This window comes from Netta rufina (genome assembly GCF_964035555.1).
Source record: "Netta rufina genome assembly, chromosome: 1".
NCBI lineage: Eukaryota > Metazoa > Chordata > Aves > Anseriformes > Anatidae > Netta > Netta rufina.
Genome location: NC_140123.1, coordinates 132,271,194 through 132,518,057, shown reverse-complemented (window position 1 = coordinate 132,518,057; position 246,864 = coordinate 132,271,194). Strand labels below are relative to the sequence as shown.

Sequence of the window (246,864 nt, the reverse complement as noted above, 5' to 3'; positions counted from 1 at the left end):
GAGCAGCTGGAGCATTTGGGGGTGAGGAGCACGTATCCACCCAATGGTCCTACCTTCCCACACTCCCCCACTTGGCAGACCCGTCATGCAAGATCTGCTCACTGCTGCAGAGGACAGGTCTCAGAAAGGAAAAGTGCAAATCAGAAATGGCTGCTTCTCCTTCATCCCTGGATTCATTTCACCAGGCAGATTTCAATATTAGAAATCTCTGCTCTTGATCCGGTAGTTAAATCCTCAATGAGAAAGCATTTCTGAAGACCGGTCTTGACCATAACTCTCCACAGCACATTGTAACAGTTCACAACATATCACTTCCTATGTAATGGGCTTGGTAAATGTGCTAAACTTGAAAGAGTAAAGGGATCAAAACTGAGGGGACGGAGCAGTGTTGTATATAGTCTTTACAAGGTGTGGCACACTTTGCTTTGACAACGTGTGTAGTCTGTAGGTCTGTTTTTTTTTTTCCCAACTTGTTTCTGATAAAAGCTTTGCTAGCTTTGATTTTCTATTGTGCTTGAAAGGAAGGAAATGCATTTCCCTAGCTGGTCTGAAATGCAGCAACTGAAAGCTGATTTGTGTAAACTTTCAGCAGGTGCTTTTGGTTATACTTACCAAATGCCTTACCACCAAATGCATTTGATGCTGATTCTAAATTCTCATAACTCTAATTTCAAGATTAATATACTTAATTTTGGTGTTCCAAAAGTTGCTTAAGAGTTTACCTTGATGGCTTTCCTCTGATTGAGGTTTTGAGGTTTTATGCATTTTCTTGTGACATGTTTCCAGTGTCTTTTAGAGGAAAAGATACAAGTGCAGCCCCCGAAAAACTTGTCATGGCTTTCTGAGGAAGACTCTATAAGCAGAGAGGAATTAATTTTGGATAAGATATCCTCCATTAAGCAGCAGCAAAAAGATCCTACATCTCTTGTAACATTCATCTGGGAAAATATCCTGTACTCAGTATTAGAATCACAGAATCGTCTAGGTTGGAAGAGACCTTCAAGATCACCTAGTCCAACCTCAATACGCTTAGGCAGCATATCAAAACATTTTAAAGCAGCACTTTGTGCTGCTAGAGAAATGCTCTATACTTCTCTTGTACCACCCTCAGGTAAGTGCAGCCCTGTCTGCCTCATGGCTGGGTGGCATTCTCTTGTGCCTTGTTCAGCAAACAACATGCTGCTTCAGCTGTGCTTAGCTAGCCATCAGGTCTGAAGCACAAGCAGGTATCCCATAGCACAGGAAGGCTACTTTGTAGGATGGGTGCTGTGATCGACACCAGGCTGCAGCACACTGTCCTGCACGGAAAGTCTGATACTGAAAGTGTTTCACAATAATCAATGAGTTTATTCCTTGGCATGTGCAGTGCAGTAAATGAACTCAACAGCTCTGTCCCCAGCCCCATGGGAAAGTGCAGCGTGGTTTCTGTGAAGGAGGACCTGGCTCTTGATTCAGGCTGCTGTGGGAATTGCTTGCTGGAAAGCCATCTGTGCACTGTCACAGCAAAGCCTTAAAGCTTCTCTTTCTGACAAATCAGGAAACTCCCTTGCTCAGAGTTTATCAATGTTCTCTTTGCTTTTTGTTATAAAGCGCCTCTAAAGTCAAAGCTTGAGTGTATTCTAAGCAAACACAGCTGCATGTTTGCATTGGTGTGGCAGTCACTTCTGTGCTTGTGGTCACTTGCTTTGTTCCATCAGTCAAAATTAATTACTTGATGGAACTTGAGTGTTGTTTCACCATCAACCACCTCATAGGTTCAGATGTGCCAGACTTCAGCAGACATGATAGGAAGAAACGGAGCTTTTGCTCTAGCCCTGGAGGTGTTTGCACTGCCCTGGAGGAGGAACCCAAGGTTTCTGTGGTGTTTCACTGTTGTTGCTGGAACAGCTGTTGTCATCTGCTGCTACTATTTACTGCCTGAGATTTACTGCCTTCTCTCCTCTTCAGCTGCTGAGTGTCTTTCAAAGAAGACAAACTGGGACAGTGCTATTTCACCAACGCTCCCTGGGGAGAGACGCTGGGGGAGCAATAACGTGCTTTTTACCCTCCCACACTTTTTCCAAGATCTATGCTTCAACTCTCTGGAAGCTAAACCATCAGAAAAGCTTCATTTGGTAAGCTGATTTTTCTGCCCTAGATACCTGAACAAATACACTCCTTTGGTAGAAATTTGTCCTTAGATCCGTGTAGCTGGCAAGTCCTTTGTGTTGAAAGTAGATAAGAGACAATGTGTCACTTATGGCCTCTCACTTTCTTTGTTTAAAGGATTTCCATTGTAGAGGAAACATTTGCGCAGAATTGCTCAGCAGTTCGTAATCCAAAATGCAAATTTTTACTCTTGTAGGGAAAAAAGAAAATAAAATGCTAGGAACTTCTCTTTATTTAATTGTTACAAGGAACACTGTATTGGGCATAAGTGTCAGGGTTTGGGGCACTGGGACTGTAGGTGTGGTCTGTGTAGGAGAAGAAAGCCATGAGCATGAAAACAGCTTATTGCACACCGAAACTGCAACCTGTCAGATCAGCTAATGGCACCTCTGCTCAAATGCCTTTAAGAAAGGGTTGTAGCCTCTCTAGGGAGAGGAGACATGGAGAGGAGACACGGAGAGGAGACACGACAGGAGTCACAAAAGAGCACCGTAGGAGGACAAACATGGGAAGACATGTGAGGAGTCACAAAACAGGAGCTGACATGGGGCAGGAGGCCCAAAAAGGCCTGCACAAGGACAAGCGAAAGGACACAGGAGCAAAGGTGTGAGGAGGTGGAGGGGATGGGAGAGGAAACACAAGGCGGTGAAGAGCTGTCTCTAGAGCGAAGGGAGGATGTGGAGGAGGCTGTGGAAGAGGATGCTGTTGGATACATGGCTTGAGATGCTGTCTTGGAAGGACGTGTTCAGTGCTGGAGCAGGTACCCTCGAGGGACTGTGGCCTGTGGGCAGTCCATGCCAGCATAGGGACATTCCTGAGGAACTGTGACTCGTGGGTAAGCCATAGCAGGACGGGGACATCCTTGAGGGACTGTGGCCCAATGAGAGCCAGTGCCAGGACAGGTACACCCCAAGAGACTAGGCTGTGGAAGATCCATGGTACAGCAGAGGAGCAGTAAGAAGCAAGGAATAGTGAAGCAAAAGAGTAAGATGTAGGGAGCAGAGGAAGGAAACTGCTATGTATTGCCTGAAGGAACTGGGACAGATTGGGTGTAACATGCAGGGAAAAGAGGGAAGTTGATACTGGAAGAGGAGTGTGGAAGAGGTGCTGGACTGAAGAGAAGCCTGGGGAAAGGGGAGGAAAGGTGTTTTCCTGAAGTGTTTGTTTAATTGCTTGGCTTTTTTTTTTTTTTTTTTTTTTAATTGATAACTGAATCAGTAATTAGAAGTTTCTGTTAATGGGTAATAAATGAAATTCCCCAAGTCAAGACTGTTTTGTCTGTGACAGTATATTTATTATGTTGGGATGCAAATTGGTTTAGCAATGACACGGTCTAACAGCGCAAACCTCAGGTGGATGTAACCTGGGAGGCATTTCCCCTCTCTGTACATGAAACTGATATATCCTCACAGTGCTGGGTTGGCACGTTGGCATTTTCCCAATTACAGCTTTTTAGAGAAGGACCAGCCCCAGCTAGTTGCAGGTGTTCACGAGTGGTGAAGGTATAAGCCACAGAACAAATAAATCTCCCATGCTGACAATGCTCTTCTTCCTTCCAAACCAGACTGGAGCTGCAAAGAGAAATGGGAAAGAACAGGGTGGGGGCAGATGGCAGGGTTGTGCCATTTCTTGTAACTATGTGGAAAGAAAATGTGTGTTGTCCTCTTGAAATCTTAAGGAAAGTCAAGGGCATGGAGAAGAAAGGCAGCACACTGTGACGTGGCTGGTCCCAAGCCTGCTAGGGCCTGGTGCTGCCAGCACTGAGTGACTTGGTACGTGTTGAAAAATTGCTAGATTTTTTTTGTTGTTGTTCAATTAGACAAAAAAATGAGAGATGAACCTCAGTGGAGATTTTTTTTTTTTTAAGTATGATTAATTTAAAATGGCAAATCCTGTACTGTTATTAAGCTGACCTGTAGCTGTCTGCAGCAGGCATAATGGAGTTCTCTATTACATTCTGCACTTTTTCAGTTTGTGTCATAAAACTTCTGCTTTTACTGATGGATTGTATTGATTGTATTTCTTTTAAGTCATGCAAAATCTTACCACAAAGGAAGAAACGGGTTAAAACAGAGAAGACGCAAAAATGTTTTGCATCTTGCAGACAACTTCACTTTTTTCTTCTTCTTTTAAAGAGAATATTCTTTGTGAAACCTTACTGGTTTTTTATACTAAAAGCATAGCACTGCTTGGAGTATGGAGGCTTTGAGGAAAGCATTGGTACATTGTTCACAGTTCTCTTTAACTAGACTGTGCATTGCAGGAGTCCAATGCACCTTATTTCAGGCTGTTAAAAACTGTTGGACTTTCTGGGAGATAAATTCAGCTCTGCTCTTGCATCTGCTGCAGCGTATCTCTTTACAGTTAAATCCGTGCTTTGGACTTCAGAGAACTAAACTTGGTGTCTGGCCAGGACAGTAAATGAGCCTTGTAAAAGGCACAGGTTGCCCAGAGAGGTTGTGGAGTCCTCTCCTTGGAGATCTTCAACATCCAACCAGACGCAGCCATGGGCAACTTGCTCTAAGTGGCCATGCTTAAGCTGGGGTTTAGACCAGACGACCTCAAGAGGTCGCTTCCAGCCCCAGACATTCTGTGGTTCTGTGCTCCTGCACTCCTCAGAGCTTATGTAGATGGGCCACTGATGGCCCCCATGGAGGGCCTGGGAGTGGTGGGCCCAGCATGATATTACTTGGGCTCCCCCTCCTGCCATCATCCCTCTGAGCTCCTTTGTGGGTGTGCAGGTGAGTTTTATTCACCCTCTAACAACCTGAAAAAGGGCTATGGTTTCTGATGGGGGCCTATGGGCATTGCTATGGTATGGAGAAGCCAGGACACTTTTTAAGAAATGTTCCAAAGGTATAATTTAAGCATGCTGGCATGCTTAAATTCAACATGTAATTTAAATTCAGTGTTCAGTGTGTAGTTCTGCCATAGTACTGTACTATGTCTTGTGGTCTGCTGACCTGCCTGTTAATGTATTTTCTGTTTTCCTCACCATCAGATCACGATGTGTCTTGTGGTAGAACAAGCTCTGATGGGAACAAGAATGCTCAGGATGCCCAACTGCCTGCTAAAACTGACCCGGTTGGTGTTGAGCCACAAGCTGAGGGCCCTCTTCATCCTCACCTTTAAGTTCATGTCCTTTGTCTCCATCCTGTTGTACTGGAGAATCACGGAGGACGCTAAGGTCAGGGACCAAGTCTACAGCTTGCCTACTGAAATCCGCTGTGCTCACTCTGTGCCGTCTCCTGCCCATCCCATTGCTGATGGGCCTCCTCCTCCACCTGGGGATGTGTTTTTTGTGGAAACCTCTGAGCGAATCAACCCAAATGACCTGTTCACATGCTCTGTGGAGTCCGCTGCACGGACACACCCTGGGACAAGGGTTGTGGTGCTCATGAAAGGCTTGGCCAAAAGAAATGCCTCGTTACCCAACCACTGGGGCTTCTCATTGCTGAGCTGCTTCCCCAATGTGGAAATCCGGCCCTTGGATTTGCCAGAGCTTTTCTCTGGGACACCTCTCGCAAAGTGGTACTCACAGGCTCAGCAGCGCTGGGAGCCTTATTTCTTCCCCATCCTGTCTGATGCCTGCAGAATTGCCATCATGTGGAAATTTGGTGGCATCTACCTGGACACAGACTTCATTGTGCTTAAGAACTTAAAGAACCTCACCAATGTGCTTGGTACCCAGTCCAAGTATGTATTGAATGGGGCCTTTCTGTCCTTTAAACCCAGACACAAGTTCATAGAGCTTTGCATGCAGGACTTTGTGGAGAACTACAACAGCTGGATCTGGGGGCATCAAGGCCCACAGCTCCTAACGCGTGTCTTCAAGAAGTGGTGCTCCATTAGGAGTCTTCGGAGCAGTAAGAGCTGCAAAGGGGTAAGTGCTCTTCCCCGGGAGGCTTTTTATCCCATTCGGTGGCAGGACTGGAAGAAATACTTTGAAGTGGTGAGCTCCTCAGAGCTTCAGGAACTCCTAAAGAACACCTATGCAGTGCATGTATGGAACAAGAAGAGCCAAGGGACAAGGCTAAAGATCACATCACAGGCGTTGCTGGCTCAACTGCATTCTCACTTCTGCCCTGCCACGTATGATATCTTGAAGATGGATTCTGAACGGCAGTGACTCCAAGGGTCAACTAAGAGAAGTTGCCTGGGAGCCCCTATCCCTTGAGCTGTTCTATCACAGATGAACCCTCTTTTGAAACGAGGTGGTGGGAGTTCAGGAGAAAAGATATTTGTGGGGTGTAGGTGGAGCTCATGGTTTCAGACCATCTGTGCAGCCTTTTGCCTTGGCTTTAACAACATTTTGGTCCTCTGCAGGACCCTTCTTCTGCTCTGCTTGGTCTGGTGGAGAAATGTCAGAAGGGAAGTGAGTATTGGTCCACTTGTGGCAGCCCCTTCCTTACTCGGAAGACTAAGATCCCTTGCTATGACTTTAAATTTGGAAGGGGCCTTTGTAGAAATGTGTATCTCATCTTCTGACACTGACTCTCAAAGCACCAAAAGGATGGGAAAACAAAGAACAAGAACTGAAGGAGTTAAGGGTGTGCTACAGGAAGTGTCCTGAAAAAAATGTAGAAGAAAACAAAGGAAACAAAGAAAGGGGAAATGGCTAAAGCAATGCCTCGCCTCGCCTCGCCTCGCCTCGCCTCGCCTCGCCTCGCCTCGCCTCGCCTCGCCTCGCCTCGCCTCGCCCTCGCCTCGCCTCCCCTTCCTTCCCTTCCCGTCCCCTCCCCAGACTTTGGTGGAAGGGACTTTTTCATCTGTGGTTTGAGCACGGAGCAGAACAGTGGAGCCTCTGTTCAGTGTCAGATCCCAGGACTTGCTTGAAACTTTGGTGTGAATCAGAACAAGAGGATTTGAGGCCAGTTAATCATTTATAAAGAGCTCTTGCACAGCAATGTTTTATTTTATATTAATGGCAAATTAACACCCTGTGATGAGTAGGAGAGCTCTTCCAAACACACCTTAAATTTCATGTGACACAGGAAGAACTGAACTATCTTATCCACTGGTTTTGTAAGTGTGAGCAAACATCAATAACTGCATCTAGTATCTTTCAGCACTTGGACTGATCCTACTGGAAAGAGGTGATGTTTCTAAATATTCCCAAGACTAAAGAGAGTTTGATAGGAAACCTATACTGTCTAAATGCAAGTCAAGGAACCGAGCCATTTATGGTGGACCTCTTCAAGTAGTTTGGAGCACTCCTGTAATTCACTGTGCAGGAACAGAAGTCTCTCCTGGGAGGTCTTGAGAAGTACAGTCAAAAGATTTGATCTTTTCCTGTGAGTGTTTCACTTAACTGCAATGGAAAAAGTTAATGTATTTCTTTTAAGGTGCTGTTGTGCCTTTGAGGGTTCCCAACGTAGAGGATTTTTTTTTTTTTTCACAAATGGTGGCAGAAAACCCAAAAGGATATATTGATTCTCTTACAGCTCTTCATTTTCTTACAGTTCTTTGTCTGAAAATATTAGAGAAAGAGCTGCAAGAAGCAAGAGTAAGGTAGAGTCTACCAGTCTCATTACATCTGTTCACCACCACAATCTCAGTAGGTTTGCCAAGGCACATGAGCGTAACACTAGAATGGGGTTGACAGAGGTGAACAGAGTATTGGCCACCCTGTCTCCTACACTATTAAGAAGGTGTTCCAATTATCTTCTGATGATCACAAGTCAGTCAGATCTCCCATGTCACCTAGCCTCCTAGCAAGAGCTTTTTCAAGTGGTGCTAGCTGCAGGATTGTGACTCAGATGACTGCTAGGTCTGCATTTGTCTGAGGCCTCTTCTGTTTCCCACATCATATATAAGAAAGGTGAGGTTTGCTCAGCTTAGCTCAGGCAATGGACAAAGAAGTAAAAGACTGTGCATGTGAGGACAACATTTCTCTGTTTGTCTTAGGTTTATTTGTCTTTTCTCTGATGATAAAAATGAGAAAGCCAAATTGCCCATCACTTTTTCACAACAGCTCCCTGGGGAACACAGCTGTGGAAGCTTAGGAGGGTGTGCACCTTTTGTTTGTTTGTCTGCTGAGCTATCTGACTGGAAGCTAGTGCTGCTCTGCAATGAAAGCTACCTGCCTTCAAGTTGGGCAGAGTGGCAGCTCCATGCACAAGCAGCTGCTCTGGAGTGAAGAAGGTTCTGGAAACACCCCTCCACTGGCTGGCACCCCATGCGCGTACATATGTAGGTAATGCCATGTGCTGGGGCTGGCTAGGATGGAGTTAACTTCCCCCACAGCATCCCATACAGCAGTGCAGTGCTCTACACATGTAGCTAGAACAGCATTGGTATTACACCAGTGCTTTGCCTATCGCTCAGCTGTGCCCCACAGCACCAAGACTCTCTCCAAACCCCAGAGACAGCAGGCTGTGGGTGGGCAAGGGGTGGGGAGGGGACATCACCAGGACAGCTGACCAAAACTGACCAAAGGGATATCCCATACTGTGTGGTGTCACACTCAGCAATAAAAGGTGGGGAAGAGGGAGGAGACGGGGGGGGGGGGGCTCGTTATGAAGATACCCTGTCCTCCCAACCAATGGCTGCACATATTGAGGCCCTGCTGCCCAAGACGTGGCCAGACATTACTCACTGATGGGATGTAGAGAATAATGGTTTTCTCTATTTGTTTCTGTGTGGCATTTGCTTGTTCTTTTTTTTTTTTTTTTTTTCCTCCCCCTTTCCCTTTAATTAAACTGCCCTTATCTCAACCCGTGAGGTTTTTTTTTTGTTTGTTTGTTTGTTTGTTTTTCACATCCTATTTTTTCACCCTGTGCCTTTGAGGAGGGAGACTGAGAGAGAGTGGTGGAGGGAGAGTGGTTCAGCAAGCCATCAGTGTGAAACCACCATGTACTCTCTTTTGTTCTGCTCAGCTTTATGGTATATCCTGCAGACATTCAGGGTTTTGAATGTCTGCAGCTCTTCTGGCACTGAAGAAATTGGACTCAATGATCCTTATGGGTCCTTTCCAATGCGGGATATTCTGTGATTCTATGAACATTTTTAAGAACTTTTAAGAATGTGTTCTGCTTGTGGGGAGCAGTAGTTTTTCCTGACTGCACTGAGTGGTATAAGTGGATGCTATTTTCACTTCCTACTCTCTCTGTCACTATTTTTTTTTTTTTTATTCTTCCTCCCACTGCCCCACTGTTTTATTTAGATGCAGACAGAGAATTGTCAGCCATGGCCTAGTCTGTGGTCACTGGGGCAAGTTTTGCATAGTTTCTCCTTCTACTGGTTGTTTCTGTTTTGGGCTCTTTGGGCTAAACAATGAAAAACTTAGTGAACTAGAAACCCTTACCAGAGATGGTAAAATGGTGGTTTGTGATCATAAAGGCATAACAGGGTGTCTACTGTGGCAATTCTATGAACAGAATACAGACGTGTTTGGGACCTACTGCAATGGATATCAGGCTTGGTGTACCATTGCTTATTCTAAGAAAGTGCCTTTTTGCATACATGTAGTAGTTTTTTCTTGTTTTTCTTTGTTTTCCCTGCTGAGTCAATGTTCCAAGGTTTGATAATCAGAGAATCAAAGCGAGGTAGACTTTGGCCTCTTTCCCTTTGTCTTGTAAAAGAAAAATAAATAATTTTTTTTACTATTTCTTTTCTTTGTCAAGATGTTCTGTTTTGTTATGAGAGGTGTTGGTGGCAGGTCTGAGCTATCTGTTAGTTATTATGCTGTGAAGTATTTTAAATTTGTGTCCTGAACTGACTCAATAAAAGGAGGAGTGTGAAATGAATATGAGTCAAGATAAGCATGATCACATGTGGAAGGAAGGCTCTGGGAATCATGACTGTGATGCTGTCTATGTGGCTTGAGGGGAGGGTACAGAGGAAAGCACAGGGCATGGTACTGATTCCTACTTGAAACAGGCTGGAATGTCTGGTTAGTTTGAGTAATCTGCTTGTTTTTGTCCCCTTCCAACCCCTTGCACACCCACAGTCCTTTTACTGGACGAGCAGAGTGAGAAATAGAGAACGCCATGGTACTCTGCAAGAGCTGCTCAGCAATAGCTAAAATATCAGTGTGTTATGAGCATTGTTTTGGTCACAAATCTAAAACACAATACCACAGAAGATGTTATTAAGAAAATTAGTTCTATCCCAGCCAGACCCAGTACCGGTAAGTAAGAGACTGACATATGAGGGGAAGCTGGGAGAACTCAGATCATTTTGATGATCCACTGAACATCACCCATGAACATCATCCATTTGATAGGATGAGAGGCAATGGGCATAAACTGAAATATAGGTAGTCCAACCGAAACAAAACAGTGGTGAAACATTGGAACAGGTTGTCCAGGTAGGTTGTGAGGTCTCAGTCTTTGTACATAGTCAAACCTCAAGAGGACGCAGACCCAAGCAACCTGCTGTAGGTGACTCTGCTTTGAGTGGGGTGACTAGGCTAGATGGTCTCCAAAGGTGCCTTCCAACCCCAGCCCTTCTGTGATTCTGTGGCTAGATGGAGCCTGACCTGAGGCTTGAAGAGCTCCAGTGATGGGAATAGCTACAGGTGCTTTCCTAACAGCTTCCCCAGCTTCCCCAGTGTTGGTACCTTATAAGTGGGTCTGTGGTGATGCAGTGCTTGAAAGATTTGGGGAGGGGAGAATGAGTATGGGAAGCTACAGACCTGATATTTGTAGTAGGCAACTGAATAGAAACTGCAATAAATCCTAAACTTAGTGGCTCTATGGGTAAAAGGTGGACATTTTATGAACACATTGATGTGTCTTCTGTAAGGGAAGGTCAGCAGCCAACGAGTACAAGAGACAACGGGGAATTCTGTTAGAAAACGAGGGCTACCTGAGTTGAGAAAAGCTATTCAGTGAAGTGCCTGACATAAGGATGAGGCTTCCCAAATGGATGAGTAGATTAATCGGTGTAAAGTAGTGTGTGTTCAAAGAGCACTCAGGACCTCAGGTGTTTGGGTGAGAGGAGACAGCTCTGTGAAACTCTGCTCAGTTCTTATGGCTGTCACCCAAACAGTGCGAGCACTGGGAATTATTAGCAAAGGAGTAAAAAGCAAAAGGGGGGAAATGGCTAAAGCAACTTTTTTTTTTTTTTTTTTTTTAATTGGAAATTTGGTGTGAATCAGAACAAGAGGATGTGAGGCCAGTAATATCCAGAACAGTATGAGCTGCAAAGGGGTGAGTGCTTTTTCCCCAGAAGCTGTGAATTATATTCCTTGGTGGCAGTGGAATAATTTATTTGCAGCAATCAGCTCCTTGAAGTTTCAAGAACTCCTAAAGAACATCTATGTAGTGCATGTAGGGAACAAGAAGAGACAAGAGACAAGACTAGAGATCACATCACAAGTTTTGTTGTCATATCTGCATTCTCACTTCTATCTTGCCAGATATGAGAACATGAAGAAGGTCTCTGAAGAGTAATGAAATCCTGTAATGGGATCTAATGGCCCTTGGCTTCTGGGACGTTCCCAAACCTGAAAGAAACTGGATGCTTTTAACATCCCACAGAACTGGTTTTCAGCCCATGGAGCAGGTATTCCGGGTGACATCTCCATGATTTTGTACCATTTCTAATATCTGCATTAGAGCCTATGTATTTGAAATATAAACCAGATCTCAGTTCTGACTCTTGTCTTGTCCTTCAGTAGCCCTTGCTGCTGCAGAGAGGGGTAAACATGTTCATTAGGGCCTACCAGTTGCTCCTCTTTTGCTGTTCTAGCAATTGTTCTTCCCATACAAGGTCTGAAAAGCCTCTTATTTAGTTTCAACAGATGTAGGAACCCTTGGCTTGCTCTGTGTAACATTTTAAAGTATGTAAATAACTACCAACCAGTGCTATAGAACTCTCCTTGGCTGTTTTAGAGGAGCTTAAGAACAAATTTCCGGACTGTAAAAATTATTATGACTGATCAAGTTTGGGGATAGACTGGTAGTATATTAAAAATTCCTTAAGAAAATAAGAATATTTTTAATCTCTGCTTGGCTCGATGTTAAATTTTTCTCACTTGCCATAGGCACTTTATTTCAAATGATCTTTTCTATTGTTTTACATTCTACAACGATAGGCTTACTTTTCTGGTCCTATTGAGAAAAATAAGTAGGCAAAAGCAGTTCTTTTACCAGAGCGGAAAAGTGTAAGAGATATTGAGAACAATACTCTCCACCTGAGTCACTGCTTGGAAGTAAATGTGTCCTTATAACGTATTTAACCTTGTAACATATTTAAAATAGCAATGGTGGTATAGTTAGTGATTAGAAAGTATTTTCTTGTGGTCTATTTGCCTCTTATTGTGAGAGAGTAAAGTAAAAGAAATAATTAGCAACCTGTATTAATGCAGCTCATACCTAATTTATACTCACCTTTTCCATTGTGTGTAGAAACATGTATTTTATGACTTAATCTCTTACTCCTGTAGGTACCTGTTCTTGAATTCAGAGAAATTGTCATGTCATAGTGAGTGTACAACTTTCATCAATGCTATGCATTTGTTTGATTTAGAAGAGTTTTTCCATCAAAGTATTTCTATCAATTGTGAGGACTAGTCTGTGAAAAACCAGGCTGAGAAAGATACAGGATGCTCAAAAGTACGGCTTGTCATGCATGTCTTGTAACTCTCATTTTTGGGCTAGATAGTGAAAAATCAATGTCTTTCTACAGTAATTTGCCATGGTTCAGATATGCGAAAATGATTAGTCACTAATAGGACAGTCTCCTTGGCTGTATGTCTGAGTTTCTTTTTCTCTGTCATTACTTTGTACTTGCTGTTTTTTCACTACATAGAAATCCCACTGCACTCACTGACTGCATGTGGGCAACTCTGCTCCCAAAGGGAGCCTCCAGACTGGCAACCCTGTAGGATTAAAATCAGCACATGCAGGTTCCTGTATGGTAAACATAAGCAGAAAGAGCCTGTGGCTTTCTAGACTGAACTATTTATTCTTTTAATAACCACTCTTTCCCCCCCCCCCCCCTACAAAAACGACAACAACAAATTTACAAAAATCTGTTTACACCTAACAGTTTACATAACAGGCAAAGTGCAGTGCTGGACACAGGACTTTTGGGTTAGTTATGGTGTCATTTTGGGGCTGAGGCTGCTGTGACTTCAGTTGGGCCATCAACCAGATGGGGGCTCAGCATGGTTCCAAGATTTTGAAGCCCAGGTGAAAGCTAATGCTCCAAACTAGAGATGAGACTTGAAGTGGACAGCTGTTGCTTTGTTACCTTTCCAGTAACCCTAACCCCAAAGAAGGATAAGAGGATAGCATGGGACAGAAAGCTACAGGGAGGGTCTGAAACTGAGCTCTGATGTGCTTTCCTACATGGAGCTCTGACATGCTTTCATGCGAGACTGCTGCTGGCAGCTGACTGAGAGCAGCTGGTGCCAGAGAAGTCCCTTTGCATCCTGCTGCATGTGTGTGAGCAGAGCTGGTCCCTGCTGCAGGCACTGGTGAGTGTCTTGCTGTGCCTGGCTTGCCCCTTGCTCCCTTCCGGGTGCTCCCTGCCTCAGAGCACATCACTTTCAGTCTTGACCCACCTCATTAAGATAAAGGCACAATCGCTATTAAGTCTACCGTCTTTATAATTAGACCTGGTAGGATGCTAATTTCCTGGGGGAAGGGAGAGGCAATCCCAGTGTGATGTTGTAGTTGAAATAGGATCTTTACAATTACATTTAAAAGAGTACAAAGTTGACGTTTCCTCTGTGACCACTTTTAGTGGGACCATCACTATTTTGTTATCATTTCTGCAACTGATATTGCCTGTACTATATTATTTTGATTCCAAATTCAAGAAAGAGCAGCATAGGTGACAGAAACCAAAGGAACTTAGCTATGCTGTGCTCCTTACATGCTTGTGCTTGGCTGAGATGTTTAAAGGCGGAAGGCAGCAAGGGTCAAATCAAGTTCCAAATAAGACTACATCAGCTGATTTACAGTAATTATATCCTGAGTTTCTCATAGCTTTAAAGAACACAGAGAGCAATCAACAAAAATTCAGTTACAAAGCAGTCACTGGAGACTGACCTCTTACTATGCAAGAAGGAGGGTATTTTAGGAGGTTTTGTTTGTTTGTTTGTTTGTTCCTCCCCACATACCCTGGCCATTCACAGTCCTTTGTAGAGTGGGAAATGATCTGGCTATAGCTTCTGTAGGCAGCCACCTGTTTCTGGCTTAAGGCCTGGCTTAAAAGAGAAGTGGCCTAGATCTTAGGAGGTCCTTGGGCACCCTGCAGAAAAGTTTGAAGCAAACACTACATCACCTTGTCATTTCCTCCTTTATTATTTCATGCTGTTACAAAATGCTCTCAAATATGTTTTGATACTTAGTTCACTTTTTTTTTTTTTCTTTTCCCTTGATTTACAGTAAAGTTGTCCTTTCTAATGACCTTCCTTAGTAAATGAAGGAAACTTGTATCATTTCACAGAGTGTTTAAAATTCACGCTCTTCTTGTACTGCTTTTTAGAACCCCACATACATTGATGAAATGAAAAGAAGGTGCCTATGTATCAAAATATAATGAGATAGCCCATGTTCTCCCTTATTTCTGGAGTTTGCTTGCATTGCTGTTGTTATGCATTATCAGAAACAAGGCAGCAGAACTACAACTGTATCTAAAGGCATATATGCAGACTCTTGCAAGATTTGCTTGAAAGCAATGTTTTTTTTCCTCTGGAGGGCCCACCAGGAAGAAGCACCCACCGCACAGCTGAGGCAGGCATGTGAGAAAAATGCTTTTAAAAGACCTCTGCTTAATGGGGGATTTGAACCTACTCTGTAACTTCAGCAGCTCAATGCAAAATGTGACATAACTCTCCCTTGGTCCTGAAGACTTTGCTGTGGCTGAACATCAGTCATTGCCTTTAGATTTTACCTGCTCCACTCGAGATGGCTGCAGAGCATGGTGATTTCCAGGGAAGAAAAAAAAAACACCTCTCTCCGTGCATTCCCCTTAAGTCAATTCTTCATAACAATGACCTCAGCATTTGTTTAAATATTCAAGAGGCTTAACTGTCTGAGAGTGATTAAACTATGAAAACTTGTAAACTGTCTTGAGCAAACAGCTTTGCAGGCCTGAGAAACCGAAACTGCTTTTAGAGCAGGTCAAGGTGGAGCCTACACACAAAAAGCAAAAGCTCCTCTAGAATTAATTTAGCTCTCTAGTGCTCAGCTCTTTGCTTCCTGAGGCCCTTTTTTTTTTTCTTTTTTTTTTTTTCTTTTTTTTTTTTTTACAGAATAATTCAAGGAACCAGGGTTTGTTTCAAAGGAAATGGCATGTCCTGGGCAGTGCCCTCAGGTGGGTGACAAAAGGCCCTTTGATTTTGCTGCCCTCCTGCTGGAGCACTTGTTGTTTGTGAGGGGCGACTTGGCTCCCACTACACATCTCTGTTGAGGTGCCTTGGCCAGGCTGTGAAATGCGGGGATTTGCCAGGCTTGTAGCAAGGAAGCTTTTGAGGAGATGAAGCCAGGCTCTTCACAATGGTGCATGGTAGGAGGATGAGAAAACAGATATAAGAGGCTCAGACTGGATATAAGGAAAACCTTTTTCACCATGAGGACAGTCAAGCCATACAACAGGACATTTTCGGACTCTGTCACTTGCTTGTTGGCACCCACCACTTGTTAGCTGTTCAGTTCTGGTTTAGGTATTTTTCTAATGCTCTGTTGACTCTGTCACCCAGGTTCAACAATTTCACTTTTGTTTCTACTTTCATTAGCTTGCTGACAGTAGTGTACATATTTGCTCACCAACAATTTTTCTTACTGAAGCCAAGACAAGACTACACATCCATGCATCACAGAACCAAGCTTTGGTCACAGGACTCTGGGTTACAGTCTCATCCCTGGTGGCTGGATATCTTTAATACTGAGCCATTGCTACACTCAGTATCAGTGTCTGGCAGCCATCAGCAGGGTTCAGTGTCTTCTTTGTGGTAATACTTACCTATAAACTTGGTCTTGTCCTGCTGCTACAACTTGCTTATCAGGTGATACTTGTATGGACTGTTCTGGTGCATGATTGTGCTCTTCCTTATCTTATTCAACTCAGCAAGCAATTTGTATTGTGGCTGTAGTTAACAGCACTTGTAACATGAGAAGAACTGCTTCTCTGCTTTAAATTCTTGTGCCACCATTCTTAACCAGTATTGTCACTGGGTGCAATTTAATTCTATCAAAGCATTCGTGTATGAGAAAATAACAGCAGCTGCTAGCATTATTATTATTTAAAAAAAAAAAAAAACACATTTGAAGATGCTATTGCGCAAGCTCACTTAAATGAAGTTGTGCATGCCTGTTTTTCTGGAAGCCAGTACCACTCAATCTTAATTCATTCTACAAATTTCCTACTCTTATCTAAGTGTAATAGCATTACTGAACACTTTCCACAGATCTTAGTCTACTGCATATTTTATTTAGGGAGACTGAAACTGAGAGATGTTGCCATGAGTGGCTAAGCAATTTTCTGTTTGTGATCATTATTCAACTATCTTATTGCTTTCCTTTCTTCCATACAGCAGACAGACTTTGTATTTCATTCTATATAACTTCAGTGAGAGTTCGTCAGATCTATGGCCACATTCTCAGAGCCAACTGCTATAAAACTGTCATATTGTTTCTCCCCACAATCCCCACATGTATTATTATATTATTTTCAGAAACTTGCTAATATTCTCTGACTCTTTACTGTTAATTGGTTTAAAATTCTTCTTACACCATGGAGTGTCTATCCACATATTCTAATGACACTAGTGGGTATTTATATTATTCTTTCTTTTATTCCAGTTTCCAATAGAAAACTTGGTTCAGAAAAAAAAAAAAAAAAAAAAAAAAAAGTGAATTTGGATATTACAGATTAATTCAGGAAATGTAAAGTTGTGATAAAAGGTACAGAAGATTCAGTTAAGATGCCATAAGTGTCCTCTGTATATAGCTGTGATATCTTGTGTCATAGTCAAATATACCCCATTACAATTATAATATTTTCTTATTCTCATCTCACCTCAAATATTCCCACAAGCTTGGACTGTCACACTTCTCTACCATCAGAAGGAGGAACTCTAAAGATGTTGCTCTGACCTGTAATTCCCAGAGGATTTAGCTGAAAGGTTCATCCATGTTTGATACTCTTCCATAGCTAACAGACTGACTAACCACCTGATAGCTTTTGGTATTATCAAACCTTAACTGTTACCTGCGCTGCGCAGGGGGAGGAGGTAGAAGAGGATAGATGGGGGGAAGTGTTTGTAGGATGTAGGCATGTCAAGTCAATGAAGACCCTCCACAGAAAGGCTGGCAACTCTTCCAAATCTGTTTGATGTGGCCTTAACTTAGTATTAGCCAGTTTAGTCTTCTGTCAATTAATTTCCACCTACAAAAGTTCTCTATTTCCACATATAGGATGTCATTGGGATACTACATTCTCCTGATGGATTCACCTGTATGGAAAAATCATCTTTTCTTTCTGTCTGGCAAACTGCCACTTCCATACCTGGGCTACAAAACTCAGTAAAGAGCAAGCCAGCACAGAGTCTCTCAGACTGTAGCCGTTCATACGCATACAGCTACTGGCACTGCCTTAAACCTCTGTAAGCCTCTATTCTCTGCCTAAGTGACTCTGCATCAGGGACACAGAGAGCTGACTGTCACAAACCCGTGCCCCAGGTAACAACGTGATGGCGTTGCTTGCAGGGATACGGTGTAGAAGGCCATTCTTAATGCAGAGAACTGCAGGAATTATAGTTGAATTGGCCAGCAGAGGGCATGGCTCTTGCTTGAAAATGCTGACTATGAAAGGGACCTTCTGAAGCATGTTGCTCAGTTTAAGATGGCAAATCATCTTTAAGTCAGCCTGCTGTGTAAATATGCGTTTGAGCATGTTCTGAGGAGTCTCAAAGAATTACATTCTCTATCCATTTTAGCTAATAATAGAGGTCAGATAGAGGTGATGTTTCTTTTACAAGCTCCCTTCACCAGGGTGGAGCATGAAAGCCACCTTGTGCTGTTGCCACTGCTGGGTGAAGCTGAGCGGGCGTTGGGTGCCAAGAGGCCAACACCACGAACATGCACACGGGAGGATGCTGGCAAGACTTTGAGGACAGAAGCCACTTCATCACCTCTGGACGCAGTGCCCCTGTGTGTGGGCCTTGGTCCCAGCACCCACAGGTTCTCTGGGAAGGATCAGGAAGGATTGCAGGACAGGTGCTGGTTACTTTCCTTTTAGGACTGGTTGGGAGTGCTCACAATATTGGAAGAAGTTGTTACTCCTTCCACCTGGGGGATATGTCAGATGCAGTACTCTTAGTGTCTGTAGTTCCTTTCCTACACAGTGGGAGCAAGCGATCACATTGCCAGTTTTCCCAGGGGTCCTCCTGTTTGGGATTATTGTGAACTGATATAATATTTAAATTCTACACCAGCTCTTTTTCCTGTTTTCTAGAGACGTAGCATCTGCCTGTTCAGCAGTGCAGATTCTCTCCTCCTCACAGCCCTGGGGGCTGGCTTGTCACACCTCTGCCCTCAGGAGTGAGTAGCCTGCTTGTCCAGGCAAAGCGCAGCCAAAGTCCTAGACACTCAGGTGATCAACCTCTTCTGGTCACTGTGGGCAGGTGACCAGTGAGTTCCTGGGTGTTTGGCATTCATCACCGTGTTTCTCTTTTGCAGTTTTCTTTTTTCAATACATTAGACAATACTGAATCCATACTCTGTGCCTCCATTTTTATTGCTCGCTGCTCTTCTTCTTCTTCCCTTGCACTTAGCAGGTGTATTTGCTAATTTTTAGATCATTCACTTCCACCATCTCTCCTACATTTTCTGCTTATTTGCAGATCTAGATAGGTTTATATGTTAAGCCTGCTAATTGCCTAGGCATAGGCTGTATCAACTACTAGGCTGTATTAACTACCTCAGAAGGAAAACTAAAGTTCTTGTTCACATCCTTAGTTTGCATTCTACCTTGCAAACACCAGTTGCAGTTCTGTGGAATACACAGTTACAATTTTCCTGTAAGCATCTGATCCCCTCTGGCTAAGAGAGCTGTCTGTACTAGTTATGTTAAGATTTAGGCCTGGAGGTTTAAGACCTTCCATAGAAGTCATAATTTGAGAATTTTAGAGTTCTAATGTCATTATGCAAAAACAATTCTAAATACTTTCAGCATAAACTGAGAATATAACTTTAATTCTCTGACATCACTAAATGTATACCTTTAGAGAATTTATACAGTTGATTTCTTGCCTTTTATTTCTACTACTTGAACTATCACTGAAATCTGTTGTTCTGCAATAGTATCAGTGTGCAACAGTGTACATTTTTTTCCTATTAGGATGGATTTGCCAAGTTTCAGGGATTTCTGAGTACCTGCAGTTACACTTCAAAACAGAGGATAGAGGATTGCAGAAACTGGTGATGCTTGTTTGGCTTCATATAAGTTGGCTTCGTGTATAATTAGTGTTGTAACATCATCCAATTACATAATCTTTTTTTTTTCTTTCTTTTTTTTTTTTTTTTTTAAAATCTTGTTATGGTTTTACTACCAAATAAAATATCAGTGAAGTACATTTATTGTCACATAGGTCACTTTACTGGTTGCAGGGCACTCCAGTGTCCCTTAGGGGCACCAAGAGCAGAAATAAGCATGTGGTGGTCCTACAGCATCAGGCTGATGGAAGTCCCTGAACAGGGGAGTTCGAAGATATTCCGTGGTAGCAGTCCTATGTCTATTCCCTTTGTGCTGTGTTTAATCCCTTTTGTGCTTGGAACAGTAACTTGCTATCCTTCATATGTCAGCCTCTCTCTACCTTATGTAATGATGTATCTCTGTAGGCTTTTTTTTTTCTTTCTTTTTTTTTTTTTCCCTTTTCTTTTCTTTGCATATTTCCAGCACTGGGTTGGTTAGTTAGCATTTTAACTTTAACACTCAAATTCATGAAAGTTATATGCACTTTCCAAATAATGTGTTGTCAGAAAATACACATCAGGAGTAATTGTAGGATTTGAATATCTAAGCAATCCTTGTCACATTCTCAGAACATCTGCCTGTTTCTGCATTAGCATGAGAAGGAAAAACATCACATTCCTTTCACTGGAGTATTGAATACATTTTGGAAGAAAAATGGCAGATGTTCTCATCAGCAAAAGGAACAGTGACCAGGTCTTGGAAGAGAACCAGTGTCTCCAGTGGCATCTGATTATTGTTACCCAGAATTTATTCAGTGTATTATACAGGGTCATTCATCTAACCCTAACAGAGATTACACAAGCAGAAAAATGACTGCAGACTTCAGTGACTGTAATGGGAACATAGGTGCCTATACCATGGACTTGTAAACTTAGGTCAGATAAAGCCTACTGTGGTATGCAGGCAAAAATCTGGGCAGATCCACAGCAGTGACAGACTTACTGTTGATCTGATTATCATTCTCACAGCTGAACATGCTTCCTGAGCATAGGAAAAATGCATTTGAAATTAACCTCTAATGAAATGAGGAGAAGAGAAAAAAAAAATGTACTGTGGTTCAGCTTGCACCAAATCCAAGTTCCTGTCTGGAAGGAAAAGTATAAAAAACGTATTGCTTTTGTTCTTCCAAATATGCAGCAGGTAACAAATAAGAGAAATGTGTGTATCAATTTTAATATGGCTTTTTTCTAAAATCTGTTATCTGGTGAAAAGTATAGTGTTGTAATGTGTTAAGGAAGGCTAATACAAGTTTAATACAGACTTTAATATGAGGAGAAACGTATTTCAAGGTGGGTCAGACACTCCAGCATGTCACACTATTGATTAAACACTTTATTGCAGACTAAAAGTGAACAACTCAAAAACTTGTACTAGAAATTAATTGTATGAGACAACTCATCAATTTACTCCCTCCCCTCCATCAAATAAACAAAACAAAACAAAGGTAAATGTTGCCTGATCACTGTAACTACTGGTCTTCACTACTGGTGCTGCAGAGCACTGGATATGCTGTTCCAATGTGGTGCCCATGGCGACAAACAACAATCTGTAGCTCATATTCTTCTATCTTCACTGTTTCACGTGTGACTCTTTCTTCAGACAGAAGAAAAATGACGGTGTAAAGGGCAAATTCAAACTCAGGGCTGACACCGATAAAGGTGCTTCCAATTGGCTTTACTGAGCCCTTCCAGCTGAATTGGATGCTCAAAACTTGGTCATCTTTGTCAGGCTGAAAGCATTAAACAAACAAACAAACAAACAACAATGGGATAATCTCCAGCACAGCTATGACCACATACCTACAATTTCAGATTCTGGATTTTTAGGTACAAATTATCCTGTTTATGGTTCTACAGTTTGTGAATTGTGTTTTCTTCTTCATCTAAACTAATCTTGCACCACTGAAGACAATAGATGGACAGCAGTTTAAGCCAGTGAACTTTTTTTTTTTTCTCCAAAAAGAGGCTAGAGCAGACTAGTCAGCAGAAAAGTAGAGCAGACTCAGTTAAATTGATATATCAGTTCAAATAAATTATAATGAGTTTTTTTATAGGAGACCAAGAGTAAAGTGACTCACCCAGTTTACAGTGAAAGTCAGTGGGAAATAGATGTTACAAATTGAATGCCAGCCCTTCTGAGCTCCTTTTGCAGTCCTAATGTGGATCTCAGTAGCTCAGTGCCACAGTGAAGTTGCCTCAACCACAGCTGAGCTACAACTAGGAAGCCCTAAGCAACATGTGATACACCATATCCTTGCCATGCCAGGATCACAGACCTGGAGCGCAGCTTTTTCCCTGTCCTATAGAGCATACATGATCAGTTTTATCAATTAAGCATTGGTAGTGTTGCCATTCCCCAAAAATTAGCATTACTGTTTGAAATAGTTTCAGTACAAAAGGATCTGGGCATGAGGGAGCACTAGGATTTCTTCTGCTTATGTATACCTGGGCAAATTAGGTTCAGAGCAGTTGACCCCCATAGCAGTAGCATCCTCTTCGTAAATTAGTGAAGAAATATGTGTGCATCATTTGGTGCCACACCTACACCCATGCCCCATTTGGCACTGCTCATGTTCCTCACAAGCTGGTCACCATTCACATCAACACATCCAGGAATGGTGTAGGGTCACCAGCACCCACAGTACTCTGCGTCCGTGGATGGCTGGCTCCACAGGCAAGACCCCCCTGGGACTACTGCATCCTGAGCATGCACAGAAGGAGTTTCTAACTAGTAAGAAAACATAACTGAAAAGATTACTGGTCATGCTTTGACAGTCTTTTTCTGGGTATTAGAAAGATCCCTAAGATCCCGGTAAGAGTTTCCTTTAGAAACAGTGAAATAGCACTTTGCTGCCAGGAAAAATAAAATAAACAACCATGCCCGCCTGCTTGTAAAGTCCAAGTTTGTCCAGTGCCCTAGCAGCCAAGCTATGTTCTAGCAGTCACTGAGAAAGCATGGCTAGCAGCTCTGGAGGTATCCCAGCCAACCAATCCATCACCCACCAAACACTGCTGTTAAGGAAACATGGCATTTTGGGCTGATGTTTCAGTCTGTGTTTTCTTTACCTGTCCCAGAGTAGGTATAGGCAAAGCTTTCTATCTTTCACACTAGTTCAAGTGCAACAACCCAAAATGGCTTTTAAGCTTCACTTTTTGGTAATCTGGTTCCAAGTTGCCAATGCTCTTTGGATTATGCCCCATAATTTTCAGCTCTAAGATTTACAGACTTCCAGTTGCAAGAAGAGGACAGCAGCAAGGAATAAATAACCTGATTCAAAAGCCACCAAAGTCAAAGAAGTCTTTCCAATAAATTCAGCTGCCAAGGGGTGAGCTTCCAGATCTGCCAGCAATAAAAACCCAAATCTACAGACTATACAAGCCCAAGAATAACCTTGCCTTTCCAGCAAAACACTTTTTGTAGCCTGGGCTCAGTAATTCCTGTCATGGCACCTTTTGGAATTTACTGCACTGGACCTTAGAAGACATACAGATTAACAGGTTTCTGTCTAGTTTCACTTAAAGTCAGGGGAATTGCCATAGGATTTTGTTTGAATAAAAACATCTGCTCCCAGCCTCTGTCTTAAAGGGGTCTGGAATTACAGACACATGCTGTGTGTGCAATAACCACAAATGATAGTAGGAAGAGGATGAAAGGGAACATGTCAGTGACTATGGATGTGACTCAGTAGATACAGGGAAAAATGCAACCTTGCCTCTGCATCATGGTGTTCTGATTCATTAGCACAGCTTTTCTCTGTGTACCTATTGATCTTATTTGCTAGGCTGCCCTGCTCATTCTTACCCTGGTTTTGTTCTTCCGAGTGATATATCCCTTGTAGTCAATTTGGTTATGCTTCTCCTGAAGGTAAAATTGCACCCAGTTGTGCAAACCTAAAATCTGTTTACCACGCCTTGTTTCTCCAACAAAAACATGTTCAAAAACGCAAGAATCGGGTCTGTAATAAACCGAAGAATAATATATAGGTCTTTTGTTTGAATAGTTCAAATTGGCTGGGACAAAAGGCAAGAAGATGTACAAGCTTGCCTACGCTAATTTGTGAACAGTTTCTTTATTTGTTAGGATAACTTTAGGGTTTGTTGGGTTTTCTTCTTACTTTGCACAAAACTTGCAGTGGAATCTAGCCACAAAGTTTATTTGATGATGAAGTGGTTAGTAAAAGTCACAGATGTATCTCATCTGCTTATTCTGATTTTAGCAAGACTTTTGACATCGTCTCCTGTAACAGCAATGCAGACAAATTGATGAAGTACAGATTACAAAAGTAAATGATGTAATTGGCTGAAAAGTGGATGAACTTCTGCAGTTGAATGCCTGTGACTAGGGACACATGGTCCAGCTGGAGACCAGTGTACCCCAAGGGTCAACGTTGTCTGTATCTGATCAGTCAGCCTTTAACCATGATCTGTGTGGGACCATTGAACACCTGACTTGGGCTGTATCCTGAGGCCATCTTCCAGTTCTGCGTGTAACAGATGGAATTCAGGCTTACCGTTGCATAAATCAAAATAGCGTAAGATGATCAGGGGCCATATTCATCAGACATACCTGTCTCCTTCTTTCCTAGCATAGAGCTGGAACCAGATGTCATAGAGCTGATACTTGAAATCAGCAAGGTTTGGTTTTGCCAGTTTTTTTTTAAGCAGATATTCATGAGCTAGCTGAAAGAAAAAACAAAGATACATATGAAGTTTATAATTTGTAATTCAGTGTTTTCAGTGACTAAAAAACATTTCTGTTACTCACTTTCATTACTCCAGTCATTAAAATAGCATCAAGAAAACAATTGTTTTCAGCTATTTCTTCTAGAGTCACTACTTCTTCTATTCCAGTTGATGTCTCATAGTTGTCCAATAAGGAAATAAAGGCTGCAGAAAAAGAGAAACTTCCAGCATGTTCATTCTGATGAACAGGCCATAATCATACCTGTGATCCAGTCATTAAAACCATCATAAAAAAGTTGCCATATATTATGTGAGTGCCTTGAGAGCATTTAAAAAAAGATGCTCCTTTATGTGTCAGATTTCATTCCTGAGTACAGAGCTGGGTGTAGACTAGAGGTGGCTCAAAGCCAGACCAGTGCTGCACTTCTTTTTAAGATAAACTGCTCACTACTGAGCTCTTTTATGGAACAAAGTGGCTGATGCAATAATGACCTTCTAACAACAACAACAACAAAAAAAAATCTGAGCACCTAAATTACAGACCTATGTTTATGAACTTGAGCTATGCTGGCAGAAGGTTTTGTGGGAATTACTTCAGCAAAGGAATATCACAGCATGAGGTGACCCGCGATTGAGCTCATGGCCTCTGAGTAGATGAGTTCATTTCCTTTGTATCCCCCTTTGCCAGCTGCTGCCTCCTATCACTTCAGCTGCTCCTGCTCTACCCTCAGTAGATTCTGAGGGATGATGAATCATACTAAACTGATAGAAAAATGCCTGAGGTCAAAACTAAGTCATTCCCTGCCAGCTCAAGTGACTCAAGGTTGGATTCAGTGAGTACCAGAGCTGTACCACAGGGTAGGATTGTGTGGCTCAGAGAAGCGTGGGGAAACAGAGAAGAATGGTGCTTCCCATTAGACCAGCAGTTTGATCAGCTTAGCAACATAGTGCAGCTTCACCCAGGGAAAAGAAAAATCAGGGGAGGAAACATCTATTGATAGATAAACCTGAAGTATAACCCCAACAGAAGTGCAAGGCGTAGCTGAGGACCTAGTGCTGTCTGAGAGGGCCAGGAGCTGTGGCCAAAGGAGAAAAGATGACTGGCATTTTTTCAATACATGGGATAATGAAGAGAGTCTCATCCGTTTCACTTTGTAGTTGAAGAACTTCAGAAGAATTCAGATCTTGCTATGACACAAAAGGTGTTCTTCCTGACGCTGAGGATACAGGTAACCTCTGTGTAAACATCAGGTAAACTACTTGCAAATGACATGTAGCCCAATGTACCTCGCTTCCTTCTCATCTGACCATCCAAATTATATACACTGTTGTATTTCTTGTAAACACATAAAAACAACATGGATTATTCCTGTCACTTCCACCATTAACAAAAGAACAGGTCTCACTTGAGAACGTTTTTATGCTCTTCAGGCGATCTTCATTTACATTGTGAAACAGATGTCTGGCTGCACTGTCCTGGACAGCACTGTCTCCTTGCTGTACGGCACCTGCTTTTCCCTAGGAGAAACACCAGAGTAAAATAACAATAGAAGCAATATGTTCTTAGAGGTGACAGTGGCTGCCTTTAAAATAATCAGAACAAAAAGCATAATCCTATCAGGACACTTTGTTAGGAATGGTCATCCTAAAAGCAAGAGAAGATATTATTGAAGAAATATCAGTGTAAAGAGAAAAGACATGACTTCTGACACACTAGAAATCTGAAGTTTTTCTGTTGACACTTGTTCATGGATGATTGTAATGACCCACATGATAGCTCAGTTATGAACAGTAGCCAGCTCTGCTACTGAAATATATACACCACAAATGATAGAGGAGTAATGTAGAGCCAAGGCTGATTCCCAACACAAACAAAGAAAAATGAGATTTGGACACATTCTGTCTCTTCTCAGTACCCACTGCATACAGTTTATGAGTCCATGCAGTGCAGCAGAGATGTAGTTTGTCTCCTAAGTACCAAACCTGCCCCGCAAGCAGTTCAGTGCAGCTCTGGCAGCTTTGGACTGGTGCATGGTTGTGCTCTGGAGTTTTCAAAGACTTCTATCCAGCCATGTTTAAGGGCATTTTAATCAATGTGCCAGTAAGTGCATCCAAAACAGAAAGGTGGCTTTTGTGATGATTTTCAGGTCTCTGATTCACAAAGGGCATTCTCAAGGAAAGAGGAGAAAAGACAGGCAGCTGTTAATTAACATGGGCAAGGGAGACCTAGAGCCTTGTTCTGAGAAATGAGGAAGATATGTGGGAGAAGCTTTCCCCTCACACATTAGGGCTGGAGGTACATTTCTTTCAAGTTTATTATCAATAGAAAACTATATCTGTATCTATATAACATCTGTATCTATATAACATTGAAGATATAGATATATATCTATATAACATTGCAGTAAAGAGTGTAAGCACTTTGAATACAAAATTGGTTACCAAATACTCAGTGACCTGCTGCACTTTGTGGCCAAAACACATGGTCATGCTTGTACCACGCTGAGCTGGCAAAGAATGAAATGGCTGCTCATCAAATATGATACTCACACCTCCCTCACAGTTCTGTAGGAGTGTCAGCAACAACCTTGAAACCCTCCTCACCCACACTGCTCTGCTATTCCATATTCTTCAGGTGAGACTGATTCCTCAGTTTACTCCTTTACTCCAACAGGAATGGCTTTGGACCTGCCTCCACTTCTCCCTTATGGGAAGTCGCCCAGACTGTACATGCAAGCAGTCATACACACACATACATGTATGCACAACTGTACACTCACAGAAACATCCAGACCTCAGAACATCTCTAGTCCTGCTCAATGTATGATCAACACTGAATTCAGACCACGTTGTTCTGGCTGTCATCCTGTTGGGTCTTGAAAACCTGCAGAGATGGAAATTTCACCACTTCTCTGGGCATCCTGTTCCATTTGTATTTTTTCTTGTCAAATTTCATGACGCTCCTTCAGCCTGTTCTTCCAGCCTGCCTAGGCCCAGCTGAAGGGCAGCCCTGACCTTGAGCATACCACCTGTATCACCACTGTTTTCTTTCATCTGAAAAAACAGAAAGGTTGTACTCCATCTCCTCCTCCAGGTCACAGATGAAGATATTAAATGTTACAGGCCCCAGGACAGACACTTGAGATGCCACTTGTAACCATTTTCCAGGTAGCATGGTCCATTAACATGTTCTCTGTATTATTCCCTCTCCTAAGTGCTTCTTCATCAGTCTTGCCTATGCCATTAAAGGAAATGATGAAGCATAGGCAACTCTTTAGCAGAAGGCAGTTTCACAGACACTTTTTCCTACAATACCATCCTGCCTTTAATTCTCATGTTACTTAGCAATTAGTTACCGGCACTTCAATTGTATAGTCTTTCCCAGGCATAAAGCGGTTAACGTCCATATCCCACATCTCATTGAAAAGTTTAGAAAGTTCATGATTTAAGGCCTTCCTGCCAAGAAATCCAGAGAAATGCATGTTAAAAAAGACACATACTATTCTTTTTGAAAGTCACTTTTAGAGTCTTCTGTCACTCTAACCATGTTCTGAACATGGTTAGAGTGTCAGCAGGGAAGTTTTCTCCTCTCCCCACACCTTGTTATCAGTCTGCTATAAAAACCATGGTGCTTATTGTCAATGTTAATATCTAAATGCAGGTAATCTGTAAAAAAAGGCCAGTCTTCTCTGATGTTATTTTAGAATATATTTTAATGAAGTTTTTGTTAACAAACCATTTTTTCCACGCAGTGAAATAAAAATGAAGGTGATGTTGTTTCGTTCAGAAAGATTCCATGTACAAACCAGAGGCAAGCAGGAGACTGTTACCAGCACACAGCAGCACTACTCAACAAAACAGAAGGCAAAACTGTCGCATTAAGAGGTTGTCGTGGTTTAACCCGACCGGCAGCTAAACACCACACAGCCGTTCGCTCACCCTCCCCCCTCCCTCTCTGGGACGGGGGAGAGAAATGGAAAGTGAAGCCCGTGAGTTGAGATAAAGACAGTTTAATAAGACAGGAAAAAAAAAATAACAAAAATAATAATAACAATAATAATAATGATGATACAATGGGGATAATACGAAAGTAATAATAGTATGTACAAACAAGTGATGCACAATGCAATTGCTCACCACCCGCTGACCGATGCCCAGCCTAACCCCGAGCAGTCCGGCCCCCTCCCCCCGGCTAGCCACCCCTATATATTGTTTAGCATGACGTCAGATGGTATGGAATACCCCTTTGGCTAGTTTGGGTCACCTGTCCTGGGTCTGTCCCCTCCCAGCTCTTACTGCACCCCCCAGCCTGCCCGTTGGCAGGACAGAGCAAAGGCTGAGATGTCCTTGGCTTAGTATAAGCACTGCTCTGCAACAATTAAAGCATCGGGGTGTTATCAGCACTCTTCTCATTTTAAGCCAAAACACAGCATTCCACCAGCTACTAGGAAGAAAATTAATTCTGTGCTAACTGAAACCAGGACAGAGGTATAGCCAATCAACCATTATGGGTCAGGTCAGATTCAAGATATGGAGCTATCATGGTCATGGATTCACCAGTAATGTAGCATGCCCTCACTCTAGTCATGTTCAATGAGAACTATCATGGCTAGGAACAATGTAATTAAGTGCAATTTATTACAGCAACTTGTACACAGGTTCTTTGGATTTCTGTCAATAAATTCACTGTCTGCAAAAGCAAGCTAGCATGCATAAAATACACAAGTACACAGTCTGGCTATTAACACATTTAAAAGGTACAAAGACTCTACAGAGATTTCTAAGTTTCCTGGGGAGGCACTTGGTACAATCAAGTGTTCAAATTTTACCTAAAGGCATCCTGGTGGGGGTGGGGTGGGGGGAGAGACTCAACCCATCAGCTGATCCCAGAAGTCCCAATGGTGTCTTCCCTCACATTCCCTCTCTCTTAAGCCAATTTATATTATGTTCTTTTAGGTGGAGCTTGAGTGACTCTAGTCAAGCATATCTTGGTTATGACTGGTAAAAAGTTTTGTCACTTTTGTTTAAAGCCATAGGCTCTGAGAAATTTAGAGCACATGCTCAGTGAGGGGTGGTTGCACCTTGGAGGTGGGTAGCTTTTTGGTATTATAATGACATTATAATGACATTATAATGAGAAAAAGTTCACCAGAATACAGCATTTTGTCAAAAACATGACAAGTCCTTGGCTCAGGGTGGCAAATATGCAGACTCGGTGTGTACAAGATCAAGGTCTCGGTGTGTACAAGATCAAGTCCCCATCTTGCCACAGAGCCTAGCAGTAGCTGTGGGATGGAGCTCATACAGCCTAAGATTAAAATCCTGAAGAGGATAAGTAGTCTGTGCTTAACTCCTTGAGAGCTAGTTGCCCAAAGGAATTCATATCCCAAGGTTAAGAGCCCAAAGCAGTCAGTTCACATTAATGCACCAGAGGATAAGCTGCAGCAGCTGAGGAGCATAAAGTACAGGTGTTATATTCATGTTATATTCAGTATTGTTTAGTGTGGGGAAAACAACCTCCCACAGCAGGGCAGTCAACCACAAATACTGCAGTGGCCACACCTGAGTTTGCCTGCAATCAGGATCTGAGCCACCATGTACCTCCGCTGCACTGGAGGCACTGACCATCTGCTGTCATTTGGGCTCTGCATTGCTTTGAGATCACGGGTGGAAAATGTACAAGATTGCTTTAATTGCTTGAATTGGGGTTGAATAGGTGTCAATAACTGAAAGAAGGAAAAGGATTAAAAATTCTGGTATATGGGAGCCAAAGGATATGTTTGTTGCTAGGACTAAATGTGTTTATGAAGGAGGATTTTTGCGTAGATCTTACAGTGCAGCAGAAGGAGGCTGACACAAAGCAGATAAATTTAGCCCTTGCCCAAGCCTCATGCTCTGCCCTTACAGCAGAAGTGTGTCTTGTGGCGTCACATTATCAATACTGGCTGTGCAGCCTGTACAAGGCAACTGCTCAGCTTCACGGGAAGTCAGCTACACGGCATATCACAGAAGCAACCACCAGCAGCATTTTTATTCAGTTTCAGTAGAATATCCGTCTTCTTTCCAGAGTCATAAGAAGAGCAATCAATTCCTTCTCAAAAGAGCTTACAAACCAACTTTAAGCAGAGTCACCAGCTCAGCTGATATCCCAAGAACAGGATCAACAAGTTCATGGAACAGTACCAGAGATATTTTCCAAACTCCAAACACCATCTGCATTCCCTTGGACTGACCTAATTTTACTGGATCACTATTCTCCTAGGATCTAGACCCTCCTGCTGGCTATTCCTTTCCATCAGCTTATCCAGTTTGCTTGAGTGCTGCTATATCATGTTTGATATTGTTTTTACCTTGGAAGAAACTACCAGTGGTGGATAAGAACCTGCTGCCTGTTGAACTTCCAAGGTATGTGAAATATTGGGGGGGGGAGGGGGGAAGGGGAGTAATGGGGGGATATCAATATTTTTTTGTTTAGAATTTTGTACTATATGTGTAGTATTTTATACACATATATTTTAGTATGTATGCATCTCTTTTCTATACAGGAAATCTGTCATCCCTTCAATACCTTCTGCTTATTCTTAGTCTGTTCTCAGCAGATTTGCACTGTGTTTGTAAAGGACTGTAGGGCTCTGTTCATCTGTCCTCCTCTAGAAAGCTTACAGAATACCACGTTTAATTTAATAAAATAAAATGTCTTTTCTCTTGTGTTTCTCTTCTGGGTGCTACTCCAATATCAGCATGGACTCTTCCTCTCTGTTTTCTTGTCCCTTTAATTTCCAAATAGAGCAGAACACTTTGACACATTGAATAAAGAAAGCAAAGAACTGCCAAAGCAAAGAACTTGTTTAGCAACTTACATAGTCGTCTTGTAAAAGTTCTTTCTGGAGCATATTTCTTTTAAAAAGGTCCAGAAACTTAGCTTATATGTATGAAGTCAGACAACTTCAAAGAGAAGCCCAACACCTTTATGCAAATCCATGACACAAAGCATTTAAGTAAAGCTTTTCTGAAAAAGAATACTGCATATTTGCCCTGTGATTTTCAATATGTTGCATGCATGACTCAAAACCAGATAATTTATTTATTTATTTATGTCGCTAATTCAGTGCCCTCTCTATGGTGAAACCTCTCAGCTGTTGGATTTGTACATTCACATAAAACATATCTATGCAAAATATCTGGCCAATTGGGGTTTGTCCATTTGGGAGTCTAGCCCAGAGGCACCTATGTGTGAAAAACACCATTCTAATAACAAGAACACTTAGCCTGTAGTTGTAAGAGCTGGAAAAGCTCTTGGGGGAGATTTTTCTGCAATAGTAACTCCAATGTAACAGCAGTATAGCTAGCGCAAAAGAAGATGGTATCAACATTTCATTGTAGCTTTCACGTGAAACATTCAGGTGATGTGCCAGTTTTTCCAAGTCATTTTCTTTTATGACACTTTCATTCTGTACAAATCATTTCCCAGGAAGCAATCTTTTATTAGAGGTTTTATTAGAAATGGAGAGAATTAAAGGGTCAGTGGAGAGTCGTGTGAGCAAGTCAACGATGTCAAAGCAAGAAAAGCATGTATTGCAAATGGGTCACATAGAGCCCTGCAGAGGTTTTGTTGATCATCTTCTTTAAAGAAAATTTATCTTCAGAGAACCTTTGAACAGAATCCAATTTTAAAAAATCCTTTAAACTTAGCATAGAGAAATAAAGCATTTGGAAAGCTTGATGAGCAACCATTTACATTTCTCATACCCTCAAAAAAATTGGTTTAAATGTTGTGAAATACATTCATCATCTCATAGGTTTAACTGAAGATGTAAGCAATTCTTTCAATTTTCTTCTTATGCCAGTGTGCATGTCTTTTGCTTAAGCCCAGTGACATTTTTTCTTGTTGAAACTTGACATTTGAAATACAAAAGGATAAATAGACAGGTTTTGTAGTTGGAAAAGAAAATGCCTTGCCAATAGCAGTCAGTGAGCATTTGCTTGGCAGATTTGGAGAACTGATTCTACATTATCCTCTCTATTCAAGCAAAATGTCACTTTACTTTAGCTTAAAGAGTTTATGATTCACTTGTTGTTTTAGTTCTCACCAACTTTTCAGAAAGGTACAGGAACAGAACAGAAATAGGAAGCAGGATTGCTGAGTGTTGCATTTCATGCAGCTTTCTTTTACACATCTCCCAGACATATATGTCCTGTCCCCACAGCCCTTCATATTAGAGAAGATTGGTATGATTTTTTCTTACCTATCAGCCATGCTGGAAAGAAGTTTTTCTCCTAGCAAGTGCACAGAGCAGAGAAAATGCAAACTGAAGCTCTAAAGTCCTTCTAGCAGTCCAGGGAGTGGAGTTGTCTGTCTTACCCTCCAATCACTCAGACTGATGGACAGCTCTGAAAGGCAATAACAAGGCAGGAGTTGCTAAGTCCCGCAATGAAACGTGGAGTGCAGCCACGACACCACATCTCTTGTACCTTTGTTGGCACCGCCACAAACAGACCAAGAAGTTGCAGCAAATTCTGCCAGCCTCGCTCTTTATCTTATCACCAACATCAGGAGGACAAATAAGACCAAAAAGGACAGCAGATATGCTGCTACCCAGGTTTTCAGGTATGAATCTGAAATCCTTGTACAAACTTCAGACATGACTCAAGTTATTACTTCTGGATTGACCCTGGGTTATTTATTAGTAGATTTTAGATGTCCGCAAGGATTTTGGGCCCAGAAACAAGCACCTCCAGTCTGAAAGCCTTGGCCGAGATGGACAGGCCACTCTAGTGCTACTGGTCTATATACACTTATTATAAAACAACAGAGGGGAAGCTGATAATGAATCAGGCATCTAAAAAGTTACAGGTAGGGAAGAAAAATTAAAAAAAGTACACTTTTCTATGTACAGCTGAAATTGCTGTGGTTGCGACCTTGTAAATACTAGGAGGCATTATAACCAGGAAATGTTTTACAAAGGCAGCCCTTCACATGCATCACTGCAAGCAAGTGGGGGCAGGTGCCATAAGCACAGGTACCCTCTCCAGTGCCTTCCCTAAGAAGCATGTATTCATTATGTGGCTAAACTAACGCATTGGATGGTTTAAGGCTTATTTTGGTTTGATTTTTTATTTTTATTTTAATTTTATATTTTTGTCTTCATAGTAATTCATTCCTGAAAACATAGCTTTAGGTTTCAAATGATATATGTTTATACAGAAGCCAAATGAATTTGATCCTAGACTCCCATTTATGCAAGTAGTTCTATACTTGGAGGGGTACTGGTCCATGTACCCCTCCAAATAATAATGTTAAAGATAAACATAGCTGCAGGTAATGAAGATGCCTGCCATGTAGAACAGTATGTGGAAACATACTTGGTCAGCTCACTTAAAATACTTTAAAGTGAAGATTCTTTCTGACACTAGTAGGAGAAATTTATGTATCTCAAAACACACCAACTTGGTGTATTTTAGTGTATTCCTTCTGTAAGAAAGTTGCAACTCCTTTATTCATGTTAGCAGAAAAAGGTCCATTTGTGAGCCCTAGAAATTTCCATTTACAAGCAACACCTTTACTGGAGTCAGTGGATTTAAATTAATTCTTGATATAATTACACATCACGTTAGTAGCATCAGGGTTGATTTCAAAACTAAGCAAACACTTAAATCTCTTGTAAAACTTCTGTCCTATGATTTAGCTGCTGAGTTAAGAGCGTGTTAAGGATTCCAGAGAGGTGTGTTGGACTGAAGAAACAAAGTGCTGATCAACGCCTAGCAAGAGCAGTGCAGAGTTTGTGTCACTCCTGTGTCTAACACTGGCAGGGCATGCCTGTGTGTCCAGATAGTGATCTTGCCAATGCTGTGTGCTGGCTTTCTCTACTGAACAGAGCAGACACTGTTTTGTTAATCTCATTCCACAGGGCAACATACATTTGTTGTGCAGAAACTGATGTCAGGCTCCCCCTGCTCTTTGTTCTTCTCTTCTGGCATATGGGAATGTGGAGAATATCTGCCATCACGTCTCTCACATTAGAATGGCATTTCCAGGGAGTGGGGAATAACACTTGTGGAAGATGCTCTATCTAACAAAATACCCACCTCAAACATCAGATTCTGACTCTCACCAAGGTCAAGGAGGACAGAAATCCTGTGATTAAGGCCTGTTTCTAAAGGACATCAGGACATTGGCAAGCATGTGCTGCTCCAGGAGCGTGTTTCTAGCTGAAGTGCTTTGCTTTTCTTACCAAGGTGGCCAACGGATTGTTTTAGAGAAACTCTTCTCTCCTTGCTGTTTGCTGAACTACCCTGAAGGAAAGTTGAATCTCAGTGGAGCCAACCTGGGCTGGTCAGTGGGAACCTCGCCAGGTCAGAGAGCAGATGGAGCTCATGACCCCGCTGAGAACAGCTCATGTCCCCACTGAGAGCAGGGAGCGGGAACTTTGAGGTCTCCAGCCTTCCCAAAGCATTAATTCTCAAGCTGGAGCCTCACCTGACAGATGGTCTCAACACGATTCATGGTCCCAGGGCCTAGCCTGTCTCTTGGTTTCCTGCCCAGATTTCTAAGCCTTGTGTTTTTAATCCTGAAGCCCTTCTTCTCTCCAGCCAATAGTGTTACAGTCACTTAACTTGCCTTGGGAGTTTCTGGTGCAGTAGCAGTCCTCAAAGGGAAAAGCAAGAGAGAATTACACAGCCAAGCATGCCCTGTCCTGGAAACAACAAAAATCAATAACTCCAACCTTGCAGCTAAACCTCCAACCCTTTCCATTTCCTTGCAATGATATGGCCTGCTTGACTTCAGTTGGGCCTGTTCACCTGCCTTTATTTACCAGTGCTACTTCCCAGGTGTAATAGGAAACTTACAGTTGATTTATGAATATTCTTATGGACAGATTAGGGAGACAGCAAACCTAGAGGTTGGTAGAAAGCAAGTGCTTGGGGGTGCAGGTGACTCAGGACCCCCATGCAAGCTGATATATTTAATCTTAATATTAGGACTGAAGCTTTTGCTTTCCTTAATTTTGTTAGGAGATAATGTATCTAGGAATCATCAAAGCCTGTTTAGAGTAAGTTAGGACATATTAGTTAAAGAGTTTTGGGGTGCTGTGCACAGGCACAAAGATGCATTTGTTTATTAGTCATTAATTTGTACATGTTGATATAAACCAGAATTTTAAGAGGTCTGGCTGAAACATCCACGTTCAACAGCTCCATTTGTGTGCTTTTCAGATGCCTGCCATGTAGATAGATAACAACATTTTCAGATAAATGTTGTTATTGATAATCCAGGCTGTTAGCCATCTAGCCTAGGTAGTATGGACTAGATTCACACAAGGACTTGGAAGTCCCTGGGCTGGGCATCCTGGCACCTGGGCTCACCGGGCTGGGTCCGAGGTTCTCTGTTCACTGCACAAGAGGTTCCTCCAAGCACCATTTACAAAATCAGCCACCAGGGGGCTGCATAAACTTGGAAATAATGAGAAAACAGGGATATTTCCTCATTATAACGAGAAGCAAGTTGAAAAATCCATCCATCTCTACTGGTTTACCTGAGTGAGTTGCTGACTCTGTAGAGGTTGTATTGGGTTTGTGTGGAAAGGTTTTGGTAGCAGGGGGCTACAGTGGTGGCCTCTGGGACCAGAGCCCAGCAGCTGCACTATGGCAGATAAGGGCCAGTTCCATACAGCTTCGAAGGGACCTGTTGCTGCCCAGAGCTGAGCCAATAAGTCATACTGTTTGCACCTCTAGGAGAGCAGATTTAAGAAAGGGAAAAAAATATCTGCTGTGCAACAGCAGCTGGGAGGGTGAGGAATGAGAACCAGCCTTGCAGTCCCCAAGGTTAGTGGAGAAGGAGGTCAGGAGGTGCTCCAGGCACGGAGCATAAGTTTCCCTGCGGCCTGTAGAGAGGCCCCTTGTGGAGCAGGCTGTCCCCCTGCAGCCCATGGGTCCCACATGGAGCAGATCTCCACGCTGCAGCCCATGGAGGACCCCTGGTGGAGCATGTGGATGTGGCCTGGAGGAGGCTGCGGCCCATGGAGAGCCCCCGCAGAGCAGGCCTCAGGCCAGAGCTGCAGCCTGTGGAGAGGAGCCCACACAGGAGCAGGGGATCTGGGGTGTGCTGCCACCTGTGGGGGACCTATGTTGGAGCAGTTGGCTCCAGACAGATGTGCCCCATAGTACAGACCAGTGTAGGAGCAGTTATTGAAGAGCTGTTGCCTTGGGGGCAGCCCATGCAGGACCAGTTTGGGAAGGACAGCATCCCGTGGGAGGGACCCCATGTGGAGCAGGGGCAGAAAGTGACCCTGAAGGAGCAGCAGAGACAAAGCATCAGGGAGTGACTGCAGCCCCCATTCCCCATTCCCCTACACTGCTCGGGGGGAGAAGGTAGAAGAGGGTGGATGGGGGGAAGGTGTTTGTAGCTTGCTTTTAGTTTCTCACTGCTCTAGTCTGCTAATGATAGGCAATAAATTATATTAACCTCCCTATTCTGAGTCTGTTTTGCCTGTGACAGTAATTGCTGTGTGATCTCTGTGTCCTTATCTCAACCCTTGAGCCGTTTTCATTGCATTTTCTCCCCCTTTCCCTTTGAGTGAGAGAGTGGCTTTGGTGGAGCTTGGCTGCCCAGCAAGGTAAAACCACCACAAAGGTATGAGCAGTTGACATTCAGGCTTGGGTGGTTTACTTGATATAGTGGATGGTGATGTTGATATACAGAAGTTATGCTTTCCTTATCTTGAAAAGGTGTTGGGACTTTGGCTACTGCTGAAGAAACAAGAGCACTGGAGGTTTATTCAGTAGACTCCTTGCTCCTTCCCTCCCCACCCGTTGTTACTTCTCTTCCTTCCAGTACCTAAAAGGGGCCTACAGGAGAGCTGGGGAGGGACTTTGTTACAGAGTGTAGTGGTAGGACAAGGGGGAATGACTGTAAACTAGAAGAGGGGAGATTTAGATAAGATATGAGGAAATTCTTCACTGTGTTATAAATGAAGTCTCAACTCAATCTGAATTTAGTAATATTTATAAAAGGTATAAAAGGCAAGTAAACAGCACTGGATTTGTGGGGAGTCTGCTCCACCAACACACACACACGAACATCAATCTTTCTAAATATACAGAACATTGCTTTTACATACTAAACCCAAACTTGTATATATGTACAATCAGAAAAGGTAACAATATGTCTTGCTTTAAGATGTTAAGCAACTCGGCTGTCGGGCCTTATGTATCCCGTTCTTCCCGGATCGAAGAAAAGCATATCCATCTCCTTTTCAAGGCCAATAGGGCCTGGGTCAAAAGGCACTTCCAGGTCACCAGGGGGCGGAACAGCAAAAGCCTTCGATGGCTGTAGCAGCAGAGGGGCTGATGGTGTAGCAGTCGGATCAGTAAGCGAGCCCGAGCCCGCAGCTCCCTCACTATCTGGCAAACCACACGTGTCTGACTGTGGTCCCACATGGCTCTTTAAGGCTCAGAGACTGCTCGCCAGGTGCAGAGCAATCCTGCCACTACCTTGTTTTCAGTTGCACAGTCCCACACCTTGACCTCAATTTGGTCCCATATTTCAGGATCATAAACTGTCTGATTGTTAATAAGGAGAATAAGCTGTAAGGTTACCAGGACAGTCTTTGTTTCTAAGGACGTGTGATTCCCCATAATGCGCAGCTGCTTACCAGTGAGGGGCAGTTGTGTGTGCGGGTCCGCTTCTCTCAGCTTGAGCTTCTTCCCAGCTCTGGTGCGCCTATTTCCAGCGACTATCTCTATGAGCTTCTTTGAGCGGTTTGCTGAGTTTGGCCGAACCTATTTTCATGAGGCAACCAAAGTGCCTGTTCCCGTCCTGGTCTCCGTTCTGCTAGCCTGTACCTTTTCATCCCTTCTTTCTACTTCTTTATTGATGACATAACTTCATTATATCATGTTGCCTTTTTTTATCTTGAGGACAGGCTCCCCTCTTATACCCTTCTCCCCACAGCAGTCCTTTTCAAAACAACTTTTCATTGGTCAAACAACTTTGCCCATTAACAGCAAACACCCAGAAACTTCCATGCCTTAACGGCTGGAGAACAAGCAACCCGAGACTGCATGGAGTCTCCTGATTCACCCTTCTTTGTTCCCTCTAAACTCCTTTACATTCCTGATGGCCTCATCGTTGAGAGTCTGATGTTCTCATCAACCATGGGGCTTGCTGACCCCCACAGCCACACTCCCACATCTCCCCCTTCTTTATTATCAACCATCTTCTCGACGTGAATTACCACTCCATATATAACAACTCAGAGGGTGGTGAGGCACTGGAGCAGGTTGCCCAGAGAAGCTGTGGATGCCGCATCCCAGGAGGTGTTCAAGGCCAGGCTGGATGGGGCTTTGGGTAGCCTGCTCTGGTGGGAGGTGTTCCTGCCCATGGCAGGGGGTTGGAACCAGATGGTCTTTAAGATCCCTTCCAACCCAAACCATTCTGTGGTTCTGCGATTCTGTAATCTTGCTGATAATGTGCAAAAGAGCAGTACATATGCATCATAACGTGATAAAGACAAGCTCACGGAAGGGCGGAACTAACCAAACCAGACTTGCACACATTCTTTGCTGAAGAGAGGCACTGAAAACAACACGGCGTTTACAGCATTTGGTGGCTTTTATTTTACTTATTTTTTTATTATCCCCACCCGCCCCACTGCCCCTGCAGACCCCAGCGGCAGCGCCCCGAGATCCCCAGCCTCCAGCCTGCCCCCCTTCCCCGGTGGCTCTCTCCCCGCCGCCGCGTCCGGCCCCTCCCAGCCTCCGCGGTGCGGTGCGGGCGCCCCCTGGCGGGAGAGGGGCGATGCTCAGCGCTGATTGGCGGGGCGCGGCGCGGCGCTGCGTGGCGGGCGGGGCGGGGCGGCAGGGAGGCGCGGCGCTGATTGGCGAGGCGGCGTGGCTGTCGGCTGGGGTGGAGGGCAGCGATGGGCGCCGGTCTCAGCACGGTGAGCGGGGCGGCTGGATCCGGTGTTTTGGGGCGAGGGGTTTGGGGGCGAGGGAAAGGGCTGCGGCTGCGGCTGCGGCTGCGGCTGCCCCTGCCCGCGGCGCTGGGGATGGGCCGGGTGGCCAGGCGGTGGTGCCCGGCCCTGGCCCCGCCTATGTGGGGCCCGCAGAGCCTCCGGATACTCCCCCAGCCGTTAGTTCCCGTTTCTGCCCATCGGCTCCGTTAGAGCCCGGCTCGCAGCGCACCTGGGCTGTTCCTCCCCGGGCTCCTCCCAGGAGGTTTCTTCAGGACCTGACCGCGAGTCGCGAATTGCCTTCCCCGAGGCTAACGTGGTGCTAAAGCCGTTCCTCAAAATTAAACTTCGTTTTGCTGCAGCAGGCTCTGATCTGGTCAATGGCTTCAGAAGGGGAAGGATTTGCTAGCCCACAGCTGCTGCTTTGCACATTTCAGATAGCCATATATTTAAATCGAATTAGCTTATTCTGACATGTTCGTATTGCATCTGAGACATCATCTCTTGCCGATTCAGCTTGCTGTCTCCGCTAGACTTGGTCACTGGTTGCAGTGCTTATTAGGGATTTATTTGCTACAGCGTCATTGTCCTAAGCAACGTCCCCATCCTTTTTTTCTTTTTTTTTTCTTGGCTCAATAGCAAAAATTCCTAGAGCTGAAGTAATGTGATGGGTCTGCAGAAATTAAAGAGTAAGTTTTTTGTAAACTTCAGCTAATTTAGAAACATCTTCTGTCTGGCTATTTCAGTATTTTCAAATAAAAGTGAAAAATGCAGTGTGTGTGTGGTATGGTGTGCTTTCAGGTCAAACCAGCTGCTGCTGTCTTATACATCTGTACAGCAGCATTTTAAGAAGAGGGATTTTATGCTGTCTTTCCTTTTAATTTTGCACTTGCCGTATTTTCATTAATTACATTGGACATCTTATATCCTCCCAACAGCTGTGTCAGATTCAGAGAGATGTGATTCCAAAATGCTGGCCAGGTCCCTCTAAAACAAAAATTAAAGTAGAAGCTGGTTGTACAGGGCTTCCAGCTCTCCCAAGAATCATCAAGAGCACCTCATGTAGTCAAAGTATTTTGCAAAATTTTTATTTTCAGTTCTGTCTCCATTGCCCTCCTTTTTTTTTTTTTTTTTTTTTTTTAAATGTATATAGGTATCGTGGAAAAATGCAGCTGCAGTCACGCTGTTTCACTGCCCTGAGTTAAAACCTGGAACAGCAAATGAGGGTCAGAGAGGATTTTTACCCTGAGCATTACCTGGATGCGATCACTCCTATACCCATCCAGGAGAGAGGAGGGCTCGTGAAGGCTTATATCTATGTGTGCACTGGCAGGCAGGGAGCCATGATACCCTGGCCTGAGGAAGGAGCTGCTGTCATGGGGGATCCCTCTGCCCCAGGGGCTAGGGATGACCTCCCTTGGCATCACCTTGCAAGCCCGGTGGCATGGGATGCAGCAGAGGAGCATTTGGGGATGTCATGGGCAGAAGCCACCTGTGAGCATGTCTGTGCCTTTGGGAGATGGGCAGCTAGCTGCTGGGTGCTGTTTGTGCATATGCTCATCTGTTGGTCTTGTTAGCGATTGGACTTGGGGACATGGGGACAGGTCTGACAAGCCTCTGCTGGCATGCCCAGTGTCACAGTGTGGGAGCAGCTCTGGCTGCTCACAAGGCAAACTTGTATTACACTGACTTTTTTTTTTTTCTTTTGATACTTCCTCATTCCACTCATGTTAGCACAGAAAAAGAGAGTATTATTTTGGGTGGTTAGATTGTTACATCACACTAATATTTTCCTCCTCACCAAAATAACTTTCTATTGTGCACATGTATCTAAGGATCTCTCTGTTTTGCTGCAGTTGCGTTGGGTTGTGACATACCCTATATGGCTAATCTACAGCACTATCCGGAGGCTTTTTGGGAATCCCTATCCTGCAATCACTCTGAAGGATCCTGAAGTGAAGTATGCATTGAGGCTGATAGATAAAGAGGTAAGTATGTGTACAGTGCTGAGCATCCTCTCCCTGAATTCTGTGAAATGCTTATAGTTTCCTAAATCTTGGGCAATGTTGCAGCAGGGATTGCTTGGGAACAGTAGATGTTTTGAAGGCTGCTGAGCCTTTCTAGTAAAATTGATTAAACATATGTATTTTAAGTAAAGAACTTATTTATACCTGCTCCTTGCGTAATATAAGTGAGTTCTGCAGCATGCATTTCTGCAAGCCAGCTGAGTGGTGAATGCTGCTTTAGAAATGACCATACTCATAGTTTCTGTCATATAAGCCTCATGTCATAGAGTATATCAGCAGGAATTACTAAAATCCCCACTTGTAGATGGGCTGTGAGACAGATGTCATGCAGTCAGGCGGAACAGGCAGTTCTCATTGTCAGTAGCATTTGGTACGGTAGCTATCACAAATATATTGATACTGATTGCTGTTATTGGATTTATGTACACTTAAATGTATGTGTTACAGGAAGAAATATCTTTAAATGGTGTAGTTCTGACAGTAGCTGAGGTCTCTCAGCTTCTCCTTCTCTCTGTTCAAAGTGGAAGGTGTCTTCTACCTCCTGGGGTGCTCAAGTGGGCTTTCAGAGGAAAGTAGTCACCTTTTTAGTGCTGGATCTTGCTACCAGAATTTGGTAACTCTGCTTGGGGAAAGATGAAAAGATGAAAAACCAAAAGATGAAAAGTCCAAATTTCCCTTGGATAAACTGGCCATTAGAAAAAAGTATGAGACAGAAATCTTGCCTTTCAGGTATGCATGAAGTCATACCTGAAGATATTTGTAGTGTTGACTTTTTAAGTCAACGGGTTAGTCAAAATGTTATGAGAAGAGTTCTGTTGGAAGGAGCTTGGGACTGGAACAGAGCTTTCTTCAAGGTATGCAGAGTGTGCTGATAGCTTGGCTTTCATTTGTTCAATCAAAGAAAACAATTACTGTGTTTCTGAGCCTTGGTTTCTTGGGAAGTGAAAGCTTCCCCATGGCTTGGGTTGGGCTGCCGTATTGGATTTGTTTCCCATGCATGCTACAGCAACGCAGTTATTACGTATCCCATTTCCTCATGGGATCTGTAGCATGTGGTGGCAGGTATGGTCTGCTTGACAGATCATAACAGAAAATAATTCACTGTTCACATTACATTTTTTTGCTAAATACTGATTTTTCTCAGTCCATCGTTGTATGTTGTGTAGTCTGTTTTAATCTTGGTATGAAGGAACAGCTCTGCTATAACCTGCTCAAAAGTTGCTGCATGGGGTAGCTTGGGCAGTGAGAATATTTTAGTGATGTACGTATAGAAATTTTTGCCTGAATGGAAAATGTATTCTGGAAACAGAAGTTGGTTTTGAAAAATAATAACCTGGTACTGAAGTAAAGTTTTTTGAGAGCTGTAATTCTGTGTTTTCACTAGCAGTTTCTAATGTCCTGCCAAAAATCAGGTACAAACATTCTGAACATTGTACTGCTAAACTTCTCAACCATACCTGACTAGCTGGGGAGGAGGAAATTAGTCTTTCTGACAAGCTACAGTTTGTATTTTACAAGCTATTAAAATTAAAATAGGTGAGAACTTCAATTGAAACATACCTGTCATTACACAAAAACATTTTAATGTCACTTGAGAAGGTAATTGTGGCTCTCAGCATGGATGTGGAGCAAACTCAAGACATGCATGGTATAAGTCAGTAGGCAGGTTTTTCCTTGGAGTGTTGCATCTTGTTGCTTGTGAAGCACAACCAAAGACCCTCATATTTTAAGAGTTTCCATTATTCCCATTACCAAGTCGATATTCACTATTCGTTCTTTGTAACAATGAAGCTTTTGGTAGCTTCACTATCAAAGCACCAAAATGATTTATTTTTAAAACAAAAATATGAACTCTCTTTTTTGGCGAGTAGTTGGGGATTGTCATTTTTAGCCAGAAGTGTTTTGATGGTACAGTTGAGAATATGGCTGATATTTTGTTGTGCTGTTGCAAGGAGAACTGTTTCATCCTCCACCCTGTCTGCCTTTGGACATGGTGGCGGAGGTGCTATGAGTTTCTTGAGCCTTTTAGTGTTTCTCACAGTTGTCTCTTGTGATGCACAAAAGGCTTATGATCAGATATCTTTGGCTGAGCTATCTTGAATTTAATTGATGAGATGGTTAACTGAGAATTCAGGAGTTCACAACATTTTTGCTTTCTGCATGCTATTAAGGACAGTATCTTAAAATAAAGGATTACTAGCAAAATCCAACTTTGAAGCAGTGAAACTGGTGCTTAAATTTTCATGCAGAAACAGCAGTGGACAATGCCAGAGAAGCACTGTTACAATCTACGTGTCAGTTGTCATTCTAGCGAAGTTCCAAATAGTCACAGGTAGAGAGAAGCACTTTTTAGACTGCTCCTCAATTAAATCACTTTTTTTCTTCAGAATTTATCTTAAAGTGATTAATAAATCACTTTAGAAAAATGTTGTCAGCGTGAGCAGAACTCATAATTGAAGACTAGGTGAACTCTGATGAGATGGAAATCTGTCGTTTCTTAAAAACAAACAAAAAACCACAGTATTTAATAGGATGTTTATGTAAGTTTCTGTAGAGGGGATATAATGACTCGTATGGCTTTAAAAAAGAAAGTCATTAAATGAGCTGTTTGGCAGTATGCTGTTTCTTTTTCACTATTCTAACTCTGTTACTGTGAACTGATTTTTAAGAGGTAAAACTTGTGTACTATGAGAAACACTAATCTTTTTGACATCCACTAGTGACTTCTGAAGTCATCTTCTGCATAGAAAGGGTAAATTTATCAGATTTTGAGATGCTGACTTTTTTTTTTTTTTGCATTGAACTCCTGTGTTTTTAACCTTTAAATGAGAACTGGAATACTGGTTAGTTTTTTTAGCTTGCAACCTCCTCAAAGAAGGCAATGTAAATATTCATACCATTTAAAAAGTTGTTTAGTCTTAATCTACGAGTACCTCACTGTTTTGCAATTAACATATAAATATATATCAAAACAAGATTTGTGTATGTCTCTTTAACTTTTTTTTTTTTAATTATTTTTATGCCGTTTCTAAAACATTTTGAGGAAAAGTTAAATTTTCAGGGAATTTGAGTGAAAAGTTTACCTCTGCAAGATTGCCCTGTTCAGATGAGTTCTTACATTATGCACAATCTTCAGTTAGGGTGCTGCTGTCCCCCAGATACTTAATCCTGAACAGGTCAGACTTGGGTGTTGATTATACAGGTAAAATTACAGTCATAATATCCCAACAACATAGCTGATGATTATTTTTATTTTCCTCTTTCAGGAAGTTAGTCATGACACAAGAAGATTTCGATTTGCTCTTCCTTCAGTAGATCATGTTCTGGGTCTACCTATAGGTACGTTCTGTCTTTCCTTGCTGTGGATCAAATCCTTGTTCATTTAGAGATTTTGTGGGAGGGTTTTTTGTTTGTTTGTTTGTTTGTTTTTTTACTTTTGAACTGTTGAACTTCAAATACTGTCCATGTGGTTTCAGCTGATATTTAGGGCTCTGCAGAACAGTCCTAATGCTGAGTCATCTTCAGCATCTGAATTCTTGTGTTATTACAGAGTGCATACATCCAGCTTGTTTCCAGGATGATAGTTGAAACTAACATCAGCCTTTGCTTGTATTTCTCTAATCTTAACTTTCCAATGTGCAGTATTCCCATGGCTCTTTGTCTCTGTGGTTCCTTTTCACCCCTTGAGGCAATGTCGCCTCTACCTCTCTGCTAAGGCGTGCATTCCCCAGTAGGCTGCTAATCTCTGAGTTTGCAGCCAGTCTCATGGAACTTCTTCATCACCATGAAGCAGATGTTTCCCGAGGCCTTGCCATGTGGCATATTGCTCTCTGTAATAGCTTAGTACTGTTGTTTCTTACTGCTTACGTAAGGAGCATTTGACTGTGATGTGTTTTTGATAGGGACTTTGGCTTTAACCACCTTTTGCAATGGTCTGTGGGTTAGAGGTGCTGGCTGGTGGTCCTTAGACACCTTTTCAGCATTACAATCTGACCTGATTTGTTTCTCTTTGGTTGATATATTATTCTCTTGATCCTAGTTTACCTCACTTTTCCATAATTAACACGCAGGACTGAGCTGTCTCACCTCTGTAATTGTCCTTGTCCTAACAGAAAGGAAGCTGTCTGGGGTGAATTTGGCCTGCTGGATGCCACATCTTCCAGTATTTCATTCAGTAAGATAAGGGCAAATCAGCAGATGGTTTCAGTATAGCCCAAGAAGGGATGTGCCTCACCTTGCATGGTCCCAGCAGTAGCATTGTAGTTGTACTCACAAAGATGCTCTGCTTGGGATATATATATATATATTTTATAACTGGGGAGTGGTTTATTGGGTGAGAGTTGGGGAGCAAAGCAGCTGAAAGTTGGTGAGGGAGGTAAAAGCAGCTGGGAGCAGGAGGCATGGTAGCCGTGGGACAAATACTGGAATGCACTCTGAATGTTCAGTGCAACACCAGCATTTTGCTTTTACCAGCCAACTTGGGTGTTACAGGAAAGAACACAATTCACTCAGAGTTGGATTGTGCAGGGCTTCATACGGAGGCCTCCCAGCAGCTGCTGTCCCATGAGTGAGGAGCTAAAGCTCTAATGGGTACGAGCAGGATTAGTTACAGATCTGCTCCTGTAGACAGGGATGACAAGGCAGTTGCTTGCCTGGAAAGATGAACAGGAAGCTGGTGCTGCTGCCGCCTCAGTAATTCCCCAACAGGAAACACATGTGCTACCAAATGTACATTGACTCACCCTCATATCTACATGCTGCTTCAAGTCAGTTGTGGTTGCTCAATTCCCAAGTTACCAGGTTGCACATCTTTATCCATCTGCTGGTTTGCCTCACTGGCCCTCCAGCTTGACAGACCAGCTTCCAGTATAGTAGCAGCTTTGTGTATCCCATTACAAGCAGAGGAGCCGTACCATCTTTGGAGAGTTATGTTCATCTTAAGAGACAGTGGTGATAAAATAATGGAAAACAAATCTTCACATGTGCCTCTTAAGAGTATTGGAATTTTGTTGGAAAACCTTTTCAAGGAGTTAAATTCTAGTTGGTTGTTGTTGTTGTTGTTGTTTTGTTGTTGTTAATGTTTTTCATTAAAATATAGACATTGAGAAAAGGAATTATTGCAGAGAGTTCAGCTGATGTGTGAGAGATTGAAACATGATTGCTATTTTATTGTTAAACTGGAGGAATAGCGGGGTTAAAAATGTGCTTTACATCTAGGCAGCCTTAGCAATGGCAGCTGGAAGACCTCCTGGTAGACTGGAGTGATCTGTGGTCAAAGAATTTTCTATGTTGTGACTAAACTATAACAGTTTGTAACAAACACTTTAATGAAGTGGTTTGAATAGCACTTGGCAGTTTCCCCCTCCCATGTTCTTTTTACGTGTTTGTAATGGAGAGAGATCACGCTGTTTGCAAGATCTCACATGCAGTTAGGGCTTTGATGAAATATAAATGAGTGAAGATATCAAAACAGACACGATAGACACACAAAGTTAGCAGCAAGGTTAGCTGCCCTTCCAGGTAGAATCTGTGTCTGGTTAAGAATAACTGTGGCAAGATATTACAATGTCAGGAAAATGAGAAAGGAAAGAGTGGTACCTCCAAAACAAGGTAAACTGAGCTTTGAGACTGCTTTCACAATTCATGTCAACCTGATAGATCCACAGAAAGAGAAGTCCTTTGAAAGCAAACTGTTGTTTTTTTCATACCTGCACACAGGACAGCATATCTACCTGTCTGCACGGATCGATGGGGCCCTGGTTGTTAGACCGTACACTCCGGTCTCCAGTGATGATGACAAGGGCTTTGTGGATCTTGTTGTCAAGGTGAGAATGTATTGCTGCTTTTCCAGGCCGGGCAACTGCTAAGCCCATCCGTGCTCTTGCAGTGCTATGTGGAGTCTGATGCACCATGTTCTGTTCAGCTGTGTGCCACTGTGAGCTTTCATTACTCTAACAAGGAATGTGCAATTACTTACAATCCATGCAGCATTCCACAATCCCTTTTTTATTGAGAGTTCTCATGAGATGCTGCATAATTTTCTGTATATGCAGACTGCCATTTTCCAGAATCTGTGTACATTTGCAGATGTTCACATACTTTTTTAATCTTTCTGAAATAAGGAATTAGCCTTGCCTGAACTGTCAGCTTCTTTTATAGCTAATGTCTTTGTGGTCGTTATTAAAAGTGATGATTTTTGTTGTTACAGACATGGTGGACTGATGTCATTGATGAAAATGTGATTTAATCTTGTGATAATGTACTTTTGTTTTCTCTTGGTACTTATACTAAACATATATTTGAAGATGACAGTAATTTAAATGGCGAATGGTTGAATCTTCAGTTAGTTGCTCTCCACTCTTTTTGTTACTCTGGCTTTGAGATGCAAACAGTTGGCATACTGAGAAGTTGTTTTGGGAACATCGCTTTGCAACTGGCCTGTCAGGGAACATTCACAGAAGTTTTTCCATTTTCAGTTGCAGTAGTTACTATATTTTTAACTTGGGTTTAGATCATGTTGTTTATTAGGGATACTTTATGTACAGAACTAAAATGGAGAAATTGCCAGTCTATGTCCAGTCTGATCAAAATCAGGGCAAGAGCATCATTTTAATCTTTATCAAGAAATTTTAATGCTTGTCTTTCATTTTCAGTCAAATCTGTCTTGATGTTATTTCTTTATGTAATAATTGTTTCCTTTGAAAAAGGAGTATGAGTCTATAAATATTGGAATGGCAGAGAGAAGGGCAAATACTCATCTTTGAGCTGTCAGATTAATAGCTTCATTGTTATTTTTTAACAGATTTACTTTAAAGGTGTCCATCCAAAGTTTCCAGATGGAGGGAAGATGTCTCAATACTTAGACAGCCTGCAAATAGGGGATAATATTGACTTCAGAGGACCAAGTGGCCTGCTTGTCTACAAAGGAAAAGGCAAGGCTGACTCATAAATATAATTTGTCCAAAGTAAACAATACAGAAAAAAAAAAAAAAAAAAAAAACACAAAACACATTATAAAATAGCAGTAATCCTGATCACATTTTTTTTTCCAGCTGAGTTCAGGTCTTTCTCTGCACAAAATTAAGTGTTAGTATTATAATAAAGTCAACAGCCATCTTGAGGAGAATTGTTATATGATTGTAGAAGTGCCTGTGTTTTTACTGTTCTTAAAGAAGGGAATTCTCTCACTGCTTGTACAGGCATAGTTGCTACACTGATAAAAACACTTGGTATTTGTGCTGTCCACTGCTAATTTCCCAAGTGAAATTGAACTTTATCAGCAGGAACTACTTTTATGCCAGTATAAAAGATCTTACTTTGGTATAGTGCAGCCACAAATTTGTCATAAAAATCTTCTGGCAATTCTGTGTGCAGAACTTAAATATGTGGTTTTCCTGATTTTTGTGTTCACGTTACCCTATATATAGAGACATATGAATGGAGGAAATACAACATTTGGGGGAATTTCAAGAGCTTTGTCAGATTTGGCTGTCAAATCAGCTCAAAAGAGCAGATAAATATTAAAAAAAAAAAGCCTTGCATATTTCAGGTTTTCCTTTAAAATAATCAGCATGGGGGAAAAAAAGTTCTAAGGAGATAGATTCTGGAAACACTTCTACGTAAAGGAATCAAGGCTTCTGAACATTGTTGGGGCTAAGGGACTCAAGCAAATAGAAATACAACTAGTAATGGCTTGATGCTGTAGTCACAGAATCAGAACTGGTACCCCATGTCAGTGTCTGATCTTATTGCCATGTGCCTTAAAATCTCTAATAATGCTTCAGGATTTGTTTTTCTTTGTGATATCTTTGGTTCACCTTTGTTTTCTGCCGCTATTTTACAAACAGGGAAGGGTGACAGGGCTGAAACAAAGTCAATTAATTAAAAATACTGTGAAGGGACCATAGGCCATTTTTCCTGCTTTCTTCAGTGTTTTCCATCTCTCTCTCTTTCAGGCGTGTTTGCTATTCGGCCTGAAAAGAAAGCTGAACCAGTTACTAAAAAAGTCAAATACGTGGGGATGATTGCTGGTGGGACTGGTACGTGCATATAAAGATTCATCCTTGGTTTCTGACAGCTGCTAGATGTGTTTGTTCATATTTTCTCTCACGCGTTTGCTTGTGCTTCCTCTTGCTTCTTTACTTTCTCACATCATTAACCAGCATTTCTCTTTCAGGGATAACACCTATGCTGCAGATCATTCGAGCAATCATGAAAGACAAAGATGACCACACTGTTTGTCAGCTGCTGTTTGCTAATCAGGTAATTCTGTGCTTATTTCTGCTTATAAAGTTTTACTTAACAAACACAACTCCACTCAGCAAATGAAATTCTAGCTGAGAAAGCATGGTACAAAAATACAAACACCGGAGGGAGAAATGAACAAAAGTGTTGAAAACTTCCGGTATGAAAACACTGTAATGAATTCCTTTGTTAGCATTACTGATGAAGTGATACTGTCTTATCAGCTAACAGTTTCTGTCCTGTCTCACTGCTTTGCTTCTAATCCAGTTTATAAATGTTTTAAAATTCTGGATTCATCTGTGCAAATTGTTAATGTTTTGGGCAGACTTTTAGAGCTGTCTTTCTTAGTGGAAACATAAAAGAGGTGGACATCTGCTTTCTTCAGCAATTGCAGCTCCCCAGTTTCAGAGTAGGGTTTGTATGCTCTTCGAGAATACCTTAGTTAAGAAAAAAATAAAATTGGTCTCCAGCAGCTTCCTTGACTACAAAGCTGTGATTCTTCACAGCTGTCTCATTTCTATTCCCTCCATCAGCTCCTCCATTGGTGTTTCTTTTGCTCTTTGAGGTGTATCATACTGCAGTGCTGGAAAAAGGGAAGATTCTCATCCATAGGGTATTTGTGATACAGAGATATTTCTTGGATGATCAGTGCAAATCAAGTGGCAGTGCACTGCTGAACTAACTATACGCCCCTTTCTTTGACTGATATTTTTCTGGTGTTTATCTTCTTTCTATATTCTATCTCATGATGAATATCCGTTTCTGGATTACAAGACTCCTCTTCATGCCTGTATTTTTTAGCTTCTCTAGGCTCCCCTTCATCACTCCTCTCTACTGTGATATTCAGTATTCCCATTTCCTCTGGACCATGTCTGAATCATAGAAGTTTTTTTGTACCCAGAAACAATGATCCAAGTGCCTACAAACACCTTGTTCTGATGCTTTATTAAAGACCTTCTTAAGAGCATTAGTATTGCCCTCTGGTGCTGGTTGGAGCAGCTGCAGAAGTTGATCTCTGCTGCGTGCTTGGAGTTGGCACAAACTGTAGTAGCTAGCAGGGCAGGAGGGCCAACATTTGCTGAGTAATTCTGAATGACTAATATAGGACTAGAGCTCCTTTAGCAACCTAAAAAAATTAACTGCTACTTCTGAGGAGGATTCAAGGAACACTTGAATCCTCCTCAGAGGATACATAGGACTGATGTTTACATAGGTGTTGCTAATACATAGGAACACCTATGTATTAGCAACAGCCTATGTAAACATCAGTCCTTGCCTTTAAGAAGTCCATATACCCAGTAACTGCACAACTATATAGCAGCTTACTGATGGATGGACAGACAAGAAAGCGTGCAAACTAGAGTTTTTTTGACATTCAATATTGTAAAGTACTTTTTATATGTGTTTTGCTGATGTTTTATTTTGACTCTCCTGAAAGGGCTGTGTTAGATTACAGACCACACAGCTTGTGAGCTCATGTGGTGCTTCAAACCAGCCTTCCTTGAGCTGGTCAGTCCCAGTTATAGCCTTTCTGGAACACAGGCAGCTGCAGGTCCAGAAATAGGCACCTTCTTGGCTATAGTTGCTGGCACATTCCTCATCACCCCCACGGTTACAGACATAGTGGTGTCCTCAGAGCCAAATTATTAGGGCTGTAGAGGATGATGCCAGTTTTATTCTCTACCCTTTCCTTCCTTCCTGAACTGCAACTTCTTTTATGGGAATAAGGCTTTCTTATGGCCTTTAACAGTGTTGCATCAGGGAGGAGCAGAACTTGCCTAACATTTTTTGTTACATTCAGAATGGGATACCTTCTTGGTTATTTGTTCCACATCTGTTTTAAAAACTAAACGATCTCTGTATGGTAATGCCAATGATTTGAAGTGGCAAAGGTGAAAAACTTGCCTTTTTCCTGATGGAATGGCAAAGTGTGGAGGGTAGGGAGATACTTGTGCAGTCATGGTTATTTTTTTGATGAAAATTGCTTATGTAATGGTGGTGCTAAAAGCAGGCTTTACTCTTATGATGTTACCACTAATTCCCTAATGAGTGAAGGTTCTATGTTTTGATACAGGTGTTGCTTTGTTTTGTTGTTTAGAGAGAAGGCATTGTGTGGTAAAGATTTGGGGAAGTTCTGAACTTCTTGTTCATTCTGCTATGGGATAGTCAAGGAAATAATTTGTATTTACAGGCTCTGTTCAGCTCCTAAAACATAATTGAATAATCTGCTCCATTTCACAAAACGGTAGGGGTCATCTGAGGACTGCATTCAAATGCAGAGCATAATCATTGTTTTCCTTGTCCTGCAGACTGAGAAGGATATCCTGCTACGTTCAGAGCTAGAAGAGATCCAAGTTCAGAATCCCAGTCGTTTTAAGTGTTGGTATACACTGGACAGAGCACCTGAAAGTAAGATCTAACATGCTTCCTCCACCAATGCTTAAGTTATGAGAATTAATGCACATTTGACGGGAAAAATGCTGTTGTATGTGTATTTCTGGGCTCCTTTGTTGTTTAACGACTTGCAGGTTTATGCAACTCAGAATGCATTCAGCAGCATCATTCCTCACGTAGTGATGCACACAAGCTTGAGATATTGTCAGTGTTTCCAAAGCTATGAAGTTCACCTCAAGTGAATGGTAGTGTAATGTTCCTCCCATGACTAGACTTGAATATTAGCCATTATTTACTCTGATCCAAGGTGACCTTCCTTTCTCCTTCCCCTTAGCCATAAATATAAGATGGCACCATATTGTCTCACGTTCAGAGCATTCATTAAGGCAGCTGTGAGAGGACTGGTAGAGGCACTGCATCTCACTGAGGTGTGGCTGAATACAGACTCCTACCTAGCTGTCACATGATGATTTGCACTAGCTGCTCTTTCTAGGCAGTGGATTTGCCTTTGTATTAACAGTGATTCTCAAAGACAATGTGGTTTCATCTTGGTGCAGTCCAGTTTTAAAGGTAACGTGGTCTAGTTGGGTGCCGTAGGTGAGAGATGAGCTAGCTAAATGTATCTCCCTCAGCTGTGCAAGTTGAAGGAAGAAAAGCCTGAAAAGGTTTTCTTCTGAAACCTTATTGCCTAAGGTTTTCATGTCACATCAGGGTAGATTCATGCCCCTAGTCAGTGGTAGTTTGGAGCAGAGAGGGAAAAGCCACAGGCTTTCTTACCTTGTGACCAAGAATATACCTCCCATAGAATTGTGGGGAGGGTTTTACTGTCCCCAGAGTCTGTTGCTGTCATGCAATCTTCTTCAATTAGTGTTCTCCCTGAATTTCTAAGGCAACTTAGATTCAGATAAAATTGTTGTTCCTTCTCTTCGGTATTTGTGAATTGTGAACTGATCTTAGCAGTTGTGATGAAAGATCCTTCTTAGACCTCAACACTGTTCTACAGAATTCCACTACCATGCCTGTAAACAGACCTGAACTGGATATTTTCGGATGGGCTGTGGGAGAAAAATGTCTCAATTCTATTGTGCCTAAAGGTTTGGGTCAGCAGCGTTTTGCACCCAGAGCTGGGGATATGATGGGTAAATGTGAATCCTAGTATTAACTGATTAGCACAATGAGTGTTCCTGCTGGGAATAACATCAGCTAGAGTTCTTCTAATGAAGATACAAATTGGTGGCATAAGGAGAATAGATGTTATTTTTTCACAGCTCTGCTTGGTATTTCCTGGGGGCTTTTAGGAAGTTTTACTAAAAGTTAGCCTGTTTTCTCCATGCATCAGTTTTCCATCTTAAAAGCAGGAGTGGCAGATTTTCCATATAGAATAGGTCCAATTAAAAAAAAAAAAAAAAAAGCACACACTTTTATTATAAAGTGATTTGTTCATCCCCCCCCCCTTCATTTTTTTTTTAACAGGTTGGGAATACAGCCAAGGATTTGTGAGCCAAGATATGATCAGAGACCACCTGCCCCCACCTCAAAACGATGTTCTGATCCTCATGTGTGGACCTCCACCAATGATCCAGTATGCCTGCATTCCCAACTTGGACAAACTGGGCTACACCAAGGACATGAGGTTCTCTTTCTAAAGAAGACTGATACCTCAGTGATCTTGTAAGGAAGGGAAGAAAATACATTTTATGTATTTTCTTCCAAGACAAGACAAGAGAGGTGGGTGATGAACAGTGCTGGGAAGCTACATTTACATTAAAAATAATTAACATTTATCTGAATCTCTGGCAAGTTAGACACTTAAGCTTAACTGTATCATAACCATACTGTATGTTCCACAGAAACAAATGTATTGCAGAGACATAGCGATGTATTGTACTTGCCATGTCTGTCCTGTAGAAATATTATACTCCATCTCAACGCAGGAAAGTATAACTTCTTAGGGTGGCAAATACTTGTTTACACTTCTCTTAGCACTGTAATCAAATGCCAGTAATATCCTATTTCCTAACACTGTGCATACCCAGTATTTTATTTGGTATGAAGTATGAAATATAAAGAATGAGCTGGATTATTGACCTTGCTTATGCCAAACTTTAATCCTTACAGAGCTTTTACTATATGAGGGCCAGGAGCATTTGCCTTGTACGTATAATCTTTGCAACACCAGAAGCTTAAAGATTCTTGTTCATTTGAAGGGTGACAGTTAACCATTTATGACAGACTGAAGTTGTTCAAGTTGCCTTGTTAACCAAAACAGGAGTAGACACAAATATGAAATTTGTTCCAGTGTATTTTGGAATAGCCTTTCTTCAATGCAAACACTTTTCCAGCTCGTCACATCCTTGGGCAATGAAGGAAACTATGGAAAGCAGGAGGCTTTACACACAGTTCTACAAGTAGCTGGAAATCTTTGCTTATACGTGTGTTGAATACTGGAAAAAATACTAACTTTTGTATTTACTTTTGAATAGCAGACAGTGGCATAAGAGTAGAAAAACAGTTGTTCTGCAGGTTCTGTGCAGTGAAAAAATGCTGGGTGAAAATTAGATCCAGTTTCAGTTTCTTGTTTCCTGGAGTCTGATTAGGAATGAAGGGAGCTCAGGTTTCACCACTCAGGTGGGTTCTAGCAGGTAGCCCAGCTTCACATGCAGTATGCCTACAGTCAGGAGACTCACCTGCGTATCTTGCTCTGGCAAAACCACAAAGGGTTGCTAAGGATTGCATGGAACAGCCTTAAGTCACCAAACTGACAGCATATAGAAATGTCTCACTGAATCTAAACTGTTCTTGGATGCTACAGTTTATTTTTTTAAATGAAATTTTTTTACAGCAACTTTTTACCTAACCTTTAGTAAACTTGATGCATCTTGAATACCGAACCTTATGCTTCCAAACAGATGCTACTGACATTAGAGATAGAGCAGTCCCTGCAAGGAATCTGTGTAACTAAACATTGATTTCTGGTGATAAAATCAGAGTGATTGAAAAGATGTCTAGGGGTATGTGAAGTAACGTGGACGCTAGTTAGCTACAAGTATCAGTGTATAATAAATATATCTCTTTTTTAAAAGATTTGGCTAGGTAGTTGAAGCTATAACTTGCTGTGCTTTCTTTTGTGCCTGTACAACAGATGTGTACCATGCATTTAAAAGCTTTCTCAGCACGAATTAGAAGGAAAAAAAGATATTGCACAGTTAATTTAAGGAACCTGAGGCAGATAATACTATTATTAAATTTATTTTATTGAATAGACACTTGCCTCTGAAATCTTGAATTTTTGATGTGTGCTTCTAAAACTTATTCTTTAATACTATGCTGTGGAGTTCATATAATGCTCAAGTATGTTTCAGTCCGTTTTATTGTGAGGCAAAAAGCAGATATTTGAGAGAAATTATCTTGGTTGCTGGGTTGTATCACTAGGGGATAAAGAAAGATTTTTTTTTTCATGACTGTATTTAATGAAGTTTTCATATCCAAAATAGTTAGCTGGTAATGCATCAATTTTTTTGTATTACTTTGTTTATCTAAGTACTGGCTTTTTCACATCTATGTATGAAATAATTTTGCAAGTGACTCATGTTACACAGCACATCATCTTCAGCCTCGTAAGAGAAAAACATGTAGAACACTCCAGGGAGTGAATGTTCAAAAAAAAAAAAAGGGAGGGGGGTGAGAGGGGGCCTGTGAAAACTGCTGTATTCAGATGCCGAATCAAGGAGCAAATTATTGCTGTTTTTCACCCCAATCTCTTAGTTCTAGCTTTACTTTATGCATCTATGTGAACATGGGTTTCTTTTAATAGAAAAAATGAGGGATTTTTTATATGATCCGCTGAAACAAAACGGTGTCCCAATCCCTTTTGCTTGATGGTCCTGTACTGTAACATTTAAACAAGTAATAAAAGTTGGGTTTGCATCTTTTTTGATTCTTTGAGCCAATTCATCTGTCTGTCTTACAGAAAATAGTGTGGCGGATGTTATTAGACAGCTTGCTGTGGCCAGGTGTGAGAGCAGGCTGGTCCTGGAGGGTTTCACCCAGTTCCCAAGTGGACCAGGGCAGCTCCGTGCATCTTCCAGGTATGCCCTTGCTGGAGGGGAAAGAGGCAAGAGCTACCAGAACCACATCTTCTTAGGGGAGGCAGAAGCAGCTGAAAAAGGGCTTGGGGTACTGAAACTGAGGGGCAGCTGCAGCCAGGCCCTGTGGAGAGGAGATGCCTCATCTGGCTCCCTGCCTACAGTCTGAGAGGCTCCTGCTGACTGCAGAAACTAGTCCTCACAGCAGCAGAGGCAAAACATCACTACAGCAGGGAGTCAGAGGCTTGTGATGGGAGGTAAAAATAATGTTTTCACATTTCCTGAACAACTGTGTGAAACAGCTGGAAACTTGCAAGTAGGGTCCTGTTCCCTATCCAGCAACTGGCATGCTGGTACATGTACTGCAGTTGTGCACAGTGGCGGTACAGTTACAGACGCCAATGCAATGCTGCTGTGTATGTGTGGGCACACATGATATGGCTTCATAACAAAAGCGGACTATCCCAACACAACAGTGTTAGTAATTGATTCAGCTGGAAAAAGACAAGCATTTCTCTGCATAATTTGATAGAGAAATGCTAGTCAGCTTTCTTAATTTAAAGTTTCTTAAATTAAGAAGGGGTAGGGTAAGGTTTTCTGATGCTTTTTTTCTGAAGAACTACCTGGTGAAACTAACTGGCCAACAGCAGCAGGTGCTGCATGTTTCCTCTCTACGCTTTTGTGAGCTCTTGAGCTCATCCTCATGAGTTTCATGCATTAACCAAGCTATACAATGAAAATGATGGCAAAGTGAAGAACAAACAAACCAACCAACCCCCTAAACTTTGCTTCTACTCACCATTAAAAAACAAACAAACAAACAAAAAAAACACAACACAAATTACCTAATTACCTTTGGATTAGACTGAGGTCAGCAACTTACCCAGTAAAAATGTACACTGTTAGAAAAGCCTGCGGTACTGTACTGGGTCTGGCTGGAATGTTAACTTTCCCGGCAGCAGCCCATACAGTGCCGTACTCTGTACTTGTAGCTGGAACAGCAGTGTTATCACACCAGTGTTGTGTCTACTGCTGAGCAGCAGTGGCACAGCATTGGGCCTTTCTCTAACCCTCCTAGGGGGTGGGCAAAAAGTGAGGAGAGAAACATCACTAGGGCAGCTGACCTAAACCAATCAAAGGGATATTCCATACCATGTGGTGTCACACTCAGCAATAAAAGGTGGAAACAGGAAGAAGAGGGGAGGGGTGGGCTCTCGTTGAGAAGACATGGGTCCTCCTCTCGAACACCGGCTGCGTGCGTTGAGGCCTTGCTTCAAGGACGTGGTCAATCATCGCTCATTTGTGGGAAGTAGAGAGTAATTTCTTTCCTCTGCACTTCCATATAGCTTTCATTTATTTTGTTTGTTTGTTTTCCTCCCTTCTTTTTATTTTTCCCTTTTTCCCCTCCCTTTTTCCCCTTTCCCTTTTATTTCCCCTTAGTTAAATTGTTTAGTTCATGGTAGTCTTTATTTAATTATTATAATTATTTCCCTTTAATTAAATTATCCTTATCTCAACCCGTGAGTTGTTCTTTGCTTTACTTCTCCCCCTCCTCATCTAAAGGAGGGGGAGTGAGAGAGCGGTTGTGGGGTTTAGCTGCTCAGCACGGTAAAACCACCACATATGACTGAGTCACCAATTCAGCCTGGCTAAATAAATGAACAAAGTCAAATTTACATCATTAAATACTCTGTTGTTTGTCCTCACCTTTATTATCCACAGCACAGATTCTTGGCAAATTCCCACCATTGCTGAGGGGCCAGGCTCCTGAGCTGCAACCCATGAGGCAACCAGGTGAAAGCTGTGGCACACCCTGGAAAATGTAATCTGGATCCCAGAATAAGTACCAAGGCAGCTTAAGCAGCTCTGGTACCTCAAGTAAGCAAGACTCAGGTAAGTCTTGCTTACTTGAGGTACCAGAGCACCTCTGGAAGAGTCAAATTAAATGGTCAACTGCCTCAGTGTCTAATTTTCATAGTTCAAAATCTATACATGCAAATCATTTGGATTTATTTTCCTTTTCCAACTCCAAAAAGGTGTGCAAAACATCCAAAGGAAGAAAACACAGTGTTTGCAGAGACAGCATTCCTATGGAACTGATTTTATTACAAGACAATGCCCTAAAAACCACAAGCTGCAAGATAATTTAAAGCAAAAATAAAGCTTTTCTGCTGGCCTTTTATAAAACAATCAATCCAGCTACAGTACTGCTCATGCTGTTAATTTAAACACACAAAAACAAAAACCATCCTGAATGGTCCTAGACCTTGTTCTCACTGCACAGCCCTGTAACTATGCACATTTTCTTAGTAAAAAAATAATAAAATACCAGAATTATCCTCTCTGTCTTATCAAACCCCTGTTATGCACAAAAATTACAATGCAGCCAGCTCTATAAAAAGCAACTGTATTTAAATGAGCTAGTTTAAAAAGCCTCCCTTCCCCGGCCCAGCTACCTTTGTGACACGGCAAAAATTTCACTGATGTCTGTGTGTTTGGTTTTGTTTCCGTTCACTTTTCAGCATCAGTTCAGACTTACCTTGTGGAAAGCTTCTGGCACTATTGCCAAAGCTTCTTTATGCTCTTTTTATATGACTGTGTAAATAAGAGCCTTTATTTCTTAGAGGTCGCAGCTTCCCCATCTTAAAACTCAAACATCAAATAGCAAAAAATAAGATTGTTGAAATTATTTTTATTCTGTTAAATTATAAGGAAAGCCACATGAAGAGGAGGGTGATGCTTACAAAACTACTCCCATATACAAAAGTTGGTCACTACAGTGCCACAGTGGCCTACAAACACAGTGGGTTTGGGAGTTTGAAACTGGATTAATTCTTCCTTTCACTGGTTAACAGTGGCTGAAAGAAAGTAACTACAACTGTGCAACACAAAGTGCTGTCTAGTAAAACCTGAGGAAAATTGAACAAATCAGTACATAAATACTATTAGCTGCTAAGATACTGAAAACAAAGACAAAGCAAAGCACTTCTGCCCCTTCCGGACTGCTGCTCGCTGCCATGAGTGGTCCGGAGCTCACCTCTGCAGTTTTGAAAGACGAAGACTCCCATCAGCATCCCCACTGCTGGATCTTTGTCCCCATTTGTTAATTTTCCCACATTTTCTTTAACAATTGCCACTGCCTTTTGCCACACCTTGACCTGACACAGCTGCTTAGCAAGAACAGGATTTGCAGCTGGGACCAACCCTGCCCATGCATTTCACAGTGGCCCACAGCACTGAGGCTCTCCTGTCCCTGAATCCATAGCAAGGCACTGATTTACTTCCAGCAGGCAGGTGATTAATAGCTTCTTCATATAGCCCGTTTCTATCCCAGGGAAGGGCTTTTCCTCCTCCTTCTAACTGAGAACCAGCTCCACTCCTCCAAAAGAGTGTTTTGAAGTCCTCTTGTTGTCCTCCAAACTCACTGCAACTTTTATGACTAGTAACAACACATTTTCTTTATTACAGACTCATCCTCCTGTTTAAAAAACAAACAGTCTGCCTTTTCTATAGACATAGCGCACAGAGGCTGAGTCAAGTCTAATAAGACCTCCCAAGGCTCCAGGCAATAAAGCTTTCATCAGCCTTAGCCAATACTTGACAGTTGGCGAACAAAATGTTCTGGCAAAATTATGAGCCTTCTATAAACACATTTTCTGGCAGGTACGTCCTGTTGTTTTAAAACCTGGAGAGACTGAATCAGCTTTGGCTACTGCAGGATCTACAGGAATGTGCTGGGCGGAGGGGGAAAGTGGGAAATAAGGGGGTGGAGGAATGGCGTGCAAGATGGGAAATGAGGCAAGCTCAGCCCACACAGCCTTTGCTTCAGGCATTCAGAGCTGCTGCTGCTAACACAAGGTTTACAGAAAGTTCACGTACACATTGCCCACCTCCTTCAGTCCATTTCTTGCGCTGAGGCAGTTTTCCAACATCTCTTTTGTGGACAGGAAGCTCTCAGTACTCATGACAAATTGCCTTAGAGCATTCCTGCCCAAGAGGCAGCATTTTTGCTTCTCCTTGGCAATGCTGTCTAGCATGACTCCGCGGATGTCCTTGGGCTTCCCTGGCACACCAAACACGATGAACAAGCCCAGGCAGTCCTGTCCCACCAGGCGGCAGAACTCTGCCAGCTTCTCGAACCTGCTCCTGTTTTGGAAATGCTTGTCTGCCAGCGTGGCTTCCCAGCAGCAGTCATCCAGTGCCTTGGTGGGGCTGCTTTCACTATGGAAAAGTTCGGCCAGCTGCAGAGCCTGCACAGCAATCTGAAGTTTGATTTGCTTGTCAACTCCCAACAGAGTCCAGATCCAGTCCACACCAAACAACAAGGATTGCTGCTTGGTCGTTTTGCTGGTTGTGATACATTCCTCCACTCCCTTTTCCACACAGAAGCTGATGAAGTTGACCAGAAAGATCTCATTCAGAGTGTCTGTGGCTGTCTGGAATTTGCTCTGAGGATCTATGAACCCAAGGTAGTCCTTCAGTCTTTGCGATGCATAGACCACACCTTGGCTGAAGACTTCACAGATAACAAGAGTTTTGGCCTTGCTCTCCTGGTTGTCTTCATGTGATATTTTCTGGCCCATTTTCTGTGCAGAAGAAGGTCATTTCCACATGCAGACAGCCTCTGGGAAGTCCCTTCCTTCTTCAGCAAAGGCTCTGTAGTCACTGGGCACTGTCAGACCTACTAAGTACACATAATGGGTAGCTGTCGCCTTCTAGATTAAAGTCATGCCTGGCAGGCTGCAGTCCTGGAGGGCATGAAAGGTTTCTTCTGGGCGCGTTCCTCCACAGCTCACTGAGCAGGGACCAGCCCAGCAGGCCCTGTAACTTCCACACCTACTGAATTCACCTGTTTGTTTTCCTTATTGTTCATTCTGACACCATTTCCTTCACCAAACCTATGTCGTTCCAGTCTTATCTTATCTCATTCAATCTCATTTCTAGGACTATTACAAAGAAGCCTCTTTATTGGCACTGGGTGTTTCCTAGAGATGAATCAAGCTGTTTCTTTAATCACCCAGAGAGAAATATGTATCCAAACCTGAAGACTTCTACAGGATGCGTGAGATGATGTCATGGTCTATTTTGATGGAATGTTTGCCTGTATCCCAATATTAACTGCTGTTACTGTCAGTGGCATTAACTGTGCTATGACAATGCACATGGACTCATTTGAACATTTGGCTCAACTAAGAAGCTTGTGCTGTTGCTGCTGGATTATCTTAGGGAGGCTTGGACAGTCAATGCACAGCTACAACTACAAATAAACAAGCTTCCTAACTTTACAAAATCCAGTCTCCCTAATTGTAAAAGCTGGAATGTATGTTACTGCTGCAGCAGGCACCAGCCCTGTTCAGCTCCAGAAGCTACTGCTGCCACCAAATGCACTGTCACAGTCTCCTCATGGGCCCAGAAGCTCACCAACCTTCTCACAAAACATTGTCCTACTGAGTCTTATTCCTCTTCATTCTCAATGAATGAAAAAAGCAACGAGGTTCTCTCTCTGCCTTCTTTTCTCTAATTGCTTAAAACTTCCTTCATTTGATCTCTCCCCTCCTGCCTACAGGTGTTCTTGTGCTCCTGCCACACCCACAAGGGAAACACCATCTCAGGAGCAGGCTGGTCAGTCACACTGCCCTCAGGTCCCTCTTTCCAAGAAACAGATCATGTCCTAGGTATTACCTTTCTTCTCTTACAGGGTCTTCATATTTGTCATGGGCCTGTCTCCACTCCTTCATAACTTACAGCCATCAGTAGGTGTTCACTACTGCTTCTCTTGTTATCTCTGACCCTAAATCTTGAGTTCCCTTCCTTTCTACAGAGGGATTCCCCAGCACCTAACACACTCTCCTTGCTGACCTCTGCTCCAAATCTACTGGCAACTCAGGTTTTGCTTTAATTTTCACAGCTGCCTCACAGAGTGCTATCCTCAGCTGGGAGGAAAAAGATAAAAGGACTCACCAGGTAAAGCTCTTGCTGCAAAGTAAAACATCAGAACGCTCAAGGAAAGCATAAAGCTCTCAAGTAGTATGCATCTTCTATTTTGCACATCATTGTAACAACAAATGCATATTGTGCTCTAGATTTCAAAGTGTTTATCCTCATTGTTAACACAGAAATGTTGATCTGTCATACAAAACCACAGAAATGACAGTCAAAAGACAGGGAGGGGTTCTGCATTTTCTGCTCTGTTATCTGGCCACACCAGGCAAAACATTTATCGACATTTCTACCTGCATCCCAGCAGCACACTGTGGTCTGGGGAAAACAGCTGGAGCTCCTACGCCTGCTGAAGGCTGCAAATACATGTGTAGGGGACAACACCTGGGGCTAGAGAGATGCTTGTTCTCTGCAGTGGGAATGGCAAAAGCTGGTGCTTTTGCACCAGATGACAATCAACAGAGACACTTTCTCATCACACTGTGCCAAATAACCCAAGTGATTCAAATCTGGATCTCAGAAATCAGTATAAAAAGACCTAGGACAGTGCATTTCTTTGCTGTTATCTGACTCTTTCTGCAGGCACTATCAACAGATGAACTAATGAGTCCACAAAGACTCTAATTTTGTTTGCCCCCTCTCCCTCATCTTTTAAATAGAACAAAATAGCTTCCTAGGAAATTAAAAAAAATACAGATACATATTTAAAACAAACACAAACACTTGGCATTTTCCACAGATTTTATTGGATCTTACATGGCAATACACAGCAGTAATGTTGCCCTCTTCAAAAATGCACAAAATACCACAATGTTATCAATTTTGTGCACATGCGCCCATAAACTTCCCGAGGTCATCCCTTGCTTTCATATTAGACCCCCATAAAATAATCACGGTTCAGATGATAGGCTGCTTTGAAGGGACAACCAATTTTCCAACCAGTAGATGCTGAAATGGGTTGTTCGGAGCAGAATTTTACTTACACTGGACTTAAAAACAAGTGATCACCTGCTGCTGCCAATATGTTTGTTAATAGCACTGAACTGAAAAGAAATTTGAGAGTATTTGCTTATACCTGTTTCAGCACATAATATTGTGTCACTAGCCCTTTTTTTTTCCCTGTGAATATCCAGCCATTATGTCCACTAGTCAGAGCCTGCTAAAGGAGTGAAACTAGAGGAATACTGTTGCTCAGAAGCCTGTGCCATGTCCTCCCAGTGCATCTCTACTGGTAAGAGCAGGGTCTTGAGCTCAACTTACATGTAAATAATTACCATATTGCAAATTATTCACAGAAAGCAAGCCCTGAATCCACATCTGAGTATTTGCACCTGAAAGCTGGAAGCAGGCATTACAGAATGTGGTATTTCTGCCTAATTAAAATAGCTCAAACACCCCCAAGACAGCAGAGGAAGAAACAACAGATAGCAAATTATTTGTGGATATTACTTAGTCAGGAATTTTGGATAAAGCACCAGTATTGTAGTCTGTCTGTAGAGAAATGTAAAGTGGCACAAACTGAATATGAACAATTACAGATTGTTTGCCTGGCTCCAGTTACTAAAGAGAGAATGGCAGCACTTGATATCATATACAACACAACTGGTCCACATCAAATTTTTCATTTTCTTTGCACATAAATAGCCTTCACTGCACATCCTTAAAAAAAAAAAAGAAAGAAAAAAGAAAAAAAAAAGACTTGTAATAGATTATAAGCTATAAGCAGGAGCTCTGTGAAGAACCTTCCTTCCCTTCCTAACTTTTGTAATGGTGTTTCAGAAACACCCACAAAATCAGCCAAAATCTAAACTCCATTATACCACACAAGCAGCATGTCAGAAATGGTTTCATTACTACCCTTGCCGGAAGTGACAACTCTTATAAAAGCCAAATACCACTGCAAGGAGCAATTCTAACTGGATTTTTTTCCTTTACAAAGCAAAGAAGTTTCATGCCATTGTGCTAAACACAATGCATGCAACATTCAACACCGTATAAACAACCACTGTAATAAACAGTTACTTTTTTGGCTTTTGGCTAGGACATCTTGCAATACAGAAAAATTCTGACAAGAAAAAATTCTACTGGCTAGTTAGACTTACTAAAATCTGATCATCTTCAAGGCAAGAGAGTTATGTTTTAAGAAGGTAAAATGATATGCAACATGTTTGATATCTATATTTTTGAGGGAAATTCCCACCTTGGCTTTAATATTATGAAATAATATATTTCCTATACATTTCTCTCTATATATATTTTATTTTTGATTTTTTGCAACTCCACCATCTTTATGTTAGTTACAGCACAGAAATATCCCTTCCATATGCAGGGAGTACTCTCAGCTTGAAGGAAAACTCTCCAGAATATTTTTAAGTCACAGAAACATTAATAACTTTCTTGAATGCTATAACTACTGCTGCAAGGAACACGGAAGAAGACGTTTTTAAATTTGCAGTTTCTGTAAGAGTCACTGCCAATAGAAACATGCTTTATAACTGTTTCATCCCAAATGGAAGATCATTATACTGTGCACTTAGTAAAAAGCAAAAAAAGCAAACAGTTCCAAAGGCCAGCCTGCCTTTTCCAGTAACCAGCTGGTATGCAAACTGCGATAATCTTTTACAAACCCCTCCCCTTCCCCCACACCTCAAGCTTTCCATCACTCTATTTCACAAAATTTAAATTTCTGCTTTTACATGTACTTAATATATTCTTTTTTCTTTTTTTTTTTTTTTTATTTTTATAAAACAGTATAAAAATAAAAGCAACAATTAAGAGCTACAGGGGAGGGCATGGATGACTAAATTCGATATCATGGGAAGGGCAGAACTAGTATTTGTGCTGATAGCAATAACATCTTGTTTCAACTGAAAATCTAGAGAAAGCTGATCAGAATCTACAGACACAATACATCTATTCTGAAACAATATAAAGGATTATCTCAGGACAAGAATAAGCAAAAGGAGCACTATGATACCATGTAAATTTAAATGCAACACTCTGAAAGATACCACCAGTTTGTACATTAAATATAGTAAAAAAAACAATTACCATTCACTAGTGTCTGGGTATTTCTTATGGCAACTTTAGAGTAGGCACCTTTTTTTTTTTTTTTTTTTTTTTTTTTTTTTTTAAATTCGCCACCTCCCAGTATTACTTCTAACAAACAGAAGCAAGAGCAATGTAATGTACATGATTTGCTGCCCATCATGTGTAATGCTGTTTCTTGTACATAGGAAAGTGAGCTGAGCCTTCATCAGTGCCTAGTGGTTACTGTCACACGTTAGAGTCCTCATCTGTTATACTGGTGCTAGGAGAGCGAGTCGCAAAGTCTTTAAACATTTCATCTTCTTTTAACATGTGCTAGAAAGGAAATGAGAAAAGAGTCAAGGTTCAGGCCCTCCCAATTAATATCAAGTACTGAGGACAGTCCAGTCTCATGGCTGGCAGCAAACAACACTAACAGGCAAGGCATCCTATCACTCTTCCCCTCCAGACCCACCCCCATTGATTTATGGGGAACCCCTGGCTCAGGGGATGGAGCCAGCTGAAAAATAACTCATCTACAAAACAAACTGTGAGGAACAGATTTATTTTTTTTACCCCATGGCCCAGCTCCATTTCTGCTGGCACAAATGGCTTGGGAAATGCCGGCTGGGGCTGGGCTGATTCCATTTCTGATGAGGCTTCACTGTATCTGTTGTTTGCACAGTATTTTACATACTTCAGTTCTCAGACTGAGGCGTTTCACCCCATCCAAACACTATCTCTCACTAAAAGCACCGATATCTAGCAAAGCAATTGCTCCTCAAAACACAAAACTAAGCTGCTTGACAGAGCTGCTAATAGTGATGAAAATTTGCACTTAAGTATGTTTGTAGATAACTCAGCACTGCTATTTAATGCTAGAGACTGGCAAAGGTCTTAGGTCCATTGTACAGAAAAGGAACCTTATTCTACAGACACCAGTTTTACGCCTTACTGTTAAGTTGTTGATGCCTTCAGAAAATGCTCCTATTTGCCTCACTGTCCCTTCTGAATCTTCCATCTGCAAAAAACAGATAATGAATAATGAATGAATAATAAATCCACTGTATGCCACAACAGAATGGCAATTAAGTACAGCAGACAATGTAAATGCTTGATTGCACCCAACCTGGTCAGAGCAAGAAAAGAGTGTGGCCCATGAGGGCCACACACTATGCAAGAGAGGGTCTTACAGGTATTGCATTCACAGCTTGTATCTTCCTGTGCCGAGAGGCATGTTTGTTATGTTTGCTAGTGGTGCTGTGTGACTCTAAGAAGTGAGGACCTTCTCAGGCCAAAGTAAAGGAAAGGTTTCACCATGAAAAGGAGGTTTTCCACCAAACCCGACAGCAGAGCCAAGGATTTTAAACTGTTTTACCTGCTCCAGTCTGTCCAAATCGTCGTCATCATACACTCGGATATCCAGGCCAGGCTTAAAACCCTTCTTTGACCCACTTCCAGAAGCCCTCCCCAGTTCCATAGGACACACATACTCTTCCAGATCATCTTGCTTCTTCTTCCTCAGGCTTCCAAAATTGCTGAAGGCAAGTTTCTTTGGCTTACAAGTGAAGAGAAAGTTGACAAGTTAGAGTAAACAAAGAATTAACAGATCTCTCTACATTTGGTGTTTCAATCAATGTAAGCAGATGATGAAGGGTTAAGACCCCCTGCTCTCCTAACAACGACTTGCTGAATAGCTGCATTTCCTGATAACTGCATCCAAAAGAACAAGATGTGTTCCCTCATGTGTTTAATGTGTGTTTTTTTCATTAGCAGCCAGCCCCTTTTCTCAGACCTTACTGAACTGTGCTCCAAGAACAGGTAAAACTGGATATCTAAATGTCTGCCTGGAAGCTCATACATGACCCAGAACAAGTGGCCTACCTTTACTTTGGCAGTTGCTGTTAAGAGGACATAGTCTGGGGACTCCATGGCTTCACGTTTCTTCTGCTGGGCATCCTGCCCAATGAGGAGGTTGAAATGAGTCGCCAAGTGCCGTCGCAACAGTGTCTTGTTTGGTGGGATGTTTAGCAATTGCGCCATGGTTTCTACATTGAAACGTGGCTCCAAAACCTTTTAACCAAACCACAGAGAATACAGCTGAAGCCAGTACTGTCTGATGAGGTCTCAAGGACATCAAGAAGCACACCTGTCTTCATCACCTCCTAAGGTTGCTTTGAGATGTTTTTATTTTAGAGAAAATATACAACAAAGGGGAAGCAAAGAGAGATAACTAGTTAAAGGATTCATAAAATGCTACCTCCAGACTTGCTTTCTTGAGCTATATTGAAACAAACTGGCAGGTAAGAACACGTAAATCCGCCCTTAGCTCATGTGGAGCTATCGCAAAATGTTTATTCACCATCCTCTTTAATGCTGGAAAATGCAGTCAAAGGAATGATGGAGAATAAACAGACATAAAATGTCTGGAGAAAGGATATACCTATCGATCAGAACAAGCTTCTACAAGTATAAGTCTTTAGCCTGGAGCATCTCATGCTAGAGCAACTAAAAGCAATGCTGGTTTGACACTGAAATTACAGATTGTATGAAAGAATTAAACCCCCCTCACAAAAGAAAAACATACTCAGGTCTAGGAAGGAAGATGGTGGAAAGTGGAGAACACCATCAAATTGTGAGGGGGATACAGGTAAACAAACTCATCGCTTTCCAAACTAATTTTGCCCAAGACATTCATGTTTTTTAAAACTATAAGGTAATGAATTTTGACAGCAACTTATTATTAACCAGAAACAGAAGCAAAAATAAGAGTGGCTGCAGCAAAGATATCAGAACTTTGCTCTAGCAATTCTCAGTGGTAGTGTTTTTTTTGTTGTTGTTGTTTTTTTTTTTTTTTTTTTTTTTTTTTTATATAAACAGAATCAGCCTGCCTGCCTAAAACCTTACCATCAGTCCCCCATGCACACCACTCCCCCGCAGATTAGGTGCATACTCTGCCAGATCAACAGAGCGTAACCACTCCATCACACGATGATTAGTCCACTGGGTGACTTCAGAAGGTGTGACACTACTCTATGAACAGGAGAAAAAGGCAGTTAAGGAGACTTCCCAACACAGCTGTCGCAGCCTAACCTTTACTGAAATAAACCTCTCCTGTCTTTAATGCACACAAGCCCACCTTGCACTTGAGAAAAAGCTTCCACTCTTTTTGGATTACTATCTTGCAGCAATGTCAAAGCAGAGATGGGTCTGGACCAAACCCCACACATTCCCCAAGTACTGCAAGATTTCAGAGCAGATATAAACTGAAATTTCATCAGAAATATTTTACCTCTGTATTACAAAGGGTTCACAATATGCTGAGCTCTCCTGAGTTTCTTAAGCTGCTTCTTCAACTCAAAGTTAAGATACTGACAAGTCTAGGTGATGGGGACACTGATACGAAGCTACCTTTCTGATGCCTTTCTAGCCATAACAAGAAGAGTCTAAAGCCTTCCAGCAATGCAGTATGGTTTGAAATCAGCCAGTTTCAACTGTGGTTCATTCACAACATGAAATGTTTTATCTTTCTATTAATCTAAGCCTAGAACTGATTACAGCAGTGATTAGCTTGTGTTTATCCTACTGGGAAGTGATCATCTTTCTTGCTCTGTTTGTAGGAAGTTGTGCCAAATAACATGAGCTGTGCCTGTGAGTTGAGTGGGCAGGTCTGTATCATACTTCATGCAGTTTGAATATCTTCCTGTGTACTAAGAATAGTTGCAATTTCTACCAGTGCAGCTGAAAACTAGCTATCTCCACATGGTGCAGATAGGCATCACATATCTAAACCCAAGACTCTGAGTTGGTTCATCATCCATTGCCCTAGTCAGTGTACACTGCTTCCAGAACGAACTGATACCAGTTTCCCATCTGATAAGAGTACCAAATTTCTTTTACAGAGGAAATTCTGACACTGCCATAGACTTCACAATTACATAAGCCTCACAGTAACTGTGCACTAAGTTTAAGATGACTTCTGTTACTGAAACATTCAAGGCAAAAGAGCCAGTTGTCACCTAGAAAGAGGAATGGGAAATTTGGCAGAGATTTGACTCTAGGGCCTGCAGAAGAAAGAAGTGGTGTTCCAGGTAATTCCAGCAGGGCATGAAACTTGGGAACAAAATAAGAAAGAGGAAGCAAAAAATGAAACAAAATGAAATAGAAGACAACCAATAAAAGGAGGAGAGGGCAAAGAAGGAATAATCACAAACACTCAGAAAAAAACTAGAGGATTCTTCTTCACAGTTCCGTCTTCAAGCAGTACCTCATCTGATGGCCTCCTGCGCAGACAGTTAGGCTCAAAGTTATTTATTCTCAGAACTTGGATGGCCCTTTTGATGCTGAGGTGGTGGAGGACACTGACAACTTTCAAGGACAGCAAGTCATCCTGTCGAAGAGGAAGGGGGTGTTAGTAAACACAAATACACTTATTAGAGGAACTAATGTCCAACTGTAGGAGACTGCTTTGGACTCTGGCTTAAAATGTCACATCTGATACATTCTGGGATAAAATTTTAATAAATGAGACACAGGATGTCAAGCCATCTGTCCCAGAAGAAAATCTTCCTATGTTGCTCCTATACTAGCTCCTGCATGATGTTCTTCACATGCTGTATGGAGCTTAGTACAAGAAATCTGGAGTGATGATGATGGGAGAGAGTGAGATGATACCTCCTCCGCAATCCTACTAGAGACAGGACAGCTTTCTAACCGCACTGCATCAGAATCAGATGGCATTTTCATTTAGTCCTGACCAAAGTTTTAATATCACAAACATCCAGCTTGAAGTTTAATTTAAAACAATAAATTACCCTGAAGCTGATTGAGGCATTCTGTATAGTTAAAATGAAAAAAAAAAAAAAAAAAGAGATAAAAATATGAGGTTATGTCAGGTGAATTTACACCACATCATTTTCAGCATGAGATGAGCCACTTCTCACACATCACAGGGTAAGAGCACGCAAAGACACAGGCACACTCCTCTCTACAACACATTATGATACTAACAAAAGCAGATGGTTCTTTCTCCAAAAGCTTGATCCTCCCAATGTTTTTTTACTTACACATTAATCTTGTAGAGAAATTGATTTTAGAGCTCACACAGACCAGCTATTTAGGTTCCCGCTACTCTTTCATAGAAAGAGTCACACATCTCCTGACACATGTGAGAATTTCTACCATGCCAAAGGAGACACTGCCTCACAGCGTCCCTCTCCCTGCACTGGCCACCGGGTGCAGCCTTTGGCTGAATAAGTAGCTTTTAGATGTCAAGAGCTGGGAGAAGCAAGTTTCCTTCCCTCTTTGTGACAAGAGCAGCAAGCAGCAGTTTTGCTCTGGTTCCATTACACCCCTTGTTCTCCTTCTTATATTCAGGGCTACTTCAAATCACTGAGAAGGGGAAGAGAGAGTCATTTGGCAACCGAGAGGGCTTAACTCACAGGACACAAATGGTGAAAACAGCTAAGGAGACACAAAGTTTAGATGAGGCTTGTCGGCTAGAAAAGGCTGTTGGTGTGTCCTGCTGATGGGTTTCCAATCTATGTAATGCAGAAGATGCCATGCTTTGCCTACCTCTGTTTTCACTTCAATGTCTAGCCCCAGAAATTTATCATATCAAAACCAAAATAATCAGATTCTGTCTCACGAGAGAGACATGAAAAACTTTCATGCAGGAGCGAGTTACATGACCAGCCTGGAGAGACTTCCCAGCCCACTCTCAGCTAGCTACTGCAGCACCAGAGAAGGGCTACAAAGAACCTCTGCACTGCAACAGGGGTCACATGCTGCGAGACTTGCATTCTTGCTATATTAGGCTCTTTGATTATAATTTAATCCTCATTGTGCCATTAAGTGTCTCAAAGTCTGATTCTTTTCTGGTACAAGTTGGCTGACAAATTAATTTATGCACCTTTATGTCAGGGTTAACCTGGCTTAATATTAAAACATTAAGCCAGGTTAACCCTGACATAAAGGTGCATAATGTTTTAATATTACATGTGTGTTATAAATACTGGACTATTTTACAATTTTGTCAGAATAATCTATGACTAGATTCTTCACTTGTCCACATATTTCATTGTTTTCGGCTAACCTTATGATGAATTTAAGATTAGAGTTTCTATTTCATAGTTTGCTATTTTTGTTTGAGTTGGGGTAAATCTTCACGTGATTTTTAAAAGTATTTTTCATACTTTGCATACAGCTATATTTAGTTGATTATTTACACAATCTGCTAAAAACTTGATGGTTCTACTCTAAAACATTCCTAGCAATTTAAAATTAAAGGGAATTGACAGGAAGGATACCTATTTAAAAGGCAATGCCGTTGCTGCATTTCCCTCCTCTGTCCACTTTTCTACTTTAAGAGAAAAAAAAGACTTGAATAACAGAAGTTCCTTTACCACCTACACTGTAGCCTATCAGCATTCAATGCTCATCTAGTCAATAGTGATAAAGTCTCCCAACACAAGATCAACTTCAGCAGAACCTGCTGGCAGCAGATCTCCATGATTTAACAAGCAGAAGAAAGAAACTTCCTCCTGCTTTTATATTAATGTCCAAACTCAAAAACAAAAGGAAGCAAACACCAAAACACCTTATGCAAGCAGCAAGTACTCGAGTATCTGACTGAAAAGCACTTGACAGCAAAATCATGTCAGGTAGCTGAGCTAATGTGAGAGCTGTACAAAATACATGCAAACACGGCATAAAATGATAACTTTTACTCTGTTCATAGCACAACTCATGAGGGAGTACCACTGCGACTGACTTCTTTGTTACAAAGAAGGGAATAATACTGGCAATGCTCAGTTTCCATTTACTTCTTCAGAGAAGAACAAATGCCTTATAAGTCATCTTACCTGATGTTTTAGACAAATGAAACGTGCTAGGTTGGCTTCACCTGACAGGCACTAAAGTGGGTAGCTGACACTGGTTGTGTACATTTTGAAATACATTATACAAATGCTATTAAATGTGTCCTGTTTTCAAACAAGCTGTCTCTTAAAACTGCAATTCTCTTCAAAGAAAATTGCTTGGGTTTTCTTACCCTAAGCATCCACATCAATATGTAAGTAGATTTAATATTTGCTCACTGAAGAGAAGAGAAGAAAAAAATTCTACCTACTTCTATTAATTAATAGCATCACGAACAGCAAAAGCCCAGCTGCATGAAATGCGACCACAGAATCTGCACGCTTTTGTGTACTTACACATGCTGCCTGAGCACATCAGACAACATCACAGACAATTAAGTGCAAGATTGCTCATTACTCAAGTATGATTCTGGGCTCTTGCTTACTTTGTTTGCTCTTTCACTTTAAGATATTGTCTTTAAAGCTGGAAAGACTATAGGAAATACTTGCAGGTGAGCTGTACTATCTGGGCTTCTGTTTTCTACAGGTTGCAGCTATTAGCATTAACACAGGATACCTACTACAATTTCAAGCAGTCTGTTAAATTCTGCGATACAGCATGTGCAAATATGGCATCCCAGAATATCTTTTTAGCATTAGCAGTGCTTCTGACACTCTCACTTTCTCTCTGCAATCATTCAGAAAATTTGCAGGCCCAATTTCTGAACTGTTCAACAGCTTTGAAAATACTGACATCTCACGAGACATATGAGATGCGTAGGTGTTGGAATGAACTCTGCTTTTGGTACATAACATGAGTATATGTGTAGCCTCTGCAATGTTGCAAGAGCAAGTGTAAGCTCCACCTTTAGCTTTCTTTCAATAGATCTTGTCATCTGGGGCAAAACTCAAATATGCAGATGGTGACCTCACAGTACTTCTAAGTTTCTCTTTAAAACTTTGAACAAAGACCCAGAGTAATGTGCAGATGGTCTGCTGGCCTCCAGACCTGTCAACTTTCCACTCTAGGAAGCTACAAACCAGACTGCCATGACCTGACTCCTCATCCTCTGTAAGATGTCTATCTGGTCCTGCTCTCCCCAGCAGGATCTGAGAACAGATGTCTGTGTTGCCAGAGCTGCCCAAGCAGCCACAGATGCCCTCCAGTGCCCCATAAATGGGATGCTTATGGGGACAGCAAGGATTTGGCTGGTGCACACTCCTGTGGGAGGGCTGAGGGAAAGAGGTTCAAGTGTTAAGTGAATTTAATATCTATGCAGTCACAGTGATGGCAGGTTGAAAGCAGGTCTCTCTAGCCTCACCTGGTCTTTAAGTGAGCTGTCTGGAGGTATGCCAGTGTGCTTTGAAGTGAGGAAAAACTAAGAACATGGCAAAGATGTCAGGAAAAGAAGAAACATTTACTCACCACACTCATGTAATGAAGCATTCGGCCATCCACCTTTCCTTCATCGAACTGGGTCTTATACTGGGGGAGGCCAATGTCATCCAGCCACCCTAAGACCGAGACAACCACATTAGTGCAGCAAAGCTCTTCTCGATTAATAGCAACCATGTCTGCTGGTGCTATTATCACTCTTTGAGCCTTAAATTTGCCATGATTAGGAACCCCTACAAAAAGTTGCTGCTTCAGCATGCAATAAAATCTTACTTGTAACCCAGTGGTAATCCAGTTTTCCATGATTGTTTTCCTCTTCAGACCCAAGCGCCTGCAGAGCAAGCTGAAGCTTCTTCCGATGCAATGGGTGCTTTATCCCAAGCTCCTGTGAAAGTAAGGAAAGCAGCAAAGCTTACGACAATACTGTACTTTATTTCTCCCTCTGCTAAGAATTAAATATGGTTTCAGAAAGTCACAGTGTAAACAGCACTTGATGGTGACTTGGCAGGTATATTTCCCATTGCTGAATCCCAAAACTATCTCAGCACATGCTTGGAATTATGGAAATGCCAGCTCACTGGAGTGGATTAAGAGACGTAGGTTCTAAAGAACTATATGAAAATATCAGCCATAGTATTGCCATACCAGCTTAAATCAAACAATTTAAAACATGTTAATATTCAGAAAAATACTTGATGTGATTACAACCTTCCCTCCCACTTAGGCAGGTAAGGTTAAATGTGTTAATTATTTAAAAGCATATAAAGGTCCCAGGAATTACTGAAATTTATTTATGCTTCCAAATGCACAAGAACTTCCCCAGTCTAGAGGTGCAAGTGCCGCCATCGAAGATTTATTTAATCCCATGTACACTTTTACTAGCACTCACTGGTTAATGTTATCCCTGAATACCACAAACCACTATGTCCACATCACACTTCTTGTATTCCAGTTGTAGTATTGTATAACTAAAGTTGTAGTATAGTATAACTTTGAATTAGCTTACTAATTGAAACAACTCCCCCCTTCCCTAGGGTTACTATTTCCTGAGGGTAGTAATTATTAAAAGTTGGAAATTCAAACATTAGCAAACATTGTGGATTCAAAGTGTAAACTAAACCAACTTTTTTTTTTTTTCTTCTAATTTTAGGAAACAAGACAAACGATTCCATAATTTAAGACAAAGAAAATGGTCACCCTGTGTGTAACAGGGTGTATGCCTCTTTGTAAAATGGGCAGAAAATACATCCAGACCAAAGCAGCAGCTTTTTACAACTTTTTCACACAGGCATAAAATAACTGTGCCATAAATAAATGATAATGAACCTGTTTCAAAGCTGTTTGATAATGAAGCACTCTTGAGTGCATGCTTTTAAAAAGCAGCACAGCCAATTCAGGTGTCCATGTCTAGTGAAGTTAATTCACAAACTTCTAATTAAGAGTTTCATTACAGAACATTACATTTCTACTAAATGTCACCTACAAAGAACCAGATTTTGCATTGTTGCAGATGATAAATAAAAAGAAAACTAAAAAATTTTTTTACATTTTTATTTTGACTAGATGCACTTCACAGTGCAGACATGATTTACATTAATAGAAATACTTTTTTTTTTTTTTTTAAGTTTAATTAAAAGTAGTGTTTCTAGTACTTCTCACCTTTTCCAAATCCTGCTGAGAAGCCTGAAGAAGTGTTTGCCCCGACAGTATCCATTGTCTGCCATTACTTATATAAGAGCCTAGTCCTTGGTCCTGGAGCCAGTTGCAAACCTGCTCTTTTGTCCACTTGGCAAATGGCATGTCCAGCTCACTTCACAAGATTTTACAAAAAAAGAGATTGATAAATCCCATGCCTCAATCTTCTGCTTTCATACTTAAAATAATAAGAACAACTGAGCCATTCATTCATAGGTATTTGGTGGGAGCTGGGGCAATCTCCAGGGAAGAACATGCATCATGATCAGCTGCTAGGTAAGCCTTGGAATAGTGTATCTCTACGTCAGAATTGTTAGCACCACAAAGTGCTAATTGCTACTGATCTCGCATCACCATTACAATAAACATAATCTATTAATGCTACTGGCACAATCACCTTTGCTGCCTAGGGTGGCTAAAACTCTAAATAAAAAATATAATATTTCACTTTTGCCTTTAATCCCTAGAAATGCAGCAGGAAATATACTGGAGGAATATCTCTCATGGCCACACGAGGGCTCATGATCCATTTTGTGCAGCATTACAGATGCACTCCTGCAAAGTCACAGGCATGAAAAGCTTCACTCAGCAGCAAGATCCCACCCCTGGGCACCCACCACCCAACCAGCCTCAACCTTGCCAAGACCACTTCTCAAAGGAAGAAATAGCATGGATCTGCCTGTTTCTGCTCGCCAGGGGAGGGAATGTATCCTTTTGACATTGTGATTCTCCTTTTGACCCTGTGCTCTACTGGAGCTGCCAGGAAGACAAGCATTGGCACACTTTTCACCACTCATCTTACTTGTGAGATTGCCCCAGGTCTCGAGACCAGCCTAGTCGCGGCCCTGCAGTTGCTCTTGTCCCTCCTCTTTTGAACTCAGTCTCAGACATGTCATCTAGGTTGAAGGTGGTAGACTGACTTCTTTTAAGTCTAGATTAATGGAAGGAAGTATATTCATATTTGACCAAGGAAAAGGAATGCTTCTACTAGTACAGCCAACACACACAAGATTTCCCATGGGGTTTGTAGCCCTTCCTGCACCCACCACCAACCCACCAGTAGCCAAAAAAAAAAAAAACAAAAAAACCTTAAATACCATGCTCCTGCTCTTGTGACGGTCACACCAGCCGTGCCCATAGCCTGCCTTGAACAGACCACAGGGCCACTGGTTGGAGAGGGGAAAATGGAAGATGAGAAGCTGAGGCAGATTTGACAGAAAATGCATACAAGAAGACGGAAGACAGAGCAGTGCTCCTGCTAAGCCCACCAGCTTCTTCCTCCCAAAAGCATCAGCTTGGGCAGCCCCAGTGCTCGGCTAGAACCCTTGCAAAACCCTTTGCAAAATCCAGCTCTGCAGAATGGTCATTTCGCATCTTTCACTTACTTTCCAAAAAACTTCTTGATTCCTCTGGCCTTTTTCTTGGAATCTGGAGAAGGCGGAGTCATCTGTAAACTATCTGTTTCTTTTGGTCGAGGGGGCAAGCCAGCCAGATCCAAGTGATCTGCAGATCCTTTTTCTGTTTCAGCTATTAGAAAACAAAGTTCCATCAAGACTTGCTTTCACAGCACTGTACAGACACACTCCTGAACTCTGGAACAACTCTATCTAAAATTATTGAGCTTGTCTTCCTCATTCATGGGCCTTACTGAAACACTCCAAGGCAATGTCCTTGCTGGTTGAGTAGGCAACAAACATTTGGTGAATTAATCAATGATTTAAATCCCACATACACTCTTTCTCAGGGAGTGTCCTTTCACAGAAGCCCAGGAACAAATCAGTGCCATAGCAGAAGTCCCCAGAGCCCAAAAAAAAAAAAAAAAAAAAAAAAAAATTATTATCCTGTGGGCATCTTTCCTAAAGATCTGCAGTATCTCCTAAATTCCCCACTCAGAAAATTCCAGCAACAAACAGTTCCTCCTACATCCCAGGAGTAAGAGGGCCCTTTCACCTCATTGGTGGAAAGAGGGCTTCCCCCATGCAAGTTCTGGAGTGTTTCGTTCCTCTGTAGAGAAATACCATGAAGTCTAGGCTCTGTCTGAACTGAATCTTCTCTTTGGAGAGAACTATAGAGCACTCTGATTAACGTGAAAAGTTTGATCTATAGCTGTTTTCTTTGACAACAAAACTCACAAGTGAAGTTGTTACAAGACTGTTTCATAAAAGCTAAGCTAACAAAGAACAAAACTACTTAAAGACCATTTAAAAAGAAATTACACAAAATTGCAGTATCTATTAGGCTACATAAGCAGAGATGTGGCAGCAAAGTGCTAGATAGCTGAATAAAGTCACCATAAGTCACCATAAAGTGGCTTATGCCACTTGCTTGCTGAAGAACAGTGACAGCACGAGCCTGCTCAGATGAAGCAGCTGTGGCAAGGCAGCCTACAGCAGGCTGACAGTCAGGCCTGCAGCCACTTTTACCCTGTTTTCATGTGGGTGTGTAATTAGATGACCATCATTTGTTTTTGACATGGACTCTCAGACTTCCAGGAGAAAACACGTTGCATGAATCAAGCTAGAGCACACACTGCTGGGACACGTGGTCTCAGCATACCTTTCTGCTGAGCAAAATTTTAGATGTTTCAGATAGACTACATTTGAACATGCCCCATTTTCCTTCAGTGATTTACAAGTGAAACCTCATAGTGAAGCAACAAGGTCACATAAAAGATTATTTCTTCGTACTTTGGTTTGACCACTACTGAATATGGGAATTCTGCCATTGAGAGACAGCGGTAGTGTCAAACCAGGCTTTTGCATTAGTGATCTTTGCTTTAATTGGATAAGAAAAAGTGCTAGCTTAGAAAAAACAACAACAACAACAACAACAACAACAAAAAAAACACATTTAAACATAATTCTGAAGAGAGAGATCAAGGACAAGGCTAGATGCATTAGAAGCAGAGATTTGCGGGTATTGCAATACTTGCTCCTTGTACCTTGCTCCACTGACACAACCTCTAAGAGGAGATGACATTTATAGGGCTGTATGGGAAACCAAGAGGGCCAAGAGCACTTGTGTTTCTTTGTCAGCAAGGGTGACACGCAATGGCTGTGCTGCCACACCAGCTGACACAGCTCCATTTGCTAATGTCAGACTCTGTAGGTCCTCCCTGCCCTTGCCAGAATCACTCAGGGAATGCTCACATTGTGAGATCAGGTTTTACTACATAAATAGCTCCATCTCAATCTGCCCCGATTATTTCTCATTCATTTACTACATAATAAATATAACTACTTCTCAGAAGAGAACTTACATACCCTTCCCCTCAGAGCTCCCCTAAATGAATGCCTGAGAAGTAAATACACTCCAACGCTGCTTTGCCACCCTTCAAGTTTATACAGGGGTGTCCAAGAGGGGCACCAGCACAAAGGTGCCCCATGTGTTTATATGTTGCTGATTCTCAGTTGCTACCTTGGTCTGTAGGTAACCCTGTGCTCAAAGCTTTGGCAAAGGTCTCTGCAAATTAACCCGCAATCTCTCATTAGTAGCAGCTATCAAAAAATTGCACAGCTGACTTATAGCAGAGGGCAGATGTTACATGGAAACTCCTTTTAACAATGCACAGTTTTGATGCAGAGCTCTCGTGTAGCTTTTGCTTTAAAAGTGTGTGGCCATAACCAGCTGTTAGCAGCAGTCACAGCGCAGTGCTGGTACAGGCAGACATGCAGTATTACTATACCTAAGGTAGGTGCACTTGCACTTCGACTGCGATCTTCAGATATCCAAACAACGCACATAACCACACGCAGCACAAGGGGAGAGAACACGCAGAGGGACAAGGTAAAACACATTTCAAAACTTACATCAGCAAAATACAGGACAAAAGGAGGGAGGTACAATAAGGCACATGCACCACATACAACATTGAATTTACAGAGAGATTAGGATTACCAATTCGCTGCTAATCCCTCTCTCACAGAAAAAGAAATGCAGTAAAGATCCTTGGTGGAGAGGTTAAAACAGCACCCTCCATCACTTCAGTGCAGGGAGGTCACCTGCTATGTGACTCACGCAGGCTCCTGTGGGGTGGCAAGTATCTGGACAACAGTTTTACAGATGGAAGCACTGAAACCTGGATAACATGGGTAACTCACTCAAATCCACAGAACCATGCTCTAGATGGCCCATCTTCCAGCCTTTTATGACAGCCACAAGAACTCCATCTTGTTAAACAAATTTCAGGATGAAACAGATGATTACACAAAAGAATGCACAAAATAAACCAAAGCAAAGTCTAATCCTCAGAACAGACTGTGTATCTACTTCAAGTAAGCTAGTAAATTTCCATGCCACACGACACAGGTAAATTATGTGCAATGCATAATAAATGTGTGAGCATGTTATTTCTTTTAAAAAATGACCCAGAATTGTCATTGGTAAGTAAAAGCAGGAGACTCTTCTGCTCAAGACAGAAGAAGCTGTCCCCTTTTATGCTTCTGAAAGATAGAGCTAAAGTCCTAAATTTTGTGCAATAGAAATAAATTTTAGATAAATGGCAGTAGATCTGATGCACAGACTCACTTGATGCTTGAACAGGAACAGTGTAAATACTACTGTAGCAGAGCAGCTAATGCAAGTAGGATTTCAGCTACTGGTAACAGCAACTTCTGCATTAAGCAAAATATTTTATTTCTTCATCATCCAAATGTCATCGAATGACAAAACCAAAAAAAAAAAAACACTTTCCATCACAGGTCTAGAACTCAAAATGAGCTTGAATAACTTGTCAATGCTGTTCTTGTTGTCACAATCTCTTTTGCAAGGCTACTTAAATATGCATAAAATAAAGAGGAAGACTGAATGTAGCTGCCTCATTTCCATACATCTGAAAAATCTTATGAAAGATAAACTGAGGATGGGACCGTGGGAGAAAAAATACCCACAAGTCTCATGTGCGAACTACCACCAGGCAGCCAGCATTTCAGAACTGCAGCATTCTATTACAAAGTCTCAGGGGAGATATCACAGCAGAGGTCAAAACAGATCAACTAATTTCATTACATCAGAGAGGTTTTCTCTGTCTGTTGCTTCATTTTTTCCAATCATTCTACTGAGAACAGTACCACCAAGTCACAGTGAGACCAAGGCTGGCTTTCCTGCTTCTTAGGACTGTTACAGCACCCAGAAAAAAAAATAAACCTCTAGTTCTCTGTTATTAAGACATTTGTCAAAATGCACAGAATCTGAGTGCAGGTGCACAATACCTACCCAGATTTGGGGCACTTGCAGTCCTCTTGTTATTTTTTATCTTGAAAAAGCCTCGTCCAAATGAAGATCTGGCTTTACGGGTACCAAAACTATCCTCATCTCCTGTGACACCGTGAGAAGGAGATTTTGGAGGGACGGTTGCAAAATTATTACCTTCCATTGGAGGTTTAACCTGCTTAAGGTAGGGAAACAGTCAGTATCAGGGAACTGCAAAGGACCTATTAGAAAGATACAAAGTGACTGTTGACAGACAACCTGAAGAGTCATTCCTTCACTTTTGTTACTACAAGAAAACAAGGTAAAAAGCATAAAGGAGAACACAGACAAGATCTTCATTTGAATATATTCAGGATCCAGGATTACTACCACTAGCTTCTAAGAATAACGTGTTTTCTTGAAGATGTTTCTCAGTTTCTGCAAGTAAGGCTTACAGGTATGAAAACGATAAAAATACAGTCCTGGAAGACTTTGAACTCTTCCAACTTTCCAGGGTTTCTGTCTCCCCCACTGGTAGCTGAAGGGGCAATGGGAAGCAACGAGGGAGACAAAACCCCCACACTAAATCAGTTCTCTGCCAAGTGCCACATAGCCCCTTTCATCTTGTTACTGCTATGCAATTTCAGAAGAAATTAATTAAATGATTATGTCCACTGACCAAGCTGAGAGTAAGCACATAGCGAAGCATAAACAGGACAGAAAATCAGAAACATCAGTTCACCAATTTCAAGTAGTAGTTTTAACCTTTTTTGCTGTTTCAGTGTTTCTTTAAAGGCAGAAAAAAACTCATTCACAATCTAAACACATTCCTTTGGCTTTTGCTGAATGGATACCACATTTGGGCTAAAAGCAGTATCTGATATAGGTGTTTGATGTAGGTGTTCTCTCTACTCAGATCTTCCTACAGGCAGCAACTGTTGCATGCAAACTACTGACATAGTAGGGTAGACCATGGTGTAACTGTTCTGCAATGACAGTCTCTTTAAGAACACAGCTGTTACAGAAAACAATCTGGAAACCCAACGGTTTTTAGAGACACTAATTATAGTCAGTGTAATAGTTAATGGTTAGCTTTGCTAATTATCGAGTAGCAGAATTATGTGGGGGAAACATTGGCTTAGATGGCAACCTTATGCTCTACCAGACTGAAAGATAATTCACGTGTGAGAGGACAAGAATGTGTGAGATACAAAGCGGTTGTGGCAATTCATCATATCCTCCTCGCTATCTTGTTGCATTCTCCCTTTGGAACTGCATGCTGCAATTTCACAAGTTTGAGCCTTTCACCACCTACTTGCTGTCCACATTTCTCTGCATTCACACAGGAGCGTACACACACATTACCTCTGTTGGCTTCTGTGCAGGGTCTCTGTCCTGTTTCGGAAAGATTAAGAAACACATTTTAGAAGTCACAGTTTATAGTCAGTATCCAATTCATTACAGTCACCCTGAGTTGAACTGACCGATATACCCATTCTCTGTACTTTTTTTATTCCCTAAAGATACCTCTTTGGAGCTGTATTTCGCACAGACTAATTCTTGCTTTTTTTGAGGTCAGTGAGCTTACATGAAAGTACAGTTGCTTCAGTTTACTTTGTAAGGGATCAGCTGTGTACATAATCAGTGACAAGCAGCCTGTAAGGCACTATTGAGCACAGTTGGGTGACAGGGCCCATAGCAGAAATCAGACAGGGTAGAAGCCAAGTAGATGAAACATCCACAGCCTCTACTCCTTGCCTGTCCAAACCAACCAACCCCACAGCCTCCAACCTGGAATTTCTAGCTTTCATAATCAAGTTCTGGTCATATTTTCAGTACTGTCAACATCCTTCTTAAGCTGTAAAGCACAGCTCTTGGTCAGCTTGGCTATCAGACAATTTAAGAGCTTTTAACAGTTTAGGCTGTCAAAAAAAACGCACAGGAATAACCCTGATTTGATGACAGAGTCTATCTGTTTTGTCTCTCCTAAAGTGGCCTAAACAGAAGCTATCACCAGAAACACAATGGCTCAATATTTTGTTCCCAACCACCTGAAACGCAGAGCCATCGCAGACTGTATTTTAGAATGCACTAATTACACAGCCTTCCAAAATTATTAGCCTTAAACACGGGAAGGAAGTGGTAGCACATTTTCTGTGTGTCTTAAATCAGAAAAGCATATCAATTTAAGTTTAAAAAAAACAAACACCACCACTCATTATTTGAAGAAAAACACAGCATGAGATTTTCTGGTAAACACCTCAAGCAGAAAAACAAACAAACAAACAAAAACTACATTTGCAAGGACAGATTTTCTCCTTTAATAAAGTCTGGAAGATGTCACACATCTGAGACCACTGGTAACACATGATATGAGGAGCCTTGCTGTGACCCAGCGTTTCTCACAGTAAGAAAACAAGGCATCGGCAGGGTCAGTGCCATAACAGAGATGTCATCCCCATTTCAAAGGGAAAGATGGAAGTAAGAGCTCAAACCAACCGCTTCATATGTCTCCTTCTTCAAACTGCTTAGACTGCTGGACTTCTGCAGTGGAGAAGTTCTGAAACAACATGAAGAACAAGCGGAGTAACTGGCATTAAATTTTCTAAGATAAATACACTCTCAGGAGTTCGCTTTCGAAAAGCATTACAATACGTGATGAGATATACTCAAAAACAAAGACATTTCTAATTAAGGCAATCAACACACTAATCAGAGCCCACACAGTTTGAGGAGATATTCTAAGAACCTCCAGATCATAATTACTGATGCTAATGCTGCAGTGACCTGATGCCTACCTTGGATATTTTTGGCTTCTTATTTAAAGTTTTATTTTCAGAGGTACAAGCAGAAGTTACACAGGCAAAAGTGATATAAACAGAAGCTATGAGAAACAGTATTATTAGCAAGAGGCTTCTGACTAATTTAATCCTTACAGAAGCCAAGCACAGTAAGCTTGCTTTAGTATTTTATTTACATGCTTTAGTATTTTATTTACAGTTTATTTTCCATTTGAGACCAGGTATCTCCCTGTTCTGGTGAGACTTATGCTGGAGTGCTCAAGTCTGAAAAGAAATTTACCATTTAAGTCTTCCCTACATACAGTTAAAAGAGTAACTTCACTGCATTTTACAATGTTACCTATCTTTATACCAGCATAAGGGCAGTAGAATTTGGCTTTGGGAATAGTCTCATGGCACTAAATCACTCAAAATATAAACAGACATTGAGCGTTATGCAATGGACCAAACAAACCCTGTTGACTTGGGCACATCGTTAACAAATTGCTTTGACTCAACCTTGAGCTCATAAATAGTCCCACTGGTTTTCCTGAGCAATAAGGTTATGTGACAGGTTAAAATTATGTTTTCATTGTAGTCTGCTGAGTACCTTTTCCCCACTATCAAAAGAACAAAAGCAAAACAGAGGCACTTGTACTACAGAAAACTGTAAATTTCAGTGTCTATTGACGGTCTATGACTCAATTAGAGATGCTTCATAATATAAAAGAAATTGTTAGCACGTGTGCACAGATAAAGCATTGGAAAATAACGGCCATGAACAGAAAACCACCACCACTACATCTTGGCTGGAATTACTTGGCATATTTGCATGTGTCTGTAAAATATGGAGGGATTGATAGGGTTTTTGAGTCAACAGCCACATATGTTTCCCCAATATTTTTGATACTTACGCTGGACCGTCACACAGCTGAGTTCCTGGGGAGGAACCAGTTGATCTTCCTTCACTGTAAAAATTAAAGATATGAAAAAAATAATGTATTTAAGTTTTCCATGCAAACACCTTGCTAATATACAAATCCTAAAATCTCAGCCTGCTTTTATTTATTTTCACTTCAGCTGTTACCACATTAGCACATGCCAAATATTCTCCTCTACAGTTGTCAAGTCTTCTAAAAGACGAAGTTGAGCTCAAGTGCCCCAGGAAAGAAAACTCATACTGTAAGTTAACTACAATACTACAGTACTGCAGCAGAGGTTACAGCACGCATAGTGTAGCATTGCAACACCAAGTAGCAGAGATGACTGGCTCCCTGTGACTTACCCACAGTGCTGGGAGTTTTGTTGTTGGTTGGTGCTTTGCTGTTTTGTTGTTGTTGTTTGTTTATTTTGTTTTTAAGAGGCAGGATATAAATATCTGCAGCAATGGCTAGAGCTGCATGAGCTTCTCACCCAGGAGGCTGCAGTCTGGGGCACAGGAGCCACATTTCAGCCACAGCCCCAGGGTGCAGCCATGCACCCCCTGCTCTGGCTTCTCTGAATTTCTGGATCTACATGTTTAGTCTGGTATTGGAAAATCTCAGGCACAGTTCTCATAAGAACAACTGAAGAAATATCTGCATTTCATCACGTCAAAGGATGGCACACCAAGGATATCTCCTTCTCTGATCTCTTGAAACACTTCTTGTGGTTTCCTTTTGAGGCACTGTTAACAGCTCAAGGTCAGCGTTGGACAGCCCTTTTGTGGCAGTTTGTGTGGTGCCTTACACCAATCTTTAGCAACTGTGGAAAATGCCTGAATGCAAATCATCAGGAACACGTTTGTTAGCACACAGCCAACATTATCTCAGCCAGACCTAGGTGATGTAAAACTATATAAAAATAAAAATTCGGTGTCCTTAATTACATTAGGTCAGTTTTTCTCTCCTGTTCATTTCTTGCGATGCAACTGATACAGAGTATGAGTGCTGCTACAAGCAACAACCACCAAATCAATGCTTACTTACTGAAAAATATTTAATCAACACAGTTTGCAAATACATGATTAGTTTGTGATAGCTAGTCAAGTGAACGTTAGTCTCATTTAATGAACTTAATAACTTGACGTCATTGGCAGAGTATTACTTTCATTAAACATCACAGAATACTGGATTTACAATTGAAAAATACATGAAAACAATAATACCTCAAATCACTTGCGGGATCTGACCTAGGCTGTGTTTTCACCTTCTCTGCAACAATTTCTGAACTCTTGGACGTTGATGAAAAAGATGGGATTGAAATCTGTAAAACACTTGTGTGGATCTGTAAGGTATTCTAAAAAGAAAGAAGAATATCTCAAACTGAAATGAGCTCAAATTAAGCAGTCATAAATGGTAAATGTGATAGATAAACTATAAAAAGGCTCCAAATTAAAATTATAAAAAAAGGAAATAAATTATATATATGTTTTAAAGACAGTGGTGATTTACTACTTGAAAAATGTCACTGGAAGATAAAGCATGAATTGCTGCACTGATAAGCTATGGTGTAGACAAAAACCTTAAAAGCCACCACAGGTTGCCAGCTAAATCTCTCTCTACCACAGACTCCAAGAAGAGTAGTTAATTTTTCAGGTTCATGCCTGTCCTCAGGCCACTCAGAGAATACCAGAAAGCTGCTGAACATCTTTTCTTCAGTGTGTGTTCATGCTGTTTAGTTATGTCTATCATGCTGTTTAGTTATGTCTATCAAATCCCTTCTTTGATTCAGAGTTTTAAGAGAAGAGATCTGTAGATTTATTACTGAAAAATGTGATTATAAAAAAAACAGAGATTTGACAATAACCTAGTTATTTCACTGAATGCAATCATGTAATGATGTTTACAATCATTACATGATTACCATCCATACATTGATGATTGCATCCTTTTAAATATGACAGGGTATATTAAATGAGTCCCAGCATGTTAACTTCCAGTTCCTGAAAAATGAAATGCAGCTCCAAAAACAGACATGTTTGATATGAAAAATAGTTAAGACCCATTACCATGACAAATACAGCTATTTGCTATTTCCTGATCCCATCTGATTAACGAAAATAAATTCAGCTGGATTCCAATGAAACTCCTCAGCAGGTTTCACAAGAAATCCACCTTGTCCAAAAGGTTAGGAAAGATTACTAAAACTGAGACCCAGAAAAAAATCTTTTCGGAATCACGAGTTTTGATGTCTCTAACATGAGTCCAGCACAGGCAATATTTTCAAGGAGTAAAGGAATTAAAAAATGAAAAAAGAGATACCTCTTCATGAATATTCATGTTAAACTCATCATGGATTGGAGATGCTGTAACAGGAGTTGGGGATGGACTTTTCTCTGGGTCAGTCAGAGTTGGTGTGTCCAATAAAACTGTAGAAACTGATCCTGAATGCAAGAAATCTTCACTGTCACTTTCCTTGCCTGCAGGGAGAGAAGATGGGAAATTTCTTGGTTTGACTTCTGGATACATGATAACTCTCATTCCTATGCAAGGTGCAGCCAGTATCCTCATTTATGGGCTATTGGAAGAGGCTTGAATTATGTATTTTTAGGAGAAAGTCCAATAGGAGAAGGTACCACATGCTGCTTCCTAATTCAACTGCCACAGCGTGGCAGGGTTGAAGCAGAAGGGAAACACGCATCTGACAGCAAAAGCCCAGCCCCCTGTAAAGGCATTTAGTGGGATCAGTTTCAAAAAGCTCAATAAACTGAAGTAGTTATTTCCTGTCTCATGTCCTGGGATTTCATACTAAATACCTACTTTTTGCATATTAACTAGGGAAAGACTAGGGGGATGGGTCAAAGTTTGCCTGAGACAAAAACAACCCATCTCTGTGGTGTCTTTAAGTTACCCATAGGAAAAATGCAGTCCACAGCACAAGAACTTAACACCAGCTTTTAAGTGACTGCTTTATGTTTGCAGGCTGCCACAAACTGAGTGTGTTTCATTTAGTTAACTTGGTAGCCTGCATCAGCATCTGACATCCTCTGCGTCCACAGAGTGGCTTGCTCCTGAACTGCCTCATTACAGACCTGGATTTCCATACTTGTCACTAACACCGGAGTACTGATCCCAGTAGGGGAATGTTCAAGGAAACTGATACTTTCTAAAAAGCAAGCAGAAATCTAGCACTTGTTGCAAAAGACCTGATACAAATATAAGCCAAAGTCTGTTTACACGAAAGATCTTTCACAGAATCACAGAATTTCTAGGTTGGAAGAGACCTCAAGATCATCGAGTCCAACCTCTGACCTAACACTAACAAGTCCTCCACTAAACCATATCACTATTTCTTGCTCATTTTTCACTGCCTGTCCATTGCTCTATGAATCAACCATACACCACAGTTCCCAGAGACTCGATGTCTGTTTTACCCTCTTCCTCTCTTTGAAGGAATGGCACTCCATGAAAAAGCAATCCCTATTTTAAAAATGTTCCTCCTCTTTCACGACATTAAGCTTGTTGCTTTGCACTCATGACCCTCTGTCCTCTTCCCTCACAGATTCTGTGTGATCCTAGCTTTGGCAGAATGAAGACATTCAAGTTGTGTTCTTAATGTTCCTGAGTGCTGGTTTTGAGGCAGGAAAGGTTCTTACATACCAAAATTGATGCCCACAGACAGGGTGAACTGTCTGATCTCTGTTCCCTTACAACAAGGGGAGAAGGAGTCACTTACTAACAAGGAGGTAGCAAAAAGGTTTCCCTATGCAACCTGAACCCAAAATGCTTCAAAGCATGCCATTTCCAGTTTCAGTTTATGTTCCTGACACTAAGCTGAGAGAAGCTGGGGAAAAACAAACAAAAAACCAAAAACCACATGCCCATCTGCCATCTGCCCTAAAGAAGGCAACACACTCGGGGCAGTTCAGGGCCTGTGAAAGGCTGTGTTGGCCTTCAAAGAACTCGCACACAAAGGAGGTTTTAAAAATGTAGCAATGCAACATCACAGCACACAGACTTTTAAAGTTGTGCATATATTATGTATACATACATTGGTAGAATGCCAATGTCCAAAATTTGTTGAAGACAGGTCTTTCAGAGGGTGATGACCTACAACATGTGACTTGAGTACTGGAAGAGAAGTATGATGTGGGGAAAAAAATCATCCTATAGGAGCTATAATGCAAATAGGCCTGGATTGTAACTGCAAAGAGAGTGCTTGTTTTCTAACATCTGAGTGTTTTCATCTGAAAACCCAGAACCATTTCAGGGTAATGCTCTCCATGTGCTTATTTTGCTTATCTTTTAAGGGAGAAAGGGGAAAGAGAGGGTACTCAGTGTAGTTACATTAAACTGATGACCACCACCCTCAACGTTTATCACCTTTGGGAATCAGAAGGTCCTGGATCTGGAATGCTCCACCAGCCTTTCAGTGTATGAAACATAACATCACATGCTACAATATGTAAGTATATAACAACCATTTCAGCCACATGGTTATGCTCATTATCTGAGGGGTGTGGGAAGGTGGACAGGGAGACAAAGAGAGAAGAGGTTAGTAGTAGAGATGAAGAAAAGCCAGCTTTCCCCCCACTCCAGAAAGGAAGAACTATTCCATAGCTGCTGAATACGGTGGTTTGTGGGGCTTCCATTACATGCCAAAGACATTGTGTGCCATTACAACACAGTCTTGGCAGCATGTCCACTTTGCTACAGGTATTTTTGCAGCTCTTGGGCATTGCTATAAGTGTGTGCAACTGCTGTGGCAGTGCTTGTTTGGTTGGAAGGAACATGCATGCTTAGGGTCTGCTCTTCTCAGCTTCCAACCCCTCCCAAGGAACACTTGCAAGTGAAGGGAATTGCGATATTTAGCAGTTAATGTAGTACCTAATCAAGAAAGGCATTTCAAGAGGCAATGGAAAGAATGTGAGAACTCATCACATTCAAGCTAACTTTACACTGGGGAAATAAGCAACTGACAACAGTAGTCACTACTACCGGATGCACCCAAATGTGCAGCAGCACAGACAGAAAAGGAAATTTAACAGTTTGCTCTGGTATACTGTTTTACTATACCTAAGAGATACCTTCAAAGATAGTAAGTCTAAGAGTCAAAATGTAACACTATAACAATGCACCTACAGTTTAAATGGGAACAGAGTTTAAAACTTCTTAAACTGTACAATACCTTTTTTACCTTGAGCCAGTATCACCATGTCTTGAACTTTCTTGTACCTATTCAGAGACTGTCGAAGCTCTTCTATCTTCTGATCCTTAAATTAAGGAAAATTGTGATTGATCTTTTTCCTTTCGTAAATAAAAAATAATAAATATGAATACTTGATATTATTCAATTTAATTGGCTGTGAGACTAGAAGTATGGATGGGACAGGACCCAGAATTCTGTGAGGCTTTGAAATATCAAATACTTGCATTTAGCAAAAGCTGTTATCTGGTTAATCAACAGAATTGTCCCAGCCTTGAAACTGGATTTCAGCTCCCTCTTTAAGTCAAAGATCAAGTATAATGCATGTGTCATTTACAAAGGAAGCAGTAATCAAAAGATTTAGGGCTCTGGTGATCAAAAGAAAACATCCTATTAAATGTACATGCATGTAAATATGCAAAACCATACATGAAAACAAACCATACTTTACAGAATGTCCTTTGGAAATGTGGCCTGTATTTATCTCCTGGGACTTGCATTGGAGCTCTTTACATTTCAAAACATGGTGTAGAATGCAGTCCCACTGAATTTAATGACACTGATTTGTGAGGACATGGGACAGAGCTCATAAATGCCCAGCATCTTTCCATTTAAAAGGTACAGCAGTGCTTCTGACTATAGTGAATACTTGATTCTTACAAATTTGATTTTGTATTGAATTGCGACATGTATACAGATTTTCCTAAGAGATTTAACTCACTTTGATGAATGATTATAGAGGGAAAAAATGACTTTGCTACCTTCTCTTCATTTGCTGCCATAAGGGATTCTACCGCCTTCTTCATTTTCTGTACCTCTATATCTAAAAACACAATACAGTTACTTAAGTCAAATTAAGTAAGATAGTGTAAGGAAATAAGGAAAATAAAAATACCCTACAATTGACTCAGTAGTATCTGAAGGTAAATTCACAAATTAAAAGACAAAACACAAGCCACTTAAATTCTATGTTAGATGGAAATATACGGAGCCATTTTCTACAAAATCTTTTTTCTAATATTTTTTTAAATCAAGGAAATGAACAAATTCATAAAATTATCCACCCCCTCAACTTCAGGAAAACTGAGTCATGAGTAAAACTACTGCTTGACTATCACTCTCTCTCTCTCATATAATCAAATAATTGCAAAACAAAAGGTCCAAAATACAAAATATTACTACTGGAATGCAATAAAAATACATCCTCATTACTACAGTCAATAAACACCCCAAATGGCATCTCAAAAACCCACTATACAAAGCAATAGGATTAATGGACATCATGAAGAAAGCATTGTGCAGTGGTGTTTAGTTATAATTCAGTATGGATGTAAAAATGAGGCCAACACAATGGAATGATGCAAGTATTTGTTGTGACAAGCAGTCATGCTAGAATACATACTGTAGTTCAGACTTGGAAAAGGTCCCTGATACAGAGATCATGGTTCCGCACTTCATCTATAATCCTTATTTACAAAGTAATAGAAATACATGGAAACATGTTCTATCAGTCTATGAGGTTTGATTTTGGAGGCGTTCTGGACTACATAAATGTAAGATAAATGGAAATAATCTCAAATTTTGCTAAAAATCTACTTTGCATAAATGAAGGAAACTTTAAATTTCTTTACAATCATAGGAAGGTAGCCAAATTTACAGGCAAGAAAACATTTTACTTGAACTTCCTAAAATCCTTCTGAAAAAAAAAACAAAAAAACAAAAATGCAGTGCGAAGATCATTTTCCTCCTTAATGAAATGCAAGAACAAAACAAGCTGCCTGACTGACTTTCTAGATAAGAGACATTTAGACATATTGAGTAAAACTGTAACTGATACAGCTCCAGAAATTTTCACTGAGTTATGCTAATAGAAAATCTGGCCTACTGGATTGTAACTTCATTTCACTGACAGGCAACTATTTTATTTGTGGGTACATTTTATGGAGAAAAATCTATGCAATCTGCTTTCAAGTGAAATGTTGTGTCTCAATGAGACTAAATCTTCATTTATTAGCTTTTTTTCAGAGAATGTATTTCAAGTTTGATATATCCATCCTTATTCTCAAAATTTACCTTAAGTGTAACTAAGGGTTATAGATGACACAACCTAACAATGTGTGTTAAAGCAGTTTTATATATACATGCAGAAAGCTCTTCTGGTAAGCACTTCTGAAATACAAATGCATGTGGAAAGACACCAGAAACCTTACTTTTATCTTTCAGCTTCTTTTTACAATTTTCATCTGTGCAGGAAAGTCCATTGGATGTAAAATTAGCATGAAGGTTATGACATTAAATAACTTTTAACAAAATATTGCTACATAAAGGAGCAAACTTTATCACACACTATTGCAGAAGCAAGCAGTTCAAAATTTTACCCTGCACTCCCCCATTGCTGATGTTCCTAATGACTCAAACAGTCTCGCTGCTCTCACCCGTATTTACCTATCTCAAGGATTTATTTATTTCACAGAATCACAGAATCTCTAGGTTGGAAGAGACCTCTGACCTAACACTAACAGTCCCCACTAAACCATATCACTAAGCTCTACATCTAAACGTCTTTTAAAGACTTCCAGGGATGGTGACTCCCCTACTTCCCTGGGCAGCCTGTTCCAATGTCTAACAACCCTTTTGGTAAAGAAGTTCTTCCTAATATCCAACCTAAACCTCCCCTGGCACAACTTTAGCCCATTCCCCCTCATCCTGTCACCAGGCACGTGGGAGAACAGACCAACCTCCACCTCGCTACAGCCTCCTTTAAGTTATCTATAGAGTGCAATAAGGTCGCCCCTGAGCCTCCTCTTCTCCAGGCTGAACAACCCCAGCTCCCTCAGCCGCTCCTTGTAGGACTTGTTCTCCAGGCCCCTCACCAGCTTCGTCGCCCTTCTCTGGACTTGCTCGAGCACCTCCATATCCTTCTTGTAGTGAGGGGCCCAAAACTGAACACAGTACTTGAGGTGAGGCCTCACCAGAGCCGAGTACAGGGGGACGATCACCTCCCTAGCCCTGCTGGCCACACTGTTTCTTATGCAAGCCAGGATGCTGTTGGCCTTCTTGGCCACCTGAGCACACTGCTGGCTCATATTCAGCTGACTATCAACCAGCACTCCCAGGTCCTTCTCTGCCTGGCAGCTCTCCAACCACTCATCTCTCAGCCTGTAGCTCTGCTTGGGGTTATTGTGCCCCAGGTGGAGGACCCGGCACTTGGCCTTGTTGAACTTCATGCAGTTGACCTCAGCCCATCGGTGCAGCCTATCCAGATCCTCCTGCAGAGCCTTCCTACCCTCAAGCAGATCGACACACGCACCTAACTTGGTGTCATCTGCAAACTTACTGAGGGTGCACTCAACGCCCTCGTCCAGATCATTGATGAAGATATTAAAGAGGACCGGCCCCAGCACCGAGCCCTGGGGAACGCCACTAGTGACTGGCCTCCAACTGGACTTGACTCCATTTACCACGACTCTTTGGGCCCGGCTATCCAGCCAATTTATTTATTTTACTATAGGTTTTCACTTGTAAGGTCTCAGAAAAGGCTTATGCCAGTAGCTTACACTTAAGCTAATGCTATGCAAAACCCAGCTAGGTGATAATGCATGAATGTGTTCAAAAAGCACAATTCATGTAATGGGGCTGATAACTGGTGTTATCTGCATTATTTTATAGTATTGTTCTGAGGCAGAAAAAACATAGTTTACTGGGGAAGAAGGTCCGCTGATGAGCTATACAGAGAACTAAACTAAAGGTAAAAACCAAAGGGTAACAGCAATTCAATGTATAAAGCAGCCCCCAAGGAAGAAAAGCGCCATTTAGGTAGTAATAAATGCAATAAAGCCAGACCTTTTTCTACATTTAAATGTTCTGAAAGAAATCACATTTTGATGTGGTCACTTTCAGTGCTTTTATACAGTAGCTTTAAAATCAGATAATTTTATTAAATAAAATTTGACAATCTACACACAGCTGTTTCTGCCTCAGGTTAGGGGAAGAGACTAATTAACCTCTTGTGGCTTTCTAAAAAGCATACTTTAAAAGTACAATTCTAAAATCTGTGATAACTACCAATGAGATACATTCAGAAGTGAAATTTCAGTAAGTCCATGGAAAAAGTTTTGAGGCTTTAAAGTAAATTTTCTATTTTTAAATGAAGTTCCCAAATTTAAATTTCCCCCAAATAAATACTAATTATTTTTTTTTGAAAGCAACTAGAAGTATCTGACACATAACGTTTCTTTGTGAATTCAGGTTTAATTAGGATTTAGAATTAACCAGTGCATAAAACCAAAACCAATCCTTAATTTCATCTGTTTAGGGCTGGGGACACACTGAAGATTTGCACATCCTACTTCGGTTTGCATTATGGCTTTTTCCCCTCCTTAATAGTAAGAGGTATATAAGCAAAGCCCAGCACAGATACCCACGCTTTGACGAATACATTGAGAAGGGAACTTCTCAATACAACCTTTTTGGGGACCTAGTTGAAATTAGTTTAGGGATTTCTTTGCCAATATAAACTTTATCTTTCAGACACCATACAAGCCATACGAAGAACTAACTAGGGATTACCTAAGGCAGTTTAATGTTGATCCAGAACTATTCTGATGGTAGGTTCAGCAGTTGCATTGTGAATAGTCACTAAATATGGTAAATAGTACTAAACCCAAAGGCAGAAAGAGCATGAAAATTGTTTTTATCTGTTATTTCAGTTCAACCACTCACAGAAGTACTACCTCAGATAAAGTGACTGAGGAGGATGGGTGCCTCTACACCATCCTAAGAAAGCCTCCCTTGGTCTTACCTCTGTCCAGTATTTCAATTCCTTCTCCTTTCAGCTTGCAAACCAATTTTTCTTGCAATCTTTTTACCTCAGCTTCCTTCTGCTCCAGTTTCTCTTTCAAAGCCGCTAGTTCATCCTGTAACAGACACAGAATCACTCAGTGACAGTTACCATACACATCTGAGGTGCTTTCAAAATTTACTTCTATGAAGCACAGTGGACAGGTCCTCAGCCAGTGAAAGTGACCAAGCACTCCCTGACATTTACACTGGGTAAAGGGACACCCATCAAACTCTGCCACTGAGCATTGCAACAGATTATTGAGTCCTGAAGGAGGCAAAAGCAGGAGACTTACAGACAAAAGCATCAGTCTTATGTATAATTTGAAAAGAGATTTTACATCTAAATTAAAAAAAGAAAAAATAAAACAAAAAAAATTCTTTTTTATTTAGCCTTGCACTGATAGAAAAATTGCAGGTGATAAGGCTGAGTGGTAAAATTTATGCTGCAAACATTAGCTACAAAATGCTACAGACATTTATTTTTATATTTATAGAACATTTTGCACGTTCAAAGCAGGATAGTTACAGAACTGTGCTTACAACAGGCTGAGGACAGTTTCAGAAATAATCACTGCTTCTATGAACAAAAAATTGGTCACAACACCATTAAGCACAAAAACAGATACTGAAAAGCAGTTCAGACAAAAACATGGTACCTCTGCCATACTTTTGGTTTGCTGACCAAGTATTAAGAAAGGAAACTTAAGAGTTGAGATTCTTGGCAACAAGACAGATGGTATTTGAGGGAGTTGGGGTGTATTAGATAAATGCTGTCAAACTGTAACTTAGATCTAACCATCTGCACCAGCAACTGACTGGCACAGGTCCATGCATTTAAGTTTTAAAATTTGAGTCAAATCCTATGCAGTTTAATAAGATATTCCTTTGAAGTCCGAGAATATCTTGTGTAACATCATCATCAAGACAGGACCCAACACTAAAAATTTAATTTGTTCAGTTTGTAAACAAAACAAGGCAAGACCCCTAATTTTGGCATTTATAGCGTCTAACTGAAGTGTTAAATACTTAAAGGAATACACCAAACCAAAATACTATGGCTTAAATGTTTTCCTGAGCTTCCCTCAAAAGATCTATGGCAAATATGCATAGAAATGATACCTGTGCCCCCATACTATGGCCCAGACATGTGGCCCAGTGTGAAAGAATCAATGCTTTCTAGCTAGTTTTCATGAATAAACATTCTTTAAAAAGGTGAGAAAAATTCCATTTCAGTAATGGGTGTAAACTACAAAAGAGGCAGTCTTCCCTTGGAACAAAAATGAACTCAAGCCTAATTCAATTATGAATACCTTATGCAAAGTTTATACGCTAAAATCCTCTCCCATCCAATATAAAAGGTATTTGTAATGTCTATCTACATAAAGAGCTTTCTGATCTAATGAGAAAGGAAGCACTGCATATCAACACACAAGAATTAATGAAGAACAAACCACAACAACACAATGCAAGACAAAGTGTAAAACGGTGAAACAAAGAATTCAAAACAGGCCAAATGTTACCCAGAAACTACTACACCTTTAGCATCTGGCATTTTTGCTCCATCCGCTGCTTTTCATACTGCATCTGACCCACTTTGATTTTCATGCTAGAAAGTTTGGCCATTAAAGACTGGTAACAGAGATAGAGGAGTAAGAGAAAACTAAAGATAGAAAAGAGACAAGCTAAATGGCAAAGAGAAGTCAGACACTTACAGAAACGGACTGCTAGAATTATTTAGGGGAATACTTTCTCTTTAGAAGTAGCTGATTTTCAGCACATTTAGGAGAAAATAAATGCTCAGCTTTGGTCTCACCCATGGCATGTCTTATGTGCTGCAACTGGTATTTCTTGACCCATGAATGAAAGAAGGGTCTAAACAGGTAATATATTATCTGATTTTTTTTTTTTGGTGGTCCCTTGGGAAACCAGGAGTTGGACTTGATAAACCTCGTGGGTCCCTTCCAACTTGGATGTTCTATGATTCACTGTTAACAACCAGCTGCATGGTGAGTTATCCTTCATAAAACGCAATGTCTGGATCTGAAAACCACAACACAAAATTCAGAAATAACCCCTTTCTAGGATTTGTTCTAGTTGTTAAGTGAGCATCGTTGAACTCCTGAGCATGCTCAGAATTTTTCAGGGTGCAGGCAAGGACTGGGGAGAAGAGAAAGAAGTTCTAAAACCTGTGAATTGTGCCTATTACTGTTTCTTTTCCTCATTTTCACTTACTTTGGTTGTTTTAAGCTTCTTCTCATACTGGAGTCTTTCATTGTCCATCTCTCCCACTCTTAATCGCAATTCATTAATTTCCTGGATCAAATCCTGAGAGAAAAACAGAAACAAAAGCAAAAAAATAAATCAGTAAACAGAGTCATAGTTGACCAGGCACACCTTGGTGGGACCATAAGAACTCAGCAGCAATAAAAGGAACTCTATACACACAAACACATCACCCAAATTCACAGTTAAGTCAAGAAATTCAGAACTTTCTGGATATTCAGGGACCTTATTTCTCAGTTCTCCATTACTGCACTGGATAAAATCGGGCAGAGGAAAAAGAAAGAAAGAAATTGAAGTTGTGTTACCTTAGCTTGGGATAAAGAAAGGCCTCCTGCCCATGCAGCGACTCAACTGCCTTTTAAAAATATGAAGAGATTACAGTGGGAATCCACATCTCTGTCACTCATGAGACCTTCCACACACTGAATAAAAGCACCATCGCTTGTTTCTCTAAGCACCAAAGCACATTTGTTTAAGCATCAATGGCGCCACTATTGAAGTTTGCAAGTTCAACCTGGTTTAGAAGAAACTCAGAGACACCACAGACTTGCACCTGAGCTCTTCAGGAGAACAGTTCAACCTCCTGTGCATCCTCCTGGAGAGACCTTCCAGGTCTGGATGTTCAATCCAAGTGCCAGCAGCACCACAGCTCCCTTCCTGCAGTAGTTAAACAAACACTGAGTTTGTGTCCTGGCAAGGTGCAAGGCACTCTTTCTCCAAACTACCCCATCCTCCAGATCAAGAAATGGGATGTTAAGCAGCCAGCTCCAGACCTGTCAGAAGCCTGTGTGACGGCCAGGACATTGTCCCCCCCCCCATATGAGATGAGGAACCACAGCTTATTGGGAAAATCATCTCCCTGTTCAAAAGGGGAGCACATTACCAGAAACCTGTGGCTTTCACAGAGCTTAAAGATGTCCAGCGTGCTTCTACTTCACATATAACTCACTGATCTTTAGTTTATGAACATACACCAGAAAACTGTTACATTTGCATGTTTTACATAATAAAAAAATAGCCTTTCCTGACTACTGTAATGCCCTATCACTAGGGAATGCATAGAAAGAGAGGATAAGCTCTTTGGGCACCCTAGGAAACAGAAGAGGACTCAAACTGCAGCTTAATGGCTTTTACACTACCAAGAGGGTAGTGTGGTACTTAGGTTTGCTTGTCTTCCTACATAGAAAGGCAAATCCTATCCATGTGAAGTGGTGCTGTACATTGAGCTAACATCTGTGAGCACCGGAACAAGCCAGAGGCTGACATCTGGAGAATATTCATGGGTCCCTCGTAACACCTGCCTTCCAGCTCCATTCCACATTTTTTCAGCTTGCAAAACCCTGGTTATCATTTTATGTGCTTGATGAATCTGATGGCAACAGAGCAGCATCTGTATTTCTTTAGCAAGATCCCAGCTCAATTACCAGAACTACAAGGAAAACATAGAACATTTTGATGATAGTAATAACTATTATTACTGCTAATGTACAACTCTGATTTGGATACACCTGCAATTCCTCACTGATTTTGCAGTGTGTGACCTTTACAAAGCACATCACTCTTAAGTATAACTACACATGGATGTCACTATTAATTGAACTTCTCTTCACCAACACCAAGTGTTAAAGACCTCTAACAAATTTACATCCACAAGTCCAAGAGTTAGCTTTGAAGCTATGACAATGGATTTGTTTTGGACTTTTGTCTCCTGCAGCCAATCCTTCTATCTTTCTGCTGAAGTTGTTGCCTACATATTTATCACTTAAACTACATGTATTTTAAAACACTGGAGGAGGAGAAGGAAACCAGTTATCAATATTCAAAAGGCTGCTATGAGGCAAAAATCAATGAAAAAAAATATTATCCTTTTGTGAAAAAAACTTAGTGCAACCCATATTGATGGAAGTGTCAAGATGTACACAAAATACAACAGGAAACAGTAATATTACAAAACCAAGAATGTAAGATACTGGAATTGAAACCAAATTCCTCTTTTTAACCTGTTAAGGGCCTCATGTGTAATGGGTCCTTTACTGCTGGTAACTGCTCATCAAAATGACAGTACAATTTGCTCAAGGGCTAGATAGAAATAAAGAGGAGACCTAACAGCATGCTTTGCACTACAAATATTTTCAATTACTCTCCTGCAAGTGCAACAAGAGATGTCTCTCATGTCTTAAGTTATCTACAACAGTAGATAACTTAATTACAACAGTAATTGTAAATACCATTATTTCTCTGCTTTGTGAGGCAGAGAAGCATATTAAAAACCAACCAGGTTCCACAGAGAGATTCTCGTCAATACAGAAGAGATGGGTCAGACCTCGTATAAATAAGCAGAGGAAAAAGAGAAGACCCTAAGAGCTCTGCCTCCGCTTCTACTGCATTACTTAAAAACATGGAAAATGGTAAAGAGCAATTAAACGGTCCTCTTCTGATACAGAGTCAGGTCCCTCCATGCAAACACCCAACAGCTCTTGCTTACAGAGATCCACTAATGGAGCTGACGAGGCAGGGACATACAAACTCCTATTTCCTAAAACATTTTCCTTCCCTGCTCATGTTACTTGTGCTCTTGATTGTGTGGCCAAAGAGGCACAAAAAACAATGACAACTTTAAGCTTTGAGGGTCAGAAGCTTCCTTATTGGTACTGGAAATGTAAACTACATTCATGGTTTTTCTCCACTGAGAAATTCATCTGCCCAAAGGAGCCTGGTGGTGTTTAAGTTACAAAGAATTCCCCACAAGTGAGCCAGTTTAACCTCTGGCTGCTTCTTCAAAGACCACGTCTGGTTATGGACTCCTCCCTAAATAAACTCCCTAGTATGATATTTTCTTACATAAACCCAGCCCAGCTCAGACCACCCGTGCTCCTTAAGGAAAATAATCCTGGTGTCTGCTGAGAAAGTGGAAAGACTGGAATGGATTAAAGAACAGATTAATTATACAATTAGCTTTGAAAAAACTCAGTATTTGTAAGAATCTAGACAGGAAACTCCTAGAGCACAAAGGAAAAAGAGCTTACAGATCTACTTAAGCATTGTTTTAGAGAAAGAATGGTGAATATGAGAAACCAACCAAGCTAGAAGGGGAAGTTGCAATAACAGACATAATTAAAAACTGGATAATAGGAAGGATTTAGTATGAATGATAATTCTGTGGAAGAGAGCAGCTGAACAAAAGTTGGTTTCATATGTCAACAACGTTAACATTTTTTTCCTTTCCATGTTCTTTTCTCCAAATAAAAACAGAAGCAACATTAGCAATTTTTCTTTCCCAGTTTGGGTATGATTTTTTTGTTTTGAAAACAGCATGGAAATTCCGTAACGTATTTTAGGGTAGAATATTTAAAATATCAATAAATATATCAATAAAATATCAATAATCAACTAAATCAATATTATAATATATAATATATAATATAAATAATACAACATATAATATAAATTGTCAAATCAATTAAAATATCAATAATCAACCCTGCTGAAATAAACTAATTATTCTCTATAACTTTTTAGGAATATAATTAGATCAATACTGAGCATAATATCAAGTATATCTGAATAAATACTACCTCCAAAATACTGATCAGAGATTTTACATGAAATCTCATGAGTCTGAGACTCTTACATCTAATTACAGCTGAGATCTAACAGCCAAGTATTTTCCCACTGAACAAAATGGCAATTAGGCATATTATCCCTTTCAATATTTAGGCCTTTTATAGCTATAATTTCTGTTACACTGAACTACACTGTTCAGGTTTTCAAAGGTATAGAAGAATGTTTTAGTAATAGTTCACTAGGCCTGGCATAAACTTCCAGCAAATAAATATATATGGCCCTCAAATATAGTAATTACCTTTTAAACATAATTTAGGTTATCATATTTTTTATCAAAGACATAAAGCATATTTCAAACAGCAATTGTTCATAGCTACCACGCAGGTAAGCCTCTTGCACGGAGCCTGCAAATTTGTAGTACATGTTGTGATCCCCACACCTACAGAATCAGAACACCTTCACTGATTGATTCCACCTTTCACTCTGCCAATCCATCTGGAAATGCAAGGCATCTGTGACATTGCATGTCACTTGCCTGGACTGCAAAATCAGCCACTTCTAAGGCAGTGCTGTGATCATCCTTCACATAAGATCTAGTATCACACTAAGAGGAAAAGGTAATGGGATGTAATAGCTCAACACAAATTTAAGCCGTGGCTTGGCAGCAGCCTGATGTGCTACACTGCAGAAATGGACACCACCATCACTACATAAATGATCACCACCTTTCAAATCCAAACATAATTTGAGTCACTGGTGTTCATCTTCGGGTTTGTGGATTACTTTTGACAGTAAGTATGTAAAAGCAAGCCTAACTTTTACTCTTTTGCTTGCAATACAAGTGAAGGAATTAAACTTCATTGCCTAACATATAGGAATCTGAATAGGAGTTGAAAGACCACTGGTTAAAGTGGAAGTGTCAAGTGTTGTCTCCTGTGATGACATTATGGCTTCTTCCCTTCTAGAAATGAATGACATTTGGAACATCCACAATATGAACATCAGATGTCTCAGATCATTTATGAACTCAGAATAGGAAATTTTCTTCTGCTTCCCAGGCAGACTCCAAGATATTTCTGATACAGGGTATGTCACCCTCGTGGTGAAGTACAGCCTAATTCTTGGAGTTTTGGGAAACAAATGGGTTTGCCTACCTGTAGCCCCCTTCTGTGGAGCTGAGGTCTGAAGTGAGACTTCAAAAAGCCAAGCCATCACAGAGCCACCACATTCTCTCTTACTGAAACCTAAATGCCACCTGCCTTAAACCTGATGGAAAGAATCAGAAACTGTTTTTGGAAATCTTTCTTTGTCAAACTAGAATTTAACAAGGCAAAGAGGACACTGTTTTTATTTTAAGAGATAAATGTTTTAAACTTGAAGATGAATTCCTTCCTTGTCTGGCAAAAAAAAAAAAAAAAAAAAAAGGGAAGAAAGAAAGATAAGAGAAGGAACATTCCCAGATGTTTCCCAAATTTTCAGATAATGTGAAACCACACACGACTTTCACGATTTATTCTGTTGGTTTTTACTCACCTCTGTGTCTCTGAATCTATCCTCATAGTCCAATCTATCCTTCTCTACAGATGTAAGTTTCAACTTCAGATTGGATATCTCTGCCATAAGATCCAGCTTCTGAGTTTCAAGGGATGTTCTGCTCAAAAGCTCCTGATTCAAGATAAAGAGGAACAGATCAGAATTATTCATCTGAAGAGGAAGAAATTGGTATTTTATTTCTACAGCTAAAGGCCTCTTTCAGAGAACAAACCATCATACTCCTTGCACTCTCTGAAGCACTGGACACAGAAATTAACCATCCGACAGACCCAGGCAGCTAGGATGCAGCTGAGATCATTGGGGCATTATCACAGGTTGGCTGCCAGGCTGAGAAAAAAAGATTGTCTGTCATCACAGTTGCCCTGGGCAGCAAGGAGCTTTGAGGGGAATCCACCCATCCTGCCAGAGGCTTTTATTCAAGTCTCTTTGAAGTTCAGTGGGGAAACGCTCAAAGGAGAGCAGGACTGGATTCCTACAGTGTAAAGCAGCACTGACATTACCAAGTACAAAGACTTTAAAGCAAATATGGTAGAAAATTATCACTTACCTAAGTGACATCAAGGGATACAATACCTTGAACTAAATTTTGCTCTCATGGAAGCAAAATGCAGTTTATTAAGAAGGAACAAAGACAGCGAGACAGAAAAGTGACTGTGAAATACCTGCTGCAGCATCTCTTCTGTGGCATTCAGTTTCTGTCTGTGTTCCTCCAAAGAGAACTCCAGATCCCGAATCTTTTCTCCCTGGGCCTCCACCTGATCTGTAAGCACACTTACCTGTACAGAGGAGATAAAGGGATGCATATAAGTATCTCACACCCATACAGTATGTGTCACCTGAAAAACCGTATGTAAGTAACAGCACCAGCTGGGCTACAGATGAAATGGGACCATGGGAGGAGATGGTGCAGAAGAGTTCTACAGTGAGCACAGTGCACAACAAACCTGATGGGAGGGCTTTCCTCTCACACTTAAGGGAATTCCAGCCAATTTTCCAGCAGACACTTTGCAATTCTGTATCTCCTCTCCTGACTTGTCCTACAAAGGATGGCTGCTGCATTTTATGACATACAATTATGTCTTTGCCTGTTACTCCTGACTTAACAACCAAACAGCCAGTTATTCTGCTTTTCAAGTGATTGCACAGTGTACCACAGTGTATGGCTTCTTCTTTTCACGCCTCTTCTGAATAAAGGTTTTGTTTTAAACAGACTCTTCTGAGGAAATCTGCAGCACCACTGGGTAGCAAGACAAGCTGACTGGAGCAGAGCTTGATGCTACCACAGGCAGCCCTCAGGTCAGGTCCATGTCAGGGGACTGCAGCACGCCAGTGCAGGCAGAGGTGCCAGATAGTCCCAACACTGATGGCAGGAGTAACCCAGCTGGTCAGGGTGCCCAGAGCTGAGCTCGGAGGAGATCTATGGTCCCAGGACAGTGCAGCCTGGCAGCAGCAGATCAGAACCTCCAAGGAACTGCTCACCTCCTCCTGCCCATCGGCCCGTCCTGCAGCTTTTGTCACCTTGCATGAGAACAACGCATGACAAGACATGTCACCTGACACAAACAGCATGTGAACAGTTAAAAATAAAAGGCGATTTTACACATATATATGAATGTAAGATAGTGGCTTTGAAGATTTGCTCAGCTAACAAGATCCAAAAAGAGATCAGATACAAATAAAGTAAGGCATTTAGATTTTTACTGCAATCTAAAGTCACACCCAAATCTGGGTTAACTCTCACATATCAGCAAGCCTTCCATCTACTGTTCAAAACAATATAACTGGAAAAAAAATCCTCGGAGGTTTAATTGCATAAAACCAAAAAGTGTTACAAGTGCAAGGGCAGAAAAAAATAATTTAGGTGATGACTCACTTGCAGAACAAGAGATTCCTTATCATTTTCCAGACGAGCCAGCCTTTCTTGATATACATCTCCATTCCCAGATATGTGTCCATTAGTCTGAAAAAGACAGCAAATTTATATTGTCAGCTATCTTATGATAAGTATCATTCTTCAGTACTGCTTTCAAATCATTCCATGCCAGAAACTAATCTAATACTGTAACACTTAGCTTTTCAGTAAGGACATTTAAAATACAGTATTATGAGCCAGACATATCCCACTGGCAGGGTAAATTTAAGTCAAAAGGGTTATGCTGATTACCATCATCCCAGGTTCCAACAACCATAGTTTTCCATGTAGTAAAATTCATCAGCTTCAAGTGACAGTCACAGATAATTTCCAATGCCAAACACTTAACAGTAACACTAACACAGACAAGAATGATAAGCAACTGTGTTGTAATAACGACCCTTAACCTTTTCTCATCTGTGGACCCTTATGATTTTCAAGTGGAACAATGATATATGGATAAATTAAGTCTACTGTCAACATCCTTGTTTTTTGTAGTCTGTGGACTATCAAAGATCTGTAAAGCCACAGGCTTAAAATCACTGAGCCACATAAAAATGCCTCAGAAGCCTTACTGTTAATACTTTAAAGGAATTTATCAAGACAAAACTATCCTATTTTAACTCAAAACAAAATCAGTTTTCTTCACTGAACTAGTAGGCAGAAAGCAAATCAGACTCTTTTCTTTTAAGATGGCAAATAACCAGCTAAAAACTTATTGCAATATTAACACAACCAAAACGCACACAGATCTGAGTTTCAGCTCATGATTCTGCCTTTAAGAAGGACAACTATTACATGTCATTCAGTGTTATCAATACACTTACAGAGTACTATTTGTCTGTTCTGTTAAAGAACAGATTTGAAGTATTTCCCAGTTCCCAAACGGTTACAAATCAAATAAACCATCAACGGAGGATACATGACCACAGTTCAGAACAAGAGTTGTTCGGGGGCTTAAAGATGAGAAGGGAAGAGCCTTCTGGTGACCCAGTTCTGGGGAATTCATCTATTGCACATTCAGCATTTGTTAACAAAATTTGTGTTCAGTGGTATGCCACACGAAACTACACTTGCAGAGAGACAAATACCCTGAGACACACAGAAAGTGAAAAGAAGAATCAACTTACAATCCACCAAATGTGCATTATGCTTCTTGCAAGTAAAATGATTATTTTTTTTTAAAACACGCAGTAAGAGACATCCTTTTATATCAGGTACATTTTACTTGGTATGGGTGAATGTCTGCACTCTAAACACATCTCTTTATAAAGCTACCTGAGGCAAAGGAGAAACAAAAATACATGCTAATGCTATCACAGTCCACAGGAATCAGCAACTTTCTTCACAATAACTGCAATGCTCTTGAGCAGGGAGAAGGATTCTCCTTTATCCATATTCAAAGCAGTCTCAAAGTACTTTGTGCTGAATGCTATATTCAGATCTCAGCTCAGGAAAGAAATTATGGTTCCCATCATTGCATGAATCCCTTGGAGTAGTCTGAGAAGCTGTCCTGAAATCCAGCGTGCTCAGCGCTGAGACTCCCACCAACTTCAAGGAGCCTTGTTTTCCCTCTCAACGTGTGATGAAAAGAAAAAAGGCCAGGGACTGTGGTGCCCCAGTGAGGCTGTGGCACCAGCCTGCCAAGAGAGCCCACCCCAGTGTATGAGCAGCAAGCCTCACGCTTCTGCTCCAAGTGTCCCTTCCAAGCAGTTTGTCTCCCCACATTGCAGAGCATGCCTCAGGAGACCTCCTGGATAAACCACCTTGTCTATGTTTTGTGTTTCAGTCTGGGTGGTAGGAAAATCTCCTTTGTTTGAAACTGGAAGAACAAAATGCTCACCAGCACCAGTTAAAGATTGGGTGCAAACAGTAGGAGGTACAAAGTGTCTGAGCTCACCTTAGCAATGTCCTCAGGAAGCAAGGCTGCGTCAGGCAGCTTTTATATCTCTGTGCAGCAGCAAACATGTATCTCAAGCATCCATGTGTAACTTTCACAAGATGACCACAACATCTCCCCTGAAATTACGAGAGCTACAGCATACTAAGAAAGGATGTTCCATAGTAATTTGTACCAATAACTCATAATATAATGATACTCCATATCTGAATTATTTACCAATAAGTCTTTCTGACCATCCAGAAACCAAACCACAGCAGAAGTACTCTATGCTTCTGAGTTTTCCCTGTTTTTATCCTGACCTCTAACAGAATTTAGCTCATGCCATAGGATTTCCAGTTGAGAACTTCAGTTTCATAACAGTTCAAATTAAGATGAAACAAGTCAAAGAGCTTCCAAAATGAACTCACTAGCTGCTCAGCTAGGACATTATGCTTTAAATCCTGTGATTTCACTTGTATGCACAAAAACAAACAAACAAACAACAAACACACTCATAGTTTTGTTGTTCTGTAGCTCTATTCTCAGGTAAAGTCCTCCAGTATCTCTCAGGCTCTTACCAAGCCTCCACAAGTACAGTATCTACATTTTGTAATACAAAAGACATTTATCAACACAGCATGTGTCTCTGATGTCAGAAAGGGATATTCATTCCCCTTTACAAAAAGGCAGCTGATGTGCAAAGGTGCCCTCCGTCCCTGCTGGGGCTCACACAAATGTCCTCATCAGAGTGCAAGACTCAAGACACAATTCCCTGCCTCCCAAAGAACACACCAGTGCCCCAGCCACTGAACCTCTTGCTGTTTCTAGACAATGCAACCAGACACAAATTAACTAAAACAAAACACTGCGTGAAGAGGTAAGCAAGCACTGGTTTCATGCTACAATGAAAATATCTTTACCATGCTGTGAAAACTGATGAGGTGTTAAAGCAGAGTGTTAGTCATTAGGCACAACATCTTGCTAAGACACCTTTGTTGTTAAACTCTGTTCATATTTCTCAAAAAAAAAAAAAAAAAACAACACCACGAACAACCTTTCTTGTTTAGCATGTTGTTCTTGGTTTTAAAATAGAAGCCCTTGGAGTATTTAGGCCATAGCTGCACATTGCCAATAGAAATGGAGAAGAAATGATCAGAACTTTGAAGAGAACTGGAGGCTGTTCTCCCACAAAACCAAACACAAAGGTGTCTTTACTGGCAGTCACCATAAGTATTTTGTAGAATTTGCTTAAAAACAGACCTCCTGTAGTATAATGAAAACAGAAAACATGGTGTACAACCCAACATCAGGTTGCTGTTTGAAATGTCGTAACTTCTCTGTAACACCTGCAATATCAGAACACATTTTAGCTATGAAGAGATGAAGTCACTGTCCTCAGTCACAGTAGAGGGAAAGGTGAGAGTTGGAGAAATGACAACGGAGCGGCCACGGTATCTCTTTCTCTGAGCAGCAGCCCTGGCACCTCCTGCGGCGGTGTAAAGATCAGGGACTGCTGGGCAATGGCCACGCAATGCATTCTTTCATCTCTCCTCTGCTCTGTCCTCTTTCCCAAAGGTACAAAGTTGATGCTTGGCATGATTTTACTCTCAGAGAAGGACGAGAAGGAAGAGAGGAGATGAAATGGATCAAAAAAAGAATGGAGTAATGATGACAGAAGGCAGGGCTGGAGATAAATGGAGAGGGAAGATGCCCAAACACTGGATATGGGAAAGCAGCACATTATAAGATGAGATGGAGCTGGTGGGAGGTCTGAGAGATGGAGAAACACCAGGAGGGCTGGAGAGTGCAAGACCTGGTAGTTTCTCCCCATGAGATGAGCAGCCTCCCCTGGGATAGAACCCAGCAACTATTTCACCAGGCACAGCAATGTCTCTGCTTAAAAAAATGAAAAGAAAAGCAATTATCTGATTCAACAGCAACTGCAAGAGTATTTGGAGCATCTGGTAGTTCTGGACTAAATTTGTATCATCAAAGTCAATACTGGATTAACACAGCTTACAAGCTTTTCCATTTTCCAAAGAAGGCTCTTTTTCATCAGGAAAATGTATCCTCAATTAAACAGTTAGATTTTGCATGTGTTTTCAGTTTAGGGATTAATTGCAAAACACTGGATGGGAAGACAATGCAGGTTTACCAGTACCAATTTTAATCCTAGAAACAAAAGAACAGTTGTCACTATGCCACCAAGGCTTCTGAGAAGTTTGAGGTTAAGCATTTGCTTAAAATGCCTTATAAAACCAGACCCAGTGCACTTAAAACTCTAAAGATCAATCCATTACTAATCTGCTAAACCCATGTGCAAGCTTTGTCTGCAGTCATGTAAGTGTAAAAATCCACACTCCTCTAGAGGGAATTATTCCTGTAAAAAGTAGATGCATCACAAGACTTTCACAGCTTCCCTGCCCTCACTCTTTAATCCATTTTCCCTAGAAACAAGTTCACAATCCAAACCATAGGAAAGTTTCTAACAGCTACTATTTTAAACTTCTAAAAGAAAAAGAAAAAAAGACTCACTTTCCTTTCAATTGCTGAATTCTCCTTTCAAAAATAAAACTCATTTTTAGCCTGCTAAAGTTGATACCATTATTATCCTTCATTTTCTTTTCTGCTTTTGAGACAAATAAGCAGAACAAGTCACGCTGTTCTTGCTGAAGATGTGAGATGATTTGTATAAAAGGCACAGCCACTCCACAGTATTATTTTCTTGTACAGCAGATTGTGCTGTTCTGACCACCACAGCCCAGTCAACAGTTGGCCAAGTGGGCTTTTTCTGACATCTCTTTCCTGACCATCTGGAGTTAAATTAGAGCTCATCCACATGCTGAAGTTGTTCAGATTGTTATAATACACGTTATCTACACAGCTACCATTGCTTTGTCTGTTTTCTCAGTTTTAGGGAGTCCCTTGGAAGGGGGCTCCTTTGGTTTCAGCTCCAGAATCTCCCAGTTTTCCAAGCAAAGCATTCTTCAGTCCCTCCCCGTCATACAGAGCCCTGACAGCTTTACTCTTCCTAAGCATCAGTTCCATCCCAAATTCACACTGGTAAAATCCATCTGAACATGATCCATGTTGGTGTTTAAACAGTTTGCATGGAAGCCCACCACTCCCCTCCCAAACCTGCATCTCATGCCTCCTCACTGATTTTTCAGCCTGTTCCAAATGCTGCAGCAGCAGGCATGCAGACCAGCTGCTAAGCCTTTTCTAAAGTTTACAGATTAGCTCCTCCCTACAGAAAGGGCAGAGAAAAAAAAAAAAAAAAAAAACACACACAAAAAAACCACACTCAAAACCTCCACATTATCTTTTAGAAGCTCCCCTAAAATAAAAGTGGAACCCGAAAGAAAGTCAGCTTAAGACAGACCTTCACTCTGAGGGATTTACCTGAAACATTTTCTAAGTATAGAGTACAGCTGTTGAACAGGGAAGATGCAACCATTTCAAGATAATCAGTTTCTTCAACAGCAGCTCATCTGGTATCTTGTACAAGAGAAAGACAAAGTGCTTTCGTCCAATTCCCTCACAGCGCTGCCCAGCTACAGCTTGTCACTCAGAGCAAAGCAAGAGCCAGAACAGAGATACCCTACCTTATTTAGCCAGATGCAGTGCCCGTGAATGTCCCAGCTATACTCCATGCTGCTTGCAGCTATCTTCATGCACGTAAGGGTAAGAGTGAGCGTGGCAGGCAGCTGAGGCAGGAAGCAGCAGCCCCGGCGCTGCCGAAGCCCGCTGCACCAAGTGGTGCTGTCAGGGCTCCTCTGAACTGTGATGGAGAGTTTAAATGAGGGCAGGTCTCCTCTTCTCACCAAGGATAGAGGAGAAGGTGGCACCAGCGTGGGAGATGTGGGAAGCAGAGCGCGGCACAGCAGCAGCGCTCCTCAGGCGGAGCGAGCGGCTCCTCTGGGAATTAACACATCAAAGCCCGGGAAGCTCAACCCTTCGTCTTCCAACCGGAGCCTGCCCAGCTCCGCCACACTGGCAGGGACCACAGAGCACAAACCGGTACCTTCACCTACCTGTGGGATAAACAGGAGGGAGTTTGCTTTTCTTAATAGGTTGTTAATTGGAGAAGCTGGAAGAACACATGTAATTCACACATAAGTGCCAAGGAAAAGAGGAAGGAAGAAATTGACTAAATGGTCCCTGATCTCACCAGTGCCTTGTCTCAATTTATGTTGTACTACTTCAAAACACACAAAATGCCACAGTAACAACTAACATTCGTCCCAGTGTTTCAGTTCCATTTTAACCAGTATCATCATCAGCGTAACAAATCCTTACTATTTTTGACCACAGAGCCTAGCTCGCTGAGTCCCATGATTATCTAAAAAAGCACAGCTTTTATAACGAAGAAGAAATATTTACAACTAACCTTGACAGATTAAAAAAAAAATCTCAAAAACATGATGCTGAATAATCCAGAAGAAAAAAGAACAGAAAAGGCACAGAAGCCACACTTTTTAAGCCAGAGGGATGCATTTTGGATTCCGAATTGTGATTTTTGAATTCTCTGCCATCAGGGCTGCCCTGTGCTCTTTTGCAAGACCACCCAGGTTGTTCTCACTGTTGATAAACTCAACTGCGATGCATGAATATGCCAAGTCAAGATGTGCTGTTAATGAACCCTTATCACCTTCTACTATTAAAAACACAGCAGCCTGGATGATCACTTTTAGCAAGAAGCAGGGTCCTGCATTTCAACTAGCTCTCTCATGAACAAAAAGTATTACTGGGAGGCTGTTTGTAATGGCAGACTGAGAGAACATCACAGGACTCCTTTCATATTGTAACTAGAGAAGAGATCTCAAACAGGTGTTCGGTTGTAAAACTTGCATGCCACACATTACCATAAGGACCTTTCAGTAGCTGAACTCAACATAAGCACAAGCTGAGCCAAATGAATGTACTATACACCCACACTAAGACAATCAAACAACAAACTCTGGTTCGAAGACATTTTTTTCATGAATAAAAAATATGAGACAACTTCTGGCTAACCAAACCGCTTCCACAACTTGGGAATTGCTTTGTCTTCCAAATACGTTAATGTATCTTTGGAAGATTACAAGCTATGTTTATCCAGACAGGAAAACTCCTCTCAGAAATGTAATACTCACTTGTATTAGCTCTCATTACTCCTTGCCACTCTTGGGAAGAATCAACTCATTGAAAAAGTGTTAAAATTTGAGGCTGGTCTGTCAGAGGACACTCTGGATTACACAAGACACTAGGGGACCACAGCTCACCCTATCATCTTCAGATGAGCTGAAAACGTTCTTTGAGAAATCTTTAAAGGCTGTTAACTGTCTTTTATTTTAATGCTCTCATATTCAACTTACAATGCTACAGAAAGTCACTTCTGAAGCTAAAACCACAATTGCACTTGTTGCTATGGATCATGGTGAATTTTAAAGAAAAAGTATTATCCCAGCTCTGCAGTTCAAGGAGCGCTTAATTTAAAGAGGAGATGGCACACCACATGAACTTTAACAGGACATATATAAATGTTCAGATGAGGAGCTTGAAGAAACTGGCTGTTAGGTTTGGGAAGGGACTGTCCACCCACATGTAACCCTTTACTCTCCTTTTTAACAAGATCCAGTTGGTTTCTTCTTTCTGAGAAGGTTGTTTAATAAGTACATGTAGTATTAAAAAAAAAAAAAAAAAAAAAAGGTCAAGAAAAACAACAACCAGAAATAAAAATGTCTCCTGTTTATTTAATCCGAAGAGAAAGTGAAGCAACATTCATGACTAGGAGCAAGATTTTTGAGAATTTTCCTTCAAGAGATAGATCTGTCAGCTTCTAGTTGCTGGAACTTTCAGCATCCCCAAAGCAATGGGGTTGCCTTGGTCTTGCAAAAGGCAGAATTTCAATTAAGATAGTATTGTTATTGGTAATGACATTACAGATCACTCACACATCTACATTCAGACCAGAAGCTCCACATCCAGAGTACAGCACATGTTTTATTAAACCACACATCATAATGCACTTCTGTTGATCAGAAGAAATCTGAAAAGCCCCAAGACTTTGCAATAGTTGTGAGATCTGGCTATGGATTTCACAACTGGTCCCCAGAGAAAGCACGTAGTCCCAACACTTCAGACCTTAGAAAAGGCTTAAGTCCTTTTCCAGACTTTGAACAAATGGCCTAATTTCTAGTTTTAATCACAGCATTCACTTGCCACCCATTTGCACATAGAGATATGCATGCTTTCAGCAAAGATATTTTTTTAGCTGTTGATGGACAACTGGAAATGTTGCAGTTACACCAGCTTATCTGTGCAAGACAAAGCTGCATTTGCAACTTCTCTGGAACTCCATAGTGGAAACCATCTGATCTCTCCTCATGGAAATGCTCTGCCAGATGTCCAGGCACTGTACGTGTGCTCTGGTGTCACGTGGCCATCTGGCATTCGCCATTTAAAAAAAGCAGGATAAGGCACTTTAACTCTTTAGTGCGTTTTGAGTGCTTGCACAGACTTCTCTAATGCCTGTCATGCACACTGTGAGGAGCAGAAATAGGTCACTGAGTGGCACAGGGACACAAGGCAGCCCATTCAGACGTGGTGAAATTGAATCCTCTGCCTTATTTTACAGAAGTGAGCAACTCTGGGAGACTGCTGTCAGACACTTTTCCCAACTAGGGCATCGGCGGTTTCCCTTTGGAGGCCAGGAGAGGATTTTTCTCTTGTGACACACTGTTTGGCAGCAGCAAACACTATTTTTGTTTTCCTCTGAGACAGAGGAGACTTGGTTACGGCTTAGCTGGGACATCATACACCAGTTCTAGTGGATTTGAATAGTCTGGTAGATGCAACTTCTTCACGCGTGGAGGATTAAACCAATTCACACAAGGGAGGTGTTTTCCTTTCCTCTGTAAGGATGGGTGTTGTTGCAGACAGCCTTTCTGTAAATCATCAGGGCACTTCACCTAAAACCTGCCCTACTTAGATAGGGACTGATGACACTGGTGGCACCTGTAAATCCTACACTCTTCACCTACAGCACAGTACAAAGCCTAACTTTCAGTCTTCCTACTAGGGGTTTTAAGAGAGAGTATGTGGGAATAATTTGAGGCAGTCTGAGGAGAAACATGTATGGAATAGCTATTTCTGCTGTCTTTTGCAGAATCATTTTCAGTGCTCAGGTGGCACTAAAGTGAACAGCACAACAGAGCCCTTCCGCTTCCAGATTCAGCTCACTGCTACCATGAAAACCATTGCTGCCTAACTGCTACATGGTGATCCATGTCAAAGGGGTCTGAAGGATACTATTGCAGCTCCTAACAGCCAGGCGTTCCTAAATCACACATTTGCTGCCCCACAGGACGACTGACCTTCACCTCACTAATCTCAGCAGACACTGCAGCCTCAAGCCAGGCTGTTGGGCTCCTTTTCTCCAGAATAACACATGGTAGATCAGCATTGCTCAGTGTAGACTACCAATAACTATGCACCCCATGGGGAGAAGTTAATTTTCCAAGGCTGTTTATGTGGCATACGAGCACTTATTTATTTTTCAAGGCCATACTTGCATGAAAGCTGTTAAGTCCCTCTTTTTTCTGCTCCACACAGAGCAGAGACTAGTTACAGCGATGTTCACTGCTGTATGTTACAGGGTAAGGAAATGCTGATGCCAGCAAGATCTCTGCATTTTTTAAAGATCTGATTTGAATGTCATTCCTGCCTCCTCCTGATCTTAATGTTTACTGCCACACCAACAGCAGGGGTGTGATTTAAGTCGCATGGGAGTCAGTGGAAAAGCTCCCATGTGTTTCACAAAGTTTAAGGCATTTTCAGATGAGTAGTTCAGAGCAAAATAAAAATTATTTAAAAAAAGAAAAAAACACCAACAGAGCACTCTCCCCTCAAACCCTGCCATAAGAGTTGCACAAGCGAGCCAAGCCATGTTAACCCAGGTCCCTACCTCTTCCCAGGGTGCTGTGCCTAGCTTGTGTGCCTCTAGATGGCACGTCAGGTCATGCCAAGCCAACTGCAGCCTGACACCTGGTTGTGCTCCCAGGGCACAGGTTCTGCCGCAGCAGTGCTGGTAGGGCACTGGGGCCCCTCACAGAAAGCAGTGTGCCGGTCAACGTTGCATGCTGTAGCTGATCACCAAGATGAAACTGTTTATCAAGAGAAAAATGCATTGTGTCGTAGCTGTAGCTCCACAGTGAACAAACCCTTTCTGAGGGGAGGCGTGATGTCCACACGACAGGATCAGGTGACAGGTGGTTTCTCATCCTGATAGCTACTGGCTGTAGTGACGCATTGGGTGCAACACGGAGTCACCGCAGTATGCCTGTCCAGTGTCAGACCTGTGTTCAACAGACCTGGCAACCCTCATTTCAGCAGTATGGCATCACCTTGGCCAACATCTTGGTGTGTCAGAGGAGGGGACGGACCAGGATGCTGCCACAGACAGATTTGGCAAAATCTGCAGAAGCACACAACTTCATCTGTTTTAACAGCCACAGACTGACTTAAACCCTGAAACACAGCCTCCAGAAATAAGCCTTGATTTCCTATTAGAGCTTCATTGAAATTTGTGCATACACAGGCCTCCACAGCAAGGCAAACTGCCACAAACCACGAGCTTTTCGTTTTTCGAGGTCTTTTCGTTGGCCCTGTAAAGAAGACACCAATCATAGGGCACCCAAAGGCCACACCAGTGGTTCCTTAAAAGTGCTGCCATATAACTCACCTCCTGATAAATACAACATTTTATTTCCCAGTTTAGTCTTCAGGTAGCCTCCACTTTTGAATAATATTTGATTTTTGGAAAAAAAAAAAAAAAAAAAAAAAAGGCTTGGGGAAAAGAACACCCTTATCAGGTATCTTTAAAACAGGGATAACAGAAACTAATAGATCCACAAACAGCAAATTGAAATATAGTTTGGTTTCAAGGTTAAAGGGATGCTGAGCATATACACCACTCAATTCTGTTATAAACCAGGTAAGGAAGTCCAATAGCAACCATAAAAAATATGCTGCCAAATATGCTTTTTAGTGAGAAGTTCATATTGAGAACTTTCTTTTTCCATTTAGGTGTCTGACTCCTATAAAGATGACTTTCCCCAACCCTCTGAGTTGAAACTCCAGTTATTGAAAAACTTCTGCTCACTAAAATGAGGCACAGTATACATCTAAGAAAGTGAAGGCCAACCTGTTGCACAAAGTATTTAGGCAACAGCTCTTCTGCGACACCACTGTAGCATCTCCCAAATAAAACCCTATACCTTTGGTTCTTTGAAACCAACCCTAAAGCTTTCAAAGGCCCTGCATAAAACACAGGTGAAACGAGGCAAGACCATACCATTTGACTTTGGAGCCATTCAATCAGAGCCTCTGCCGTCGAGTCTGGGACCTGGCAGCGCAGCCCTTCTCTCTCGTCTGCTTCCATCATCTCCAGCAAGCCCCGCAAGTCCTCCACCAGGTGCAGTGCCCGCAGGCCCCCCATGAAGGGGGAAGTGGGGGACTGGCAGTCAAAAATGCCATTGGAGTATTCCAGTGCCTTTGAACCTGCATTGAACAAAACCACAGGGAGTGAGGCACAGGGCAAGCAGGTAGGACAGGCAGCCACAGGAGATGGACAGCAAGGATTAGAAGTGTCATGTGGCATTTGCTACTGGTAGGAATTGATCTCAACCAATCTTGGCACTGGTGCTGCATCCTGCCCCCTCCCTCCCCACACAGCACCCTACAATATGGAGTGGGCAAGCCCTTGCTGATGTATATTTGGAATTCCACCACCACTGGCAGTTTTAGTGGACAGGAGGAGGTGGGCTGATCTGACAGAAGATGCATGTGCCATAACAGCACCCAAGAGGTTGTGGCATGGGCTGGGCTTCCACTCCCAAGGATACATTGGAGGGTGAAACTATGCGGAGGGAACATGCTCACATGGTAATGCTTTGAGTCACCTTTTGGGGACTACATGACCCAAGTCAGACCCCAATGATTTCCAGAGGAAATAGTGCTGAGCACTTCTCGTGCAGAAATATGTTACTCTGCTCCAATGCACTGGATTTTTTTTTTTATTTATTTTTTAAGAATATAGAGATATATGGAGACAAACAAAAAACCTAAATCACTTCTACAATGCAAAAATTTAATTAAATTAAAGCCCAACAGTTTAACATGGTAGCACTGACACCCGCATGTTAATAAAGAAAAAAAAAAACTCTTATTTGCATAAACTCACAGTATTTATGTTTGACCTATATTAGAAGTTGCTATATGTTAAGTAAGGAAGGGAACTACAAATTCAGGATTAAGGCTGATTTCAATCAACCCAGCTAATTCCAACTAGAATTTCACCACACTGATTTGTGACCTTAATACTGTAATGCCTCAGCACAGTCTTTCTGACAGAGCATCAGCTTTTGTACTGTCAACTTTGGGAAACTACAGAGCTATGCCATACATGCCCTGCCACGAACCTTCATTCGTCTTATCTGGGAAGCCAAAAATAAAAAGCAGGCATAATTCCCTTGGAAAAAAAAAAATGGAGTGAAAAATCCCCACAAAAGCATAAGACATGTTCAGACACATGGTTAAAGTCTGTGGTGACTTAAACATCCCAATATCACATTTTATTTTTGTTTTAAACCTCATCCTGCTATAACCAACTTCGGCTCTTGGAAACACAGATGCATGATCTGATCCAAGCAACAGTATCTACTTATAAGCTGTGACTTTAGAAATTTCCATATGTATTTTTATTCACTATGATCCATCTGAATCCACTTTACATGCATGCCTGATAAGTGTTCTTAATATCTTTGGAAAAATTGCATAGAAAAATTGTTGTTCAAGCAAAGCACAGACCGTATGTCTTTTTTTTCCCTCCCCTAAAGGAAATAATTTTAAATGTAACTATTAAAGACTTTATGACTGTGTTGCTACCCTTGCAGAATATTTTTCAGTTTGGGTAGCTGTTTGCATAGTGCTGCTGGAATAGGATTAAACTATTAACTTCTCGCTGCTTTGCTCCTCTGTGTTGTGCACTTACATTATTTTCTAACTCACTAGACTCAACTTAAAAAGCAGAAGTTGTATAATCTGCATTCCCTCTCCTCTGTCCACTTAAAATTTACAGGTACTTATAAAAAGCACTAATATTAAAGGCAGGTCTAAATGACATGCTTATACCCAGAGTATTCCAATTTTGAAAAAAGGAAAAATCAATTCATGTTTTAACTCTTCCAAGTTGAAGGAAATACAGAATAGTTGATATTAGCCAACCTGTCTCTTCCTGCCATGCAGCAGCTCTTTAAACATACTCATGCTGGTTTGAAACGTGCCTTATCATTCGCTTTCATGGTGCTGCATGCACCAGCTGAACTGCATCACTCAGCCATTTTGAGCAGCATTTTGATTGAGGTTGGGAGGAAAACTACAATCCATTTAGCTGTGTCTGTGTGTGAAAGTCTGTGCAACCCTCCACTCTATTTATTTGTAATCTCTAAGCCATAAGGCAAGATGCCAAACACAATAACCAGCATATGACCTCCTCAGCCTGAAACTCTGCCTTCTGGGTACGAAAAAGGAGGACTGAACCAGCTAAATGAATAAGCAGCCCCAAGCATTTACCTGCTATAATGCCATCCATCTGCTCCAAAGCCGCAGCAAGCATGTCACTTGCATCACTCATCATCTTCTCTCTTCTTAGGGATGATCACCAGCTCCACCATAAGGAACCATAAAACACCAGTCGTGTGAGTTGGATCCAGAGCCTGAAGTCTACAATTCAATCTGCAAAAGAAAATTTAATTTTATTGCATGTTGTCTGAATTCAGACACCACCGTCGCTGGACCAGTAACAAAACTGAGGCCATTTGCTGATCACAAGACTGGGAGATGTTCATTACCAGTCATGAAATGGCATTTTGAAGAAACAAAGCACCAGCTTAATGACCCAGGGCCTACTTTTGGTCAGCTTGTAGCCTACAGGTCCATGCCACTGATGAGGCATCCTGCAGAGCATTTCAGAAACCCTAGATGGCACTTCAGAGAGCCACACACAGAAGACACAGGCCTTCTAATGCTAACAGGAAGCAGCAACTCAGCAATAAACCAAGTGTCTCTCTGTTGTATTTTTGTTCCCCGTGAATTTTATGGTATGGAAGGAAAGTCTGACTGTTCGCCCAAGTTCTGGATATCTGACAATCCAGAAGTCCTGGCTGCGCAGCCATTTGCCTATAGGCAGGGTATCTCAAATGCCCAAGACTCGAAGGAAATTGCATGTGTGCATGGTACATCCCCCTGAAGACATCATTCCCAGCAGAGACTCACACCAAAACGCTGCATCTGATCTCACTCCAAAGCTCCTGAAGGCCAGACCTGGTCCCTGGAGAAGTATTTCCAGTAGAGACTGGAAAAGCCAGCCTGCCCAAGGCACTGCCTGCGTGGGTGAATTAGCAGAGCCAACATCCCAGTGGGACCCATGAAGAGAGCGCTATTATGAGTTAAGCACGTGCTTCAGTACTCGTCCGAGCTGTGGCTGCAGAGGGTAGAGGTGCAGCAGATCCTTCCCACACAGCACAATGGACACATGAGCCCCTGAAAACACCCAGATTGCTATGGCTTTCATCTGGGACAGGCGAGACTACATCTGCTCTAAATACAGTTACAGAACAAAGATAAACAAACACCGGAAAGGAAAACTTGCTTTAACCTTTTGCATACCCTGCCATTTGGTTTTTGCACTAGGCCACATTGCTGCTGACATTTGCCCCAACATAAGCAATTGATAAAGTTGTTCACAGTATCTCTGGCATAAGTCCTGGAATAGAGTCTACTAAAGCATCAGAAATACATGTTATAAATTACTATGCATCAGAAATACATGTTATAAACTGAATTTTCCCTCCTATGAGTCACCTAATTGGTCTGACCCAGCTGGAATATATCTCTTACTGGAGGCTGCCTGCTAGCTTTGCTGAAATGCTAGCCCTGAAACATCAGCAAACATTTCATCTTCTAGATCAAAACTTTTTTTTTTTTTTTGCATAAAGCAGGTCCAAACACTAAGACAATTTTTGAATGACAGCACAGGCTAATGCAGTTTTGGCAAATGCCTTGCTCTATTTATTTAGTTGCCAGAGTTATAAAAGCCAAAAGAACTTCAAAAAGTGAAAGCACCTGGAAGTGAAGGTGTTGCAAAACTACAAATGTGGTAGCACCACAATTGGCAACTTGAACCTTCAAAGAGGCAGACCTTGATTTTTAAAAACTTAAAGCAGGAGAATGCCTGCATAATATGCAGCTCCTGCAAGATATTTCATCTAGTGTCTCTATGTCTGATTAAAAAAAAAAAAAAAGAAAAAAAAAGAGTAGCAAACTCAGTTTTTGAAAAGGCATTCACCAGGACAATTCTGAACACAGTCTTGTCCCTTTTCTTTTAGGATTTCCTAGTTCTGATAACCAGGTCCTGCTAAAACATAGCAAATATAGTTATTTATGAACGAAGAATATGAACAACCTATGCTGGATTTCTCTCTGAAGGCAAAGAGCACAAAGAGAAGCCCAGGACTGCTGCTGCCCTAGACAAAATGCTGATTCCTTGCAGCTCTAAGTGGAAAAGGGCCAACATCACAGGGCACCCACAAATTCACAACAGCCTATTAATAAATGGGAATTGGAAGTGCCCACGATCCCCCCAATGTGCATAAATACCTGATGGGAGGTAGTGAAGAAGACAGAGCCAGGCTCTCCTCTGTGGTGTCCAGTGACAGGACAAGAAGTGATGAGCACAAATAAAAACACAAGAAATTCCTCTGAAATATTTTAGCTGCAGGCTCAAAACGTGTTAAGGAACAGAGTGCTCCCTTATTGTATCACATCTGCTCACAGCACACCCCTTGTTTCTCACCTTGTATTTAGGAAAAAAATTAACTGTGGGCAAGGAACTGCTAATTTCACAGAATCGTCTAGGTTGGAAGAGACCTCAGGATCATCAAGTCCAACCTCTGACCTAACGCTAACCAGTCCTCCACTAAACCATACCACTAAGCTCTACATCTAAACGTCTTTTGAAACCTCCAGGGATGGTGACTCAACCACTTCCCTGGGCAGCCCATTCCAATGCTTAACAACCCTCTCAGTAAAGAAGTTCTTACTAACATCCAACCTAAACCTCCCCTGGCACAACTTTAGCCCATTCCCCGTCGTCCTATTACTGGGCACATGGGAGAATAGACCAACCCCCACCTCGCTACAGCCTCCTTTAAGTTATCTACAGAGTGCAATAAGGTTGCCCCTGAGCCTCCTCTTCTCCAGGCTGAACAACCCCAGCTCCCTCAGCCGCTCCTCATAAGACTCGTTCTCCAGACCAGCTTCGTCGCCCTTCTCTGGACTCTCTAGAGCACCTCCATGTCCTTCTTGTAGTGAGGAGCCCAAAACTGAACACAGTACTCGAGGTGAGGCCTCACCAGAGCCGAGTACAGGAGGACAATCACTTCCCTAGCCCTGCTGGCCACACTGCTTCTTACACAAGCCAGGATGCTGTTGGCCTTCTTGGCCACCCAAGCACACTGCTGGCTCATATTCAGCTGACTATCAACAAACTCTCCCATGTCCTTCTCCATCAGGCAGCTTTCCAACCACTCATCTCCCAGCCTGTAGCTCTACTTGGGGTTGTTGTGCCCCAGGTGCAGGACCCAGCACTTGGCCTTGTTGAACTTCATACAGTTGGCCTCAGCCCATCGGTGCAGCCTATCCAGATCCTCCTGCAGAGCCTTCCTACCCTCGAGCAGATCGACACACGCACCTAACTTGGTGTCATCTGCAAACTTACTGAGGGTGCACTCAATCCCCTCATCCAGATCATCGACAAAGATATTAAAGAGGACTGACCCTAGCATCAAGCCCTGGGGGATGCCACTAGTGACCGGCCTCCAGCTGGATTTGACTCCGTTCACCACAACTCTTTGGGCCCAGCTACCCAGCCAGTTTTTAACGCAACAAAGCGTATACCAGTCCAAGCTGTGAGCAGCCAGTTTCTTGAGTAGAATGCTGTGGGAAATTGTGTCAAAAGCCTTACTGAAGTCAAGGTAGACCACATTCACAGCCTTTCACTCATCCACCCAGCGTGTCACTTTATCAATAGAAGGAGATCAGGTTCGTCAAGCAGGACATGCCTTTCATAGACCCATGCTGACTGGGCCTGATCGCCTGCTTGCCCTGCAAGTGCTGCGTGATGACACACAAGATAATCTGCTCCATGAGCTTCCCCAGCACTGAGGTCAAACTGACAGGCCTATAGTTCCCTGGGTCTACCTTCCGGCCCTTCTTGTAGATGGGTATCACATTTGCTAGCCGCCAGTCAACTGGGACCTCCCCTGACAGCCAGGACTGCCAATAAGTGATGGTAAGCGGCTTGGCCAGCTCCTCTGCCAGTTCTCTCAGTACCTTCGGGTGGATCCCATCCAGCCCCATTGACTTGCGTACATCCAAGTGCTGTAGTAGGTCGCCAACCATTTCCTGGTGAATTATGAGGGCCACATTCTGCTCCCCATCCCCTTCCACCAGCTCAGGGTGCTGGGTAAATTTACACTTCCACAATAAAGGCACAGTTCAGAGAAACAAAAAAAAACACCCTCTACCCTTCATCCAGGCACAGTCACCCGTCCTGTTTCTACATCCTTGCTTTTCCTAAACAAAGGTTGTCTGTGGTTATCAAAAATCCTTAAGACAGCTGTACTGAGGAGAGCCACAGTGGCAAACAGTGGCACGTACAGCATCCAGGAGTCCTTCAGCATTCACCCCACTGTCACCTTGCCCTACCTCCAAGGCAGGGGAGATGTCTGCCTGGGCAGAGCTTCCTCCCCTGCCACAACAAAAGCAGCTGCACCCCCAGGAGCAACAGTGAGAAATTTTAAGATAAAATTTAGTGAAGCAAGACCACGAAATCACACTGCTCTCCAAAGTCTTCCACCATTTGTGGAGGGTCTGTTAGCAGCCAGAACGATGCCACAGCTGAGAAACTTGGAGGCAAAAGAAAAAAAAAAGAAAAACAAACAAACAAACAAAAAACCCCTAACCCAAACAGCTGGAGATGACGCAACAAGATCCCATTTCCCCAGCTATTTGGTCCTATAAAAGCGGTCATTGAAATCTAGTCTAGAATGGCACATCCTGCTCTGGCCACCTTCCCAGCACAGTACATCACATCTAGTAGTCAGGAAGTAAAAACACTGCGATAGAAAAATATATTGAAGGCATACTTCCCCGGTAAGGGCAGAGAATTGCTTTTATCCTTTGCACACCATCACCAGCATGCAGGGAGCGGATGGGCAGGGAGGAAATCAAAAGACCTCATACACCAGCAGACTAAAGAACCAAACTGCACAGAACAAGAGAAGACAACAAACTGCAGGAGGAAGAGCCTAGAAAGGGGAAGTGTGGAGAGAGTCAAAGAAATGCAATTATTAGACAGAAGTCTTTTGTGGAGTATAGGAAAGGACAATACTGAAACACCAGTGGATTAATCACTGCACCTACAGAAGGGAACCAACTTCACAAAGCTTCAGAGTAGCTCATGCTGAACATTAACAGAACTAACCTTTCCTGTTAAATATTTTCCTTTATTTGCTTTGCTTTTTATGACTCTGGTCTAATAGAAATAAAACCTAGCAGAAAACTCAAAGATTTCTTTTTCCTTTTACTTGCAGTGACTAAAGAAAACCAGAGTCAGAAATGAGTGAAAAGCCATCTTGAAGAAGTACACTGAAGTTCCTTAAGAAAATAAGGAATAGCTAATATTTCAGATGATTAGCAGTTTCAATTCCTTTCATTCACAAAAGCAAGAAGAAACAAAAAGGTAAATCCTTTTAACAAAGGTAGATCTATGACACGGCAGATGAACAAGAAACCACAGTACACAAAGAGACAGCGAGGCAGACATGAAATCCACCCCTGGCAGAATACCACTGAGAGCACACCTGGAAGGAAAGCACTGACAGTGCCCTGACAGACCATTTAAAATAAGTTTCCCCTTGCTTTTCAAGAAAATGAAGACTTACCTTCCTTATTCCTTCAGTGCATACACAACCAGTGCTAGCTGGGGCAGGGGGCTGTTCAGTTGTTTTTCTAAAGAAGCAGATCCCTCTTCTAGGGCTCACAGCTGAATACCTTGGTCATGCTGACAAGGATGAGCACTGCTTCAATGAGGCTATATTTACAATCCACCATTAAAAAACAAAAACAACAACAACAAAACCACGACAACATACAAATGCAGTTATCTCCACTATCAGTTGCAATCAATCTTGTCGCTGACACCTCTATTGCATCCCTGGCTGTTAGAGAGATGATGTTATTTGGTCTTACTTGTTTAATGTTCTCTCCTCTGGTCCTGACACACCGGCCTGGTTGCTAGGGCTATGCTGTTCACTTTTCAGTAGGTGGAGATTTTTTATTTTTATTTTTGAATGACATACAAACCCTCTGGCTACAGTGCTAGCAAAGATATATTCCAAATGATTTACAGAGGAAACAAAACACTGCCCTGCAAATAAATCCAAGGAAAGCTATAAAAACAAAGGGCTTACGAGCCCTGTGAATGGGAACTGCAGTCTGCTGGATCCAAACAGAAAGCTGCCTGAATATGGATTTCAGAATCTGATATGTAATGAAGATGGCAGACCTTAAAAAAAAAAAAAGTACTTTAACATTTTACATATGTAGGAAATTGTTTCCCCACCCAGGGGCTCCCTCTTTCTTAGATCAAACAACACACCCTGAGTCTTGTTTGACATCAAGACTCTGGGTCTTCAGGGACATCATATCCCTGATGTGATATGAGGCATCAGGGACAGCATATCCAAGCCCAGGATCCTCTAAAATTATTTTTTAAGGTTCGCTGAGCTGAGGAGAATCAGCTGCATCCCAGGAGGTCCAAAAGCTGCAAGGACACAAATGCACTAATTGCAGCCCCTCCAGGGAAGGGTAAGGTCTGGCCTTTTCATCCCACTCACCCTCATCTGTGCACACACGCTCTGTAAACATTCAGCAGTTGGAAAGAAGGCATCAGCTACAGATTATTCTTATGAAATGATACAATAAAATGGATGACCAGAGTTTCACAGCTCTCCCAGTGCTACATAACAGTCTTTAAAGTCGGAAATTTTAATACGCTGAAATGGAGTATTTTGATTAGGATTTGTCTCTGACAGCTATAGAGAATAAAAAAGAACCCTGAGGAGGTGGCTATTCTCCTAGGAGTCTGCCACAAGAATGCAATAAAAAAGTCCACAAATTACAGCCATCTTTTACGGGGAGGGTGGGGGGAGGGGGAAGAAACAGTACCACAGCAGAACCAAGATCTCTAATTTCACTTTGCTGTAAAAATTAATGTCAATTAGTCTCACTCCTGCATCTAAGAGATGACTGTGCGAGAGGTCTGAAGCATCTTCTGGATTTGCCTCTCCTACTTTGCAACACAAAACCAATACAACCTTAGCAACTAATTTCTACAAGGTGAGGCTCTATTCCATGAAAAAAACTGTCATTTCATGCACATAATCACACTATTTGTGCTCTTACTTGCTGGGCAGAAAAAGAAACATGAACACAGAGCAACTTATTTGCAAAAAACATTTCAATAATTAGTAAAAATTGCCTTAAATGAATTTGATCTAAATCTCTGGCATAATTTCTCATGGGATGTTTTGAATATATTCAACTACAGTGCAATCTGTCAGCAAATTAACACTTAATAATGAATATAATCAGCTAATTTACAATAGGGGTATTAACATTTCTGTTAAAAAGCAGACTTCGTTTTATATGTTCCAGGACCGAAAAAAAATTAAAAAGAAAATGGATCCTGTCAAATATGCTGCTCTGACATTTTACAAGATAAGAAGAGATGAAGTTTAAAAAGTAAAATAAGAAAATGCTGTACATATCTTATCAGGAACACTGTGGAGAAGAATCTTAACATGAGGCAGGCACAAGAAAGTAGTTATGTCCTAGATTCAGTCCAAAACATGTTCCAAGCTGTGTTACAACCTGTGCCCGGAGCAGGAATAACAGAAGACAACCGCATCCCCTATGCTGTGTCAAACACACAAAATGACGAGAAGCTCTTGGAGACTGCAGATCATCTGCCAGGAGGCTGCTGGCATGGCTGCTGGCAGCAAACCTCATGGTCTCATCTGGGCACATGGCGTGAGAACACCTCCCCGGCAGCTCTTCCTGTGCCACCCAACTTCCCATCACATTCCCATCTCTTCACCCTGATTGCCCACAGCCTCCATTATGAATCACAAAAATCCATCCACACGCCACAGCTAGGTATGGCAGAGCAACTCTCAAATCGTCCCTCTCTGTGATAACCAAGCAGTCAATTTGCACTGTCCGAAGCAAGAAGGCCTGGTGAGAATGGACACGTGCCCCATGTTCCCATGGACATACAAGGAAACTGCTCCATTTCAGCAGGGCTACGAGAAGCCTCATCCCATCCCCAGAGCACTTCTGTGCTGTGCAGGTGACAGAGCAATGGCACAAGTTGCCCAGAGAGGTTATGTAGTCTCCTGTCTGGAAATCTTCCAAAGTCACCTGGACGTGGTCCTGGGCAACCTGCTCCGGATGACCCTGTTTGAGCAGGAGGTTGGGCCAGATGGCTTCTGGAGGGCCCTTCCAGCCTCAGCCCTTCTGTGATGTTGTGAAAGCAGAAATCTGGTGGGACTGTGCTCAGGACTCCACCAACCTGCAGGCTCAGCACCAGCCCAGAGCTCAACACTTGACAGGTAGTGGTGGCATCCCTTATGAAGCACAGGCACGTAGGAACTGACACAACGGATGGGACACAAGGTCTGTTGGCACCCAGCATCCCACCTATACTAGCACAAAGCACCAGCAGCCTCCAGATGAGAGGTAGGAACTCTGAAGCAGATGAGTGCCCACCATATCAGACCTTCTTCTGCTAAAGATTGGAAGCCAGAATACAGACTTGGGTGCAAGTCAAATGTCTGGCTTCAAGCACGTCTACAAGATCTTTCTGAAATTGATAAAAGTAGCCTTTTTTTTTTTTTTTTTTTTCCATTACTGGCACAAAAAGGATATATTACAAATGTTATTATGAATTATAAATAACCCCAAAGTTGTCAGACTTATTTAAACAGGTAATATCTGTTTATTTTTATAAATTTCTTCTTGAATTTGCTAAACTCAATGACATCAAAGTGATGCTGTTCTCTAATTAAGCAGGAGTACCAAAAGGCAACAAATGACCCTGTTTCCTAACTCCAGATCTTCCCTTATTCCCTGAATTTCATTATTTCTTTATTATCCAACAGTCATTATTTATTTCCTTTAACTGATAAAAATTATTGGAAGCACACTAAGGCAGAAAGCCTATCCCACCGAATGTAAGATATGTCCTAAGATATAAGGTATCAAGCCATAGAAAAGGCTTTAAACTATTTTAATAGCATAAAGTACAAGAGTCCTTCCAAGATATAATTGTTTACACTTGGGAAAAACTTACCTGAAACCATGCAAGAACTTTAGTACCAACCAGCTTAGCCAAATATATTCTTCTGCACTTCGCCTTAAAATCCATAAAATACATTGGAAGTGGTGCAAAAGCTAAGCCTTGTCAAGATAAGTATTCTTCAAATACTCTGACAGAGACATATACACAGCAAACAGCTTATGTAAACACCCGAAGTCTAAGAGTCAAGGTTTATAGCTTATTCATATCCAATTACAAACCAAACTATTTAATTTGGTCTGCAGCACAGAAATCATTCTGGGTGCTTATCTCTGCCACCCTATACTCTTTTAGCTCTTTTTTTTTTTTTTTGTTGCAATGGAAAGGAATATAGAAAGCACAGCATATGACGGGTTACTTCATTTCATGATGCACAAGTTAGCTCTGCGCTCTGCATGCCACAGCCCCAGTCCAGGCAGCAGCACCTTACCTGCAAAGATGCGTCATGCAAAGACCTGCCTGTAAACACTGCTTAGACTTGCTTTAACTATTTACACACAAGTAATCCAGGGTCAAATGGAGGCTTACAAAAAAAAAAAAAAAAAAAAAAAAAAAGGAAAGAAAAAGTAGAGATAGATTCATTTTAGGCTGTTCATGTTTTACTAGTTAGCTGTTTAGTAAATCCTTTCCACTATTCATGGTAGAGAGTTTGACAAATCAGTATGTATTTTTCTCACATTTTGCTTGGGTCCACTGATTAGAAAATCAATTGAGATATTCATTCATCTCTCTGAGACTACTACTGTAAGCAAGTAAATGCCTCACATTCCCCATCAACACATTACTGACATGGCCACACAGGCTACGAAACAAAAGAGGCACTGTTGATCAAAAGTCCAAAAGGTAGTTCTTCAAAATACCTTAAGAACCTCCAAATCCACAGCACAAACCCATGTTTAGATCCAATTTCACAGCTCACACACCTCCTTCTTTTAATGGGCTGATTCCAAGGACCAAATTCACAAACTTCCAGATTTGACAGTGTTTGGCTCTACATTTTGGACCTTCAGGTTTAGGATTTGATTTCAGACCTTTCTATATGCAGTTTCAGCATTGTCACTGCATAAAGAGAAAGTACAGTGCACCGATCATTGAAAGCTCAGAAAATAAATATGTTTATCTATACTAGTATTTTCATATTCAACAGTTATCTGAGAAAAAAAAAAAAAAACAGTAAAAAAGAAAAAAAAATAAAACAAGCATCTTTTAATTCTACAGCATCAACGGTTACATGGGGAAAATTTTCACATAAATCCCAGCATTACATCTTCCTCCTCTGATTTTATTTTTTTTTTAGTCTTCAGATTTATTTTTCAGGACAAATGTGTAATAGAAGAGAGAGATAACTGAAATATATGCTTTGTGTGTAAGGATAGGGTTTTTTTGTTTGTTTGTTTGTTTTTAAAGACTCATGGTATCTAAGAACTTAGGTTAGCAGTGCAACCACACTGATTCATAAACAATCCCCTGATAGTGGGTGATTTGCCATCTCTCTCCTCTTGGCAATTTCAAAATAAGCAGTGTAAAGTTTGAGATGGTTGAAGACTATTTTTTTTTCTCTTGTAATAAGATGGAACAAAATTTTAGAGTGAACAGTATAGGGGGAAAAAAGTTAAAAATATGAAATGGAAGGCCAGTTTTCAGTCTGATTTTCTTTCACGCCTCAAAAACATGTAGACCTTGAATTTTCTTTTCTCCAACACTAAAGCCCTTTGCCAAGACCTCACAATGGAGCTTTGCCAATAGCTTTTCAGGTAGCACACTGAGGAATATAAGAGAGTCTGTGTCCAGACAACCTGCTTTAGGCAGCACATGACCTTAATCACTATTAAAAAAGAACCTTCTACTTTGGAGATCTCCTGAAGTATCAGACGAAGGAACTGTGTGTTTCAAAACAGATCTTGAATTTTGAATTAACTCTCAGCTTGCAAAAGGCATGCGCAGTTCACATGCTACATGCATATCCTAAAACTTGCATGTTTATTCACATCATTCAGAAAGCAAAGGCTCTCCTTTCTTCTGAGTGCCATGGTGATGAGTAGCAAACAAACAATGCCCCCCGTTCCCCAAACCCCCCACTCTAAAAACTATTATCACAGTGCAATTTTAAGGAGCCATATGCTGTCCTTAACCCTGCCTAATGCTTGTGTGGGGATAACGTGGACATGGGGTATGGGTGATACTGAAGGGTAGGACGGCTTTCACCAGCAAGGTGGAGGGAGGCAACAGGTTGTAACGAAGCCAGAGGTTTGACTTTTGCAGAAAGAGGGAACAAAAAAAAAAAAAACTGGTCCCAGCCCTACTGTCTTCCCTTTCTTCTGCAGCAGGAAGAGGAGGGAAACTGAGAAAAGGAGGTGGCAGAAGAAAGAGTGACTTGCTTCTGCTTCCTTCAGCAAGAGAAAAAGCCTTGGAGCTTTCTTCTTGATTCCATAGACAAACCTCTCTGCATATGCAGGAGGGAGAAATATCCCATCTGTCGCTGATGGCCCCACCAGCGAGATGAGCAGAACTTGCTGGCTTAACAGAGTAAAATTCAACTTACAAGATGGAGAAAAATCTTAGCAGTGAGAAACTTAGGACGTGATTGTATTGATGCATTTTTGATGCCCAACCAGGACAAATCTGTAGCTGATACAAACCCATCTAGACTTCTATAGGATAACAAGATTACTGATGGAGTAAACCTGCTATCTGCAAGAGCCAAGAACAAGGTACCTACGAAATTTGAGGGGGGGTTGCCCACAAGAGAATGTCATTTGTCTGAATGTCAAGACAAGATGACAAGAGAATATCATTTGGCTGAATGTCATTTGTCAGCCTGATCATAGAAAATGGAGTTTAGGGGGACAAGTGACCTGTTCCAGGTGGGATCATTAAAACTCGAAAAGCATGGTTGCAAAAGCAAGGGAAACAGGAAACAACCATAACGTACGTACAAAAGGAAATGCAACAGTGATGGAAAAGCTTCATTAACTCTGTGGGAAAATAATCCCCATGACATAACATGGTGGGGAAGCAACATACCAAACACCAATAAGGAAATGAACAGATAGAGAACGTGAAGATGCTGTAATGGTAGAGCTGACACAGGCAGCTGTGTGCACTCTGTGATGATAAGTCAACAGGATGACGGCAGTACTATCAGCTTCCAGAGAAGCATGCCAGCTCTGTCCTACCTGGCTACCTTTCCTTTACTGCTCCATACTGTGTACAAGTGGAGAAGGGAGGCCATGCAGTACCCCCCAGCCCAGCAGCAAGCAACCTTCTTTCTGGTACAACAGCTCAGTTCAGAGTGTATTACCTTGAACCAGCTATTCTCACCTGCAAAAGTGTAATTTAAGAGAAAAATCCACTACAAATGTGTTCTGAAAGGTCTTGCAAGCTTTACTGCTCAAATGCCAAGAGCCACCAGCACTTCCTGTTGTCTGGTTCAGCCATCGGTCTCTTGGAGGCAATGCAAGGAGTTGAAGGGGAGAGGGTACAGACCAGAGGGAAAAACATCACACACGTCCAGCAAAGGAGCACAGCATGGAGTAAACAAGGTTGTGGGCTGTTCATATCGCCTCCTGAAGAATCTCAGATCATGAAATTCAAGGCTGTTTGCAGAGCTGACAAAACTAGAAAATTCAAGTGCAGAACCAGCAGCAGTAAGAGCCAATGCTGTCCTTTAGGCTGTCACTACTCTATTGAAGTAGGCAAAGTTATCAAAAATAAGTGGATGCACACATCACAAACTGTCATTGCTTATTTAACGCTGGTTTCAATAATCATTTGTTTTAGCAAAGGAGTTCGGCACGAGTTCTCTGACTGCCCTGAGGTGAGGAGACAGGCACACTGTCCTGACTGGTCTTACCAGGAAGTGCTTTGCTGCGAGGTGGACAATACACAGCAGCACAAGTCTTCGAGGATTCTCATCTGAAGGTTTTAAGAATTAATGTCTTCCTTGTGTGATTAAAAAAAAAGTGTATGAGACCAAGTTCACTTGCTACAGATCACCTGCTAAGTATGAAACAACTCTTTTTTGACTGTATAGAACAATGAAAAATGCCTGTTTTATTAGACAGAGCAATACACTGCTTTATTACTGACCTTACTAAGGTAGGCTTAGTAGTCTGCCTTTAGTAGACACAGCTATAAAATGCTTAAACATAGAACAAGATAACTTTTAAGAGCAGTACAGGCCAGTTCACAATCCAATCACAGAAGCCCAGTGATGATATACCCATAAACCACCTGGTTCAGATCCCCAGAGCAGTCCAAGTTGTCTCAGCAAACCACATAAGCAGCACACAGGTTAGCACATGCATCACCCCGTGCTGCCCCAGCCAGCAGTGCCATGATCCATGTCAGCGAGTCTGAAGCAAACCTAGGTGTGGTTAAATTATACAATAACAGCGCAGGAATAGTCACGTGCCACTCTCCATCATCACATACCTGCAGTGTGTTTGTGCCAGTCTACAACTGTGATATGCCAGTCAGGTTCACAGACTGTTGGAAAGCCTGTTCTACCACAAATCTTGCAATATCTAATTTCTCCCTAAACTCAAGATCTTACAGAGAAGTAATTCCACCAGGACCGTAGTTCTGATTAAGAAAAGGGAAAAAACAAACAAAACACATTTGAACCTCATGGTTGCTGAAGGAAGTTTGATGTGATCCGAGAATCTGAGAACACCCAGAGTCTGAACACACAAAGCCCCACATTTGAAATGCAATATCATAAAGCATGGAAGGATATCATAAGGCATGGAAGGGATGTGGACAGGGGAAACCTGGATCACCTGTTTTCTTAAAATCTGCAATACTAAAAAAATAGCGTAGGCAGCTTAACTGTTTCCTTTCTCCCATCCTTCCCTCAACCTACAGATACAATTAAAATAAAACTTGAAAAATAATACAAGTAATTTAAAGCTACTTTAAATAAAATCTGTTTTTATAACATAAGACCACCAAAAGGAACTACACAATTGTTTCACAGCTGTATTGGTAAAAAGTGGTTCTTAGGAAACTTCATGTTTTTCTAACTTTCTGAAGCCTCATTGTAACAGAAGATAACAAGGACAGAACAATGCATCCAGTATTTAAAGTTCTGCTTAGCCATGATTTATACACATCTAGTTACCTCCTCACACACCCTTGAGCTCTGGGAACTGCTAGTATAATTCCTGCAATTAAAATGCTGATGCCAGAATCTGTTTGCCAAAAGGAAAAACCACCACCCTCTGCTCCAGCACAACTGGGCATGTTTTTACAGGAGTGAAGTAAAAATCACAGCTCAAGATGTGAACTCTCCCAGAGTTCAAGACACTTATTAGAAATGTGTAATCCACCATCAAACAGGAGTGGCACAAGCACACCCCATCATCTTCCACAGACCACCATGCCCATACCCTAGCAGAGCAACCCATGCAAATCAGAAATTTGGGAAGCTTTATTTGGCTGTATCCAGTTATCTCTTCTGGACATTGGGGTAACAATATTGAACAAGTCTCACACCATAGCAACATCATGCTTTGGTTTCCCTGTCAGACTCTGTATTAACTTCTGAGTGATGGTTATCAGCAACATAGATGAACGTAGGACTGCTAGTCTGCCATGATGTAAAGTCAAAAGTAGTACATAATAATTCAATGGATGCTGACTGGCAACACTCAAAATATTTTGGACAAATTAATCAGTCCTGATATTTCCATACAAATGTTCCCCTGAAAGCCTATTCTCAAGATAAAACTTCAAAATCCTTGAGGGATCAGATATGTTTTTAATGTTACATTTCTTTGAAGTATTTTCCCTTTGTATTTCAATGACACTTCAAAGTTTTCCTACTTACATACAAATCAAATTGAACATCTCCTCCTAAAAGAAGGAGACAATAAAAGTGTTTCGCATTTTCCCAACCTTTGGGTGGGGGGTATGACTCAGTCAAACAGAAAAGCATATACTAACCATATGAAGATTCTCCCTATACCAGCTGCCCAACAAGGGTTTCTTCAGGTATCAAAGGTCAAATAGAACCACAGTACAGCCCCAGTCCATCCTGTCGCCGAAGATCCTGGTCCAAGGGAGCAGGTTTAACCTGCAGAATGCAAATAGTCTTGCTGACATCAATAGAGTGTTCGTAATCAATGGTAGTGCCCAGACCACAAAGGCCAGTGGAGGGAAGAAGCCGTTTATGGGAAAAACAGAGGTCCATTATGAAGTTTAACAGATGTGAGCTGATCATCTCAACAATTTTCTTTATAGACATGGGGAAGAACTCAACAGGACTCCCAAAACACTGCCGAATTTCTCAGTGAATGGGGAAGAGGGTGGCTGGGAAGACAACAAAATATAACCAGATTTTCGTGCCTCAGCCAAGAACCTCACTGGACCAGCTGAAAAAAAGAAGGTTCTAGAAGTTGTCCTCATTATCTATTACCAGGTCAAAACAAAACAACATCAGAAGCAAACAAATAACATCACTTTCTCAATATTGCCATGACCCAGGGCAGCTCCGCATCGGGAGTGTCCTGAGCTGCTCACAAAAAAAAAAAAAAAAAAAAAAAAGCTCTGCTGCTATCCTCACCCCTCCAGCAGCACTACAAAAGTGTTGTTTTACAAAAGTACTACTTCCTGCAGCAATTGCCCTCCTCACAGCATGAAACTCTGCCACTTCAGTAGGTGGATTCATTCATGTCAAGGTTTTGCTTAACTATAATTACCATGATATTTTACTTAATACACGTTCAGGCTTTGTTGGTAAATTCTGTTACTTTGGCAAATGAATTTCAATGCACGTGCTCACAATTGCTATACTACAGTTCTGAAGGACTAAAATACCCTAGAAATATAGTGTTACTGAAAAAAATATGCTATTATTACCAAGTTTTGAACATGAAGTCTAAAAAGGAAGACCACAGAAAGCTCTAACTTGAATGCTACAACAAAGACTATTCTGGTACAAATGCCTAAGGTCAGCCACTGCAGCTGTGCACTCAAGTTTGCAAAAGTTGTTTGCTCCTCCAATTCACTGTACAATTTACCTGCTTTATCCAAGGAAACAGTCTCACTCAATCAATTGAAGATATATACCATGTACAAATAAGCTGCAAGTTCAACAGTAAGCCCTGCTGAAATTGGTGGAAATCCACGTAAGTACAAGGAACGCTTGAAAATTATGTATCTAAGTGCAAGATCACTGCTGTTAAAGCTTTTACAAATATAGTTTCATTATATTATTTTCCATTGAGAAATCATTCTCCCTATTGGAACATGCCTTGCCTTAAAAAATAGTGAAGATAGGAAACTAAAAAAAAAAAAAAAGGGTTTTCTTCTGATCTTCTGAGCATAAGACATATTGCAATACAATCAGAGTAGAAAATACAGCAACAACATGAAATGTGTTGCCTTCAACACAAGTTTATAGAAATGCCAAAGTAGTGCCCTCCAAAGCGGGACAATAATACGTTCTGCACAACTATTCCTGCTGTTATTTGCCTTACCCACCAAACTATCTTTGGATCTCCCAGCTTTTCCAATGCCATTTTCACACTAAATTTAAAAGTCTTTGACAGAAGCCCAAACTCCCTGATGTTGGGAAGTGAGAGAGGGAAAACATCCAGAAGAACTCCCAATTCAGTGAAAATAGATTAAAACAAATGCATTGCTCACATTGCAGAAAGCTGTGGTCTCATTTTTAATCAACTGTTGATAAATTTTTGGAAGAGAGTTCAGCTGGCCATATGTTTAACAATGAAAAATGGCAATCAGCACTCCAGTTTATTTAAATTCTAGTTCAACATACAATGTCAAACTGAACAGTGTCATAGGTATATTCATCAAAAGAAAAAAACCTGGCCTGGATCAGGTGTCTCAACAAGGTAATTACCAGAACTTTGGAAGTGGAGGTATCTGAACCATGCAGCTGGCCTCTCAGATTTTCTTTTTGCCCTTTGTTAAAATTTTTGACAGTTCTGAATAGCAAGCTTTTGTTTCTTGTAAACATCTCACAGATCATAAATGCATTCAGGCCTTTAATAATATTTTAATAAAATATCAGTTCTTGCTCTTCTACTTGACTTGCAGGCAAAAGAATCTGCCTTTTTAAGGAGATAATCCTAAGTAGCTTCTGAGAAATGCCACAAATACTGATTTGCCATTTCTGTGTTCTGTTTTTTGTTGTTGTTGTTTTTGTTTGTTTGTTTTTCCCACAATATTCTATTTAAATTGTGTTTGAAAATAAAGTCCAGTGCTACACAACATGAAGTTTTATCAAGGGATACACTGTTTTACAGATCGTAAGATCTGAAGTAGTAATGCCAGCTAATTGAAAACCTTTAAATAAATAGGGTTTTAATTACCTACATTGCATTACTGTGCCTAAAGAAAGACTTGGGGAAATAACGTGAACAAGACATCTGCTTAAATGCCATTCCATTTTCCTCAGCTAAGGATTAGCTATCAATGAAGTAAATGCCAATATTCAGCCACATTTCTGACACATTTGTGCCCATTTTGAAGCTTCTGCAAACCTATTTAAACATTACTCAAGAAAGAGTTGCTTATGGTTTATAAAAAAAAAAACAAAAACAACTCTGTTTAAGGAGAAGGAGCCTGTGGACTGTGATGCCAGCTTTGCATATCAAGGCTTTCCCAGTGCTACAGTCCAAGCACAAAATTTCCAGTTTAGGGAGAGATGACAATTGAACGTCTACACAACAATCTGGCAACAACATCAAAAAAATACAGTATTTTCCTAATTCCAGCTGCCTAGCTCAGGAGAGATAACTTTGCTGAAGACAGGCATAAAGATTAAGTAAACTGGGTATTAAATCACAAAAAACACCTTAGCTAGACCACATTTACCCTGAAGGGCTTAGACTAAAAGTTGCCCACCTGAGCTGGGAGTCCTGTCACTTTGCCTTTACTGCTATTTCAATGGGTTGGCCCATCCAAGGAAAGCATTTGATCATCTGCCTGTGCAATCAACCCTTAGCAAGTCATTATGGTGGAGATGACTGCAGGGGATCTTCTCAGCAGCAGGGAGAAAGATGGTGCTGCACGTAGAAATAGCATCTGGGAATCTCCACACTGCTACCAAGGCCACACTTAGCGTAGATGTGTACTCGACCTGTGGCTGAGCAATGGGTATCTTATGCGTAATCAATACTCTGCCTGTCTGCAGATCTCAAGCAACTCATCTTCCAATCATTTAGCACAGTGGAGGGAGAGGAGAATCAAGTGTTATTTTCTACTAACACTAAAAACTAACATATGGCTTTCATGAAGCATGACAACACCAAGTCACAATTTAAAAAAAGAGAAACACACCCAGCATGCATATGTGCCAGAACACATACGGCACCACAAGGACATCTCTGGTGTCTGTGTACCTTGCAGGTTTCTTGTCCAAGGACTGTGGCCCAGCCTGGTGCTTCTCTGCTTGTAAGATCTGATGAGATCCCAAGAAGTTGGTGTGGCTACCAACCAGCCACCCGGCACCATTCAGCACTCCAAAGAGCTGTATGCAATATTTAGCGACAGCAACAGGACTGCACGGTGTTCCTCTCCTACTGTAACACAAGCAAGGCTCCGAAATTGTTCTAGGTAAGAGACAAGATAGTAATTCAGCCATGTCTCATGGTGTGGATCATGGCATTCACTTCAGCTGTCATAATACACCGTAAATTACACACAACTGAACACTTAATAATGCAAACCTCAGAACTGTCTACTTATTTTGCAGTAGCAGAAATTAACAGACGTTGACAACTTATCACATACTAGGAACATTAAAAGAGACAGCCATGTCCATTACTACTGCTTGTCATGTATGTACATGGTTTCTTGCCATCATTACTGTCTACATTAATGGTTTCTCCTGATGCAGCAGTGTTGGTAGGCTTATCTTTCCCATCCTCCCAACAGGCAGTTATTCCAGTTACTCAGAGCAGTGCTACCCCTACCTTTAATGACAGAGGATTATTACTATCTGACAAACACCCCACTCAACAGGGAAGCATAATCTTAACACCAGACCCTGGCAGCCCAAAAACTCTGTGGAACCAGACATCTGACCCAGATGAGCACTCACAGGGACCATCCAGAGCACACGATACCATGTTCTCACTGCTCTGTGCACACTGCTGCTTCTACTGCTCTGCCCAGAGTGCTGCGGCACAGCTTGGAGCCTGGCAGAGCTCTTACAAATACCAACACAGCTGCACACAGTCCCTACATGAAGAGCCCATTATTTACACCATGTGGGCCACGCAGATGAAACAGGCTAAGATGAGCCCAAGATACAGAAAACGCAAATGAGGGCAAGGCTAGATCATCTACTCATAGGATGCAAACATATTAACTTCTGAATATGACTAAATCTGCAAGAAAAGCAGTAAACAGTACTAAACTGTTGTACTTAGAGGGATCAGAAGCAGAAGGAGAAAAGGAAAGACAGCGATAACAGAAATCCATGCCAAGGTTTTGCACAGAAAAGCACAAAACCCACAAAGAGGCTCCTATGAAAACTTGGAAGCTGGCAAGTACAGACCACCTTTGCACCATTGCAAGACTTGGGTCTAAAACGCTGACAGTCAACAAGGCCATCCCCCACATAGCCAGAGATGTGGCAGAGGGTGACATCCTCCACCTGAAACATTTTCATCCCCTACTGTGAGCCTGGAACAGATACAAAGGGCACCAGAGCAGCCATTAGTTAGTTTTTCATTTTTCCCACAATGCTGCAGCACCTGATGGGATGCATAAGGCTATTTTCTATCTTCATGTGGACAGGAGGTGATTGATAACTGCCCAGATGGATGACCACCAAGGCTGCTTCATCACTGTCATTGCCTGGTGGACCTCAGGCAGCACAACACCCAGGGTGTTGCATCAAGTCTCAACATCAAGTCTTGCTTAGCAGCAAGCCTGGCACGCAAAACAGCCAAAACACCCCTGGCACCAAGCATCGTGAGCACAGCCAGGAGTGGCTGCCCAGTCCCAGAGCAGAATTCAACTTACAAAATATTTTGAGCAGCTCCTTATCAGCTAAGTGGCTCTATAACAGCTAATCATTTTACAATGATTACAGTATGGTCCCCCTGTATTGACAACCTAGCTGAACCACAGCTTGGAACAGAGACAAATCTCTCTGGCAGCACAGGATCCTTTCAGCAAGACCCACAAAGACTGAGACCAGCAAGTTGCATAAACCCACATTTGACAGTAAGCATGCTCCTAATAAGAAGTCAGTGGTACTGGGTACATGCTTAACACTGTGTGCCTGTTTGACCAACTGGACAAAACAGGACCTCTAAGTAAAGATCTTGCTAGCTCTGTACAACCTGTGGGTGCTTCAGTAACATCTGCAATCTGTTAATAAGGTCCATGGTGAAATACCAGCTCTTCTCACCTTGACTCACTTTAGTCCACGAGCCACCAGCTATGACCTCTGCCACAAAGTGAACAGGACCAAGCCCCCATAAGCATCCAGGTCACTGTGGCTACAACCCTTCTTCCTTCTCCATTTAAAAGGACTATCAGAACACAGCCACCAAGGCATGTGTGTTGGTACTCAAGGGAAACAAGTTAAAAACTCAAATCTGCCACAAAGACGCACTCACTTTCATCAAAACCAATCTTGCTTCAGATTACTCTGGTTAAGTGTGACACCATGACTATACTGAAAAGCAACTACTTTATCAGGATATTTCTAGGTAAGATTTACTTAAGGTTACACAGAACTGCTGTTATCACTTACCTTGAGTCCATATAGAAAATTCAACAAAAATTAATCAGTGATTCAGAGCTGCCAAATGCATGAGAAAAGAAAACATTATTTGGTAAAAGTCCCAGCATCTTGATAACCCCCTCCAGGTATAGGACTGGTGGCTTGGTTAAGTGATGAAGATGTTTCACGTGTTTGAGCCTCTTGGATGATGCTCACCTGCAGAGTAAGGATAATTCTCCTCACAAAATGCATGTTGTGTCCTCACCAGTGCTGCACTTGTAGGGCTCCGAGGAACAATTCCTTCTCCCTGAAACCAGGGGCTTTGTGGTGGGGGATAAGCCTGAGTTTCTATTGCTTTATATACCTCAAATCAGCATGCACTGACCTACTGGGGGAAGGGGATGTAGGGTGAAGGGAAGAAAAAAGCATGTTTCCCAACCTAACCCTTCTTTATACTCCCCAGTACAGGTATACCAGAGGTGAGACAGAGGAGAATCAGGCCTTCAGAGAAGAGAAAAATACGACAATTGTTGTGCTACCCTAATGAAACAGACTGAATTCTCTGTCTCTTACCATTCATTACATGGAATGCTAGATGATTCGACTGAATTTGAACTCCCCTCATGAGGCACAGTTATTTGCTCTCCTGCTTGCAGTAATTTAGATCTGTTTATGTCCTATTTTTGGTATCTAAATTAAGAGTATTGCTCATAACCAGATTATATGGCATTTATTCTGAAGAGTAAGAGATACTGTTACAGCTAAAAATTCAATACAAACACCCTGTGGATGTAAGCCATGACATTTATATGCTAGATTAATACGTACTAAGAGGAATTTCTGATGTAGGGCACATGACCCTCCCTGCATTTCAAAGGTAATTATTTTAATACCATGATTTCAAAGTGTGATGAGTCCTGGAAAATGCTTGCAGACAGACAGCTTTACCCAAAAAGCTCTCATGTCCTGAAAAAAACAATTTCAGGTGAATCTCTGGTTTTCAGATAAGAGAACATCTGGCATTTTGTTTGGTTCAAATAAGCATGCATGTGCTGGCAGGAAGATAAGCAGACCTGAGACAAACATCAATTTTATGCCATATGGATCTGAACCTCCCTTAAACAAGTTGAGAGGGCTCAGGGATATTCAACACATTAGCTCCTGCTTAGGCCCATCTCTCCTTTTAACCAGTGTGACCCACATTGTCACTACTGCCATTGTCACTGGTGAGACATGCCATCAGTGGAGCGAGGTCCTTCCTGAGGTCCTGTCTTAACTTATGTCTATTCTTCACTTGTCACAAAACCTCTTGCCAAACAAACCCAAGTCCCAGAGTCACATTAGTGTAGAAATCCCACTCCAAGTAAAACTGTAAGAACGAAGAGTCAAAAAGTTGAGCTATAAGGCAAGGCTTGCCTGTGAGGGTGTGGGGATATGGGCAGCTGGAGAGGCAAGTTTAACACAGAAGTTGCAATTTTAAGCTCTTAACAGTTAAGAAATATCCTGTGTTCACTTACGTTATTTCACAACCTAATTTCTTGGCTATGCAAGTAGCGCAAGGACTGACAGTAATCAAGTTCACCGTGGGGAACCACGGCTCAGGTACCCACTGCCTTCCATTTCCCAATGACCACAATTTTAACCCTCCTTCAAGTCACCTTCTGGCTGCCATCTTCCACTGCTTCTTTCCTTCTGCTCAACCTGACGACCCCTCTCTCACTTCCTTTTTGCATGCTTTGTTCCTATTCCATTGCATGCCAATGATATTTGTGATTTGTAATCACAACCCATGATATCTGACAGTTTCTCCTTTCTCTTTACTGCTTGGGAACCGCTGGGAGGAAACACGAACGGAAAAAAAAAAACAAACACACAGAAACAAACCACTCCTCAGTTCTAATGCTTGGCACAACTGCAAACTGCAGCCTCAAGCAGGAGACTGGCAGGAAAAGTCCTCTTCATCTCTTGCATTGGATCTTGGAGTGACAGTGCCCCAAAGAGCAGCCGACGCAAAGGGCCATGTGAGCATCGAGCTCCCATGGCTCTGCTGAGCTGAAGGAAACACAATTCTCTTCTCACAGCTGAGAAGTTACCTGGGTTTTGGTGAATTTTCACTGCAGAGGGAAAAAGAGAAGGAGGGAGCATCTGGATAGTCAAGTAGCTCCCTCCCTCTTTTAATTTCAAATACCTAATCAGAGATACTAAGGTATTGCCAAAAAATTATTTGGTAAGGATTATCAGCAAGACCCAAGCAAAAAAAAAAAAAAAAAAAAAAAGGAAAAAAGCCATCTCACAAACAAAACGGCTCAAGGAAAACACGCAACTCCCCACACACTAAGCTGCTGATGGTTCTTCTGAGCAACTGAAATCCAAGTCTAGCGAGAGAAGTTGTCAGATAACAAAGAGAAGACGTGAAGACAACAACACAAGCACACACGCTGCAAGTGAAGAGTGAGTGAAAGCCTGCATACCAGCTGCTCTGCTACAAAGTTCAGGTCCCAGCTCAACCCTGAGGGCTCTCCAAGCCCACCGAGGGAGAAATATCCAGATTCAGGATAAGCCACATTCAGTTCCTGAAAAAGGTCAGATGACAAGTTATCAGGAATTTGGGCATCATGTGAAACACTGGATGAAATCAGAGCCCTGTGAGCATGCTGTGGCACAGGACAGCTCTGCTCAGTGCTGGAAGGGAGCATGTACAAGTGAGGTGCCAGCAAGAAGTAAGTACAGGCTAGATCCAAAGCTGTCACATTCCCAGATGACCAGCCCCATGATGTCTTTAGGAGAAGTGCTACAAGCACACTCCGACACAGATTTGATTGTAGAAGATCAAAACAAGACTACATCCTCTCTCCCAGCAAAGGCAAAGAAAAAAAAAAAATACTGTCTATGATACCTGGGTGCTGCTGTCTGTCGTTGCAGATCTCATCTAAGGCATCGGGATACCTGTTCCACTCATCCAAAACAGAAAACTAAATATATGCTTGCAGTTGAATCTTGAGTCCCTAAAAAGGCTTGGCAGTTTTGCATTCCCAGATAGAGCGCATGGCTGAAGACAGCTGCATTCCCCACCGCCTTTACTAGCAGGGCATACCCAGAATAAAGTTGCTTGAAGTCAGTCATGCAAGACTTTCATCAGAAAGTTTATCAAACAAGACATCTGAAACCAGTCTGAAGGCAGACAGGGAACATCTGAAACCTGTGGAGGAGCAGCCAAGAAATTTTCCAAAGAAAGATAAAATTCTTCACATGGTTTCCATTCCTCTGCATCAAGCTGCTTTTCAACAAGCAGATTATCTGTCCTCCCCAAAGGGGCTAAACTGTTCCACTGCTGACCAGAACTTCAAAACAGCTTTTCTAGATTTCATTAAAAAAAATCAAAATTCAGAGGGGGAGGAGTTTTAACTGAATTCATCAATATTGTGACAATGACATGCAGGACTGCTCCATAACATCCCAGATACCACCCTGAGCCAACAATTTTCACCTGAGCCCACAAGGGGAAAACAAAAATCCCAGCATGGCACGTGGCGGGTGAGGCAAGGATTATTTTCTGTACTTGCTGTGCAATAACACAATCCCCTTCTAGGATGCTTCACTTTTCCCATCCCAGCCTCAGCTGGCAAACAAGAGGAAAAAATACTTTCAAATACTACAGAAAAGGTTTCCACTTCTCCTGGGTTGAGGGGGCACAGGAGGGCAGGAACAGAGAGAGATTGCCCATCCAGCAGCAAACAACCTCTTCCCTCTACAGCAGCCATGGCAGTTCACACGCCACTTCAGCTTCATAAACTTCAGACATCTCCAACCACACACTGCAATGCAACAGCCACATCGGTCAAACAATGTATTTAAAAAAAAAAAAAAAAAAAAAGAACAAAAAATGCACCACCACCAACTGCTGCACTTAACTCAGTAGTTAACAAGGTTAGGCAAGATGATTACAGATAAACATCTCTCCCTTTCCCTTTGTTGTTATTTCTCTCTCTCTTTTTTTTTTTTTTTTTTTTTTTTTATTAATTTCAACAAGAAAGGTGTGGTGCTACTCTAGTATAAGTCAGGGAGCTGGTACTCTCTCTGATTTTGTTTCTCCTCTCACAGCCTAAGGGCACTTAAATTCTTGCTCATATTCCCCATCTGTAAAATGAGGCAAATAATGATTATATACTGCTACACAATGTTAAAGAAATTATTTAATTCATAACTGTATAGTTCTTTGAAGGCAGAAACAAAGTACCAAGTATTATTACCATGATGAAATGAGATATTTTCTCCCCCAAGGTACTGATGGAAAGAAAAAAAGCCATGCAAACAGCCAGCCATATTCCTAATGAGATGCAATACTCAGAAAGTGGGACATCTTAAAACAGATTGGACAATCTTCTTTCAGCTCAGAAGGATTGTTCTCAATACACAAACCACACAGGATTATAAATTCACATAAAGAAACATCATTTGACCAAGTTTCTACAGACAAAATAAGCATGCCTAAATAAACAGGGAAAATATACATTCTCAGTCTTGATGAGAGCAGAAAGAATTTCTCAGAGAAGTAAAGAAATGAAATTACATTTGAAAGCTTTGTGGGGGATGAATTTATATTTTCTGAATATAAAGCAACCGTCAGGACTGGGAAAGTCAAGTACATAAAAAGGAGCAGGTCGGGTGAGGCAGGGAAAGGCCCTGTGCAACAGAGAGGTCATGTGCAAGATAAACAGGGCAGTATGCTAGTTATTTATGAATAAATACAACTCCCTTTCTTGCTGTAGAGATATTTATGTATATTAAATAGCTGCCAGCAGTACTGTGAGTAAACATAATGTTAAGTTACTTTAACATTACCCAAACCACATCGTGTAAAATGACAGAGTAAAGGCACGAAAACACGAACTGCCTTCTGTAAGCAGCAGTATTTCCTCCTGGAAGAAATGGACAGGGAAAAAAACAAAAAATACTGCCTCCTTTACACATCACACTCCTTCCCCATTCCCTCCGGCCTGAGGTTCATTTTTCATATGAAAGGCTTATGAGGGCAGGGGCATCATTCTCTCAAGCAAAATGTTAACTCAAAAATAAATGAAGAGATTCATGGGCTTAACCCATACTGAACCTAGCAGCAAAAAGATGGCCTTCCTTCATCAGCATATCCACGTCCTTTCATGCCCTGGTACTGCTTGGATAACACAGTGGGTTTGGGAAAGGGGACACTTTTCCTACAAACAGGGACTTTATCTTGCACTGCACCCTTTGTTATGCAGCGGTCTTGGGTAATGTGAAGGCAGCATCCCTGCCCTCCATGCCCTGTGGCTGCAGCAGTCCCAGTTGTGCCATGTCCCATGCCTAACCCATTCCCTGGCCCCGATGGACCTCTGCACACTACATCTCACTTTTGGACATGTAGACAATATGCTGCCACCCCAGGCAGACTGACTCAGAGCAGCTCCAGGAACTGGCAGAGCAAGGAGGTACCCAAAAACCTGCAGAGAATGCGCAAGGAAAGAGCAGCAGCCGCATGGGAATAGTATCTTCATGGCACCACACCAAAGCAGCTCTGCCTGCTAAGACTTAGTGAAAAGCATTTATCTTTTCCAGATTATTTATACATTCTGCCATACTAAGGGCTACATAAAGGCCATCAGTACCATGTTTAACATGAATGTGTGCTTGGGAATAACAGGATGGGAATGCGTGACACTGAAACCTCACCCAAAACACATTGGTGCATGGATGAGCAGAGACATCAGGGGCTGAATGTGGGGCAGTGCAGTGGGAAACCCCTTGTTCATCTGCCCCGTTTGGAGCAGCAGGCAGCAGCCTGTAGCACAGCCTGTCATTCCTGCCAGGGCCAAGTCAGAAGGATTTTGGAATGTCGTATTAGGAGAGGCTTTTTTTTATTTATTTGGTGGTGAAAGCAAATAACAGCAGGAGAAATCTGTTCCAGCTTTTCAGACAGACTGCTGAGAGAAATGGGTCTAGCTCAAGCAGGAAGCCTCCAAGCAGAAGAAACACACCAGTACTCGAGGTGCAGGAATGGAGAAAGGAGGATCAAGAGCACTTTAGATGGATACAGACACATACCTCTTCCCAGAGCAACAGCACAAGTGACAGGGAGGATAAAAGATTTAGGTCCCAATAGTTCTGGCTACTCCTAGGGAAAGGAAACCAGCACAGCATCTGAGAAGTAAGGATGCAGCAATGTCCAGCAAAGGCAAGACATTCACATGGTGATGCCAGCAGACTGAAAATCTCCAAACACACATCCAGCAGAATGAGGCAGCCAGCCAATGTCAGGCTTTTAATGATGTTTTTACAGCCATGACCCATTCAAATCCAGCTGGAGCACCAGGACAGCTGGAGTACAATGCTAGTAAGTCTGATAAGCAGCAATAAAATTAAAGAAATGTGACCAGGATAGGAGGACAATAGGCGATAACTGCTCCTGGAGCCATCACATCATTGATTAAACGCCTGGGAAATAAAAGCTTTTGGTGCTGGATTTTAGGGTTCCTGGAAACAGGGTGCAATATCCACTTCTTTCCAGGTCTCATGCAAGACTCCAGGCAGCTTGTGGATCCAAGAGAGCTCACATGCAGTGATCTAGTGTGGGAAAGGTCAGAGACCCAGGAAGAGGGAAAATACCTCAAATGAGATGACAGTCCCCACACGCTGCAGGCAACTGAAGGGTAGCAAGCCAAGGTGAAGGATGCTGTATGCTAGTGGACATTGGTCTTCGCAAGCAGACGTACAGGGTGTGATTTACAGCAATGGCACCAGTCAAAAGGAGAGGCCCAGCCACCAGCTGGGACCTCAGAGGCAGTGGTACAGGGTGAGCGCAGCCCAGCCATGGAGTGCATAGCTGAAGTGTGGATGCAGCAACTCAACCTAGTTCTCTCAGAGCTGGAATTTAGGAGCCTCAAACCCTTTATGTTGCTAGATCGCACTGGAATATCCAAAGCAAAGTAGATAGGTGATAACTATCCCCAAAACAAGACTGCCAGCTCTGACATGCACTAGGCTACTTGGATCAAATCAGTCTAGACTGAATGCAAAATGCCACACCTTCAAGTCTACTAAACTAGGCCATTTCCAAGAGCTAATGCAACAGATAGTCTATTCTGTCAAATGTGTTTTCACATAAACTTGCCACAGTAATCTGAAAGCCCTGGGCAGTTTCTCTGCACATTGCCATAGACCTGCCGAGTCAGATTAACTGCACATGCACAGCACAGCCACGTCACACAGGCATGACAAGCACAGCAGGCCCCCTACTGAAGCCCTGGCACTGCTTGTTGAGCCCATGGTATACAGCAAGAATGACTCCAGCGGTCATTTCAGTTTTATTTCTTGGATAACCAAAATATACTTTACTACCTTGCCATGGTCCATGTTAAAACTTGAAAGCCACTATCTTTAAATTGTGGAAAGCCTCCCTGGACCTAAACAGCAGTTCAGACTGTATAAGTCATGACTACCCTTTAAAAGATACCAAATAAATGAATATTTACACAAGCAGAAGTAGCATGACATTTATCTACAACTCCTGCTGGAAGCTGTAATGCAGCATCATTTTAATATCATTTGAAATAAAAGCCTATAGGAGCTGTTGTGTAAGTTCTCAAAAAACAAACAAACAAACAAACGAACAGCAGATACATAGATGTTAGAGATATCTATAGTGAGGAGTGAGCCATTAGGTTAGTCACCCAGGCGAGGTTACGTATCCAGGTGAGCAGACTTAATGTTGATCTCCCCTGTCATTCTAGAGCCAGTAACACTGATCCATATAAACTTCTGACACTGAAAATAGAAAAATAAAGAATTTAATTAATTGCTACAGAGTCTGAGGAGACTTAACAGTGATATCTTACAAAAATTGATGATAAAGTGACATAGGACACAGGAAGCACAGTGGATGACATACATAGCAGCATTTAAAAAAAAACAGTACCAAGAAATTAAAGGATGACAACTGATGTAAAAATGGGAAATGAGCTTGTTTATTCCTAGTAATACCCAGCAACATCCTCTCTTGGTTTTTGTACATTAAATAGTTGGTCTCTGCCTGCCCCCCCCCACTTCCCCCGCTGATCACACCTGTATAACACAAAGCAAAGGTGAATGACAACTTGCAAAGACTTCCTTCTCACTACTGCAACCTCTAAAAATCCCAAGAGTTGGATGTCCAGAGATCTGAGTGCACAGAAAAGCCAGAGGAAGTCAGTGCAGCACAGAGTACCGAACGAACCCCACAGCTTCTTCCCACCATCGCAAAGGATGCACACACCTAAAGCTATTTTGTATGGGAAGCTTGACAAAATTGTTCTGGGAGAAGGTTCTGCATAAATTTCAAATGTGAAATGCAAAGGGAACTTTGGGAAATAAAACTCTAGACCAATAACAAAACAGTTATAGACCAATAACAAAACTAGTTCCAAACCTAGGCAATTACACAAGCTCCCATTAAAAGAGACATAAAAATCTAACTTAAATATGAGAGCTCAGATAAATACCGATGGTAGAAGGACCAAAACAGCCAGGAGCACTGCTGTAAATGTACCATGCATCATTCAGTAGCAAAGTCAGTAACTCTTCTAGTTATAACTGGTGCATCCCACCTGGGATACTGCCCTGGCATGCTGAGATACTGCTCTCGGCACAGAAATCATGCCAAGAGCAAGAACGGGTATTGCCAAGTTGGCAGAAGTTCAGGACAAGCAAGCAACGTGATCAGAATGCAAACACTAAGCTCAAAAAAAAAAAAAAAAAAAAGGCTAAAAAGTCAGACTAACTAGCTGACTTGGGGCAACAAAGACCAACTGCAAATATCCAGAAGGTGTGAACAAAACAGGGAGAATTCAGCCCAAATATGTATGGGACACGGGCACAAAAAAAGATACAATTTCAGGTCTAAATGCCAAACGGTAGAATAAGCAGTCTCAGGGCACACAAATGACTGGGTGTTCATTGCTTCTTGGAGCAGTTTTTTTAAACTAGATTAGACAAAAGCACCAGGAACAAAATTTACACAGGACATAAAGGACAGGGACATCTAAGTCTGTGCAAGCGGACCATCACAGGACCGGGGCTTCAGGCTATTGTAACAAAATAATTATGTCCTGTGCAACACAGGAAAAAAGAAACACAAAAACCAACCAACCAAACAAAAAAAACATCTGTCAGAGGGAAAAAGAGACAAAAAGAGGTAGGCAGGGAAATAAAAATATTTGAGGTTTCTATAAAGGGTACTGCAGTATGTCACGTATAAAACTACAAAGCCAGGGAAAAAAGTTAGTTAACAGTGTTATTGTAGGTCTGCCTAAAGTAATACCATGGGTTGAAATGGAAAACCTATCATTAGACGGAGCTTCTCCTCTCCATTCCAAATATTCAGCTCCAGCTAAGCCACGCAAGGCTCACAAATGGATGGGATCTTTGAGATTCCTCGGCTGTGAGGACCCCAAAAGCAGCATTCAGGCAGAGGGGAAAGATCCTGTCTTCTGCAGCGCAAAGGGCTTTCCAACACAGAGCAGTCCTGGCTGCTTCTTGGCACGAAGCTCCCATGCAGTCCTGCTAGAGCTGCCTGTGGCAGGGATTAACAAGCCCCACTTTGAGGCAGGGCAAGTCATGCTGCCCTGAGTGCAGACCCTGGGTTGCTTTGCTCTTTCCCACCTGGAGCACTGGCAGTGCTTGCTTCAAGACTCAAGCAGCTAATCCCACGTCTCCTTACCATGACTATTTTGGTAAATCAAAGATGTTCTTTGTTACTGTGGTTGGACAGAAAGTTTTAGTCATTTCCTTCTCAACAGAGTCAAGAGTTGCACAAACCCAGCCCACACCCCTAGCAAGCAGCACGGTCACTCACTAATGGGAACAGGAAAACCTTGCATGGAAAATGGTCTATACAATCTATTTTTCCTTTCTTCCTTCCCTCCTCAAGTTTCATTCACCCCTTGCTCTTCCTGGCTGCAGAGGGCGCAGAGATCCAGGGGGCTTTACCTTGCAACCTGCATCACCATCATCCCGGGAAGGCTGTAGTCCAGGGACACTGAGTGAAAAACGGGACTTCTGGGAAAAGGGAGGAGTTTCTCTGGCTTAAATTATCACCCAAGAAACCCCAAGAGAGAATAGCTACTCTGATATCACGTGTAATAAACGCATGCCCTACAGCCCAACCAGAGGACATGTGGGCAGACTTGTCTGTGTGACAAGCTCTTCAGCCTTAACAGCAAGACCTCAGCTCTCCACAGACACTGAGTTCAATGTAAGTTCAGTTTCAGTACCAAAGAACAACCTCCCAGAAAACTACTTTCATAATCAAGAGGCAATTTTTAGGAACGATCATTTAATACCTGCAGGACCATGCAAAACAGGTGAAATAGAAGGTTTTCTTGCTTTATTGCAGAGACCAATGTAAAAGACAATTGCCCTGGAGGAACCTTTCTAATATTGCCAGGAAGCAACGGTATTGCAAGACAAATGTAAATAAAGGTAAAACATGAGAGGTGCAAGATGCTTATTTTTTTTGTTTTTGTTATTTTCAGACTGTAATCTCTTAATCAGGAAGAAAACATAAATCCTAAACCTACAATCTCTAATGTTCAACAGTAATATTTTACCTTGCTTATCAAAGGTTTCCTGCATTAGCCGTCCATTTCTTTTTCAAATTAAGGAAGCAGAACTGCATGCAATTACATACTGGGTGGATTTAAAAGGGACACGATCCCATGTCTACTATCTGAAATATTCATATGTTGCGCTGTATTTAGGGCCTTGGCTTAACAGAAAAGCAGCAGCACTGTCTCTTTTCTTTGTACCTATTAGAAGCTTCAGGAATATTTTTGGAGGAATGCAGTCAAGCGTACTGCAAGCAAATAATCTGATTTACATATGTTCTTTACCAGATAAAAATAAAGATCAGCTTTGCCTAATCAGTTCTGATCAAGGAAAGAAGGGTTTTGAGTTACAAGATCTGAAAGATCCCCTCCTTTCTACTAAAAATGCCTCTGTAATATAGGACCCAAGTAATCATAGCACAATTCAAATCACTCTTCCTTCCCACACACTCACTTCACATCTGCGTGTTTGTGTTTAAATTAAAAAGCTACTATGACATTCTTCCTATCTTCCTACATTTTAAAGAAAACCGGGTGACATCTTCTTCAGGCAACAGAACTCAAAGCAGCTTGCATTTAAACATCTCCCACCGCCCTCTCAGGTCCCAAAGCTCTTGATGAGCTAAGCTTCCTACACACACGTGCCTGAATTGAATACAAGGGCCAGCCTTGCTCAAGCCAACAAGGCTTTGTGATTGCTGACCACTTGGACCACTTACACCTTGAGGATGCAGTGAGGCTGATGAAGCAGGTCATTATCCAGGCTATGGACAGGGATCTTTCAGCATCAACAAATCAGACAGAAGCCAGGGACCTGGGCATAATAGGCGTGACTGCTCAGGATAGCATCAGCCAGGCAGCAAAACTCAGCCTGCAGCAGGGGACAGCGTAAGACATGGTGGCCAAAGTTTCACAGACAAGAAACGTTTCCTGAAGTCCGTTTGGAATATTCAAACAAGCCTTTCTGCCCTGTGATGCGAGAAGACACTGCCTGTAATATACTGTGCTCACAGTTTGAAGCAGCATGGTTGCTTCTCCAGGAAACATCTGACAACAGCCAACGCTTCCCCAGCTGTAAACAGCTCTGCGCACATCCTGACCTCTTATCCCTCCAGAAGGGGTTGAGAAAGTTTCTGGTGTCTCAAAGTCATATTGCTTGGACCTCTTCGGAGAGCCAGCCGTTTCTGCACAAGCCTGCCAGGAGAAGAGGTGGCAAGCAGAAGGCTCCTCTGCTAAGAAGCAGCCTCCTTGGTCCATCCTTTGTCTCCCCCACACACACACACCTTCGAGCAACAAAACTCGATCAAGTGTTTCTTCAAGTCTCCCAGGAGAGCCTGACCATCCAGCTGTGGCCGGGACATCTTTCCGAAAGCCTGGGGGCAGCTGCAGCAGCTTGGCCAAGCTGCAGCTTCACATGGGCTTACGAAGTGGCCAGCTGGATGCTCCTGCACAGACATGGCTCCTGCTTGTCCAGGCCTGCACGGGCAGTTCTGCAAGCTGATTCTTCAGCTTCCAACAGATCTAAACATGTTACGAGTTACTTTTGCAGAACTTTCAGCCTTTCCTATGGCAAATACCTAGTTTACAATGGTTGTTACATAGAGAGGTTGTAGAATAGCAACTTTTTTTTAAAGGCTTACTCTGAGAAGATTCTTTCCTGAGAAGCATATTTGATTCTTTTGAACTCTGCCTTTTCTCTGCGTCAACAGAGCATTTGTCCTTTTTTTTTTCCTCCCTTTTCTCTTTAAGTAATGGATCAAAGCTACTACACAGAACTCAAAAATTTATGAAGGAATATGAATAACATACATTTCTAAGGAAGTCACCAATACAAGCTGATCACATCCAGTCATTTTGCCTTGGAAAGGTGGGAGAGGGATTTGAAGTCAAGCAGCAAAGCAATGAAGAAACAGTAACAGTCTGAATGCTTTGGGAACCTACTGACTTTCCATGGGAAAAAGTCCTTGATGCCTGTCTTTTACTTTGGTATGGTAATGGTACAATTTTTTGGGTAAGGCCTTTTGGCAAAGTCTAGTTTGAACCTGAATTAAATTAATTGGGGCTAAAGCTTGGATAATTTCCCCCCATTCATATACATCACCTATCCACACCAATTACCACCCATCAACACCCAATATCTGTCACATATAAATCACCCCGTCCCTGGATACATTTCCCAGGCGCTGCAGACCATGTAACAGATCTCTTACTAACAGGGGGACAGGTGAGCCACACTTACACAGAAAATGTTAAAATGCAGATGTTCCAGCTTTTATCTTTATTTTTCATTTCTGGGAGGCTGCACATCTTTTGACACACACAAAAACACACAGCATCCACATCAACAAAACAATCTGATTTTGGTTATTACTGTACCCACAACTGAAACCCAAAATAGTGCTTGTTCAGCCTGCAGGAACCAGCCTTGAGTTTAAAAAAAATGTTTTGATCCAAAACTGGAGGTTTTAGCACATGCAGAAACATGAAGTAAAAGCTAAGGGACCCAAGCAAACTAACCACATCATTAACCCCAGCAACACAAGCAGCTGCAATATAATACAGCAACATTTTCTTCCACCCAATGGTAAATCTGAACAATGCACAAACACAAATGTCACTGAATCAACACACCAGCACTGGAGGATATGGATAACATAGCCAACTGCCACAGCAAATAAACAATTTTTGGGATCATTATAAATAACATTAATAACCTCGTGAGTCAGAGAAGAATAGCAGATAGGCTGTTTAACAAAGCACTTGTAGGGAACAGTAGGAATAATGAAATTACAACTGCAGAAGGTGTAAACAGCATCTTTCAAATCGCTAATTTATCTGAGTTTAAGTGGAACTAGACATGATCTATGCATGGAAAAATTTTAAGACTATGAATAATTTCATATTAATCAGCAACTGAGTCAATGTCCAACCAGAGCCCCACTCTGTGCAGTGTGCCAGCTAGCTCATGGCTTGATTTCTGCAAGCCAAAGCAACGGGCTGTGGTCTGTGAAAATAGACATCAACTGGTGGGAGATGTAGAAGTAACTGGAAGAAATGGAAGATCATTATATGAACTTAATTGAAGATCTTATGCCCATAGCACCCACTTTATGGAAGCGGTGTGATAATAAGCCTGTGTGACTAGATATGATAGAATTCAATCTCCTGAAAGACATTTTCCATAGCACAAACTCGATACCAACAAAAACTGCTCTTGTCAGTATTCTGCCTCTTTTGTAGTTCTGTCAAGCTTGCTGACAAGAAGGTGACCAAATCTTGCTAAGCCCATGGAATACTGGAGCACACTGGGCGGACAGTGATCTCCAGATTTCTACCGTCACAGCAACGCCAGCCACCAGCTGGCATCTCAAGCAGCCCTGGCACTGAAGGGCAAGAGCTCACAGCAGCTTTCTTAGAGAGGATTGCCTTTTTTATGGTAAGATGATCACAACAGGATGTCACACTATGATCAATAAACTAACACAAAGAGACTATCGAAGGATTTTCTCTCTCACAGGCACCAGTTTAGGTTTATTCTTCTCCATATGCAAAAAAGCCAAGAAAAGCCTGTGAGCCTCCTGGTTAGAGGTTTATGAGACAGCTTCAACCTTGGTACACTCCATCATGCAGAAAAGGCCCTGATGTAACAGTGTTGGTCATCTGAACCTGACTGGTGTTGCCACATACTGGTTTCCCTCTCAGCTCTATGAGAAATAAGCACAGAATATTCCTTTAGCGGAAAGGATTGGGCTTACACTGAGGCCTTGTAACATGTTCCAGGACAATGCCTGCCATTCAATTATCCTCAGCTGTTACAAGCACGCTTCACTTTGAAGTCTGGTCACAGCAGTACTTTGCCATTCCTAGAAGGAACTTAAATAGCTCCAACAACACTCTGTTATATGCCCCTGTTAATGAGGCACATGCATCCAAATTCCACATTTCCAGAGCCAAGAAGTGAGGCAGAAGCTAGGCAAACAGCACAAAACAAAAGCACTTACCATGTAAAAGAGCAAAATACATTTTTTTTTTTAATATATATATTAAGAAGAGGCAGCCAAAAGTTTGAGGAAAAAAATAATCTAGAAATTAAGATCAGCTTAACCAGATGCTTTGCCAGCTTCACAAGCAAAAGGTTTATAAGTTTATTTTGCTATTTTTCCATACAGACACGTCAGTTGTTTCAGCCCTTTTAAGCTAATACACATGCACACAACAGGATTCAGATGATGTGTTTTTATATGCGCTGCAAATAATCCTGAAAATAACATTTCTACTAATCACGTTGTTCCACACAGTTTTAAAGCACATGACTGCAGCATAAACCCCTCACCACGTATTTCTGGCCTGGATTCTAAAGGATATTAAATTTATGGGGTAGTGTAGTCTATCAGTCCTCACCCTATTAAATTTTTGACTCGCTAGTCAATTTTGACCACATCTGGCAGAAGGGAGAGAGATTTGACTGGGTGCCACATTCTTACATCTTCGGGAGACACTACTATGTATGTAGGTAGAGGAGACGCATGCAGATCAGCCTCACGCGAGGCTGAAATCTGCTGCAGGAGCTGATCAATGCCTGGCTTTATTTGGCCCAGTCTGTCAGCACAAGCACACGGGCTGGCCCCACACCCAGCACACGGGTTGACTCCTGTTTGGCCACTATCAGAAACACTGGAGAGAAACCACAGACCGATGCAAAAGGGAGGGAAGAGATACACTGGAGGTAAGGGGCGGGAAGGACAGTGAGAACAAACGGGTCTGAGGAGAAAGACCCCAGTCATGGCAGTACAAAAGGCCACAGAGAGGAAACAAAATTGTAAAGAACAAGGGTTCATCAACTCTGCTACCTGATGAATAGTGGTGGCAGCTGTTTGTCATCTCCACACCTACAAGAGCAAGGGTGCCCTTTCCCTGTCCTCCTTCCAACCCTCTCTGAGCTGTATTTCATCTTCAGATACCTCCAGATAACACTGGATGCTCTTGGGTCCGCATGGCTGCAGGCAGTGGACAGGACAGGAGCAGAACAGCAGCAACTGAGCTCACACCTGGAAAAGTACCATGGCAAACCAGAAACTCCCCAATCCACATGCCTCACAGCTGCAACAGAAAGCAAGACCCCTCTCCAGAGCCACTTCCTACTTTATCCCAAGGAAAGGAGAAACGCACACCACGCTTCATGAAGCATTTTCTTCTTTGGGAACAGAAGCAACTCAGAAGCACTTCTGAAAGAGGACCAGGATCGTTTGCAACCTATGTGGGTTTGATTTTTCCCAAGGTGTGCTCAGTATCATACAGTTATTTCAGGGGCAGAAATATGATTAAATGATCCTTGGTGCAGAAGAAGGGAAGGCTCAGGATCAGAAGCAAGCAGGGACTACCCTCAGAGGTGCCAAGCAGCTGGGATGGCCAAGGGGAACATCCTGCAGAGCCAGGAGGGACATTCATCCCCAGGCAGGGCCGAGCAGCCCCGCAGTATGTACCACCACCACCCTGGCAAACCAGCTTGGCCCCAATCTTCCTCTGTGCCTGGCAGCTAGTGGATAGGTGGCTGGAAGTTTTATCTGTGTTATTTCCTAACAAATGAACATTTCTGTGCCTTGAAAGAGGAAGAACATTAGTATCTCTTCCCCACTCTCTCACAAGCCTTTCTGGTCTAGTTTGATTTTATTCAAGAATCTTCTTCATAACCACCCTATTAGAGCACTTAAAGGAGTAAGCGAGGATGCTGCCACCAGCATTAAATACCCTTCCACTGGCATTATCCTCAGAGGAAAAACTTCTTTAGCTATCAGTCTCTCTCCTTCAAGAGGTCAGTGTCCTGCAACAAGGGAACAACAGTTTTTCTCTCAGGGAAAATAGCAAGGAAGCAGTGACTGTACCAACCAGGGACAAAAATACCAAGGAAGCAGTGTCTATACTGAACAGGGGGAGGGAAAAAAAGAGTTTCACTATTTAATTTTCATGTCTGGAGGGAAGTAGCCTATGATTAGATCAGGAATCACAAGAACATACTTTCAGGGGAAGATTTCTAAAACCCAAGCAATCATACTTAAGAAACAGATGGCTATATATTCCTTTTTGAACAAGCACACATTTTCAAGATAAAAGATGCAAGCAGAGCAAAAGATTTGGGGGATAAGCAACAAGATGCAAAATCATTTTTCCCTTCCAGACTATCATGACAAGTCCAGACTGATTATAAAACAGCTTAAAAAGTCACCAGCAGTGTCTCCCTCCACCCTCCTATGATATTAATATACAAACCATGCTTGCAAATTGCAGCCTGCTCATCCAGGGGCATTTTATCCTGCACAGGCACCAGAGGAGCCCTGCATGGCCACAAGCGCCTGAACAGCTCAGTGGCTGCAGCTAACACCCCAGGTGAAGAGCAACACATGTCCTTGAGATAGCAGCATGGAGGGGACACCAGTCTGCGATCTGCGCTGTAATGCATCAGTCTCTTCAGTCTGGCTCCTGTTATTAATAGCTGGACACTGGTATCAAAAGCTCATGGTGCCATGCCACACTGTGTCAGAGACCACAAGGTTTACAGCAAAAAGCTAAGAAGTACTGTGGGGAGAACAAGATAGAGCTCAAGTAAAGGTATCCAGCAAGCACAATGAGCCCTACATTGCAATTAACCCCAGGGGACAAATGCATTGCAGTATAGCCTGAAGCAGAGCCGTGTGGGGACATCCAATCCCAGAAAGCAGCTGCCTTTATCCACAAGCCTTCAACTGAGCTTGGTCCTATAAGCTTTCCCACTCCACCCACACTGTTTTCACACCTATGAAAGAATAAGCAGCCCTGACCAATGCAGCAGTTAAGCATAAACAAGTTCAGTTAAAGCTAGGTTTGTATTTCATCTGAAGTACATGTAAATAAAGATTTCATATTTAGCTGTTTGGTTGGTTTTGTGGAAGGGAGGTTGTTTGTTTTTTAAAGGAAAGAGGCAAACTCCACTTAGGAGCCAAAACAAAAGCTTCATGTGAAAGAACCACTCATGAGATGCTAGTGGCAAACAACTGCACTATTTAGTATGCATTGTAATATATCTTCATTTAGAAATCACCTAATAACCATCATTCCCAATTATGGGGGGACAGTTAATATGAGAAGCCATAGACATCCCACACAAGGATATCTCTATAAAACATCCTATTATAAGAACGTTCCTAGAATATAGCAATTTAGCAAAATATGATTTTTAACTTCTGTGTAAAACTTTGGACATACCAAAAGGGCTTCAGTACCACTACACCTGATTATTTTCCACTGTGCAAAGTGGGGAAAGGACCATCTTCAGGAGGGTATTCAGGAAGGTAGTGGAGCACAGATAGCACCCCCCCCTTCCCTACATAGAAGGGCTGGGTGAATCCCAAGCTCTCTTTAGAGCACCTTCCACAGATATGAAAGATTGCTTCAGTGGTAGTGTCAGTTGTTATCTTTCAAAGTAGAGAAAAGGCTTTTAGGTTTCCTGAAATATCCTCTAGGGATCCTGTGAATTCGTAGAGGGGGAAAATAGCCTCCTATACCTGACCAAATAATAAAGTACAACTGCTTTACCTACCGGACAAGTCATCATTTGCAAAAATGTTAGTTTCAGGGGTGCAGTAGAAAGGAAGACCCAAGAATAAACATACCTTGTCCTGAACTTATACCCCAGTACTTCCCAGTGGCTGCCTTAATTAATTGCTTTAGTGATGGTAAGCTGTCAGTCATTAAGATCTTCATTATGAACTGCCCCAGAAGAGGACTGGACCATTTTATGATGATCTTGCACAAAAACTTAGCTACTGAGCTCTGACACAAATTTCGTTTCCCATTCATTCACTGTTTACTGTCTTGTGCACAGTAAAGAGTCTGTAAGTCTGTCACCAAACCATCATCATCCCAAGGAAAACATTCTACTGTAGCAACCAGCAGCACCAGGGAGTCACCTTATTGCAAAGCCTGGCAGATGACAAGCCATACCTTCACTTCTCTGCAGCTTGTTGAGGCAACCCCACAGGCACAGCACATCCTTCACCCCAGTGAAAATGAGGTCTAGCAGATGTCAAACTTGCAGAGCACTCATTTTAAAAGGGGGAGCAAGTCAAGTCAAGAATCAGACAGGACTTTATATGATACAGAGGCCCACGGAGGAGAATCTAGATGAACCAAAAGAGCACGAGAAGCAAAGCAGAGAAGGGACGGGCAGACTGCTGAAGAGTTTACAGGAGCTGTGTGAGCAGCGCTGAGCAGCCCGCTGCAGCTAGCTCTCTTCTGCAGAGAAATGCAACTCAAGGACGGATCTCCCAACATGCAAAGCCACCTTTTGTTAATTGATTTTTCCCCTTTATATATATATATATAAGATGGGGACCCACAGGCTGAGAGATCACCTGTTGCAAGATGAAATCAGCCAGACAGCATACCACAGCTCCTACCAGGCTCATTACACCACCATAATCGTCATGTATGCAACAGCAATGCAGTCCGGTAAATGCATCTCCCCTCCTTGCCTGCAACACTGACTCTTACAGCATCGCCTCTTACTCTTGAGGGCACTTACTACAATCTTTCATAAAGGTCTCCTTTGTGTAGCCTGATTTGCCAAGAAGTAATCACTCTCCTCTTCCCCTTGTAATACAAACAAGACAGAGCTGTAAAGTTATTTAATTTGCTGTTTATTCCATGGTCCTCCTTTCCAAAAAATTTCTTTCAGATGTTTTTGATGAAGCCAGATACATCAGATCATTAGAAAAGATTGCCTCATAGAAACACAGTGTTTAAAGAAATTTTGTGTGGAAAAGATGAGCAATTTAGGATGCTTTATATCCCTGAATTTGTCTGCTGTTTCTTGCCAAAAGAAATCCATGAACTTCCTTCGTTTAAATAACACAAAGTACTGAAGGATGCCTGGCAGTGGTACTGCATGGAGATGAGGCAAGCCACCAGCTTCTGGCTTCAGGTTCAGGGCTCAGCTGCTAGCTCATTCAGGAGGCCTGAGAGCATCTCTTCCCCATGTTGTTTTAGACTTCCCCTCTGTAAAAGCAAGAAAATACAACCAGCACCCAGGAACCATTCTTCTGTACTGATACTGTGGTCCCGTGTGTGCAACCCACACTTTAACGGCCAGTCTTGCTGTAGCTTTTTCAACTTTTTATGTGACACCAAACATTCCCAAAAAGGTCACTACTGAAATAATCACTGACCTACAGCAGCTACCACTCCCTCAAAGGGAGTCTAAAATAGGGGATCCAGCCTTGCCTGCAGCTCAGAAGCGTTTGCAACAGATTATTTGGCTTCTGGCTGAGTCCTTGTTCTTGCTGAGCCCTCAGAAGTTTTATCAACTCTCACCAAGGAAGGGTGAGAGTTGGCTTTCAGCACCTTACCACACACACGCCTCTTTGCTTTACCTGTTTAAAACCATCCATCCCAAGCAAAGGGGTAGTTATGAACTCCATGCAGAAAAAAAAATAGTGCTAGTCAAGACAAAAGGGAGAAGAAAATTGTTTTTTAAAGAGTAGAATGATTCAAACAGTCAGCATTTGCGAAGAAGTCCTTCAACATATCTCTATGTTTCTGAGTTCCCAAACAGCTTTTCCATACTGCCGTGAGTTTTGTGTTATTACTAGCTAGGCACAGAGAAACTTAATTGTGTCATATTACCTATTCAGGATTTGACTTCCTATCCAAGGGCTCTATTAGTTTTATTTCAAATTGCATGTTATAATGTTGTTAAGCCTATGCAAATCCCACACTGTGAAGTTAGCGCTAATAAATGCGCAGGTAATCTTAGAGCCTCCACACAAGAATACTGATACAGAGCTTAAAAATAAGCTTTGTTAGTATAGAAAAATAAAGTGAGCACACAGGAAATATTTTTGAAGGCTAGACTTTGCAAAATCCATCCTCAGTGTCTTTTCAAAGGGCCAGTGAACTACTACACATCCCCTCAGCTCCCTGCTTAAGCAGAGCACTTCACCGTGTACTCTGTCGGATTTGCCGCCGGTTGAGGATTGCAGCTGGGATTTGCCATACAACAACCATGCAATTTGAAGACCCAGTGATACTGTGCAGTCAGAAAAGCGAGCGTCAAACAAAATCAACAGGAGTGTCTGCTAACTCAGGCTGACATGGAGAATTTTCTCTGGCTGAACATAAAGGGCACTTGACTCGAAGGGCACTTTTACAGGGTTGTGCATTAACTTCATGAAGCACCACCTCAACATTTGTTTGCTCCAGCAAGCACTGAGTTAGACCCAGAGTTTTGATGCTAATACTCGCACATTGGAGCACACAGAGAAGGTACCAGGGTAGGGCTAAACCAATTTTGGATTTATTAAAGAAATATATTTTTAGTCCTTGCATGTCAGTCATTGCCTCTTTACAGTAAGAGCTGCGAAGATGTGGTCTAGTCACAAACCCCAAGGGAGCATGATCCAGACACATGAACACCCGCTGGCTCAAAAGCTGGAGCTATATGCTCCCCACTCAGCTACTATTAGCCCCAAAACAGTCCAAAGGGGTAGGAGGGGTTGGGAAAGGGCCACCACACTGGTCATACGACCAAAGGAATAGAGATGCTGTGTGACCACCCTACAGCCTCCCTGAGGTCACCTCCAACCCAGGCCTCCTCTTTGCTCCTGCTTGCCCAGGAGAAGAAGTTGCGGGCGAGAGCAGGCTGTGCTCCAGCTGTGCACAGCTGGCAGGGTTACCAGCTCAAACAAGGTGAGATTGCTCAGGGCTGGACACGGGGTAGCAGGGAACGGGGCTGCAGGCCCTCGTCAGCCAGCCCTCCTGCTTCGCTCAGCATAGCCGCGATAGGGATGATCGCTGTGGTGAGTGCGCACGTAAAGGTGAGCTGCAAGTTACTGCTGCAGCAGCTGGGGACTGACTTTGGCCAAGTGTGGGGCTGGCTGGAAGGCAGAGTCAGGAAAGCAATGAAGAAAAGTCCTCAAGCCCATACAATTTATCTCTCTGGTCCTCCTGGTAGCCCTTTCATTACATCACTCTGTGCCTAACCAAGAAAGAAAGGCCAAACTATAGTTTTCTTTATTTTAGATTTATAGTTTCCCTCCAACTAGAGGTATTTTTAAGCCAGGAAAAAGCAAAAGATTTATTTGTCCTACAGACGCTGTAGCAAACTCAGTTCAAAAAAAAAAAAAAAAAAAAAAAAAGAGACCATTGTTTTCCTAGTCTTTAAAAAGAGGGGAAAAAGTGAACAAGAAGCCAAGATTATTAACAGACTGAAGAGAAAGCAAAGAAAAAGAGCAATAAGAGCCTTTATTCCCAAGAGCTCCTTTTAAACAATTTAGGAAGCACCAAGCCATGTAGCTGTACTTCTTATGACCAGCAACGTTAAGCTTGAAGAAATGAGGAAGGTCAGCAGGATGGAACAGCTTCTTACACCCACACTGTGCAAGCAGAGTACTGAACACAAGCGTATCATGCTGAGGCACATAGATCGACTGGAAGACACAGACAGCAGGCCCTTGACAAGGGACAGGAAAGCTCTTTCATACCACGGAGTTGAGTGCACCAACCAGGTAACTTGCACATGTCCTTGCTCCCAGCTTGAGTCCTGCTGGATATTTTTAACAGCAGTATTACTCTGTTAATTCAATTCACAATTAAACACACTGTATTATGCTCTTGCTATACAAAGCATTTGGAAATTATATATACACATATACACAGCTATACACACACGTTTTATAATACACACAGCCTGAGGAGCATCATTTGATGTATTGTTGATAGGCAGACACTTCTGAAATGAGACAGACTTTGAACAGCGGTGCAGCAGGAGGGCAGCATGCAGGGAAGGAAAGTGGCAGAACAAAAAGCACTAAACTGCTGCAGGACTTGATATACACACTGATTAGCAGAGAGCTTGTCTACATTGAAAAATTAATTCAAGCAGTGCCCGTAGCTTGACCTCTCATCTGCATCTTTAATTGAAGCGTGGCACTTTTAATTCGAGTCAGAGGGAGACAGAGGCAACAGTTTGACAATGCGTGTTTCAGCAACACCTAGCAGCAGCACAAGCAGGCAGCGCTCAGGTAAATCCTAAATCCTGTGAGTTCACCCTGCTGTTTTCCCCTGCCATGCACACAGATATGCAGGAACAACACCCTTGTACCCTATGGACAAATTCAGAGAGCAGCTGAACTTTTTATAATATAGACCCCTTTATATATATTTACATATATTTACTTTAATATTTCAGTGCTGTATCTATATATACACATATATAAGAAGCATAGTGCTCTGTATAAATACACACCCCACAGAGAGCATTTGGACCCTGTGGTGTCCTGGCAAGCACAGGCACTGCTATCCAGAGCACTGCCCTCTTTTCACAGGAGGCCCAAGTTTACCTGAGCTCGATTAACGTGTGAGGGGTCTGCTCCGCCTCACAGGACCACCTCTTCCCACAAATACTTCTCTTCAGCCACTTGACACAGGAAGCGTGGCAAGAGTGTTATTTTGAGCACTCATGACTTTGCAGGAGCCAGTATTGAGCTCAACGCACGTGGGCAAGGCTCAATTACAAAGGACATTGGAGGGTGGAAAAGTGATTGAGTTGCTGGTCCCATGGAATAGGAGGAGGTGGTAATCACAGAATAGCTTGGGTTTGAAAGGACCCTAAAGACCACCTGGTTCCATCCCACTGCCCCCAGCAGGGACACCTCCCACCAGACCAGGCTGCCCAAAGCCCCATCCAGCCTGGCCTTGAACACCTGCAGGGATGCGGCATCCACAGCTTCTCTGGGCAGCCTGTGCCAGGGCCTCACCACCCTCTGAGTGAAGAGTTTCTTCCTAATGTCTAATCTAAACCTACCCTCTTTTAGTTTAAAGCCATTCCCCTTGGCCTACCACTATACTCTGTGACAGAGTCCCTCCCCAGCTCTCCTGTAGGCCCCCTTTAAGTACTGGAAGCCTGTCTATAGCAAGGAGGCATTTGACCCTGAATCAGGATTCCTGAAGTTGGAATCCAGCCAGGAAGCCAAAATAATAGCCCTTATGCTCACACCACTGAATCTTGACTGTTCACAAGCTGTCTGGAATACATTTTTACATTCATTTAAGAGACAATGCACCCCACTCCCACCACTAGAGAAGATACTAATTTGATGCTTTCTCCATTCTTGCTTTGACTGTTTTCCATTATGCAGATCCCTACCAACTAAATGCTTTCTTCAAAATAGACAAGTTTTATAGGATTGATTTTTTGTGTGTATTTTTATACTTCCTCCCTGATGTCACCAGAAACCTTTAAGTATTGCACATGCATACATATGGAAATTCTGCTTCTACCTGGATTACATGTCTACAGTGTTTCTTTGAATCACCTAGCTCCGTGTCTTATGCAGGAAATTAAATTAACACAAAGATCGTAAGAGCTTCAATTTGCAAAACTAGACTGGCACTCTGCATTACAGTAGGTGGTTGACCAAGCATCTTGAGACAAGATCTTGTTCAAAAGCCTTGTCCAAAAATTCAACACCGCTATCTACTACCCCAGCAATGCAGTCGGTGAACAGAAAACAACCACAAGAACACAGCCAAACAACCACTCCTCCTGCTCACAGGCTCAGTTGATTCGCAGTCCTAAAATCTGTAGGTCTCTGGTACCAGCTAACTTAATCCAATGCAGCGAGGGCTCTGCACGCCACTCTGCTCCCCATCTTGGAGGAGTTCAGGATCCAAAAGAGGAGAGATGGATGAAAGAAGGAAAGAAAAAGAGTGCAGCAACATACCTGAGCCCTGGAGCCCCAAGCAGAGCTCAGCCTGGCCTTATCCACCCCAGCAGCTGCTCAGTCCCCCAGCACAAGCAACTTTTGTGCTAAAGCTGTGGCACAGTGCGTATTCCAAACAAATATTTCTTAAGGGGAGGAAGAATAAAAAGAAAGATGCAACAAGCAAGACTCTGGGTACAGCTACTTCTGCTGCTAAGTTTGTGGCTTTAGCCTATTTTTAGGCAAGTTGTCTTTGCAGATGCCAAAATAACATCTCTCCCCCCCTACACACATACACAGCTGGACGGGAATCATAACACAGCCTGCATCCATCACAGATGTGAGTTACGAGAGGAAGTCTCAAGAAGCAGCCTCCTCTCTGGAAATCCAGCCACAAGCAGTTAATATGCTCATCTGCTGAGCAGGCAGCAAAGGGGAGGAGGGACCCACAAGTACAGGGGATACAGCAAGTTCCTTCCTCGCCATCAGCAGCATTTCCTCTGTACTTTACTCCTAAGCAACATGCTTGGAAAATCAACGCCTGATTCCCGCTGTGTAATACAGAATTGGTCCTCTCCTCAAACACAGGTGCAATGGGCACAGAGGATCAGAGCTCACAGTCAGAAACTGCCTCTCCCCAGCCCCAAAGAGGGGTCGCATGCCTGTTGGCACCCACCAGACCTAGACAATCTCCTCGCAGGCAGAGGCGGCGGCCAGATGGTGATAGTGCCACGTTCACTGCCACATTCACACCCGCAGACAAGCCATGCTGAGCTCCCGTGCTGACCTGCAGTTTGAAACCCTTCCACAGCACCCCTACCTCCCCACTCCCAGCCCCCAGGGCCACTCCCACAAGGTGGTGCTGGGAACCCTCTGAGCACCACGCTGCTCTCTTTAAGCCCAGAAGCACACCAGTCCATCACTCGCCTCCATCAGTGTTTGAAACCAGCACCAGGCCCAGAGTGTACGCATTTTTGTAGGCTTGTCACTTTCTGCAAGGCGTAAACGCTCACTGGGAGAAATATGCCTAATCCAAAGACGCAAGCCAGCAAAGCTTCACGTCCCCGTGGGTGACCTGGACTCCATCCAGTGAAAATACTCCTGGCCTCCAGGGCTGTCCTCCCTGCTGGAAAGTCCACCACACCTTCATGCCAGTGCTGGGAAAAGGGGTCAGGGACAGAGCCAGCTCCCCCAGCAGCAAGCTTTCCTGCTTCTGTGGCCAGTGCCAGGCTCCCTGTTGTCAGCCTGGACACCAACCAACCCTCAGCATGCCCCAAGCACTGCAAGAAGCTCTGCAGCAACAACGAGGCAGCCTCCTCATGCCCACTCGAAGACTGACCCAACCAGATTGTCTCCCCCTGGTCTCCATACCCCTAGGACACATTCTTATTGCTGTCAAGCACGTGGAGTGAGCACACGTACCTGTATGATAAACAAAATGCCATCAGGCAGGCTAACCAGCTCCAGGTCAACCCATGGCATTCAACCTGCCCTCTTCCATTCTTGCAGGGAGAAGCACATGAGCCCACAACCACAAATTCACGCAGAGCAGGCCCATGCTTTGTTCAGCTCCCTTACTTCATCTTCAGCACTGCTGCGCCCAGTCCTCTCCCATAAATCCATCCAAGGAGCCTTCGCTTCTCACAAACACCCACACAGTGAGCTTGGAGCACTGGTTTGTCTCAAAATTTCTTTGAGCCTAATACAGGCATGGCCAACTTCTGGAGGAGGATTCACTTTTTGTTCTTCGTAGTCTTAAAGCTATGCAACATGCTGAATCTGTGCTACTATCTCCTGTTTATTGTGGAAGGCGTAACAGTTTAATTTGGATTAATCTCATGTATGGCATCTATCAGGCTCCAGAGAACCTCTGGCTGCCCTCGCATGTCTGTGTAAACATTGATGAGATCCAGGCAGGAGGCTGTGGAGATGGGAGACAAAGTTCCTGCCTCGAGGCTTTGTAGTGCAAGCTAGACAAGCAGGATTAAAGACAGGACTCTGCACTTACCAGGGGATTCCACTGTGAGTGACAGGTCATGCAGCAGGGCACAGCTGCAGTTAGGGAGCCCGTCCTCCAGCAGGGATGTGATTAGGGGTCACATACACGTCGGCTGTCAAGGACCCCCCTCCTCTCATTGTTGCTAGGAGTGGCAAACAGGACAGGAGGCACTGAGTCTGGCCAGATCACACAGCACTGAAAGCTTACAAGACAGAGAGCTGCCACACCTGGGATGGCGAGGGGCAGCTGGCGAGATGAGCACACCCGATACAAAACCCCAGAGCCTGGAGGGACCTCTTCTGTTGTTTTTAAGTCAATCATTAATTCAGCCAAATGCCTCCGTCTTCTTACAATAGCAAGTGTTATCAGGGGATAGGACTTCACCCCACTTTTTAAGGTAAGGCATGACAGGATTTTTCATCGCATGTGACAACGAAGCCAGGCCTAAATCCCCACAGCCATAAAAAGATGGTATAGCATATTTTGTAAGAGAAAGCATTACCTGCAGTGCCACAGCCAAATTCCAACTTAGTACCGCCAGTCCAGCTGGATGCGCTGTCCTAAATGACCAGGACGCCAATCCTAAACTATTGGCACATGTTTGTAACTTCCCTACCCGCTCAGTCTCTCCCTTCCAGAAGTGCTGCAATAAATCATTGTATCAAGGCAAGTCCCTACAGAAACATTATCTTGTCCCAACTACATGTACTTCTGCATTTACAGATGCCTGACAGTAAGATTAGCCTTGCCTAACTACAGCAGACCTCACTCTGCACCCTGTTATTTTTGTGCCATGCCCTGAAGTGACCAGAGCAGCATAGGGCACAACTACATGCACAGGACGACCTCACATATGCTTTGACAACTGCATTTTCGTGCCAGCGCTGTATTTCACTAGGAGCAAAGTGACTTTTCAGGACAGTGCAGGACAGCACGTCAAACATCTTCTCTTCACAAAACAAAACAGGCCCAGGCATTTATTGTGAGACACTCAAACACAGACTCGCCACAATTTTTGCTCATTGTGTCTCCGTGGTGTTTTTACTGATGAATGAATAAATTATCATTTACATCAAAGGCAAGGTTTCCAGTTGGAAATTGTTTACTTTCCTCTCAATCGAAGAAGCTCTGGCAAACTCATCCAAGACACAGATTATGTACAAACCAGCCAGCAAGTACTTGCACGCTGTGAGCTGTTGAAACAGGAATAATTCAATCTTTTTGTAGTCTTACCCTAGCTAATTTGCCACAAGCTGTCTCTTTTCAGATGCTACATGAAACACAAGGGAAAAGAAAGCTGGATTTAGCTGGTGCACTTACAGTCAGTTCATCTACCAAGAGCTCATGTCAGGTAGTTTTCTATTTAAAACAACTCATTTTTTCAGCCTCACAAGGTTAAAAGAACAAAAATTTATTCCAGTAACCAAATACTGAACAAGCGTGCAACAATTACTTAACTAATGCAAACGATTTTCAGTCTGCATGCAAGGAATATATGGGATAATTGTAGGGCACTCTCTTCCATTAGCATTTTGCAAGTACTTTTTAGGTAGCCATGGAGACATTACAGCCTTTTACTTCTCGCTGTCACAACTAGACAGCTATTGATTTATTTGTAAAAATTCCCTGAAAGAGAGCAGAGAAAGAAGGAGTTTCATACACCACAAGATCTGAGTGCAAGAAGCTGAAGACTCAGAAGGATTTTAGATAGAGACAGCAGCATGGAGGCTTCTTGCAGAAAGTAGCCCTGAACTCCAGGTACTGCTTTAGCACTTTTTCCAAGTCAGAAGGAAAAAACATCCACTACTACATAACATGCAGACAACAGAGGGACAGCCTCCCAGCCTGGTCCAAAAGGAGTAACATCTCTAGCTCTACCTGCCACCATCCTGTACAAAAGGAGGCAATCTCCAAGGGCCTGCTGTGGTTTTGCTCTGACAAAAAGCTCTCTGGAGATGTGATAGGACTCCATCCTTGCAATGTTGTCACCATTAGCAGGGCAAACATGGTTCCAGCTTCCAACCTCACTTTCAATGCTCTTTGTAATGCCTGATAACACACACCAAAGGGAATGAAGAAGGAAGGGGATGTTAAGTTTGGGAATGTGCAGAACTGCTTTTACTATGGAAAGTTTCCGTTTACCGAATCAACACAGGCAATCACCACACAGGGCTAGAAGACATTCCCTCTCCTCCCAGTCAGCATATGTGGATGCCTCACCCCTGGCAGGCATTGCAGGTGATCAGTCCCTCCTCTCTATGGGAAAGCCTTTTGACAAATGTCTCGCCCAACTTCTCTGCACATCACCCTCCTTTCCCTCTGCAGCTCCAGAGTTTCTGTAAGCAAAATAAATGCTGGTCATTAGCAGCCATTTCTACCATGATGCCCAAAACAATTCCAAAAGAAATGCCATTTGCCATATAGACATCTTTATGATCAAGTACTTCTGCATATGTGGATTTAACAGTGCATGTCGTGATGAGTGATTCTGAAAGCCAAACAAGCAACCTGGAAAAGACTGCATCACACAGATAAGGACGTGCAAGTAATTACAGATTCAGGTCCCACTCAGATACTCTTAGTAATAAGAACAATGTATCAGGCCCATAACAGATTTTTCCTTTTGGATAAAACAGAGAGGAAAGCCTATTCGACCAAAATATTTTTCTTATATTCACCTTAGACACAGTCACAACAATGGAGCCCAAACCTGCAAGATTATCTTCCCCACCAAGCTGCAGGAAGTTTACCAGCACCACCCTGAAAATAAATCACAATGCTCTTATCTCCACATTACATTTTAAGCCTCACGGCTGTTCACGGAAAGGATGCTCTCTAGCAGTGCTGCAAACAGAGGGACAGCCAGCCAGATGCTGCTGCAGAAGCATGTCCATGGATGACGGACCTGTTACTACTCCTGGCATGTAACGCTCAATTGCGTCATCGATACTGCTTCACTAATTCCTGTGAAGGCCTGGAAGGGGGAAAGGATTCATCATCCATGGGAAGCTTGCTGAGAAACATCACCACAGCCTTTGGGGCATATGGGTGCTGCCGCCGTAGGTGGAAGCACAGGGTCTCGTGAGCATCACGGCACTTTCACCATTCTCGGCAGTGGTCGGACCAGCCCACGCTAAAAACACACAGCCACAGCTATGCTGTGTACACCTGCAAGGCCAGGGAGTGTAAGGGGGGCACATCTGCGCCCCCAGCAAGGGTGGTGAGAACAGATGCGCTCACATGGTGTCCAAAGTCCTGCTTTTGCTGTGGGTCCTGCAGACACCCCTGAAAACAAGTTTCTATACCAGCACTGTCAGAGGTTGCAGTGATCCTACCCAGCACTGCATGGAAGGTACATGTAGAACACCAACAGGACATGTCAGGAAACCTCTGAGAGGACACTTTTGGTTGGAACCTGTTAATAACAGGTTTCATACCCAAACGAAGGGGTAGACAAATGTAAGCCACTATACGCTCTTTTGTGGTTTTTGTCCTCTCCAATAAACAGAAAAGAATCCCAGCCTAAGACAATAAATTCTCTTTCATTGAAATAAGAAAAACAAGTTCTTAGACCCAAGTTTAGCCAAGATACATAAATATGCATTTCTGAACTTTCCCCTGATGTTTCCTTTAAAAACGTAAATTAAAAGTGCTGTCACGCATTAAATGAACTTTGGTTACATAAAAAAAAAAAAAAAAAGCTGAATGGTTCTAAGATCCAACTGACAAGCCTTTTCAGATCCCTGCTCTAAACCAAAACCAACTTCCCACAGATTTAAATTAAGAGTTAAAAAAAAAAAAAAAATGCCTCCTTTGTTTTATGCTGTTATGGAAGCAGGATAGAAGGCACTACAAAGCTAGCACCCAAACCATCGGGAGGCACCTAGCTCCCATGTGCCTTTCCCAGAGATTAGCTGGTCAACACACCCACCTTGTCCTGAGGCAGACCTTGCCCCACTGTGTGCACAGCAGTGGACAGGAACTGGGGAGAAAACATGAAGGGCCCCCTCGCAGCACAGAGAGATTCTCAGGAGGTATGCTATCCAAAGCGACTGGCAGCTTTGGGTAGCATGCAACAGAGACCTTGCATACATCATCTTGGGAGGATTAAGTTTTTGTCTCATTCTTATAAAAGGACCCCAATGTACCACCCCTTCCACCCAATGAGCAAAAGCCTATCAGAGGTGCTTTCACTATAGGAAGGAGAGCAAAAAGGCTCCAGCTGAGCGGCAGAGGGAGCAGAGCCATTCATTACGCCACCACCTCCCACCACAGCAGCCTGCCTTCCAGCATGTACATTCGGATGGGGAATCCAGCTGCTCCCAGCACCGTGATTGCTCCTGGCCCCCCCACAGCCACCACGTCCCCAGCATGGCCCCATCCATGCCCTTGCCTCCATCTGCACCCTATTCTCTTCAGCTCTCAGAGGCAACACACTCTGCCCACTTCTCTGGGATGGATACAAATAAACCAGTGCTACATTTAAGCTAGGTGGTAGAGAAGACCCTTTGAATCTACCAGAAAGCCTTACACAGCAAGGTACAACAGCAGTCACATGTCTAGTATCTATTAATATCCTTCTACACTCTAATTGCAGAGATAATATCCTTCTACACTCTAACTGCAGAGATCCCAATTAGCTACATGCTCCCTCTCCTTGCCAACGCTTCACCTCTGCAGGACTTTTTCATTACTTGAGTACCTGACCCAAGGCTAAGGGAAAACAGATTCTAGCAGTGTCCATGCAGCAAGGGTGATTTTCACAAACCCACACTGTCTGCACCCTTGTTGAGCTGGACAGAACCCATGACCACTGCTACAGCCATGCGGGACAATAACTATGTTCAGAAACACAGCAACAGCTCAACACATTTGTACAATGAAGATACTTTTTGTCACCTGCCGGTTGAGACAGATGTTAATAATTTGCATCATGCTCTGCACAACCTTAATTTGGTCCTACACACACCTTCACATGCCCATCTCATGACTTCTGAAAACACAGAGACCAGCCTCCAAGGGCCCGCACATTGTTCTCCCCATACTTACACTCCCTGTGATTTAGGCCACTTAAAATAGCTCACCTGCTTCAACAACGCTTATACCTTTGAGGCTGGATTTCTCCCTGAACCTATAGCTACAGCTAATGTGTACGTATACTTTAGAGAGAAAATATCAAGTCAAGACTTCAGGAGAATACCTACCTAGACTTTCTGGACAACTCTAGATCCTTTGAATGGCATTGAAGTTCACTGAACATTGGGGATTCTGCTCAGTTCAACAGCTGCCTTGCCAAAAGCCTTTCAGTGTCACATAGCACACCAAGTAAACCCAGCACATCCTCAAAGTCAGTGACTGACTGCAGGAACCTCAGATCAACTGCTGGGTGTGCAGCAAGCTCTTTCCCTTAGGGGTCACCAGGAAAGCAGGAGTCAGCAATAAACCACAAGCCACAGAAACTACTGCGATGAACTGAACGCAGCCAGCCCAAGCCATGGCTCTCCCTTGAAGCATGAATGTGATCAAACCTTAACCGTACCTCTCTGCTGTAGAGAGAGAAACCGGTTACAGAGTTCTGCTTCGAGGGACAAAAGCCAATAGAACAGCTTCTGATTCACTCCCTGAATTCCTCTCCTTGGACAAAAGAAAAAATACATCGTTATTTTTAAGGACCTTCTATTTAAATTCAGAACTTGCCGTGAGATGTCCTATTCCTCACACTGCTAGCTTAGGGATATAGTTTAGTGGGGACTGCTAGCATTAGGTCAGAGGTTGGACTCGATGATCTTGAGGTCTCTTCCAACCTAGAAATTCTGTGATTCTGTGATTCTAAGCCAGTCATTCAGCCCATGGATGTCCAACCACATAACCACAAGCGAATCAGGTTCACAGGGCCATGCCCACCATGCAGCACAGGGATAGCAATGTGTAAAGCTGTCACAGGATCACAAGTCACCACCCTTCCTCAGGAAGTGATCCTGCTGCTAATTTGATAAGTGTGTGTGTGTTCCTGATTCTGCCAGTCATAAAAGATCACTACAAGGGGAATATTTGAAAATGAGGAGATGGAGGCTGGCCTATTCAGCAGCTTGCTTGTTTTTACTACAAAAGCTATGTTCTGTTACCAGCTAAAGTTTGGGAATGTTGTATCTCCCTTCAGAACCACTGCAGTCTTATGAATTATTTGGGGTCATCTCCTACTTTCATATTTTAAATACACACTACACTTTTCCCCTAGATTTTTGTTTCAGAATTGATCAACTCGAAAACAGGCATGTAAGACCATATTATCATCATAATTTCCACTTATTTTTTTCTTGCTGCATTACAGATGTGGCAAAAGTTGTTCTCCCACATCTGCCACATTTGGACTTACGAGAAAACTTTAAAAATCAGATAACCACTAGCATAAATCTGCACACTTTAAATCAAAGACATAATTATAGGGCTGTCTTTAACAGCGCAAAGATTCACCAGTTCAGATGCTGTAATAGCTGGCTCAAGTCTCTGCCTTAAGTTCTCCACTAACATTTAAGAAAAAAAGCTTTCAAAGAAAGATGCAAGTACAAATCAAATTTTGGACCACTGCACTCTATCTTGGAGTCCCTATGCTCACAGATGGCATTCAATGGGATTTTATTCATTCAAGAGTGTAGCACTGAGCCTACCAGAAGTGTGACTGCCATCAAGATGCACGTACATGGCTGCTTAAAGTCGGACTTTTTGTTATTTCTGTCTTTCTTCTGGCACGTTGAACCAGAGACTCTTTAAATGGCCTCTGGCCCTGGTTCTTTGGCACAACCAGTATGGCTTAATGAGGCAGAGCAACAGCGAGCAGCCTTACCTTAACAGACAGTGGGACACCAGCCTGATGCCGGACAGGTTATCCAATCTCCCTTGCCTAAGTAATCTCACATGTTTTGGCTTTTGCATCTCCCAGCAGTTTTAGCAAGATTCACACTTGTTCTTCTCTTTCATCAAAAGCATGGTACTACTCTAGTCTACACCAGGGGCTGTTCCTCGTGGCCCTAAGACAACATGCAGGAAAAGATGCAGCATGCAAGCAATGAGGGCAAGATTTAGCAGCACTCCCCCCACAGAGTGAGCACCTCTCGTGGAGACAGTGCTGGTGAAACTTTAGCTCTCATGGCCTGAAGGGACAAAGCAGTCGAAAACAAGACAGCGCAGGACTCCCACCCAGGGGAAAAACTGCTGGGGTTTGCCAGGCAGGACTGCACAGCCCAAGCCCTTCCACATTCTCCACCTGCCTTCTCTGTTACAGATGAAGGTGGCTAAGGAGAACACAGGGAGAAGGAAGAATACAGCTGTGGCTGGTTTCAAGGCCTGTATCTAAATATATTTCCACTGAGGAAAGAAATCAGCTCTTTACATAATTGGTTTATCTTGGCCTTGTGACAGAAACAGAAGCAGAGCAGTTATAAAAAGCATAAAGCTTTAAAACACCACATTTTCCTCATGTACAACACAAGTCACAGAGGGACAAAATGCTCTGGAAGTTAAAGGTATCAGGAAATCGCATATGCCCGTAGCAAGGGCAATGCATACAATGGGAAAGCAACTGAAAATACAGTGTGATGACTTAATTATTGATGGAAAATTCAATTCTTTACACAGAATGAAAGTTATGATCTTGGGAGCAAAGCCTGTTAGAAAAATAACAGACAGCCAGTCTTCTCTCCCTGAGCTGGACCAAAACACAAGCCAACTGGGGAGACATGGGTAGAAAAAGAGAGGGGGGAAACTGATGTATCGCTGCCTGCATCTTGCTGTGTGTTCATGGCTGAACACCCTTGCTAGGGCACTCAGAGCAAGGAGAGAGCCAAGGCAAAGACCCCACCAGAAAGGCACCAAGATAGGTGTTACAGCTCAGTGTACCCATCTGTTGAGCTCTCAGTCGCCTGAAGTTAGAGATGCAACAGCTGCTGATAACAACCCTGTGGCAAGAGAAAAAATCATCCTCCAAAAAGACCAAGCTTTAATCCTGGATTGGATGCTGACTTCTCAAGAACCAGGAGATGTAATCTCTCGGAAGTAACACGCTGCCTTTCCTATGACAGGCTACAAAGATTAGTGTACATAAAACCACTGTCTTCAAAGTGCTATCTGAACAGTGAACATCATTGATTTCTGAGATCCTCCACTCATAGATAACCTGTTCAGCAGTGATCCCTCCAGCAATATCACTCACTGTCCTACCAAGGCACACGGCAGGCTGATGCCCTCGTTCCGCTGCAGCCAGAACAGTCAGCACACATGCAAAGACTGGCACAGGAGGAGAACAAGACATGGTATTTCTGTTAAAGAGACACCAAAACATGCAACCTGGGCTCTGGGCACACAAACGGATATACAGCAGGGCAAGGCAGGGTGTGAATTCATAGTACCTGATGAATAAATGTTAAGTGAGTGCCTGGGTATAGACACCAGCAGTAAACACGAGACAAGGCAGTGTAGTTTACCTCTCTTGGACTGCATCCAAGAGCAGAGTCGCTAATGAGATGACTAATGGGATCTCACAATGACAAATGGGGGGAACACCACTCAGCCTAAGTATAGGACGGTACTAAGTGTTTTTATTTATTAAGGTATTGTTTTTATTTATTCTTAATACACAGCTGTATACAGAAGCTGCACACAAGAAGAGCAAACACAACAACGCCTGCCTGCCAAAGCGAGGCCGTACAGAAATAGGCCAGAACATAATCGCAGATCTTTAAAGAAGCAACAAAACTTGAGCTTTGCTTTGCAGCCAGAAAATAACAAAGGTACAGATGGATGAGAAGCAGCCACCTCAGGCATAGCAACCTAACCTGCACATTGCCATTTAGGAGCTGAGGCACAAGTCACCAGCACCTTAACAAAAGGCATGGAGATTGTCAGCAGTGGGACAGGGGCTTCACCAAACTCCAACACCACAGAAATTTCCAGGATGCTCCACTGTCTCCCTGAATCCTGTCAGATATTTGGGCTATTTCATTCTCTACCAAAAACTACACCAAACCAACAGACTCGCCAGGAATGAGCATTTACTTTCTTGCACTCCTTTTACCCCTTCCTTGGGGCCAAGGACACGTTTTGGACAGTCATATCAGACATGTGACACAGGCACCTCTCTGTGCTCCCTCACCATCACAGACAACACACAATTTGAAGCACCACAAAGGAAATTAGTAACTCTAACGGGTCTGCAGCAGCACTATTTTGTCCTCAGTAAGCCAGAGGTACATTTTGATACCATCAGATCACTGTTAAGAAAGTAAGCCAGCCGCCTTTGTTCCAGACCTCTTACTTCAGAGGAGTAAGTCTCTCCTCATTGAAACTGTCTTGATTCCTTGATGCAGTGTAAGACATAAAAACCACAGACACCCTACTCTGGCAGATTTAAGACAAAACCTCCTGCAGCACATGGGACCACGCACATCAGCACATAGCGTTTCCTCTCCTCAGACCAGCCTGACACAACTGGTGATCAGAGAGCAGATGTTGTCCTCCTCATCACCGGCAAGCGATGGGACCAGGCTGGCAGCACCAGATGAGAACGAGCCTCAGCGTCCTGGGAATGGCTGTAATTTCAGGAACGCCAACAGTTATCCTCACAGGCACAGCTTGCAAGCGAAGTCTCCCAGTACACCTCCAGAGATCTTTTAATCAGAACCCCATTACCTCCCACAACATGTTTTATACTGCAACAGACAGCACAGCCCAAAGCAGGAACATGACTTGCATCTATGTAGGAACAGAAGATGGCATTCAGCAGAGCCTTCTGCCCCATGTGACATCCCTGACCTCAAGGCACTCTACCCTGCATGGAAGCAGAAACGTTACTCACAGATTTCTCCACAGCACCGATCTACTGTGGACACATGTGCAGAGGACAGAACAGCTCAAACGTTCTTCAGCTGATCTGCTAAACCTAGAACTGAGCCAGCACACAGGATGAAAACCCAGGGCAAAACTCACCGAAGCTGCAGAGGTGCCTGAATCTGGCATGATATATTTTGACTTGGGCTCTTGACAGAGTTACAGCAGCTGTTGAATATCTAACAGCACCTTGCTCAAAAGCAGCATTGCCTCTGAATAGGAGCAACGCTGCTGGAGAGAGAGACAGCTCTCACAGGCCCAGCTCTGCAGCCAGGTAAACACATGCAGCTGACACTGCCTTCAGGGAGAGAAACAGTGGCTTCATACTCCAGGCATGGCAACATTGATCTTTAAGAGCCACGCAGCACGCACTGAGTCAGTCTCTCACTTGCACACCAAACAATTCCCCCTGCTTCAAGGAGCTGATCTACAGCTTTTCAAGAAATTACACTAAATCCTATTGTCAAAACTCTCCCAGGATGGCTTCCACCCAAACTGTGGAGCGCTGCAGCTCCTCACTTCCTACCAACACAAAAAAAGTCTCTCTAGACCAAAACGCTTGCCATGTTTGGAACCAAAACTTAAAACAGATTTCAGTTTTCCTGGTTTCTGGGATGACCCTACAACCTGTCTGCAGCACTGCCTTGTGAATCTCATCAGTTTTACTGAAATCCGTATTCACGTTTTTATTGTAATGGCAAGCCACTTTTGTCCTTGACAAACATAAATCCTCAAGCAATGGCTGCTACCTTTAATAGAAGCAATAAATCTGGATTTGGCACACTGAAACATCTTGCTGTCAGATACTCGATAATGTAAGCACAAAGAATATTCTCACTCCAAGTGACCCATTTTTGCTGCTTAGTTTTTGGAACTCTCATTGCTCAATCGTGCTGCCATTTCAATACATGCCAGAGCTCACACATTTTGCTGCTGGTAGTATCTGAGCTTGGGCTGAAATAAACAGAACCAGCAGAGTCTGAATGCTCCAGACACAGCCAAGTGCACGTCCCAAAAAGTGTTCATCTGCGTTTGTCCCAAATCATCTGCACTGCACTTCCACAGGAGAGCACAAGCGTGATGTTATACCGCAGAAAAGCGCTTAACAGCATGGCTTATTTCTTCCCGTGAAAACAGCTATATAGGTACAAAGCACCTTTTCACTGCTACAGCTGCACCTCAGCCAGGGCGTGAGCTAGCACAGCTATTTCAGCTCACCCAAGTCCCAGAACTAAAAGAAACAGACCTAGAAAAAATAATTATAGGATGTAAGAACCCCAGGCCTTAAATCAAAACACATTTGCTCGTGCAGGATATGACTCCCAGCCAAATTTTCACAGCACTCCTAACTACAGCGTCCCACCACAGCCCGCACCGATGAAAGCGGAGGCTTCCGCTCCCCCAAACCTCCCTAAACTCTACTCCGGGAACGAAAGCCAGCTCCAGGGCGCTCACCAGGGCCGACTCCAGCTCACCTCTAGCCGGGCTGCGGCGGGGTCACGCTCCCTCGCCCGGCCCGGGGACGGCAGCCCGGAGGGAGGGCAGCCGGGCTCCTCCGCCCAAGCCAGGCCAGGGCCGCGGGCCAGCGGCTCCAGGGGGCCCCGTTGGGCCGGACTTGGGCGGCAGAGACCCCCTGCGGGGACGGCAGCAGGCGGTGGGGACCCCCTGCGGGGACGGGAGCCGTCTAGCCCTGGGGACACCCGGCCAGGCGACGGCCCCGGGCTCGGCGCCCGCACGGCGGCGGGACGGGACGGGGCAGCCGCGCTCGGCTACGCCGGCTTCGTGCCGAGCCTCGGGAGCCCCCGCAGGGGCCCAGCTCCCCCTTACCTGCGCCCGAAGCCGCGCCGGGCACTCCCAGGTCGGCCGCACCTCTGCCTGCCGCCTGCTCCGGGCTGCCCCGCCTGGCACACGGCGGCCAGGACCCAGCGGGGCCGCGCCGCGCCGGGCCCTCGCCTCGCTCCCCGCCCCGGGGCTGGGCCTCCCCGACGGGGCGGGCGGCAGCGCCGGGCCGGGCTGGGGCCCTGATTGGGCCCCACCGCAGTCACTCGGCCGGCGGAGGCCGGCGGGGAAGGTGGAAGCGGCGCTGGCCGCCCCCACCGCCGCCCCTCAGCCACAGCCCCTAGGTGCTGGGAGGCTCTCTCCGGCTTCCTCCCGCCGCCTTCGCGTCTTCGGCTGCCGGCTCTTGCTCTCTGCCGCTGGGCTAACATATTCTCCCGCATCCCTCGGATGGCTCCCGGGGAGCCCCAAGGGTCGGTCGCGACACCCAGCTCCATTGGCCAGAGAGAAGACACCGGCCCTGCGCGCCTGGCGGCCAGGTCAACCCGCAGAGCCCGGGTTCGGGATTCACTCGACGCCAAATTTCTTTATTCCCGGAGCTCTTCCTCCCGTCCCCTCCTCCACCGGACGGGTTAGACAAAGCGCTTAACTTAATCGTTTTGGATGTGGAAAAGTGGTTTGGTGGTGCATCATTTCTGACTGTAGCTGCTAAAAAAACTGTGAAATTTTCTATTCAGAACTGCATGGAAAGTAAACATTTTGAGTTCTCGACCCAATTTGGAGCATGACATTCACTGTTCAAGCACAGTTTACAGAGAGGAAAAACTGATGCAAAACACCTTTTTTTTTCTGGCAGGTTACCAGTCTGTGGAGTTGGCCACAAAGCTGGAGTACATCACAGATTCAAGAGGGGTCAAGTCTTAGGCTGCAAGAAAAGAAGGAAAAGCAGCCACACAGTTACTAATCCCTGGTCTTCCTTTGTATCTGTTAGTTCTTCCATCTCAAAACTTCGGTGGCTAACTACAGTTTTTGACATTTCTGTATCACATTCTACAGTTGGTCTTTTTGCCCATTTTCTCAAACCTTCATTGAAGCCATCAGTGTTACTGTTTTGCTCAGCACCTTGCTGTTGGCTACATACTAGTGCCAGACTCCTGGGTCCAGCTCTCCATGTTTTGTCCCTCTGAAGATGACTGGTGTTCACTTGCATCATAGCAAGCTGTTGAAACAACTGTTGATCTCCATGCTTGTCAGTCAGTCTTCTGGGTCAACTATTCATTTCTGGTAACTCCTTTTTTTTTTTTTTTAACACTTTAATTCAGAAAGTGAGGGTTCTTACTAAAGTAATTCAGAAGAGCTTCATTAGGACGGCATACAAGTGAGATTCATCTGAAAGCAAATCTGAGCTGACAGAACGTTTCAAACAACTGTTTGCATCAAAGAAAGTATCTTTGCAGGTTAAGACACATCTCTGATAAGACTTTCTAGCATGCTTATCTCTCATCTCCCAAAATAGTTTAGCCTTTTTTGCTTGAGGCTAGTTTGCAAGGAAAGGTTGATTTTCTCTACCTTTGTGAAAATGTGGTATCTGAGAATGCAAGCATCTCAGAAGTCCCTCCTGTGAAGGCTGTGGGAGGTCATGATAAATCAGAGTGTTTTCTAACATTTTTCATTGCTTGAGCAGGTGAAGGGAAAGATCTTTTCCCTCACTTACTGTGGTTGCAAATCAATAAATAGTGTTAAGCCCAGTATTTCAAAAGCTGCAGAGGCATTTTGAAGGTACAACAGACACTGCCTTATGAATGCGGTGCTAGGAGTCTTATGCATTGACAGCATTGTACAGCGAGGGACGTGGGTTCACATGTAAGCTGCTCCAGCACTGCCTGACCATCCAACTGGGCATCACTCTGTCCCCTCATCAGGTTGCCAGTCTCACAGGAACCACCCAGTTGGGTTGGGTTGCTCTGAATGAGTGAAAAAATTACTTTTTCAGTTGGATCAGGCCCCCAAGATCCCTGCTGCAAAGCAGGCATTTGGAGCGTAGGGGCAGGGGCACAAGCAGGACCGTGCCATCCACCAGCAGCAACTGCAAAAGCAGATTAAACCCATTGCAAAACAGCCATTAATGGCACTCTTATTAAATCTGTGGCGTATCTACTCTGTGTTTCTGCTTCAACTTTCCTCCTGAATGATAAACATTTTTGTTGTTTTTTAAACAGTTTTTAATGTGGTTATCCTTGCAACACTCACAGGCATCACTATCTCATTTTACAGTTTAAGTGACTCATGCTGGTTAATTGGGAGTGTTGATGACTTCTAGTGATCCACATTTCAGTTTTGCTCTCACCTGGAAGTCTTCAGCTGCACAATAGTCATTAGCCCCATATCTCCATATCAGTGCTTCCTCATGGGCAGAGCTCCTAAATACAACAGTCCATGTACACTGTAGCCAATTCTATTTAATTTTATTTAAAAATTCAGCAGCTTCCCAGGGCCCAGAAGTCTTACGTTTAGACCTAAACCACTTCCTAAAACACAACAGCTAGAAGAGCTGAGGGATCTTCTTCTACATGGGTGATGATTTCACACCTAGGCTGTGCAGGTGCTTTCATTTCAGGAGAGCTTAAAAAGCAGATTTGGTGAGTCGCTCCTTCTGTTCACAGATGGGTGTTAACCCTGAAGCTGAGCCAGGGTGGGCTCGGGTCAGGTCTCTGCTTCTACATCCTCTGGCATGGCCATGTCAGCCAGAGCTGTGATGGGATCAGGTCCATCAGTGGCAGAGCGGTGCCAGCAACAGCACCTTGTGCAGACGTGAGGATAAGCAGGGAGAACCGTCAGGGTAGCTTATTTCACTCAAGAAAGCTGGAAATTGCCCACTCAGCAAAAACTGTTTTACTGTTAGAATCTGCATCTATGTTGGGAATGTTTGCTTTCTGACCAGCTATCATAGCTCTGCTGTCAGAGTTGTCCTGGCTTTCAGTTACCTTTAGTATCCTGGCTATTAAACACTTAACTATCACAGAGCTAATTGTCTGAGCCAAAACCTCAAGCTTATGTATGACATTATGTTCAGTCCTGGGACAAAGCAGTGTACAAACAGTTTCTAGCTGTCAAATCAATAATTTAACTTTCCTCCTTATGTTTAAATTCCTGTATAAACCCTTCCTAAGAAGGAGAGGAGGAGAGAAGGTTCAGTGGCAATAGCATTGACTTACTCCATAGCAGCCCTGGTACAAAATGCCCCCAGAACTGTACCCCCCAAAAACTATCAGATTTCTGACATTGGTTGTCCCATTGCTGCCTCTGCCTGCAGCTAGGCTTTTGAAAATGCTGTAAGAAAAGCCTCGCACACTGAACAGACTGCTGAACTCACAGAAGGGATGCTGCCTTGGCTCTGCTGGGCTGGCCAGAAAGACATGAAGACATGAAGAAAGACATTTTTGTAGTTTAAATCTCCCAGAAGGAAGACCACTTAAGAAATGACCGATCTGCTCCTGTGCATGGGATTGTTTCAGTCATGGAATTGTGGCCATCACCAGACTATTGAGATAACTAGCTTTGCATATTTTACCTGGGAAGCTTGTACAGTTAGCCCCTGAAGTATTAGCAGGAAAAATCAAAGTCAATTTTTTTTTTTTTCAACTGGGCATGAAAGCTTTCCATAAAACTTTACACATCTATGTGGGTGCAAAAGTAATTGGCTGCAGGAAAACTTCTTCAGCCTGAACACTGAGGAGAACATAAGAGAAGTGTCAGGCCATGTCTGAGAATTACAAAAAATAATAACGGGGAGAAGATGGTCGTTCTATGTAGAACGTGAGCAAGAGACAACCTCAGATGGTGGTTCAGATGGGCTTTGTCTTTCTGTTATTTTGGATGATAGCAATCATTAAAAACAGAAAAGGAAAAACCACAGTTCTAAAGTATGTTTTATGTTCTTAAATTTCTGCAGGCCTACAAAACATTTTTCTTTCCATGGAGGTCTCCTGCTGGCTCATGTAGCTATAGATGTAGCTTTACTGGGCTCAAGTACTCTTTGGGTTGATGCCCATGCAATTCTTGTAGCAATTCTCTCTGTATCAGAAGATAATTACTTACATTCAGTAGCTGATTTCCGATATACCCAGTAAACATACTCACTCGATCAAGAAAAGTCAGAAGCCCTTTGGGTATTTGGAGTGTTTATCTTCAGACACAGGAAAAAACATTCCATAACAAAGTGGTGTGACAGTAGTCAAGAAAAGCATAGAGGTAGCAGTGCTAACTTTTACTGGTAGACCTATTGGTGGAATGTGCCAAATAAACACCCCTCCACTTAAATACTTTAATACTCCACACACACACACAGCTTGCACGATGCAACAACACCAGCAAGGCAAACACCTGAGTCTTAAATACTTTAATACTCCACACACACACACAGCTTGCACGATGCAACAACACCAGCAAGGCAAACACCTGAGTCCCTAAGCACTGCACAATGTTATCAGAGAAAAGCAGGCATGGTGGACACAGAAGGACACAACAAACAGCATTCTTTTCTCCCAGTGCCTACTGAAAGCCCTTCAAGAGATTCAACTTGTAACATCTGCCTAATCTGAGGAAAGCTTTTCTTCTAGGCAAGGGCAAGTCCATTCCTTGTACACTGTTGTTCACATCTGACCGCACCACTGCCCTTCAGCTATGCCTGGCTGGGGGTGACATCCTACACTTAAGCTTCTGTGCCCTGACCTTTAGGATAATTTTCACTATTCATTTCCTACTAATTCTGAACTCGTGATTATCCATTTTGCCTAGCACTGTTTGCATACATATATTATCACCCATTGGTTCCTTTCATAATGACCTCCTCATTCCCATTCCCCAGGGAAATGCATGAATACAGCCACCTTATTTTTTTTTCTAAGTTTCCCAGGTACTCATCAAACACATCCTTTGGTCCAGTTTGTTCTCAGCATCAGCTTCTATATCGCACCACTGGTGCTCCTGCATGGAGTCTTTTCATAGTTCTGCTAAAATCAGGCTTATAGCTATACCCCAAATCCTTTTAGCTGGGCTCTTCAGCAGATAAAGCACTAGTACAGCAAAAAAGAGTGTTTTTTAAGAGAATCTGAAAATACTCATCTTACCACACAGAAGTTATTCTCTCTGTACCACCAAGGAAGAAAACGAGGGATAAAGGGGTGCAGGATATATCCAGGTTTGCAGTATAACACCATACAGAGACCTTTGAGCACGGTGGTATGTAGGCACAACATGGAGGAGCCGAGTTGTGCTCACAACTGTCCGGTCCCTGGGCTTACTCACCCTGTTAACAGCTGGCAAAGGCAGCCAGTGTGCAGGGCCTGACCCAGCTCTGGAGTCACAGATAGAGTCACAGATATCTCTGCCTGGCATGCTGTAGACATAACTGTAGTGACTTGCTCAAGATCTCACAGTGACTCAGTGTCAAAGCCAGCCCAATCAGCTGGCCTCTAGGCTCCTGCTTTAACCACAGGGCTGACCTTCAAAAGAGGAAAACAAGGCAGGTTCAGATATTCCTTACATACTAGGGCCACAAGGGCCTCGGGGGAAGGCAACAGTATCCTGCCTCGGTGAGAACAGGAACTGCGTTTACTTCCCATTTCTAAGAGTCTGAGGTACACGAACCGTGCTTGTTCCTGGACTGACTTCTCCGGCCAAACGTATTTTGTTGGTGACTCACAAGCGTGGGAAACTGCAACAGGCTGTGAGGCTGATTCACCATCAACACACAGGGTGGGAAGGGATGCTTGCAGGTATCAAGCAGCACACAAGTTAATCACACAAAGTTACTAAAACCTTCTGGTCTAGAGAAATGGGAGGTGGTAAGGAAAGTCTTATGAGCTGACTAGGATTGTAACCAAGATGTCTTACTGCATCAGTCAAAGTGACGCTTGCCTTGCTCTGAGCAAAGTGACAGAAAACCATAACAGGGATTATTTTATTCTGAAAGAAACAAAAGAGAAACATGGAAAACACAGCTCAGGAGGAGCACAAGAAGGCGGTGATAATCAGTTTAGCTACTCTCTTTTTTAGTCTCTCTCTCTCTCTTTCCAGAGAATTTGCACCTTAGGAAGGGGGAGAATAAAGGTTTCGTTTGTGAAGGATTCCTATTTTTTTAGGTTAGAAAAAAAAAAACATCAGAATGATCTTTATTCTCCACATCACTTGTGAGTCCTGTCTTTTTGTATTAAGGGTAAGGAACAGAAGAGACAAAGGGATTTTGTTTAAGTGGGAAGTAAGTCATATCTGAGTTAGTATGGTTGATATGAAGAGCTTATAACTAGGACTTCACCTAGCCCAATACATTATTTACCTAAAATAAACCACGTGAGTACCATTCACAAGACAATGGGGGGAATTAAAACCAGACTTCTTCTTTCTCAACAAAGGGTGTGCAAGATGAACACAACTTCAATTATCTGCTGCTTAACAGGTGAAGTAGTTTCTTTTTCTGATTACAAAAGTATCTGGATATCTTACTGAAGTTGCTGTACAGACAATTTAAATCTAGATGTCAAAATGCTTTTTCAGACTGCATTTATTCAACAATGTCTCCATTAAAGCTGGTTAGATGTTTTAGCTTCCATCGCAGACAAAGCATTGGTTTTGACATTTAGAGAAACAGAGCAACGTAGTTCAGATAATGAGATGAATATTGAGGATTTTCATTAAATTAAATATTCCAAGATGAATATTGAGGATTTTCATGAAATTAAATATTCCAAGATCAGGAGCCAAACAAATTAATATTAAAATTAGAATATAAACATGGAGTTATTTCATGGGAATATGCAAATGTTTGTTCACCTTTCAGTCCAGTGAAAGCAGTGCTGAATGACGGGAAGAAAAGTCTGTGCTAGTATGAGGGCATATTGGCAAGCAAAACAGCTCAGAAGCACTATCAGGCCATGGGGTCACTCCTTCTTCTTGAGGTGGATCTTCATGCTTTTTCAGTCTGCTGCTGCCATTGCAGATCCTTCACCACAACAGATGGACAGAGAATGGGAGTTGCAGAAGTGAGCCAGTTGGTGAATGATGAAAGGCTAAATATGTGGAAAAGAAAATGTAAGGAAAAGAAAATGGGTGAGCACAGCAAAACAAAATAAGGCTGGATAAGCCAATGTGTGTCTCAGACAAGATTAATATACTCTCAGTCTAATCTTGCTGAAGGTGAAAGGCATACCTCCTCTGTCAGCTTGGCTTCACGAAAATACCTGTGGCTGTTGCTTCTGGTTGGTTAAACACCATCCTACAAAATGATCTTACTACTCTATCAGCTCATTAATGTACAATTTGCTAATGCACAGGCGTCAGGGCTCAGATTCAGCATTAGCAGCCCTGCTGTGGGGCTCATGTCTCTGTGCCAAAAACTTATATGAACATCTTTAAAGAGGCATTTCTTTTTTAATTCAGGTAACTGTATGCAAAAATATCTGTTTCAATGAGAATACCTATGTCCATTTTCTATAACAATGTCTTTAGTTCCTAAAATAACTAATTTATCTTAAAACTGTTCTCAAAGAAAGTTTCAAATTTAAGTGATCAAAGCTATTCTTGTTTCTTCTTAACATCTGCAGATGATTTCTGCTAATCCTGGGTTCAGCAGAGAATCCCTTAAGTATTTCCAAATAACTTACTCTCCAGTTCCCCCTCCTGAGATGGCTTCTTGTAAAACTGTGTACAGCAGTGCTATATCTATACATACACCACCTTAAAATTCAATCAAAAATGTCAAAAAGTTCAGATTTGAGGTCTTTAACTTATATACAAAACACATACAAGGAACATTCAAAAGAAGCTTCAATCCATCTCAGGCATCTGAGGAATTATGTTTTCACATTTAAGATAAAGCACAAGTCAGAAGTATCCATTATCTTTTGGTAGGTGTTTTGCAAACATAAATGTCCCCCTTAATCTCTGGAAACCAGGACTTCAGGCTAAATGGTAATGAAAAATCTTGTTTTCTTTTAAAGTACATGCATATGCTTTTACATATGCATATGTAAACGCTTAAACTGGACTCATTAATAATTCAATATCCTACTTCAAACATAAGCTTATTTAAATTCAAGTGTAAAATTCTTACATTGGCTATTGAAACATAATATATTTTTAAAGATGAATTAAATAAGATCTAAGGTGAAAACCATAAGCATTTGCTGTTAAAGTTTTAAAAGAACATAAAATCTCTGAAGTGATGGAATTACCATCTGAACATCTGGAACAAGAGTTGGCTGAACTGAACCAGATTTTGATAACAACGATTTTTCTGTATGTGCAGAAAGAATATTGGAGCTGAACAAATTGAATAATCTGAAATAAAAATAGCAAAATGTTCAAAGCCAAGAAACTAACAGGGAACTAAAACCCAAAAAGTTGTGAATGAAGATGAGGAACAAAAGCATCACCTCTCTCAGTCCCCATGTTTTGACAGACAATATGCTAAGAAGTAATCACTTTAAATTCACTAACTGCAAATGATCCATCTGAATGAGTCAGGTTTTATGAATAACACACTACAATGAGCTTCCCATTGTTAATTGTTTCTCCTGTGAATGGCACGTTTTAACTGCATGGTTAGTTGTAAATACTAAAGGAGAAAGCAGTTTTGAACACAGGTGTGCACCGAGAACTGAGTTGTGAGCTGCAGCAGCAGTATACAGGCACCCAGCAGGCTGCTTGGCAGCACTTCTTTTACAACCCTGTATGCAAATGCTGCAGATGTGAGATAATGACCCACCAAGTAAATAGTATTCTCATTCTTGCATGAGATGGGTAAATGTCTTTCTTTGCCAAAGCGGGCCTCTTCTGACACAAGGCTGAGCTTGATTTACCTTGCACTGGTCTTGGCACGCTGGCTTCAAGCCGGTTCTCTTCCCTTACCTCCTGCAGCCCATGCTTATTTTTAGTCTAAAAATAAGATTTATATAAGATCTATTATTTATAATAAGATCTATTATTTACCCATACACGGGTAAATAATAGTACCTTTGCTAGGAGAGAATGATATACATGAAATAAATACACGCATATATAAGCTCTTAAACAACGTTTCTGCATGATGTGCTGAATTCACAGCAATGCACTTTCCACAGCAGCCCAAACACTTCAGACAGACAGGGCAAAGAGGCATGGCACAGTGCTCCACATGCCCTGGAGCAGGTGTAGTGTAAGTAAATTAACAAGATACAACGTCAGCATGTCTGGTAGTGCCTGAGGGCCCAGGAGCACCCAGGGCCTGCGTACCACCCACACAGCTTCCTCAGAGCACTTGCTGACCACCAGGCCCCACCAAACAACAACAAAAAGAAACAAAACTTTCCACTCAGGTGAGCCTGAAAATTAATTTAAGGAGCAGCTTAAAGCTCCTGAGACCCCCCCCCCCCCCCCCCCCCAGCCCTGGAGTGGAGCATGAACTGGGACAAGGCTGGGAAGGGGCACAACCACCCCATGGCACCACCAGGCCAGGGCCTGAGGACAGTGCCAAAATGGCACCCAAAGATGTGGGGCCTGCGAAGTGAAACCTGCTGGTGCCCCCAGGCAGGAGGCTAAGCCAAGCATGGCTGGGCCAAGGCTTGCCAGCCCACTGGAGTCACAGCCTGTTGCCAAAGCCTTGCCTGGAGGCCACCATAGATGTTGCACCAACACTGCTGAAAAGGTGGCCCCAGGGCAGGAATGGCTAGCATGGGGCAAAGCCCCCTTGATGCTACCTGGTGCTTGTGATTGCCACTGTAGGTACCTGGGAAGACACTAGGGAAGGTTTCAGGAGTGCCACCTCCCCTGCAAAGCCCCAGGCCCCATTCCTGCCATGGTGGCTGTCATCTCGCTTTCTTTCTTCACTCACTGACCAGTGCTTCCACTTTCCCTCCCAGCAGGGATCTCTTGCCAGCTGGGGACACGCTGCATGTTGCTGGTGAGGTGACACCAGCAGACTGACCCGAACCTCTGAATGGGGCTGAGCAGGGTTTCAGTCAGTAGCTGTTTTGGGGTCCATTTTCTACCTAAGGTGTGCTGCAAGAACTTCCCTAGGGGAAAGCATCACCAGGGCCACAGAGGCTTTCCCCTGGCCAACCTTTCTGCCACATTAACTGTGAAGACAAGCAAAAGCAAGCAATTTAAGCAACTTCAGCCAGGTTTTTGCCAAGGCTGGAAATCATCAGGAAAAGCCAGCAGCTCTGCTTATAATTCTCCTCAGCAAGAAGAGATGTTTTGGGACATGAAGTGGCAGAGGCAGGACACTTAACTAGCAGCACCTGGAGCAGTAATCTCTTCCAGTAGATTAAGACTCATAGCAGAAACCTGCCAATTGCTCACCAGGTAACCTGATGCAGAGACCACCAGGGAACGAGGTGGGGCATTACACGAGGAAACAAAGTTTCACTGATGACATGGAGACCATCAAACCTTCCAGCTGTCTAAATCACTGACCTATAAGAGGAGTATGTCAAGGGACTGTGGGTTTTGGAGTCCCAGATGGCCAGATTACAGAGCTGATTCTCCAGGCATGACGTACCTACCACTGCCTGATAGCCTTCCACAGCTGCAAGGTCTGTGGGGAGAAGCCCAGCTGAGCACTCAATTATTTTGTAGGAAAGAGACAGCAGATGTTAGCTACAGACACGTTCTAAACCCTTTGCCTTCACCACTCTGACCTATTTGGAAAATGCCATGTTAAGCATGGTAATCTCCAGTTATTTTACCCTTGTCTTTCTCTTCCATCTCTTGCTTTAACCTGTTGCAGACACTTGCTTTCTGTTTGAAACGTAAGCATCTTGTGGAGGCAAGAACAGGACACAACAGAGCTATGTCACGGTCTTGTGGAGGTATATCTCCTGATGGAGCAGCAGGAGCAAGTAAATCTCTTTGACTGCTGAAACTTGCATCTGCTTTATGTTTAGTGAGGGCTGGTATCATTTATTTGTTGGTGCCCTGCAGCTTCTCTGTCTATCTGCTTAAATACTCCCACTTCCCAAAAATGCCCATTCAGCTCCATAGACAAGCTCTGTCTATTAAGGGGTGGGGGAAACGCCAAAACAGCGCAGAATGGTATTTAAAGCAAGCATTAGCAGCCAAATAAGGCAGATCTGGAGGGAGCATTTTTGAGCCTAAGCTAGCACAAACTTCATGTAAAATTACTTGTTCTGCTGCTTGTGCATCAGTGCATTCACTGGCTCTGTATCTTTGTCTGTTAGATCACATATCCACATGCTGACATATTAGGCCAGATGCTGAGGAAGACTGTCATTGCAGTGATTTTATGTGGCTATGCCAGCGTATACATGCTGGGGGTCAGGCTTGGCATATGGATGGCTTTTAGATCCCAGAGAGGATCACGCAGCAAGAAAACAACGAGTAAGAAATACAGTGCTTTTTTTTTGCTATTTGTTTGTTTGTTTTTTCCCAACCCTGATTCATTGAATTCATGCTTAAATAAAGTTCATGTGATGGAGGAAACTATTTGCTTTCCTTAGATCATTGCAGTAATAATTCAAAGGAAAGGTACAACTTCTAAGCTCAGAAAAACAGACAAGGAGTCCAGGAGGCAGGAAATTCAGCATTCACTTATGACACATCATTTCTGGGATGACTCAAAAAGAGGCAATTTTGTTTTGTTTCAAACTCATGTCAGAAAGAACACTATAGAACAAATGAAACTAGCTGTAACAAGAGAATGAAGCCTGTGGTAAGCAAGCTCCCACACACACGCTTATGGTGTAAATCATCTGGATTGTGTCTGACAGCAAACTAGTGTATTTTCTTACCTACAGCAATACACAATGCCAGAACATAGCATGTCCAGCATGCCTTTGCTTTGCTGCCTGCTGTGCCACAGTCCCCACTGAACAATACTGTGAGGCACCACCCCAGCGAGCAAGCCAGGCTGGCAATGCCCATGTGTAGTGGCAGGACTTCCCTTGGTCATTAGATAGGGGCAATCAGGCAGAAGCTTCCTGACACGTTTCTTTGATCTAGAAGAGAAAATATTTATTGTAAGTCCAAGCTGAAGTTTGAAAACTATCCACTGAAGTAGTAAATGGAATAACCTGATTCTCAAGAGGCATTTATTCTGGGACACTCACCCCTTACTGTGAGATGCTGCTACACAGGAGGGAGATCCTCTGAAGAGGTGGGCAGTGGCAACTCCTCCACTTCATAGCACATTGATTTTTGTCCAAAAGAGAGGACTGTATTAAGCATTGCTCTGTGTGATGACCAACCTTTGTGAAAGACAGAAAGAACAAATTAACTTAAAAAGGTAGGAAACGGGAAGAAGCTGTGAGAAGAACCACATGCTTGGTTTCAGGTTTCATCCTGCTGCACCTCCTCTTCTGAGGCTGGAGCTGTCCTTGAAGCAGTGGGGCTGGGCTCTTTGTGCATTCCCTATCTGTGCTCCTCGCACAAGCCAGTGATTCAAATCAGTAGCTTTTACTTTAGCTGTTCCCATGTTCTTTCTGGTAATTGGGATGAAATTTCATTTTGCAGAATTTCAGAGAAATCTAAATGCCCTTTTTTTTTTTTTTTTTTTTTCCTTGGCCTGATATGAGTACTCTTTGTTTTCTGAATACTCTGGGTAGCTTTCAGTGACAGCACTGCTTGGCCCAGTAACAGGTTCATGGGCATCTCTGATGGATCTGAGAGGAGCCTCTGTAGTCTTCATTAATGTGTGGGGCTAGTAAAATGACAGCTGCCGTTGGCACTGTGCTGCATTGCAGAATTATGTCTTCTGTGCATCATTACTTGGGATCGAGCACTCAGCTATAGAGAAGGCAGCTGGGTGGACTATTGTGAGACAGGAAATACTATAGATAGCAGCACTGCACTGAGCTCACTTTTAGCACTTTAGCTCATCTTAACATACCGTTTTCTCCAAAACCTTAAAAACGTCAAAGTCCCAGTTAGATTTACTGTCAATCTGGCAAGATTTAAATATAAACAGCAATTGCTATGATGGAACTGTATAGCTAATGTGCACACAAGTTCTTCTTTTCTTCAGACAATCACAGATCAAATCCATATGCTGGCTTCCCAGTAAACAGCTGTGTCCCAGCTATTGATTACACTTTAATTAATCAAGCTGGAAAATGTCATTTCTGCTTGCAAGTGCAGTTTTTCATATACAACTCAGGTTTGGTTCATCAGGCTTATTCTACTTTTCAAGAAGAGTTACCAGGAAAATCTTTACTTTAAGGTTGTAATGTTCCTCACCAGACAACAAGAGCCAGCAGCTTCAACTTGTTGAAGTCCAGCCACTGTAGTGTTATCTGATGTTTTTTCTCTTGATTTTAACCCAACAGTGTACTAATTCATTAATAAATTGGCAAGAACTTTTCATCCCATCCCTGGCTATGACACCAATTTCTTTACATTAGTATGGCATTAGTTATCCACTCTATACACTGTTCATTAATGTAGTCTCTAGCCTGACAATAATTACATTTGGCAATTATTAACTCCCCATATGTGCTGCTTTCCCAGGAAAACTAGCAGAGTATCACTAACACCTAGTGTCCCTTTGCCTTTGCACTTTGTGGTCCTTTTTACTGTAACAGTCAATCAATTATGCTCAAAAAAAAAAAAAAAAAAAAAAAAAAAAGCCTTTGAAGTGAGGAGTACTTTGAGCTTTGTTTTCACAGGTGGAAGAGGAGACAATGGTATCATGTGAATTCCAAAGGTCACACAGGCTGTGTGCAGCAAAGTAGCAACACTCTACACAGCTATCTCAAGCAGCAAGCTAGGTGTTTACAATGGATTGTTGAACTCAGTATCCTTCCATGTATGATGCAAGGTAGGATAAGAATAGTGATAAGGAAGTGTTCCCTGTTATTTTCCTTCACTTTTGAGGGTTTTCAAAAGTTTCTACATCAATAGACATTTTTGAATGCAATCTTTAGTGTACCTAAAGAGGCCTGCTCTAGCTCCCTGTGAGGCTGAGGAAAAAGTAGCAATGGCAAATGAAATTCTAGAAACTGTTGGTAAAGTACTGTAGTCCATCCATGTGCCCAGCCATTGCCAAAAAGCAAAGCTACTGCAAGCAGCATGTGCTTCACTCACGCCCTTTACCCAAAAGCACAGGATTTTATAAGAAGTATAGAATCTTCTTCTGATGGCCTCAGCCTTATGCTATTGAAAATGCATAGAGTTTTTGGACTTCAGCTCTAGACCCTGATTGGCTCTAAAATAAGGATAAATATGGTCCCAACAGTTTTCCTAGCGTGTTGTCTCATTTTGTTTCCTGCTTGCCCTTATCAACCCCAATTGTGGGGATCCCCCTTAACCTGGAGTCTCTCAGAACTGGGCATTGCAAACATCTGCTCTCATTTACACACTACCCTTTTATGACAAACTGCAAGCCTACTAAATTTGTGAGGATCATAACTAGTGAGTAGGGCCACCCCAGTTTCTGAGGCCTAAGAATTCACACACTACAAAACAAGTATGATCACAACTGGTGCTACATTATAACCTGGGTCTGCAAGCTTGGCATAGCAGTCAAGGAAACCAAAGGTGAATTTAATGCATCTTCTCCAGCAGAGGAAGTATCTCTGCTTCCAGGTTGAGATGGGTGGAGAAACTGCACAACTGCAAACTATCTATGGACTAAAAGCTTTTAGCACAGCCTTGGGACAATGTCATTTGATGTCCATAACCAAGTTCCTACTTCTGTAAAAAAGGCAGTTTTAGAAGGTAATTTTTTAAGATGCATTGTCTAAAGGCACATAAACCTATACATACAAATGCCTCTAGTATTTTTATCCTATGTTGTAGCAGTCCTCGAACAGTGCAATTTCATTGTTAACATTATTATGCTAACAAAATCCAGATTATTTTAGCATAAATAGAGGATTAATGAAAAAGACACCACCCAGCTTCCAAAACTACAAGTAAAAACCACACAGCAATAGTAAGCTTCAACCAGCAGTAACATCTATGTTATCCTAACAGGATTCCCAATTTGATTATTTAATTAAGCTTCTCAGAATTAAACTCATTTAAATGATGCAGTTCTGCCAGAGTACTGATGAACCAAATCAAAACCCAGATAATGAGATTTTCTTGCTTAAGTCAGTCCCACTCCAGGTTTCTCATTATGAAGACTAGGTAAAAACCTACTTGAACCCTCCTTATCAAAAGGAAGAAGAGGTGAGCCACAGCTCTGAATTACCTCTCCTATGATATAACATGAGATTGAGGGTAATGTAAAAAACTCAAACATGAAGTGTCAGTATTGTTGTATGTCTCTGTTTTAATTTGCACTTCTCATTACGTCAAGACTTGTTATATATAGGAAAACATGTGCAAGGGACTGAAGAGCGTCTATTTCTGAAGAAGCACAAGAAGGTTACATGTTCACTTCTCACGCTAAGGCTTCCAGAGGTGGCACCTCACTCCATTACACACTTCCAAAATACAAGACAACTGAGGGCTCTAAACTTGCTCCACTTCCACAGAAAGGTTTAAGGAAAGAAGCACACATAGTGAAGACAGCTGGGAGACTCAAATCCCAACCTATTATTCTTCATTTTTGTTATAATTTAGGTGTATATATAGATCTCACCTACTTGAAAAAACAAAGCAACTTCAGCATTAAACCATCAATTTTCACCTTGAGCTAGATTACAAATCGTGTGGTCATTGCAGGAAACTTGTATTTGTTCCAGTAAGATAGAGAATTGTGCTCCCTTTTTTGATCTCCTTCTGTCCTCATGGGCCCTTCCTTTTCTTTTTCCAGCGGCACAAGTTGCAACAAGCAGGACTGGAAAATGTTTTTGTTTCAGTTTATAGGCTTTGGGAAAGTAAATTAATTGCTAAAAATACACAGCAATAACAACTAGAACATTGAGAACTGACAGACAAAGTTAAAAACCTGGAAGTGGGATTGATCCTGAGTTTACAAAAGGGAAGTCACATCTGCTTATGTATGGTTTTGCTTAAGCTAAATGATGTCTGAATTCACATGTTTACCTAGGCTTTGCTCTTCAGCCAAGTTTCCTATTACCATACTAGAACCTCTGCTCAGCCTGTCCTTAATGTTTGCATTTATTATGAAGTTTCAGCAAATGCCTTTTGAACTCATTTTTTCTCTCATGCAAAAAAATCTTGTCGATTCATTAGTGTTTACAGAGGTATATTCACAAGTAAATGCTATTAATACCTTTTCTAATGCTAATGATCTTATCTATTTCTTTAAGAAATGTGTAACTAAAATTGTTGCACTAAAAAAAATCTGATGATGCTTAAAATTGAGATGCAGTTTGCTTCTACCATTTTTAAACTACACCTTTACAAATATCTCAATGCTATTTTGATGCTATCAGCATTTGCTGAAAACTTTTTTTTTTCTGACTGTGGCTCCACCTGTTTTTTTTTTTAATTATTTTATTTTATTTTATTTTATTTTATTTTATTTTATTTTATTTTATTTTATTTTATTTTATTTTATTTTTTCTTTTCTTTTTTTTTTTTTTTTCTTTTTCCTAGTGCAGAACTATTGCGCTGGCACAAGCTGCTAAAACTTTTGCTTAACCACCAACCAAAGAAGCAATGTAATCTCTGGAGTTTAATTCTACCTTGCACACTCCAAGCTCAACTACTTATTTAAACATGTAGCTAGTTCTGAACAGAGCTAGTCTTATGAATAAAGCTATTTATATTAAAATGCCTATGAGATTAAGCTTTTAGACAACGTTTACACCATACTGAGCAGTGGTGTGTCGAGATGTCCAAGCTGGACCTGGAGCTAGATGGTGGAAGACAAGCCAATTAGGTTAGACCTACAAGCTTTGCTGTCATAATTAGGTGATTTCTTTCTAGGATTCACTTTGCATGGTGCCATATACAAAGCAGCGTGTTCAGAACTAGCCCTGGAATCTTTCAAGATAGCACTGCAAAATGCTATCACATAATTAGCAGTACTGGTAAAGCAGGGATCCTTCTGCAGGAAATTGCTAAATCTTCTTTGAAAACAACAATGACAAAAAAAAAAAAAGTCATACGCTGCAAATATTTTCAAAGAACTTGTGCACAGTTGGTGTTTTCAAGCTGAAAATGAAACACCTATAATCAATTCTAGGCCACTATTTCAAACTTAAAGCTTGTAAAATGAACTTGTTATTTACAGCTCCTGAAGAGCTACCAAGAATTGCATTTTTTTAACTGATGGGTATGTTCAACCAATGTCAGGGAGTAACAACAATAAACATAATTAAAATTCTACAACAATTTATACTTGAGATTTCTAAAACCTTCTATATAATTTGAAAATGTACAGCAGACATCTATATATTTTAGCTAGATTATTACTTGAATTTCCATCAAGACGATGAAATACAACTTAAAAAACTATTCAGTCAAAAAAAAGATATACACCCCTGAGATGGCAGAAACACACGGCATCCTCAGCAGAAACACTGAAGAATCTTTTTGCTATAAACTAAGTGATGTGAAATGTGAGGTTTGTGAAATATTGTGATGTGAAATATTGTTTTGACACAAATATTTTGCCAAAACCCTGCCTTTACATATGACTTGTTCTCCATGTGATTATCAGTGGGAATAACCTTGAGAGCAAGACATGAGCAAAGCTGCTTTTTCTCCTTCTTAGCTGTGAACTAAGACTTCAATTTAACAATTCCTGAAAAGCAGAAACATTTAGAAAGTGTGGTCTTGTTAAAAGATAGACTACTATATCTACAACTGATTAAGTAGATCTGATATGATGATCTCATCTACAGCCTACATGAACTAAACATATCTATTTGTACATAAAAAGCCCTTTTATCTATCCAATGTTAATTGCAGAGAAAGAACACACACAAAAATACATGACAGTGGAGAGGATTTATACCCAGCCAATTCTTCTACTTTGAACTTCCATTTTAATGGTCACATTGCAATTGTTCTTAATAGCGATCTTGGCTACACTGAAGCCAGAGGCAAAGAATCTTATTGATTGTTGTGGAGTCACATTTAGTATGAATCAGTTAAAATGTTAAACTCCAACAGGGTCATACTAAAAATCCTAGAAGTTGTGTTATCCACTCCCTGTGAAATTCAACTTTCAGAGGAAACAAGATTGCAAAGAACTCATAGTTCATTCCCCATTACAACTATTTTAAGGGTTGGAAGAAGTTTCCCACGTTGTTTCATAGGAAGGAACAGCTTAACCATCCAGTGGCATACAGAAAATTACACTGGGCATTTCAGTGGATTACAAATAGAAGTACCCACAAATTTCCTTGTACATCAATGACCAAATTAAAAATACCTATTAAAGTCTGGTCATTTAGGAGGAAAATATAATCCAGTCATCTCATATCATATGCCTAATTCCCACATCAGGGACTGCAGTTCTTGACATACAAACCGATTGGTTTAAAACCCCTGGAACAGGTTAGAAGTTCTGTCTGATGAAAAACTTCCTGCCACAAAAATGTCAGTCACAAGGCTCTTCCAAGTGACTGGAAGATCCATCTTCCAAATTCCTTGATACGAACAACTTTGACTCTGCTTTTGAGTAGGACGGTCATCACGGTTAGAAAATGTCTCTCCAAATCCTGGAAGCCTTATTCCCTATTACCCAGTCTTAAAGGCCATAGCTCAATTAAAGCAAGACACTGAAATGAGGCTGAAGGCAGCAACCAGAGAAGTAACTTTCCAGTCCTTCTAAAAAGGGCCATACTTACTAACATAAACAAACTGTTCCAGTAGTACAAGCTACACTCAGCACAGTGTCCAACTCCTTTCAGATTGATAAGGTGGTATTTCAATTTCTGTTATTAGATAATCCACAGAAACCCAACATCAATAATGACAAAAATGCAGCTGTGGGTGGATTAGCACAAGGGGGTTGATTATTCAGTGAAATTGATTGCATGCTAATGCAGCAGTTATACCAGCTTAAGTGAGAAATGATCCAGCCTAAGTACTTCAAAGTCCCCTCAGACTATCAATAACCCTCTTCACCATTTTTAAAGTTAATACCTCTAATGCTTATTACCAAAAATTGAAATACCATTAAAGCACCTGTGATAAGAAAGCTTACCAGAATGAGTGAATGCTCACAAGGTTAAATATGACAAAGATGGAGACAGAGAGGAACCAACAGTCCAACCCCCTTTTCTTTATCACAGACCAATTGAGAGACACCATTCCACAGCCCCAGTCATACAAGCACTTCACCTGCAGCATGGCAATAAGGCAGTGAATTGCATTTCAGGTTTTTTATACAAGTAGTTGTCCTTTTTTTTTTTCTTTTTTAATAAAATTATTTTTCCTGCAACTGTATTGGAGCTTCACTTCATTTGATCTTTCTGTTTATCTGCAAACTCCCACAACATTGGACTCTTTCCCATAGCTTTCCACCAAAGTAACTGTAAGAACACTGAAATAATGACCTTTGATTTCTGAGATACACAACACGTTTTTATACTCGAAACTTTACATTCCTTCTAGAATTCAGATACAAAATGCCCCAAATGTTAAAAAAAAAAAAAAAAAAAAAAAAAAACACGTTTACCTTTTTGACTTTTTTCCCCCAAAGATAATCTAGGAGCATGCTGTAAATTACTATAATAAACCACAAGCAGGACAGCTCTGAAGAACTATGATTTAATAAGTTTTAAAGCTGTGGGTTCATAAAGGAGGACTGTCATAAAAAACTAAGTCATCATGAGAGAGACAAACCACAGAGACAGAAGATGAGAAACAACTGTTTGCTGTCTCTTCCAGTACAAGCAGCAGTGACCCACAAATGAACTAGCAATCCGTAAATGAACTGGTGGGAGCCAAAACAGGTAAGAGCTCTTCCTGCAGTACGAAGGTAGTTTCCATGGGGTCAATGCAGGGAGTTCAAACACACACACTCGGAATAGACATCTCTCAGGCTTTACGAAGCAGACACACCAAATGAAGCTGAGCAACTCCCCTGAGCTGAAAGCAGTTAAAGCTGTTGCTGCATTTACCCTATTCTTTTCTTTAGGAGTTGACTCGTGCCCATTGCTGCCCACAGAAGAGCAGGCAGTCTTACATGCTGTAGGTGCTCCTGCCTTCCACACAGAACGAAGCACAACCAGCCTGGTGCCCTTCTGAGCTCGCTTCTGTAGAACAAGTGTTTAGCAAGTGATTATACATTGCAGAAGCAAGGCTAAATTCACAAGGCTAAATGCATGGTTTGTTATTGTTTTTCAAAAATAAAAGATTTGCTATCTCTTAAATGATAACAAAAGCATTATCTGATACTGCAACTGTATTTGTCCTGAAAAAAGAGGTATTCTTGAAGGCCTTGCAAGTCAGAAGTGCACAAAGATGAGGAATTAAGAAACCAATTTACTTATTATCCTATTTAGACAAAACAATGTCTAAGGATGGAACCACTCCTGTTGAAGAATTTTTAATCAACTCAAATTATGTTTGCCTAAATACTAAAGCCCAGTAGTATAGTATTCTATATGGTTTAGCCTCATCTGTAAGATTTATGCAAGAAGCAGTCTTTAAAGTGAGATTTAAAACCATTGCAAATTAACTCAAATATTGTATTATTCAGAGTTCTGCTGATCTCTTTATAGTATTTCCTAGAAACACGTTGATATACATCATTTTTACAAAAGAGTCTATTAATTATGTAATTTTCTCTCAGTCGTGCCAAAGTTCCCTAAATTTTGTAGGACAGATCACAGATGTCAGGTCACATATGCTTGAGATCTGGGAAATGTTGTGGAAGTAAACATTTACCTCCCAGATAGGGAGCAACAATCAACCAGGAAGATTTTCCCCACAAACTTATTATTTCCAAAGATTGTGTAGTTCTGGAGATTTTGACAAGAAAACAACCAAAGGATAAAAAGTTGTATGTAGTAACTGCCCATACATATGAACTTATCCTTCAATTAATCAGACATTCTGATTCATTCCCCTTTCACTCCCATTTCTCTCCCATTTAACAAAGTAAAAACACTTGACAGAAGCTGACACATAACATACACAGCTCACAAGGCCCTTAAATTAAAAAAATAAAATAAAATAAAATAATTAAATTAAAAATAAAAACAAAAATATGTAGCAGGCTGGTATAGTTTGGCAGCAGCTCCCCAGGACCTCATGTAAGAAGAGCTGTAGAGAGAGGAGCAACATCAGTAAAACTGCTCTTTGCTACTTCCAAGAGACATGAACATTTTTGACATGCCTCTGTTCCTCACAAGGAAGATATGAACTTTCTGAAAACAATTAAGCTATAAAGAACACAGAAAATTCAATGATGACAGCCATCTGCCACAGTACAGGGAGCTATTCAGACCAATCTTTTAGAAATGAGGTACACACAGAACATGTTACAGCAGCACAAGCTGTCTTTCAGCAGCTCATTCACCACTCCGCTTACCTTTTTCTAGATCCTTTGATTGTGCTGCTCTGAAACAGCTTCTAACCTGCAAGAACCCATACCCCAACTACATCTGCGACCTCCATATTTGTGCAGAATAAAAATATTCTCATATTGTGTGGGAAATGGTTAATGTGTGGGGAAAAATGGTTATCTTCAGAGAAATCCCAAGTGGCACATCACTTTCCAGCTGATAATTACTTCCTGGAATTCCAGGACATTTTGTGAACTTACATGGTGTATGTCAGCCTAACAAAAAGAAGCAAAAGACTAAGTGAAAGAGGCCAGAAGTCGGGCTTTGAGGAAAAGCAACATCATTTCCACATTAGTATATTCTTCATTTCAGCTTGGATCACAAATAGGAACACACTACAGTCACCAACCAGTGGAATGACCAACTTCAGCCTATTGTGCTTGCAAGTAAATGAAAATAGTGAGCCTCACTAGGGACTTGAGCTACCAGAACCCACATTAGGTCAAACTCCCCATTTAAGTATTTAGAGAATGAGCCTGGGATCTTAAAGCATAAGTACTTTATATTTAAATTCAATGAGCAGATAGAATTGTGTGCAGACTAACAGCTGTGCATAAAAATAACATTTTATTAACCTGATTTCATCACATCCTCCAATAACCTGTTCCAAGTCAAAAAAAATCTGTCGTTATCTTACTAGAATTATATTGTTGTACAAAGAGAAATAAGCACAACTACCTCAACTGTATTCAAAAGTACATAAAAATTTCACCTCTTTATTCGTCATAAATATTTACAAATGACACTTTTTGTTCTAGGACTTCTTTAAACCAGAAAATTTTACAAACATTAAAGGGAAAATCTAAAAATGAATTGAGACATACAATATTGATCACTGACTGCAAATGACTGTTACATTTTTTAATTATTATTATTATTAATATTTTTAGGAAAATGCAGTAAGAATGCAAACCAGTGGTTTAATTCTAGAAGGTTATATAGATCTTGTTAAATAATTATTATGCTCCTTCAATAACAACATCTACACCATTTTCAAACTAATCCAGAATAAAAAACAAACCATGTTGTAAAGAGTCTGTGAAATATTAAGTCATGTATTTACTTATTTCTCTGTGCTAGCCACAGTACTTCTTATTTTATTTATAATTGATTTTTACCTTAATGGTCAAAAACACAGAAAATGAAAAATACATTTCATAATGGCAAAAACTGCAATTCTTATTTTACAGTTGTACAATTCAATCGATTTTTAGAAAATGTTTGTTTATTCTTCTCACTTTGCTTTATGATATAGTCCCAAACTCATTTTCTGTGAAGAAACAGAACAGTTTATTCCAATAAAGCTAAACAACAGGTAATTTTGGCCCCATGTCTTTAAAAAACTGTGAATGCAGGAAATGACATGCAAGTTCAGTGCAAAATATCTAAAGACAGAAAAAAAATCCAACAAGCCATTCTAGAAAACTTGTACAAGATGTCACCAAAAATTCATCATTTCTGAAACAATCCGTATCTATAAGATATAAAGCTGCTCCATCAAAGCATAGCAAGTCAATGTACAACAAAATTTTGTATTCATTCATGAAAGGGTAGTCATCCAACAGTAGAAGCATGACATCTGGCGGCTATTTAGAGAAGTTGTCTTTTGTTCACACTTCAGCCTTTGCAAAATCTGAAACGGGCTGCCTATTGCTCATCTTTACAGTTCAAACAAATGTAAGAGTGCTTATGGCAGTACCTGCGGTCAAGTTTTAATGTTTGTATCAAACAAAGATGCACATATATCAAACATCTTTGAAGGCTTTCCTTTCATTACGTGAATTAATTAAAAAAAAAAGTATGCTTTTATGATATATAACTGACACACACATTTATCTATACCTTTAATATCAGAAAGAAAAAGATACACTTTATATATTAATGCTATATGGCTTTAAAGCAACCTATTTAATGCCATGTTCTTGAGTAATCTGCTGTAACTGGTATACAGGTCTTGGAAAAGCTGTTCCTCAGAAGATCATTCTATATAGCATTTACTTATAGACAGCACTGTATTACACAAATATTTTAAAAAGTCACAGACTCAAGAAATATGAAATCACCTAATCTCTCCCAAACATAGATACTATAAAAGATTCTACAGAATTTTAACATTTTCCACTAATAGACAATGCTATCTATCCTCATTCTGGAACTAAGACAATCTGGTCAAAATTCTCTCGTTAGCAATAATTAGTGATGAGACTAAAGTGCTTTATTACAGTTACAGCATTACTTTTCTTAGGTTCCATGCATTGCCCCTCTAGTAATACTTTATGAATAATACAATGTAGCAAAGATTTTGTTTCTCTTTTCTCATACTCTTATCATGTTTGTGTACTGGCAGATGATTGAAATTATTTTTCTCACAACTTTTTCTTCCAATTGGTATAACGGTCTAATCCTTGCTCGCAGAATTGTATGCTGCATTTTCACTTTTGACTACAAAAACTGCACTTCTGAAAGAGCAAGGAATCACAAACTGCATCACTTAAGAATTACAAAACCTTATTTTACAACTGTAGTGTGTGCATATTATCATTTTAATGAAATTTAATAGTTATAAATATTTTTAGATTCTGTAAGTAGACTAGTTTCTAGAGAAAGTAACACAGATAACCAATATTCTCTCATTTGAAACAAAAAATAAATAAAAGTGTTAAATTTAAGAAAAAATATTCTGTACATTGTACAGTACCTTTTGGTTAAAGCTTCTTAGAAAAAATATAGCTGTGTTTTAAGCATTCCAGTTACAGATACTTCGGTATTAAAATATCAAGGTTCCCCATCATAAAAAAAATACTGCATTTTTCCATAGTTGCAGCAGAAACTGTCTGTGAACAAGGCTTCAGTCTTTAAAAATATATTGATAGTATGTATGAATTCAAATGCAACAATAAAAAAGTCATAGTACAGTACTGAGGATGTATGGTTGTTGTGCATTAAGGACTTAAAATTCCTCCTTATTTCAAAAAAAGCAAAACTAGAGAGCCCATTGTATATCACTGAGTTCAGCTGGATCTCCAAGTCCTCCATCAGCCTCCAAGTAATTCATAAGAGCAGTCATAGCAGTGTCATCATTTTCACATATTGTGAAGTCCAGCTGAGAATTACCACCTATAAAATTATTAAAATATTTATGTATGCAGTACAAAGCATGAATAATATGGTAACTTTCAAAACAGATTTGTTTTTAAATGACACTTTTTTTCAAAGATGAGGCAAACATTTACATGCAAATGTTAAAAACTAAAAAAGTAGAGACGATAGAAATAAGGCCTATCTGCAGACAGTCAACTGCTAGCTAAGAAACCTTGTATCCATGCAGTGAAGTTCATGCCTCCAAAGTAGAAAGCTGCTTCCTAGTTATTGTCACCTTAGTGGGAAACACAATGATATGCCCAAATTTTCATCTGATGTACTATGCTGGATGGACTCCTGAAACCTCATGAGTTACTATGTGTTAGCTCCAGAAATCAACTCTGTACCTTCGCCTTTAACAACAGTAAAAAAGTTTTAGCTCAAGTATCAGTGAAAAATGTTTCCTTGCATATCTTGAAAAAAAAAGTTTTTACAAATTCTTTTCTGAGGATCATAGCTCAACTGGAAGACAGCTATAGGTTATAAATTAAGCTCTAATAACCGATCATAAAAGAGGGAGGTGGAAAAATTTCTAAGAGCTGAGGTACAGGATAAGCATAAACATGACTTTAACAGCACTTTGCCTTTAATGTTACAATTAATACCACGGCATTCTCCTCTTCCAGAGCCAAGGAATCCTATATCCAAACTTCTGGCTTACTGCATTCTTGAAGGAGGGAAAGAAAAAGTTCTAAAACATTTTTGTCAGCTGTTTTTATGTAGCTCTTCACAGTTTGTAGTTAAGAAAGACATGAAGTACAATAAGTACAGTAGTTCACAAGTTACAACCAAATCCTTTACATTGCGCTACCATACTTATTCTTACCTCTTTCTTCTGCAGAAAAAAACTTTAAGTACCTAATTAAAATGGTGGAATGCAAGAAAATAATGGTAAACCTGTATTGCTGGATGTTATTTCTGTCATGAGAACGAACAACTGATTTTGCTGTTCATCTTCCAGTGACAACACATCTCTTTTAAGAGTTCGCTCATCTTAAGACAAACACTGACTCTTGAAACTTTGTAATTTATACATGGTTGTATACTGGTGCACTCAAAAAATACAAATTTTATTATAAATGTCTTTCCCTGTAGTCCCCAAATACCCAAAGAGAAATAAATCTTACTGAGGAGAGGTTCATTACTCGGAAATGGAATAGCACCCTGATTTTGTTCTGAAGTCTGCAGAACTTCTACTTCTGAAGGACATAACTGAATCAACTCCTTATCTGGCACCTAAAAGAACAGAAATAGTAGAAGGACAGAATTAAATTCTAAATTTAGTCACAATTATTACATTACTGGAATGTTATAAATTTCCATAAAAGCATTAAGAACTAGATAAGAGTTAATGAAAAATGTGTATCAAAGAAGACCTATTGTGTTTTATTATTATTTTTTTAAAGTTCACATCGCACTGGACTTTGCTTAAATAAAAGGTGATACTTACACATCTGTCAAGACTATTTCACTGTGATGACATCTGCACTATTAAGTGTCTACTTCAATATTCAGCAAATGAATCCAGCACAACAAAATGTACTGGTACATGCTCTCCACATATAGTACCATAAACTACAAATTCCCATTCACATCATCTATAATAGTTAATATCAACACATTCTTGCTAAATGATAAAAATCCTCATACCTCCTATGTTAGAGATGCATTAAACTATAGGAATTAGGAAATTGCATCTCTTCTATTATTATTTTGCATCTTGCTACAATCACGACAAAGATCTAAGTAGTTTTAAATTACCTTTTGCACTTGTGAAAACTAGGCTAGCAACAATAGAGATAGAAGTCATCCTACTGCAAACATACCAGCAAAATATATAAAGTAGAGGAAAAAATGTTTGAGAGAAAGCAAGAACTGGTATTTTATTTATTTATTTATTTTTACAGGCAGTGATATACTCACATTGCTGCAGTTTACAGTTAAAGCTGGAGAAGGTGACTTTCTCAAGAGATGTGATGGACTTAACTCCCCAGATGGTGAAGAATCCAACCTAAAATTTTATATGTATAATTGATTTACCAAGTCACATTGATCATGAAAAACAGCCTGTTGCAGAACCCAGCAGATCTCCCAAGTGATGAAGTTTGAGCCAGCTAATCTGAGATAAAGTTGGCTTAAATTCTCCTGAAGATTCTAAGTGCTCTTGCTCTTCTATCGATAATGCAAAGAACAGAAGAGATCAGTAAAGTCCATAGGTCATTATTACTTGAGCACACTCATTTTTCTCTTCAATCAGCAGCAGTGACAAAGCAGAGAGTCAAATGTTTCAGAATTAGGCACACTGGTACAAATAGGTGCATTTGAAATACATACGTAATATGTACAACATGAGGAAGTTCTGCTAAACTAACAATACACTTAATACTCCCTCTACTATTATTGTAGATACCTGTCTTTCCCTGTTTTCGTTAAACTCCAACCAAAAATAAAGTACACTTAGTTTGTTACCAAAATTCTTTGAGATGCTGCTCATCCTCCCTCACCAAACACGCTGGATATGAAACTAACAATGAAAATGTCATACCAGGGCCCTTTGGATAGCTTGCTCACATTTCCCCCCCACACTCTTCCTGACTCGCAAAGGACAAGGCTATAGAAGTGGAGCACTCTGGATACTTCAGTTTCCACCACTTCCTCAGATCCAAAATGTGGTACAGCAGGAAAGACAGGATATGGATTAATCAACAACCTATCTTAAGTAAGTCTAGTTACTTGCACAGAACATTTATTAGCTCCTTACATTTTGATGTACAGTTTGGTAAGCAGTGCTGTCATCTCTAAAAGCTGGGACAAATTCCAGACCGAATAGATTTTAGTACTGCTGTAACTGAAATGATCATTCCTCACTTGTTAAACTGATTCAGAAATGCTCATTAGTAGAAGTGTGGACATAGCCCTGAATTTTTTGTTAAAGTTTAGTGATGCCTGATGCACAGCTTGAAAGCCATCTGTCTTACCGATATTAAAAAATGAGAGGAAATTCAGGTATTAAACACAGTCATTCTATTGGATTGTGCCTGTAACCACAGAAGTATTTGATGAAAAAGTGCTGGTGTCAAGTTTTGTTGGCCACTCTTTTGTCTAATTTTGACTGCCTCAGCATGTGGGAGATAGTAACCTGAATTCATATAAAAGAAAATGAAGAAATAGCATCAAGTTCTACTCTCCAACTGGAAAATAAATACAGCACTATTTTTCTGCAACTATTTTGGAAAACTGAACTACATCTGGCTGCAAGCAATGATGTTCAGACATCTACAGAAACACTCAGTACTTACTGATGACCCTTCAACAACCATTTGTACATGTGAATGCCTTTTCCTCTTACAGACTTTAAAAACTAGTTCCTCCCAGTCCCACTCCAAGATACAGGACTGCAAAACAAACGCAGTGCCAAAGATCCCAGTCACACAGTGCAACTGCTCCTTTCCACAGCTGGCTTCTTTTCATAACTGTTCAGCGTAGGTTGATTTGCAATTTCCAGTGTCCGTGGACAACTAAGATCACTGAAATAGACATGCCTGCTTGAGATTACAAGGGTTCCAAGCACTGCGGTTCATTGAGCTGGCAAGCAAAACATTTTTGCTCTCAGAATATTCTTACATTCTGTCTATTACAGAATCATAGAATATTCCGAGTTGGGAGGGACCCACAAGGATCATCAAGTCCAACTCCTGGCACCACACAGGTCTACCCAAAAATTCAGACCATGTGATTAAGTGCACAATCCAATTGCTTCTTAAACTCTGACAGGCTTGGTGCTGTGACTGCTTCCCTGAGGAGCCTGTTCCAGTGCACGACAACCCTCTCAGTGAAGAACCTCTTCCTGATATCCAGCCTGAGCCTCCCCATCACAGCTTGACACCATTCCCGCAGGTCCTATCGCTGGTCACTAAAGAGAATAGGTTGATGCCTGCCCCTCCACTTCCCCTCCTGAGGAAGCTGTAGACCACAATGAGGTCTCCCCTCAGCCTCCTTTTTTTCCAGGCTGAACAGGCCAAGTGACCTCAGCCGCTCCTCATACATCTTCCCCTCTAGGCCCTTCACCATCTTCATAGCCCTCCTCTGGACACTCTCCAACAGTTTTACATCATTTTTGTACAATGGTGCCCAGAACTGCACACAGTACTTGAGGCGAGGCCGCACCAGCGCAGAGTAGAGCAGGACAATCCCTTCCCTTGACCGACTAGCAATGCTGTGCTTGATGCACTCCAGGATACAGTTGGCCCCCCTGGCTGCCAGGGCACACTGCTGGCTCATATTCAACTTGCTGTCAACCACAACCCCCAGATTCCCCTCTGCGGGGTTGCTCTCCAGCGTCTTGTCACTGAGTCTGTACGTACAGCCAGGGTTGCCCTGTCCAGGTGCAGGACCCGGCACTTGCTCTTAAACTTCATGCAGCTGGTGATCACCCAGCTCTCCAGTCTGTCCAGATCTCTCTGCAAGGCCTTTCCACTCTCAACAGAGCCAACAACTCCTCCAAGTTTAGTGTCATCAGCAAATTTGCTCAAAACACCTTCTAGTCCTACATTCAAATCATTTATAAAAACATTGAAGAGGACTGGCCCTAAAATGGAGCCTCGAGGGACCCCACTAGTGACCATCTGCCAGCCTGATGTAGTAGCCCCACATACCACAACCCTTTGAACCCTGCCTGTCAGCCATTTGCTCACCCATCATATGATGTTTTTGTTAAGTTGTATGCTGGACATTTTGTCCAGTAGGATCCTATGGGAAACCGTGTCAAAAGCTTTACTGAAATCCAGAAAAATCACATCAGCTGTTTTCCCTTCATCGACTACATGGGTGATCTTATCATAAAAGGAAATCGAGTTAGTAAAACAGGACCTATAGCTTGTGAACCCATGTTGTCTGGGACCAACAACTGCATTGTCCCCTAGGTGCACTTCAATAACTTCAAGGATAATCTTCTCCATAATTTTACCAGGCGATGATGTGAGACTGACAGGCCTGTAATTGTCAGGGTTCTCTTCCTTGCCCTTCCTGAAAATTGGCACAACATTTGCCAGCTTCCAGTCTATTGGGACCTCTCCAGATTCCCAAGACTGTTGAAAAACAATTGAGAGAGGTCCCACAATGATGTCAACCAGCTCTCTAAGCACCCTGGGATGAATCCCATTGACCCATGGACATGCACGGATCCAGCTGGAGCAGCAAATCCTGCACACCTTCAGGTTTGGTTGGGAGTTTATCATTCCCACCATCACGGTCCTCCAGCTCAGGGCACCTGGGGTCCCGAAATCCATCATCAGCATTGAAGACGGAGGCAAAGAAGGCATTAAACGACTCTGCTTTGCCTATGTCCTTGTCTGTGAGGTGACCTTTCCCATCAAGTAGCTGACCTATGTTTTCTTTGGTTCTCCTTTTTCTGTTCACATATCTAAAAAAACCCTTTTTATCGTCTCCCACAGACCTGGCCAGCTTCAACTCTAATTGGGCTTTGTCCATATGAATTTTCTCCTTACAAACACAAACAGTGTCCCTGTATTCCTTCCATGTTGCCTGACACTGCTTCCAGCAGTCATACACTTTCTTTTTCTGCCTAAGCTCCAGAAGAAGATTTCTGATCAGCCAGGACAGCCTTCTGTCCCACCTGCTTGACTTCCATAGTTTGGAATTGCCTGATCTTGTGCTTTTAGGAGGCAGTGCTTAAAGACTGAGCAGCACTGATGGACGTCAACACCTTCAAAAGCAGTTTCCCAGGGGACCTTGCTGACTAGTTCCCTGAGCAGCCTGAAGTCTGCTCTCCCCATATCTAGGGCTGGAGTTTTGGTGGCAGTTTTCCTTCTGTCACCAAAAATTTCAAACTCAACCACTTCATGGTCACTATGACCAAGATGGCCGCCAATTACCACGTCCCCCACAAGACCCTCTCTGTTCTCCAGCAACAGATCTAGGAAGGCACCTTTCCTAGTGGGCTCCCTTAGCACCTGCACCAAGAAGTTATCATCGAGGTGCTTTAGGAACCTCCTGAACCTACTTGTGTTGGCAGTGTGGTAATCCCAGTTGACGTCTGGCAAGTTGAAGTTCCCCATAAGGATGATGGCAGCTGATCTTGAGGTATTTCTTAGTTCCTCAAAGAATAATTAATCGGCAGCGTCATCCTGGCCAGGTGGTCTGTAATAGACTCCCACAATGACATCCCCTTTATTTGTTCATCCCTTAATCCTTACCCAGAGGCTCTCAACTTTGCCATCGCCAACTTCAAGTTCCACATAGTCCAGCCCCTCCTTCACATACATTGCCACTCCCCCACCTTGTCTGCCCTGCCTATCCCTCCTGAGGAGCCTGTGACCACCTATTGCAGCACACCTGTCACAGGACTCATCCCACCAGGTTTCACTTATGCCGATGATGTCGTAGCTGTGAGAACAGGCCAAGACTTCTATCTCCTCCATTTTATTCCTCATACTGTGTGTGTTTGTGTAGTAGCACTTCAAATACTCCTCACTGCACGCAGCACCTTGTGTAGCAGACCGAAGGACCTCACTAGCACACAGTCCCTCTGATTCTAGCGTGCCATGCTTTAGCTTATCAATGGCAGGCCTAGTTTTATCCCTTTCCCCCTTCAACTCCAGTTTAAAGACCTATCTATCAGCTCCGCTAACTCCTGGGCAAAAATCCTTTTCCCACCTCTGAGAGAGGCACATCCTACATGGTGCCAGCAGCCCCAGTGTCATGTAGACCTTCCCATGATCAACAAACCCAAAGTTCTGCCGATTGCACCAGTCTTAAAGTCATGTGTTAATAAGACAAGTCTGCTTGTCAACACTGATCCCAATGAGATTTAATAGTTTATTAGTTTATTAGATTATAAATGAGATTAATTGGATTATTAATCAGAGGTTAATTAGATTAATTAGAGGTTAATTAGATTATTGATAATGAGATTATTAGTTGAGAAGTAGTATGATTGTTCCCAAGGAAAGCAATATAACACTATTTCCTGTTCTAAAAAGTGTTCAAGATGTGCATGTAAATGGGAAAAACAAAGGTCAATCAATGAATTGAAAAATAAGACTATCTGATACAGCTTCGTAAGGCATGTGGTCGTTGCTGCCAGTACCTTCAAAAATATTTTCCTGAAAAGTTGGTATTTGAACCTAGAGCTCACATAGTTTGTTTTAATTTCTCATAGCAGTTGCACTTTTCAAATGAGAAGCAAGTCTGGCCTATCACTGTGACTAGATCTTGATTAAAAGATGTTTTGATAAATCAGACAAAGAGGGGTAAATGTCCTGTTGCATTAAACTGCTGTTCCATTAAGGAGTCAAGCCATACTTTTCTTACATGATGAAACAAGACATCTACAAAATGAATCTTTGATAGATAGGGAGATGTGCATCATCAAAAGCTTCAAGCTTATGATAGGCAAACAGAATGACAGAAAATTATGGCAGTGTTAATATTTAACTTTTTGATAAATAAACTCAATTTCTGTAAGGTCTGTAGGAGACTAGGAACATTTGTTCTTCTTAGGAAGGAAGTGCAGTAATAAATACTCCCCTGAAACATCTCTAAAGAGACCTTGTTCGTATGTGCCTCAACTCCACAGCAGAATTCCATTTAAATATCCATTAAAAAAAAACCAAAACAAAACAACAAACAACTCTTATTAAAGTAACCTCCTCCAAACTGGGGAGATTAATTTAATATCACACTCTTCAAATTCCACAATTCTTTCTGTTATGATGGATTCCTCCATTTTCTAAGATGAAAATTTTGCTCTCTTACGACCTGCTGAACTCTAAGAACTGTCACAGAAGAGTAGTGAGTTGGCTTGATCTTCATAAAAAGCTCACAAAATTTTCCTCTGCTGCTTAGGAAGATACTGCACCTGAAATTGTGTTTCTGTAGTATTATGAAGAGTATTGCTTGTGGTTCTTAAAAAACACAGATATCAAAACTTTCAAGGGGTAGCTTCAAAGAAAACTCACAGGAATGCATTCTTTCATTCCTCATCCAGCAATTTATTTTTCATCCACCTAATAAACTGGTTTTCTTAAGCTGATGACATGTACGATCTACATACCTTTCAGCAAAGGTCAAGTGATCTCAATCAAGAACATAACATTAACCTGGCTGAAGCTCCAAGAAGAGGTATCAAGTTAAGCTCTTGTCTCATGCCTGGGTGTTGATCATCAGAGATGAGAACTACCAGCTTTGGTCTTTCAGAAGAATTGATAAAAATAACACTTTCCATTTATAGGTGGTATTAATGAGAGAACATTAAAAATGGTATTACCAAAGTTTAACATCCCAATTTTATTGCTTTTGTTGACAGTGCTTTTCCTCTTCTTTACAGATAATCCCAGCAACCTGTCAACATGCTGGAGGTGGATTTTTTATTTTTATTTTTAAAATAGCAGTCCTTTCCTCCTATCACTATGGAATTATTTATTCCTTTCTTCCTTCCATTCAAAAGGAATGAGTCCCTGTTCAATTTGACTATTCTAATAAAGGGATATGACTTAATTGTTGGAAAGTGACTCTGAAATACGTGAAACAGAGTAAGAAACATCTACCACCATGACTCATCATTCTTAGGCTCTGGCCATGGTTTCTACTGTGTTCCGATGAAGAGACAGCTGAGAAGACAGCCATGTTATTAGGAGACAATCTGTAATTCTGGAATTCAGCATGGATTTATGAAGAGGAAATCATGCTTAACCAATCTGATAACCTTTCACAATAAGGTGACTAGCTTGGTGGACCAAGGCATTTAGTGGTGGATGCTACATTGATATAGGTAATTTTTTTGACATTGCCTCTCATAATATCCTCACAGATGAGCTGAGTCAGACATCTGCTAATGAAATAGCAGAAGCTGACTATGTTATGGCATATTAAACTATTCCTTACACATCTACCATTGTTTCCAAAATTGGTGTATCTCTTACTGGACGATTTAGTATTACACTATGGTCCTTTAGGTACTGTTGCAAAAGTGTCACTGGAAAGAATTACAAGGATCCTTGGAATACACTGCTCCGTAGACATAAACAATTTGTTTGCATTTCTTTACTTGAAACTGGAAGTTAAAGATTTAAAGTCTAAGAGATCGCTTCATTAGCCAAAACTAACAGTCAGATGACTTGTCCTGTCCTAATGAGATGACAGTACCCTATGCTATGTTTGATCCTAACAAAAGTGCTTGGAGCTTCTGGGGAAACCTTGACTCCCAAAAGAGTTGTAACCAAAACTGGACTTTTTCTGTGCTTGTGAATCCCCAAATCCTGGAATTAGCCTCAGAGGCTTTTTAAAAATGTTCTTAAACAACAAATCTGATATGGTGCAAACTGAAATAGAGTAATAACCTCTCTATAAGCAAGTCAGGCACCACTGTGGATGCCCAATGCAAAAAACACAGAAGTACATTTTCACATTAAAATTATATTTCTTCCTTTGTAATTCACTGGCTATGCTACAAATCTACTAAAACTAGTTAATTTTAAAAGGGTCAGTCTTTAACAGCATAAATCTAGGATGTATTCCCATTTGGAATGATGCAGTTATGTTTTTTTTAAATCTACAGCTGGGTACTGGGGAGCTACTGAACTATTATTTTAGCCTACCTGCAGGACAATTAGAAAAGGGACAAGACAGGCTATGAAAGCACTCCACTGGTTACTGTTTCAAAGAAGTCTCTGCTGGCAGAGTTACACTATTAGAAAAATATAAATGCTACTCACAGGCAACTGATTTTCCATTCCCTAATGAAGTATCTACCCATTTCAATCTCAAGTGAAGAAGCATCACAGTAATACTTTTGAAATCATAGTTATGTAATTCTTCCATTAACAAAGGAAATTGCATGCCCAGAACAAAACTATTTATCAAGGCTTGTGATGTGTACTGCCATGCATGAGACCTATATTAGGTTATAATTGGTACCTCATAACACCATTGCTGAACAAAAAAAATAATTTAATACATATATTAAAAATGAAACTTGAACAGTCCCCACATAATCACATATGCCTCTTCTCCATCTTTAATTAAAATCCTAACATACGATGTTAAGTGCTTATTACCTTTGCAATTCTAATATTTCATTTGCAATTTCGGTTCCTATACTGCCAGCACCAAGAACCGTTCCAGAGGACATTCCAGGTACACTCACTAAAGATCGTTTAACAGCATCTACAGTTAAAAAATAAAATAAATTAGAATAAAATCTAAAATTTGTAGACATTTTATTACATAGCATGGAACAATCACCTCGAGGATTCACTTTAAAGCAGTTTTTGTTCCCTTTTTTCAGAAATTAAATTCCTTAAAATACTAACCTCCTGGTGGATAAGTCTTACTTGAAATATAAAGATAACTGAATAATATAAATGTCAACACTGCTGAACTTCAGTAATGAAGTTACTAGCTTTAATTATTACCATTTCTCATCTCAGTCAAAGCAAAAAGCATAAGGAGAACAAGTTGGACTTTCAGAAACATGCTGTTAAAGAAAAATATCTAGTAAGGTAAAAGAAAACCTCAGAGACCAGAGTATGTGCATACCACAGAACTGTTAACAAAATATTCATCACCCTTTATTATGTAGGTAAAGTCATTGCAATTGTATTTCTGCAGAAAACTGAAGAAAAGAAAAAAACAAAACAAAACAAGAAAAGGTTGTGACAGAAACATGATATTCTATCAGCAAAAACCTAGCTATAGTAGAAATTTCTAGAGGGAAAAGAGATGCTGCAAGCCCTTCTCATCACATTAATCTAAATTACATGAATTAGGATGCTGCAAGTAGCTAGAAATTGTCACTAGAAATATTTAAAAAAACTTCTCCCTTGCAAAACAGCTTAGCCTTAAATCCTGGATTCAATAAACATAAAACATTAATGATCCATCAGAAGATACACCTATGATAACTGTAAGAAGAGACACTTGCCTTCTGTAGGCTGGGAAGCATAGGGTATATGTTCTTCAGCAGACTCATTGTGACCTCTGAAATTTAAATAAAAAACACAAAAATCAGCAACATTTTCAATGGCAAGATCCAGTGTATTTGTGTTTGATTTCAATCAATACTTTACACAGGAAAACTAATATCCTCAAGATGGTGATAAAATGCAATATTCCTTACATGTTTCATTGTTCAACCTTTGTACTGTTTGATAGTTATGAGGCACTAAGAGAAATACTCATTTCCACTTATTCCCCAAATAAAAAAGAACAGTCAATTTATTTGTGTTCCATGCCAAGAGAACAAGGCTGCCCTTTTTATTCCTAGGTCGGAGAGCAGTTAAGAAGAAACAACTGCTACTAGGACAGGTCAGTGGCTACTGTCTGCCTGCAGCTGCTGCCTACTTTCTCCTCCTCCAGACAGCTGTGGATGCCTGGATCTCCAGGGCAGGTAGAAGTGGCCTTTGTCTGTTGGACAGCACATGCTGCTTTAACTTCTCTTCACTGTCTTTTTGAGGAAAAAAGACATGGGCAAAATAGGTGGACAATGTTGACTTAAGACATGAACTAATTACAAAAATGGGTTAAAGGCTCCCTTGACAACTTGATCTAACAGAAATAGAATCCCTGTCCTCTCCCTCCCAAAAACCCCGTCATTGGTAAAGAACCTCAGTATCTATTGAACAATCCGAATACAACACCATTGCACGATTCAGTGAACAAAAAAGTAACAAAAGAAGAACTAATCACACACTCCAACAATTCATTTACTGTCTCATAGGCTCTTCCTTTGCAATCAGTTTGGAGAGTATCTTCTTGTCCTGCCTTGCATTTCTACTATCTATCAATTATGCTTCTCCATATTCTGACACATGGCAGGTAGGGTAGCACTTAAAATTAGGCCCACCATGCAGTCTTACAAAGCTCAGGAAGAAAAGCAGAAGTAACTTCACATTTCCATTTTTTCATATCTATTATCTTTAAAGATCTTTCCTCTCTTCCTTTAATAAACTCTTTCCCATTTTTCTACTAGTGAACCACACATTTTTCATAGTTAAATCCACAACCTAAGCCTGAAATCAAAATCAACTGGTAAATGCAGAATGTTTTCCCAGGTTACTCAACCTCTTTGTGCACTGCTGATATTTTCTAGTCTTGTTCTGCTTCTTAAACAGGTTGCTTTCTATCAGTGCTAGCTGTAAATAAGACAAAAATTAACATAGGGAATTCATATAACAAATTACTTACAATACTACAGTGTTGTTTGATACAATGTACTCCAGTTCTTTGGTCCACGGATTCATGAAACTAAACCACTGACTCTTTAAAGTAACAAATGTCCCATCTTTTGCTCTAAATTTGTAGGAATTTGTAAATACTTTTTCTTTATTCTGCAACACTAAATAAGAAAGGAGAATTATGATCACTAATACTCTGGAGGACAGAGTTAAGCTAAAGAAAATAGTTTCTGATATCATAAAGCCAAAATGTTTTTGACAATCAGAAATACAAATCAAATGCCATAAAATTGGCAGGACAGAAACCCTACTGAAATCAAACTACATTTATAACAATGCTATTCATCTTAAACATGAGCCCATGTACTAAGTTTCTGCAAACCACTAGCAGGGAGACTTGGTGAACTTTAATAACTGGTGTCTTTATTTAAGTGATTAGTCACATTTGCTCTCCAGGACTTATTCCTCTTTCTAACAAAGAAGAATTGAAGCGGAAGGTTGAAAGAAGCATTAACGTTATTCCCTTGCAATTAAAGCACTGCACCAAGATCCAAGACAACAGAAGTTTCTCCCTGTTTTTCTTACACGCTTTATGTGGGCATGTCTTCATGTAGGTGTAGAAAGGGACAATACTAAGATTGTTTAACTTTATTAATTTCCAGTTTCTGATTTTTTGATTTGTACTGTTTTCACATAGCAATTACATGTAGTTGTATACAGCCTGGGAGGACCAATTGTTTTGTACCTTCTTTATGTTTTTCAGCTAGATGATTGTGATCATCTTGATGGCAGTACTCGTAACAAGAAGTTCCTAGAAGCTCTTGTGGCAGATACCCTAAAATTGCTGTTGCACTGTTAGAAATAAAAACATGAACTGCAGTGGATTCAAACAATTGCAAAGCTTGGTTTCTTCAGTATCAGATAAAGCAGAAAATGAATATTTAAAGAAATAGATGCTTGTGTTCATGTTTGGGAAAAGATACAGCACTAGTATAGCTCTAAACCAACAGGAAATATTAACTGCAGTTTACCTTGGATCTGTTTGCAATGAATAATACAGGATACCAAGATTTTGCAACGAATGACAATAGAAAGACAAAATAACAGTGTTTAAACATGCAAACCATGTGTATGCACAATTTAAATGCACACAAAATACAAATCATTACTAGCTCTTCTAATTAGCCAGAGTACTGAACCCACATAATGAGTCATTAAAAAATAGCTAAATTTTGCTCCGCCATGTTAAGGAATAGGTTTGAACTGATACTTTTAGATGAAAGATGAATGAAAGCAATAAAAATCCTCCAGTGTCATTAATGAAATTCAGTCTGTATTACTGACAAAAGTCCTTTTAAAGAAGTTCAGAAAATAGGAACTTGGCTTTCACTTCAAATGAAATAATTTGGTAACTCATTTAAATATAATGTATTTGTTCCAAATATGAAGATTTTAACATGCAGTAATTTTGTTGAAGTGCTTATTACTTTTTTCTCTGTCAGTGCAACTTATAAACAAATAAAAGTCATATAGAGAGATATGAAGCTCTAACTTGAGATTTTTCTTTACAAATAAATACATGAGTGTATTTTATTATGTATTTTCATCTTTATAGCCTACCTTTTCCTACAGAGTGGTACACTTTTTTGCTACATTATGTTTAACAAAAAGAAAGTCCAAAAAGAAAGTCATTGATTCAGGAGAAAGCTCTTCCTGTGTACAGAATCTAGAAATTCTATCCTGATTGAAACATCATGTTTCTTTCTCACAGAAAAGATCAGAAAACCTATCTAGCTGTGTCATTTTGATTTTCTCTTCACTACAGAAAAAAATGCTTACCGCTGATCTACGTAAACAAATTTTCCATCCATGGCAAATCGTGTAACAAATTCTGTTGCTTTGACTTTTATCTCTCCACTCTTTTGTGGAACAATGTAAGGGTGTAACCTCCCAATTGCAACAAGACAGTTAAAGTTACTACTGTCCTTTTCCACATCATTTTCCTCTTCTACTCCCACCTTGCTAGGAGGCCAGTTCTTCATGTACCCAGTACAGTGAATGGTACAGTATTTCCTGTGATCTAATAAAAAGACATAAAATCAGCAGTTACGGTTCAAAATATTTTTTGTTGTTGTTGTTTATTCCTTTCACCATAATAGCAGCAGTCATATTTTATGCTTACCTACAACAACTGTAGAAGGCTATAATTAATTTTACATAATACTTTTAAATTAATTTTATACTACTTAATTTTGGCTTACCTGGATAGAACACTTCTAGCCCTATATAAGATTTAGTAAGATATGTTATAGGTGTTGACAGTGCAAACAGTCTCAAAGGAAAAAAAAAAAAAAACACAAAAACACAGTCTAGTAACTCACAGATCACTTTTTCTTTATATTTTTTCTTATATATTGTAAATTAAAATTATCCATGGCAGCATTCTGTAGCTTCTGTATCAATTTATCTTATATGAACACTATGATCTTAATATACTTTTACTGCAGCTACTAAAATAATCAATCAAGATTGCAACCCAAAACAATCCAGCTTACTTTCTATTTATATAAGGCTTCTGAATTCCTCAATTTTTCTTGGAACACAAATATCAAAAGAGACTTAAGTTACAGCATACACTGCTTATATGATATGTAAATAGCCTAATTTGCATCAATGCATAGATATAACATACCATGTGCTGCAGTAACTATCTTTAGAACAAGTTGCCAAAATACTCTTAATAACTGTATTCTTACCAAATTATGATTTACATAGATTTGACTGCATTAACTCTATCAACTATGGAAACCATCAATTACCACTGTAAAATGAAAAACGGAGGTATTTATTCTGCTGTGATTGTCAGTTTAGCAGATTTACAGTGTGATCTCCCTGAATAGTGCTTTCCTGAAGAAGCATTTATATGTTAAATAGTCTTATCAAATTAGTTGGCACATTCAAGGGAGATGGAATTCCATATACTTAAAATGACAGACCTATTTTTAAATTTATTCTTGTACATTCAAGAGTAACATATATATCTCAACAGTAACAGGTTCTTGAAATAAAAAAGGAGGAAGATTTATTCAGGATCAAGTAATTTCTGCACACTTTTGCAAAGATCAATGCCAAGGTATTAAACAAAAGCTGGAAATTACGTTTTTTTAAAAAAAAGATTAATTCACTGAAAACTTGACAAGAATATACTTGCTGCACAGGCATACCAAAACTAAATTGAAACTATAAACTAGATTAAAATTATTGGAAAAAAATAAATGGAATTACATTGATAAATTAACTTCACCATTAAAAAACAAAACCAGAAAACTCATACTTTGTAAGTACACACAACACAAAATGTAAATCAGATAAAAAAAGTTTTTACTTGCTTTTTTTTTTTTCCTCCGAAACAGTAGGTTTTGCAGGCCTGATTCATACATTTATCTTCAAGACACGTTATTTAGTTTCATTCTTCTGATCTGCTCCAGTGCTTTCAAAAATTTCCCTGAGACTTTAAAATTTGACTAGAACAGACCGTATGCTCCTAAATAGGCACTGAAACTCAGGTTCCTTCCTCCCTCCCTCTTTTCAGGAGTGAACAGGGAGGAGAAAGAGTACAATTAGACTGTTTTTCAAGATGTTTCTTCAGTAAATATTTACACTTCACTACAGCTACTTTGTGAAGTCAGTGATAACTACAAGGGTCATACTACTGACTTGGAACTTAAATATACCAAATTTCAAGACAGAAAGCCCCCACTTCAGCTACACTGTTTGAATACCTTTCTTCTTTGGGTTGGGCAAGCACTCCTTCTCTTCTTTGACTGTGGTCCTACTACATTTTATCCGACAGAAGAAGGAACGTCGAGCGCCAGAATTCAGTCGAGCTGGTCCAGCTTGAAAATCTGTGTGTACTTGCAAGCCAGCTTATAAAAATTTAGTAAAGTAGTTAAAAAAAAAATAATCCAGCAATAAAACTGTTGAGTCCAAGGCCTAATCTTCATTTCTGTTTCTAGTACATTCTCCTTACTGTTCAGTTGCCTATTTTTTGTCCTGGCAATTAAAAATTAAAAAGGTCTAATAACTTAAACAGGGCAGAGAAAACATGGCTGTCACACATATTCCAAAATTAAAAAGAAATACCAAATTAAACTTAAGCCATACATGACATTTTGAATTATATTTTAATAAATATGCTTTATAAACTTTCAACTTCTGTTTGGTACATAGAAGTGTGAAAATGCTTATAAAAGTCAGCTATAAAATAGTTATTAGCTGCAGAGTACATAATGCTTTCCATATTAGAAATAACTGCAAACAAAATAAGATTTGGTTAAATTACGATTGACACTTAGCATTTTCAGAGAAGACAGGGATTCTTGATACTGAAGTATTTTATCCCATGTTCGACTACATCAGGTCTTTTGTATTGACAAGACCTATCAAATACAAGAAAAAAAGGTAGTATGCCTTGTAGGAAGAATGTCAGATGACAACTTGGTAAACGTTTAACAACGCAAATTTAAATCACTCTTATTATCTAAAGTAAGTTGTTTTCTGGGCTAGTTTTTAAACTCTTAAGTGCATTCTAGGCAGCAGATAAGCATTCAAATGTCTGGCTCATAGAAATCATATTTCAAGTTTGTACATCCATGCATATATAAGCATGTGGATATGTCCTCCATAAGAACAGAGCTTATTGCACATATGAACACACGAATATGTCCTGCATAAAAACTGGATTTTATTAACACCTCTTAAAAAAAGAAATCTGAGTACATTCACACATGACTTACTTTTGCCATCTACAAGCTTTTCTCTGGGAGAGACATCTGAAGATGAAAGTTGCTCCTTCACTTTGGCAACATCTTTTGGATGCAAGTAATCAAACAAACTTTGTCCAATTAAACTGGCCTATTAAAAAAAAAAAAAAAAAAAAAAAGAAAAGAAAAAAGAGCCCCACTGTTTTAGGACATTGAACACATTTAACACCCTGGAAAAACAACATGCTATATTACTTAAAAATAAATAAATAAATAAATAAAACACTTTAAAATATCACATTTTTTCTAAAGTTCTGTATTTCAATCTGCATTATCTTTCCATTTAATATTATTTTTTATATAAATGGGGTAGCACAAAAAATATTTGTAACTTCCCTATGAAAAATACTAGTTGCATATTAATAAAGAGCAAGTGCTATAAATATATATATATTTATATATTTACTTAACACGACTCCTGATCTTGAAGCCGAAGAAGGGTATGTGAAAAACAACTCCCCTCACAGATTATTTTGGTTATGGAAGGGAAAAGAAAGAAATTTACAATACCTAATGACTGAGCTCTCATTTAGATGGACAGAACAGCTAAGCCAGGCGCTGTCTGGAAGCTGCAAATGGCTCAGCTCACTTCAGCACTCCTTACTAGGGGACATTTACAGTGATTGCTCTAGCTGGGATCCTTTCAACCCACTCAATCTGCTCATCCAAAGCTTGTCTGCTGCACTAGTGCAGGTACTGCTACCTTCTCTTGGAACAGGAAGGAATTCTCACAGAAGTGGGCAAGCTTTGGTTTTTAATGGCCTACCTTCACCACAGCAGGTCAAATCAAAGGGTAGAAAGGAGCTATGTTGATAATCATATTCCAGACTCAAACTGCAACTCATTTTGGACCCTGGCCACTTGCTACATGATCACTGCATAAAACAGGAGTACCTCTCTGACAAACAACAACCAGAAACACATTTAATGAAAATCTTCAAAGAAAGCAGGATAAATATTCAGCCTCTTTCACTTACTCAGTCCCCATCTAACCCTAACGAAAAGGGAAAATGATGAGTGCCCCTGAGAAAGGCTAATGGCAGCCCTGTCAAAATACATAGTTTTAACAAACAGACTATGCTGCAGAATGGGATTCATAACCCAGAGAGGTTCCTAGATAAGCAAATAAATCCAGGGCTTAAGACAGTTAAATTCTCTAAACCACTTTGGCTGGAACAGTGAAAATCTTATGGGTTTGGAAGCAGGTATGATTAACATGAGAGACTCCAAATTGTACTTTTGAACAGGTTCAGTATAGAGGTTTTCAAAAAAAATCTGCTTTATGTTTGTTACAAAGTAAAATGATTCATTTAACTTTAATTTAAATAAGACATAGTTCTGTTTAAAGAAAATCTATAAAACAGAATCCAGATTAGTTGACCTTCCTCCTTTAATCAAAGTGAATGAAGCACAAACTGTTTCTAAATTATAGAAGTAGACAGATGGAAGCACTAATTGTTTTAGCCTGTTTTTGGAATGGGAGTCACGGAAACATGAACAAGTTATCGTGCTTTTATTATCTGTACTAATTCCTTATGATGTTAAATGTCACCTCATACAAAGTTATTATATGTAGCCTATTCTATGGGTTAAGCTAACTCACACTGTTTCCTACAAGTTAAGATTATATAACATGGATGGTTACTGTGGGTGAGGTGATATATGGTGCATCTGAACCTGAAGGCGCTGCACCAAGGAGAGCTTTAATTAACTCATGCTGCTGAACAACCAATTTTCCTCAGGTTAGAACAATAAAAAATCACTTAATCGTTCAACAAAAAAATGGGGATAAAATTTGGACGTCTTCAAAATATCCTTTTCCTTTAGCCTAGCAGTTCTCTTAAGTATGATCAATTGAAATACAGTGCTATTACTCAGGTCACAAACACTGACCACACTTATAAATACTTATTCCAGGAAATTCAGTTTTACTTTGTTGTTACCAACAACATTCCAAGAAATTCCAAGAAACAAAAGGACTCTTTTAAAAATAAAATACAGTAAAATGTAAAAGCTTAAATATTTCTAATTGAAAGAAAATGCAAGGTAAAAACAAACCAAGAAGCTCAAATATAACCACCTGATCATAATTAAGTATTTTGCAAACTGATTCTGAGACAAACAGAATTTTTCCTCTGTTACATCCAACCACAAACAGGAATCCATCTGCTGCCTGAAAATACAAAGATACTGTCTTAAAAACGTACAATTAAAATATACAATGTATATTGATGACTACAAGGAGGTACACTTTTAAACGTGAATGTTTCTATTAAATAAAAATCACACCAAAAAGCAATTAAAAAGATTGCAGGGACCAAATCAGACCTTCGACTACAGACAGCTAGAGTTTCCTAAACACAGCTTTGGGAAAGAGAACGCCAGCTGCAAAACAGCTTAACTTGGAGTCATCTTACAGATCTTGCCAAACTGTGTTATTGCAGCAAAGGAAAAGAGAAAATAGCTGCAAATTAGAAAGGGTAAGAGGGTGTGGGTGTATGACTACATGCAAAAACAGGAAGATTTTCTTTCAGGTATTATTTCTGCATCTTGAAGCACAGCAAGTAACTGCAAGTATATTTATGAATAATTAAAAGCATTCCATATATTTGCATGCAAGTTTCAGTATCAGCATTAAAAACAGCTTATGTATGAAATGTGCTGAGTATATCTTAGTGGAAAGTCCTGTTTAGTGTACAGAGGTTACAAACCAAAACTCATCAACTACATCAAAGCACTTGCTTGAAGAAAAAGATCGGGGGGCAGCTCTCTCAAAATATAAAGTTAATGGCAAGCTTTAATAAGGACAACATTTAACTGAGAGTTGCCTTCTACTTACCCTAAGGATTAATTGTCTGAGCTCGTCATCCTTTAAAAATGAAGGTTTATATCGAACTTCGGTATAAGAGCTAGTGGAACCTGGAAAATAGCTTATTTGTAAACATGCATACAGTATCAAAATATATATTTTAAATTTACTTTCAACACAGTTTTATTTAATTCTTAATCTGTAAATTCCCTTTTCAATCACAACAGCTGAACAAAAATTTATAAAAGATTTTTTTTAAAAAAAGAACCAAACAAACCAGTGTAAGAAAACGTACACTGATACTGAATATGGGCATATCACCAGTTACTTCCTTGCCTTTTATTTAGCAGAAAATAAGGAAGCTTCTGATCAGATATCTTCAGTATACTGCTACAGAAAAGGTAGTATAAGCTCTGCATTACCTAGAAATATTTTGTAGACTTATTTCAAAACCCTTAATATCTGCTGAATCTGAGTAATTCCTATGTTATCCTTTTGGCCTGAATAAAGGTTCGTTAGTACACTATATCCAGCCATCCAAAAAATCACTCTGTGTAGTTACACTGAATAGGTATTGTATGTTTGACGCACAACATATTACTATTCTATCATCCATGGCAAACACACTAAAATCCTCCTTAGCCATTACAAGTATTTTCATATTTTTTTCTAGGTATTGTTTTGAGAGCAGTTGAACTTGCTAATGAATTTCAGCATTTGCTGTAATTCCATATAGTATCTCTCATTGTCTTAAAGCATTTGTTTTGAAGATACATATAACAACAATGGCGGATAAAGTCCAGTTTTCCTAAACAATTGTTAAAATAACACTGTTTGAGCTTAAGATTTCTCATTCCACTGTCAAGATGTAGATGCTTGCTTAAACTCTAAGTGCAATTACTACCCTGCTAATATGTGACATTATTTCCTTATGCACAATTCTCAGCCTACTTAGACTGGAGTACCTCCAGAAATTCCTTCCAACCTAAATTATTCTGAGTCCATAACTGTCAAGATAGTCACATAATTAATTTCATACATTGCTTTGACTTACAACTAAAGAGGTTCTTATGAGATGCGTTTATCCATAATCAAATTTTTGGCAAGGCACAGAGTCTTTGATCTTTGCTTACAGCTGAACAAATTACTATTCTGAAAGTGTTGCCAAAAAATAAAAATAAAAAAATTTTGCATGCTGCTGATAGACGAAGCAATAAGCAACTTGTATTTGGATGTTAATTTTTCTTAGGGGAGAAAGAAAACACTTGAACAAAGCAAGAATGGCAAAAAGAGATTAAAGAATATATCCTGGTTTGACTCTGGCTCACACACAAAACCACTCAGTGAAATCTATATTTACTTTGTTATGTGGCTGGGGACATAAGCTTTTAATAACACTTTTCCGTAGCACTCTATAAAATTTTGTGGTGTTTCAGACTTAAATGTAATCAGCCATCAACCATTCTATTAAAATATGTCTTGCTATGTTTCTTTGTCTACTTTGACTACTGTCCTTGCAAGCGAAAGAAACAAAGAGAAGACGATCACATTCAAATTTAATTTCTTCTTTAGTTTTATGCAAATAGTCATTGTTTTATAAACTACACTGTAAAAGATGAAACTGATCACTGAAGTAAGTTCTCTGTGTTCTCTATCAGTGTAACTACTTAGATCAGTTTCTTTAGGTAAGGATTAGCATAGTTTCCCATTGTTGAGAAGACTTTTTTTTTGATGTCATGCTAGACAAACAACTCACTGGAAGTATTCAATATTTCATAAGTGACTTGGTTTTCAACTTTAAGTCTTCCCAGAATTTAGTTATTTTTTTAAAATGGTCTTTTTCAATGACATTATACATTACAAATTCAATAATTAAATAGGAAATTCCAATACAAAGGGCTGATGCAATCACAAACTCTGCAATCAGAAACATTTTTAGTTTGAAGTACTGTTTGAAACATTTTTAGTTTGAAAATAGTTTGAAGACTATTTTCTTCTCACTAGCAGTACAGCTACTGATGTTAGTACAGCACCACAGGTATTACTGTTAAAGAAAGTATGATGGGAAGTTGAGAGACAGCAGAACTTTTGAGGGTTAGAAAATAACAGAAGATAAAATTGCTTGATTTTTCTGTAATTTTGAAAAGGTACAGCCTTAGTTAACAAGGTATCAGACACTGAAGTATTGCTTATTATAGCAGAAAAAAATATAAATAAATGAAATTCTGGAAACTACAAATGTAAAATTAAACGAAGAACAGACTCAAATGAATTCAGCAAGGAAACAAAACAGGAGACCTTAGATGTATTTAATATCAAAGAAAATATGTAGTATAACTCCTGATAGAACAAGGACTGTCAGGATTAGTTTCCTAAAACCTACCTTTTAAAGATTTTAAGTGTTGCACAGCCATCCGTAAAACTGTAAGTTTATCTAGTTTTCGTGCCATGGGGTTGCACTGGGGTATCATAGCAGACAATTCCTCTATCAAATTATTCATTTTGTCTCTTCTTCGTTTCTCTGTTTGACTGTGAGCCTCTCTAATAAAAAAAAAAATATTTTAAGGTGTAGAACACTCAATTTTCCTCATAATATTCATCAATATAATTTTGGGAATGGAATATATCATGAAAAGTATCACTGCACTGAAGTGTTTTTTTATACACATGTATTTGACAATTGGATTCATGTGAACAAAGTAGCAACGGTTACAATAATGAAGTGAAATATTGCAACAACTTGATCATATATGGCAGAAACAAGAGTTGATGAAGACTTACAAAACTGAAATTCTTCTTGTGACCCTTGAGGCTCAAGTGAATACCTTGACATCTTACTGCATACCAGACATTTGATGTCATTAGTAGACATTTGAAGACATTGCTGTTCTCTAGCCTGTGTAATGTGATGGTGAATTCATTCTACTACTATTTCTTTTTAAACAAATAATGCTCTAAGCACTTGCTGAAGTATCTCTGAGCTCTGTCTATGCAAACTCACAATAATCCAGAATGAACAATGTCTTCTTGTTATTTAATTAGCTTGAAAATAACTCATATTGAAAAAAGACAAATACAAGCATTTATTCACAGCACAAATGACAGTTACATGTGGTTATAAGAGATGCTATGGAAACTGGAAGAAAAAGCTATGCTTCATCTATTTCTCACTAGTGGTATTTCAGAAAGCTTTCGCCCTTCATTCACTTAGTAAGGTGAATTAAGGAAGGGTTTCAGCCTCTGTGAAGGCATCACAAATACATTTTTATCTCAGGTCACCTTTTCTCAAATTCTTTCTAGTCTAGTATGTTGACTTTCTAGCTGATCATCGTCCCTCTACTGTTTAGCTGGTCAAGAAAAGTTGAATTAATTCTATTCCCTTCTCACTCAGAAGACAAGCTAGCCACTCATTTAAAATAAGGATTATTTCCCTTTCTGATTGAGACCAGACACAATGGCAGTTAACCAAATCAAGCAACGTGTTTTGTTTAACTGATCCCCAAATTCTTCCTTTTCAGTGTATTGTAACAAAGCATTAATGATAATAAAGTTCAATAACTCTGGCCTGTTAGAAAGAGTGAAGTACAATTTTAAAGATTTAGTCTTCTTTGTTTTTAATTATTTTCCTTTGGAAGCACAAAAAAGAAATTCCCCCTCCATATGGGTAACTTTGGATCACTCATACAAATTCCCCCCCCACCCCCACCCCCCCCAAAGCCTTTTTTAGTTTACTTTCACCAGTTATTCTTGGCTCACTCCACTTTTCCTTTGTATCAGGGTAGGGCCAGTCAAGTAATATATTATGTATGCTCTTTGTACTTTGAACCTCGGGAAAATGGTTACAAACATATGGGAAAACAGAACAATCTTCCACACCTCTAACATTTAAGAATAATTTATTGATACAGAAATCTTAGTGAAACTTGATGATTCAGAAAGCCTGCTGTTACATTCCCCAGTTAAAAGCAGGAAGAGAGAAGAGCAAGTTTCCTAATAAGCTCGTGAAAAGGAACACTGGACAGAGATTAACTGTTGATCAAACCTTCAAGAATGTCTTCCAACATATACTTTTTTTTATATAAAATAAAAATCCAACATCTAAGGAAAAAAATGAACAGTACAACACGAGTATCAAAGCAATGTACAAAATACAGTCTTACATAGTGATCTGGGGTACTCATTAAAGAAAAACAAATTTTGGAGTTTAAAAAACTATAAATTTGGTTGGGAACACTGTTTAATTTCTTCTATTTAATTTAATGTAGACCAGATGATCTTGGAAGTCTTTTCCAACCTTCTTGTTTCTACAATAATTACTAGTTAGCATATTGCATAAATAATGCTTTAGACAAGTACTTTTTGTGAATTTTAATTTGCATTAAGGTAAGATATGAATTCACAGTGCAGTGGCAATCATTAAGTAATTCCATATATGAGCACTTGTTCCAGAACAAGAATTATTTGTCATGCTTTCACTGAATCCATTTTTGTGTGGGATGATTCTTAAATACCTCCATGTGTAAACAAATCCAGAAGAAACAATTCCTCAATTCATGCAGACTGAGGATCAGCTAGCTTCCTTTATACACAACTTGAGAGTATAGCATTTAATGCTATAAAGTTAGTACCTGAAATCTTTTATCTTAAGATGTTCTTCATCTTCACTCCTAGAGAAAACAAGATATAAAGTCTTACATTGTATATTTAGTACTAGGCACTTCTTCCATGAATTCAAGAAAATACAGAAAATGCTATAAATTTACTGTCACTCCAACAAAACCAAAACCACAAAAATTCCTAACACAAACATTATCTAGAAAGTGATGCGTAACACAAATAAAAAAAAGCATAATTTCCAATATTCACAGTTATGTGAACATATTACAGGGATATTTCATTATTATAGAGCTATTTCTAACCTAAAGAAAACAAAAATAATGGTACATTCAAACAGCTTAAGTCCAGTCTTGATTTAGTGTATTTTTGTTTTTTAAATTTTTCAAGGGTCCTCTATTAATGTTCTTATTTCCAAAATCTGATTGCCAAAAGATTAAAAAAAAAAAAAAACCCTAGCCTAGGCTGGGCCTAAAATATAACATAATTGCTCAAGGACCAAAAAAGAAGTAAAAATTAAAATTTTCCCATACCCCACAGCAATGACTGGAAAGAGTCTATATAAGAAAACCATAAATGAAAGACAGTCATAGCACCAATATCATGATAAATACTTAGCAGCAGGAAAACTTAAACAATAATTCAAACAAAAGCAATGATCTTTTCACTTCTCCAAGATCACAGTATTTCCCACCACAATCTAAGAAATTCAGAAAGTGGCCTAATAGATGTCTTGCCAATTCAGTATGAGCAATTTGGTACTTGCAGAGAGGCAGTTTCACACTAATATTGGCAACTATTTTCTTTAAAAGAAACTGATACAAGCATTTTTTAAATCTATACAACAGTACTTCAGCTCCTTTTTTTTTTTTTTTTTTTTTTTAATTCAGCAGTGGAGACACCTCACGTAGTACTCTAAGCTTCATTCCAGAGGAGAGACCTGCTAGCTTCAAGATCATTTTAGAAGATGTGTATGTTGTGGCTGGACTGTAAGGAGACAAGCCAATCAGGCAGTGGCTGTTTCCTATAAGAAAACAGAAGTAAGAGGTGGAAGGAAAGTTGGAGATTAGAGCTTTAGAAAAGACTTCAAAAGCTGCTTCCACCTACAACCCAGCACTGACCCCAATAAGGAAGGATACAGCAGCCAGAGTCAAATTAATACAAAACCAATCCAGAGATCCAGCTGCTCAACCTAGATTTTACTAGAACCCAGGCAGTCTGATAAACACAAATTCAGGATTAGGTTGGGCTCACATGACCCTATAATTTATCTTTAGTGAAACTGTTTCAGATCTGGAGGAGTTATCAATACCTAATATTTCTTCTTTCATTTTGAAATAAACTTTTACCAGAAACGTGCATATACTACAAACTCCAGTACCTAATCCCTTTTTTGTCTCAGCCTTTATTAGCAAGGCCAATTGTTCCCAGCCCCAAGCTAGAAAACAGTGACAGGGATCGAGATGAAGCACCTATAATTCACTAGGAAACTGCAGGTGACCTGCTACATCATTTGATCATTCACAAGTCTATGGGGAATCCCAGGAATCACAGGCCTATCAGTCTGACCCCAGTACCAGGGAAGGTCATGGAGCAGATCATCTTGAATGTCATCTCACAGCACACAGAAAAAATCAAGCAAGCAGATGCAACCATCATGTGTTCATGGAGTACAGATCCTGCCTTACTGACCTGATCTCCTTCTGCAGTAAGGATGACAGAGAGGCTATACACGCTGTTTACCTGGATTTCAGTAAAGAACTTTACACATTCCCACACATTCCTCCTGGAAAAACCTGACTGCTCAAGGCTTGGACAGGCTTACACTGCTGTGTGAAGAACTGCCTGTACAGCCAGGCTCAGAGAGTCCTAGTGACTGGTGACTAGGACTAGTCTGACCCAGATAGCAGCCAGTCACCAGTAGCATTCCCCATGGCACAGTATTGGGGCAAGCCTTGTTTAACATTGATAAAAATGATCTGGACAAGGGGATTAAGAACAACTTCTGTAAGCTTGCAGACAATATCAAGTTTGACAGTTCTGTCTATCTGTTTGAGGGTAAAAAAGTTTTGCATAGGAATCTGGATAGACTAGATCAATGGGCTGAGTCCAATCACACAACATTCAACAAGACTAAGAAGTGCCAGGTTCTGCGTTTGGGCTATAAAAATCTCATGCAGCAACATAGTCTTGGGGAAGAGTGGCTAGAAAGCCACCCAGCAGAAAGGGCCCTTGGGGGTGCTAGCTTGACAGCCATCTGAACACAAGCCAGCAGTGTACTCCAGTGGCCAAGAGGGCCAACGGTATCGGCTTTGCATCTGAAATAGTGTGGTTAGCAGGCCTACAAAAGTGATCATCCCTCTGTGCTTAGAACTGGTGAGACCAAACCTCAAATACTGTGTTCAGTTTTGGGCCTTTCATTGCAAGAAGGATATTGAGTTGCTTGAGCGTTGTGCAGAGAAGGGACTAGAACACAGAACTCATAACAAACAGCTGAGGGAACAAGTTGTTTAGTCTGAAGAAAAGGAGATTGAGGGGAGACCTCACTGTTTTCTACAACTATCTGAAAGGAGGCTGGCAGTCTCTCCTCTCAGATGACAAGCAATAGGACACAAGGGAATAGTTTCAAGTTGCAGCAGGGGAGATTTAGATTGTATATTAGGAGAAATTTCTTCAGAGAAAGGGTGGTGAAGCATTGGAATGGGCTGCCCAGGAAGTGGTGGAGTCACCATCCCTGAAGAGACATAGATGTGGCAATAAGGGACACAGGTCAGGGATGGTACTCAACAGGTCAGGTTGATGGTTGGCCTTGGTAATCTTGAAGGTCTTTTGCAACCTAGATGATTCCTTGATACTGTAGAAGTTACCTTACCTGACCATAAGAGGTGAAGAGAAAGTACAGCCAGATCACCTGCAATGCAGCATGCAGAGTCTTGACTGTATCTCTTCCCTCAGAAGCTTCACTTAGGGAAGAAACTTGAACAAGTTTGCTGTTCAAGCAACCAGTCACAGCCTTCGATGGATTTATATAGCCTCTGTCCTAACAGATGTGCTGTTATTAATATAAATAGCTAGGTTAAGACTATCTTGAACACAGAGTGAAAGTCTACCTCATGGCTCTAATGTAGGTGTCCTTAATTTGTACCAGCAAGAACAGGATTGTTATTATTCAAATTAATTGCCACCACCTTTTCATCTATTATTTGATTTATTAATCATAATTCCTTATTTCTTCTAAAAATGAAGTGAGGGTCTTAAATATAAAAGAGAATTATCTTTATTCAAATATTTCCATCACGAGCACAATGGAAAAATCCACAAAAAAAATAATTTATGCTCAGAAGGTTTTAATACTACCAAATAAATCATGCACCAAATATTGACTATAAGGATAAAATAGAATACTGGACAGCTACATATAAACATATACATTCTAAGTAAGGTATTGAGGTGCAGAGAAAGAAATCACAAAGTAATAATGTAACTAATAACTACTCCATAATACACACATAGGCTTTATTTATACCGCACAGCCAATACTAATGTTGGCTTGTCATCTCATAATAACATTATTTTAACATGTATGTGGTAGTTATATTTTAAAAAGCACACTGTGAAGGATGAAAAAAATTGAAAAACATTTTTAGATGTGCCAATCCTAGAGGAGCATGAGATATTCCCTTCACCTCCTTGGCCTTATTTAACAGTTACTCTTTTCTTTCCTATTTGTATCTTAATTTCAACATGAATAAGTCTGGTAAATATATGAGCTCGTTAGTGTCATTTTTGAAAGAAACAGTAGAAAACTTTACCACTGAATGGATCTATCCACCCCACTAATTAGCTACACCTTTCGCAACACAAATACATATCCTTAGACAAGCATTCCTTAAGGCAAACAACGCAGCTTAGCTAGACAAATGGGAAAGTGTGACAGAACACTGAAAACAGAAATGGATTCATTTACAAAGAGTACCTTTTCTGAGGATCACCATCAACTTCAACCGTATCCCTACAAAACAGGTAATGAAGTGAGCTGAATGTACTTTGAAACGCAAGATGACTTGATATACTTAATGCTGCAGAAAAAAAAAGTGTGGAAATCCCACTTGATTATTCACTCATTCTCAGCAAGAATATTAGTTTTTACAAACGGATTGTTAGTACTTATAAAATGATACTTTTTCAACTTACACATGATTTTTCTGACAGAAGTTTTATGAAATCAGAAACAGATCCAAACTTCAGGGAAACACTATTGAATAACCAGCATTTTCATTAAACATGTAAAATCAACTAATAGTACAGAAAAACAAACAAACAAACAAACAATGGAGACTTCTTTCAGAAGCTATTGTCTTTCTGGAGTTTTCAGAGATCTTCTCGATAGACACGAAGCTGCGAGTTGATAATTACATCAACATCCACAGTATGGCTACATTCTGTAGATCACTGGCCTATATATGGAAAAAGCACGGTTTAAAGAGAATTGCTTTAATAATCACAAATACATGTAAATTTCCTACAATCCCCACCCTTTTAAAGTGGATTTTCCACACTTGTAACAGAGAGATGCTTATAATGCAGTAGATCTGCATGCTGACTTACTTCTAGCTGATAAATGTAACTTTGAACAAAGGACTTGAAATTGCAGTTTTTGTTTTGTGTAAACAATTGTTTGGTTAACTGGTAACTGTTTGGCTGTTATAAAACTGGAGAAAACAGCTAATAGTATCGGTGCACTTAAAGAGACTGAGTACTACTTCAGGAAGGTACTCATTTTTAGGTCACAGTTCTCTCTGGATATTTATATAAATGGCTGCCCTGTTCACTGAAGAAGCAGTTCTGATTCTGCAATTCTATATCAAAGAGATTAAAAATGATATTCAAAAGGTGCACTTCTGAGACTTCAAGCTATTTAATAATTTGCTGCAAGCAGAAAAAGAAAAAAGTGTCAGGATTGAAGTTTCATTATTAAAGACATATTACCAGACACTTCAGGACAGAAAGACACATTACAGAAACCCACATACACGTATATCACCTGGATTCAAGGATTCTATTTTTTGAGTTTTAAGTGATCAGAACTGTCAACACATTTAGAAGAACTGAAATAAATAGTTGTAATAAATTTGAGATGCTCATTTGTTATTTCTATGACACAGTAACTTTCTAATCCTCTTTCCTTTATTTATGTGGAGACAAACAATCAATTTACTTACTGGTTATCAGAATCACTTCCTTTGCGCTTCCTTGGAATCTCAGCCACAGAAGCATTGAAAGAAGCAGTAACAGTCTTAGTTATTGGATTCATGAGGCTTGAGACTCCAGAAGTAATGCACGGGCTTCCATCTATTGAGAAATTATCTATAAATGAAGAAAAAAAGCTCAGCATTCATTGCAAGCTACATCATCATGCATTCATTCTGACTTTCATTTGTAGAAAAGAAAAAAAAACAAAACCCACATTTGTAGGTGATTTACACCTGAGACAAAAACCAAGTTACACTGCTACAACCTATGTACAGAAAACTGCACATCATTTTTCCACAGTCCTATAAAGACCTCCACAACTTACTCAATAGACTAATGCAATGTAAAATATACCTTTTTCCTCAGTTTCCACAGACTACAGTTAAATCTCCCAGCACCTCAAGCATCTTGCTCCACAAGATGCAGCATTAGCTAGCAGATCCAAATATTAACTCTACATTCAATTTAAACAAAATAAAATAAGCTATGTTTTTTAAACAAGCTGAGCATCCCAAAAAAAGATTTGCTATGTTTCTGACATAAAATCTAGTTATTCATAACATCAATCGCATAGGCCAAGAGAGTCTTGAAAGCATGTCACATATCTCAGAGATCCCTTGAAAATTCTCCTATCAAGGAAAACAGCTTTCTTCCTCAGACAGAAAAAAAAAAAAGTCACAAGCCAAAATAATCCTAGCAACCTACTGGTAAAGGAACGTACTCTCAAGGAACCTAAGCACTAATGCACTTTTTATTCCCTATCTCAGTGCAAAGTTATTACAAAGAATTACCCAGCTGATGCTTAAAGAAATAGAGCTAACTTCGTTTCAGCAATGCAGGCAATCCTTTAGGCTTCCCATGTTAGTGAGGAAACTATCCAGCATCATACAACTAGAAACAAGAAAGGATTAATTCTACAAAGCAAGTATCTCCTACTTTTGCAGGAGGCAAAAAACAAATAGGTACTTTCAAAATCCAGCATGAAGAAAATCTGGATACTTTATTAAGAGGTTTTTTTTTTTTTTAAAGCATCTGCGCTGTCTGTAAAATGAATGAAGCACAGCTTATGCTTTTTTCCCCTCTTGGGTATAAATACATCTTTCACCAGAAAAATTACCTCCTAGGTCCTCATTTTCTGTTGGAATATTACTCTAGAGAGTTAAATGAAAATAGACTAATACTTGAAGAACATTGCCTGGTCTTCCACTAATCCTCTCTCTACCAAGTCAGACTATATAGAGTCAGTCCGTTTTATTTTAGAAATCTCTTTAACTCATTAAGCCACATAGGAACTTCCAAAGAAAAGTAAGTGGTGGGAACACAGAAAATCAATCAACACTTCTGAAAAAAGTAACAGTCTTTGGGCATCTACAACAGAAAGAAGAGGTAGTTACTTCAAGCACACAATACATTCAAACTAGGGATACTAAAATTATTTTAAAATAAGTTATAAATACATATTTTTTGATTAATCATCACTTTATAGTTTCACTTGTTATTTCTGCTACAAATTCCTGCAATTATAAAACCAAACAAAAACAATTCCAAAGGAACTTCTTATTCATAGGGCGTAGTTTTACTTCTTTAACAGCAGTCTGCAATCATTAAATGAGGTTTTTGAAGTAACAATCACTCTTCATGCATATTCATACGAGTATTTACTAAACAGAAACCTAAATGTACCAAAGACAAGAATGCTTTCAGCACAACAAATCCTTTCATCCTTTAACAAGGCAGGACAGAACAGACCCACTGACCTAAATGCTCCTTTGCACACAGATGGCCAGCCTGCTTCCTAAACCACTTCCTTTTAAAGAAACAAAAAGGAATCTGTGTGTTATTTACAGCTTTTCCAATTTATCCTTCATATTATCAAAATAACTACAATTTTTCCTGACACTCTGGCACTAAGTTCTGAACACTGAACCCATCTCCTAACTTTTTTTCTTAAAAAAGATAAAACAGAATGTTTAGTTTATGAGTAACAATTTATTAGAACTTCTACATCGAAATATTCAGGTGATAGGCTGAATCCTTACTATCACAGTGACATCTTAAATGAAATGCCATATTAAATACCATCTAGCTATATCTTCAGGAGATAGATAATATTAAGAATTTGTATTAATTCTTGCCATGTACAGCATGCTGCACATACTCTTACGTATTTAAAATTATCAAAAAAAAAAAAAAAAACCAGAAAACAAATAGGGAAATCAATTAAAACTTCAGAACTACCAAATGCAGTAGAAAGCTAAATACTTAAAATTTCACAGACAAGAACAAGTATTTTTAATACCTGCTACTCACTGAACAAGAAGCAGACAGAAACAGTTCATAAAGCTAGGTCAGCTTTAAGAAATTAGTAAAAGCGCTTTAAAATAATCCCTTCGGGCTTTCTGTAATAGCTCTCACTATGAGACTAGGTGATTCCAAGGTCTCCCCCTGAAGAATGCCTTTATCTTCTGCACTCTGCCATAAGAGACTTCTTCACTCTGCCTGTACCACGTTGGGAGAGATGGATAAAGGATCCAATAAATAAGGTGTGTTTCTACAATAGGAGGTTCCTAGCTGGATTCCTACCTTTTGTTTGTGCAGCTGAGGGACATCCTTATATTTTCCTTTTCTGTGAACGGTTTCATACCATTAAAACCAAGCATTTCTAGGAACACATGAAGCGAAACTAAATGGCTCCCACTCTTGCTTCATGAACCCACAAAGACCATCTTTATTACAAATCTATTTTCCTGGATGACTAAAATCATTAGTTACTTTTGAAAAGAGTGCACGAAACAGTTTAGTTCAACTAGATACATTTTGTTTTGTTCCTCCAAAGGCTATAATTTACAGTAGCTTGGATTGCAAAACTAACAAAATTCAAATTGACTTTTTTTTTTTTTTTTAAACTAATGCTATTAATAATTTCACACTTTTACTAAGGCCCTGGCATACTGTTGACTGAGCAAATAGACATATGTTTTCAAGGCACTATTTATGATCTGCTTGGTTCTCAGTATTAAGCACATATACTTATCTTAAAAATATTAAAGAAGCATATTAGGTATGTACATCAGGACAGTCAAATGTAATATTAGAAACAAAAAACAGCGTTATAAGCATTGTCTCTATGAAAAAAAAAAAAAGCCTGTACAAACATATCACATGAAAATTGTACCTTCTCACTAAACATATTAGAATTAATCAGGCAAAACCTAACATTTAAAGAATGGTTATAAGTTTATACAGTTGTGCAAAAAATACATTCAGTAATTGTTCTGTGTGAATCCCATGCAATGTATTAAAAAACAAGACTCATTTCTACATGTTTCTAATTACTGACAATAGTATTTTCTAAACAGATGCCACATTTCTGAGCCGTCTGTACCACTAGCAGTTTTAAGGTTTCCAATTCCTAAACAAACACAGGCTATTAGGAAAGGCTTATGGCCAAACTCCACCAGCCATAAAAGGTGCGATGCCTCCAAGCAAACAGTTATGTCCACATCTGAACTAACCATTCTAGGGCCTCTTGGAGAGTAGCAGACATTTCTAGGGTGATTCATATCAACCTAAAATAGGCTCATACAGTTGGTTAGATGAAATTTAACATTTCTAGGGTGATTCATCTCAATCTAAAATAGATTCCCATAGTTGGTTGGATGAAGTGCAGCCTGTGAGTGCCTACCTCCTTCCCTTTGGTAATTATACAAAGAAGAAAGTAGCTAGCTCTGATGCTATCTGCTCCACTGACATCTGCAGATAAGCAAGGTGAATCCCACCCAAGATGGCTACAGACCTCTCATGCAGCTGCTGCAATACAACAACCACAGAGAGCACCTGGTAGAGTCACATGCAACAAATCCCAGACAATTTTTCAGAATTATGGCCTTAATTATGCCTTACTGCCACTTCATGATCCACTCACCTCCCTGTCAAAGTTCAGCTTTTGGCTAGCGATAGATTTACTCCCCATAAGCTCTCCTGAAATATTCATTTAATATTAGAACATATTTGTCACTTCTTAGAATCATCAAAATGTACAAGATAAATATAGACACTCCAAACATAAGCAGAAAAATACAAGTAATGTAGATATTAATAAATAATAAAAAAAACTCTTAATCTGCCCCCTCATTTAGAGGTGTTGTTTTGTGTTTTTTTTTAAGCAACTAAAAAACAACATCTAAATCCATCTACTGGGATATTGCAGTAAAACATATTTGAAGTAAGATATCAATGAGCAAGTACCTTTCAAAAAACAAAAACAAAGCAACCTTTTGGGTGGCATTCTGTATGCATTTGTCCTCAGAAGATACAACGCTGAACTATTATTCTCCATGTCACAGCTCAGCAGCTGCTTAAGGAATTCCAAGCTTTGACAGCTTTCAAGAACTCAAAATCGTGTTAGAAGTGCATGTAGTTAAGGTGGCACATAAGTGGTCCTTACTTGCTAGATTACTTACTGAAATTGGGATCTACTCACATGAGCTACTAGGCTGTCTATTAGTAAGTACAGTACTACAGCAGAGCAGCAACAGGCCAGCAGAGCTAAGCAGGTGGTTACAGAAGTCCCCACTTCTAGTTTTTTAGTAGTCCAGGGAGCTTATGTTAAATCCCATTCAATCTGGTTCATTGGAACAAGAATCCTTAAAATGCATGTTTTAAAGATGTCTGAGAACCAACCCTTGGTTCAGTTCTTTACATCCGGAGTTGGAGTACATTTGGTATGCTCCTGGAGTGGCATTAATCTTTCTACAATACCATTCTAGCTTAGGTTCTTCTGAAAGAGGTCTACTTCATTTATATCAAAGCTGCAGAGCAGTAAGTGAGGATGACTAAGAATTCACTTCAGAATAATGCTGTTGCTCTGAACCTAAACACCAACACACACATATAGCCTCCAAGTACATACTTGATATAAGGGTCTCAGCCTGAAACTCTTATGAGTGTAGTCATAAAGATAAGCAGAGGCATGAACACACAAAGGTACCTAAGCAACCTAGATTTTCTAAACTGAGGTACTACCCAAGATGCCAGCTGGATTCTTAAGTTTCACAATGCTTAAGACACGCTCAAAATTTTTGTTTGAAGATTTAAGAAGTCTCTGGTTTCCCAAGCAATTACAAATGTAACTAGCTGTACATGCACTGGTGCATACTCACACAAGATAGCTATTGATTCAATTAGTTTCGAATAGCTTTACTTTACTACAAAACTGTTCTTTCTAAAACCATTCTAATGAATTCTTACTCCATGTTTTTACTACAGAATGAGAAAAACTGTACACGTATTCTATATATCTATAGTACTTTATGCTGTATGAGGAAGAAAGTTACAGGCACCATGATATGCATCATTTTACAGGTCCTGCACGTCTGAACACATATGAAGCAGGCAACCATATTTTCTAAATAGGGGTGAGAGTTGTATTAAATATTCTGGGGTTTACAGCTTTAAAACAGGCCGTGAAAACCATCTTCAAACTACTTACAGTACAACAGCCCACAGTATACCTTCCTTTAAAGCTGGGGCAACTGTTTTCATCAGGGGTAAGTTATGAAAATACCAGGAAGGTATTGTCTAAAACAGGTGGTTTTTTTTGTTTTTTTTTTTTTAGTGTCACACTTCATAAGCATGCATAAACAGGAAAAAGATGCATACTTCAGTAAACAGAAAAACTCTTACAGGTTGGCTTAAGAACACTGGATTTGTTTTTATTATCACAAAATGCTGAAAATAAAGATTTTAATATCCCAAAGTATATAAATTTAAACCAAATATTAATATAGGTCACTGATTACTTTCTGTGTCTACGCTCATTTATTTTCACCATTCAGAAAAAAATACTCAAGAATCACAACTAATTAAATAAAATATTCACTTAATGGATCTCAGACACCAATGTGCCCAAACCTATTCGTTTATTAAAAAGTATGACTGTAACTACCTAATGAAAAAATACCAGACAAGCCCTTGAAAGATTACCCTGCTTTCCTTGTCACTTCCAGGCTCAAATCAGGTCACTGATAGAAACTGATAGTCTCATATATCTCAGTTCATTACCAGGTGGGGAACAAAACAAACCAAAAACACTCTCCGATCATATACTGCTAAGGGAATTGAGTATACCTGGTTTTCCTTGAATCAAAAACTTGCAAGAAAAGGCTGACCCCATCAAGCCTGGAGCCCGATAGTGAATTTTCAACAGTGTATGCATATTGATTCATTTTCCAGTCACACACAAAGTGGTTTTATTTTTACAGTGAAGATGATTCTGAACTGATGTTAACTGTCCAGTTTAGAGTTTGTCTTTAATAATGTGCAAGTATACTAACATTAATGCGTACATTTGAGTGAAAAAAAAAACAAAAACAAACAACTAAGAAGCTGACCAGTATGAATCTACTCCCCACAAATGAAGATACTTTTATCTTTTAAAAAGTTGATAGAAAAAGACTCCATTTCTTCCAAATCCGTTAAAAGAACAAGTATAAACATTGAATAACAACAAAGCCAGGGAGGAGGGTTTCTTCCACAGTAAAACATAAAAGCCTGTGCTTCATTACCTTCCCATTTGTAAATGGAAATGACCACAACGGGCTTTATTTTTATTATTTTGTTCCCATCCATCACGTAGAAACAATAACAGCTTGTTTTAAACACGACTTTACATGCTGCAAAAACCGTGTGAAATAAGAAACACTTTGTTTTCAAACACTAATTACTTTCTACAAAATTATACTTGTATTTGAACAGCCCAACAACAGAGAGACAGAAAAATGCCTGTTTCTTCTAGACAACCAGGATCCCCATCTATCTTAAAACACATACAACCCAATACGTGTTAAAACAACTAAATCTAGAAGAATCAGTGCTAACTAAACAGAACTGCAACGATGATTTAGGAGAGATTTCTTCACTTCTGTTTCTCAAATCCCCAGAAGAGGAAGCAACACACCCGTTTTCAAGGCGGGGGAGCACAAGCAGCTGCAGCTGGTTTACAACTTGCCTTTTTTTAGTGCCAGAAACTTAAGATTATGAATAGGAACATCAATCCTTGTTCACTATACAGGTATAGGCATGTGAATGCAGGAGCCAAAAATCACTACACTTAGAATACTAAATTACATTTGCCTGCCAAAAAGTCATCCTAGCATATGAGGTGCATAGCTAATTGCGTATCAGAAACAGCGTACTAAGTCAAACATAGAGAAACCTTTGCTGCCCACGTCACATCAGCATGATGCCACATCTGTAGCTTGAACAAAGTGAAGTGCAGTGTGGACGCTGTGCTCGGGGCTCCTATGGACACGCACAGCCCGCCGCCGCTGCATCCACCCCTGCACACCTCAGCTACACGCCAAGCAGAGAACGGCTCGGGCTGGAAGGGACCTTAAAAGATCACCCAAATCCAACCCCAAGACAGAACTAAAGACACGGGAAGAAGTGAGATGGCACAGCCCGGAGCATACTCGGGGCCAGCGCACGCAGGACAGAGCCCCCTCCCTGCCCCACTCACGGGGTCCCACCGACAGGCGGGCAGACGGACAGCCACGACAGGTCGCACCCCGCGGGCGGCACCCCCCCCCCCCCTCGCCCCACACCTGCCCGCGCCCACAGCAGCCGCCCCCCGCCACCTTCGCCAGCCCGCCGCTCCTCATCGGCCCCCTCGGCGCTCCCCGCTCCTGCCTCTGCCATGACGGGCGGCCCCGTGCCCGGCTCCACAGCGCCCCCGGCCCTGGCGGCATGCGAGAGGTAAGCTAAGGTGAGGCGTAACAGAACACAACAGAACGGAACGGAACGGCCCGGCCCGGCCCGGCCCGGCCCCGCCGGCCCGAGGGCGGGCTCTCCAGCGCCCCGCCAAGCTCCCCCTCCGCCCTTCACTGGCACCGCCTCAGCAGAGCCAGCCCCGCCGCCATTTTACCCCCCCTTCCCCGCCCCGCCGCCATCTCACGCCCCCCCCCGCCCGGCGGGGCGGTTCTCACGAGATGGCGGCGGGGCGGATGGGGAGCGGTCAGGGGCCAACGGCTGCTGGGTGAAGGGAGGGCAGGTGCGGCAGAAAGCGCTCAGTGGGAAACTTGGCATGATTTTGGTTGGGTGACACCTTTTTGGGGGTCATCTGCTCCGCCGTGTGGGCAGGGCGATGAACAGGCACACATGCAAGTAAAAAGTAGCACAAAAATAGTTAACTCTTACCACTATGGTGAATTGTGTAAGCAGACCTCCATTCTGCTAGGCACTGAGGGTGTAACCTTGGTTTTGACTAATGCCAGGTGTGCGGTTTCAAAATGAAGATACCCAGTACCCTCGCTGCATCTTGGTTTGCATCTTGGAGTGGTCAGGCTGTGTGAGAACTTCACTCCTGTTGTGTGGAAACCTCAAGTTGCAAGTGAAATTGCATAATGTACTGCACCTGGTAATGGGCATCTGTTCCACACGACTCCACCAGAGCTAACCTGAAATGAAATCTCTCCAGTGTGTGGTGTGGGCACCAGGACCTCAGCAATACCTGTTCCTCTTAACAGAACCACTTTTACTGTGTTGCTCCAGCTCACTCAGGTAGCCTCTGCTTGCTCAGCTCCAGCTGTTAAGTGCAGCAGAACAGGCTGTTGCCTAAGTCTCTCGCATCCTTGACTTGCAGAAAACAGACTCCACAATCAGTAAGATTGTAAAGTAGGTACGTTTCTTCAGCACTGGGCAGCACGGGGGGTAGTCCCACCAAAGTCTTGCACATATACATATTCATAACTTGTCTCCATTTTATATTAAAATTAGTTCTAAGGAGTTATTTCCATAAGCTTGTGAGGAATGTTTTAACAATTCGTGTCAATAAAGAGCAGTCCTGTCTGCCTCTGGGTCCTGCACTGGCAATTTAATTCTTGAACCACAGATGTAGTTTCTCCCAGTGTGTCCCAGTCTCCCCCTTATTCTAGTCAATTTATCGAGTCTTCAGAAAATATTCCTCAAATCTATGAACCTGTTTGCTTTTGTTATTCTGAACTCCTATTTCTAACAGTTACAGCCTTTTTTTGTCTTCTTCGTGATTGATTTAACACTGCTATAGGTGTGACTGTCCCTGTGAATGGCCGGTGAGGAATGTTTTAACTACTCGTGTCAATAAGTGTCAATAAGAGAGCTATTTGTGTTTGTGTGTTTTTTCTTTGAAGTCTTTGATGTCTGGGGGTTTCAGAACAACTGCTAACAACTAGTGACTGTTACGGCTTCTGACTGGGGCACTATGCAAGCCCCTGATACCTGGCCAGGTGGCCAGGAGATGAAGGAGAAGAAAAAAAAAGAAGCTGAAGGACGGCTAGGAGACAAAACTTGCAGGAGATGCTATGTAAGCTTGACATGCTGCCAAGGAGTACAAAGGGGAAGGACAAGAAAAAAACTTGGAGAGGAAGACTACGAGCCTTCAGCATGAAAGACCCCTAGAGACCCGCTGAGGGACCAGGACCACCGGAGACTGATGCGCATGCTCCAGTAGGAGGGACTGGATCCCGGAAGCTAATTATAATAACCTATTTTTTTTAGAAGTAGTAATGAATATGTATTAGTCTAGGAGCATAAAAATCAGCTACTTGATGTAACTGGTGTGTGTCCTGGTGGAGCGGAGACTCCCGGTGCACCCAGTGCTGTTTGCTTACCTCTATTCTTTTAATAAATCCTATTTTTTATTTAATCCTACTTTGGGACTGAGCGAATTTATAACAAGCTCCTCCCATCTGCGCTTGCGCAGTGTCACCTGGTGGTGGTTGCCGGGGGTTGTGGGGATGAAGGTTGGTGACTCTTCTTCATCATCGCTAGTTGACCTCTTGTCCTTGTGCAGAATCAATTGCTCCTTGGCTCTTGCCCATCCACAGGACTAGTTTCTACCAGTTTCTTAGGCTCACATGAGAGGCTCACACTCTTATCATGAGACTAACCTTGGTAAGGGGCCCAAGGCTTCTTGCTATAGTTAATTTGCACAGTTCACAATAGTTAGAAAAGACAGTAAGTAGCATCCACTGGTTTAATACTGTCAGCGCTCTATCTCTATTTGCTAAAATTCTCCTAACTCTCTCTCTCATCCTTACCTGAGCCATCTTCATAGGCTGCATGTGTCTCTGCACCTACCTGTTGAACTCATGTTCAAGGGGCCAAGTGTGTACAGGGCAGCTGGATCCAGGTGATCTGAGACCTGTGTGAAGAAAGCTACCTCTACAAGTGTACTGTTCCATTGACTTCCAGAGCTTCTGGCAGTTACTAGTAAAGGTGACTCCTTTGGAACTAGCAAAAGTGGATGCACTATTCTCAAAGTGTATCACATTGTCGGCATCTGTTCTAGAGGTTAATGTTTAAGTTGTTAAAATTTCTATCTTTGTGCAACAGACAACAATCACAAAAGTGATAGCTTTTTTGGTCTGGAGGCATAACAAAATTATTCTCTAAGATAAAAAGAAAAGCATCCTTTGCTAAAAGTGAAAAAGAAAATAAAATACACAAAAAATATGTTGGCTTTAATAAAAGCAAGAATATTATTTACCTATGTAATTTCATAATTCATTACATTATGCAAAGAGGAAAGAAATGTGTGAAAGAAATGTTTAGACCTCTCCAGGTCTAAAGCCATTGCAAGCAAGCAAAGCATTAAGACAACCCATGAGTAGTAAAATTGCTCTTGCAGAAATAAGTTGCTTGAAAGATAGTTTTCTGAAAGGCTCTTTTCTTCAAAATGATAGTCACATGCAGCAGAGCAATAGGTCTAGTGCTGTAGTAACAGTCCAGACTCTTGTAGTAATAGACATCTCACCACTGGTGGTAAGTCTACAGCTAGTTAGGGCTCTTTAGAAAATGACAGGACTGTTTATTGCTGCCTTGCATAAAAAAAAATAAAATAAATTAAAAAAAAATCCCCCAAATAAGGAAATGCTAAAGTCCTACTAAATATTCTTACTAAAGCTTGGTATACCTTTTGGTATACTTGGGCCCTTTTGCCCTTTTTTGGGCCCCTCATTCCAGGAAGGACATCAAGGTGCTTGAGTGAATCCAGAGAAGGACAACATTGCTGGTGAGGGCTCTGGAGAACAAGTCTTATGAGGAGCGGCTGAGGGAGCTGGGGTTGTTCTTTGGAGAAAAGGGGGCTCAGGGGTGGCCTTACTGCTCTCTACAGGTACCTTAAAGGAGGCTGTAGCAATATGGGGGTTGGTCTATTCTCCCACGTGCCCAGTAATAGGACGATGGGGAATGGGTTAAGTCCTCCAGGGGAGGTTTAGATTGGATATTAGGAAGAACTTCTTTACTGAAAGGGTTGTTAGGCACTGGAATGGGCTGCCCAGGGAAGTGGTTGAGTCACCATCCCTGGAGGTCTTTAAAAGACGTTTAGATGTAGAGCTCAGTGATATGGTTTAGTGGAGGACTGGTTAGTGTAAGGTCAGAGGTTGGACTAGGTGATCTTGGAGGTGTCTTCCAACCTAGACGATTCTGTGATACCTGTCTGGACAAAAAAAAAAAGTGTAAAATAGGTGTTTCTATGTCTGTTTTCTCTGTGAAGGCAGGTCAATATTTTATCTTGAGAAGGCCAGTATCTTGAAACAGAAGTCTCAAAAAATCTTTCATTCACTGTTTCTATCATTTCATTTAAGACAGCAGGTCAGCGTTATACTTATTTTCTTTGCATATAAACATGTACGTTTGCCAAAATACTTTTAAAAACCTGAGAAAGTAAATCCTCACAAAATGATGTGGGAAAAATCCACCTGACCACCTATCAATTTAACACAATGTGATGGAAGATTATTAACTTTCCTAGTCAGTGATAGAGCTGCTAAAAACCAGAAAACAATCTTTCCTTCATAGCTTTCTGTGATTTATGCAAAATTTAGTTGCCTAAACTCCAAACTGCGATCTTGAGTACAACTACTCGGTTGCAGTCTTAAACTCCATTTGTGCCATCTTTTATCTTCTTTTCTAGATTTGCTGTCATTTGGCTTTAATATTGTGGAGGCCTGCAAACTGTGCTTGCTAGACTAGATGTGTGAAAGAGGTAGAGTGGCAGAACAATACATGCTCACCTGGCCAGGGAGCGGTGCCTACCAGCTGGGGATGTCAATGAGCAAATGCAATTACACCACTAGGACATTCTCAGCATACTATTTTTCATAAGGTACTTTTTTCCCCCTTGCAAATCCACTTGTCACCTCAGAATTTGAGGTAATAAATAATCCCACTGTCACTACCCTGTAGTGCTGTATGTATTCTGTCATGCTGGTTCAGTTGTTCTTACAGAATTTGTATTGGAGAAAAGCAATTACAAACCACTCTTGCCTTAAATGAAAGAAAAGGCAGTAGGAAGAGCTAAAAGATGGGAGTTATATTGTTTTTTCATCTTTGTGAAAATCAGTATCATTGGTATACACTTATTTATATCCTAGAACTGATACTGAAAAAAAAACACAAACTCAGAACTCCAAGAATTAGTTCACAGTAAGCTTAAATTTCATGTGGGGCTCTGCCAAAATACTTTTGCTCCAATTTTGAAGCTAGGAGCTTCATCTTTCAGGTTTGAATAATTGGTGGACAACCAAATGTTAAAATTTCAGTCAATCACATTGTCTGAAAATGTTTCGGAGTATCAATAACCATAGAAAGTGGAAAATGGCCATTGTTGTAAGGCAAAATGAGTTGAAGATTTAAATCGTTCCAGAAAGTGTCTTTAAGTCTTTAAGCTATTAAATACAAACGCTCTCCCTATGGGAATCTTCAGCATGCAATATACTCTTTTTTTTTTTTTTTTTTTTTTTTTTTTTTTTTTTAAGGGACTCACTAGAAACAGAGCTAATGTCTTATTTGCATTTTATTTCATATTTTTAGTGTAACAATAGCAGTACTTGTAATTGAATGAATGCAAATTTTTTTGTACTTAATGATATGTCTAGGCCAGAAAATAGATCAATCCGTTAGCGATATTTCTGCCTGTCATGCTTTCTTAGTACCTTCATAACCTGTGTATTTTTCTTCCTTGCTCAATGTCACATTTTCTGGCACTTACAAAGTTCTTATAAACGTAATGCACCACCAATTCACTAACACAGATTTTAAACATCATTTATTATATTTGTTTCTTATTCAAAGGTGGTGATTGATCTCATTATTGAACATTCCATACGTTTCATATATGACAGTAACTGGTGTTCATAGTAGATAGTTAGCCTTGAGTGTTGGCAGAGTAGGATCCCAATTTATGTAAGGCAGTGATTTTGAATAGGCCACACTTGATATATTTGCCCTTTTTAGGAAAGCACTTTCTCTTGAGCAGCTTTTAGCTATAAAATAAAGAAGAGAATGCTTTATGTAAGCAACAGATAACCTCTTTTTTTTTTTTTTTTTTTTTTTTTTTTTCCAAACAACTTATACAACAACTTGCTAAAGGGGGTAAAAACAACAATCAAACCTCAGAGCAGTTAAATAACAGCCTGTGACAGAGCAGTTAAAGAGAGGTGTCTGCATTATTACTCCTTTTTCTTTTCTGTGAATGGTTAATAACAGCTGAAGCATAGTGTGTCTTAGCTGCTACACAGAACACAGAGAGCACTCAAACAGCATTTCTCTGAGATATACTCCTGAAGGGAATCCTAATTTCTGGTGTGTTTGCTGGGGCTGATGTAGCTCCATGCCCTTAAGTGACCTATTTCAGAAGTGGGTACAGACTGGAAAAAAAGCACTCTCCTCTGAGGGACCACGGAGAGGTCAACCATGTAGTACTAGGGTGACTTTTATTGCTTCACACAAAAAGGACTTAGGTGGCTACTTGGGACTACCTAGCTAATGCTTTTCTTCTGGAACTTAATAACAGTAAATTGAAGTTAATCAGCACAAACCATACTTCAAGCAATTTGTTGACTTGGCTATAAATTTCGTGCATTAGTAAAATGTACCATCATTTTCAAGCAAAAGATATTCCCCAAATCAGGAGAGACTTTTGCTTCAAAAATTATGTAAATGGCCCAAATACAGTGTAATCAGCCTGTAAAAACAAACTAACAACAACAAAAAGCAGCCATTTAAAATTATGTCCACTCAGTAACTGGTACAGAAGCCCTTCAAAGAAGCAAAAACCCAGCACAATACAGTGAGTGAAGTTATATGGGTTATGGTATGCAGTATGTCAGCTTGGGTTTTGATAGTGAAATATTCATGCGTTAAACATCAGTGAATCACTGACAAATTCCTTACAGGATGAAACACGTTTCACTTGGGAAGAGCTTCAACTCCTACTTGCTCTCTCTCTAATCTGAGCATTGGAAAAAGTAGGATGATCAATTTACTTTGAGGTTTTCTAACAAATTTAAAAGAAGTCAAAAAGATGAGCATTTTTAGAAGTGTTTTTATTTAGGAGTCCTGCCTGGCAACAGTTTGTGTCCACAATATTATCCACTTGCTTGTATATCTCTTACCTAAAAGTCTCTCAATTTGATGGTGCCACTTTCAATTTAAAGACAAAATAAACTTCACATCTTAAATGGTCTTTTCATTCCTAGCAGAAACTGGTACTTTTGGAATGTCTGGCAAGAGCCTAGTGTCTAATGGCTCTGAAAAACATCATTGCAGTTACTCTACAAAAGGATAAGTAAAGCTACATAGGGGGCCTATTGAAAATGAAATGCAATTGAGATGTGCCAATGGTGTACAAGTGGCAGCCCACAAGCTGAGTCCTAGCTCTCTAGAATCTCTGAACTGCAACCCAGTGTGGTTTATGCTGTGGATAGAAGAGACCAAAGCCAGCTGTGAGGGCAGTGCAGCTCCAAGCACAAAACACCTTTTTGTGGACTTGCACACAACCAGTCTTTCAAATGCTGAGCTGCAATCATCTCATTCATCTTTGCCTGCAAATAAGGTCCAATGTATTGCATCGCTGCATGAGAGTCGTCTCCTTGGTTAAAGCAAATTTATCATCCATTGCACAGACTCCTGCTCTCTCCTGATGTTACCAGCCTCAGATTAAACAGCTGGTATTGGAACAATGCAAAGACACAAGAATGTAAACCACCTTAAATCTGTGCAGCTAAGTCAAGAGCAAATCAACTGAGGATAGAAGTCCCCCAAGTGGTGTACGCAGTTGGTTGTGTATGTTTGATGTTACTCAGCAGAACATCACCAGCTGAGTGCAAGGTATCCGTTGGTCACTGGCTGAACTTCACAAAGCCAGGCACCACACCGCACTGCCTGCTTCCCAGGACATGCAAGATCCAAACTTGGGCCCAGCCCGGGTCATGTCCCACAGTAATGCACTATGCTATCTCAGAAAAACGCGCCTAAAGGAATTGTGCGTTTTGTGAAGCTTCCTTGAGGCATTAGTTTAATTCTGCTTGTCAGACAAATGAGGTGCAATATTTTCTTCTTTAACAGCAACACCATGCAAGTTTCTCACCTTTGTATTTGAAGCCAAACGTTATCCTCTTGACGTACTGCTTTTCAACCAATTTAACACTACAGATAGAAAATCTGTTTGTCTCATTCCTAAAGAACATAAAAGCATGGCATCAGCAAGCAGCTTGCTTTTGAAACCATACTTATTCACTGGCTTCTCTGCTTTTGATAGGGATCTTTTGCTGACATCAGTGGAAACTGGCTGAGACCTCAAAGGCAGCCTGCTGGACTGAAAATCTTGAGGTGCGTGTCTGGTTTACCAGTGATTCACTCTGTCGTGACCAGAAAGTCATCAAGGCTCTTATCTGATCATTTGTTGTTATTAGACAGAGATAATGAAGCCTGAAGTAGGGAAATAAGTGCCCACAACCAGCAGAGCCACTGCAGCCTTCAGGTGAGATCTAACACTGGAGAGGTGTACACTCACATTAGTGCTCACCTCCAGCCCCCCGTTATGCAGGTGGGCACGGGGGTGCAGACGTGCCCTTGGGGAGCAGCTGGCAGCTGCCTGCACATCAGGCATATTCTCACACATCCACACTGAGGGGCAGATTCTGCCTAAATCCCTGAAAGTAAACAATGTATAGGATGCACTTGGTGCGTGTGTGTGTAACACCTGCTGCCTATAGCTGCTGTCTTTTGTTCCAAAACATGGACGCAGGGGCAGTGGTTACACCCTGCTTTTACACAACAGCTCCAAGCTTGCGACACTCTCTGCTGTTGAACTCCCCTTTCAACATCATCTAATTTCAGGGAAGGCACAGAAGCAAGGGCAAAGATTTGGCATTTGGAAGGGTGAGGGCAGGCAAGGACACCTGGAGGGGAAGGGACGGGGACTGCCACCAGCGGAAGACAGCTGCCTGGGGCCAGCAGACGTTGAGCATTGCGTGTTCCTGTGGGAGAAAGAAGCCGCAGCAGACGGTGGCTCACTAGAAACAGTTTAAAGCAACTGGTATGGAAACAGGACATGGCATCAAGGTTGGTTCAACTCAGAAACAAGCTGTCCCTAGCTGAGCTCTGGCTTTATTGAGAAATGAGAAACCTGGGATAATTTCCCAGACTGTGAGAGGGTTCAAACCTACACACCCCACTTCCCCAGGGAACAGCAACCTCCATGCTATCAAATAACCTGGAGAGAAGGGATGGGAGGAGGAGGTGGTGAGATGAACTCCCTGCAAATGCACAGATCCAATTCCCCTTATGGCTACTGCAGCAGTGCTTCCGTGCAGCCAAGTACACAAACTGAGGCTGCTGAGAACAGCAGTAAGCAGGAAGGAGTGGGGCTGTTCTGCTTCATGGTTGAGGTACTCAGATTCAGCCTGGGGTCCTGGGTGCCCTCCTTTGGCAGATGTCCTTCATTTTAGATGATCACTAAAACAGTGGTGACTAAAGTTAATAATTATAATTAAAACAAATAAAGTAAAGGGAAAAAGAAAATACCAGACTGAAAGCACATAGCAGGAGAAAATTTGGTAACTTAGAATACAATGAATTCTAATAATCCTCTTAGGAGACTTCAGGACCATTACAACTGACAAATAATATTCTTGTTCCATTGTATATATGTGAACCTGCCCTTCTCCAGCGTTGAGCTGTCCCGATAGCTGCTGGAGCTGGTATCTTAGATGGCAAGCTCCTTTAGCCAGACTCTCATCTGGTGCGTCAGAGCCCAGCAGGGCTGACAGGTGACACTAGTACAGCATGCACATATCAAACCTACGTTCATTTTTGAAATTCAGCTATTGGATAAGGCATTTTAGAACCTCTGTGATAATCAAAGTTTACATACCCAGTAAATAAAATTAACCTAAAGAACTACATTAAGCACTGCCTGAACTGCAAATCCACCCTTGTCTAGTCCAGAGCTGGGAACCACTACTGTCATCACACCCCTTAGTAAGACAGAATGTTTTGAATATTCCATTCTTCTCTTTTC

At 41.2% G+C, this 246,864-nt stretch overlaps 6 protein-coding genes across 20 annotated transcripts in view; 2 read left to right on the top strand and 4 right to left on the bottom strand.

The window, feature by feature from the left end:
* The window catches only part of A4GALT (alpha 1,4-galactosyltransferase (P1PK blood group)), a 13,932-nt gene extending 6,611 nt beyond the window's left edge, over positions 1-7,321 (top strand). Inside the window, exons 2-3 of the mRNA XM_084302351.1 lie at positions 1,948-2,114; positions 5,150-7,321. Of these exons, the coding sequence (XP_084158477.1) occupies positions 5,156-6,277 (1,122 nt within the window). The 5' untranslated portion in view covers positions 1,948-2,114; positions 5,150-5,155 and the 3' untranslated portion in view covers positions 6,278-7,321. The remainder of the gene's footprint in view (positions 1-1,947; positions 2,115-5,149) is intronic.
* A 13,731-nt stretch (positions 7,322-21,052) lies between these two features.
* On the bottom strand, positions 21,053-32,523 carry LOC311218791 (poly(U)-specific endoribonuclease-A-like; the record flags this gene model as incomplete). Its single annotated transcript, XM_084301650.1, has 7 exons — positions 21,053-21,313; positions 23,386-23,539; positions 24,151-24,263; positions 24,349-24,470; positions 25,673-25,784; positions 27,623-27,722; positions 32,513-32,523. 7 exons carry the CDS (start codon positions 32,521-32,523, stop codon positions 21,053-21,055), a joined length of 873 nt encoding a protein of 290 aa, XP_084157776.1.
* A 6,587-nt stretch (positions 32,524-39,110) lies between these two features.
* On the top strand, positions 39,111-55,814 carry CYB5R3 (cytochrome b5 reductase 3). The gene is made up of 9 exons (XM_084305279.1): positions 39,111-39,205; positions 41,074-41,205; positions 44,511-44,583; positions 46,963-47,069; positions 48,047-48,176; positions 49,200-49,283; positions 49,421-49,506; positions 51,798-51,897; positions 53,356-55,814. The coding sequence occupies exons 1-9, from the start codon at positions 39,185-39,187 to the stop codon at positions 53,526-53,528; spliced, it is 906 nt and encodes a 301-aa protein (XP_084161405.1). The 5' UTR covers positions 39,111-39,184; the 3' UTR covers positions 53,529-55,814.
* A 4,013-nt stretch (positions 55,815-59,827) lies between these two features.
* REP15 (RAB15 effector protein) lies at positions 59,828-60,580 on the bottom strand (the record flags this gene model as incomplete). Its single annotated transcript, XM_084288331.1, is given in 2 exon segments — positions 59,828-60,568; positions 60,572-60,580. Coding segments are annotated over 2 exon segments (750 nt in total).
* A 2,050-nt stretch (positions 60,581-62,630) lies between these two features.
* Positions 62,631-180,577, bottom strand: PPFIBP1 (PPFIA binding protein 1). 9 transcript variants are annotated; one of them, XM_084293618.1, is made up of 30 exons: positions 180,560-180,577; positions 116,632-116,793; positions 114,353-114,558; positions 103,095-103,181; positions 101,884-101,997; positions 101,201-101,332; positions 96,053-96,145; positions 95,357-95,449; positions 93,780-93,894; positions 91,189-91,221; positions 89,740-89,801; positions 88,961-89,045; positions 86,095-86,252; positions 84,999-85,129; positions 83,767-83,820; positions 82,572-82,632; positions 81,438-81,467; positions 80,097-80,268; positions 78,568-78,600; positions 76,268-76,409; positions 75,685-75,813; positions 74,847-74,997; positions 73,461-73,572; positions 73,218-73,306; positions 69,202-69,324; positions 67,842-67,967; positions 66,819-67,007; positions 66,313-66,492; positions 65,890-65,955; positions 62,631-65,270 (listed from the first exon to the last, which is right to left on the bottom strand). In XM_084293618.1, the coding sequence occupies exons 2-30, from the start codon at positions 116,693-116,695 to the stop codon at positions 65,184-65,186; spliced, it is 3,117 nt and encodes a 1,038-aa protein (XP_084149744.1). In that variant the 5' UTR covers positions 116,696-116,793; positions 180,560-180,577; the 3' UTR covers positions 62,631-65,183. The 9 variants fall into 9 exon arrangements, with proteins under 9 accessions (XP_084149744.1, XP_084149742.1, XP_084149740.1 ...); XM_084293616.1 differs by lacking the exon at positions 180,560-180,577 and adding an exon at positions 180,382-180,403; XM_084293614.1 differs by lacking the exon at positions 180,560-180,577 and adding an exon at positions 175,304-175,444.
* Positions 180,578-197,283: 16,706 nt separating this feature from the next.
* BMAL2 (basic helix-loop-helix ARNT like 2) lies at positions 197,284-237,351 on the bottom strand. Of its 7 annotated transcripts, none has more exons than XM_084293688.1 (17): positions 237,158-237,351; positions 229,490-229,634; positions 228,244-228,279; positions 224,282-224,320; positions 222,037-222,194; positions 219,684-219,763; positions 218,925-219,017; positions 216,818-216,935; positions 215,804-215,947; positions 213,861-214,101; positions 212,767-212,873; positions 212,032-212,182; positions 210,770-210,825; positions 209,904-210,012; positions 201,751-201,838; positions 200,955-201,063; positions 197,284-199,803 (listed from the first exon to the last, which is right to left on the bottom strand). In XM_084293688.1, exons 1-17 carry the CDS (start codon positions 237,216-237,218, stop codon positions 199,670-199,672), a joined length of 1,869 nt encoding a protein of 622 aa, XP_084149814.1. In that variant the 5' UTR covers positions 237,219-237,351; the 3' UTR covers positions 197,284-199,669. The 7 variants fall into 7 exon arrangements, with proteins under 7 accessions (XP_084149814.1, XP_084149815.1, XP_084149816.1 ...); XM_084293689.1 differs by having other exon boundaries at positions 215,804-215,935; XM_084293690.1 differs by lacking the exon at positions 218,925-219,017.
* Positions 237,352-246,864: the final 9,513 nt, after the last annotated feature.

Excerpts from the sequence above, each read along its gene's own strand:
- BMAL2 (XM_084293688.1), bottom strand. The coding sequence starts at position 237,218 with ATGGCAGAGGCAGGAGCGGGGAGCGCCGAGGGGGCCGATGAGGAGCGG. Across the intron at positions 222,195-224,281 it reads CTTAAGATAAAAGATTTCAG|AGAGGCTCACAGTCAAACAG; the intron begins GTACTAACTTTA and ends TTTTTTTATTAG. Across the intron at positions 210,826-212,031 it reads TCAAACAACACTGTAGTATT|AGGTCACAATGAGTCTGCTG; the intron begins GTAAGTAATTTG and ends TTTAAATTTCAG.
- CYB5R3 (XM_084305279.1), top strand. The coding sequence starts at position 39,185 with ATGGGCGCCGGTCTCAGCACG. Across the intron at positions 39,206-41,073 it reads TGGGCGCCGGTCTCAGCACG|TTGCGTTGGGTTGTGACATA; the intron begins GTGAGCGGGGCG and ends GTTTTGCTGCAG. Across the intron at positions 44,584-46,962 it reads TGTTCTGGGTCTACCTATAG|GACAGCATATCTACCTGTCT; the intron begins GTACGTTCTGTC and ends ACCTGCACACAG.
- PPFIBP1 (XM_084293618.1), bottom strand. The coding sequence starts at position 116,695 with ATGATGAGTGATGCAAGTGACATGCTTGCTGCGGCTTTGGAGCAGATG. Across the intron at positions 101,333-101,883 it reads CAGAAGAGATGCTGCAGCAG|GAGCTTTTGAGCAGAACATC; the intron begins GTATTTCACAGT and ends ATCTTGAATCAG. Across the intron at positions 66,493-66,818 it reads CAGCAACTGCCAAAGTAAAG|CCAAAGAAACTTGCCTTCAG; the intron begins GTAGGCCACTTG and ends TTCACTTGTAAG.